The sequence below is a fragment of the Gorilla gorilla genome, chromosome 10, assembly GCF_029281585.2.
Source record: "Gorilla gorilla gorilla isolate KB3781 chromosome 10, NHGRI_mGorGor1-v2.1_pri, whole genome shotgun sequence".
Classification (NCBI taxonomy): Eukaryota; Metazoa; Chordata; class Mammalia; order Primates; family Hominidae; genus Gorilla; species Gorilla gorilla.
The window spans coordinates 137,620,045-137,863,837 of record NC_073234.2 but is presented as its reverse complement, the minus strand read 5'-3'; the positions used below and the strand labels follow the sequence as shown (position 1 = coordinate 137,863,837).

The 243,793-nt window shown below is 45.6% G+C and overlaps 6 protein-coding genes across 27 annotated transcripts; 4 read left to right on the top strand and 2 right to left on the bottom strand.

The window, feature by feature from the left end:
• Positions 1-1,514: 1,514 nt before the first annotated feature.
• On the top strand, positions 1,515-153,788 carry CLIP1 (CAP-Gly domain containing linker protein 1). 8 transcript variants are annotated; one of them, XM_055358247.2, is made up of 28 exons: positions 23,771-24,017; positions 43,828-44,018; positions 46,430-47,001; positions 60,296-60,420; positions 63,207-63,429; positions 66,885-67,082; positions 67,652-67,755; positions 69,430-69,490; positions 71,096-71,128; positions 74,750-74,854; positions 80,517-81,461; positions 85,491-85,607; positions 87,545-87,602; positions 88,140-88,223; positions 89,108-89,264; positions 94,183-94,348; positions 94,447-94,662; positions 98,256-100,523; positions 103,302-103,418; positions 105,787-105,893; positions 112,812-112,932; positions 136,659-136,711; positions 142,671-142,691; positions 146,038-146,155; positions 146,241-146,391; positions 146,982-147,031; positions 151,061-151,185; positions 152,122-153,788. In XM_055358247.2, exons 2-28 carry the CDS (start codon positions 43,934-43,936, stop codon positions 152,345-152,347), a joined length of 6,606 nt encoding a protein of 2,201 aa, XP_055214222.1. In that variant the 5' UTR covers positions 23,771-24,017; positions 43,828-43,933; the 3' UTR covers positions 152,348-153,788. The 8 variants fall into 8 exon arrangements, with proteins under 8 accessions (XP_055214225.1, XP_055214223.1, XP_055214226.1 ...); XM_055358250.2 differs by lacking the exons at positions 23,771-24,017; positions 98,256-100,523 and adding an exon at positions 1,515-1,652; XM_055358248.2 differs by lacking the exons at positions 23,771-24,017; positions 142,671-142,691 and adding an exon at positions 1,515-1,652.
• Positions 153,789-158,637: 4,849 nt separating this feature from the next.
• Positions 158,638-194,613, top strand: VPS33A (VPS33A core subunit of CORVET and HOPS complexes). Of its 7 annotated transcripts, none has more exons than XM_019038977.4 (13): positions 158,638-158,945; positions 161,072-161,137; positions 161,560-161,687; positions 163,817-164,003; positions 174,141-174,257; positions 175,195-175,369; positions 180,473-180,666; positions 182,751-182,877; positions 184,699-184,766; positions 185,685-185,822; positions 188,244-188,381; positions 191,205-191,373; positions 191,750-194,613. In XM_019038977.4, exons 1-13 carry the CDS (start codon positions 158,844-158,846, stop codon positions 191,929-191,931), a joined length of 1,791 nt encoding a protein of 596 aa, XP_018894522.1. In that variant the 5' UTR covers positions 158,638-158,843; the 3' UTR covers positions 191,932-194,613. The 7 variants fall into 7 exon arrangements, with proteins under 7 accessions (XP_018894522.1, XP_018894523.1, XP_055214221.1 ...); XM_019038978.4 differs by having other exon boundaries at positions 158,733-159,257; XM_055358244.2 differs by having other exon boundaries at positions 158,771-159,112.
• Positions 194,614-197,611: 2,998 nt separating this feature from the next.
• LOC129525904 (uncharacterized) lies at positions 197,612-197,769 on the top strand. The gene has a single exon (XM_055358240.1). It carries the CDS (start codon positions 197,614-197,616, stop codon positions 197,746-197,748), a length of 135 nt encoding a protein of 44 aa, XP_055214215.1. The 5' UTR covers positions 197,612-197,613; the 3' UTR covers positions 197,749-197,769.
• A 264-nt stretch (positions 197,770-198,033) lies between these two features.
• On the top strand, positions 198,034-216,490 carry DIABLO (diablo IAP-binding mitochondrial protein). Of its 6 annotated transcripts, XM_063694432.1 has the most exons (7): positions 198,153-198,281; positions 199,596-199,728; positions 205,824-205,955; positions 207,355-207,465; positions 207,640-207,736; positions 214,329-214,414; positions 215,613-216,490. In XM_063694432.1, the coding sequence occupies exons 1-7, from the start codon at positions 198,232-198,234 to the stop codon at positions 215,631-215,633; spliced, it is 630 nt and encodes a 209-aa protein (XP_063550502.1). In that variant the 5' UTR covers positions 198,153-198,231; the 3' UTR covers positions 215,634-216,490. The 6 variants fall into 6 exon arrangements, with proteins under 6 accessions (XP_030856709.3, XP_063550502.1, XP_063550501.1 ...); XM_031000849.3 differs by lacking the exon at positions 214,329-214,414 and having other exon boundaries at positions 198,034-198,281; XM_063694431.1 differs by having other exon boundaries at positions 214,329-216,398.
• A 125-nt stretch (positions 216,491-216,615) lies between these two features.
• On the bottom strand, positions 216,616-220,648 carry B3GNT4 (UDP-GlcNAc:betaGal beta-1,3-N-acetylglucosaminyltransferase 4). 2 transcript variants are annotated; one of them, XM_004054061.5, is made up of 3 exons: positions 220,332-220,424; positions 219,455-219,611; positions 216,616-217,823 (listed from the first exon to the last, which is right to left on the bottom strand). In XM_004054061.5, exons 2-3 carry the CDS (start codon positions 219,518-219,520, stop codon positions 216,765-216,767), a joined length of 1,125 nt encoding a protein of 374 aa, XP_004054109.1. In that variant the 5' UTR covers positions 219,521-219,611; positions 220,332-220,424; the 3' UTR covers positions 216,616-216,764. The 2 variants fall into 2 exon arrangements, with proteins under 2 accessions (XP_004054109.1, XP_004054110.1); XM_004054062.4 differs by lacking the exon at positions 219,455-219,611 and having other exon boundaries at positions 220,332-220,648.
• A 19-nt stretch (positions 220,649-220,667) lies between these two features.
• Positions 220,668-241,037, bottom strand: LRRC43 (leucine rich repeat containing 43). Of its 3 annotated transcripts, none has more exons than XM_004054059.2 (12): positions 240,866-241,037; positions 239,376-239,636; positions 237,855-237,965; positions 236,314-236,453; positions 233,796-234,034; positions 232,594-232,781; positions 231,150-231,409; positions 223,800-223,941; positions 223,470-223,598; positions 223,196-223,384; positions 222,801-222,834; positions 220,668-220,824 (listed from the first exon to the last, which is right to left on the bottom strand). In XM_004054059.2, the coding sequence occupies exons 1-12, from the start codon at positions 241,013-241,015 to the stop codon at positions 220,697-220,699; spliced, it is 1,971 nt and encodes a 656-aa protein (XP_004054107.2). In that variant the 5' UTR covers positions 241,016-241,037; the 3' UTR covers positions 220,668-220,696. The 3 variants fall into 3 exon arrangements, with proteins under 3 accessions (XP_004054107.2, XP_055214214.1, XP_055214213.1); XM_055358239.1 differs by having other exon boundaries at positions 220,668-220,819; positions 240,866-241,022; XM_055358238.2 differs by lacking the exon at positions 220,668-220,824 and adding an exon at positions 221,727-222,414 and having other exon boundaries at positions 240,866-241,031.
• Positions 241,038-243,793: the final 2,756 nt, after the last annotated feature.

The window sequence follows — 243,793 nt, the reverse complement described above, 5'->3', positions numbered from 1 at the left end:
TTTTGTATTTTTTGTTAGAGACGGGGTTTCACCATGTTGGCCAGGCTGGTCTTGAACTCCTGACTGCAGGTGATCCACCCACCTGGGTCTCTCAAAGTGCTAGGATTACAGGCGTGAGCGACCACACCCAGCCCCAAAACAATATTTTTAATAAAGACAGGCTCAGCCTACTGAGTAGAGGAGAAAAGACAAGCCCATAAGTGTTCCTAGCTGAACTCCCCCATTAGAAGTGGTCTGTGCCTCATCCTATGACATCTATGATTCCACAGCTTGCTGATTACAGCTGAAGACTGTTTAGATTAGGGGGTGAGGCGCGCCTTTCAGATTAGGAATATGGATATGGGATTTCAGGAGTACCACCACCACCTGACCTTGCAGCCTGTAAATTAGGGCGATGTTGAATTAGGTAACAGCATTTCGAGGGATTTCAGACAGGAATGGAGAGGAGGGGCCAGGAGACAAATTTACGTAGTTCAGAACTTCGTGCATTACCAGAGCAGTTCCCTCTCCCTGCTCGTCCAGGCAGCACGGTGCTTTGAATAAAGGTCAGCTAGAGGGGTCACCCGCGGATTATTCTCTTCTACTGGCAAGGAGGAGGAAGCCCCTGCCCCCTTATCCACCGCAAAATCCTGGGCTTCCCCGACAGCTGCAAATTCCTCCCTGGAGATGTAAGGCTTCTGGGGTTGCCATGGTCCATGGGAGTGAAATGCTGGCCGCCCTCTGCTACCCCAGCCCCGAGCAGGCTGTTGCAGCCTTCCCTCCTGTCCCTTTCAAAAGCTTTTAAAGGAAATCCCAGGGGGGAAGGAGGATGGGACACTAACCAGGGCTTCCGTCCAAGCAGCCAGGGCGAATAAAAGGGGCTTTTCTTAAACGAACGGAGCAAACCCTGGGATCGTTTCAAAGGATTTTTAACCCCCGGTCGTTCCCGGAGGGAAGTGGGGAGCAGATATGGTTCTTCCCAAGCTTAACCTGCTCTACAGCTCCTTTCAGCATTTTCTCCAGGGACGCCTCATCCAGGGTCTTTCCCTGGAGGGAGGCGAGGGCAGAGATGATCCTTCCCAATGCCCAACTTAACCTGCGTCGGAAGCGCCTTGCAGCCTGTTCAAAGGATTTCTCACCCTTGTCTGGCGGGAAGGGGAGGGCAAACAAATGAATCAGCCCCAAAGAGCGGGCTGAGGTCGAGGCTGAATGGGGCTCTTGGGTGTGACTTGCAAATTCTGGGAACACTTTGCAGAAATGACGAGAAGCCCCTCGGAGCAGGCCTGTGGGTTTTCCCTCGCACCTTGCTCCCCAAGCCGGGGCTCGGGAGGGTTCGAGGGCGGAGCGGCGGGCGCGCCGGGGCCAGGGTCCTCCCGGGGCCGCGGTGGGCGCAGACAAAGAGGCGGCGGGGCGGCGCGGGGCCGGGCGCGGGCCGCCGGGCCGGTGCGGACTCGGGGGGCCGGGCCGGCCGGGCGGGCGCGGCGGCGGAGCGCTGGGAGGAGCCGCGCGGCGTCTTCTCCTGGCAGCGCGCGCCCGCCCGGCCCCGCGGCGGCGGCGGCGCGTCACGCTCTCCCCCGCCCCGAGCCGACGAGCCGGGAGGCGGGAGGCGGCGGCCGCGGCGGCTGCTGCTGCTGCAGTGGGACAGGTGGCGGCGACCGGCGGCGTCCGAGGAGGTGAGCAGGGGGCGGTGCGGGCCCTCTCCCTTTCCCGGCACCCCCTGCTCCCCTGCCCGCTTCCCGGCCTGCGGGGCCCGCCCGGGGTCGGGTCGGGGGTCGAAGCCCGGCGTCCGGGAGCGGGGCCGAGCCTCGCGCGCCGGAGCCGTCCGGGAGGGGACCGCGGGAGTCTCGGTTGGCCGGCGCCGGAGGCCGGGGGTCCCTGGGGGGCTCCTCCGGAGCTGGAAAAGTGGCGGCCCTGTCAGCGCCGAGCCGGGCCTTCGCTTCCTCCGCCCGCCTCAAGATGGAGCTTGGACTCCTTGCCCCTGCGCCGCCCCAGGCGCCGCTCTCTCCCTGGCGCCCCGCTCCCTCCCCTGGGCCCCGGGGCGGATGTGGGATCGGCCGGACCCCGGGAGGCCGAAGCCGGGCGGGACCTGTTGCCCCGGGCGCCGCGCCCGTCACCTGAGCATTCCTCAGGCCCCGGGTGCCCGGCGCCCGCGATCCGGCATGGAGGGCACCCTGGCCCGGCCTCCCCTCGCTGCCTCGGCTTTTGTTTTCCTCCCAAGTGGTGCTGTGATTCTCGGAGACCGGGGAAGGCTGGAGGTGGCCAGATCGCTCTCGGGTTTCCGAAATCACACCGCTGCCCGGTAATCCGAACCTTCTACCGCCGCAGGGGATTGGCGCGGAAGGCAGATGACACTTGTTCAGAGGTTATTTTACAAGCAGAACCTAGCGATTGCCCGAATTGGAAGGTCCTGCCTTTCAAAAATCGGGTTTTGATTCGGGGGTGAATCCTGAATCCGGCTGTTTCTCCACTTCATGTGGCTTTTCCATCTGGCAGGAGCCGAGCGCCACCCCCTCCTCCCTGCACAGCCCCACCTCTTTGGTATGAAGAAATTACACGTTGTCCGTCATCGGTTTAGATACCTGTTTTTAGCAAAACTTGGGCGCCAGTGAACTGTTTTTTGAAACAAAGGGTGGAGAAGATTCTGTAATTGTGTGTGTGTGATTCAGCAGCCTGGCCTTCTTCCTCTTTTAGGACAGTGGCCCCTAGCAGCTCTATAAGTATTAAGTGCTGTGGCCACTGCTGTCATTAGGGTTATGATTCTGGCTGTTCTTATTATTTGATTTGTGTCACTACTGTTAGCGATGGTATCCACGAATCAGGAGAGTATCCCAGAGGCAGGAATGTGTTTGTTTGACTTTTAGATTTAATGATAACCTTTAGCAAGAATCCCCAGGCATGTCGCTTCTCAGACTTGGGGCCTTTTTTTCTCTGTAAATTATAACAATGAACATTTATTGAAGGCATCTTGTGGCCAGGCTCTGGGCTAGCCTTTTATGTGTTTTATTTCATTTAATCAACCCTAACCCAGTGAGCGTGCTGTCGTCATGTGCATTTGTCAGGAGGGTCATAGAAAGGTCAAGTAACTTGACCAGGGTCATACAGCTAAGCACCTGAAGTCAGAATACCTTTTACCAGCATGTGAACTCAGGTATTCTGACTTCAGGTGCTTAGTTATTCGATTAGTATAGGGAATCTGTGGCAAAAAGCGAGGCTAGTCTGTCTGTCTGTCTATCCATCTATCAATCAATCAATCAATGAGAGGGAGCCTCAATCTGTCCCCCCGGCCGGAGTGCAGTGGTGTGATCTCAGCTCACTGCAATCTCGGCCTCCCAGGTTTAAGCGATTCTCGTGCCTCAGCCTCCTGAGTACTGGGATTACAGGTGCCCGCCACCACGCCCGGCTAATTTTTGTATCTGTGGTAGAGATGGGGTTTCACCACGTTGCCCAAGCTGATCTTGAACTCCTGGGCTCAAGTCATCCACCTGCTTTGGGCTCCCAAAGTGCTGGGATTACAGGTGTGAACTACTGCACCTGGCCCCAAGGCTGGTCTACATTAAAGCAAAGTTGAAGTGGGTAATTGCTTGGCCAAAGGCTTGTGCCCGATTTTTAAGGTTCAGAGAAAGCAGTTAAGTACATCTTCCCACTAGACCTAGTTCAAAGGGGAAAACTGAAACCGGGTGGGACCCTGGGTAGGTATTTTGCCTGAAGATCAAGATTTTGCCCTTCCCTATTTTTTCAGTCATTGCTTCAGCTCCAGCTTGCACTTCAGCATGACATAAGCTAATCTGGTTTCTGTCCTATTGAGGAGTTTAGAATCTGATATCCTTATCTCTTTTTTTTTTGACATGGAATTTCACTCTTGTTGCCTAGGCTGGAGTGCAGTGGCGCGATCTGGGCTCACTGCAACCTCTGCCTACTGGGTTCAAGCGATTCTCCTGCCTCAGCTTCCCGAGTAGCTGGGATTTTAGGTGCCTGCCACCATGCCTGGCTAATTTTTTGTATTTTTATAGTAGAGATGGAGTTTCACCACGTTGGCCAGGCTGATCACACTTGACCTCAGGTGATCCGCCTGCCTCAGCCTCCCAAAGTGCTGGGATTATAGGTGTGAGCCACCATGCCTGGCCTGATGTCCTTATCTTAAAAAAATTTTTTTTACCTAGTGGCTAAAATTCACTCTGTCACATCCCATGTGACTCATAAGGGACATGAACTAACTCAGTCATATTTGATTCTTGCTTTTTTTTTTTTTTTTTTTGAGACAGAGTCTCGCATCTCACTCTGTTGCCCAGGCTGGAGTGCAGTGGTGCAACCTCCGCTTCCCAGGCTCAAGCAATTCTCCTGCCTCAGCCTCCCGAGTAGCTGGGATTACAGGCACACACCACGGCACCGGGCTAGTTTTTGTATTTTTAGTAGAGACAGGGTTTCACGATGTTGGCCAGGCTGGTCTCGAACTCCTGACCTCAAGTGATCCTCTCACCTCGGCCTCCCAAAGTGCTGGGATTACAGGCATGAGCCACTGCGCCCAGCCAATTCTTGCTTTTTAAGTGCTGTCTGCTGGGATTCGAAAGCCAGTGGATGGTGTGTAAGAGATGAGTTGATTCTCTTATGGCCCATACAAAGGTAGGCACCTTTGAATCTGTCACATACTGGGCACCTGGTGTTCTTCGTTATTACTTACAGGTAGATTTCTGGTCTTCCTTGAATAGATATATCAAGGCCAGGGTCTTCACGTTTCGGGACCCTTGCAGAATTCTGTGGAGTTCCATGTACTCAGTAAACGTTTCTTTTTTTTTAATTAATTATTTTTTTTTTTTTGAGACAGAGTCTCACTCTGTTGCCCAGGCTAGAGCGTAGTGGTGCAATTTTGGTTCACTGCAACCTTTGCCTCCTGGGTTCAAGTGATTCTCCCACCTCAGCCTCCCAAGTAGCTGGGACAACAGGAATCTGCCACATGCCTGGCTAATGTTTGTATTTTTACTAGAGCTGGGGTTTCACCATGTTGGCCAGGCTGGTCTCCAACTCATGAATTCAAGTGATCCACCTGCTTTGGCCTCCCAAAGTGTTGGGATTACAGGTGTGAGCCACCGTGCCCATCTATTTCTTGGTTAATTGAAAATATAAGGTTCATAAATGTCAGATTGATTTTATAGAAGTCAAACCAAAGGAAAAAACAGGAGGTAGTATAGTAAAGTCACAGGGAGAGGGTTTAATATTTGTTAACATTACAAGAGAATTTTGTCTATATATTGTTAACTAAATCAAGACTTTCACTTTTTATGACTTTTCACTATCCAAATAATCAGCTTCTTCTCTGAGTGAGAGGTCAAATGTGTTTTTCTCTGATATGAAGAGTAGACAATGTTTATTAGTCATAGCAAGCCTGTAGTTCTCCTTTGCAGTATTTTTTTTTTTTAGACACAGGGTCTCGCTCTGTCACGCAGGCTGGAGTGCAGTGGCACAATCATAGTTCACTACAGCCTTGAACTCCCTCCTGGGCTCAAGCAGTCCTCCCACTTCAGCCTCCTGAGTAGCTAGGACTACAGGTGCATGCTATAGTGCCTGGCTAATTAAAAAAAATTTTTTTTCCTGTAGAGATGAGGTCTTGCTATGTTTCCCAAGCTGGTCTTGAACTCCTAGGCTCAAACAATCCTCCTAACTTGGCCTCCCAAAGTGCTGGGATTACAGGCATGAGCCACCGTGCCCAGCCCCACTATCCAAATAATCAACTTCTTTCCTCTTCTTGTAGAAATGAGATGGAAGGTCAAGTGTGTTTTTCTTTGATATGAAGAGTAGACAGTGTTGTTTATTATGGCAAATCTATAGTTCTCTTTTGCAGTATTTTTGAACTGTGACAGCATCCCTAAAGGCAGCTTGATGGGCTATGATATACCTATCTGTGGGCTGTAATTAGATCTCATTTGGTATTCAGGCAACAAATATTTATTGAGCATGTACCGTGTGCCAGGTGCTGTTCTAGATGATGGTGATACAACAGTGAATAAAAGACAGAAATCCCTGTTATTCTCTTGGAACTTCCCTTCAAGTAGAGAAGGCAGACAATAAAAAAAAGTAAATTTATTTTATGTTAGGTGACACATGGCAAAGAAAAAACAATCAGAGAAGGGAAAGTATAAAGTACTAGGGATAAGAGTTAGAAGAATGGAAATTTTACATAGGGCAGCAAGAGGAGACCTAGCTGGGAATGTGACTTTCGAGTAGAGACAGAAAGGAAGTGAAGGAATGTAGAGCCCAGAGAGAAAAACATCCTAGGGAGAAGGAAGGAGGAGGCAGGACATTGAAGACTTTCTAGGCTGTAGTCCTTAAAATATGTATTTGTTGAAATATTTAAAAATACAGAATAATTTGGCCGGGCACGGTAGCTCACACCTGTAGTCCCAGCACCTTGGGAGGCCGAGGTGGGTGGATCACGAGGTCAGGAGATTGAGACCATCCTGGCTAACGCAGTGAAACCCCGTCTCTACTAAAAATACAAAAAATTAGCCGGGCTTGGTGGCGGGTGCCTGTAGTCCCAGCTACTCAGGAGGCTGAGGCGGGAGAATGGCGTGAACCCAGGAGGCGGAGCTTGCAGTGATCGGAGATCTCGCCACTGCACTCCAGCCTGGGCGACAGAGCGAGACTCCGTCTCAAAAAAAAAAAAAAAAAAAAAAAAAAAACCCAGAATAATTTTATGCCTTTTTAAAAAATTGCTTTTGTGTTTTAGAGACAGGGTCTCACTCGGTCACCAGGCTGGAGTGCAGTGGCGCAATTATAACTCACTATAGCCTTGGACTCCTGGGCTCAAGCCATCCTCCTGCCTCAGCCTCCCAAGTAGCTAGGAGGTGTGTACCACCACACACAGTAAGTTCTTTTTTGGGGGGTTTTTTTTTTTTTTAAGGCGAAATCTTGTTTTTGTCCCCCAGGCTGGAGTGCAATGGAGCAATCCCAGCTCACTGCAACCTCTGTCTCCCAGGTTCAAGCGATTCTCCTGCCTCAGCCTCCAAGTAGCTGGGATTACAGGCACGTGCCACCACACCTGGCTAATTTTTGTATTTTTAGTAGAGATGGGGTTTCACCATGTTGGCCAGGCTGATCTAACTCCTGACCCTCAGGTGATCTGCCTGCCTCAGCCTTCCAGAGTGCTGGGATTACAGGCATGAGCCACTGCGCCTGGCCCAGCAAAATTTTTTTTGGAACTCTTGGCCTCAAGAGATCCTTCCACCCAGACCGTTGGGATTACCGGTGTGATCCACCGCACCTGGGCACCATGTTATTGTTATAATTATTTTTTGAGATGGAGTGTCACTCTTGTTGCCCGGGCTGGAGTGCAATGGCGTGATCTCTGCTTACTGCAACCTCCGCCTCATGGGTTCAAGCAATTCTTCTGCCTCAGCCTCCCAAGTAGCTGGGATTACAGGCATACACCACCACACCTGGCTAGTTTTATATGTTTAGTAGAGATGGGGTTTCACTGCGTTTGTCAGGCTGCTCTCGAACTCCTGACCTCAGGTGATCTACCCACTGCAGCTTCCCAAAGTGCTGGGATTACAGGTGTGAGCCACTGCTCCCGGCCACCATGTTATTTTTAATTAATTTTTGAGAAGGGGTCTTGTTATATTGCCCAAGCTAGACTCAAATTCCTGAGCTTAAGTGATCCTCTCATCTCAACCTCCCCAGTAGCTGGGACTGTAGGCTTGTACTACTGTGCTGACTGTGTCATGTTATTAATGATTTTGATGAAGATAAAGATATGGGGGAAAATGAGGCTCAAAGAATTTCCCTAATTTGCCTAAAAGTCCACACAGCTAGTGAATAGAAATTGAGCCCAGTTTAGGTTATTTTAAGTAATGTACAGAATACCTTGGCAATGGCACAAAGGCCAGCCCAGTACTTGATGTTCAGATGTGCTATTGAGTGTATACTTTCCTATTTCTATCCATCTGTTCAGGACTGTTCAGGACTTTTTTTTTTCTTTTTGAGACGGAGTCTCGCTCTATCACCCAGGCTGGAGAGCAGTGGCGCTATCTTGGCTCACTACAACCTCTGCCTCCCGGGTTCAAGCGATTCTCTGCCTCAGCCTCCTGAGTAGCTGGGATTACAGGCGCCTGCCACCACGCCCAGATAGTTTTTGTATTTTTAGTAGAGACAGGGGTTCACCATCTTGGCCAGGCTGGTCTTGAACTCCTGACCTCATGATGCACCCGCCTCAGCCTCCCAAAGTGCTGGGATTACAGGCATGAGCCACCGCGCCAGGCCCAGGATCTTTGCTTAACTTTGGGAGGCCTGATAACTTGATATTGGCATATATAGCTTTTTCCTGGAATTGCGCACCTTGTAACAAAGCCGTCCTTTTTCGTCTTAAAGTTTTATAGTTCAAAATCTATGGTTTTTTTTTTTTTTTTGAGATAGAGTCTCCCTCTGTCACTCAAGCTGGAGTGCAGTGGCACGATCTTAGCTCACTGCAACCTCTGCCTCCCGGGTTCAAGCAATTCTCCTGCCTCAGCCTCCTGAGTAGCTGGGATTACAGGCACGCTCCACCATGCGTGACTGATTTTTGTATTTTTAGTAGAAACGGGGTTTCACCGTTTTGGCCAGGCTGGTCTCAAACTCCTGACCTCAGGTGATCCACCCGCCTTGGCCTCCCAAAGTGGTGGGATTACAGGCGTGAGCCACCGTGCCTAGCCAAAATCTATGTTTAATAGAAAACTTTAGATAACACTTTTTTTTTTTTTTTTTTGAGACGGAGTCTGGCTCTGTCGCCCAGGCTGGAGTGCAGTGGCGCCACCTCGGCTCACTGCAAGCTCCGCCTCCCAGGTTCACGCCATTCTCCTGCCTCAGCCTCCCGAGTAGCTGGGACTACAGGCGCCCGCCACCACGCCCGGCTAATTTTTTTGTATTTTTAGTAGAGATGGGGTTTCAGTGTGTTGGCCAGGATGGTCTTGATCTCCTGACCTCGTGATCCGCCTGCCTCTGCCTCCCAAAGTGCTGGGATTACAGGCGTGAGCCACTGCGCCCAGCCACTTTTCAATCTTAATTGGAAAGCAGTGTCAGTTGTCAGTATTTGCCAAGATAGGAGTTTTTAGATAGCTGTTTAGGGAGGCTTTAAACTATTAACAGCGTCTTATGTTTTTTTAAAAAATTATTTATTATTATTATTTTTTGAGACAGAGTCTCGCTCCGTCGCCGAGGCTGGAGTGTACTGGTGTGATCTTGACTCACTGCAGCCGCCACCTCCTGGGTTCAAAGGACTCTCATGCCTCAGCCTCCTGAGTAGCTGGGATTATGGGCATGCGCCACCATGCCCAGCTAATTTTTTTTTTAGCATTTTTAATATACGTAGTGTGTTTCCCATATAGGTGGAACTCAAAGAATCCGTATGCTTTAAGTTGGCATTTGAGTTACAATGCACTCTTAAGGGAAACCATAATGACCGATGGTACTGTACAAGAATTTTGGGCTGGGCGTGGTGGCTCATGCCTGTAAATCCCAGCACTTTGGGAGGCCGAGGCGGGTGCATCACGAGGTCAAGAGATCAAGACCATTCTGGCCAACATGGTGAAACCCCGTCTCTTCTGAAAATACAAAAATTTAGCCAGGCATGGTGGCAGGCGCCTGTAATCCCACCTACTTGGGAGGCTGAGGCAGGAGAATCGCTTGAACCTGGGAGGTGGAGGTTGCAGTGAGCTGAGATTGCGCCATGGCACTCCAGCCTGGGCAAAAAGATAGAAACTCCGTCTCAAAAAAGAAACAACAAAACAAAACAGATGTTTGGCCAGGCGCAGTGGCTCATGTCTATAATTCCAGCACTTTGGGAGACTAAGGCAGGAGGATCACTTGAGTCCAGGAGTTTGAGATCAGCCTGGGCAACACATTGAGACTTCCGTCTCTACAAAAACTTAAAAAAATTAGCTGAGGCCGGGCGCGGTGGCTCACGCCTGTAATCCCAGCACTTTGGGAGGCCGAGGTGGGCGGATCACGAGGTCAGGAGATCGAGACCACGGTGAAACCCCATCTCTACTAAAAATACAAAAAATTAGCCGGGCGCAGTGGCGGGCGCCTGTAGTCCCAGCTACTCGGGAGGCTGAGGCAGGAGAATGGCGTGAACCCGGGAGGCGGAGCTTGCAGTGAGCCGAGATTGCACCACTGCACTCCAGCCTGGGCGACAGAGCGAGACTCCGTCTCAAAAAAAAAAAAAAAAATTAGCTGAATGTGATGGTACATGCCTGTAGTCCCACCTACTTGGGAGGCTGAGGCAGGAGGATCTCTTGAACCCAAGAGATCTGATCCCAGGAGGCTACAGTGAGCTGTGTTCACGCCACTGCACTCCAAGCTGGACAACAGAGTGAGACCCTGTCTCAAAAAAAAAAAAAACCAAAAAAAACCCAAAAAAAAACCCCCAAAACCAAAGTACACATATTAAAGTGTACAATTCAATCAAAATTAAAAAATAAAAACAATTTCAAGGAAGAGTGACCTCTTCAGGTTTCAATCAAGGGAACAGAGGGAGACTTTTTTTGTTGCTTGTAGTTTGTCAGAGTGTAATTAGCCAACCTTGAATTTGGCTAGGACATCTGGGGTAATATCCTGGCCCTGGCACCAAGTACCAAGGAATCTTGGCCACAATGAGTAAAGAGCTTTTTTTTTTTCTTTTAATCTCCATATGGCACTTCCAGAAGGACATATTCCACTAGCACTAACTCAATGGGTGGGTCTACTTTTTAATTGTCTATTTATTGTGGTTCAGCAACAAAATCTTAAAAGTATGCTTTCAAAATCTCTCAAAAGAGGAAGTAGTCATATTACAGAATCCCTATTGGGAACCCTCCTTGGTGTCTCTTACCCTGGGGAAGTTTATTCTCATCCACCTCTTTGCAGGAATGCTAATGAGACTACAGGCAGACATTTTGCTGCCCTAATGTTTTCTATAAGCGTAAGCTCTAAAATACTTCCGACTTGAATTAAGCAGTTTGGTGTTTGTTTGCTCCTTTGCTTACTTAATGTCTAAGTATGACTTGGATAGATCCCAGTTTAACTCTGCCCCTTTTTAACACTTAAAATTGCCGAGTCCTTGATTTATAATATCTTCTCCGAAGTTAAGGGCCAGAAGATCCAGATGTTCAGGGTGTGCAAATCATCCAAAACTTGGGTTTGATGTATAAAGGGAAGGCAATATAATAAGTCTTTTTCCCCCCGATTCTAAAAATCCCTTCTTTTACTCAAGTATTGTAGTGAAATATTTGGCATATTTTCCCCCTCTTCTCAGGAAAGATAAGAGTCAGTAGGGACGTTTTCCTGAAAATCTTTTAATCAAGGCCTTTGACCTCTTGCCTCCTCTCTCTTCCTGATTTACCCCATATAATGACTTTTTATTAGAGACATTATGTTCTAATACCTTAAAGCAGGAAGGGACCTATTTAGACTTTTCCTTTCTAGACCGTAAATAAACTTTATAAGCAGGGTGATTTTTTTATAGCCTAAGTGAAAGAAAACTTATTGCCTGGGTTTCTGAAAAGTGGGTGTCTTTATTACATGAAACCATATGACTAGTTTCTGTTGAAAGGGATACATACGTAGCTTGCTTAGGTTGTCATCTTGAGAATCTAGTCAAGTTTAGATTTTAGAAAATGTTTTCCAGTGAAGTTTTTTTTAGGGTCTCAGGTTTATTTTTTCTTTATATATTAGTTTTAAGATGGGCTTTACATTTTAGTAACATAATGTTCTCTTCTTAAAATATGTAGGTTAATTGTATAAATTATAAAATTTGCATAGATACAAAAACACAGAAAAAAACAAATTATCCATGATGCTACTGCCCAGAGGAATCTTTTTGATACTTTAGAGTATGTACTTTCGTCTTTTTTTGTTTTTTAGAGACGGAGTCTCGCTCTGTCACCCAGGCTGGAGTGCAGTGGCGTGATCTTGACTCACTGCAACCTCTGCCTCCCAAGTTCAAATGATTCTCCTGCCTCAGCCTCTTGAGTAGCTGAGATTACAAACGCGTGCCACCATGCCCGTCTAATTTTTGTATTTTTAGTAGAGACGGGGTTTCGCCATGTTGGCCAGGCTGGTCTCAAACTCATGACCTCATGAAATCCGCCCACCTTAGCCTTCCAAAGTGCTGGGATTACAGGGGTGAGCCACCATGCCCTGGCCTCAGTCTTCTTATTAAAAAATTTTTTTGGCCAGGTGTGGTGGCTCACCCCTGTAATCCCAGCACTTTGGGAGGCTGAAGTGGGTGGATCCCGTGAGCTCAGGGCAACATGGCAAAACTCCATTTCTACAAAAACAAAAGTTAGCCAGGGATGGTTGTGTACCTGTGGTCTCAGCTACTCAGGAGGCTGAGGTGGGAGGATTCCTTGAGCCCAGGAGGTTGAGGCAGCAGTAAGCCATGATTGTGCCATTTGCACTCCAGCTTGGGTGTCAGAGTGAGAGCCTGTGTCTTAAAAAAAAAAAAAAAGAAAAGAAAAGAACTGGTTGTAGATAGTAAGTAGGAAAACTGCTAAGTATACCAGTTTTTAAAAAAATAACAGCTTTATTGAGATATAATTCATATGCCATATAGTTTACTAACTTAAAGTATACAATTCAGTGGTTTTTTAGTATATTCGCAGTTATGTACCCATCACCATTATCAGTTTTATTATATTTTCATTTTTTTTCCTTTTCTCCCAGTTAGAAAAGTAAGTTTTAATATATTTTTGTCATCCCCAGAAGAAATCATGTATCCATTAGCAGTCACTCCTTATTTCTGCCAACTTTCCCAGCCCTAGGCAGGAGGCCAGGAGTTTGATGCCAGCCTGGGCAACATGGCAAATCTACTCTCGTCTCTACAGATTTGTTTATTCTGGACATTTCATATAAAGGGAATCATACATTATGACTGGCTTCCTTCGCTTAACATAGTGTTTTCAGGGTTCCTCCATGTTGTGGCATGCATCTGCCCTTGATTCCTTTTTATGGTTGAGTAATATTCTGTTGTGTAGATATACCCCAATACCACATTGTGTCTCTTCATCACTTGATGAACCTTTGGATTGTTTCTACTTTTTGTCTCATGAATACTGCTGCTGTGAGCATTCATGTATAAATTTTTTGTTTTTGTTTTTGAGATGGAGTTTTGCCCTTGTCTCACAGGCTGGAGTGCAATGGCGTGATCTCGGCTCATTGCAACCTCCACCTCCTGGGCTGAAGCAAATCTCCTGCCTCAGCCTCCCCAATAGCTGGGATTACAGGCGCCTGTCACCACACCCGGTTAATTTTTATAATTTTAGTAGAGACAGGGTTTCGCCATGTTGCCTGGGCTTGTCTCAAACTCCTGACCTCAGGTGATCCGCCCACCTCAGCCTCCCAAAGTGCTGGGATTACAGGCGTAAGCCACTATGCCTGGCTCTTGTGTATAATTTTTTGTGTAGACATATGCTTGCTTTTATGTTGAGCCTATACCTAAGAATGTTATAGAATTGCTGGGTCATATGCGAACTCTACCTTTTGAGGCAGTACAATACTGTTTTCCAAAGTGGTTGTACCACCAGCAATGAATGAGGTTCAGCTTGTCCAAATCCTCACCAGCACTTCTATGTCTTTTTGATTATAGTCATCCTAGTGAGTGTGCAGTGTGGTATCTCATCGTGATTTTGATTTGTATTTACCTGGTGGCTAGTAATACTGAACATCCTTTCATGTGCTTATTGGCCATTTGTATAGCTTCTTTGGAGAAACAAACCTGTTATCTTTTTCTTTTTACCTTCAAAATATTACTTATAAGGCCAGGCGTGGTGGCTCACGCCTGTAATCCCAGCACTTTGGGAGGCTGAGGTGGGCAGATCACTTGAGGTCAGGAGTTCGAGACCAGCCTGGCCAACATGGCGAAACCCTGTCTCTACTAAAAATACGAAAATTAGCGGGGTGTGGTGGCATGTGTCTGTAATCCCAGCTACTCGGGAGGCTGAGGCAGGAGAATCGCTGGAACCTGGGAGGTGGAGGTTGTGGTGAGCCGAGATTGCGCCACTGCACTCCAGCCTGGGTGACAGAGCGAGACTCCATCTCGAAAAAAAAAAAAAAAGTGTGTGTGTGTCTGTGTATATATATATGTGTGTGTGTGTGTGTGTATACATAAATAAAAATAAATATAACTTTACAAAGGCAAAGTATAGAACAATGGTATGTTACCATTTGGAATGAAAATGGTATACAAAAGAATGCCTTTATCTTTTAGTTTCTATATTTAGCAGATATTTATTAAGCATCTACTATAGGGAGGTACTAGCCCAGACACTGGGAAAGTTGAGTAAAACAGTCATGTGTCCTGCTCTCGAGGAAACTGTAGCTGTTAATGGATTGCAGATTAAGAGCAAGAAATGAGGCTGGGCATGGTGACTCATGCCCATAATCCCAGCACTTTGGGAGGCTGAGATGGGTGGATCACTTGAGGCCAGGAGTTCAAGACTAGCCTGGCCAACATAGCAAAACCCTGTCTCTACTAAAAATACAAAAAATTAGCCGGGCATGGTGACAGGCGCCTGTAGTCCCAGCTACTCGGGAGGCTGAGGCAGGAGAATGGCGTGAACCCAGGAGGCAGAGCTTTCAGTGAGCTGAGATCTCACCACTGCACTCCAGCCTGGGTGACAGAGCGAGACTCAGTCTCAAAAAAAAAAAAAGAAAAATAACAAACACTGAAGTTAGATTTTAAAATCCAAATGAGGTCGGGCGCAGTGGCCCACACCTGTCATCTTAGCACTTTGGGAGGCCGAGGTGGGTAGATCACCTGAGGTCAGGAGTTCGAGACCAGCCTGGCCAACATGGCGAAAGCCTGTCTCTACTAAAAATACAAAAACTAGCTGGGGGTGGTGGCAGGTGCCTGTAATCCCAGCTACTTGGGAGGCTGAGGCAGGAGAATCACTTGAACCTGGGAGGTGGAGGTTGCAGTGAGCCAAGATCGTGCCACCCTGGGTGACAGAGTGGAGACTCCATCTCAAAAAAAAATAAACAATAAAAAAAATAGCAAGGTGCCCTGTAGTATTGTGAAAATAGAAACGTGGTTATAGGCCGGGCACAGTGGCTCATGCCTTTAATTCCAACACTTTGGGAGGCTGAGGCAGGAGGATCTCTTGAGCCCAGGAGTTCAAGACCAGCCTGGGCAACATAGTCTCTTAAAAACAGAATAGGCTGGGCGTGGTAGCTCACGCCTGTAATCCCAGCACTTTGGGAGGCCGAGGTGGGCGGATCACGAGGTCAGGAGATCGAGACCATCCTGGCTAACACGGTGAAACCCTGTCTCCACTAAAAATACAAAAAATTAGCCTGGTGTGGTGGCAGGCGCCTGTAGTCCCAGCTACTCGGGGAGGCTGAGGCAGAAGAATGGCGTGAACCTGGGAGTAGAGGTTGCAGTGAGCCGAGATTGCACCACTGCACTCCAGCCTGGGCGACAGTGAGACTCCATCTCAAAAAAATATATAATGAAAAATAAAGAAATGTCTCAAAAAAATGTGGTTATTTGTCCATTGTCTCTCAAGACCTATAGCAACTATTAAACTTGCTCATTTGCAAAATAAAAACAAGAACCTTTTTTTTTTTTTGAGACGGAGTATCATTCTTGTCGTCTAGGCCAGAGTGCAATGGTGTGAGCTCTGCAACCTCCGTCTCCTGGGTTCAAGTGATTGTCCTGCCTCAGCCTCCTGAGTAGCTGGGATTACAGGTGCCTGCCACCATGCCCGGCTAATTTTTGTATTTTTAGTAGAGATGGGGTTTCGCCATGTTGGTCAGGCTGGTCTTGAACTCCTGACCTCAGGTGATTTGCCTCGGCCTCCCAAAGTGCTGGCATTACAGGCAAGAAAGCTTTTATGAAAAGAAAAAAACCCCATCCAATGTGAAAGACCTTGATTCTTCTAAGAGTTGTCTTTGTACCCTTTTCTTGTTCAGATCAGTTTTGGTATGCTTTTGCTTTTAGTGTGGGCCATGTCTGACTGTTTAAGGAGCAGGCAACAATATGCCAACTTTTTTCCTTTGTGAAGAATGGAAAGGGAAATCAATTCTTTTTTTTTTCTTTTTTTTTTTTGAGACAGGGTCTCACCAAAAACCCTCCTTGTAGCATGTGGTCTCACTCTGTCTCAAGAAAAAAAAAAACTCATCCAGGCTGGAGTGCAGTGGCACAATCACAGCTCACTGCAGCTTCAATCTCATGGGCTCAGGTGATCCTCCTCCTTCAGCCTCCCAGATAGCTTGGACTGCAGGCACGCGACACCATACCTGGCTAATTTTTTGTAGAGATGGAGTTTTGCCGTGTTGCCCAGGCTGGTTTTGAACTCCTGGGCTCAAGTGATCTTCCTGCCTCAGCCTCCCAAAGTGCTGAGATTGCAGGTGTGAGCCACCTTGGCTGGGGAGGTCAGTTTTAACTTGCCTTGAGATTGACTCTTTGATCTCACTGCTGTATATAATAATTTAGAAACATTTATTCATCAGTTTACATTAGGGTCAGGAGCCTGGAGATTGGGGTTTTAGTCCTAGACTGTTAAGTAAGTATGACCTTGACAAGTGATTTCACTTTTTAGAATCAGTTTTCTTGTTGGTAAAATGAGAGAGTTGAACTAGATTGCTACAGTCTCTTCTGATTCTAACATTTTATGATGCTATATTAAGCACATTGCTTCTTTTTGCACGTTAGTATAATTGACTGCTGCCGACCCATTAAGTAAGTTCTTCTGGGAGATACTAGAGAGGCCTAGTAATTTCAGCCCCTTTTAAGATCTGTGTCTAAGCTAGTGGTATGTGTTAGAGTTACAAAGTCACAGGAATTTTGTAGAATTTTGTGTAAATGAGCAAAATAACTCAAATTATTCAGCTTTCCATGTTCCCTTAAAACATTTTTTTTTTTTTTTTTTGCAGATGGAGGAACATTGGGAGGCTCTTTATTTTCTGCGTGCTAAGTAGTAGGAATATAAATCTGCACTCAGACTGAGCTGTGCAAAGGCATTCATAATTGCAGGCAGTTGCATCAGAGCTCAGAGTTCCATCTCTAAAAAAAAAACATTGTCTTATGCCCCACCCTTCTCCCTGGGTTAGTTTTTAATCCTGTCCTTCCTTTTTAAAACTTCTCTAGGTACAATTTGTATTCTGTACTATGTCATACACACCTTAAGTTTTAAATACATATAATTTTCTTAAGCACAGAATAATTTTTCAAAGGGGTATGTCTACTCTTGACTTTGGAAAGATACCATAAACTTTGTATTTATTGTCAGTGTCTTATTGTATGATATTCTCAAATCAACACTTAAGGTTAGCAGGCTAATTTTATAAATTGCTCTGTAAGGTTTGTCTCAGTTAGAAATTGGAAATAAAACTTCCTTGTAGCTCCTTTTGAATTAAGGAGCCAGTTAATTTTCTGATACTTACTGACTTGTGTCAGTCCTTTAGTGTCTGAATGGGCTTTTCACATTGATCCATTTATTTTTACTTGTTTGAGACAAGGTCTCACTCTGTGGGACCACAGGCACGCACCACCATGCCTGGCTAATTTTTGTATTTTTTGCAGAGACAGGGTTTCGCCATGTTTCCTAGGATGATCTCAAACTCCTGTGCTCAAAACTATCTGCCCACCTTGGCCTCCCAAAGTGTTGGGATTATGGGCATGAGCCACCGAGCTGGCCCGCATTGACCTTTTAAATAAACAGTGATTACAATATTTACTCATCTTTCGTACTTTATCCTTAAAGATATGCTGTTTGCTTCCCGCCCCCCATCCCCCAGATGGAGTCTTGTTCTGTCACCCAGGCTGGAGTGCAGTGGTGCAATCTAGGCTCACTGCAACCTCCGCCTCCCGGATTCAGGCGATTCTCCTGCCTCAGCCTTCTGAGTAGCTGGGATTACCGGAGCTGCCACCATGCCAGGCTAATTTTTGCATTTTAGTAGAGATGGGGTTTCACCAAGTTGGCCAGGCTGGTCTCGAACGTCTGACCTCAGGTGATCCGCTCGCCTTGTCCTCCCAAAGTGCTGGGATTACGGCCGTGAGCAACCACACCCGGCTGCTGTTTCCTTTTTTTTTTTTTTTTTTTTTTTGAGATAGTGTGGTGGCATGATCTCTGCTCACTGCAACCTCTGCCTCCCTTGCTCAAGTGATTCTCTTGTCTCAGCCTCCCGAGTAGCTGGGATTATAGGTGTGTACCACCACACCTGGCTAATTTTTGTATTTTAGTAAAGATGGGGTTTTGCCATGTTGGCCAGGCTGGTCTTGAACTCTTGACCTCAGGTGATCTATCCACCTTGGCCTCCCAAAGTGCTGGGATTACAGGTGTGAGCCACCGCGCCTGGCTGCTATTTGCTTTTTTAATCTTTGTGTTAATTTTAAAGCTGAGTCTGGCCTATTTAAAAAGTTATATATAATATATCGTCTATGAAGCATACATAAATACCCACATACTTAGAGAAATATCAGTGAAAATAGATCTTAGTGGTCCTAGCACAGTAAAGTGACAAAAGACTAAAAAAACCCTAGAGTTACGGCTCCTGGAATCTTTCTGACTTTTTTGACCATAGTACTTGTGAGAACGCGTCCCTTGTGAATCTAGGCAATGACAGCAACAGGAGCCATGCAGCAGTGACAGAACATCTCATGGGATTACACAGGGGATGGCGATCAGTGAAGAAATATTGGTGCTTATAAATAGTCATGACAGGAATGGAAAAAAGGACAGGCTGAATGACTTTAATATTCAATAAAACATTTAAGTAATCTCATGTGAAAGGCACATGTTTTTGAAGATGACGGAATGCTCTTATTCTGACACCTGACTCTAGAGGTGGTTTAAGTCAGTCCTGTAGACAAGGCAGTGAACTTGATGGGGATGTGTGGAACTGAATGGAAGAATGGAAGTGTGAACACATGGCACCATGTTGGTTTTTTTTTTTTTTTCTTTTTTTGAGATGGAGTCTTGCTCTGTTACCCAGGCTGGAGTGCAGTGGCGCGATCTTGGCTCACTGCAACCTCCGCATCCCGGGTTCACACCATTCTGCCTCAGCCTCCCGAGTTGTTGGGACTACAGGCGCCCGCCACCATGCCAGGCTAATTTTTTTTTTTTTTTTGTATTTTTAGTAGAGACAGGGTTTCACTGTGTTAGCCAGGATGGTCTTGATCTTCCGACCTCATGATCCGCCTGCCTCGGCCTCCCAAAGTGCTGGGATTACAGGCGTGAGCCACTGTACCCGGCCTTTGTTTTTTGTTTTTTGTTTTCAGATGGAGTCTTGCTCTGTTGCCCAGGCTGGAGTGCCGTGGCGCAATCTTGGCTCACTGCAACCTCCACCTCCCCGGGTTCAAGCAATTCTCCTGCCTCAGACTCCTGAATAACTGGGATTACAGGAATGTGCCACCACTTCTAGCTAATTTTTATATTTTTAGTAGAGACAGGTTTCACCATGTTGGCCAGCCCGAAGGGTCTCGAACTCCTAGCCTCAAGTGATTTACCTGCCTTGGCCTCCCAAAGTACTGGGATTACAGGCGTCAGCCACTGCGCCCGGCCTATTCTGTTACCTTTTAAATCAGCCTACTAGTTGATACTGAAACCAGTGTCTCCAGGCCCCTGCTTTATATTCTGTCCAGTGAATCTCGCTTGTTAGTGCACTGATTTGATACATTGGCCCTTCTGTGGCCTGCGCCCCAAACTGTGTTTGGTGGCATCACACACATTTTCCCTGTGTTCAGGGCCAAGCTTTGGGAAGCCAGAGTCAACGATGCTCTTAGGTGTCTGTCACTCATCCTCAGCTCGCGTAGACTGCTCACTCATGCGCTTACCAGGTATTCTACCTTGGAGTGGATGCTCCCTGCCTTCATGCCCTGTGGTTTGATTTTGAGTCACGGAACTGTTGTTAGGGCACACATTCTGAGCAGTCACACAGTGTCATTGTGTCATCGGACCACTCTGTGTAAATGTGCACAGGGAGTGTTCTGTATCTTATTCGGAAGACTAACAAGTTTCCCAGGTGTTAGAATATGGGCCAATGAAACAGCTATATGCGGCTGGGCGCGGTGGCTCATGTGGTAATCCCAACTATTTGGGAGGCCAAGGTGGGTGGTTCACCTGAGGTCAGGAGTTCAAGACCAGCCTGGCCAACATGGTGAAACCCTGTCTCTACTAAAAATACAAAAAAAATTAGCTGGGCGTGGTGACGGGCACCTGTAATACCAGCTACTCAGGAGGCTGAGGCAGGAGAATGGCTTGAACCCAGGAGGCAGAAGTTGCAGTGAGTCGAGATCGTGCCATTGCACTCCAGCCTGAGTACCAGAGTAAGACTCTGTGCCAAAAAACAAACAGACCAAAAAAAAAAAACAAAACAAGAAATGATGTCTCCTACTGTATTGGCCTTAAATCTCCAGCCACAGGTTCCTTTCATGTGCTTTGAGATATACTTATTAAATTTTTCATCGGTAGCTCAGTCTCTGTACTGTATTTTGCTTTGAGTTTCATGTGGGTGTGTTTTCAAACTCTTTGTGCTGAGCTCTCGGTTTTACTGGGCAGTGCCTTGTGCTGCCAGCAGAGCTTCCTTATACATTATGTATCACCTGTCAAATAGATATTTTAAAGTTCCTCTTACTGTAAGTGCTATTTTTTCCTTTTCTATGCTAAGAACAATTAAATTATTCCCGGTTCGAGATTCAGGAGTTTTACATTTTTCTGCCCTTTTCCTCACATACATGTTGTAATGGAGCACAGAAGATGGATGTTGCATATCCAGCGGGGCCTGGGGTATTATCTGCTTGTTAGTTTTACTATCGATGCCAAGAGGAGAGCTGCTTGTTTTCTGCTTCCAGTATGTATTCTAGCCTGGTGGTGTCCTATGTAGTAGCCACGAGCCACATAATCACATATTGAGCACGTGAAATGTGGTGAGTCCAAATTGAGGTGTGCTGTAACTATAAAATACACTGTGGATTTCAAAGATCTATTATGAAAAAAGAATGTAAAATATTAATAATTTTACGTTAATCACATTTGTTGTTGTTAAGAGACGAGGTGATATTTGTTTTTTGAGACAGAGTCTTGGTCTGTCACCCAGGCTGGAATGTGGTGCTGCCACCCAGGCTGGAGTGCAGTGGCGCTATCTCAGCTCACTGCAACCTCTGCCTCCTGGGTTCAAGCAATTCTCCTGCCTCAGCCTCCGGAGTAGCTGGGATTATAGGTGCCCACCACCACACCCGACTAATTTTTATATTTTTAGTAGAGATGGGGTTTCACCATGTTGGCCAGGCTGCTGTCAAACTCTTGACCTCAAGTGATCCACGTGCTTCGGTCTCCCAAAGTGCTGGGATTACGGGCGTGAGCCAGCACGCCCGGGCAGGAGATGAGGTCTTGCTCTGTTGCCCAGGCTGGAGTGCAGTGCCATGACCAGAGCTCTCTGCAGCTTCTAACTAAACTCTTGGGCTCAAGCAGTCGTCCCATCTCTGCCTCTGGAGTAGCTGGGATGCAGGTGTGTGCCACTACACCCAGCTAATTTTTAAAAATTTTGTAGAGATGGAGTCTCACTATGTTGCCCAGGCTTGTCTTGAAATCCTGAACTCAAGTGATCCTTCCACTTGGGCAGGCATGAGCCACTGTGCCCAGCCCTTGATTACATTTTGAAATAATATTTTAGATCTACTGGGCTAAATAAACTATATCATGAAAATTAATTTCACCTGATTCTTTTTCATTTTTAAAAATATGGATACCAGAAAATTCAGAATTATACATTTGTACTGCATTGTATTTCTACTGGACAGTGCTGGTCTAGAAAGTATAATACTGTCAACAAATGTAATTATCTAATTTGAGACTCACACTTTTTTTTTTTTTTTGAGCGGGAGTTTTGCTCTTGTTGCCCAGGCTGGCGTGCAATGGCAAAATCTCGGCTCACTGCAACCCCCACCTCCCAGGTTCAAGTGATTCTCCTGCCTCAGCCTCCCGAGTAGCTGGGATTACAGGCATGTGCTACCACACCTGGCTAATTTTGTATTGTTAGTGGAGACTGGCTTCACCATGTCTGTCAGGCTGGTCTTGAACTCCTGACCTCAGATCATCCTCCCGCCTTGGCCTCCCAAAGTGCTGGGATTACAGGCATGAGCCAGCATGCCCAGCCGAGATCATACCTGTTAAATAGCACTCATTGTAGGTAGTAATTGAACAGTTTGCCCATAGCTTCATTGACCTACTTTCTTGGAGTACAATGGCGCCATCTCTGCTCACCGCAACCTCTGCCTCCCAGGTTTAAGCAGTTCTCCTGCCTCAGCCTCCTGAGTAGCTGGGATTACAGGCATGTGCCACCACGCCGCCTGGCTAGTTTTGAATTTTTAGTAGAGATGGGGCTTCACCGTTTTGGTCAGGCTGGTCTTGAATTCCTGACCTCAAGTGATCTGCCTGCCTTGGCCTCCCAAAGTGCTAGGATTACCGTGCCCGGCCCATTGACCTACTTTTTATTAATTTGTTAATTAATAATTAGAGATGAGGTCTCACCAAGTTTCCCAGGCTGGTATTGAACTCCTGGGCTCAAAGCATCCTGCCACCTCAGCCTCCCAAAGTGTTGGGATTACAGGTGTGAACCACCATACCCACCCTTCATTGGCCCACTTTTTAGAAAAGGATCCAGGCCAGTCGTGGTGGCTCATGTCTGTAATCCCAGCACTTTGGGAGGCCAAGACAGGCGGATCACCTGAGGTCGGGAGTTCGAGACCAGCCTGACCAAGACGGCAAAACCTTATTTTTACTAAAAATACAAAATTAGCCAGGCATGGTGGCATGTGCCTGTAATCCCAGCTACTTGGGAGGCTAAGGCATGAGAATTGCTTAAACCCGAGAGGCGGAGGTTGCAGTGAGCCGAGATCGCGCCACTGCACTCCAGCCTGGGCGACAAGAGTGAAACTCTGTCTCAAAAAAAAAAAAAAAAAAGGGATCTGGAGTTGGGAAACCCTGTAATGCTTCTGTGTTTATCAAGTGTTTAGAGTGTAAGATACAGTTACTTGATGCTTTAGTTTGAAAATCGCATCATTTTGCATAATTTTATGGATTCTTGTTTTGCTGTTGACTCACTTGAGAACTTTTTTGAACTCTTACTGTGTATCAAACTTTTTTAGGTTCTTTGGATGCGAAGACAAATAAAATCTCATGGAACTTAGTCATAGCATGATATGCAAACAAGACAGGAATGCGTGTGAGTCATCATTCCATAATCGAAGCTGTCCAGTAGCTGGAGTAGTCCAGAGAAGGAAGAGAGGGCAAGAAGAGTAGTCAGAAGAGACTGCTGATGTGTCTCCTGTGTTCTTGGAGAGCCATTTCCCATGTGCCCCCAAAGCCCTTCTGTGTGGCAGTATGCTGCGCGTGGCAGTAGCGTATGGGGCCTGGCTCTAGAAACAGCCAGTATGTGGGAAATGAAGCCCGTCCAAGGACCTTAAGCTCAGTTCAGCCAGGAGATGTGATGTTTTTAAATTGGGGCTAAGCAGGCCCATAATTTTTTTTTTTGGTTACTTTTCCGTGACGTTGGATAGTTGACTTTTTTGTTTTACTCAAGAATTGAAGAAAATTTGCAAATGCCCTTCAATCTTATTTATCTTTTTCAGTCTCTTCTGTATATACAGAAATATGAATGTGAATGAAGTGGAAGGAAGAAAATCAAATAGCTTGCCCTTTCTTTAGGGGAAACAAGTCAATTTGGAAAGGTCCCAGTGTTGTGTAAGTGTTTTCAGTGGCTGAAGCCAAGGAGCTCAGGTTACACTGCATCTTCTGTGTTGGGGGTGGGGACAGCAAGTGACACAGCATACTTACGTAACCGTGACTTCAGGGGACAGGATTAAGCTGTGAATGAACCTCCCAAACCCAGGAATATGATATGAGAACATAGCCTTTGAATTTCTCTCTCAAGTTTGACTTGAAAAATCAGCCTCAGAAACATCTTTATCTTAAGATAGATTTCCGTTGCTCTCAGAACGTCTCTCCCCTGACCTTCTGTTATTAAGTTCATGGACATACAGCATTTTAGAATTAGGTGGGGGCTCTGAAGTCTGCGAGTGCAGCTGTGCACAGGTAAGTCACTTCACCCGCCTGGTGCTGAATTTCCTTTGGGTATTGCAGCAGGGCCGCCTTGAAACCTGGGTTTCTGGACGTTGTAGCTACCACGCAGCCTGTTTCTGGAAGCTTGGTGTTAAACTCCCTCTCCTGGCAGGTTAAATTCATTGCAAATTCTTCAACTCTCCTTTGCCTCCCAACAGAATTTTTAGATTTACTAAATAAAGTGGCATTTTCATTTTGTGGATGGGGCAAAATGGACTGAAAAGGGTCTGATGTGTAGAGATGTGATTTTCTTGGGGCAACGCGATGCCGCTCTATGTGTGCCAGGAGGTGCTGAGCCTGTTCGAAGCTCTTATCAGATCTGGGTTCTTTCTTCACTGATGGCAGAGGTCTGTACTTTTCACTTTGGCAAAGTTAGAGCCACAATCTTTCCTTTCACTTCTGAATCCTTGACCTTTTGCTTACAGGATTTGGATTTGATACCCAAAACAGGACTAGAGCTGTGAAGGTATGGAGTTAGAAACAGATCTTACTTAATTAGTGTCCTCAAGTTGAAGTTGGGAATACTGAGCCGGGGAAGGGGTTATGTGAGTTGTTCAGGGTCATCCAACTGGGGTGGAATTTAGGTGTCTCACTTCCTAGTCCAGCTCTCTGTTCATACTTTTTTATTTATTTGAACCATGACATTTAAAAAATAGGAGTAAACATAACCTTAAGAAATCAGATGAGAATATGAAGAATATTACTGCTTTTTGTATGAACATAATTTTCACCATTCTTGTTTCTGGGAACTGCTTGTTTTGTGGAACCTCTTGTTTCTGTAAATTGCTTAAGGTTTTTTTTTTTTTTTTTTTTGGATATCTGGTCAGGAGGAAGGGGGATTAGATTTTATTAAAATATATATTTTCTATAATAAGTGTCTTTTTTTTCTTAAACTTTTTAAAAAAAGATTTTAGAGATGAAGTCTTGCTAATATTGCCTAGGCTGGACTCAATCTCCTGGGCTCAAGTGATCCTCCCACCTCAGTCTCCGAAGTAGCTGGGATTCCAGGCAGGCGCCACCATGCCCGGCTAATTAAAAAAAATTTTTTTTTTAGAGATGGGGTTTCCCTATGTTGCCCAGGCAGCTCTCAGACTCCTGGACTTAAGTGATCCACCTGCCTTGGCCTCCCAAAATGCTGGGATTATAGGTGTGAGCCACCATGCCTGGGCAAACTTGTGTGTTTTAAAAACATATTTTGTTCTTACCAGTAAAATGTCTCTGCTTTTATAAAAATATAGTACTTTAATTATTCACATTATAATGCTTTTTGTGATATAAAGCATTTCAATCTTAGAGGCTCGTCCTTAAAATTAATTTTTTTTTTTTAAGGTGGAGTCTCATTCTGTCGCCCAGGCTGGAGTGCAGTGGCGTGATCTTGGCTCACTGCAACCTCCACCTCCAGGGTTCAAGCTATTCTCCTCAGCCTCCCAAGTAGCTGGTATTACAGGCGCCTGCCACCACGCCCAGCTAATTTTTTTTTTTTTTTTTTTTGTATTTTTAGTGGAGACAGGGTTTCACCATGTTGGCCAGGCTGGTCTCAAATTCCTGACCTCTGGTGATCCGGCTGCCTTGGCCTTCCAAAGTGCTGCGATTACAGGCATGAGCCACCAAGCCCAGTCCCTTAAAATTAATTTATTTGAGGAATTTACTTGGCCAAGATGATTCAAAGCTCTAAGCAAAGTTTTTATCTGTTTGCCACTGTATTACATAAAATAAGCTTGCCACTATACCATATAAGCCCACTTATTTCAGTGGCTGAAACTGATAAGTTGATTTTCTTTTTTTTTTGTTTTTTTTTGAGACGGCGTCTCACGCTGTTGCCCAGGCTGGAGTGCAGTGGCACAATCTTGGCTCACTGCAACCTCTGCCTCCTGGGTTCAAGCGATTATCCTGCCTCAGCCTACTGAGTAGCTGGGATTACAGGCGCGCGCCTCCACGCTCGACTAATTTTTGTATTTTTTTTTTAGTAGAGATGGGGTTTCACTGTGTTGGCCAGGCTGGTCTCGAATTCCTGACCTTGTGATCAGACTGCCTCCCAAGGTGCTGGGATTATAGGTGTGAGCCACCATGCGTGGCCGATAAGTTGATTTTCAGTTTTGGAAAAGTTTAGGATACATATTTACTGATGGGAAAATGGGGAGAGGTGATTCAGGTGTCTAGACTTCTTTCTTCCTTTTTTTTTTTTTTTTTTTTTGAGATGGAGTCTGGCTGTGTCGCCCAGACTGGAGGGCAGTGGTGTGATCTTGGCTCACTGCAACCTCTGAGATTACAGGTGTGCACCACTATGCCCTGCTAATTTTTGTATTTTTTTGTAGAGAGAGGTTTTTGCCACGTTGCCCAGGCTGGTTTCAAACTCCTGACCTCAGATGATCCACCCACTTTGGTCTCCCAAAGTGCTGGGATTACAGGCATGAGCCACACGCCTGAACTCTTCCATCTTTTGATTCTGTTATCTTCAGTACATGCTTTCGAGGTTGCTGGGCTTGTCTCCATCAAGCCATCGGAAGGGCAAAGAGCATGGGGGATTGTACACAGTAGGTTCCTCTGGGCTAGGCCTAGAGTGGCACATGCCTCACACACTTCTCTTATTCCACTGGCTAGAACTCAGTCACGTGATCATACTGAACTGTAGCGGGAGCTGGGAAATATGGTGTGAATCCAGGAAGAAAAAGAGGCCAGGCACGGTGGCTTACGCCTGTAATCCCAGCACTTTGGGAGGCCAAGGTTGGTGGATCGCTTGCACCCAGGAGTTCAAGACCAGCCTAGGCAACATGGTAAAACCCCATCTCTACAAAAAAAAAAAAAAAAAAATTTGCCGGGTGTGGTGGTGTCTGCCTGTAGTCCCAGCTACTTGGGAGGCTGAGGTGGAAGGATGGCTGGAGTCTGGGAGGTCAAGGCTGCCGTGAGCCATGAGTGCATCACTGCAGTTCAACTTGGGCAACAGAGCAAGACTCTGCCTCAATAAATAAATAAATAAATAAATAAACAACAACAAAAAGTCTTGGTGAACAACTAGCCACCCTCTCCCCCTCTCCATATGTATTCACTTCCATCTTGGCTTGGCTGTACTGCACTCTTGTTTCTGTGGAGAAAGCAGCTCAGTAGAGTCTGTTTCTTCACTCTTTCGGTTGAAGCTGTTTTACTGTGGCTCAAAAGAATTTTTTTCCGCCTGTGAAATTAATTATACCTGTTCATTAAATAAAATTTCTATAGACCCAAGAAAACACAAGAGATAAAAATTACCAATGATTCCATTGAGATAATTGTTCTGAGTCCCTGTTACAGTTCCCTTCAATTTCAGAATTTTTAAGCACTTAGAAATAATAAAATGTCACTAATTCTTACTCTGTGCTGGCTTGCAAACTCCAAAACTCTTAAGAGGGAGGAAACAACAGCCTGGCCATTTTGCCTTTTCCTCACAAAGATACACAGGGCTATTCCGGAGCTGTCCCGAGGCTTTATTCTTCTGGCATTTTCAAAATGAACTTAGACATCTTAATCTCCGCTTCTCCTTAGTAAACAGGGTAAATATTGGGGCTGGTGAACTCAATAGTTTATTAGGATGGCAAGGGTAACATTTTAAGTTTATGATTTATTTCCTACTCAGTTATCAGGATTCTTTTTTCTTTCCTTTTTCTTTTTTTTTTTTGAGATGGAGTCTTGCTCTATCGCCAGGCAGGAGTGCAGTGGCACGATCTCGGCTCACTGCAACCTCCACCTCCCAGGTTCAAGAGATTCTCCTGCCTCAGTCTCCCAAGTAGCTGGGACTACACGCACGCACCACCATGCCCAGCTAATTTTTGTATTTTTAGTAGAGACGGGGTTTCACCATGTTGGCCAGGGTTGTCTCTATCTCTTGACCTCATGATCAGCCTGCCTTGGCCTCCCGAAGTACTGCGATTACAGGCGTGAGCCACCACGCCTGGCGGGGATGCTTAAATGTAGCCCAATCCTCCAGTAAAGAATACTAAGAAAAAGTGTTTGGAACCGAACCAAAATAAAAACTTGCGTACCAGAAGTTTGCAGGTAATACAGATATGCATACATGACTGGTGTTCAGCTATTTAGGTGGACTTGCTTGTCTCTGCTTACCTGTGTTGCTGATGCTGGTCAACAGTGGAGAAAACTGAGATTAGATGCTGCTAATCTCAGATGGGAGGATAATTTCTTAGGAGGAAGGACATTTCTTGAGTCATCAGCTCCAGATTCCTTTAAAGTGGTGAGGCTTCAGCCCAGAGGGCGACTAACATGAGAATTCCTGTTTGTGAGGTCATTGTCATGACCTCATAGCCAGGCTGTTCAAAATGTTTGCCCAGCTTCTGGCAAGATATGAGCTGATGCCTGCCCCGATTCTACAGACACCATGAGGTACTATTTTCATATTCTAGATTTGTGTTGATTTTCTTCAACTTCTTATAGATAAAAAGTAAAGACATTGACCCCAGGCCCTCTTTATTTTGCTGAAAGAGATCGTATAATGATGAGAAAATTATTGTGAGTATCCTCTGGCAGGACTTTTAAAAGCAGAAAACTCCACAGTTGAATAGAAAGTGTTTTTACTGTGTGTACGTGATTAGTCAGTGGCTCTATTTGCTACGGAATTTACTATCCATTTTTTCTGCAAATAAACATAAAGTTTTTTCTTCTGTGAAAAAGTAACAGTTTGAAATGATTAGACTAGGTTATCAGTGGCAGAAATTCTTTATGACCCAGAGGTCTCAATTCAGATGCATCACAATCGAGAAGTTGTCACCATCTGTTTTTGATTATTTTGCCTTGTGCTGTTTATACCTGTTTCAGTTGGAGTTGGAAGAAAAGGTGTTGGTTCGTACAAATATTCAGAAAGCTAGTCTCTGAGGGTTAATATTAACTTTTTAAAGGATTGTCCTTCTTTTTTTTTATTTTTGAGCTGGAGTCTCATGCTGTCGCCAGACTGGAGTGCAGTGATGCAATCTCGGCTCACTGCAACCTCCGCCTCCTGGGAGCTGGGATTACAGGCACGCACCACCACACCCAGCTAATTTTTGTATTTTTAGTAGAGATGGTGTTTCACAATGTTGGCCAGGATGGTCTCGATCTCCTGATCTCGTGATCCGTCCACCTCGGCCTCCCAAAATGCTGGGATTACAGGCATGAGCCACTGTGCCTGGCCTAAAGGATTGTCCCTTTAAGTAAATAAAAACTTAGAAAACCCTGTGTTTCTGTATTCTGGGTGCAAACACTTGATAAATTGTCCCTCTCCATCTTTTTTTTTTTTTTGAGACAGCGTCTCACTGTGTTGCCCAGTGCAGTGCGAAATCTTGGCTCATTGCAACCTCCGCTTCCCAGCTTCAAACGATTCTCGTGCCTGAGCCTCCAGAGTAACTGGGATTATAGGCACGTGCCACCACGCCCAGCTAATTTTTTTGTATTTTTAGTAGAGACGGGGTTTCACCATGTTGGCCAGGCTGGTCTCAAACTCACCTCAAGTGATTCGCCCACCTCAGTCTCCCAAAGTACTGGGATTACAGGCGTGAGCCACCGCGCCCGGCCCCTTTTCATCTTTTATTTAAGTAATGCAGTACGTAAACAATGGAACTTTTTTCTAAGTTTGACTGTGAGTTTAAGTGGAGAGATGATGCACCCCCTCCCAAATAATAATTTTCTTATTGCTTTGCACCCATAAAGCATGTCAGTGTCAGAGAGACATCACATCCTGTTTTTTGAAGTAGACTGTGCTTTTAAAAGCATTGCCCTGTGTGTTCTCTGTCTTTTCCCCCTCCGAAACAGTCACATGTCCCTATTTTCTTAAATACATAAAACCTAGAATCTTTTTTTTTTTTTTTTTTTGGAGACAGAATCTCACTCTGTCACCCAGGCTGGAGTGCAGTGGTCTGATCTCAGCTAACCACAACTTCCGCCTCCCAGGTTCAAGTGATTCTCCTGGCTTAGCCTGCTGAATAGCTGGGACTACAGGTGCGCACCACCACACCCGGCTAATTTTTGTAGTTTAGTAGAGATGGGGGTTTCACCTTGTTGTCCAGGCTGGTCTCGAACTACTGACCTCAGGTGATCTGTCTGCCTCAGCTTCCCAAAGTGCTGGGATTACAGGTGGGAGCCACTGTGCCCAGCCAAGATCTAGACTCTTAAAACACTTACTTTCTTAGAGACTAAGAGCCCTTTATGGGTCCACTAGGTGTATGCCCTTTCAAATGTCTCTCTTTAACTGGGATGTCTTTAAGATAGCTTTGTAGAAATGAGCCATCCTGTACACATAAGGTGTAAGAACTTGAAATTGCCAGTCTGGCTGGGCATGGTGGCACATGCCTGTAATCCCAGCACTTTGGGAGGCTGAGGCAGGCAGATCACTTGAGGTCAGGAAATCAAGACCCTCCTGGCCAATATGGTGAAACCTCGTCTCTACTAAAAATACAAAAAATTAGCTGGGCATGGTGGCACACGCCTGTAATCCCAACTACTTGGGAGGTTGAGGCAGGAGAATCACTTGAACCCAGGAGGCGGAGGTGCCACTGTACTCCAGCCTAGGTGACAGAGTGAGACGCCATCTAAAAAAAAAAAAAAAAACAAGATTGCCAATCTGCAGTGAATTTTAGCCACAGGGACAATATCTAACTTCTTTAGATCAAGTTTCATTATTAAAAACATTTCTGGCTGGGTGTGGTGGTTCACACCTGTAATCCCAGCACTTTGGGAGGCCGAGGTGGGTGGATCACTTGAGGTCAGGAGTTCAAGACCAGCCTGGCCAACATAGCGAAACCTTGTCTCTACTAAAAATACAAAAATTAGCCGGGGGTGGTGGTGTGTGCCTGTAGTCCCAGTTACTAGGGAGGCTGAGGCAGGAGGATTGCTTGAGCCTGGGAGGTGGAAGTTGTAGTGAACTGAGAGTGGGCCACTGCACTCCAGCCTGGGCAACAGGAATGAAACCCTGTCTCAAAAAAAAACCAAAAAACAATTTTTGTGCTTTTAGTATGTATTCTTATTAGGGAGAATAGAAGTGAATCTTTAACCTTTGAATTCACATTCACCTTGCAAGATCTCTTTCACGGAAGGGTAGTTACTGAGATGTGTCTGAGTGGTAGCGGGCGTTAGAGTGGGAGTGATTCTCGAGCCGGCTTGCCATGGTGGTTTTCTGGGGCTCCTGGAACAGTGACCGCCCTCTGTGCTTTGCGTGAAGTGTTGTCCAGCACTAACTTCACCACCAAGCTTTGGGATTCATTGCTGGGGCCATGTTTTGTTTTTGTTCAAGATCCTGGTAACTCACTCACTCTCTTCTACCACAAGTCAATTTTTTCCTTATGTGGATATTTTGAATATTCTTACCTTAATGAGGCAGGTTATAGGGGATTGCTTATTAAAAGGAATAAATACAGAAAGCATATTTTTATGTTTTGAGGAGGCTATGGTCTTGAACTGTATGTATACCCAACCTCAGATTTCCTTCTTTCTTTTGTTTTATTTTTAGAGATGGGGCTCGTTCTATTGCCCGGGCTGGAGTGCAGTCGTGTAATCATAGGTCACCGCAGTCTTGGCCTCATGGGCTCAAGCCGTTCTCCTGCCTCGGCCTCCTGAGTAGCTCGCTCTATAGGCATGATCCACCACACACAGTTAATTTGTATTTTTTTGTAGAGATGGGGGGTCTCACTGTGTTGCCCAGGCTGGTCTCAAACTCCTGGACTTAAGCAATCCTCTCACCTCAGCCCCCTAACGTGCTAGGATTACAGGTGTGAACCACTGTGCCTGGCTTGGAAGACAGATTTTTATGTAATTTACTGTTCAAGTAATGTGTAGTGATAAGAAGTGATATCTGAGAGGAAAATGAGGAGCTTGGATTCTTAGAATTAGTGATACAACTAACATTTGTGATTCTTGTATGGACTGGTGGTGGTGCATTCAAATGGTGTTCCAACTATTTGAAACATCCCCCAGGTGCTGGTGTTTTCCAGGCATTGAGGCTATGACAGTATCTAACGCGCTAAATACTAAATCTTGACTTCATGGAGGGTAGAACACATTTTTGTGTTGTTGGGAGGAAGAATAGTCCTACTTTCAGGAATACTAAATTTGACATCCCAAATGTCATTTATTTTTCATGTCCTAAAGCTGACATGAAGTTCTTATTATTATTTTATTTATTATTTTCTTTTTGAGACAAAGTCTCGCTTCTGTGCCCCAGGCTGGAGTACGATGGCGCGATCTCAGCTCACTGCACCCTCCGCCTCCTGGGTTCAAGCGATTCTCCTGCCTCAGCCTCCCGAGTAGCTGGGATTACAGGCACCCGCCACCATGCCCAGCTAATTTTTGTATTTTTAGTAGAGATGGGGTGTCACCATGTTGGCCAGGCTGGTCTTGAACTCCTGACCTCAGGTGATCCACCTGCCTCAGCCTCCCAAAGTGCTGCGATTACAGGCGTGAGCCACTGCACCTGGCCTTGTTCTTCTTTTTGTTAGACAGAGTCTTGCTTTGTCACCCAGGCTGGAGTGCAGTGACATGGTCTTAGCTCACTGCAAATCCTGCCTCCTGGATTCAAGCATTCCTCCTGCCTCAGCCTCCTAAGTAGCTGGGATTACAGGTGCCCACCACCACATCTGGCTAATTTTTGTATTTTTAGTAGAGATGGGGTTTCGCTATGTTGGCCAGGCTGGTCTCAAACTGCCAACCTCAAGTGATCTGCCCGTCCCGGCCTCCCAAGTGTTGGGATTACAAGTGTGAGCCACCACACCGAGCTGGAAGTGTAAACCTTTTAATGAGCAGGAAGAGAAGTGATTGTATGGCTGAGCAATCTGTTCATGGAGCCCTACTCCCTGGTGCGTAGTTGGGGCTTTGAAGTAGATCTCCCTGCTTCTCATATTCGAGGGAGTACAAGCAAAGCAGTAGCTGTTTTTGACTCTTTGGAAGTGACTTAAGTTCTAGAGATAAACATTTTATTCTTTTTTTTTTTTCATACCTCATCCGGCAGAAGAGAGATAAACATTATACAAATGGTTCTTGACTTAAAAAAAAAATGGTCTAACCGTGGTGTCAGTCAATGGTTTCAACAGTGGATTCTGGGGGTTAATGTGTAGGTATATTTTGTCACATTATAGTTTGGAAAGCAAGATTACATGACTTTTAAAAGCAAATGATGCCAGGTGCAGTGGCTCACACCTGTAATCCCAACACTTTGGGAGGCCGAGGTGGGCGGATCACTTGAGGCCAGGAGTTCCAGACCAGACTAGCCAACATGTCCAAACTCCACCTCTACTAAAAATGCAAAAATTAGCCGGGCGTGGTGGCGCATACCTGTAGTCCCAGCTACTGGAGAGGCTGAGATAGGAGAATCGCTTGAACCCAGGAGGTGGAGGTTGCAGTGAGCCGAGATTGTGCCACTGCACTCCAGCCTGGGTGCAGAGCGAGACTCCGTTTTAAAAAAAAAAATATATATATATGTATATGTATATATATATATGTATATATATGTGTGTGTGTGTATATATGTGTATATATATGTGTGTGTGTATATATATATATATATCTGAGACTGTGTAATTTATTAGAAAAGAGATTGAATTGGCTCACCGTTGTACAGCCTGGAGAGGAAGCATAGCAGCATCTGTTTCTGGGGAGGCCTCAGGAAGCTTCTAATCATGGTGGAAGGCAAAGGGGGAACAGGCGCGTCACATGGCGCCTGTTCCAGAAGCGAGAAAGAGAGTGAGGGAGAGGAAGTGCCACACACTTTTAAATGACCCACCCTGCAAGAACTCACTGTCACAAAGACAGCACCTAGCCATGAGGGATCCGCCCCCACGACCCAAACACCTCCCACCGGGCCACCCCTCCAGCACTGGTGTTGACAGTTCAACATGAGATTTAGCAGGAGACAGATATCCAAACTGTATCTCTCCCCAACTACATTATAAATTCTTTTTTTTTTTTTTTTTTTTTTTTGAGACAGGATCTCATTCTGCTGTCCTGGCTGGAATGCAGTGGTGCGATCTCGACTCACTGCAACCTCTGCCTTCTGGGTTTAAGCAATTCTCATGCCTCAGCCTCCTAAGTAGCTGGGACTACAGGCATGCACCACCACGCCCGGCTAATTTTTGTATGTTTAGTAGAGACGGGGTTTTGCCATGTTGGCCAGGTTGGTCTCGAACACCTAACCTCAAGTGATCCGCCTGCTTTGGCCTCCCAAAGTGCTGGGATTACAGGCGTGAGCCACCGCTCCCGGCCCTTTATAAATTCTTTGGACTTAGATGTCTGTCATATAGTTTTGTGTTATCTGTAGCAAGCACCAGCTGTAATTTTGGTTTGGTATTGGATATACCCCAGCTGGTTTGTAGAGTCATTTAAATACTTCAGACTATTTTTCTCATTCATTTTATTTAGTAAGCATTGTTTATAAAGTGCTGGGTAAAACATAAAGGTGACTAAAATACAGTTTCTTCCCTTGAGAGATTTCTAGTATGGTGGAATCTGTGAGCTACACACGTGGGCAAGTGTGCAAGGGGCTATTGCAGGGGCACAGACTTGCCATGGGTAGTGGAAGGATGAACAGATTTTCATTGCAAGTACTGGAGTAAGTTTTGTGGGGCAGATGAATGCCTGAGTTTGCCCTTGAGCCAAGTTTCAGCAGCTGAAGACCACAAGACTTGGAAAGGACATTTGAAGCAAAGGGGACCCCCAGCCTTGAAAACATGGAGGAGGGGAAGCTGCTGTAGAGGTGTTGGGGAAGTCAGTCGTGTAGGTGATTTATGTCCATATCATTGAGAAGTTGAACCTCAGATTACTTCTTGATGAATAACTTAGCAGTGGTTCTCAAACTTTAGCATCTGGGCTGGGTGCAGTGGTTCATGCCTATGACCCCAGCACTTTGGGAGGCCGAGGCAGTAGGATTACTTGAGCCTAGGAGTTTAAAACCAGCCTGGGCAGCACAGTGAGACCCAGTCTCTACAAAAAAGAAATAAAAAACAATTACCTGGACTTGGTCGCACACGCCTGTAATCCCAGCTACTCAGGAGGTTGGGGTTCGTGAATCACTTGAGCCCAGAATTCGAAGGGTGCGGTGAGCTATGATTGTGTCACCGCACTCTAATCTGGGTGACAAAACAAGACCTTGTCTCTGAAACAACAGCAACAATAATAAACTTCAGCATCCAAATAGCCTGAAGGCTTGTTAAAATACAGATAGTTGGCCGGGCGCGGTGGCTCACGCCTGTAATCCCAGCACTTTGGGAGGCTGAGGCAGGCGGATCATGAGGTCAGGAGATGGAGACCATCCTGGCTAACACGGTGAAACCCCGTCTCTACTAAAAATACAAAAAATTAGCCGGGCGTGGTTGCAGGTGTTTGTAGTCCCAGCTACTTGGGAGGCTGAGGCAGGAGAATGGCCTGAACCCGGGAGGCGGAGCTTGCAGTGAGCCGAGATCGCGCCACTGCGCTCCAGCCTGGGCGGCAGAGTGAGACTCCATCTCAAACAAACAAACAAAAAAATAGCTGGCCTACCCTCAGAGTTTGTTTCAGTAGGTTTGGGATTTGCATTTCTAACAAACTTTCATGTGATGCCGATTCTGTACATTTTGAGAACCTCTGCTGTAGAACCAGTGCTTCTGATGACTGCTTTATAGAAATGCATGTTTTATGTATAGTTGACTCTTGAATAACACAAGTTTGAACTGTGTCACCACACCCAGCCCTCTGACATTCTTAAAAACGAATGAGATCTCTAAAGAGCTTTTGTTTATGTATGTTATAGCTGTTAATATTTACCATATTAGAAATTAAAACTTGAGAATATTTAAAAATATTAATTCATTAGAAATAATAATAGGCCAGGTGCAGTGGTTCACGCCTTTAATCCCAGCAGTTTGGGAGACTGAAGCAGGAGGATCGCTTGAGCCCAGGAGTTCCAGTCCAGCCTGGGCAACATAGCAGACCGCACTTCTACAAAAAAATTAAAATTTGGCCAAGCATGGTGGTGTGTGCCTGTAGTCTCAGCTGCTCGGGAGGATGGCTTGAGTCCAGGAGGTTGAGGCTACAATGAGCTGTGATCGTGCCACTGCACTCCTGTCTGGGTGTCAGAGCAAGACCTTGTTTCTAAAAAAAAAAAATATATATATATATATAAATGAAAAGGCATGTATTCAAGGGTTGAAATTTAACAAAATTATTTCTCCTTTATGAAATGCTTCATCACACTCTTAAGTGACAGTAGTCCCCCCCCCCCCCGCCGCCTCCACAAGCACTTGTGATGTAAAATACAGAAAAGAATAGTGCAGTTTGGTTCCATTGCCTTGAAACAGCATGTACAGTTCTTATCCACCATTGCTTTTGTACCATCAGTGTAAGTGTCAACATAGTGAAAAAGGCAAATGATGTCTTAGTGTTATTATGAAAATAGTTTTGATTCTCTAAAAGGGTCTCAAAGGTTCCCTGGGAGTGCACCGACCACACTTTGAGAACCACTGTATTATAGTAATGAAAGTCAGAGGCTGGGCACGATGGTGCATGCCTGTAATCCCAGTGCTTTGGGAGGCTGAGGCGGGAGGATCCCTTGGGCCCAGGAGTTCAAGACCATGGCAATGTGGAGAAACCCCATCTCTACAAACATATTTAAAAATTAGCTGGGTGTGGTGGCATGTACCTGTAGTACTACATACATGGGAGGCGAAGGTGGGAGAATCACTTGAGCTTGGGAGTTAGAGGCTGCAGTGAACTGTGATCGTGCTACTGCACTCCAGCTTGAGCAACAGGGCAAGACCCTATCTTAAAAAAATCAAGTCACGATTGGCGGGATGATCTTACCGTCAGCTTTGTAAGCTCAGAATCTCTCTCTCTTTTTTTTTTTTTTTGAGACATATTGCCCAGGGCTGGTCTCAAACTCTTTGGCTTAAACGATCCTCCTGCCTCGGCTTCTCAAAGTCTTGGGATTACAGATGTGAACCACTGTGCTAGCCAGAATCTCATTTTTTAAAAAAATAGTTTACTCAGAGATTAGATTCTTGAATCACACAAATTGAGACATTGTAGTTTATAAAAAATAACCGTGTATTTATAATCAGAGAAATGCCAAAAAGACACTATTCTCTTTGGTCACTGTTGAAAATCTAAACTGTAATCTGAGCATAGAATTTTGGAACACTGACTTGACTATCCAAATGCCTATTTTTATCCAGCTTTGTGATCCTGACAAACCTTTTCCTTAACAATGGTGTACCTGCTCCACGGACTCACTGTCTCTTTTCAAGAGAACCTTTTCCCATTAGTCAATAGATGTTTTCTTCATAGCTTCCTTTTTCTAGACTTCTTGGACTATACTTCTTTTTAGTTTGGCAACACATAGTTAACATTTCTTCATTTTGATGTATTTTCTTTTTTTCTTTTCTTTTTTTGAGATGGAGTCTTGCACTTGCCCAGGCTGGAGTGCAGTGGTGTGATCTCGGCTCACTGCAACCTCTGTCTCCTGGGTTCAAGCGGTCCTCCTAACTCAGCCTCCCGAGTAACTGGGATTACAGGCATGCAACACCACATCCGGCTAATTTTTGTATTTTTAGTAGAGATGGGGTTTTGCCATGTTGGCCAGGCTGGTCTCGAACTCCTGACCTCAGGTGAACCACCTGCCTTGGCCTCCAAAAGTGCTGGGATTACAGGTGTGAACCAATGCTCCCGGCTGAGCCCAATTCTTGGTTTCTTTCCATCCCAAACTCTTTTTAAACTCTTGACCTCTGCAATTCAAGTTGTGATCATGAAACTTGTCTGCCACCAGCCTCTTCTCTGCATTCTCTTTCCCTCCTTGTTATGCTAAAACTTGGATGGCCTCTGAAGGTACTGCTCGGCTCCTCAGGGGAAGGTACATGGGGTAGCTGACCATGTTGTTTCCTGCTGATATGTTACTATTTCTCCATCCTTCAAACATTCAAGATCCTTTCAAGTGCTGCCACCTGTTACCCCTCCTGCAGCTGACATCCACTGACTTCATTCTCTTCCTTTCATTCCTTTTCACTTTCCCTTCCTTCTTACTGTCAACACCTCCTCCTCCAAATATAGACATGGGCAGGACTACCAGCAGTCCTTTCAATACTTAGGCCTCTGAGTTCCATCCTGTGGTCAAAGGGATGAAACTTCTCACTCTAACCACCACCTGCTATCCTTTGACCCCTTGCTATTCATAGAGGTGGAGGGTCCTCAAAATGGCAGCATTAATACCCCCTGGGAGTGTAAGAAAGCTGAAGCTGCAGTTTCACAAGATCCTGGGGAGATTTGCATGCACATCTGAGCATCCAGTGTCATCGCTGCAGCAGCCCTTCATCCGTTGCTGTCACTCCTTTTCACTGTCAGCGCTACTTTGTCTTCACATCCCTTTTTACCCATCTCAGATGTCCTGTCCCATTTTAGTGACACTTTTCAAATACCCTTTAAAAATTACCATTGGCCGTGTGCGGTGGCTCATGCCTGTAACCCCAACACTTTAGGAGGCCAAGGCGAGTGGATCACAAGGTCAAGAGATTGAGACCATCCTGGCCAATATGGTGAAACCCCGTCTCTACTAAAAATACAAAATTTAGCTGGGCGTGGTGGTGGGCGCCTGTAGTCCCAGCTACTCAGGAGTCTGAGGCAGGAGAATCGCTTGAACCTGGGAGGCAGAGGTCGCAGAGAGCTGAGATTGCGCCACTGCACTCCAGGCTGGCGACAGAGCAAGACTCTGTCTCAAAAAAAAAAAAAAAAAAAAAAATTACCATCAACTCACTTGTTTCCCTTCCAGTTTTAACTTAACTGGCAAATTTTGATTATGGTTGAATTTAGGTATCTTCTTTGTGCCTGTGCCTGAACAGAAATGTGTTAGAGGAGAAAAAAAAAAAGAAACTGGAGAGAATGGTTTCGCTTTATTTTTTATTTTTATTTTTTGAGATGGAGTCTTGCTCTGTCACCCAGGCCGGAGTGCAGTGGCGCGATCTCGGCCCACTGTAACCTCCGCCTCCTGGGTTCAAGCGATTCTCCCACCTCAGCCTCCTGAGTAGCTGGGATTACAAGCGCCCGCCACCATGCCCGGCTAATTTTTTATTTTTAGTAGAGGCGGGGTTTCACCATGTTGGCCAGGCTGGTTTCGAACTCCTGACCTCAGGTGATCCGCCCTGGTTTCACTTTAAATTCATGACCACAAACCTCACGTGATACCTACTGCTGCTTGGTAGTCCTACTATGGTTCCCTAGTAAGCTCCCTTTTCTCTACTCTGAGACACGTGTTGTGTGCTCAGCACTCCCTCAGCCACCCAGAGCTTTCTCCCTTCCCGCCTACCCGGCTGCTGAGAAGAGGGAATAGTGTCTTTTGCACAGTAGTTCTTCAGGAAATATTTGTTGAATGAATGGATGACCATCTTGTGGGTAGATTTTCTTTTTCTTTTTCTTTTTTTTTTTGAGACAAAGTCTCACTCTGTTGCCTAGGTTGGAGTACAGTGGCGCAATCTTGGCTCACTTCAACCTCTGCCTCCCGGGTTCAAGCGATTTTCGTGCCTCAATTGGGATTATAGACATGCGCCATCATGTGCGGCTAATTTTTGTATTTTTAGTAGAGATGGAGTTTCACCCTTTTGGCCAGGCCAGTCTTGAACTCTTGACCTCAAATGATCTGTCTGTCTCAGCATCCCAAGGTGCTGGGATTACAGGCATGAGCCACCACACCCAGCCTGTGGGTAGGTTTTCTTCAGAGCTAGTGTGTTAGGCAGAGCACCAGGTCCCAGAGAGTGCCACCACTTCTTTTTTTTTTTTTTTGAGACGGAGTTTTGCTATTGTTGCCCAGGCTGGAGTGCAATGGCGACTTACTGCAACCTCCGCCTCCGGGGTTCAAGTGATTCTCCTGCCTTAGCCTCCCTAGTAGCTGGGATTACAGACGCCTGCCACCACGCCCAGCTAATTTTTTGTATTTTTAGTAGAGACGGGGTTTCACCATGTTGGCCAGGCTGGTCTCAAACTCCTGACCTCAGGTGGGTGATGCGCCCACCTCAGCCTCCCAAAGTACTGGGATTATGGGTATGAGCCACTGCGCCCGGCCCTCAAGTGCCACCACTTCTTTGACCTTGGAAAGGTCACTTAACCTTGTAGATCGTCATTCTCTTTATTCCTGATTGGACTAATGGTAATTGCACACCTACCTTCACAGCTAAAACTTGGTACACAGGCAGTTTTGTATTTGTGCTATGTGAGCTCTTGATGCCATACATATGTAGGTGATGAACAAGTGAGGAAACACATCTGTTAATTTCTTAATTTCTGCAGCATTTCTTCATTTGTAAAAAAGAGGTAATAATAGTGGCTAATTCATAGTATTGTAATGCTCAAATGGGATAGTAATTCACATAAAAATTATTTCTGAATTATAATGTTCTATGTGTTATGGTCCTTGCATGTTGGGAGGGTGGGGGAGAAGGGTAGTTTGCCTTATTTTAGGTCCAAATCTCCTGATTCATTGAGCACAAGTGTCAAAAATTCAAATATGCTCAGCTTATTAGTGAGGCAACAATGTCTTTTTTTTTTTTCTTTTGCACATTTTTTGGAATTGATTAGTTTCACTGTGACATTCACTGACCTTGAAACATTATACAGAGATGTTGCCTCTTGGTCATTGCATGTTGTGGGTACCATGACAAAGACTTTGATCTTTTGTTTTTTTTGAAGCAAGCCTGACATGCCAGTCATTAATAATGCATGAAAAAGAAATTATACATTGGAAGATTTAAAAAATCAACACTGGCGTTGTTGCTGCTAATTCTTTTATTGAGACAGACTAGATTTTTCTCCTTCATTAAACCTTGGTCACAGTTCTCCGCATTAGGATTCAAGGAACACAGGTGGACCGACAACCAGAGGCATGAGGATTGGACAACAGAGCCCTAGACAGAGCTTATGATTAGTCTTTGGTTTGTAATAACCACATGCTTCTGTGTTTTAGGCGGAGGCTTGAAGATGGTCAGATTTTTGTGAGTTTATGATACTGAGCTGCAAGATTTGAAAGTTCCCTTGTTAGGTCTTGTGGCCGTTTTCAAAATTCCTCTTTAGGGAGTGCTTCGCGTGAGCCCAACAGCTCCCTGTTGTGCGCAAGTGAAATAATTTAAGGAGCATTTTGTTCTTTCATTTTGTCACCGTAAAAGGTTTTCCAGAACCACAGTGCCTGCTCCGTCTGTTCTCTGTCAGTTCTACCTGGCCCTTGTCACTCTATGAGGATGGCCCAGGGTGAAGAGTAGGGAAGGCCCTAGGGAATTTCTACACTTAGCCTGTTTGCATCCTTCTCAAATTTTATGGACGTAGACATGGCCTTTGTTGGCTGAGTCTAGAGGAAACTTGGCCAATCCCTTCTATCTGTCTGAGGCAGCAGCAGGAACAAATAACTCTGCTTGAAACTTGCAAGCTGTGTGGTGAGAGTCTGACAGTAAAGCAGGTGGTTTCAAACCTGACTGTGAATCAGAACTACGGCCTTAGCGTAGGGACTCCCACGCGGATCTCTTTCCCTCATCACTGATGGCAGTGGTGATGGTGGTAATGGTGGTAAGGAGCTTGGGAATTTTATATATTCATAATCAGGATAGTGATTTCTGTCTTCAGGTAAATGCCAGTTCTTACTCTGTCCTTCAGAATCTTCTCCCAAACCACACTTATTTATTTATTTATTTACTGAGACATAGTCTCACTCTGTCGCCTGGGGTGGAGTGCAGTGCACGATCTCAGCTCACTGCAGCCTCTGCCTCCTGGGTTCAGCCAATTCTCCTGCCACCTGAGTACCTGGGATTACAGGCATGTACCACCATGCCCGACCTCTGCCTCTGTTTTCACGTGGCCTTCTTTCTATGTGTTCTCATCTTCTTTTTTTTTCTTTTTCGAGGTGGTGTCTCGCTCAGTTGCCTAGGCTCACTACAACCTTCATCTTCTGGGATCAAGGGATTCTCGTGCCTCAGCCTTCCAAGTAACTGGGACTACAGGAGGCACGCGCCACAAGGCCTGGCTAATTTTTTTTTAATTTTTTTTTTGAGACGGAGTTTTGCTCTCGTTGCCCAGGCGGGAGTGCAATGGCACAACCTGGGCTCATTGCAACCTCTGCCTCCCGGGTTCAAGCAGTTCTCCTGCTGCAGCCTCCCGAGTAGCTGGGATTATAGGCATGCACCACCACGCCCGGCTAATTTTATATTTTTAGTAGAGACAGGGTTTTTCCATGTTGGTCAGGCTGGTCTCGAACCCCCGACCTCAGGTGATCTGCCTGCCTCGGCCTCTCAAAGTGCTGGGATTACAGGCGTGAGCCACCACACCCGCCCATAATTTTTGTATTTTTAGGAGAGATGAGGTTTCACCAGGTTCACCAGGCTGGCCTTGGACTCCTGACCTCGAGTGATCCGTCCACCTTGGCGTCCCAAAGTGTTGGGATTACAGGTGTGAGCCACCGCACCTGGTCACTTCTTCTTATAAGGATGCTTTTCATTGGGTTTTGGGCCTACCAAGGTAATCCAGGATGATCTTATCTCAAGATTCTTAATTATATCTGCAAAGATGCTTTTTCCAAATAAGATCACTTTCACAGGTGCTGGGGGACATGTCTTTGGGGGAGGGCACTGTTCCATCCGCTGGAGCGGGCTGCATGTACCTTTGTCATCCCTGGCCAGATTCTTTGCCAGTGGCTGGCGTTGGCTGTGAGGGAGACAAGATGAGAAAGTGAGGTCTGTGCTTCATCATCCAAGCTCTGCTTGCAGAGAAAAATGCAGAACATTGTCATTTGACAGAGTCATTAAATGGCAGCATTTTTCTCTTTGAATTGTTCTGTTTTTAGGTATTATGTCTGAAAATATTTCCCTATATTCCAAAACCCCAAGGTAATTTCAACTCACTTTCTATGGAGGTGAAGAGAATATGACAGGATACTATTTTACCTTAGTCCAAAAGTCATAGATTCATATCTGGTCTTGAGTAAACCAGCAGTATATTGTGTTTTTCTAGATAGAAACAAGGTAATTTTCCCTCATCACTTCCCAGGTAGGGCTTTTTCTTACAGTTTTAATCTTCCTGTAGTTTAACATATATATAGTTTTATATTGTAAATTGCATAATTCTGTGGATTTAAAAAATATAGCTAATACAGGCTTGTTGTAGTAAAACTTAAGCAATATAGAAATGAAAGTAAAAAACTGAAAGCTTCCTTTTTCTCCCCTCATTGTTTGGTGTAGACTTTTCTGAACCCTCTTTTATGGATTGTGTCGGTTTTAGGAACTGTACTGAGAGCTAAGAACATTAGATATATAAAACAAAGCAAATACTTTGTTTGTCTTAACTGCTTATTTTTGTTTTTGTGTTTTTTGTTTGTTTGTTTTGAGTTGGGGTCTTGCTCTGTCACCCAGGCACAGTGGTGTGATCATGGCTCACTGCAGCCTCAAACTCCTGGGCTCATGAAATCCTTCCCCCTCAGCCTCATGGCTAATTTATTTTTATTTTTATTTTTGTAGAGACAGGGTCTTGCTATATTGATCAGGCTGGTCTCGAACTCCTGGCCTCAAACAGTCCTCCTATCTTAGCCTCCCAAAGTGCTGGGATTACAGGTGTGAGGAGTGGGTCATGGCACCTGGCTAACTGCTTGTCTTGAGGATAGTAAATTGCCTTTAAATCCATTTCAGCAGCATTTTCATGTGTTTAATAACCAGAGTCTTCTAGATTCCTAAGTTCAGCCTGGAGATGGATTATTGTCAAATGAAAGGAAAGCTTTAGTCTATGAAAGCTACCTGTTGTTCCTACTTGCTCCTCTAGATTATAAAATCTTTTTATTTCTTTCTCTTTGCAGATTTAATCCAGAGACTGACTTCACTATAGAACCCACAGTTGTATCAATGGTTGGGGAAAGATAGTGGCAACAGGCAAAGGAGAAACAGCTCTGACATACAAAGAAAATGAGTATGCTAAAGCCAAGTGGGCTTAAGGCCCCCACCAAGATCCTGAAGCCTGGAAGCACAGCTCTGAAGACACCTACGGCTGGTAATACTTTACGCTTTTCCTTTACTTATCCTATATGGAGACTTCAATTTGCTTTTTAATTTTAAAACATTATTTTATATCTGTTCATATTCTTGAAAATATTTGAAATATTTTTTTTTTTTTTTTTTTGAGATGGAATCTTAACTCTGTCACCCAGGCTGGAGTGCAGTGGCGCAATCTCGGCTCACTGCAGGCTCCGCCTCCTGGGTTCAAGCGATTCTCCTGCCTCAGCCTCCCAAGTAGCTGGGAATATAGGCGCATACTACCACGCTCAGCTAATTTTTGTATTATTAGTAGAGATGGGGTTTCACCATATTGGCCAGGCTGGTCTCGAACTCCTGACCTCGTGATCTGCCCGCCTCGGCCTCCCAAAGTGCTGAGATTACAGGCGTGAGCCACTGTGCCTTGCCTTTTTTTTTTTTTTTTTTTTTGGATGGAGTCTTGCTCTGTTCCCCAGGCTGGAGTGCAGTGGCACAATCTCGGCTGACTGCAACTTCCACCTCCAGGGTTCAAGCGATTCTCCTGCCTCAGCCTCCCCAGTAGCTGGGATTACAGACACATGCCACCATACCCAGCTAATTTTTGTATTTTTAGTGGAGATGGGGTTTCACCATGTTGGCCAGGCTGGTCTTGAACTGCTGACCTCAAGTTATCTGCCTACCACAGCCTCCCAAAGTGCTGGATTATAGGTGTGAGCCACCATGCCTGGCCTGAAAGAATTTTTAATTGAAAGACATACAATTTTATATGTGGAGAGCTTAATGAATTTTTCTAGGGTTTTTTGTTTGTTTCTTTGTTTTTGAGACAAGGTCTCACTCTGTCGCCCAGGCTGGAGGGCAGTGGTACTATCATGGCTCTCAGCGTCCCAAGTAGCTGGGATTACAGGCACGCTCCACCACGTCTGGCTAAATTTTGTATTTTTAGTAGAGATGGGGTTTCACCACGTTGCCCAGGCTGGTCTTGAACTCCTGACCTCAGGTTATCTGCCTGCCTTGGCTTCCCAAAGTGCTGGGATTACAGGCATGAGCCACCATGCCAGGCCTGGTTTTGTTTTTTGTTTTTTTTTTTTTTTGAGATGCTGTATTGTTCTGTTATCAAGGCTGGAATGCAGTGGCTCAATCTCAGCTCACTGCAACCTCCACCTCCCAGGTTCAAGCAATTCTCCTGCCTCAGCCTCCAGAGTAGCTGGGATTAATGGCACCCACCACTATGCCTGGCTAATTTTTGTTTTTTTGTTTTGTTTTTTGAGACGGAGTTTCGCTCTTGTTGCCCAGGCAAGAGTGCAGTGACATGATTTCAGCTCACTGCAACCTCTGCCTCCCAGGTGCAAGCGATTCTCCTGCCTCAGCCTCCCGAGTAGCTGAGACTACAAGCGCACTCTACCATGCCCGGCTAATTTTGTATTTTTAGTAGAGATGGGGTTTTTCCACATTGGTCAGGCTGGTCTCAAACTCCCGACCTCAGGTGATCTGCCCGCCTCGGCCTCCCAAAGTGCTGGGATTACAGGTGTGAGCCACCGCACCCGGCCCTATATTTTTTAGTAGGAATGGGGTTTCATCATGTTGACTGGGCTGGTCTCAAACTCCAGACCTCAAATGATCCGCCCACCTCAGCCTCTCAAAGAAGTGGGATTACAGGCGTGAGCCACTGTGCCTGGAATAGTCCTAGTTTTTATCAGCTTCGATTGACTACTCAATTGTGGAGTAGTGCTATTTAGTGAATGTGAATGGATATTTGCTCATGATGTGCAGGGTGGCGGGTGTAGCAAATAATGAAATCAGACCAATTATGAATATAGGCCTGGAAAAAGGACTAATTTTATTTTTTTCTTACTTTGACTTTTTCTAATCTTAATTGCAAATAAAGGAATAAACCTCAACTACCAGTTTGCGGAGTTTAGCAGCATTGAAGATGGTAGTGAAGGATCAGTTATTCTTGGCTTCCTTGTTTAAAACAAAACAGCACAAAACAAACAAAAACACTTTGGTGAGGCACAGTGGCTCATGCCTGTAATCCTAACACTTTGGGAGGCTGAGGCGGGAGGTTCACCTGAGGTCAGGAGTTTGAGACCAGCCTGGCCAACGTGGTGAGACCCTGTCTCTACTAAAAATACAAAAATTAGCCAGATATGGTGGTGCACATCTGTAATCCTAGCTACTCAGGAGGCTGAAGGAGGAGAATCACTTGTACCCGGGAGGTGGAGGTTGCAGTGAGCCGAGATCACACCACTGCATTCTAGCCTGGGCGACAGAGCGAGACTGTCTCAAAAGAACAAAAAACAACACTTTAAAACACCTTTCTAAGAGTTGTAGGCTACTCCTGTGGGCTGTTGGCTTTCTCTAGTTTTTCTTTAAGTTAGAGGTTGTCTGCTTGAAAATTAAATCGAATCTCTTCTGATCTTTTGTTTTCAGTTGTAGCTCCAGTAGAAAAAACCATATCCAGTGAAAAAGCATCAAGCACTCCATCATCTGAGACTCAGGAGGAATTTGTGGATGACTTTCGAGTTGGGGAGCGAGTTTGGGTGAATGGAAATAAGCCTGGATTTATCCAGTTTCTTGGAGAAACCCAATTTGCACCAGGCCAGTGGGCTGGAATTGTTTTAGATGAACCCATAGGCAAGAATGATGGTTCGGTGGCAGGAGTTCGGTATTTCCAGTGTGAACCTTTAAAGGGCATATTTACCCGACCTTCAAAGTTAACAAGGAAGGTGCAAGCAGAAGATGAAGCTAATGGCCTGCAGACGACGCCCGCCTCCCGAGCTACTTCACCGCTGTGCACTTCTACGGCCAGCATGGTGTCTTCCTCCCCCGTCACCCCCTCAAACATCCCTCAGAAACCATCACAGCCAGCAGCAAAGGAACCTTCAGCTACGCCTCCGATCAGCAACCTTACAAAAACTGCCAGTGAATCTATCTCCAACCTTTCAGAGGCTGGCTCAATCAAGAAGGGAGAAAGAGAGCTCAAAATCGGAGACAGAGTATTGGTGAGTAGAGAAACATTCTGAGGTCATTTCGTTGAACTGAGATATAAACACCAGTGAGTGGTTGAAATACACACACATCAGGGCTGGGCGCGGTGGCTCACACCTATAATCCCAGCACTTTGGGAGGTTGAGGTGGGTGGATCACGAGGTCAGGAGTTCAAGACCAGCCTGGCCAAGATGGTGAAACCCTGTCTCTACTAAAAATACAAAAAAATTAGCCGGGATTGGTGGGGGGCACCTGTAATCCCAGCTACTCAGGAGGGTGAGGCAGAGAATTGCTTGAACCTGGGAGGCGGAGGTTGCAGTGAGCCGAGATTGCGCCACTACACTCCAGCCTGGGCGAGAGAGTGAGACTCTGTCTCAAAAAAAAAAAAAAAATGCCAGAAATACACACATAGGATACTCCTTGGCTCAGAGTCTGTTCTGGAGGGATGACCACTCTTTTATAGAGAAATTAATCAGTTCAGTTTATGGGTAACTACGCAACAAATTAGAAACTGGCTGTGCAGTTTGTGTCTAGAAAGAGCAGTGAACTATTCTAGTTGTATCTAGCAGTTTAGCTAAAAGAATATTGAGTTTATAATTTCTGAATATTTACTTTTATTATTAAAAATTTTCTTGGCCGGGTGCCGTGGCTCACGCCTGTTATCCCAGCACTTTGGGAGTCCCAGGTGGGTGGATCACGAGGTCAGGAGATCAAGACCATCCTGGCTAACGCGGTGAAACCCCGTCTCTACTAAAAAAATACAAAAAAAATTAGCCAGGCATGGTGGCATGTGCCTGTAGTCCCAGCTACTCGGGAGGCTGAGGCAAGAGAATGGCCTGAACCCAGGAGGCGGAGCTTGCAGTGAGCCGAGATTGCGCCACCGCGCTCCAGCCTAGGAGACAGAGCGAGACTCTGTCTCAAAGAAAAAAAAAATTTTTTTCTTAATATTATATGGCTCCCTGTTGGGGACTCAAACTCCAGTCTCCACATGACAGGCAGAAACACTCACCACTATACTAACAAGGAACTTGTAAATAGTAAGGTAACCGTGGCTAGGTACAGTGGCTCACGCCTGTAATCCCAGCATTTTGGGAGGCCAAGGTGGGAGGATCACTTGAACCTGGGCAACAAAGTGAGACCCTGTCTCTATAAAAAATAAAATAATTGGCCGGGCGGGGTGGCTCATTCCTGTAATCCCAGTAGTTTGGGAGGCTGAGCAGGTGGATCACTTGAGGTCAGGAGTTCAAGACCAGCCTGGCCAACATGGCGACACCCTGTCTCTACTAAAAATACAAAAATTAGCCAGGCGTGGTGACAGGCACCTGTAATCCAAGCTACTCGGAGGTTTAGGCAGGAGAATCACTTAAACCCAGGAGGTGGAGGTTGCAGTGAGCCAAGATCACGCCACTACACTCCAGCCTGGGCAACAAAGCAAGACTCCATATAAAACAAAATTAAAATAAGCCGGACATGGGGTCACACGCCTGTAGTCCCAGCTACTCAGGAGGCTGAGCCTGGGAGATGGAAACTGCAGGGAACTATGATTCCTGCTGGAGTGTCATGGCACTCCAGCAAGACCCTGTTTCAAAAAAAAAAGTAACTTTATTGACAAAATAAGCTCAGAAGTGAACTTAGATGTGTTTATAAAAGTTGGATTTTTTTTCCCCTTCTGATTTTTAATTTTTGGTTTAGTGAAATTATGTGGGTGTGTATAAGATTCTGCTACCTTAAATGGCTTGGAAAACTCAAGGCATCGGAGGATGTTACTCAAGAATTTCTGGGCCAAGGCCAGGTGCAGTGGCTAATGCCTATAATACCAGCAGTTTTGGAGGCCGAGGCAGGCATATCACCTAAGGTCAGGAGTTCAAGGCCAGCCTGGTCAACATGGTGAATCCCCGTCTCTACTAAAAATACAAAAATTAGCTGAGCTCAGTGGCACACACCTGCTTGGGATTCCCAAGTAATCCCAGCTACTTGGGAAGCTGAGGCAGGAGAATTGGTTGAACCCAGGATGGGGAGGTTGCAGTGAGCTGAGTTTGCGCCACTGCACTCTAGCCTGGGCAACAGAGTGAGACTCTGTGTCAAAGAAAAAAAAAAAAAAGAATTTCAGGGCCTTTCAAATGATAAGGTTTAGATTTAGGAAGAGGAAGGAAATGTACAGTAGCTACTGTTTGACTAATAAGCAGAAACACAAGGTGTAAGGTCTACATGCTCTACATTCTAGAATCTCAGAATTTAGTGATTTTTTTTTTTTAAAGAGGGGCAGCGTAGCATAGTGCTAAGAAGACAAGCTGAGTCCCTGCTTTGCCTTTGGGACCTCAGTGAGATATTTAACAACTTTGTTTCCTAACCTCTATAAGCAAGACTACAGTGCTGCATTTAGACTATATTTGATATTTCTAGGATGTGATGTCAGGTTCTTGGACAATTTGACTGATGCCCAGCTGTTGTATTTCAACGTGGTTGTCTCCATGCCTTGGACTGCATGTTCTGTGCTGAATTTTTAGCTCATGACCATATATGAGGAGGTGACTTGTCAGCTTTTTAGATTTGAACTGACAAGCTGTATCTTTCTGTGAGCTACTCCCCAGGGCCCTTACACTAAGAATCTTAGAGTAGAATTTTCTTGTTCTCAACACTCTTTTTTTTTATTTTTGGAGACAGAGTCTCGCTCTGTTGCCCAGGCTAGAGTGCAGTGGCGCGATCTTGGCTCACTGTAACCTCTGCCTCCTGGGTTCAAGCAGTTCTCCTGCCTCAGCCTCCTGAGTAGCTGGGATTACAGGCGCCCACCACCATGCCCAGCTAATTTTTGTATTTTTAGTAGAGACAGGGTTTCACCATGTTGGTCAGGCTAGTCTCAAACCCCTGACCTCATGATCCACCCACCTCGGCCTCCCAAAGTGCTGGGATTACAGGCGTGAGCCACCACGCCTGGCTGCTAATTTTTTTTTTTTTTTTTGTATTTTTAGTAGAGACGGGGTTTCACCATGTTAGCCAGGATGGTCTCGATCTCTTGACCTCGTGATCTGCCTGCCTCGGCCTCCCAAAGTGCTGGGATTACAGGTTTGAACCACTGCGCCCGGCCGCTATTTTTTTTTTTGTATTTTTAGTAGAGATGGTGTTTCACTGTGTTAGCCAGGATGGTCTCGATCTCCTGACCTTGTGATCTGCCTGCCTCCGCCTCCCAAAGTGTTGGGGTTACAGGCGTCAGCTACCACGCCCAGCCTAATTTTTGTATTTTTAATAGAGACAGGGTTTCACCATATTGGCCAGGCTGTTCTCAAACTCCTGACCTCGTGATCCGCTCTCCTTGGCCTCCCAAAGTGCTAGGATTACAGGCACGAGCTCAACACTTGTTATACAGGTCTTTGATACTGTGAAAGGGGAAAAATATCTTCCTGAGAATTAAAAAAAATATTTACAAGATTTGTTTTGCTTGTGTTTGAACCTTAAATAACTATAATTTATCCAGTATGTGCTTTTTTTGTGTCTGTCTTCATTTGCTGAACATTATTTTTGTGAGGTTTGTCTATAATATGTAGAAGTGAAACACACACATAGTGAGGTCTTATTATATATAAGCCATTTTCATAATATGCTTTTGTAGATTGTAGACTGTAGATTTGGGGCATTTGTATGGAAGCAAATACAGGTCTTAATTTAAAACAGTAAGCTGCTGTTTCATATTATACTGTTTGGATGTACTATACCTAATTTAATCATACACATTTAGATTGCACCCATTTTTCCCCTAGAAATGAAATTTGAGTCAAGGGGTATAAATAATTTAAAATTGTTAATAGATGTTGCCAAATTGCAACCCAAAAAGCCTTTATTTTTGTTTCCACAAACAGTATACAAGTATGTCCTTCCTGGTAAATTTTTTTTTTTTTTTTAGTCTTACTGGTGCTTTTTTCACCTTGTTTATTAAGTTAATTAAAGCTCTTTTTTTAGATTCATTTACCATATTAACTTTTTTTTTTTTGAGACAGAGTCTCACTCTGTCCCCCTAGGCTGGAGTGCAGTGGCGCAATCTTGGCTTACTGCAACCTCTGCCTCCCGGGTTCAAGCGATTCTCGTGCTTCAGCCTCTGGAGTGGCTGGGACTACAGACGTGCGCCACCACACCTGGCTAATTCTTTGTATTTTTAGTAGAGATGGGGTTTATGTCATGTTGCCCAAGCTAGTCTTGAACTCCTGAGCTCAGGCAATCCACCTGCCTCTGCCTCCCAAAGTGCTGCGATTACAGGCATGAGCCACCATGCCCGGCCCTTATTAACTTTTTTAATTAAATTTTTTTTATTACCGTAGGTTATTGGGGAACCAGTGGTGTTTGCTTACGTGAGTGAGTTCTTTAGTGGTGTTTGGGAGATTTTGGTGCACCCATCTTTCGAGCAATATACGCTGCACCTAATAATTTGATTTTTTCTATTTTTCTCAATCCTGTTATCGGTGACTTAGAACGTCAAACCTATGAGCCTGGTTGTGACCTTGCATTTACATTGAGTGTTTCTTCATTGTCTACTTGGGGAATTCTTGGGCTCTTTTTGGGTGGGAGTTTATGCTCTGGGGAAGTTGTTCTTTACCTGAAATCCTTTTGTCTAGATTGCTGATGGAGTAGTTAGTGGCAGGATTTGCTGTTTTGTATGGTCCACAATTGAGAAGATGCCAGATAGTCACATTTAGTTAAAAGCCCCTTTTGGCTGAATCTTGAGATCTTTTCTAACACAATGGATTTTACTTAGCTCAATTCCTTTGCCATGAGGTTTGTTGCAGATTTGAATAATTTTTTTTTTCTGATTTTAGTTTAGTTTTGTTTTTTTAAATCAAGATGGAATCTCGCTCTTTTGCCCAGCTGGAGTGCAGTGGCATGATCTCAGTTCACTGCATCCTCTGCCCATGAGTTCAAGCGATTCTCCTGCCTCAGCTTCCCAAGTAGCGTAGCTGGGATTACAGGCACCCACCACCACACCCGACTAATTTTTTTTTTTTTTCTTTAGACCAGGTTTCACTCTTGTTGCCCAGGCTGGAGTGCAATGGCGCAATCTCACTGCAACCTCCGCCTCCCAGGTTCAAGTGATTCTCCTGTCTCAGCCTCCTGAGTAGCTGGGATTATCTGGATGTGCCACCACGCCTGGCTAATTTTGTATTTTTAGTAGAGACGGGGTTTTTCCATGTTGGTCAGGCTGGTCTCGAACTCCTGACCTCAGGTGATCTGCTCGCCTCGGCCTCCCAAAGCATTGGGATTACAGGTGTGAGCCACCACACCCAGCCTGTATTTTTTTTTTTTTCCCATAGAGACAGGGTTTCACCATGTTGGCCAGTATGGTCTCGAACTCCTGACCTCAAGTGATCCTCCCACCTTGGCCTCCCAAAGTTCTGGGATTACAGGCGTGAGCCACTGCGCCTGGCCAAGTTTTTTTTTCATTTTTCAGTTTCCCAGTTCTAAACTTCACCTAGTGTAACCTTTTAGGGTTGTCCAGGAGGGAAATACATGGCCCCTCATGCTGCTGCAGAGAAGCTGCGTTAAGCAGCTTTTTCCTGTTTGCACACAGCAGACTCAGTGGGGTCACATTTTAGCAGGTCATCGTTGTCAGTGCTCTTCCTGCTCCTTGCTTTCAGTTTTGAGAGGGTTCCCCAGTTTTCCTTTTGAGGCTTGGAAACACAAGAAACCGTCCACCTGCCTGTCAGATCCCATGCCTCTGGTCTCACTGTCCATCCTCCTCGCCTGCGTCCTGTGCCCTGTGCCCTGACTGCTTCGGGTCAGGTCATCATCATCTTTACCTGGACTTGCATGGCACCGTCCATGCCACTTGCTTTGTCTCTCCTCACCTCTATTCTTTGCACAATTACAGAGAAATCAATTAAAATGTCAATTTGGTGATGCTGTTCCTTTGCCTAAACTCTTTTTAATAGTGCCCAGTCTGCCTGCAATGTTGGCTTTGATTTTCACAATGTTTGGAGCGTTTTCTATGGTGCTCAGTAATTGGGCAGTGGTTTCTTTTTCTAAACCTGAGCCAATATCTTAACCCCAAAGGTGCCAAATTTGGTGTCTGTCTAGACTTGAGAACTTTGTATAGGCTCTTGGGGCTTGGGAGTTTGGAGCTTTTCTGTGTTGAGGAGCCCATGCCACTGCTTTGGGACTTGGGGAGAGGGAGGTTTGGCCACACAGGCCTGAGTACTGAGTGCCAGTGTTGTCTTATTACTGGATCACATCTCCTAACTTTTAACAACTTTATTGTCCCTGTGAATTCTCTAAGCATAATCACAAAAATATCTTGAGCCTCAGACACTTGGTAGCTTATGATCTTTTGTAGATTTAAAAAGGAAACTTTGCTAGTATTTTGGTCAAGTGGGTGCCATATAAAAGACTGCTTCTGGTGAGTAAATATTCTGCATTTTATCAACCCCCAGGGTTAGAAGAGGTGATTTTTTTTTTTTTGAGACAGAGTCCTGCTCTGTCACCCAGGCTGGAGTGCAGTGGTATGATCTCGGCTCACTGCAACCTCCGCCTCCCAGGTTCAGGCTATTCTCTTGTCCCAGCCTCCCATGTAGCTGGGATTACAGGCATGCATTACCCTTTCCTGTGTCTTGATATTCTTGGGGTCCTGGATCCTGTGGAAGCTCAGATGCCTTTCAGAAGCAGAGATTAAGTAGTTCCGAGACATAAAGTGCAAGTCAAGTAAAACATCATCTTTTAGCCAAAGCGTCTATTCATAATTGCGCATCTTTTGTTTACCTGTTAGTTCTAGGAAGTTAGACTTATAAGAGGGTATCTGTTATATGTCATCTGCTCTTGTCACATTTCTTTTTAAGGGGATTTATTTAATGTCACCTGTTAGAGATTGGGAGACTCAAAATGATATCATAAAAGGAATAAAGTAACTGGGACTGTTTATTTAGCCTAGAGAAAATATGATGGCTTTATAAAGGCTGTGTTTAATGCTCTGCAATTCATTCAGAAAATACCCTGAGCGTCTGCTGTGCACCGGAAGTTGTTCCAGGTGTTGTAGATATGGCACCAACGAAGACCAACACATTGTGATCTAAAGGGGCTCCTCATGGCATTAAAATACAAATCAAAACTCCTTCCTTGGACTTGCAGTGCCCCTTGTTCTCTGGACCCTGCCCACCCTCCCGACCTCTTGTCCTTCTCACCCTCCTTTCTCACTCTGCTTCAGCTACACTGGCCCCTTTGCTGTTTCTTTTCTTTCTTCTTCTTTTTTTTTTTTTTTGAGATGGGTTTTGCTCTGTTGCCCAGGCTGAAGTGCAGCGGCACCATTTCGGCTCATTGCACCCTCTGCCTACAGGGCTCAAGCAATTGTCACGCCCCAGCCTCCTGAGTAGCTGGGACTACAGGCGTGAGCCACCACAGCTGGCTAATTTTTGTATTTTTAGTAGAGACAGGGTTTCGCCATGTTGCCCAGGCTGGTCTCGAATTCCTGTCCTCAAATGATCTGTCTGCCTTGGCCTCCCAAAGTGCTGGAGTTACAGGTGTGAGCCACCATGCCTGGCCCCCTTTGCTGTTTCTAAACACCCAGACTCATTCCCACTTTAGAATTTGTTGTTTCTTCTGCTTGAGATGTTTTGTGCCCGGTGCCTCGTGGTCACTTAAGTCATGGCTCAAATGTTACCTCCTCAGGCATCCCTTCCTTGGCCACCCCAACTAAAGACACCTTCTATGGCAGTGTCACACTACCCTGTTTTATTTTTTTTATAGCACTCTTCACCAGTTGAAATTATCTTTCATTTTTTTACTTGCTTATTGTCCATTTCTCCCTGACCAGAATTTAACCTCCATGAAAGCACGGAAACTTTCTGTCTCATTCACTGTCACACCCACAACACTTAGGACAGGGCCTGGCACATAGTAGGAGCTCATTAAATAGTGTGGAGAGAATCAGAGGGTTTTGAATACAGTCGTCACTTTATACCCATGAAGGAGAGAGTAAAGTAGGGCAAGCAGAGGTCGACTTAGGACCAGTGAAGATTTTACCCCCCTTCTCTGTAGGACAGTTGCTGGAAGGTGAACTGGCCCTTCACTGGAGGTAATTATATTACTTGAGGTAATCAAAAGTGGCCAGACGTGGTGGCTCACGTCTGTAATCCTAGCATTTTGGGAGGTCAAGGTGGGTGGAATCAGTTGAGGTCAGGAGTTTGAGACTAGCCTGGCCAACATGGTGAAACCCTGTCTCTACTAAAAATACAAAAATATTAGCCAGGCGTGGTGGCACATGCCTGTAATCCCAGCTGCTTGGGAGGCTGAGGCAGGAAAATCTCTGGAACCCAGGAGGCAGAGGTTGTAGTGAGCTGAGATCATGCCACTGCACTCCAGCCTGGACGACAGAGCGAAACTCCGTCTCAAAAAAAAAAAAGTACCATGCTTTGGCTCTTTCATGTCACAGGCAATTAAGTTTTAAGTGAGGCTTACATTTGTATTTGGCAAATACCAGCTAACCATGTTTATTTTATTTTATTTTTTTTTACTGAAGTGCAGTGGTGTGATCTTGGGTCACTGCAACCTCCACCTCTGGGGTTGAAGTGATTTTCCCGCCTCAACCTCCCGAGTAGCTGGGATTACAGGTGCTTGCCACCATGCCCGACTAATTTTTGTATTTTTAGTAGAGACAGAATTTCAGGCCTGTCTCAAACTCCTGACCTCAAGTGATCTGCCTGCCTCGGCCTCCCAAAGAGCTAGGATTGCAGACATGAGTCACCCCACCTGGCCTCCATGTTTACTTTTTAAAATAAGCTGTTTATCTTGGAATATGGCAGATAAGAAGCCACCTTACAAGACTGCTCACAAAATTCCTGTGAAACAACCCCTCATTACTGTTCTTGAGACATTTTATAGCTTTATGCACTCAGGCACTGTGAGATTCAATGGCTTGCTGAGAACTGGATAATGAAGAGATGAGAGAGTCCAGAGAGGATTGTTTCTGTTTCCTGTTTGTAGACCCAGTCATTAACCCAACAGGAATTTATCAGTGTTTTTATTTTTTACAGGAGCGTACAGGAAGGGTATTTGTTTCTGTTCCCACAGCATTTTGTAGAAATCTCTTGATGCACTTAACACTTTTTACAGGAATTTCTTGTCTGAATCTTCTTGTCTGTCTCCCTCAATGGCCAACGCTGTATTCTGTTTATCCTTGTTTTTCAAGGATCCAAACACTCAAGAAATATATATTGAATAAATAAATGAGAACTTAAAAATCTGAGGTTTGCTAAAGCATAAAAATAGTATCTAGGGTTTTTTTTGCGTTTCTAGTTTAAATTAATTCTGTCTTCATTAGTGACTTTTACCACAGTATTGGGAGTTACATGCTAACATTCTGAGAGTAAAGAGAACGACTTGGGCTTGTTTGTGTTTGCCATGGGAATCTATCTTTTAGTTTTTTTGTTTGTTTTTGAGACAGGGTCTCACTGTCTTGTCCAGGCTGGAGTGCAGTGTCATGATCATAGCTCACTTGCAGCCTCAGTAGCTGGGATCACAGGCACATGCCACCATGCCTGGCTAATTTTTAAATTTTTGTAGAGATGGAGTCTCACTGTGTTGCCCAGGCCAGTCTCAAACTCCTGGCCTCAGATGATCCTCCTGCCTTGGCCTCCCAAAATGGTGGGATTACATGCATGAGCCACTGCACCTGGCCTTGTTTTTTGTTTCAATATTGAAAATGTTTTTCTTTAATAACTTAGATATTTGTCTTAGAACATAGATTTCTTAGATATGATTTGATAATAGTGCCTTCTGCTTATTGTCAATGCATTATTTAATGCTTCTGTTTCCTGTACGTGCATGTACTAGACTTTTCTGCATTGTCTGGAACACATGAGAAATAAAACCTAACTTTGTAAAGTCCCGTTGAAATGCGTAAACACGTTTTTTGGTTGTAGAATGATTAAGTAGAAAAACATTTGATGATTTTAGGACTTCACCTGACTTTCTGTCTCCATAGAATAACTACTGATTTTTTACAGGGAAAAGAAAAATACATTTTCTGTTAAATGAGTGAAGAGTTCCATGTTTGGTGGGAGACAGAATATAAGAAAACTTTTTGTTCTAGGAACTAGTAATCATTCATTTCAGACAAATTTTGTGACATAATTTTTTTTTCAGGATACATGTATATTACCTGCATTTAGAGAAATAGTTGCTAATTTGTTATTTGTGATTACTTTTTACAAAGCTGATCTGAATGAAGCTTGTAGTTTGCTTGGAGAATTGTTGACTATAGCCTATTAGATGCCTCTTGGAAAAGCAATTGTCATGACAGTAACTTCGACTCACCCCCAAAGAATTTAACACATTGTCTGAAGAGGTTGCATCATCTTTAACTAATGTGCTGTGTCCTGCTCACATGATGCTGGCTGGACTGCTGCTCTGAATGGTGTGGTGTGGGAGGAAGGAGAAAATTGAGGCCGACTTTATTTTCTTTTGACTCAACTGCAGTAAGACCAATTTTATATAGGTGACGATTTGTGTGTTAGTACTAACGAGTACTAAAAGGTCAAATGTGTCAAGTCTAGAACTAGTACTCTTTTTTTTTTTTTTTTTTTTGAGACAAGGTCTCACTCTGTCACCCAGGCTGGAGTACATTGGCACAGTCTTGGCTCACTGCAACCTCTGCCTCCTTGGTTCAAGCAACTCTTGTGCCTCAGCCACTTGAGTAGCTGGGATTATAGGCATGTGCCACTGCATCCAGCTAATTTTTGTATCTTTAGTAGAGATGGAGTTTCACCATGTTGGCCAAGCTGGTCTCGAACTCCTGGCCTCAAGTGATCCGCCTGCCTTGGCCTCCCAAAGTGTTGGAATTACAGACCTGAGCCACCGCACCCAGCCTAGGAAGGATAATTTTAATAGTTGTGAAGAAACAGAGAGCCTCACTGTGGAAAATAGCAAGAGTCAATTATTATTTTTTGAAACGGTTTCTTGTTCTATTGCCCAGGCTGTAGTGCAGTGGTGTGATCATGGCTCACTGCAGCCTTGGGGACTCCAGCGATCCTTCCACCTCAGCCTCCCAAAGTGCTGGGATTATAGGTGTGAACTTCCACACTGGGCCAATTATTTTTTGAAGTACTTTTTTTTGTTGTTGTTGTTGAGACAGAGTCTCTCCCTGTCGCCTAGGCTGGAGTGCAGTGGTGTGATCTTGGATCATTGCAACCTCCGCTTCCCGGGTGCAAGTTATTCTTGTGCCTCAGCCTCCCAAGTAGCTGGGACTACAGGTGTGAGCCACCACACCCAGCTGATTTTTGTATTTTTAGTAGAGACGGGTTTTTACCATGTTGGCCAGGCTGCTCTCAAACTCCCAGCCTCAGGTGATCCACCCACCTTGGCCTCCCAAAGTGCTGGGAGGCGTGAGCCATCGTGCCTGGCCTATTTACTTTTTTATTTTTTTGAGGTGGAGTCTCACTCTGTCACCCAGGCTGGAGTGCAGTGGTACAACTGCGGCTCACTGCAGCCTCAAACCCTTGGGCTCAAGCAATCTTCCCACCTCAGCTTCCTGAGTAGTGGGACCACAGGTGCACACCGCTATGCCTGGCTAATTTTTTTTATTATTTGTACAGACGGGGTCTTCCTTATGTTGTCCAGCCTGGTCTCGAACTCCTGGGCTCGAGCAGTTCTCCTGCCTGGGCCTTCCAAAGTGCTGAGATTACAGGCATGAACCACTGTGCCCAGCCACAAGTTTGTTTTGAAGCAGGAGCATTTCTTTTTTTTTTTTTTTTTTAAATAGCCCAGAGGTCCTTTATTTTATTTTATTTTTTAACATCTATTATGCCATGAATTCATAGGGAATAGGTTCCAGCAGCTCAGGCTCCTTCCCATTGGTTCTCACAAAGTGTGCTTCTCTGGGTGGAGCAGGCTGGTGCTTTAGTTGAACCCAGGTCCCTTGCTCTTTGGCTTCTTTCTTTTTCTGATCATTTTCCTTCACGCGTTTCAGGAAGCTAACTTGGCTCTTAGAGTGCTTAATGTGCTCAATACGCACATTATTTCTCTTGGCAAGAATCTTGCCCTTAACTTGTTTGTTTACAACAGTGCCAACAGCATGCTGGGTAACATTGTTGACTCTTCCACTTTTGCCATGGTAACACTTGTGGGGCATTCCTTTTTGAACAGTACCTATTCCTTTGATGTCTACAATATCACTTTTCTTTTTTTTTATTTTTATTTTATTATTATTATACTTTAAGTTTTAGGGTACATGTGCACAATGTGCAGGTCAGTTACATATGTATACATGTGCCATGCTGGTGTGCTGCACCCATTAACTCGTCATTTAGCATTAGGTATATCTCCTAATGCTATCCCTCCCCTCTCCCCCCACCCCACAACAGTCCCCAGCGTGTGATGTTCCCCTTACTGTGTCCATGTGTTCTCATTGTTCAATTCCCACCTATGAGTGAGAACATGCGGTGTTTGGTTTTTTGTCCTTGCGATAGTTTACTGAGAATGATGATTCCCAATTTCATCCATGTCCCTACAAAGGACATGAACTCATAATTTTTTATGGCTGCAATATCACCTTTCTTACAGATTTGCATATATGTGGCCAAAGGAGCAACTCCATGTTTTCTAAAAGGCCTAGAGAACATATATCGGGTGCCTCTCCTCTTTCCCTTTGTGTTCGTCATTTTGGCGAATTACTGGAAGATAGCGGTTCCGGCCGAAAGGCGAAGCAGGAGCATTTCTGTTAGAAAAATAAAGTAAGGTCCAAGAGTGGTGGCTCACGCCTGTAATCCCAACACTTTGGGAAGCTGAGGTGGGCAGATCACTTGAGCCCAGGAGAGACCAGCCTGGGCAACATGGCAAAACCCTGTCTCCACAAAAAATACAAAAAAAAATAGCCTGTTTGGTGGTGTGCACCTGTAGTTTCAGCTACCCAGGAGGTTGAGGTGGGAAGATCCCCTAGCCCGGGAGGTCAAGGTTGCAGTGAGCCATGATGGTGCCACTGTACTCTAGCCTGGACGACAGAGTGAGACCCTGTCTCAAAAAAAAAAAAAAAAAAAAAAAAGTATTTTCTAAGAAAAGCAATAATGAACTTGGTGAACAGCCTTAATGACTGCATATTAGATTGGCTGTCTCATTATTGCAACATATTAGGCATCAAATCACTCTGGTAATATAAGTCAGCCAGGTAAGTTTCTTTGCCAGACTTCCTTCAAGAGAACTCTTAAGAGTCAAAGAGAAGCTAAAGCAAAGAAGTTGCTGGTGGAAATGATGGAATGCAGTACCTAGTTGCTAGTAGGGACCACAAACGATTAAGCTATAGAGTGATGTTCATCTCTTTATTTTAACCTTCTCTTCTTCCAGGTTGGTGGCACTAAGGCTGGTGTAGTCCGGTTTCTTGGGGAGACCGACTTTGCCAAGGGGGAGTGGTGTGGCGTGGAGTTAGATGAGCCACTTGGGAAGAATGATGGCGCTGTTGCTGGAACAAGGTTTGTTTGGCGTTGTGCAACATCTTGTGTCACTCTTGTACGTGACGATGCTCAGGCAAGTCTCACCAAGCATGTATCATAACATGGAAAGGTGTGTTTGGAAGAGCGGCAGTTTTATTTCCTAAGACCCATCTGCTAATTTTTTTCCCCCACACTAGAATTGGGGCTGTTCTTTTTGACTGTCTCCTTAGTAATACATGTAGTATGTCTGAGTAGATTCTGAACAAGCATTCTGTTTATTTTTCAAAATAGAAAGGAAATACTATGTTATCTGTCTGGCTTCTCTCCCTTTTGATAGGAGTTGACTTCTGAAAGAGTACCTGGGCGTCTGGGGAGGGGGTGCTGGGCAGAAGGTAGCCACCTTTGTTAGGGAAAAGAACTGCAAAATGTGTCTTCATATTTGATGAGAATTCCATCCTGCGGCAGGAGAACAGACTGGCAAGCGGACCTCTTCCATCGTAAGGGTAACCCCATTCTTTTTTTTTTTCTTGAGACAGGGCCTCTGTCTGTTGGCCAGGCTGGAGTGCAGTGGCGCCATCTCGGCTCAGTGCATGCAACCTCCCCCTTCTGGGTTCAAGCAATTCTCCTGCCTCAGCCTCCCAAGTAGCTGAGATTACAGGCGCACGCCACAATGCCTGGCTAATTTTTGTATTTTTAGTAGAGACGGGGTGTTGCCCAGGCTGGTCTCAAACTCCTGGGCACAAGTGATCCGCCTGTCTTGGTCTCCCAAAGTGCTGGTATTACAGGTGTGAGCCACCACATCCAGCCTGGATAACCCCGTTCTTGCCTCCCAGACACAGGATGGGAGTACAGTAATGCACACAGATGCAGAAGGAATTTCCCACTTTTCTTTTCAAAATGTTTTGAAGGCACAGGTGTTGTCTATGATGCATTATTAGTAGTATACAGTACATTAATGCATCACTTGATTATTAAAATGTGGTAGTTAACATTTTACGTATAAAACATAGACAAATTGGTTATAAGCAAATTAATTATAGAGAAAAGGGCTTTATCTACCAGATACAGTAATTATGACTCATAGAGATAAAGCTCTCTTGGAACTGCAATGATTATGAAGCCATCTTTTCTTCATATTAAAACACTGTAATCCTTTAGAGTCATGGCATTGCCCATGTCAGTCTGAAAATAGATATTACTAGTTAATATTTCTCCATGTTTACTTTTTTTTTTTCTCCAATGCCGTTTTGTTTTTTCTGGGCCTTCTCAATGCTATACTTGCAGAGTACTTTATCTTTTTTTAATCATATTTTTATTGAAACAGACATTAAAAATTTTCAATGAACTTTTTTTTTTTTTTTTTTTGAGATGGAGTCTTGCTCTGTCGCCAGGCTGAAGTGCAGTGGTGCAATCTTGGCTCACCGCAACCTCTGACTCTCAGGTTCAAGCGATTCTCCTGCTTCAGCCTCCCAAGTAGCTGGGATTACAGACACACACCACCACGCCCAGATAATTTTTGTATTTTTAGTAGAGACTGGGTTTCACCATGTTGGACAGGATGGTCTCGATCTCCTGACCTCATGATCCGCCCACCTTGGCCTCCCAAAGTGCTGGGATTACAGGCGTGAGCCATGGCACCTGGCCTCTTTTTTTTAACTAGATTTTTCCTGTATGTTAGCCATTTTGTATTTATATTTCTCTACAGTTAAGTTTGGGTAGATTTTTTTTTTAATTAAAAAAAGTATATATTTTTTGGGTGGGGCATGGTGGCTCACGCCTGTAATCCCAGCATTTTGGGAGGCCAAGGTGGGCAGATCACAAGATCAGGAGTTCGAGACCATCCTGGCCAACATATTGAAACCCTGTCTCTACTAAAAATACAAAAATCAGCCAGGCAGGGTGGCGTGTGCCTGTAGTCCCAGCTACTCGGGAGGCTGAGGCAGGAGAATCGCTTGAACCTGGGAGGCGGAGGTTGTGGTGAGCTGAGATTGCGCTGCTGCACTCCAGCCTGGGCAACAGAGTGAGACTCTGTCTCAAAAAAAAAAAAAATATACATTTTACTTATTTCAATAGGTTTTTGGGGAACAGATGGTGTTTGGTTATATGAATAACTTCTTTAGTAGTGATATCTGAGATTTTGGTGCGCCCATCACTTGAGTTTTTTATTTGTTTTGAGACAGAGTCCACCCCGTCACCCAGGCTGGACTACAGTGGCGCAATCTCGGGTTACTTCAGCCTTGACCTCTTGGGCTCAAGAGAGCCTCCTGCACCACCATGCCTGGCTAGTTTTTGTATTTTTTGTAGAGACGGGGTCTGTCCATATTGCCCTGGCTGGTCTTGAACTCCTGGGCTCAAGTGATCCGCCGCCTCGGCCTCCCACAGTGCTGGGATTACAGGCGTGAGCCACCACGTCCAACTCTTCATGTTTACTTTAATGGATCTGCCAAAGTTAGGTGCCTGTTTGATTTCCTTTCCCTTTGTTTGGCACGGTTTTATTAAATGGGCTTGTTCTATTGCTAAACTCCTCTGCTGTACATTTATCAGGTTGTGAAAATATTTATTTCCTTTATGCAGAATCTCAGCAACAGGTGAGCAATCCCGACTCTGTGTATCATATTGTCACCAGTGTGTGTTCTAAACCATCACTGAGGTTGTTAGTTGGCCTACATACATGTGACTGCTACGTGCTGGTGTGTAACCCCAGCTTAGCGGTAGAATTTCCAGGAATCCAACCTTAAGTTAGGAGTTGGGAGAGCCTTTTGGTTATAGTTATTATTTCTTGTGATTAAGTTGTTTTTTGTTATTGTTCTTATTGTTCTCTAAAGGTATTTTCAGTGTCAACCCAAATATGGCTTGTTTGCTCCTGTCCACAAAGTTACCAAGATTGGCTTCCCTTCCACTACACCAGCCAAAGCCAAGGCCAACGCAGTGAGGCGAGTGATGGCGACCACGTCCGCCAGCCTGAAGCGCAGCCCTTCTGCCTCTTCCCTCAGCTCCATGAGCTCAGTGGCCTCCTCTGTGAGCAGCAGGCCCAGTCGGACAGGACTAGTAAGCCCCCTTTCTCACTACCTGCCTCCCAGGCATGACTAAGGCCCGTGGTCAGTGCCCCTGCTTTGCTGCTTTGCTTGTCCTTGTGCTGAATGTTGCTCGCAGCTTTTGCTGTGAAAGTCTTTGCAAGTAAGTTTTGAAAAATGTAACTCCAGCAAGAATGTATTTTTTGAAATCAGAAAGTGCTTTTAATAGTCCCTTTCAGATTCTTAAAAGCTTAAAAATGCATGTGTTCTTGGTGAATCTGTATAACTACTGCTTAGTCTAACACAGGGGTCAAATTATTTTCTATGAAATTATTTTAGGACAAAATGATAGGAACATTGGAGAGATCCTTTTCTTCAAGTCCATAGATCTGTCTCTCCCTCTCTCTCTTTTTTTTATTTTTTCTTTTGAGTCAGGGTCTCACTCTGTCACCCAGCCTGAATGTCCCAGGCTCAAGCAGTCCTGCTGCCTCAGCCTTCCCAGTAATTGGGACTACTGGTGCACACCACCACGCCTGGTTAATTAAAAAAAATTTTTTTTTTTTTTTTTGTAGAGAGAGGGACCCACTGTGTTGCCCAGGCTGGTCTCGAATTCTTAGGCTCAAGTGATCCTCTTGCCCTGGACTTCCAAAGTGTTGGGATTTACAGGCGTGAGCCACCGCTCCCAACCTGTCCTTCTCTTTGACTTCAAATAATTTTAGGAAGTGAAGTGTTTTGAGAAAAGGTGTGTTGATAGGATTTTAATGTTAATACAACCTAACCTACTGGAAGTAGTTAGTGTGTGAAGTGTCCCTGACTTGAGCCAGAGGACACTAAAGGGAACTTTTGGAGCTGGAAGAGGATACTAGGAAAGCCTGTTTTGATTACTCTCTTCTTTCCTCTTCTTCTCCTGGTCCCTTTCCCTTGCTCCCTCTTTTTCCTGTTTAGAGCAGTAAAAATAGAATCACTAGCATTAAAATAGGCAACACCTCATTCTGTTTATTAAGGTGTTATTTTATTAGGGTCAAAGCCCTGCCCATAAGTTTATTACCTAGAAGTGGGGCAAATACTGTTTAAGTTAGAAATGGCGGCATCAGACTCTCCTCGGACTGAGTTCAGGTCTCCGCTGGGTGGTGGGGAACCGCAGACCAGGAGCTAGGATGTTGTGTTGTGCTGCGGGGAGGAGGTGGTTAGCCCAGGATCTCACGGTGCCTGCTCTTCCATTGTTGTCGGGCAGAGAAGGGACAGGTGCTGAAATCTTCACGTGGGGCTGTGCTCCTCTGCCAGCCATCTAGGCTTTCTTCCTCTATGTTCAGGTAGAATAAGTACTGCTCAGAGCATTTCCATTCGTGCATAAAGAGAAAGCCTGCATCTTCAACAGAAAAATTGCTTTTATGAGAAAAGCATGACAAGAACAATGAAATGGAGAAGAGCCCCAAACCCCTGTGTTCAGACAGAGCTTTGTTTAATGTGGGTCAGAAACTCTGATAGGGACAGCTTGCCTCCTTTGCTATTCTAGGAACAATTCCATGGGAGGGTCTATCCTGGATTAGGAATTCTTTCTTGAGTAATTTTTATTACCTTTTAATTGTGTCCATTTCTTTGGGGAATAGCAAGCTCTCACTGCTCCCACCAATCTCTCCTCTTACTTTTTGGACCAGTTCTTGTACCTCTTAGCTCACCTCATTCAGTGAAAATTGACAAAAGAGACGTGAGTTTCTGTACCTGTGAGAGAGCTTATTTTTGTGTCTTTATGGTTTCTAAGCCAAAAATCACCATAAAATAGTATGACAAAGATAGAGAAATTGAAAGTGTCATTTCAGTTATTTTGCTCAGAAATGTATTTCTGTTTTAGAAAAACAAAAATTGAAAAAAATTTAATTCATTATTTATTTGTTTTTATTTTTATTTTTTATTTTTTTGAAATGGAGTCTTGCTGTTGCCCAGGTTAGAGTGCAGTGGTGCGATCTCAGCGCACTGCAACCTCTGTCTCCCGGGTTCAAGCGATTTTCCTGCCTCAGTCTCCCAAGTAGCTGGGATTATAGGCACACGCCACCATGCCCGGCTAATTTTTGTATTTTTAGTAGAGACGAGGTTTCACCATGTTGGCCAGGCCAGTCTCGAACACCTGACCTCAGGTGATCTTCCCGCCTCTGCTTCCCAAAGTGCTGGGATTACAGGCATGAGGCGTGAGCCACCACACCTGGCCAATTCATTCTTTAATAACCAGAATGACTTCATGTTACTGTGTGCGCTGCTGTTGGGCTCTACACATCTAGTCAAGCCTTGGAATCTGATTTCTCATCACCAACCTCATTTCCTGTGCATGTTGATTTTTGCATCATACTTTCATTTTCGTCATGGGAATAGCCAAAACCCAGCTTTGAAAGTATATGATGTTATTGAAAGGACTGTAGGACAATCTAATGATGAGACTGAATTGCCTCAAACTAGTAGTTTGCACAGAGTCCAGCAGATGTCGCTGTGTTTCTCTTGAAATTTTAAAACATCCTACAGTGCACTGGTGAGTTTGCTCAGCACCCTGGGGCATCTCTGCACATGGTTTGGGAACCACACATTTAATGTATTCAGGAAGAAATATTAGCAAGAGAAGGTATAATTTAGCTATATAATGAAATTGGAAGGTCAAGGTCAAATGGTTAAAAAAGACAACAGGAGTTTCTTCCTGGTATGTTTAAGTAATTTCAAGAACAAAAGTTTGATTCTTTTGTAGTTCTCAAGTTGCCAAGTTATTAATTGAGGAAAGATCCTCGCTGTAAGTCTGCATCCTGTGCATCTTGCAGCAAGGGCCTAGGGAAACCGATGAAGAGAAGAGCTTTCAGGTGACAGCTGCAGCAGCTCTGACTGCAGAAGATGAAGTCAAGGCTGACTTGATCTGGAGCCAGCAGTGGCTGAGCAGATGGCTTTGGCGCGGTGGCTCACACCTGTAACCTTAGCACTTTAGAGTTCAAGAACAGCCTGGCGAACATGGCAAAACCCCGTCTCTACTAAAAATATAAAAATTAGCTGGGCGGTAGTGGTGCGCGCCTGTGATCCCAGCTACTTGGGAGGCTGAAGCAGGAGAATCACTTGAATCCAGGAGGTGGAGGTTGCAGTCAGCTGAGATTGCACCACTGCACTCCAGGTAATTTTTGTATTTTTAGTAGAGATGGGGTCTCATCATCTTGGCCAGGTCTCAAACTCCTGGCCTCAAGTGATCCACCCGCCTTGGCCTCCTGAAGTGCTAGGATTACAGGCATGAGCCACCGCACCTGGCTGATCTCTTTACGTTGATGTATTCTTTGTGAGATTTATAGACAGAAGGCACACACTGTCTTGTGTTTTTGAGGAAGCCTTTCCTAATCCTGGCCAGCCTGCCAGCTGGAGCAGTGCCCTTGCTTTGCCGAGCAGATGCCCGCCATGCATGCATCGTGCCTCCCTTGCTTTTCTGACAGCATCATCGCCCTTCATTTCTCTAACTTTCCTTTACAGTTGACTGAAACCTCCTCCCGTTACGCCAGGAAGATCTCCGGTACCACTGCCCTCCAGGAGGCCCTGAAGGAGAAGCAGCAGCACATTGAGCAGCTGCTGGCGGAACGGGATCTGGAGAGGGCGGAGGTGGCCAAGGCCACGAGCCACGTGGGGGAGATAGAGCAGGAGCTAGCTCTGGCCCGGGACGGACATGACCAGGTGAAGTCTGGACCTTGTTGCGGAGATGGTGATGGTTTCTAAAGCCACTGAGGAGCCGAGAAGCATGCCCGGTGCTTGGCACCGAGGAGCTAGACTTGAGAGCACTGGAAATGGGTGTACATTTCTTTGCTGTGCTTGTTTGAAAGCTACAATCTGGGGTGCCAGTTTCCATGATCACAGAGATGAAGTTTTCTTCTTGATTCGACCTTAGTGTTTGGTCTTTGTGTCCGGGTCTTTTGGCCTATCTGTGTTAGGCCAGCTTGGTTACTAGGGCCTTACCAATGATTATAGCTGCTGTTTGTGGATTACTCTTAATATGTGTTTCAGCTTCAAAAAAGATGAGAGGTGTTGTAACATTGTTCTTTTTCGCTTTAATGGTGTAGTTTTTCATCATCGATCTTCCAGGAAAGCTGTTGAGAATAACCTATTAAAATAGAGAAAGCATTTTAACATAAGGTTTTAGAGTAACGCCCACCCACCATGGTGACCCACAGCTCTTTGGAGAAGTATCACTGGGTCTGTATCTGGGTCAGAAATAGTCCATTTACCGACATTCTTGCCTTCCCCAGCATGTCCTGGAATTGGAAGCCAAAATGGACCAGCTGCGAACAATGGTGGAAGCTGCTGACAGGGAGAAGGTGGAGCTTCTCAACCAGCTTGAAGAGGAGAAAAGGTGACCCCAGACTGTTTCCTGGTGCAAGTGTGGCCTTTCCCCCGCTTTTTTTGTTTTTGAGACAGAGTCTAGCTCTGTTGCCCAGGCTGCAGTGCAGTGGTGCAATCTCAGCTCACTACAACCCCTGCCTCCCAGGTTCAAGCGATTCTCCTGCCTCAGCCTCCCAAGTAGCTGGGACCACAGGCATGCGCCACCACGCCTGGCTAATTTTTTGTATTTTAGTAGAGATGGAGTTTCACCATGTTGCCTAGGCTGGTCTCGAACTCCTGAGCTCAGGAGATCCATCTGCCTCAGCCTCCCAAAGTGTTGGGATTACAGGCGTGAGCCACCGCTCCCAGTGGCCTTTTCATTTTCAATGACCTCAGAAGAAAATTTCCTATTAATAATCATGTTGGTATCAACCCTTAGAACCAAAGGAATGACTATGTGTCCAGCAGAAAGTGAACTCTGCCGTACTGTGTGAAGAGCGTCTGCTTTGATTTGACTTTTTTCAATAAGTTTGGAATCATTTAGACATGGCCTGATCGGGCACAGTGACTCACGCCTGTAATCCCAGCACTTTGGGAGGCCGAGGTGGGTGGATCACTTGAGGTCAGAAGTTCGAGACCAACGTGACCAACATGGTGAAACCCCGTCTCTACTAAAAGTACAAAAATTAGCCAGGCCTGTTGGCGGGCGCCTGTAATCCCAGCTACTTGGGAGGCTGAGGCAGGAGAATTGCTTGAACCCGGGTGGCAGAGGTTGCAGTGAGCCGAGATTGCGCCACTGCACTCCAGTCTGGGTGACAGAGCAAGACTCCGTCTCAAAAAAAAAAAAAACATTATTTATTATCTTTTGAGACAGGGTCTCACTCTGTCACTCAGGCTGGAGTGCACTGGTGTGATCGCGGCTCACTGCAGCTGTGACATCCCTGGCTCAAGTGATCCTCCTAACCCAGCTTCCCAGGTAGCTAGGACACAGGCACATGCCACCATGCCTGGCTAATTTTTGTAGAGATGGGGTTTTGCCATATTGCCCAGGCTGGTCTCAAACTGAGCTCAAGCAGTCTGTCCACCTTAGCTTCTCAAAATGCTAGGATTACAGGTGGCTTATTTTGTTTTTTCTTTTTGAGACAAGGTCTCACTCAGTTGTCCAGCCTGGAATGCAGTCATACGATCGTAACTCACTGCAGCCTTGACTACCTGGGCTCAAGCGATCCTCCCACCTCAGCTTCCCAAGTAGTTGACATCACGGGTGCACGCTGCCACACCTGGCTAATTTCTTAATTTTTTGGTGGAGATGAGGTCTCGTCATGTTGCTCAGGCCACTCTTAAACTCCTGGCCTTAAGCCATTCTCCCACCTTGCCCTCCCGAAGTGCAAAGATGCATTTTTAAACTTGCTATGTCTCTAAGGCATTTCTTGTGGCTGTCTGCTTGAATTCACCAGGGTAGTGATTATAGATTTTTTTTTTTTTTTTTTTAAGTATAAGGACTGGGTCTCACTATGTTGCCCCAGCTGGTCTCAAACTCTTGGCCTCAAGCGATCCTCCTGCCTCCACCTCCCAAATTGCTGGGATTATAGGAGTGGCCTACCATGCCCAACGTGTTTTTTGTTTTGTTTTGTTTTGTTTTGTTTTTTTAAAGGCTGTGTGTTACTTAGTTTCTTAAGTGTTTTGTTTGGGTTTTATTCCACAGGAAGGTTGAGGACCTTCAGTTCCGGGTTGAAGAAGAATCAATTACCAAAGGTGATCTTGAGGTAAAACCCCTCCAGCTCTCTCACAGCTTTTATGGGTATCAGTATTCAGAACACGGGCGGAATAATGCACCAATTGAAATGAGCGGCCAGAACAGCCAGCTGAGGAAGTGGCGGGGGAAGCCCTGGCCTCCTGGCCACGTTGGGTTCTGGGGGTGGCTTTGTGGTGACGGTGCCAGTCCTTGAGCCTGTGATTGTGTGGCCCACTTCCTAGCAGAGTGGAACTTGCACTACTTCTTTCTCATGCTTCAAAATGCAAAACCATGAATTGGATCTCATCAAGTCATAAATCTGGCAGTGTGTCCTCAATTTAAAGCAGTCCTAAGTGAGACTTACTGGTGTTCGTCTGATGATTAGAAAAGGCATTTTAAATTTTGTCATAGTAGTCCATAACAGGCTGGGTGCGGTGGTTCACGCCTGTAATCCCAGCACTTTGGGAGGCCGAGGTAGGTGGATCACCCGAGGTCAGGAGTTCGAAACCAGCCTGGCTAACGTGGTGAGACCCCGTCTCTACTAAAAACACAAAATTAGCCGGGCATGGTGGCGGGTGCCTGTAATCCCAGCTACTTGGGAGGCTGAGGCAGGAGAATTGCTTGAACCCGGGAGGTGGAGGTTGCAGTGAGCCGAGATCATGCCACTGCGCTCCAGCTTGGGGGATGGGTCGAGACTTTGTCTCAAAAAAAAAAAAAAAAAGTCCACAACAAAGTTTTTTGCTTTATCTCAGCTTTGCTTTCCAGTTGAGCAGGATAAATCCTTTTATAACCCTATAAAAGGAATATGTTGTAATTGTTGATTTTTTTAAAAAAGTAATTAGCAGAGCAAAAACTAAGAACACTTTATATTTCGACTTCTTTTACTTTCATGGCATTTGTAGAATTCATGGATTTTCCTTTAGTGTCAGGTTTCTCATCCCTTTTTAACAATTTATTCATATTAGTTTTTAAATTAGACACCAGAATTAAATGGTTTTGATGGTTTCAAGCCATTGCTAGATATATGACAAATGTAAATCATTCAGTTTTTCAAATTTTCCAGATTTGTAGTTCTTTAATCTACAATATTTTAGTAAAAATTGCACTTAACTGTGCATTTCCCAAATATGCAGTTTTGCTACAATTTTAGAGTCTGCTGGCTGCCCACACCATGCTTAAATTTGAGGGGCCCTTCCAAACAGCAACTCTGATTTCTTTGAAAATAAATGTATCTTTACAGTTAACAAAGAGCAAGGGGGGCATTTTCTGGGTTCTAGTTTTATGGGGCCCAGAATTTAATGGTTCATTAACAATTTAATAGATATCTTCTTCACTCATTTCATATACAGCCACATTCCTTTAGTCAATTTTTGTGTTGTTCTCATCCATTTAAAAACACCCCAAAGTCTCATTAGAAATTTCATGTCATCATCTAATTCATGTGAAATATAGCCCATGGTGTCTTCAGGAGGGTCCAGTTAAAATAATTTACATCAGCACTGGGTTGTATAGTCTGTCTGATAAACTTACTTGAAATTAATCAAATAAAGTTATCTTGAAACCCTAACACATATTGAAGCTTTATTGGAATCTCTTTTTTGTTGTTGTTTAATTTTTTTTATTTTTTTACTGATAGCAAAAGAGCCAGATTTCTGAAGATCCTGAGAATGTAAGAGGGCACTTAACTGTGTGGATATTTCCCTTGTTAACAAAGATTGATCACAGATTAAAATGCTTATTGATATACTCAAACACTAACTGCATAATCTGACCTTGGGACATTGACCTTAATGTTTTTGTGCATGTGGCTTTCAAAGCAATTACATTTATATCCTGAAGAAATTGTATGTAATGACTAAGCTCCACACATTCATGTGTTTAATGAATAGGCCAACGTTTGCTTTATAAAGAATTTTGCCAGAAAGGGGGAAAAATGTTTTTTGTCTGGAGACCTGGCCTTGTTCACCTAATTCATAATGTCTTCTAATTTTAGTGGAATTATTCCAAAAGAGATGGTATCTGGCTGGAGCATAAGGCATTCTAGATGTGGAGTTGTGGGAATTCTGGGGAAGTTTCCAAGTTGTCTAATTTTGCTTCCCATGAGAGGAAAGGGGATTGTGAGGCTGGCTGCTGTTCCGGAGCTGACTGGCTGCCTTTTCAGTGTGCCCCCGCCACTGGCCAGTGCCTGCCAGTGCCTGCCAGTGCAGCTGATGAGACATTTAAACTTCTGTTTGTTTCTACAGTATTTTCCTTAGTTGCAAAACTAGAGGCAAGCGTTTGTCAATGAAGACAGAGCATGTTTTAAATTGTTATTACCGAAGTGAGAGTTTTCTAGCTGTAGCATTACTAGGTATGCAGGTGTTTTATTTTTCTTCCTCCAAGTTCAAACACCCAGTACAAGTCCTTGCTATGTGGTCTCCAGAGCCCTGCTTCCTGGTGTACCCTGCCAGCTGTGCTGCTGGTTGTAAAGAACCTGAAAACGTTTTGCTTTGATTTACTGCCACATAAGAAGGAAATTAAAGAATGACATTACTTCCTACCACCTCCTGGCAGCTGAAATAGACAACTCAAGACTAAACTTTTGGCCAGGCACTGTGGCTCACACCTGTAATCCCAGCACTGTGGGAGGTTGAGGCGGGCAGAACACCTAAGGTTAGGAGTTTGAGACCAGCCTGGCCAACATGGTGAAACCTCGTCTCTACTAAAAATACAAAAATTAGCCGAATATGGTGGCGCACACCTGTAATCCCAGCTACTAGGGAGGCTGAGGCAGGAGAATCGCTTGAACCCAGGAGGCAGAGGTTGCAGTGACAGGAGATCATGCCACTGCACTCCAGCCTGGACAACAAGAACAAAACTCCATCTCAAAAAAAAAAAAAAAAAAAAAAAAAAAAAAAAACCACAAGACTGAATTTTTTAAAAGGTCTTCGTTCTGAAGGGTTCCTTTTTGTGAAGCTACTTCAGTGATCTGGGTCTCTTCTCTCCTTCCGAAACAGGCTCCCGCTGCCCCCGGTGTCAGTCTGCATGGGATTTCCCCCCTGCCTTTCCTGTGCGCTTCTCGCAAAGCCTTTGCTTTCTTTCTCAATCCTCTGTCCCAGGACTTTCCTCTTGGGATACTCTGTGTTCTTATTCTAAGAAAGGAATGATTTTACAAGAAGGGTTGTCCTGTTCAGTGTCACATTTTTACTGTGTGCTGTGGCATGGAAGTGGATCACTAGTTCCCTTGCTGCTGATTGATCACCTAAGGTCAGGAGTTCGAGACCAGCCTGGCCAATATGGTGAAACCCAGTCTCTACTAAAATAACAAAAATTAGCCAGGTGTGGTGGCGCACGCCTGTAATCCCAGCTACTACAGAGGCTGAGGCACTGTAGAGTCCCAGATAATGTGTATATAGACCCCTCAGTAAGGAGGCGTTGGCTACGCTTATCTGAAAGATCTCTGAATGGGGAGGAGATCACGTTAAATGTATATTTGCTTTTTATCTGGAAATAGTGACCTTTTACCCAGAGGACACTTAACTGTGTCAAGAGAAGAAAGGTTCTATTGCCTTTTCTTTTTCCTACTACTGTAGTTTTGGATTTCAGCTCCTGAGGCTGTGACCCCAATTATGTAGATAAGGATTAGATTCTTTTCTTATAAAAGCAGGGAAATTGAACAGCGTCTATCCAAGGCACATACAGATCAAGGGGATTATCCAGACAGTTAGGGCTTGAATTGTATTTCATTATTTTTGTGGAGTATACAGAGCTGAAGCAGGTGATGAATTAAAAAAAATTTTTTTGCTCACCTTTTAAATATCTCATCATGGTTTGTCGATACCTGGTTTACAAGCAAAGTGACCTCTTGAATGTATTGAGGTCCCCGAATCCCACTGGAATGAGTGAAGACGTTTGCAACCTTCACTTTTACATTCCCCCCTCTACTGAAGCTCTGCACTTTGTGTCACTTTGTTTAGAGTCTGTTGTCATTTTTTCATTGCCCGTAATTGTCCAGACTGATAGGTCAATTAGTACCACAAAATATTTAAATTACTGCAAGTAACTGACAGTTGCTGGGAGCAGCCCTGCGGGTGTGGGCCTTGTCAGTCACTGATTCTGATAACTGATAACCTCTTGTGTAAGAGAGGTGGGGGTGGGAAGAGGTACATTTGGACCTAGATTATTTCAAATTAAGATTCTGCTGCACTTAAACCTGTTAGAGATTATCCTCTGGGTTCCCTATCAGGCTACATCCAAGTGTGTAATGGTGGGGAGAGCAGAGTATCTGAGATCACAGGTTTTGAATCACCTTAGGAACCCACCAGCTCTTTTTGAGAGAGCTCAAACTCATGCCTTTGTGTTGAGTTGCCTTTTTACGTCTGAGCTAATAAAAACAACTTCATCTTAAGGTAAAAATAATAAACCCCTTACCAGTTTGAGGTAAACTTTCCTCCTCTCTTGAGCCTCTCAATTGGCCTGCTTCAGAGATGGAGACTATAGAGGATAATTATTACTAAATTTTTTCTTTGTAATTCTGAGTCCTTTTTTCCCTCCCTGGAGCCCAATAGCCTTTGGGACATCCACTGCTGGAAGGAAACTAGAGCTTCCATGGCCTCTTCCCCATCACATGTAGGAATGTTGCTAAGACTCTAACTCAGACCCTTCTCACCCATTTCTGCAGAGGCTGCTAGCATGATTTCTTAGCTCTAGTTGGAGCTAGAGAAGGAATAGATTCCTTCTACTGAGGTTTTTATTTGACCCTTATTTACGTCAAGTTATATGCTAAGGTGCAAGAATCTGCTCTAAGGACTTATTGAACAGTTTAAGATTTATAATACCTTTGCCATATTTAGGTGATAGTGACCATCATTCTGAGGGTCAATATACCTTGTAAAGTTATGGAGTCAGTTACATACACATTAATGTCAAGTAGCCTTTGTGGGGCGGAGGGATAATGATAGTTTAGAGGGAGGGATATTAACTATTCTAATTGGTGCTGATAAACTTCACTTATCAATATTACTTATATTTGGCTGCATGCCTCTGACACTTCATCTGGCCTCATGTGTTTTCCATTTTTTCTTTCTGAACAGACTAGCCCATGCCCCCTGCCCACCACCATCCTTTATCCCTGGTATTCATCCTCACTGCCCACCTCATCTCACCTCCACCTCTTCCCTTCTCCATTCCCCTTTGGTTCACCCTTTGGCAGAAGGTACTGGTGGCTCAGCCTGCATGCCGCTCTCTCCTCTCGTGCTGGCATGTCATGGTGGCACTGTTGTGTTCTCTTCCTCTTCCTTTTTACTAACAGACGCAGACCAAACTGGAGCATGCCCGCATTAAGGAGCTTGAACAGAGCCTGCTCTTTGAAAAGACCAAAGCTGACAAACTCCAGAGGGAGTTAGAAGACACTAGGGTAATGGTTTTCACTATTTAATGAAGCAGACCCATGCATGTGAAGGGTGGACACCTCAGGTGACATGCTTTATAGTTGGCCTGAGCCTTGACCCAGTGGTTCAACCTGAGTTTGGTCTTGGTACCATTCAGGTGTTCGTGAGCTGAGACTGATGAGTAGGAACAGGTGTTTTATATCTCGTCTTTTGTCAAAAGTAAAGACTCATTCCTTTGGTAACCCAACCAAATCAGGATCAGAAACTTTATAACTGAATAAGTGAATGGATATAACTGTATTTGAAGTTATTTATATTAATACCATGAAATATATTTCTCCAGTTGGCCACAAGCAGTCAATTGTCCTCTTGTTCTCAAATATCTAGTTACTAGGCTTTCTAAATAATTTTTTGTTATTGTTGTTTTACTTTAGCTCTCTTCCTGCCTTCTTCCCTGGCCTCTTGGAGAAGGAAATGGAAACATGGGCTGTGTTTCATGAGAGTTAAAAACTTTCAACCCAGTTACCTTTTTATCTTGGAAGGCTGATCTCTGCATCTCCCTCCTTCCTGTCGCTCGGGGGACTGAAACCTCAGTGGACGCTGGGCGCAGTGGCTCTTGCTTCTTATCCCAGCACTTTGGGAGGCTGAGGCAGGCAGATTACTTGAGGTCAGGAGTTTGAGACCAGCCTGGCCAACATGGTGAAACCCTGTCTTTACTGAAAATACAAAAATTAGCTGGGCCTGGTGGCACATGCCTGTAATCTCAGGTACATGGGAGGCTGAGGCAGGAGGATTGCTTGAATCCAGGAAATGGAGTTTGCAGTGAGCTGAGATCGTGCCACTGCACCCCAGCCTGGGTGACAGAGTGAGACTCCGTCTGGAAAAAACAAAACAAAACAAAAAAACCCTCAGCGGTGAGGAGGGAAATGCATGTTGGGAACAGAATGGCTTCTTCCTGCCCTGAGCTCATTGTGCTTGGCCCTTGGAGCCAGGACATTACTCAGGTTTTAGTTTATTTATATATTAAAGCACCTATATAGTGCATACTTCATGCCAGACACTATTGTAAGTGCTTTGCAGGTATTCAGTCTCAACACAACCCTAGGAGGTAGGGAATATTAGTGTCCCCATTTTACAGACAAGAACACTGAGGCACAGAGAAGTTAAGTAACTTGCCTAAGATAAAACAGCAAATAGTAATAGTGGAGGCAGGATTTGCATCTAGGACATTTGGCCCCAGAGTCTGTGCTCTTAAGTACCACAGGATGGAGTCCGTCTATTATGGAAGTTGTTTTGTGCGTAAAGATTAAGAAATGGCCGGGCGCGGTGGCTCATGCCTATAATCCCAGCACTTTGGGAGGCCGAGGTGGGTGGATCACCTGAGGTTGGGAGTTTGAGACCAGCCTGGCCAACATGGAGAAACCCCATCTCTGCTAAAAATACAAAAATTATCTGGGCGTGGTGACACATGCCTGTAATCCCAGCTACTAGGGAGGCTGAGGCAGGAGAATCACTTGAACCTGGGAGGCAGAGGTTGCGGTGAGCCGAGATCACGCCGTTGCACTCCAGCCTGGGCAACAAGAGCGAAACTCCGTCTCAAAAAAAAAAAAAAAAAAAAGAAATAGTCACTTACATGTAAGATATGTAGTCACATACCCTTTTAAATCATGAATTTGTCTGTCAGTGACTAAATTGCCCAGATTCTTAACTTTAGAATTCCAAAAATTACTCTGTCTCTAATCAAATTTGCTATCCTGATTTTTAAAAAAAATTCTAGTGTTTGTAGAAATTCCTCTTGTTGAGAATTCATTGACTGATCTAAAAATCTAGACAATTTTTCTTTTCTAAATCATATGTTTTTATTTTTTAAGAAGAAGGAACTATCGGCCTCTGAACTAAAGATTTCTCCTGTGTATTTGGTAAGAAAACAAAAAAAAAGTGGGCCAGGCATGGTGTTTCATGCCTGTAATCCCAGCACTTTGGGAGGCCAAGGCAGGAGGATCACCTGAGTCCAAGAATTCAAGACCAGCCTGGGCAAGGTGGTGATACCCTGCTTCTACAAAAAATAAAAAAAAAAATTAGCTGGGTGTGGTGGCTACATGGCAGGCTGAGGTGGAAGGATCTCTTGAGCCCAGGAGGTCGAGGCTTGCAGTGAGCCATGTTCATGTCTCTGCACTCCAGCCTGGGCAATAGAGCAAGACCCTGTTTCAAAAAAAAAAAAAAAAAAAGTGGCAATTTGGTGCTGTTTCCTCATTAACTGAGAGCCAAATAATTGATCCGGGAAATACAATGGACTAATGAGATTGAGTTCCTTTAGTGTGATGGCTTTTGAAGTAATATATTTTTTTAAAACACGTAAACTCCTCTCCCGTATCTTAGTTTTGTCAGCAAACAATTTTGATGTTTTTTTTTTCCTGCTCTAGATAAGGCATTCAGTTACACCATGGTTTATCCAAGTATTTCAGTGTAAAGCTTATATCTTTCCATAACGAAGTATGTCTTCTGTTGATCCTCACTCTTGGGTTCCCAAGTGTTAAAATAACCAGCTACCCATGTAAGTTTCATACCACCTATGTTACTTTTTAGGAAGTGCTTTAGAATACTTTCTAGCCAATAAATCCAGTTTCTAAACAGTGTGCTTGGTGCTGTAGAGATGTTAGCAAGAATAAGAAATAATTTCTGACTTAATTCATGGTCACAAACTAGTGGGAGAAGCAGACATACCACATAGTTTTGAATTAGGGCAGATTTTGGGAAATGAAAAATAAATTGCTGTACTTTATAGGGAAATGCCACGGGAAGTAAAATCACATTGGTATTTATTATTTTTACTTATTTTTTACTTGGCATTTTTCTCTACTTGACTGTTTTGTTGTAACTAAGAACCATTGCCCTATTGGGTTTAATGTATTTATGCTACAGACCTTGCAGCAATGGGGTTTATTAGTGTTTTGTGTTTTTTTTCTTTTTATTTAGCAAATTCTGCCAGATCCTGATGGGTTTATTAATGTTTTGTATGTTATTTTGACGTAACAAACTCTTGGACTCTTCCTTCCCCAGAAAATCATGTGTAAATGAATTAACATCTTTAACCTGATGAGTCTATAACCACGAAGCACAGCAATTGTAGTCAGCTCTGAAATATTTAATTTTATTTACTTTGATTATGCAGTTTTGGAGACTCAGTGCTTTCTTTTCCTCTTCTCTTATGGGCATTTTAATCTTTATTGATGTCACAGCCTGTAGGGTGGACAGAGGAAATGAAAGAAAACGTATCTGTTATTTTCTGTCTCAAAGAAAGGCAGTGTGGGAGAGGAGTCTTAAATTCAGAAGAATATTTAACATTTTTTTGTAGAGATGGAGTTCTCGCTGTGTTGCCCAGGCTGATCTTGAACTCCTGGCCACAAGTGATCCTCTTGCCTTGGCCTCCCAAAGTGCTAGGTATATAGGCATGTACCACCTCACCCAGCCAATCACAGGAGTTTTGATCCTTGAAATATGGGACTCACTGCTGTTTTAAAATTATTTTGTTCCCTTTCATTTCCCAGATTAGTCCAAGAATTTTTGTGATGGAAGCTATTTTCCACATATCCTATGTACTAAATGGACTGCATAGCAGGTAGCAGAGGGAAATAATTTTCTAGCAATGAAAGGGCACAGGTTAAGAAAGTGTTTTTCTAGCCCTGGGGTATTTATTTAAAGGAAGAAGATTCTTGGGTACTATCCCGGAGCTCAAATAGAATCGAAGTACATGGGAATAGGTAGAAACTTGCAGGTTAGACGTACATTCCAGGTGATTCATGTGCGTACTAATATCTGAGAACCACTGGGTTAGGGGGTTAGGGGAAGAAGATGTTTACATCAAAATGCTGATAGAATTATCAAATCTAAAAAGGGGATTTTGTGTAAGATTCTTGTGTATTATTGCAGGTGAGTAATCATTCTTACTTTGCGTTTTAATAAAATGATCAGTAGGCCAGGCGTGGTGGCTCACGCCTGTAATCCCAGCACTTTGGGAGGCCAAGGTGGGTGGATCACTGGAGGTCAGGAGTTCGAGACCAGCCTGACCAACATAGTGAAACCCCGTCTCTACTAAAAATACAAAGTTAGCCAGGTGTGGTGGCACATGCCTGTAATTCCAGCTACTTGGAAGGCTTAGGCAGGAGAATCGCTTGAACCTGGGAGGTGGAGGTTGCAGTGAGCTGGGATCGTGCCATTGCACTGGGCAACGAAAGCAAAACTCCATCTCAAAAAAAAAAAAAAAAGTTTAGTAAATTAATTCTTCATTCTTCAATTGAGGCTTTCATTCTACAGGTGATGTGTTATTCATTGAAACATTTGATAGGTAATTTTAGACCTTTTATGCAAGTGCTGTCCAATAGAAGTATAATGCAAGCCACACATGTACAATTTATAATTTTCTGGTACCCACATTACTTTTTTGTAAGTCACAAGTTAAATTAGTTTTAATAATATATTTTATATAACTGATATATTCAAAATATTAATCAAAATAAAATTATTAAGATATTTTAAACATTTTAAAATATAATTTCTTTCTTTATTTTTTTTAAGAGACAGAGTCGTGCTCTGTCTCCCAGGCTGGAGTACAATGGCACAGTTACTCACTATAGCCTCAACCTCCTGGACTCAAGCAATCCTCCCATCTTAGCCTCCCAAGTACCTGTTACCACAGGTGACACCACCATGCCTGGCTAATTTTTTATTTTTTGCAGAGATGGGGTCTTGCTGTGTTGCCGAGACTGATCTTGAACTCCTGGCCTCAGGTGATCCTTCTGCCTCGGCCTCCCAAAGTGGTGGGATTACAGGCGTGAGCCACTGCACTTGGCCCACAAGACATTTTGTGATCCTTTTCTTCTAAGTCTTCAAAATCTGATGTGTATTTTACACTTATACCACACCTCACTTCAGATGAGCCACGTCTCAAGTGCTCAGTAGCCACGTGTGGCTAACAGCTACTGTTCCGGATGGCACAGTTCTATAAGATCACTTCCATGAAATGGATAAGCATTTATGCAACCTGGATGAAGTGGGGTAGGACAAACTGGCAAAATAAGGAAATGTTTTCTTTCAGGAGGCAGTTATATCTGTGAACTTTGAAAGTTACTGTTTCTGTTAACTTATCAGTTAATGGATATTTATCTGATTTAAGCTTCTTTAGAATTGGAGCTACTAAAGTTGGACTTAAGCCGTTATCACAGTTAGAAATATATATTAACCTATAAACGTTCATAATAGTTTGCTGCCTGAGATGGGGTAGTTATTAAATATCTTCAGTGTTAAAGAAAATCATCAGGCCAGGCGCAGTGGCTCACGCCTGTAATCCCAGCACTTTGGGAGGCCGGGGCGAGTGGATCACCTGAGGTCAGGAGTTCGAGAGCAGCCTAACCAACATGGTGAAACCCCATCTCTACTAAAAATGCAAAAATTAGCTGGGTGTGGTGGCGCACGCCTGTAATCCTAGCTACTCAGGAGGCTGAGGCAGGAGAATCGCCTGAACCCAGGAGGCGGAGGTTGCAGTGAGCTGAGATCGCACCATTGTACTCCAGCCTGGGTAAGAAGAGCGAAACTCCATCTCAAAAAAAAAAAAAAAAAAAAAAAGGAAAAGAAAATAGTCAATGACTTGTTATTTAAATGATCTTTTTTTCTTTGGACTGCTGTTAATAGGTGGCTACAGTTTCAGAAAAGTCACGTATAATGGAACTGGAGAAAGACCTAGCATTGAGAGTACAGGAAGTAGCTGAGCTCCGAAGAAGGCTAGAGTCCAATAAGCCTGCTGGGGATGTGGACATGTCACTTTCCCTTTTGCAAGAGATAAGCTCTTTGCAAGAAAAGTTAGAAGTCACCCGTACTGACCACCAGAGAGAAATAACTTCTCTGAAGGAGCATTTTGGAGCCCGGGAAGAAACTCATCAGAAGGAGATAAAGGCTCTGTATACCACCACGGAAAAGCTTTCCAAAGAGAACGAGTCATTGAAAAGCAAGCTGGAGCATGCCAACAAAGAGAACTCAGATGTGATAGCTCTATGGAAGTCCAAACTGGAGACTGCCATTGCGTCCCACCAGCAGGCGATGGAAGAACTGAAAGTATCTTTCAGCAAAGGGCTTGGGACAGAGACGGCAGAATTTGCTGAACTAAAAACACAAATAGAGAAAATGAGACTAGATTACCAACACGAAATAGAAAATTTGCAGAATCAACAAGACTCTGAACGGTCTGCTCATGCTAAAGAGATGGAAGCCTTGAGGGCTAAACTGATGAAAGTTATTAAAGAAAAGGAAAACAGTCTGGAAGCCATCAAGTCGAAACTGGACAAAGCAGAAGACCAGCATCTCGTAGAAATGGAAGACACGTTAAACAAATTACAGGAAGCTGAAATAAAGGTAAAGGAGCTAGAGGTACTGCAAGCCAAATGCAATGAACAAACCAAGGTTATTGATAATTTTACATCACAGCTCAAGGCTACTGAAGAAAAGCTCTTGGATCTTGATGCACTTCAGAAAGCCAGTTCCGAAGGTAAATCGGAAATGGAGAAACTTAGACAGCAGCTTGAGGCAGCTGAGAAACAGATTAAACATTTAGAGATTGAAAAGAATGCTGAAAGTAGCAAGGTTTGTATTGACATCCTCCATTCTTTCCTTTTCCATTTGTTATTCTTGTTTTGCATTATGTTACTTTTGAGTTGAGATCATTCATCTTCCAAATTGCTGATTTAATTAAATTGCTTGATGTCCCCAGTTGAGTATAGTGTAGTATGTTCTGAGTATCTCAAGTATGGTTTCATCTGAGGAGATTAGAGAAAATAATGGCTCAACCATGTGAATTTGTTTTGGTTGCCTGTTATCTGGGTACCTGATCTATTTATCTCTGGGCTATGCTGTGACTTCTAATTTAAGCTTAGCTCCAGTCTATAATCTGTTTAAAATAAAGAATGCCCTAACACTATGGTGTTAAGATAAATGAATGAATGAACAGAAACTTAAAAGATCGGCCAGGCGCAGTGGCTCACGCCTGTAATCCCAGCACTTTGGGAGGCTGAGGCAGGTGATCACCTGAGGTCAGGAGTTCGAGGTCAGCCTGGCCAACATAGTGAAACCCCATCTCTACTAAAAATACAAAATTAGCCTGGCATGGTGGCGGACACCTGTAATCCCAGCTACCCAGGAGGCTGAGGCAGGAGAATCACTTGAAGAACCCAGGAGGCGGAGGTTGCAGTGACCCGAGATTATGCCACTGCACTCCAGCCTGGGAGACAGAGCAAGACTCCGTCTGAAAAAAAAAAAGGAAAAAAAAAAAAGCTTAAAAGATCATCTCCTCCTCTTCTAACCACATGTAGTCAGGTGCCACATAATGATGTTTCAATCAACAATGGACCACATAAACAAAGGTGGTTCCATAAGATTATGATATGGTATCTTTACCTTTTGGATGTTTAAATATGCTTTGATACACAAATACTTAGCATTGTGTTACAATTGCCTACAACATTCAGTAAGTAACATTTTATACAGGTTTATAGTATAGGAACAATAGGCTGTGCCATGTAGCCCAGGTGTGTAGTAGACTATACCTTCTAGGTGTGTGTAAGTGCACCCTGTGATGTCCCCACAACAATGAAATGCCTAATGATGCGTTTCTCAGAAGATATCCTGGTTCTTAAGCAATGCATGACTGTAATTGCTTATCTATAGGGTTATGTATAAAAACAGACTGAATTCAGTGCTTCTTGACTATTATAAATTAACATGTTGGCCGGGCAAGGTGGCTCATGCCTGTAATCCCAGTGCTTTGGGAGGCCGAGGCAGGCGGATCACTTGAGGTCAGGAGTTTGAGTCCAGCCTGGCCCCTGTCTACTAAAAATACAAAAATTAGCCAGGTGTGGTGGTGTGCGTCTGTAGTCCCAGCTACTCAGGAGGCTGAGGCACAAGAATTGCTTGAACCCGGGAGGTGGAGGTGGCAGTGAGCTGAGATTGTGCCACTGTACCCCATCCTGGGTGACAGAGCGAGACTCTATCTCCAAGAAACAAAAAAAACAAAAACCAAAAAAAACCCATGCTGTGATAAATAACATTCACAGCAAAATTAAGGGTAAGAGCTTGGAGCCCTTTGCATGGCAGAAATCTCATTGGAGTTTTTTTCTGTGGCGTAATGAGAACACGATCTGTCCCCTCCTTTTCTGGGGGAAATACTGAACAAGTGTGTATGTGGTCAAGGCTTAGGAAATTACATGAAACATTCGCCAGCTGCATTCCTTACTAACTAGCCTTATTAAATGTCATCTTTATCTTTAAAGGTGGTTCGAGGAATTGTTTCCCAGTCCTGCCACTAGTTGAGGCACTGGTATTGATGCTCAATGTTCTGAACTTTTTTTGTGGGAGAAGCTGCTCTATTGGCAAAGAAGGAAGGGTTGTGATGGTTAAATGGGGTGAGGTGAGGACTGACAAACAGCAAAAAATTGCTAACTAACCATAGTCGAAGATGACAAACTGGTTACAGGAAATTTTTCTCAAATCTCCTCATGTGGTTCCGAAATACTAATCAAAACACAAAAATTAATTAGAAGATAATATTTAGCTAATGTTAGTTTACTTTTAAGCATCAAGATTTCATGAAAGCCAAGTTCTAATGACTATTGTCCAGTGGATTTTTTTGTTTTGTTTTGTTCTGTTTTTTTGAGACAGTCTCACTCCATTGTGCAGGCTGGAGTGCAGTGGCACAATCTTGAGTCGCTGCAACCTCCACCTCCCAGGTTCAAGCGATTCTCCTGCCTCAGCCTCCCGAGTAGCCAGGATTACAGGCGCCCGCCACCATGCCTGGCTCATTTTTGTATTTTTATTAGAGAGAGGGTTTCACCATGTTGGCCAGGGTGGTCTCGAACTCCTGACCTCAAGTGATCCACTGACCTCGGCCTCCCAAAGTGCTGGGATTACAGGCTTCAGCCACTGCACCTTGCCTGTCCAGTGGATTTTTAAATTTTATTTTTATTTAAATGTCAAAATACTTTAAGCATATACACAAATAGAGAAAATAATGTAGACCACATATATTCGCATCTTAAGGTTTTTGTTTTTATTTATTTATTTTTTAAGACAGAGTCTCGTTCTTTCACCCTCACTGCAGCCTCCGCCTCCCAGGCTCAAGGGATTCTCCTGCTTCAGCTTCCCCAGTAGCTGGGATCACAGGTGTGTGCCACCACGCCTGGCTAATTTTTATATTTTTAGTAGAGGCAGGATTTCACCATGTTGGCCAGGCTGGTCTTGAACTCCTGACCTCAGCTGAGATCTGCCGACCTTGGCCTCCCAGTGTGCTGGGATAACAGGTGTGAGCCACTGTGCCTGGCCTTAAGGTTTTTTTTTTTTGTTTTTTTTTTTTTGAGACAGAGTCTCGCTCTGTGGCCCAGGCTGGAGTGCAGTGGCATGATCTCGGCTCACTGCAGCCTCCACCTCCCAGGTTCAAGCGATTCTCCTGCCTCAGCCTCCTGAGTAGCTGGGACTACAGGTGCGTGCCACCACGCCCGGCTAATTTTTTATATTTTTAGTAGAGACAGGGTTTCACCATGTTGGCCAGGATGGCCTCGATCTCCTGACCTCGTGATCCGCCCACCTCTGCCTCCCAAAGTGCTGGGATTACAGGCATGAGCCACTGTGCCCAGCCAAGGATTTTAAAGTCTAGGAAATGAAATTGCTCAAGTAGCTCATTTAGAAAGTAAGCATCCACACCTTCTGCTTTAGATCATGCTGATACTCCAAGTTACAATGAAGTGTAGAAAAATAGTCTATTTCGACTATTTAAAAATAGTCTCTGGGCACAGTGGCTCATGCCTCTAATCCCAGCACTTTGAGAGTCCAAAATAAGAGGATTGCTTGGGTCTAGGAGTTTGAGACCAGCCTGGGCAGCATGGTGAGACCCCATCTCTCTTTTCTTTTTTTTTTTTTTGTTTTTTTTGAGGCAGGGTCCCACTCTGTCACCCAGACTGGAGTGCAGTGCTCTGGTCTCGGCTCACCCAACCTCCGCCTCCCAGGCTCAAGCAATTCTTCTGCCTCAGCCTCCCAAGTAGCTGGGATTACAGGAGCATGCCACCACGCCCAGTTAATTTTTGTATTTTTAGTAGAGATGGGGTTTCACCATATTGGCCAGGCTGGTGTTGAACTCCTGACCTCAAATGATCCACTTGCCTCAGCCTCCCAAAGTGTTGGGATTACAGGCATTAGCCACCGAGCCCAGCCAGAGACCCCATCTGTAAAAAAATTTTTTAAACATTAGCTGTAGTGGCACGTGCCTGTAATCTCAGCTGCTTAGGAGGCTGGTGCTGGAAGATCACTTGAACTCAGGAGTTCTAAGGCTGCAGTGAGCCATGATCACACCACTGCACTCTAGCCTGGGTGACAGGGGAGAGACCCTGTGTCAGAAAGAAAGAAAAAAAAAAAAAACACAAAAATAGCCATTAGGAAATCATATCGTAGAACTGATTGTTTGAAAAGTCATTGACTTCTTAGAATTAAAAACCAACACCAAATTTGTATTCCTTTCAGTTTTATGTTTCTCATAAGTTTTTTACATTTGTTTATTTTTTTTCTTCTCATTCTCTTTTGTTTTCCTTTTGTTCATTTGCTTCTATACCATGTAACTCTGTGTGTTAGGCTAGTAGCATTACCAGAGAGCTCCAGGGGAGAGAGCTAAAGCTTACTAACCTTCAGGAAAATTTGAGTGAAGTCAGTCAAGTGAAAGAGACTTTGGAAAAAGAACTTCAGATTTTGGTAAGTACCTGTTGGGAATCTGAATGTCAGGGTTTCTGGCCATTTCCTGTTTTGAAAAATCCTCCAGTAAGAAATATTGTAGCTGTTTCCTTTCTCTTTCTAAGTGTTGATTCAACTTGAGTGTATTAGTTGTTGGCTGATAAATACTGTCCTTTGAGGGGAATCGGATCAAACCCAAACAACAAAGGTAGGTATTACTTTTTTTTTTTTTTAATCTATCCCTTCGCCTCTGGTAACGCACTGCTTTGAAATGTTATTGACTACTTAGTTTTACTAAACACAGAGCCCTTCCAAGTTATACATCGAACACAGTTAGGTTTCATATTGAATGAGGCCCCTTCATATTGAATGAGGCCCCTAAACTCTGATTATCAGGGCAGTAGCTGTCCTGGGCCGTAGACGCCCTCTGTTGGCGAGGCAGGATGCTTGCTGTCTAATTAAATAAATTAAAAGAAATCTAACTCAGTTTATTCCACCTCAGAAAATTACCTTGCCTTTTATATGTTTTCTCTTTCCTTAATCTCAAGTTGTATGGCATATGTATATTTTTTACCTTTTCTCAACTCTGTTCCTACCTACTTGCCTCCTGCACTGAAAACCCGAGTTTAAACAAGGCTGATACTCATGAGTAGTGCCAGTGGTACCCACCCACATGCCATGGAAAGAAAAGCCAGAGGCTTATGGAGAAACTAGACAAGAGGCATATGTGCCACGCAGGGTCAGCTGTCCCAGGTCCTCCACATCCCTTCCTCTTCCCCATTCATTACACTTCTGTGCTATTAACAGTATGAATTAACATGTGTGATCTTTTTTTTTTTTTTTTTTTTTTTGAGACAGAGTCTTGTTCTGTTGCCCAGGTTGGAGTGCAGTGGCGCGATCTCGGCTCACTGCAGCCTCTGCCTCCCAGGTTCAAGAAATTCTCCTGCCTCAGCCTCTTGAGTAGCTGGGATTACAGGCGCCTGTTACCACGACTGGCTAATTTTTGTATTTTTAGTAGAGATGGGGTCTCTCCATGTTGGCCAGGCTGGTCTTGAATGCCTGACCTCAAGTGATCTGCCCGCCTCGGCCTCCCAAAGTGCTGGGATTATAGGCATGAGCTACCGCGCCCAGCCTGGTGTCCTTTAAGAAAATGTTTTGAGTTCATTGCTTCTCTGCCCTCCTCCCAAGCTTTTAGGAAGCCTTGCCTTTTTTTTTTTCCCCCTAAGTTAGAGTATCCTTCCGTATATCTTAGGACAAGACATGCCTCCTTGAGTCTGGCTGTGGGATGGCACAGGGGGCAGCCTGTGGGCTTGGATGCACTGTGGCCCCTGCACCATCTTTTCATAATCCTATCTAGTTAGAAATACTCATGTAACAACCTTCTTGATGTAGCTAGCTCGAAGTTCATCTCAGGACAACCAGGAGAGTGATTTTTAGCTTGGCCTATTGTCATGTTTAGAAAAGAAGACCTTGAACAGTAAGTGACTTATGGGCCTTTTCAGTTTCAAAAGTAGCGACACAGACCTAGATTCAAGATATTAGATTACTCTCAGAAATAACAAACTTCAGAGCTTTGTTCACCATTTCACGCAGATTTCTGAAGAGAAGGTCTGCTGTTTGAGAGGTGGCAACATGAAGCATACACGTGCACCGTATGTATACACGCACATGCATGTACTTACCGAAGTACGAACATGCCTACATGGGCATGCTGGTGAACCTGCCTTCCCACGTGTCCATACACACACATGCAAACTGCACTCTTTTGTGTGTATACATGCACATGTGTATGACCCACATGTGGTAGTAATTGGTGTCATATGTTTCAAGTGTATTAGTTTTAATAAAACAAGACCAGCAACAAAAAGTAGACAGTATCGTAGTTATAATTGATAGAAACTTCTTGTCTTTACAATTTGAAATCTTTCTGTTCAGAATCTCTGATTCTTTTTCTTTAGAAAGAAAAGTTTGCTGAAGCTTCAGAGGAGGCAGTCTCTGTTCAGAGAAGTATGCAAGGTATGTCTTACCAGAGCGTGTGCAGATTGCTTTAAAAAATATCATTCTTTCATACTGGAGCTGGCCTGTGGAGTGCACAGAGTTACACTGCCCGTAGCCTAATTTCACTCTCCTGGAAGTTCCTGCCATGCTCAGAAAGACTGGCTTCCATTGGTTTCCTGAAGCCTCAGACTCCCAATTTTTTCTTCTTTTAGCTTAAGGCTTGTTCTATATTAAAATGTAAGTATTCGTGGGAAGAGTGTTATTTATGCTTTCGTCATTGATAGCTTTATTGAGTTTTAATTGGAAGGAGGAAAGAGAGATGAGTGGAAAGGGCCTGATGCCTGTCTGAAGTACTGATTCAGGGAGGCCAGAGACAGCGGCAGACCTGCTTCTTTCAGGCTGGACACAGCCATGTGATTTGTAAGGGGACTTTTTAGTATTCCTGTGTTCTCAGATCTCTTGAGCATAATATTTGACTGGGTTGTAAGACAGCTAAGCTCCAGATAGCTTATTAAATATGAAACATATTAAACTTCTAACTTTTATCCTAAATAGAAACTGTAAATAAGTTACACCAAAAGGAGGAACAGTTTAACATGCTGTCTTCTGACTTGGAGAAGCTGAGAGAAAACTTAGCAGGTAAGAAGACATCTCTGGTGACTAAACATTAAATACAGTAGGCTTTCCCGTATTCGAGACAGTTGTAGTATGTTACATAACAAATGTTCTATTCAGGCGTAGCCTCTTCACTCATCATGGTGATATAACAATGTGATGAAATACTTGTTTGAGATCTGTAACCTCCAGCAAGTCCTCTTTGCTCTGTTTTCACAAGAGCCAGAATCTACCACATCTCACCACTCCCACTGCTATCCTTGCTCCAAGCCAACGGCCATCTTTCATCTGAGCTACCCTGACAGCTGACCCTTGGGGCTCACTGCTGCTGCCTGTGCCGGCTTCGGTCTGTTCTTAACACAGCAGCCACAGCAATCCTTTTAATACGAAGTCAGATCATGTCGCTCCTCTCCTCAAGGTCATCCAGCGACTCCCATCCCACTCAGGGAAAGCTGTGATCCTTACACGATCAGGCCCTATTACCTCTTGGATTTCATCTGGGACCCCCTTCCCCTGTTCATTCCACTACAACCACTTCAGCCTCCTTGTGGTGCTCAGACGTGGTGGGTGTTCCTTTCTCAGAGCCTGTGCACTTGCTTTTCCCCATTCCCTTACTTCCTTCAGGTTTTCCCTGAAATGTCAGCACCTCAGGGAAGCCCCATCTGAGATTCTAACCTCCTTCCCAGCTCCTTTGCCTGCATTTATTTTCCTTCCTCTTAGCACTTACCGCTATTAATTATATGATTTATTTTCGTTATCTTGCTTATTGTGTGCCTTCTTCACTAGAATGTGATTTTTATGAGGACAAGAATTGGTGTGTGAAAATATTACCAGAGCAAGAATACACTCAGTCAATTTTTGTTGATTATAACACAGCCGTGCTATTCTTTTTTTCTCTATATATTTAGATATGGAGGCAAAATTTAGAGAGAAAGATGAGAGAGAAGAGCAGCTGATAAAGGCAAAGGAAAAACTGGAAAATGACATTGCAGAAATAATGAAGATGTCAGGAGATAACTCTTCTCAGCTGACAAAAATGAACGATGAATTACGTCTGAAAGAAAGGTATATGTGACTGTTGAAAAGAGTGCCGACCTTAGGTTAGGCTCTGCGGCAAGCTCTAGGTGGGAGGGGAGACAAAATGTTTAGGATTGTTACGTTTTAAAGTTTCCCGTCTCTGTTCTTTTCTGTTATTACCTCATTGTGTCCTTGAATCAACTATTTAACCTTCTAAAATGGGTTTTACCTATCTTACTTGTCAAGAACAACAGAATTAAGGAATACAATACTATTTATAGACCTTTTGGTGACTTGTAAAGAAAAGATAATAAGGCCGGGTGCGGTGGCTCATGCCTGTAATCCCAGCACTTTGAGAGGCCGAGGTGGGTGTATCACTTGAGGTCAGGAGTTCGAGGCCAACCTGGCCAAAATGGCGAAACCTTGTCTCTACTAAAAATACAAAATTAGCCAGGCATGGTGGTGCAAGCCTGTAATCCCAGCTACTGGGGAGGCTGAGATGAGAGAATCACTTGAAACCCAGGAGGTGGAGGTTGCAGTGAGCTGAGATTGTGCCACTGCACTCTAGCCTGGGCAATAGAGAGAGACTCCATCTAAAAAGAAAGAAGAAAAAAAGAAAAGGTAGTAGTTTACCAATGACAATAATATATTTTACAGGCAGTTAAAAAAATATATATATGTGTTTATATATAGGTGTGTGTGTATATATATATATATAGATGTATATATACATATATGCTTTTTTTTTTTTTTTTGAGACGGAGTTTTGGTCTTCTTGCCCAGTCTGGAGTGCAATGGTGCGATCTCAGCTCGGTGTGATCTCAGCTCACCACAACCTTTGCCTCCTGGGTTCAAGCAATTCTCCTGCCTCAGCCTCCTGAGTAGCTGAGATTACAGGCTTGCACCACCATGCCTGGCTAATTTTGTATTTTTAGTAGAGACAGGGTTTCTCCATGTTGGTCAGGCTGGTCTCGAACTCCTGACTTCAGGGCCTTGGCCTCCCAAAGTGCTGGGATTACAGGCATGAGCCACCGTGCCCAGCCTTTAAAAATATTTTTAACTTTTTTTTTTGAGATAGAGTCTCATTCTGTGGTCCAGGCTGGAATGCAGTGGCGTGATCTCGGCTCACTGCAGCCTTCACCTCCTGGGTTCAAGCAATTCTCCTGCCTAAGCCTCCCTAGTAGCTGGGACTACAGGCACGTGCCACCACACCCGGCTGATTTTTGTATTTATAGTAAAGATGAGGTTTCACCATGTTGGCCAGGGTGGTCTCAAACTCCTGACCTCAGGTGATCTGGCTGCCTTGGCCGCCCAAAGTGCTGGAATTACAGGCATGAGTCACCGTACCTGGCCTGAACTTATTTTAATAGGAAACACATATTATCTATTACTATGGGCCATGCACTGTGCTAACAGCTTTCTAATTCTTATTATCCTACGAAGTGAGTTTAGCATTATTCCCATTTAAAAGAAAAAGAGGCCAGGCACTTTGGGAGGCTGAGGCGGGCAGATCGCCTGAGGTCAGCAGTTCAAGACCACCTGGGCCAACATGATGAAACCTTATTGCTACTAAAAATACAAAAATTAGCCAGGCATGGTGGTGTGCACCCGTAATCTCAGCTACTTGGGAGGCTGAGGCAGGAGAATCGCTTGAACCCAGGAGGCGGAGGTTGCAATGAGCCAGGATCATGCTGCTGCACTCCAGCCTTGGTGACAGAGCTAGACTCCATCTCAAAAAAATGAATAAGGCCAGGCACTGTATGTAGCTCATGTCTGTAATCTCCCTGCACTTTGGGAGGCCGAGGTAGGCAGATCACCTGAGGTTGGGAGTTCAAGAACGGCCTGACCAACATGGAAAACCCAGTCTCTACTAAAGATACAAAATTAGCCGGGTATGGTGGCACATTCCTGTAATCCCAGCTACTCAGGAGGCTGAGGCAGGGGAATCAATTGAACCCGGGAGGTGGAGGTTGCGGTGAGCTGAGATGGTGCCATTGCACTCCAGCCTGGGCAACGAGAGTGAAACTCTGTCTCAAAAAATAAATAAATAAATAAATAATAAAAAGGAAGGGAGGGAGGGAAACTGAGGCTTACTGGGGTGAAGCCTGAGGTTTCAGATCTAGGCAGTCTGGTCCCAGAGCCCCTCCTGCTCTTAATAACTACATTGTAGTCCGGGCGTGGTGGCTCAGGCCTGTAATGCCAGCACTTTGGGAGGCTGAGGCAGGCGGATCACGAGGTCAGGAGTTCAGGAACAGCCTGGCCAACATAGTGAAACCCTGTCTTTACTAAAAAAATACGAAAAATGAGCTGAGCGTGGTGGCAGGTGCCTGGATTCCCAGCTACTCTGGAGGCTGAGGCAGGAGAATCATTTGAACCTGGGAGGCAGAGGGTGCCGTGAGCCAAGATCGCGCCGTTGCACTCCAGCCCAGGCAACAGTGCAAGACTCCATCTCAAAAAAAAAAAACAACTGCATTATACTTCCTCAGCGCTGAAGTTTCCTCTATCTTAATATCTGTTTTTGTCTTTATTCTGGAATTCTTGTTGCTTTGATCTTTTTCTTTTAATAGCTGTCATATAAAAATCAAAGAATTTATAAGGCAAACATTTATAAATTAAGTCTGTAGGCATTAGACTTCTACTTCTTTAAAGTGTTAATACCTGCAAAGTTCTATTTATTAAGACATCCAGCCTTTCACCCCCACACAATTTCATCAGTGCTGAGTGGTGGTCAGGCCTTGGTTGGGCAACTTTGGTCAAACTTGCCTTGAGGTGCTGCTGCTACACAGGTAGTGGTGGCTCAGTGCCTTCAAGAAGCTCCATTTTTGTAGGTGTTTTGTGGCTATAAAATTCAGAAGTGCCCCCCAAGTTTCCCTCTTGCATCTGTGATTCATCTAATAGTCTGTTTTCTTGGTCAACATCCCGTGTTTTTTGTTTTTTTTTGAGACGGAGCTCCGCTCTTGTTGCCCAGGCTGGAGTGCGATGGTGTGATCTCGGGTCACCGCAACCTCCGCCTTCTGGGTTCAAGTGATTCTCCTGCCTCAGCCTCCCGAGTAGCTGGGATTACAGGCATGCGCCACCACGCCCAGCTAATTTTGTATTTTTAGTAGAGACGGGGTTTCTCTATGTTGGTCAGGCTGGTCTCGAACTCCTGACCTCAGGTGATCCACCCACCTCTGCCTCCCAAAGTGCAGGGATTACAGGTGTGAGCCAACGCGCCCGGCCCCCCATGTTTTATATACGTATTTTTGTTCAACCACATGGTCTCTTTAAAGTAGAACTTCAAGTTATTTATTGTCATTTTTGTATCTGCTGTCCTCCAGAAGCATTAGAGTGAATTTTTAGTAATCTAGTCTGCTAAAATGTTGAAATACTCATTTCCTTTATTTATTTATTTATTTATTTATTTATTTATTTATTTAAGTTAATTAATTAATTTTTTTTTTTGAGACAGAGTCTCGCTCTGTCGCCCAGGCTGGAGTGCAGTGGCGCGATCTCGGCTCACTGCAAGCTCCACCTCCCAGGTTCGCGCCATTCTCTTGCCTCAGCCTCCAGAGTAGCTGGGACTACAGGCGCCCACCACCACGCCCGGCTAATTTTTTTTTTTTTTTATTAGAGACACGGTTTCACTGTGTTAGCCAGGATGGTCTTGATCTCCTAACCTCGTGATCCGCCCCCCTCGGCCTCCCAAAGTGCTGGGATTACAGGTGTGAGCCACCATGCCTGGCCTCCTTTATTTATTTTTAACTGAGGCAGAGTCTTGCTTTGTTGCCCAGGCTGGACTGCAGTGATGCGATCTTGGCTCACTGCAACCTCTCTCTACCGGACTCAAGCAGTTCTCCTGCCTCAGCCTCCTGAGTAGCTGGGATTGTAGGCATGCGCCACCACACCTGGCTAATTTTTGTATTTTTAGTAGAGACGGGGTTTCGCCATGTTGACCAGGCTGGTCTTGAACTCCTAAACTTAAATGATCGCATCTCAGCCTCCCAGGGTGCTGGGATCATAGGCATAAGCCACCACTGCCTAGCCTCATTTCCTTTAATAAGTTTATTTTTCACTCATTTTTCCTTTTTAATTTATTGACATAAAATAGTAAACCTTCCCAATTACAGTAGTTATTACTTTAAATAATGTATTTGTGACTATCATAACTGGTAAAATGATAATTTAGGCAAAGCATTTTAAAATTTCTTGTGCCCAGGCATGGTGGCTCACGCCTGTAATCCTAACACTTTGGGAGGCCGAGGCAGGCGATTCACGAGGCCAGGAGATCGAGACCATCCTGGCTAACACGGTGAAACCCAGTCTCTACTAAAAATACAAAAAAGTAGCCGGGCGTGCTGGCAGGTGCCTGTAGTCCCAGCTACTGGGGAGGCTGAGGCAGAATGGCATGAACCTGGGAAGCAGAGCTTGCAGTGAGTGGAGATCATGCCACTGCACTCCAGCCTGGGCGACAGAGCGAGACTCCGCCTCAAAAAAAAAAAAAGCCAACAACAAAAAAAATTTCTTGCCTAGTTCTGATGTTATTAATTACACATAACTTTTGAAAATAATTACAATTGTTATTAATAGTATATCTTAATATAACTTAAATTTAAAACATTCTTTTTTTTTTTTTTTTTTTTTTTTTTGAGACGGAGTCTCGCTCTGTCGCCCAGGCTGGAGTGCAGTGGCGCGATCTCGGCTCACTGCAAGCTCCGCCTCCCGGGTTCACGCCATTCTCCTGCCTCAGCCTCCCGCGTAGCTGGGACTACAGGCGCCCGCCACCACGCCCGGCTAATTTTTTGTATTTTTTAGTAGAGACGGGGTTTCACTGTGTTAGCCAGGATGGTCTCGATCTCCTGACCTCGTGATCCGCCCGCCTCGGCCTCCCAAAGTGCTGGGATTACAGGCGTGAGCCACCGCGCCCGGCCCAAATTTAAAACATTCTTATGAAAAATCTGACACCTTATATTGAAACTTTTTCTAGAGATGTAGAAGAATTACAGCTAAAACTTACAAAGGCTAATGAAAATGCAAGTTTTCTGCAAAAAAGTATTGAGGACATGACTGTCAAAGCTGAACAGAGCCAGCAAGAAGCAGCTAAAAAGCATGAGGAAGAAAAGAAAGAATTGGAGAGGAAATTGTCGGACCTGGTAAGGAGATACTCAGTGGGCCTGTTGGCTGGCAAGGAAGGCAAGGGATAGTACACACATGGGCAGATGACTCATTCCCTCATTCGGGGTCTCTGCAGGAAAAGAAAATGGAAACAAGCCACAACCAGTGTCAGGAGCTGAAAGCCAGGTATGAGAGAGCCACTTCTGAGACAAAAACCAAGCATGAAGAAATCCTACAGAACCTCCAGAAGACGCTGCTGGACACAGAGGACAAGCTGAAGGGCGCACGGGAGGAGAACAGTGGCTTGCTACAGGAGCTGGAGGAGCTGAGAAAGCAAGCCGACAAAGCCAAAGTACGTGACGCGAGAGAATTTCCTTGTGTTGTAGCTTGCCTGAGCTCTGTGTCAAGGCAGGAAGGGTGCTTAGAAAGCAGCAGCCAGTGGGACAAGTTAAGGTGGCCTCTACAAACGTTACCCTTCTGAGTGTGTGGCAGGGTGGTACATTACGTTTCCTATGGCTTCAAGTGTTTTGTGCCAGCTGCTGTTCCTTCTCAGACGGCGTTGCCTGCCAGTCTTTCCTGGAATGGACTGTGTAGCCATCACCCCCGTGCTGCTTGTTTCCCAGCGGTCACAAAGGTTCTTTCGTTGCCTGAACTCTGCTTGCTTGCTTGTTCCTCTAATCTTGGCCGTGCTTGTTGCTGCCTTGCACTAGGGTTTGGAGAGATGTTGCGATAAAGCAAGAGGCAGAGGTCACATGAAGTAAGCAAGCAAGGAATCAGGACTAGAGAGAGCCTGGTTGGAGGAACAGAGCTCTTCTGGGAAGAGTTAGAATTGAGAATTCCACAGAGGGCTTTATGTGTGCCCAGGAAGGTACTGTGAGCTTATTGACAAGGAAGCTGGATTCAAGGGCAGGGAGGAAACACCCTGTTAGTAGATAGAGCAGAATTTGATATGTTGGATTTCATTTTATGGTTTTAGGATTGTATCTGTGCCCAATATATATTTTTTCTTTTTTTTGTGGAGAATGGGGTCTTGCTGTGTTGCCCAGGCTGGTCTCAAACTCCTGGGCTCAAGCAATCCTCCCATCTTGGCCTCTTAAAGTGTTGGGATTACAGGTGTGAGCCGCCATGCCTGGCCTGCCCAGTACATTTTGTGACTCTGGTAACTTCACGAAGTTCAACCTTTCCCACTGTTTAACCTTCTATTGCTCAAAGGAAAGTAAGTATTCATCTTTCTTTATTTTTAATGTGTTATAGGAGTTTAGTAGAAAGAAATGATAAAAGAGCATATATAGGACTTGAAACCAATCTCATGAAAAGCCTATTGCTAACTAAGTGGACATGACATGGTATGTGTGTGCCATGCATGTCATCTGGGAGGCCCATATTCTCCCTCTTCTACATGCTGATAGTTGAGGATTTCTCTTCTTTCTGTGAAATACCTCCAGTTTTATGAGCCATTTAACACTAGATACAATTCCCAGATCTTTTGTCTTTGTGGTTTCCTTTATCTGTGCAGACTTCAGTTTTTTTTTTTTTTTTTTTGTATATCCTTTAAAATGTTTCAGCCTGAGCAAACCACAGCATCGCAGAAGCTGATGTAAGGTCTCCTCGGTTGTTGTTTGTTTGTTTTTTTGAGACAAGGTCTCACTCTGTCACCCAGGCTGAGTGCAGTGGCCCAGTCATGGCTCACTGCAGCCTCAACCTCTCGGGCTCAAGTGATCCCCCTGCCTCAGCTTCCCAAGTAGCTGAGACTAAAAGCACGTGCCACTACACCTGGCTAATTTTTTATTTTTTGTAGAGACAGAGTCTCGCTATGTTGCTCAGGCTGGTCTTGAACCCCTGGATAGAGGCGATCTGCCTGCTTCAGCTTCCCAAGGTGCTGGGATTGCAGGCGTGAGCCATCATTCCTGGTCAGTCTCACAAGGCGCTGGGATTGCAGGTGTGAGCCACCATTCCTGGCCAGTCTCACAAGGTGCTGGGGTTGCAGGCGTGAGCCACCATTCCTGGCCAGTCTCACAAGGTGCTGGGATTGCAGGCATGAGCCACCATTCCTGGCCAGTCTCACTGATTTTGTTGGTTGGTTTTGTGCAAGGGTCATTGAGTTAAAAATGCCAGGACTGTTCCCCTCCAAACGTGTCTAGTATCTAATTTCAGTGGATCGTAATCAGTCCCAGACTCTTTGGAATAATCTAATGAAATCTACAGATATTTTTTCAGGAAAGTTTACGTGTGCACTCAACAAGGTTCATGGAACCCATGAAGCCTCCTATTCCCTACTTTTAAGAGCCAGTGGGCTATAGCTGTGCTGCCTAATGTAGTAGCTACCAGCCATGTGAGGTCATTCAAATTTAAATTTGTAGCCAGTTCTGGTGGCTCACGCCTGTAATCCTAGCACTTTGGGAAGCCAAGGTGGGCAGATTGCCTGAGCACAGGAGTTTGAGACCACCCTGGACAACATCATGAGACCGTCTCTACTAAAAATACAAAAAATTAGTCGGATGTAGTGGCACACACCTGTAGTCCCAGCTACTCAGGAGGCTGAGGCAGGAGAATCCTTTGAGCCTAGGAGGTGGAGGCTGCAGTGAGCTGAGATGGTGCCACTGCACTCTGGCCTGGGTGACAGAGTGAGACTGTCTCAAAAAATAAATAAAAATAAAAACCTTAATATGGGAATATATGCGGTCTACATTATTTTCTCTATTTTTGTATATGCTTAAAAGAGGATCGCTTGAACCTGGGAGGCAGAGGTTGCAGTGAGCCGAGATCACCCCACTTCCCTCCAGCCTGGGCCACAGAGTGAGACTCTGCCTCCAAAATAAATAAATAAATAAATAAGTAAATAAATAAATTTAAATTTGTTACATTTTAATTAAAAATTTAGCTCCTCAGTTGCACTCACCACATTTCAGGTGCTCAGTAGTCATATGGTCACCATGATGGGAGTGCAAATAAGAACATTTATATCAGCTGGGCGTGGTGGCTCATGCCTGTAATCCCAGCACTTCGGGAGGCCTAGGTCGGTGGATCACTTGGGGTCAGGAGTTTGAGACCAGCCTGGCCAACATGGTGAAACCTCGTCTCTACTAAAAATAAGAAAAATTAGCCGGGCATGGTGGCGGAGCCTTGTAGTCCCAGCTACTTGGGAGGCTGAGGCATGAGAATAGCTTGAACCCAGAGGCGGAGGTTGCAGTGAGCCAAGATCGCACCATTGCACTCCAGCCTGGGCAATAGATGGAACGAGACTCAGTCTCAAAAAAAAAAAAAAAAAAAAAATTCTATCATTGCAGAAAGTTCTGGATAGCACTGGTATAGACACTGTGGTCAAATTATCTTATAATTCAGTAAATTAAAAAAAAAACTATTCCTTTTAGTCAGCAAAGCCTAGAAATTAGGCTGTAGTTTTTAAGTTATATGTGATATTGGGACTAAATCACTCTCAGCCCCTCGGCTACCCTTAAGTAAGGTCCTGTGGTGAGTTTGGAAGGCAGTAGTTTATTTTCCCTTGTTATGCCCCTTCCTTTTTTCATTAAAATATACTGACTTTTTGTACTTCTTTTAATTGTATTTTTAAAAATTGTTCTATGAATCCTTTCTGCTTTCAAAGTAATTCGATAATTGGAATGGCAGGAAAGAATCTTATGCCCTGATATTAAAATCAAGCTACTATTTTTATCTTCTAGGTAGCTACTGGGAATAATTTCACAAGTTGTTTCAAAGATAAAATAAGCTAACAGATACAGAAGCACTTTGCAAAACTACACTTTTGACTTATCTTTTTATGGGCTCTGTTTAGTTTCTTTCTCTTGTTATTCAGATAGTTTCTATAAAGTTTATTGTAGAAATTGTAAAGTTTTTATCATTTAGGTTACATTAAGTTATTTGGGCTTGCATTTGTCTGCTTGATTTCATTTTTGTTTCCATTCTTTCCATCTTTTGTTTCTGTAGTCGCTAACTTATTTGTTAACATCAGCCAAAAAAGAAATTGAACTAATGTCAGAAGAGCTGAGGGGTCTGAAATCAGAGAAGCAGCTTCTTTCGCAGGAGGGAAATGATTTAAAGTTAGAAAACGGTTCACTTTTATCCAAGCTTGTAGAATTGGAGGCCAAAATAGCTTTACTTCAGGGAGACCAGCAGAAACTGTGGTCAGTGAATGAAACTCTTAATTTAGAAAAGGAGAAATTCTTAGAAGAAAAACAAGATGCCGAAAAGTATTATGAGCAGGAACATCTCAATAAAGAAGCTTTGGCTGTTGAGAGAGAGAAATTGCTTAAAGAAATCAGTGTTGCACAGGAAGAACTCTTGAAGATAAATGTGGAAAATGACTCTTTGCAAGCTTCCAAGGTGAGCATGCAGGCGCTCATTGAAGAGCTCCAGCTCAGCAAAGATACTTTGATTGCTAAGACTGAGAAGGACCAGGAAGAAAAAGATCACCTGGAGGACCAGATCAAGAAACTTATTACCGAAAACTTCATCTTGGCCAAAGATAAGGATGACATCATTCAGAAGCTTCAAAGGTCTTATGAGGAGCTAGTCAAAGATCAGAAAGCTTTGGTACAGGAGATTGAAGATCTCACAGCTGAGAAAAAGTCAGCTTTAGAGAAACTGTCCAATCTCGATAACACGTGCATAGCCTTAAAGGTAGAACGAGATAATGTTGTTCAGAACAACAGAAATCTGCAGTTAGAGACGGACATGCTGCTGCAAGATCAGGAAAAGCTGAATGCCAGCCTCCAGGCCTCTCTCCAGGTCAAACAGCTGCTCTGCTCAGAAGCCACTGGGCTCCGCGCACAGCTGGATGATGCCAGCAAGGCCCTGAGGAAGGCAGAGCTGGAGACCATGCAACTCCAGGCCACAAACACAAGCCTCACAAAGCTCTTGGAGGAAATTAAGGCCAGGCGGGTGGTCACGGACTCCGAGTGCATCCAGCTTCTGCATGAGAAAGAAACCTTGGCTGCCTCCGAGACAAGGCTCTTGGCTGAGAAAGAGGAACTTTTAAGTGAAAATAGAATAATCACTGAAAAACTCCACAAATGCTCAGAAGAGGCTGCCCATACTGAGATGAGCCTGAATGAGAAGATCGCTTACCTGACTTCCGAGAAGGAGATGGCTTCTCAGAAAATGACTAAACTTAAAAAGCAGCAGGATAGTCTCTTGAAAGAAAAATCCTCACTGGAAATGCAAAATGGAGCTTTACTTGCAGAGAGAGAGAATTCCATCAAAGCCATAGGAGACCTCAAAAGGCAATGTGATCAAGAGTCTGCAAACAGAAGTTTAATTGTGCAAGAGAATATGAAACTCCTCGGTAATATTGACGCTCTGAAGAAGGAGCTTCAAGAGAGAAGAAAGGAAAACCAAGAACTAGTGGCCAGCAAGTGCGACCTCTCTTTGATGCTGAAAGAGGCTCAAAATGCCAAAAAGAATCTGGAAAAAGAACACACTCACATATTGCAAGCAAAGGAGAGTTTGGATGCTCAACTTAACACGTGTTGTTCCGAGAAGAACATTTTGCTGAGAGATGGCTTGAACCTGCAAGAAGAGTGTCACAAATTAAGCAAGGAGATCCAGGAAATGCAGCAGTCCTTAATCCTGGAACAGGAAGCCAGAGCAAAGGAGAGCGAGTCATCCTTGTACGAAAACAATCAACTTCACGGGAGGATGGTGCTCCTGGAGCAGGAGTTGGAGGAGTTAAGAGTGTGTATCGAGGAGCTGCGGTCCGAGAAGTTTGTGCTACTTCAAGAGAAGACCAAATCAGAGCAAGAACTGGCAGAGATAATTGAGGAGAAGGAACTGTTGACTGCAGAAGCAGCTCAACTTGCTGCCCATGTAAAGACTCTGAAAAGTGATTTTGCTGCCTTGTCCAAATCCAAGGCAGAGCTGCAGGAACTGCACAGCTGCGTCACCAAGATTCTGGATGACCTTCAGCGGAACCATGAGGTGACCCTGGCCGAAAAAGCCCAGGTGATGCAAGACAACCAGAACCTCCTGGCTGAGAAGAGCGAAATGATGCTGGAAAAGGATGAGCTCCTGAAGGAGAAGGAAACCCTGGCAGAAAGCTACTTCATCCTTCAGAAAGAGATCAGCCAGTTGGCCAAAACCAACAGCCATATTTCAGCCAATCTCCTAGAATCTCAAAATGAAAACCGTACTTTGAGAAAAGACAAGAACAAGCTTACTCTTAAACTTAGAGAGCTCGAGACTCTTCAGTCATTTACGGTAAAGTGAGAGGGTCAAGTATTGAGCACCCAGACTGCTTACTAACACTGTGCACTAACTCAAGTGGTGTAGGTCATCTTTCTTCATTTCTGCTTATGGAAATCCACCTCATTAAGTCAGTTGCTTATATGTCTCAAGCTGTTCGTTACAGTCTGAAAGGGGGATTCTTTACTAAGTATCTCACTGTAGTAGTCTCTCCCCATTTGAAAAAAATTGCAAACTGTGAATAAAAAGGATTTATTTTTTAATCTAAGGAGAAACTTTATGAAAAAGCTTAAGAGCAATAGTGAAATTTGGCCGGGCGCAGTGGCTCACGCCTGTAATCCCAGCACTTTGGGAGGCTGAGGTGGACAGATGGCTTCAGTCTAGGAGTTCGAGACCAGCCTGGGCAACATGGCAAAACCCTGTCTCTACAAAAAATACAGTAATTAGCTGGGCATGGTGACACATGCCTATAGTCCCAGCTACTCAGGGGGCTGAGATGAGAGGATTGCTTGAGCCCAGGAGGCAGAAGTTGCAGGAAACCGAGATCATGCCATTGTACTCCAGCCTGGTTGACAGAGCGAGACCCCATCTAAAAAAAAAAAGTAATAACCAGCCAGGTGTGGTGGCTCACGGGGGCTGAGGCAGGTGGATCACCTGAGGTCAGGAGTTCGAGACCAGCCTAACCAACATGTTGAAACCCTGTCTCTACTAAAAATACAAAAATTCACCAGGCGTGGTGGCGTGCACTTATAATCCCAGCTACTCAGGAGGCTGAGGCAGTAGAATCACTTGAATCCAGGAGATGGAGGTTGCAGTGAGCCGAGCTTGCGCCATTGCACTCCAGCCTGGGCAACAAGAGTGAAAAACTCTGTCTCAAGGGAAAAAAAAAAAAGCAATAAATTGGCACATATTGAAATATAGTCTTCTGTTTGGCTTTTAACTATTTCATTGTGTCTATCCATTTGGAGTTGGAAGATTCCATTGAAATCTTCATGGCTGATAATTGGATAGGGAAAAATGCAGAATTTTCATAAACTTTATTAGACCAATAAATTATAAACAAGTGCCTAAAGGATTTTATTTATTTATTTATTTATTTTTAAGACAGAGTCTCGCCGGGCGCAGTGGCTTACACCTGTAATCCCAGCACTTTGGGAGGCTGTTGCAGGCGGATCACGAGATCAGAAGATCAAGACCATCCTGGCCAACATGGTGAAACCCCGTCTCTACTAAAAATACAAAAATTAGCCGGGTGTGGTGGTGTGGGCCTGTAGTTCCAGCTACTCAGGAGGCTGAGGCAGGAGAATCACTTGAACCAGGGAGGCGGAGGTTGCAGTGAGCTGAGATTGCACCACTGCGCTCCAGCCTGGTGACAGAATGAGACTCTGCCTCAAAAAAAAAAAAAAGAGCCTCGCTCTGTCACCCAGGCTGGAGTACAGTGGTGTGACCTTGGCTCACTGCAACCTCTGCCTCCCGGGTTCAAGCGATTCTCCTGCCTCGCCCTCTTGAGTAGCTGGGACTACAGGTGCGTGCTGCCACACCTGGCTAAGCTTTGGATTTTTAGTAGGGACTGGGTTTCACCATATTGGCCAGGCTGGTCTCGAACTCCTGATCTTGTGATCCGCCTGCCTTGGCCTCCCAAAGTGCTAGGATTACAGGCATGAGCCACTGCGCCTGGCCTGTTAATTAATTTATTTTTTTAGAGGTGGGAATCTTGCTGTGTTTCCCAGGGTACTTTCCACCTCCTGGGTTCAAGCAGTCCTCCCGTCTCAGCTCCCTGAGTAGCTGGGACTGTAGGCACATGCTACCATGCCTAGCTATATTTTCATTTATTTTTATGGTTATTTTTATATCTAACTTTTCTTTTTTTTTTTTGAGACGGAGTCTTGCTGTGTCGCCAGGCTGGAGTGCAGTGGCGCAATCTCAGCTCACTGCAACCTCCGCCTCCCAGGTTCACACCATTCTCCTGCCTCAGCCTCCCAAGTAGCTACAGGCACCTGCCACCACAGCCAGCTAGTTTTTTGTATTTTTAGTAGAGATGGGGTTTCACCATGTTGGCCAGGATGGTCTCAATCTCTTGACCTCATGATCCGCCTCCCTCGGCCTCCCAAAGTGCTGGGATTACACCCGTGAGCCACTGCGCCCGGCCTATATCTAACTTTTTATAATTAATTTTGATAGTTAACAGCTAAGAATTTGTCTCCATATCATCTTTTTATTCACAGCCGTGTTTTTATTCATTACCCACAACTTGCATTAAATGCTTCTCGTTAAACACTTGAGCCTTATGTTAGAAGTGCCCAAATGATTTTTATATTTATTTGAAAAATTCTCAGCCTAAATTTGAGTGACTTTGAAAGCCCCAGATTTGAAATAGCAAGGATGGTATTTTAAACTTATAATAATAAATATGATTCCAAGAAATTCAGCTGTATAAGGATGTTATTCATTGTTACCTCCGAACGGTCTCTCAAACATAAGTCAGAATGAAGGGAGCATGCTTGCCAGTGTCATTTGGAACTTTCACTGGAAGATGTATGTTTACATGCAAATTGCATAACAATTGACATTGAGAAATGGCAGGAAAGGGTCTGCATATTCTACTTCAGAGTAAAGACCTTTCCTGTCCTGGTCCGTCTGTTTCAGCACTGGATTGGTGACTGATTCACCCTCTCTGTGTGCCTCCCTTACCCACACAGACACTGAGTGCTGCCTGAAGAGCACAGCCCGATCCTCACCTAACGGTGTTGGCGAGGGCTGTCCTCATTTCTCACAGTGTTTCCTTGTATTTAGGCTGCTCAAACAGCGGAAGATGCCATGCAGATAATGGAACAGATGACCAAAGAGAAGACTGAGACTCTGGCCTCCTTGGAGGACACCAAGCAAACAAATGCAAAACTACAGAATGAAGTAATCAGATTTAAATAGCTTTTTATACAAAGAACAGCTTACCAACTTGGTGGAATGTTTGTTCACTGACTCAGGATTGCTTATGTTTTTGAAGTATGTGACCTTACACAGGTTTGAAATGCATGCCAGAGCCACGATAATCTTAAATAAAGTGTATCACTTCATTACTTATTAGGATCAACTTTACAAATTGAGGGAAAAACCCTAATAGTGTGGCTAAGGTGACTGTTTACTGATGGCACTAGCGAGAGGAGATACTGATGGCCTGCTCTAGCTTTTGTATCCTTTATCTTACATCACACACATTGTTTTTTCTCTTCTCTTTCCCAACTTTGAGCCACTAAGTTTTGTTCCTCAGCCCTGAGTCTGATGTAGGCCTTTTCTTGGCCCAATTCAGTACTGATTTCCTTTTGTGTCATCTTGAATGAGTCACTTTTGGAGCAGGGACAAATATGTGGCGTCAAGATATTTTGATTCTGTCCACAAGTAGCATTTCTCCTTCTGTGGCATTTCTCCTCCTCTTTGGATTTCCCTGCTCCCACCCTCCTAGCTCATACCAACCCTTTCTTCATTTGGAAAGCTGTTACCTAAATCCTAAGCCGACTGAGGCACCAAAATGGTTATCTGAAGTCCTGTGGAACTTCAGATGCTTTTTTGTTGTTGTTGCTTTTTTTGTTTTGTTTTGTTGTTGTTGTTTTGAGATGGAGTCTTGCTCTTGTTGCCCAGGCTGTTGTGCAATGGCATGATCTCGGCTCACTGCAACCTCCGCCTCCCGGGTTCAAGTGATTCTCCTGCCTCAGCCTCCCAAGTAGCTGGGATTACAGGTGCCTACTACCACGCCTGGCTAATTTTTGTATTTTAAGTAGGGACGGAGTTTTGCCATGTTGGCCAGGCTGTTCTCAAACTCCTGACCTCATGATCCTCCCGCCTTGGCCTCCCAAAGGGCTGGGATTACAGTCATGAGCCACCACGCCCAGCCCAGATACTTTTAAATAGGCAGGTAAGACATTAAGGAAGGAAAGCAAGGGGGAGGCAGTGGCCAAACTGAGGAGCCACTGTAAAGACCAGGCCTCCTCATTGTGGAGGTCAAGGATCAACTTTTCAAAGGAGATGAACATTTGGAGGTAATGATATGATAAATAACAACACTTCACATAGAAGGAAGTACATTTATAGAACTGACAATCCTAAGAGAAGATGACTTAAGCTAAAAGTATAAAAGCATTAAAAAATCATAGCTGTTAATCAAAATTAGAAGCTGAAGTAAATGAGAGGATTTTAGGGAATGTGTCTAACCTGCAGCAGTGGAACCAGGGGGAACTGTGTTGTTCTATAACAGATCCCTTGGTGTCTTTGTTATAGCCAGAATTCAGGGTTGGATGAACCATATTTTCGGACCCATTGTGATATTTTATTTTTCTTGTTTTGTTAATCTGGAATGTTAGGTGTTAAAAGGAAGATGGTAGTTGTAAAACTAGCAAGATATTTTCTAGGACTCCTGACTGGTGGCATGTGGCATGGCAAAAGGAGATAGCTCCCTTTTCTGGCTGTAGGAGACAAGTTCTCAAGGCCCAGAAAGCCAGCATGGCCCCAGGAGCCACCTTGAGGAATGGAGGCCCACATGAGCTACCATCCTTGGTGGTGGCTCTGCACCTAGAGCTCCAACCACCTGCCACAGCCTATGATCAGTCATATCCCCACTCATCCCAGTGACAGCTCTGGCTTTCCGCCAAGAGCCAGGCCCTCAGCTGGCTGCATCCCCGTGGGCCAGTGTTGGAGCCAGGTGGGTGTAAGTGCCCTTCAGTCCCACGACATGGCTTTTTCCTCTTCAGGTTCAAGTTCAGATGGGTAACTAAATTTTTTCCAATCTACAAATAATTTTGATTCAAATAAATAATTTTTGTAATGAGGACTATGTAAATCTGGTACTGACATTGAAAAATATTATATCCTAAATCACTAATCTTTGGGGAAAGAAAAGGGTTTCTTTTCATTACAAAGAATAATCCTTGCTGATGTCATTGCTTTGCATTTTATTTCTTGTTTTTAATCATATTTGAATAGCAAGTTCAGTGGTAAGTGCTGATAATTGTACACAAGATAAAAGAAAACTTTACTTCTGTGTAGCAATTTAGTTTGACATTTTGGCCAGGTGTACAGGATATATCAGACTAAATGTAAGGAGGAGGTTTGCAGTTTGTAATAGACTTGTCATCTGTAATCTCTTCACCCAGGAGACTTTTTTTTTTTTTTTGCAAGTGACTAATTTCATCTGTCTTTTCAGTACACATTTTCATGAATAATTTGTTCATTCATGTCACTGGAAAATGAAATAATTTCATCAAGTTTTTTTCTCTTGGTCTTTAAGTTGGACACACTTAAAGAAAACAACTTGAAAAATGTGGAAGAGCTGAACAAATCGAAAGAACTCCTGACTGTAGAGAATCAAAAAATGGAAGAATTTAGGAAAGAAATGTAAGTTTCTATCCTTTGAGAAAAAAATATGGAATTTATTTTAAATTGAAAATGTGAACACAATGCTAATTATTTAAAAAATATTTGAGAAGTACATAAAGTAAACGTATGCAGACTCTATTGCATACCCCAGAAGCAACATCAGTAACTTACCACTGTGAGATCAGAGCCACAGCTAAATTAAAGGATCTGAATGAAATGTGTACTGGCTGATGAGTTCAGTTGGGGATTCAGATGTGACTTTGGGGTGGGTGTGGTGGCACGTGCCTGTAATCCCATCACTGGGAGGCTGAGGTGGGTAGATCACTTGAGCCCAGGAGTTTGAGACCAGCCTGGGCAACACAGCGAAACCCTGTTTCTACAAAAAGTACAAAAATTAGTTGGGTATGGTGGTGTGTGCCTATTTGCCAATTACTCGGGAGGCTGAGGTGGGAGGATTGCTTGAGCCCGGCAGGTTGAGGCTGCAGTGAGCCATAATCGTGCCACTGCACTCCAGCCTGGGTGACAGAGTGAGATCCTGTCTCAAAAAAAAAAAAAAAAAGAAGTGACTCGAAAGCCTTGAAAGTACGAGTAGAATCAGAACAGCCAGTCTTAACATTTGGTCTTGAACTTCCGACCTCAAGTGATCCTCCCTCCTCAGCCTCCCAAAGTTCTGGGATTATAGGCATGAGCCACTGCGACTGGCCAGCCAATCTTAACATTTGGAAATGTCAGACCCTTTATTAGCAAGTCCCTCAAAACTCTTTTTATAGGGGGACAAAAAAAAATCAAATAGCATGTCACTTTCTACATTTTCAGTATTTCAATTTTACAAGTAATAGACCAGGCACGGTGGTTCATGCCTGTAATCCCAGCACTTTGGGAGGCTGAGGTGGGTGGAGCACGAAGTCAGGAGATTGAGACCATCCTGGCTAACACGGTGAAACCCCGTCTCTATTAAAAATACAAAGAAATTAGTTGGGCGTGGTGGCGGACGCCTGTAGTCCCAGCTACTCAGGAGGCTAAGGCAGGAGAATGGCGTGAACCCGGGAGGCGGAGTTTGCAGTGAGCCGAGATCGAGCCACTGCACTCCAGCCTGGGCGACAGAGCGAGACTCCATCTCAAAAAAAAAAAGAAAAAAGAAAAGGAATCAAACCGTCTGGCATGGAAATGAAATGACCAGCATTTTGGAAGACTGTAAAATTAAGGTTTACACATCAATTTGTTACGTGGTTTCAGACAGACAGACTGTTCATACTTCCTTTGTTGATGCTAACTCAGTTCTTGCCTTTCAAGTTTGGCTAGTGTAGTTATTAGAGATTGGCATTTTCTGACATTTTAAAGGATGGTTACAGTGTAGATTTCATTTAGTCTTCTATTCTGTTAACGACACTGTATCAACCGTATTAACCTAAAACCCTAAAGCTAATTCACCTGGTGAACATTTGAGTGTGTCTTTGTCTTTCATGGTAGGTACAGTTAAGGTAGGAAGGATAAAAAGGTGAGTATATACGGTCCCTGCCCTTCAAGGGTTTGTGTCTTTTATTTCCAATCCTAATACATAGATGAGATTCAAGCAAAAACAAAAACATCAGTTCCAAACTGCTGTTTAAAGTCACCATCCTCAATACTATTTGTTGATTGAGCTTGGATTAAGCTAGCACATGTGTGGTTCTTCGGGGAGTTTTAAAATTTTCCTGGGAGTAATCTGAGCTGCTCCTGCGAGGGGATGCACAGCTCGTGATGTCAGTGATTTTCTTCCTCAGTCCTAGTTTAAATGGTGGGTCTCTAGATGATGGGATTATGTTTAAACAGTTCCAACGATTTCATTTATGCAGATTTATAAATTTACAATTGTGATTATGGTCATCAGGGGAGGCTTCAATTTCCTTGGCCTGCCAACATCAAGTGACACAAATAGAAGATGGGTCACCATGACAGGAAAAACAAAGTCATTTGTTGTAATGTGACAGTTTAGTTCTATTCATTCAGGAAGCAGCGTGCAGGTACAGATTAGGATTTCTTTTCTTGGTGACACGAGTCATTTTGCAAACCTGAAGGGCTTTGGGGCACCAGGTTGAACTCCTGCATTGTGTCCCACGGGCAGCTGGTGAGGGAGAATGTGAACTGCCACGAGAGACTCCCTCTCCAGCCTCCACTGCCATAATCCCACCGCCAAGCTCCCTGGGTCCTACTAGGTGATGGAGGGGCAGCGCCAAGTGGACCTGGCCAAGAGGGTTCTTGGGGTTTAGATAAAATTCCATTTTCCTGCAGTACTACTTATGAGTCTTTTGTTGTTTTTACTTATTTGTTTGTTTCTGAGACAGAGTCTCACTCTGTTCCCCAGACTGGAGTGTAGTGGTGTGATCTCTGCTCACCACAACCTCTGCCTCCTGGGTTCAAGCAATTTTCGTGCCTCAACCTCCCAAGTAGCTGAGATTACAGGCGCGCGTTGCCATGCCCAGCTAATTTTTTTGTACTTTTTTTTTTTTTTTTTTTTTGAGATGGAGTCTCACCCTTTAGCCCAGGCTAGAGTGCAGTGGTGCAGTCTCGGCTCACTGCAACCTCCGCCTCCCGGGTTGAAGCGATTCTCCTGCCTCAGCCTCCCGAGTAGCTGGGATTACAGGTGCCTGCCATCACACCCATCTAATTTTTGTATTTTTAGTAGAAACAGGGTTTCACCATATTCGCCAGGCTGTACTCGAACGCCTGACCTTGTGATCCGCCTGCCTCAGCCTCCCAAAGTGCTGGGATTACAGCTGTGAGCCACTGCGCCTGGCCATTTTTTTTGTATTTTTAGTAGAGATGGGGTTTCACCATGTTGGCCAGGCTGGTCTTGAACTCCTGGCCTCAAATGATCTGCCCGCCTTGACCTCCCAAAGTGCTGGGATTACAGGCGGGAGCCACTGCACCTGGCTCTTAGGAGTCTTTTGTTGCGGTCATTACTAGTATTCCAGTGAGATCACCTTTAATGTTCAGAGTCCTCACTGAATCCTGTCATGTCACCTACCCTCAGTGTGGCGTTGGTTTCACCCTTATGAAGACATAGTTTTTGTTGTTGTTGTTGTTGTTGTTGTTGTTGTTTTGAAATGGAGTTTTGCTCTTGTTGCCCAGGATGGAGTGCAGTGGCATGATCTTGGCTCACCGTAACCTCCGCCTCCTGGGTTCAAGTAATTCTCCTGCCTCAGTAGCTGGGATTACAGGCATGTACCACCGTGCCCAGCTAATTTTGTATTTTTAGTAGAGACGGGGTTTCTCCATGTTGATCAGGCTGGTCTCGAACTACCAACCTCAGGTGATCCGCCTGCCTTGGCCTCCCAAAGTACTGGGATTATAGGCATGAGCCACCACGCCCGGCCAGGTGACATAAATTATTTCTGTGACCCCCTCCTTCGAATTATTCCTTTGACTAATAAAAGCTTAGCTGAGATTGTGGCTCCAGCCGCTGTCGTGCTAACCCCAGCCTGTGCTGAGCTGTTCCTGGTGCTGCACTCCCCAGACCTCTGATCCCTGAACACATTCAGGTGGGGAGGGACCGGATCCCAGGGCAGAAAGAACCTGGGCTGCTTTGGATTTTCTACTATTTTTCTGCCCCAACAGACCTGAGGGAATCACATCTTCCTGTCAGTGACTTGGCACAATATGGCTGGGACTGTTAACGGGAGGGAGGAACAGTGGGAGACACGCTGGTAGCGTTCCATGGAAGCCGGCACAGGAGGTATGGGGAGTAGGTTGAAAAAGCCCCTGCCCCTGATGACTGGTGGCTTTCTGGTCAGATTTCCAGGGCCTTCTGCGGTAAGAGGACTATGTAATGGGAACAGTGCTTCTCAAAACAAAGCAGTCACTTTGCTGTTCCTTAGTCTTATTCCTCAGAGCTCAAAGCTGGAGAATGAGCAGCTGCTTACTTCTTCCGTGGTTTAACGTGTATGGGGTTTTGCGTGTCCTCTGGAGCTTTTTTGGTGTTTCTCTTCACCTAATAGGACTGTGGTTCCTGGAGAAAAAGGGGCACCAATATAGATACAGGGTTTCTTATTTTTCTGAGACAGGGTCTCACTCTGTTGCCCTAGCTAGAGTTCATTGGCAGCAGTCTCAGCTCACTGCAGCCTCCACCTCCCGGGTTTCATTCATCATGCCACCCCAGCCTCCCAAGTAGCTGGGATCACAGGCATGCACCACCACGCCCAACTAATTTTTGTATTTTTAGTAGAGATGGGGTTTTGCCATGTTGGCCAGGCTGGTCTCGAACTCCTGGCCTCAAGTGATCCGCCCACCTCAGCCTCCCAAAGTGCTGGGATTACAGGCTTGAGCCACTACGCTCAGCCACCACAAGGGTTCTAATAGGAACCCCTCCCTCTAGAATATTGATTGCCCTTGCCCCTGGAAACCAGCACTTGTAACTGAATGTTCTTTTCCTGTGTGCCACTTACAAGGCTGCTTTTAGGAAAGCTCTTGCTTGATTTCGGTTAGCCAGCTCCTATTTTCAGTTGTGGATAACAATGAAACAGTTTCTTGTGGTGTATAATTTTGGATCTTAGGGAAAAAAGGGTATAAGTAATCTAATTTTTGTCTTTACTAACCTGGCACAGTAGTAAATGTACAATACATTTAGCATGATAATAGATTTATGATGGATTCATAAGTAAAATGTTTACAATATTAACAATGTTTGTCTTTAGTTTTAAACCTAGTCTCTTCTGTGTCAAGGTATCTTGTCATGTAGAAAGAAAAGTAGCTTCTTTAAAAACCATTAGAAATATTTTTGTAGCTATTTTGAAAATCATTCCTTGAGTATTTCCAGAATTTGGGTTATTGGAGCCTCTTTCCTCTATGAAATGGATTCACCCACTACCCACTAAAGAAAAAATACAGTGCTCTATATCTGAATCACGACTGAAGTCATCTGCCAACTGTAGCTCCTGTTCTTGTGGTTTTGCTGCTTACTGGCTTTATGATTTGGGGCAAATCTGTTTACTTCCCGGAGCTTCAGTCTTCTCATTAAAACATAAATGACATGAGCCTCCTTGGGCTTTGAGGATTAAATGAGAAAATGGACATGGAAGCATTTTGTAAATTTTAAAACAATAATTTTGGCCGGGCGCAGTGGCTCATGCCTGTAATCCCAGCACTTTGGGAGGCCGAGGAGGGCAGATCACGGGGTCAAGAGATCCAGATCATCCTGGCCGACATGATGAAACCCCGTCTCTACTAAAAATACAAAAATTGGCTGGGCGTGGTGGCAGGCACCTGTAGTCCCAGTTACTCAGGAGGCTGAGGCAGGAGAATGGCGTGAACCTGGGAGATGGAGCTTGCAGTGAGCCGAGTTCGTGCCACTGCACTCCAGCCTGGGCGACAGAGCAAGACTCTGTCTCAAAAAAATAATAATAATAATAATAATAATTTTGTTTTTATAGGTCAATGCTTTAGGATACTTTGGCCACTTTTAGATTACTTCCTTGATGTGTCGTTTTTATTTTCCTTCCTGTGGGCTTGAGAGAGAAGGAACAGGAGTATAAGCGTAGCACTTTGACAGGCCACACACATGCAGACACCATGTAGCCACTCATGAAGGCAGTGACCACCTGGGAAATATGTTTAGCTTATGGTAATTTTACCATAAGGAAATTTGATTTGTCAAAGATTGATGGACTTTGGACAGATGAACTTTCACTGTGATATGTGTGTATGTGTATGTATATACATATATACATATGTAGAGAGAGATTCATATATATGCGTCTCTTTTGTGAGTGACTAGCTGAGGCTAAAATTCCTTCTCAGTTTATCTTCAATTGCCAAATAAACATCTCTGTAAAAAGCCTAATTTAGTGTGCTAAGAGAATTTTTGTGTAGATTTATTTCCCTAAGTCTTCCTGAGGTCATCCCAGTGTGCATATTATAGGTGGATGGAGAATTAAAAATTGAGAAAATTGAATGTGCCGAGAACTGCCACCCATTAGACAATTGAAGTTAAAAATAGACGCGTTCATGCATCAGCAGATGGATTCATACCCAGATGACTTGATTCAGAATTCAGCCATGTATGACAGCTTGCTAAATGGAGTTTAACCAACACAGATGTACTTAAAATTCACAATTCCATCAAAACCCTCTATAGCATAAAACTAAGATTTAGTGATCAAATATTGTGCATATTCATGTATAAAGGATAATGTTTAGGATGTATGTTTTGGATTATTTTAAGAACAAGAAGATGTTTAATAATAATAGGTATATTATACCTATCCTGTTCATTTTTTCTATGCTGATATTCACGGTATAAGTTAGCAGTCTGTATTATATTTTTATTTGCTTCTTTCAATTATAAATTAGCATTGTGGAAAGACTACTATAAAATAAAACACCTGTTATGTAATTAGGAAACTGTATTTCCTTGGGCATTCCGCCTCTAGTTGTCCTAAAAATAGGCTCAGATTTACATCAGCACTTGACTCTGAGAGATACTGGTAAATGGGACCATTGGATTTTTATTTCTTCCAGAAAAAAACAAATTATAGATCTGTGCAGTTAGAACAGAGTGCCTTGGCAGCAAATTAAATCACTTTATCAACGAAGTGGGTTTTAGTAAAATCATCTAATGGAAATATTCCTAAAGACAGGAGGGCTGTACGGACCATCTCATTTGTCATTTATTTTATAGCAAAATTCCTTTTTTGTGGGATAAGTTTGGGTGGTGGGAGGGTGGGCATAGGGTTTATTGGGTTCTGAAAAATGTAATAATTGTGGGTGGCAGTCCTCCTTTTGGGAGGTTATGGCCATTTAACCCCTTCTGCATGTAGATAATACTGTCTGCTGTTATTATAGATCCTATCAGGCACGTGACCCAGATATATTTTCTTCAGTGCTGTGAAGCTGGTTGTCTCCCACAGTTTCCTTGCCTGTCTTGTTTCTATGGTAACCCTGCACTCACTGTCCTTGCAGAGAAACCCTAAAGCAGGCAGCAGCTCAGAAGTCCCAGCAGCTTTCAGCGTTGCAAGAAGAGAACGTTAAACTTGCTGAGGAGCTGGGGAGAAGCAGGGACGAAGTCACAAGTCATCAAAAGGTCAGTGTCCTTTGGCGAGGGGTTCCAGCTGTGCCATGCTGGGTGCTGCTGCTGTTGGCAGCACGCTCAGAGGCCACTCAGAGGTCTGCTCAGTGTTGTGGGGTCATTCCAAACGGAATTCCAAGTTACCTGTGCTATGTGTCTCCTTGTTTTCAAACGTGCTGCTGTAGGATTTAGGGTAGGAGACATTTGACAGGTCCTTTAAAAAATACACAGAACACTGGAACTTGCAAGCAAGTAGAAAATACGATCTTTATTAGACAATCTTGTAGCCCAACATTTAAATGGAAGGGGACAGTATCTTCACCCTACTACTACTTGGATTACAAAATTATTTTTCTCTTAAGATTTTTTTCACTTTCGTCAAAATTGATTTTGAAGAAACAGATTACAAGAATATAGATTTGGTGTAAGTGTTGGCAGCTGATTTTAAATAGAACTCTGCTTTTGTTTAAATTAAAAAACATACTTAAGCCTTTTCTAATGAAACTGTGCATACATGTACACTTGTGTGCATTGGTAAATATAGAATATATGTTACAACTGGCATGAACTATAAGCAAACCACAACCTATTTGCTTCTATATTTAAATTACAGAGGTTTCTTATAGAAGTTGATTAAACATGGCAACAAAACTGATTTTAAAGGAAGCTATATTCTGCCTTTTATTCTTCTCTAACAGTTGAATCAAAATGCTGAATTGTGAGTCACATCTGACTTCAGAGCAGCAGCTTAAAATTACATTTTTAAGAGACTTTTGCTGTGTAGTCATTCATTCTTGTTTTGTACTCCAAGGGGAAAAAATTTTTTTTCCCGTTGTGTGTTGCAAACATTAATTCTTACTTGGGATGGATTAGTTTGGGGTAGTTGTACTGAGTACCCATTGACATGGTGCAATTTGTGGTGAAAGCACTTTTTGAAGAGTTAACTTTAGACTTTAAAATCTTCATTGTTGCTCTCCACAATTTTCTTATTTTGTGGAAGAAATGCCACATCTCTTCAGACTCCAAGATGATGATGATGCTGTTGGTGATAGTAGCTAACATTATGGGCTCTTGCTATGTGACAGGCACAAATAAGTGCTAGCTATCATCGCAGTCCTTGCCATAATTCTAAGCAATAGCACTATTATTATCCCCATTTGTAAAAGGGGAAACGGAAGCACAAAGATGATAGTAATTTGTTCAGCATCATTTGGCGACTAGTGTCAAGAGATGTCATCTTCTGATGGGGGCCAAGGAGAGTATCAGTGTGTTGACTTAATTAGGGTCACTGCACTCTCCTTTGATGAGTTTGTGAGAAACCGGAGGTCATGAAGAATGGAAGCCCATTGACCAGCAGGGGTTCTTTTTTCCTGGCACAAGCTAAAACACCTACAGCATTTGGCATCTCCAGCATCAGTGTGTCCACAGGGACTTGGAAGAGAAGGACTTTGGCTAAGTGCTGAGTCTATTGCCATCTCCTATCGTTTCATTGAACATCTCTGGTAGAGAGAGTGGGTTCCATAAATAGGAGGAACTTACAGAGATCATCCTCTTGACTTATGCTGTGACCTTAACTGGACTGATGATTACAGTTCTTGTCTCTGTCACTCAGAACCAGAAGGGATTCAGGAGACATCATGCTTCCTTGTTTAGAATTTCCCACCGTTTCTTTGCCTGACTTGGGCTCCTCTCCATCCTAGCAGCTCTGTTCTCTTTTGCAGTAGAGATTTCAATTAGCTTCCTACTGAAAAGGTTTTGTGATTAAAAAATGTAAAAATCAGGTGCTTTGCAGAGTGTTAGAAAGTAATGCCTACAGGAATGGCTAAGAAGTGACTTACTTTTAAAGAATGGGTGGATTCTTAAGCCACTGGTAGTTTTCTGTATGTAACTCAGAAGGAGAAATAATGTGTGTGTGAATTAAAATATGATAGGCTTTCATGACGGAGATTGTGAAAAACATTGATTACCAAGAAAGATTACAGACCATTCTTTCCATGGTATATATATTTCAAAAGAGTGGAGTGAGCCACCCGTTTAAAGTAACTTAGAAGCCACCTTAGTTTAAAGAAGACCGATTAATTCATCGGGCTCTGTTACTCTTATTGTATCATCTCCAAGAATTCTATAAAATTTCACTTAGTTGCTTTCTCCAGTTAAGTCAGACTATTGATCAGCTGTGTTAGAAATGTATTACAGAGCTACAGTATTTGGCAGAAATGCTATTTTAAAAAAATAATTTCAGTTGTAGTACTACAGAAAAATTTGCTTTTTCATTCTAAACTCGAGACAGTGGAGACTAGATTGACTTGGGAAAGGTAAATACTGACCCACGACCTAGGTTCTCTCCTGATTCCTTTATTTAGAAGCACCATAATTTGTTGAACTGAGCTGATTGCTTTACCATTATTTTATGGAATCATCACAACCTACCTCAGAGATAGTAGGATTATTTTTAGACAGGAAACAGGCTTAAAAGTGAACTAATGGCTGGGCACAGTGACTCACACCTGTAATCTCAGCATTTTGGGAGGCCGAGGCGGGTGGATCACGAGGTCAGGAGTTCGAGACCGGCCTGGCCAAGATGGTGAAACTCCATCTCTACTAAAAATACAAAAATTAACCAGGCATGGTGGCGGGCGCCTGTAATCCCAGCTACTCGGGATACTGAGGGAGAGAATTGCTTGAACCTGGGAGGTGGAGGTTACAGTGAGCCGGGATCGTGCCACTGCACTCCAGCCTGGGCGACAGAGCGAGACTCTGTCTCAAAAAAAAAAAAAAAAAAAAAGTGAACTTACCAAGGATACCAAGGATAGGCAGTGGAGTAGCTGAGATTTGAAATTGTGTTTGAAAGCCTGTTTGTCCAGCTGCTGTTCTGTTCTGAGAATAAAACTTTTTTCTGCTTACTTCATGATTATTGTTCAAGATTTTAAAAAGCTGTGAGCTAGAAATGGGGTAGGTGGGGTCAAACATTGCTCTAAAAATGGCTTCTGAACCCTACTGGTACTTTTTTTTTCTGCCTCAAATATTTATTTTGCTTAGAAAACCCAGTGCATCCCAGAATCTTGCCATTCACAGGTCTGCTTTTGCATCTTTTCTTGTCTCCTTTCCCACTTGGTGATCATGTCCTCATTGTTAAAGGCCCATGTTAAAGGTCATGGCCTCTGATCTTAAGCAGAGCGAGCTGCTGCCCCTCTGTGGTCAGGTGCGGGCTCTGCAGTGCCCTGACCTTAGAACCCAGCATTTTGGTCAGGATCGTGTGCTTCTGCTTCTCCCACAGACAGTGAGAAAGTAGGAATCATAGAGCACGACGTGTAGGTTTGAATGAATGCATGGGTGTTTGGTGAGTATCTTGTTTTTAGCCAGGGCCCCAGTTTCTGTTTGACAGAAGAAGACAGAGGACTTTGTGACTGCTCTTTCCACTTTTTTAGATGATTCACTTTACTTCCAGCTTCATAGCTGAATTAGTCGGGCTTCTCTAGAGGGACAGAACTAGTAGGATAGATAGATATAAAGGGGAGTTTATTAAGGACTGTTAACTCACACAATCACAAGGTCCCACACGAGGCCATCTGCAAGCTGAGGACCAAGGAAGCCAGTTCGAGTCCCAAAGCTGAAGAACTTGAAGTCCAATGTTCTAGGGCAGGAAGCTTCCAGCATGGGAGAAAAATGTAGGCTGGGAGGCTAAGCCAGTCTAGTCTTTTCACGTTCTTCTGCTTGCTTTTTTTTTTTTTTAGATGGAGTCTCACTCTGTAGTCCAAGCTGGAGTGCAGTGGCTCAATCACTTGGCCTCCTGGGCTTAAGTGATTCTCATGCCTCAGCCTTCCTAGTAGCTGGGACTACAGGCGCGTGCCACCAGGCCTGGCTAATTTATTGTATTTTAGTAGAGACTGGGTTTCATCATGTTGCCCAGGGTGATCTCGAACTCCTGAGCTTAGGCAATCTGCCCACCTCAGCCTCCCAAAGTGCTGGGATTACAGGCATGAGCCACTGTGCTCAGCCATCTGACTGCTTTTTATTCTGGTCAGGCTGGCAGCTGATTACGTTGTGCCCACCTAGATGAAAGGTGGGCAGCCTTTCTCAGCCCACTGACTCAGATGTGAAATCTCCTTTAGCAACACCCTCACAGACATACCCAGGATCAGTACTTTGCATCCTCAATCCAATCGAGTTGACACTCAGTATTAACCATCGCAGTAGCTTTTGTTGCAGAGTTGTGGTGGCCAAAAACCTGATCACCAACTTAGTGGGGCATTTGCTCTTTGTGTGGCTGGTAGAAGCATACAGTGTAAATTCAGGCAAGGTCATATAGTTTAAGATTAATGGAAACTATACAGAGCATTCGTTTCTTTTTTAAGAGACAGAGTCTCACTTTGTTGCCTGGGCTGGAGAGCAGTGGCACTATCATAGCTCACTGCAGCGTCAGCCTCCTGGGCTCGAGGGATCCTTCAGCCTCAGGCTCCCCAGTAGCTGGGACTATAGGTATAGTCTACCCCTGTTTTCTTTTCATAGGGAATTCTAAAAATAATGTTGATTCTTCTATAGAAATAGTCACCTTAGGTAGTCACTTTTGATATGTCTGATTTATCATTTCCAAACCTCACATGTGTTCCACCTTGTAAAGATAGCAAATACAGTGAGCTATCACTATGGGAACAGAGCTGATTCTCCCCCTGGCTATTTGTAGAATGAGGTTACAGTTTGCTTATGGAAACCGGACAGGGATTAAATGACTCAATAACTGTATTTCATGAACAGTTTTTCCTGACAGAGGTTACAGCAGATGTGTTATACAAAAAAATTGGGGTTAGCATCTAAATTGATCATGAATAGTCACCTGCCATTTAAATGAGCCTGAATTCCCAGACGTGAATGCTTAGAAAGGGAAAGCTGTTTTTAGCTTATTGTGTATTAGTTTGGAAAAATGGTGGTTATCAGCCATCATAATTTTAATCTGGGCTCAGGGGACTTCTGGGCAACTAGGGCTGATTGAAGCTGGATCACAGACTCTGTCTCCCTTCAGTACCCAATGCTATGAACACAGTTTTTCTGTATTAAAAAATGTGTCCAGCAGAAGCCAACAAAGCCAGTCAACTTCATGCTATAAACTTTTAAATTGGCACCCAAGGCTGGGCGTGGAGGCTCACGCCTGTAATCCCAACCCTTTAGGAGGCTGAGGCAGACAGATCACCTGAGGTCAGGAGTTCGAGACTAGCTGAGAAACATGGTGAAACCCCATCTCTAATAAAAAATACAAAAATTAGCCGGGCATGGTGGTGCATGCCTGTAATTCTGGCTACTCGGGAGACTGAGGCAGGAGAATCACTTGAACCCGGGAGGCAGAGGTTGCAGTTAGTCGAGATCGTACCACTGGACTCCAGCCTGGGCGACAGAGCAAGACTCTGTCTCAAAAAATAAAAATAAATTGGCAACCAAGAAAGGAAACAAAATTGTGGTTTGACTCTGACACTTTGTCCCCAGTGTTAAGTGGAAAGGACGGTGAACAGCAAAATCCTGAGAATTTGTACTTGAATTCTCTCCATCCCTGTGCCCAGTCTAGTTTGGAAAAAATTAGACTGAAGAGGTGAGTAGACAGCCTGGGAAAAGTAAAGGAAAAATTTCTGAGGCTCAATGCCCTTTTGCACCACCGCAGGATTTTACCAACGGTGGGAAAAACTGCCAGTGGTCATTTTCTGTAGCTAGTCCAGCCAGCAAACTGCAGCTGACAGGCACAGGGCACTGTGGGTATTTTTCTCAAGTGATAATAAGTCCGCAGTAGGCAGTCCGGGCGGGTACCCCCTCAGGAACGTCTGCACGGAGCTGGCCCTTCCTTCCTGCTTGCTGCTCTGCTAGGCGTGTAGTTCTTGTCCATCTGATCCCCGGTTGGCTATTGTACCTCAAGCATCGCAGAGCTTTCTGGATGGAAGCAGGGGGAGGACAAGGCAGGGAAATGCAAAGGGCTTCTCACATGGCTCTGTCTTCTAATTTGGGGAAGAAAGTTCACATTTCTATGATCGTATCACATAACCACCTCCAATCACAGGAGAGGCTGGGTTCCAGTCTCTAGGAAGGGAAGGTAGCAGAAGCAGTAGGAGCACTGTGGAAAGAGCTGACTGGGGATACGTGCCCCAAGGCTGAGGATGTTCTCCTGTGGGAATGGGATTACCTGTGTTCAGGTAGAGTGAGTGATGTGCATAGAACACTGAAGAAAAATCTCAGGAAAGAGATCACCAACGGAGTCTATGTGTAGCCTCAACTATCCCAACCTTGACTCTATCCAGAAACCTCTGGCTACAGAAATGTGTCAATTACAGTGCTTAACTTTTAGCTGTAACGTGGGGTTAAAGATAAAGGCCTCAGATAAGGTAGGAAGGGTGTTGGGGGAAACTCACGGTATATGTGAGCAAAGGGAAGGTCTAGGTAGAGCCATCCAGAATAAGATGAAGAAGTGTACACATTCTGCACCCTAAGAGGGAAAAGAGAAAGAACGGAACATCGAGAGCCAGAGAGAGACAGGAATTCAGGCCAAGAGAAGCTGTTACCCAGGGAAAATAGTGCTTTGTGTTATGTAAAACTCAAGTTATTTGAATAAAACAAAACAACTGTTCAAAGAGAAGATGATAAAATGACACAAATTTAACAGGGAGATTGAAGAATTAAGGAAACAAATTGAAGACCAAACCACACCAGATCAAGACTACTAAATAAATCATAAACAGGAAGCGGCCTTATAAACATTTCTTAAAATATAAAGGAAAGGGCCGGATGCAGTGGCTCATGCCTGTAATCCCAGCAATTTGGGAGGCCAAGGCAGGAGACTGTTTGAGCTTAGGAGTTCAAGACCAGCCTGGGCAACGTGGCAAGACCGTGTCTCAAAAATGTATCTATATTTAGGCTGGGCATGGTGGCTCAAGCCTGTAATTCTAGGACTGTGTGAGGCCGAGGTGGGCAGATCACTTGAGGTCAGGAGTTTGAAACCAGCCTGGCTAACATGGCGAAACCCTGTCTCTACTAAAAATACAAAAATTAGCCAGGCGTGGTGGCGCCTGCCTGTAATCCCAGCTACTTGGATACTGACACGGGAGAATAGCTTGAACCCAGGAGGTGGAGGTTGCAGTGAGCCGAGACCACACCACTGCATACCAGCCTGGGGGACAGAGCAAGATTCTGTCTCAAATATATGTGTGTGTGCGTGTGTGTAAGTATTAGGAGATACGATAAGGAAATTTCCGCAAGTAAAGGAAGAACTGAATCCGCAAACAGAAAAGAGAGTGGGTTTGTGGAAACCCAGTAGGGGGACCCATTGGGAAAAATTGGTCCAAAATAATAGACACCCCAAAAAAAATACCCTGGTGATTACTGAAATTCAACAATACAGAAATAATTCTATGCTGGGTATGGTGGTTCATGCCTGTAATCCCAGCACTTTGGGAGGCTGAGGCAGGCAGATCACCTGAGGTCGGGAGTTCAAGACCAGCCTCACCAACATGGAGAAACTCCATCTCTACTGAAAAAAAAAATAGCCAGGCATGGTGGCGCATGCCTGTAATCCCTGCTACTTGGGAGGCTGAGGCAGGAGAATCGCCTGAACCCAGGAGGCAGAGGTTGCGGTGAGCTGAGATCGCGCCATTACACTTCAGCCTGGGCAACAAGAGCGAAACTGTCTCAAAAAAATAATAATAATAAAAAATAATAATTCTAAGTGCCCAGGTGGAAAAATCAAATTTCTTATAAAAACTTAAAAAAGCCAACCCAACTGCAGATACATTCAATGCAAAAAAACCTCTGCTGCACCACATCCGCTGTTCTGAGGGACAGGAAATATGGCCAAGAGCATCGTCTCCAGACAGTGACTATTCAGGTGAGACAGCAGGCACATGTTTCCAAACATTAAAGGACTTAGAAGCTGTGGTGTTTGTGCGTCCTTCTGAAAAGGAGCCACTTGATGATAAATTTGAGCCAAGCGAGACATGAATCAAAATAAAGGCCTTAGCAAAAGAGAAGCGGACACAAGGACTGGTCATGAGCGTTAAATCCAAGTAAACAGAGAGCTAAGCACACAGCTGTGGGGTTTATGGGCACATACTAATGTTGTGGGGTTCCTTGTTATTTTGAGACAGAGTCTGATTCTGTCGCCCAGGCTGGAGTGCAGTGCTGCAATCTCGGCTCACTGCAACCTCCGCCTCCCAGGTTCAAGTGATTCTCCTGCCTCAGCCTCCTGGAAATACAGGCACGCGCTACCACGCCCAGCTAATTTTTGTATTTTTAGTAGAGATGGGGTTTCGCCATATTGGCCAGGCTTGTCTCAAAATCCTGACCTCCTGAAGGTCAGGACTCGCCTCGGCCTCCCAAAGTACTGGGATTATAGGCATGAGCCGCCACGCCCGACCCAGACTAAGTTTTTAATATTTCATTTGGAAATTGTTTCAAACTTTGTGAAAAGTTGTAAGAATAGAACAAATAATGGTCATATATTCTATTATTTTTACATAAACACAGTGCAGTCATGAAATTCAGGGAGTTTAACCTCGATACAACACTATTACCTAACGTACAGACCCTATTCCTGTTCAGGCAGTTGTCCCAGTAACGTCCTTTACAGCATTATTTTTTTAATTCAGGATTCAGTCCAAGATCATGCATTCTTTTCACTGAGTTGTCGTGTCTCTTTAGTCATCTTTAATCTGGAACGATTCCTCTGTTTTTGTCTTTCATGACATTGACATTTTTTATGAGAACAGGGCCAGTTAGTTAAGCTGCATAAACTCTCTTATTTTGAGTTTGTCTGATGCTTCTTCCTGATGATATTCAGGTTATGCATTTTTAGTAGGAAGACTATATAAGTGATACTGTGTCCTGCCAGGAGGCATGTGATGTTCCTTTGTCCCATTATTGGTGATGTTAATTTTGATCATTTGGTGAATGCAAGTTTAAAACATTTGCAAGGTAAAAAGAAAAAGGAAAAAAAGTAGAAAAAAATATAGAGAGAATGTGACTAACAAAATTTGAGGGGTAGGACTGAAAGAAAGTGGAAGTGTACAAACTTCTTCATCTTTTATATCACAGAGATGTTCAATATGGGCGGCTACTCAGGAGGCTGAGGCAGGAAAATCACTTGAACCCAGGAGGCGGAGGTTGCAGTGAGCTGAGATCGCGCCACTGCGCTCCAGCCTGGGTGACAGAGCAAGACCCTGTCTCAAAACAAAAAAAGAATTAATTTATACCTAAGAAAATGAAATAAACCTCTTACATTTTAAGAACATATTTTACTTAAATTTTACAAAACAAATGTGTAGTATGAACCTATTGGGATGTCTTAGAATCACATATATCTTGTGGTAAATAACATTTTTTTGCTCTCAACCAATTTATTTTGTTTACTTCCATTTATTCTCTCTCCTGTTAAAGTAAAATTAAATTTGCTTTTTTCCCCCTCTCTGTCCTTCTCATTGTGTATATATATGGAGATGTCTGGCATGTCATTCAGCTAATGTTATGGTCTTTTTTTTCTTTTATTTTCGATGATGTCTTTCTCTGCCGCCCAGGCTGGAGTACAGTGACATAATCACAGCTCACTGCAGTCTCTACTGCCCTGGCTCAAGCCATCCTTCCACCTCAGCCTCCCAGGTAGTTGGGACCACAGGCACATACCACTATGCCTGGCTAATTTTTCAGGTTTGTTTGTTTGTTTTTGGTAGAGACAGGGTCTCACTATGATGCCCAGGCTGATCTCAAACTCTTGGACTCAAGCGATCCTCTGGCCTTAGCCTCCCAAAGTACTGGGATTACAGGCATGAGCTATCACACCCAGCCTAGTTGTGATTATTTCTAAATGGAAGAATTGGGGAAATATGTTTCCTTCTTTTTTTTTTGTTTTGAGACAGAGTCTCGCTCTGTCGCCCAGGCTGGAGTGCAGTGGCGCAATCTCGGCTCACTGCAAGCTCCGCCTCCCGGGTTCACGCCATTCTCCTGCCTCAGCTTCCCGAGTAGCTGGGACTACAGGCACCTGCCACCACGCCCGGCTAATTTTTTGTATTTTTAGTAGAGACGGGGTTTCACCGTGCTAGCCAGGATGGTCTCGATCTCCTGACCTCATGCTCTGCTTGCCTCGGCCTCCCAAAGTGCTGGGATTACAGGCGTGAGCCACCGCGCCCGGCGTCTTTTTTTTTTTTTTGCTGAATTTATTCTTTAAAAAAAAAACCAGCATGTATCATTTTAACAACAATAATAAAGTAATTATTTAAAAAAATAATAATTATATCTGCAACTTAGGGAATCACTAAAGCCAAACGTCTGATTTGTTTAGGTTCTGTGGGAATCATCCTTTGGCGCAATCACATGCATTCAAGCATTATTACGTTTAGGAAATGGTCCAAGGGGTATGTGCAGTTCCTGAAAGTCTTTTTACAGCCTGTATATTCTCTTTCGTATCTTTTAAGTTTCTTGTTTGAGACCTTCCTCTAGACTTCTCTAGAGTCCTCTTAACCTCTCTGGCTTTTGAGGGGTTTTGTAGAAAGCCATTGCCTGGCACGGAGAAGTTATCCATCCTGGAAATGACTGCCAGAGTCTAGGCCAAAGGGTGTAGGTCTTTTCCACTCTGCCTCTGCATAGTTAAGGGTGTTTACATCTGAACAGAAGATGCACTTCGGCTGCACTAAAGATACAAGCAGTATTAAGGGAAGAGTAGCTGTTGTCTTTTCAGCACCCAGGAGTAAAAAGTAAAGATTAAGGTGACACATGCACTCTCTGTGAAGAACTACTTGTATGTATTGGCTTCAGGCAGTCACGATACCCCCGCCCTGTAGCCACACCATTGATATCATTCTTTTTCTTTTTGAGACGGAGTCTCACCCTGTTGCCAGGCTGGAGTGCAGTGGTGCGATCTCAGCCCATTGCAACCTCCGCCTCCTGGGTTCACGCGATTCTCCTCCCTCAGCCTCCCCGGTAGCTGAGACTACTGGCGTGCACCACCACACACAGCTAATTTTTGTATTTTTAGTAGAGACAGGGTTTTGCTATGTTGACCAGGCTGGTCTTGAACTCCTGACTTCAAGTGATCCACCTGGCTCATCCTCCCAAAGTGCTGGGATTACAGACAGGCATGTGCCACCGCCCAGCCCCAATATCATTCTTTGATAAAGGACAATGTGAATGTATTTGAAGATGTAAATATTCTTTGTTTTTTTTTTTTTTTTTTTTGAGACAGAGTGCTGCTCTGTCACCCAGGCTGGAGTGCGATGGCATAATCTCAGCAACCTCTGCCTCCTGGGTTCAAGCAACTCTTCTGCCTCAGCCTCCCTAGTAGCTGGGACTACAGACACCCACCACCACGCCCAGCTAATTTTTTTTTATTTTTAGTGGAGACGGAGTTTGGCCACGTTGGCCACGTTTGAACTCGACCTCAGGTGATCCACCTGCCTCGGCCTCCCAAAGTGCTGCAATTACAGGCTTGAGCCGCCATGCCCAGTGTGAAGATGTAAATATTCTTACATAATTCATGTACATATTCATATCAACTTAAACCAGTCCTAAGGCATGTGGTCTTTCCTGCATAATACAGAACTTCAGTTGGTAGCATAATGCGTACTGCTGCAGGTTGAGTTCCCTGGGAAACAGGCCAAGAGACAGTTTAGTGTGATGATACTTACCGAAGTATGCTCTCGGGGCAGCTCCGATGGAAAGGAGGAGAAAGAAACAGGATCAGGCATTGGGAGAAACTGAGCCATGATGCAGGCCCAGCAACAGCCTTGACCAATGCAATGGGGAGCTCTGGAGCTGGAGTGGCCATGCAGATTCATCCCAAACTGGACTGAGATGGCGAGTCTTTCGGTAATCCCACATGGATCAGTCACTGGATGTGATCCATGCTGGGAGGGCGACATGACCCTGCCGGAAGTGGCTCCGTAGTTGTGGTGATCCCTGATGGGGCCACCAGCTAAGCTGTCCCAGAAGCTGGGCAACACGGCTCGCCTAGAAAAGGGGGATCTGTGCAGCCGATCACTGTGTCTGCCCCACTCCCTTCTCTGAAACGGCTTTGCCATGCAAAAATGACTGAGGCTTCCTCTTCCGTTTTTTCCCATTACCTTCTCCACTTCCAGGAGCAGAAGTCGGTGTGTGGGAGGCGAGACTAGAATTTCTCAGACACAGGGAATGGGTTTTGTGCTGTCAAGGTAGAGCTGCTATTTTGGACCTCAGAACACTTGCTTGGTTCGAGAAGAGACTAAAATAGCCCAAATGTGAACACCTCAGTTGAGCAGAAAGTTCTTCATTCTGTGAGAATCCTGGCTTCTGAGTACCACTACTAACTCATACCCATTGAGAGCACCAGCATACTGACTATGACACATTCGTTCACACAGTGTGTGGTTATTGAGTGCCTACTGTGTGCCTGTGTTCCAAAAATAGGGGAGATCACAATAAACAGAGAGGCGCTTCTCCTCTCTGGAGATTTTTGTTCAAGTGGTTTTACTGAGCCTACAAAGCAGAAGTTGTGTATGTCATGACTATGGACTGCTAATGTCCTTCATTTCACCCGAGCTACTATTTTTCTTAGCGTAGCTGACAGACATAAAACAAAGCACCCACCATGTTTATTTACAAGATAGGGTTATGCATACATGAGCTCTTGGAGATTTTCCAGTCCAGTGTTCCCCAAACTATGATTATTTGTGCATCACTTTCACTGTAACATTGTTCTCTGAAATATTTTTCTTTAACTCTCCCTTTTTTCCCCTTTACATATCCATGTTCTTTTTTAACCTTTTATTATGAAAAGTTTCAAGCATACACAGAAGCAGAGTGAGCAGTACAGTGAATATCTGTGTATAAAATTTCATTAGCAATTAACTCTTGGCCACTCATCTCCACTGTACTCCCATTCATCCTCTCTACCTTGTTTGCCCTGCATGTTTTTTTTTATTTTGAGGTAGTCTCACTTTGTCACCCAGGCTAGTGTGCAGTGGCATGATCATAGCTTACTGAAACCTCCAGCTATAAGGCTCAAGCAATCCTCCTGCCTCAGCTTCCTGAGTAGCTGGGACTACAGGCATGAGCCACCGCACTCAGCTCTACCCTGAGTGTTTTGAAGCAAATCCTAAATCCTAGATACCCTGTCATTTCATCTATAATTTTTTTATTTCCAAAGAAATAAGAATTATTTATTTTAAATTGTAATGTTATTTTTAAATTAGAAATATAATACATTTGTAATATGAAACAATACAAATATGTGTAATTTAAAAGTTATTACTCCTCTTCATTGCCATTTCATTGAAGCTACATTATAAATGGTATATTTTTCCTTGGTGTTCCTCGTGTATATACCAGCATATGCAAATGCATATATGCATACATTGTTTTTGTTTTCTTTTTTTTTATTGTTAACAATGTGACATTTTATTTCCTCATAAAATGATTATGTATGATATTTAGATACAAAAAGGCTGATTTATACAATGTGAACTGTCCCTAATTGAACTTTTTTTTTTTATTTTTTATTTTTTATTATTTTTTATTTTTTATTTTTTATTGATCATTCTTAGGTGTTTCTTGCAGAGGGGGATTTGGCAGGGTCACAGGACAATAGTGGAGGGAAGGTCAGCAGATAAACAAGTGAACAAAGTTCTCTGGTTTTCCTAGGCAGAGGACCTTGCGGCCTTCCGCAGTGTTTGTGTCCCTGGGTACTTGAGATTAGGGAGTGGTGATGACTCTTAACGAGCATGCTGCCTTTAAGCATCTGGTTAACAAAGCACATCTTGCACCGCCCTTAATCCATTCAACCCTGAGTGGATACAGCACATGTTTCAGAGAGCACAGGGTTGGGGGTAAGGTCACAGATCAACAGGATCCCAAAGCAGAAGAATTTTTCTTAGTACAGAACAAAATGAAGTCTCCCATGTCTACACAGACACGGCAACCATCCGATTTCCCAATCTTTTCCCCACCTTTCTCCCCTTTCTATTCCACAAAACTGCCATTGTCTTCATGGCCCGTTCTCAATGAGCTGTTGGGTACACCTCCCAGACGGGGTGGTGGCCGGGCAGAGGGGCTCCTCACTTCCCAGTAGGGGCGGCCGGGCAGAGGCGCCCCTCACCTCCCGGACGGGGTGGCTGGCCGGGCGGGGGGCTGACCCCCCCCACCTCCCTCCCTGACAGGGCGGCTGGCCGGGCGGGAGGGCTGACCCCCCCACCTCCCTCCCGGACGGGGCGGCTGGCCGGGCAGAGGGGCTCCTCACTTCCCAGTAGGGGTGGCCGGGCAGAGGCGCCCCTCACCTCCCCGACGGGGCGGCTGGCCGGGCGGGGGGCTGACCCCCCCACCTCTCTCCTGGACGGGGCGGCTGGCCGGGCAGAGGGGCTCCTCACTTCCCAGTAGGGGCGGCCGGGCAGAGGCGCCCCTCACCTCCCGGACGGGGCGGCTGGCCGGGTGGGGGGCTGACCCCCCCACCTCCCTCCCGGACGGGGCGGCTGGCCGGGCAGAGGGGCTCCTCACTTCCCAGTAGGGGCGGCCGGGCAGAGGCGCCCCTCACCTCCCGGACGGGGCGGCTGGCCAGGCGGGGGGCTAACCCCCCCACCTCCCTCCCAGATGGGGCAGCTGGCCGGGCGGGGGCTGACACCCCCACCTCCCTCCCGGACGGGGCGGCTGGCCGGGCAGAGGGGCTCCTCACTTCCCAGTAGGGGCGGCCGGGCAGAGGCGCCCCTCACCTCCCGGACGGGGCGGCTGGCCAGGCGGGGGGCTAACCCCCCCACCTCCCTCCCAGATGGGGCAGCTGGCCGGGCGGGGGGCTGACACCCCCACCTCCCTCCCGGACGGGGCGGCTGGCCGGGCGGGGGGCTGACCCCCCCACCTCCCTCCCGGATGGGGCGGCTGGCCGGGCGGGGGGCTGACCCCCCCACCTCCCTCCCGGACGGGGCGGCTGGCCGGGCGGGGGGCTGACCCCCCCACCTCCCTCCCGGACGGGGCGGCTGGCCGGGCAGAGGGGCTCCTCACTTCCCAGTAGGGGTGGCCGGGCAGAGGCGCCCCTCACCTCCCGGACAGGGCGGCTGGCCGGGCGGGGGGCTGATCCCCCCACCTCCCTCCCGGGCGAGGTGGCTGCCGGGCGGAGACGCTGCTCACTTCCCAGACGGGGTGGCTGCTGGGCGGAGGGGCTCCTCACTTCTCAGACGGGGCGGCTGCCGGGCGGAGGGGCTGCTCACTTCTCAGACGGGGCGGTTGCCAGGCAGAGGGTCTCCTCACTTCTCAGACGGGGCGGCCGGGCAGAGACGCTCCTCACATCCCGGACGGGGCGGCAGGGCAGAGGTGCTCCCCACATCTCAGACAATGGGCGGCCGGGCAGAGACGTTCCTCACTTCCTAGATGGGATGGCGGCCGGGCAGAGACGCTCCTCACTTTGCAGACTGGGCAGCCAGGCAGAGGGGCTCCTCACATCCCAGACAATGGGTGGCCAGGCGGAGACGCTCCTCGCTTCCCAGACGGGGGGGGGCGGCCGGGCAGAGGCTGCAATCTCAGCTCTTTGGGAGGCCAAGGCAGGCGGCTGGGAGGTGGTTGTAGCCAGCCGAGATCACGCCACTGCACTCCAGCATGGGCGCCATTGAGCACCGAGTTAATGAGACTCTGTCTGCAATCCCGGCACCTCGGGAGGCCGAGGCTGGCAGATCACTCGTGGTTAGGAGCTGGAGACCAGCCCGGCCGACACAGCGAAGCCCCGTCTCCACCAAAAAAATACGAAAACCAGTCAGGCGTGGCGGCGCGCGCCTGCAATCGCAGGCACTCGGCAGGCTGAGGCAGGAGAATCAGGCAGGGAGGTTGCAGTGAGCTGAGATGGCAGCAGTACCGTCCAGCTTCGGCTCGGCATCAGAGGGAGACCGTGGGGAGAGGGAGAGGGAGAGGGAGAGGATTGTTTTTGTTTTCTACAAAAGCCATATTGTACATATTACTCCAACTTGCTTTCTTTTTCTCAAAGTCATGTTTATTGAGGTCTAATTTACATCAAATAAAATTTACCCTTCATAGGTATATAGTTTGGTGAATTTTGACAAATATATACGGTCATAAAACTGACCCCACAATCAAGATTTCCTTCACCCCAAAAGGTTCTCTTATCCTGCTTTATAGTCAGTTCATTCTCACTCCCTGGAAACTCTTTTCTGATCCAAGTTTTACCTTTTTTAGTAGGTCACATAAATGGAATCAAAATAGTATGTAACCTTATTCATAAACACAGTAAATATAAATGGATTGAACACTCTGAATAAATGGCAGAGACTAGCAGAATGGATTTTTAAAATAACATGATCTAACTATATGCTGTCTATAAGAGATGCAATTTATATTCAAAGCCACGAATAGGTTGAAAGTAAAAGGATGGAACAAGACATACCATGCAAACAGTAACCAAAAGCAAGCTGGAGAAACTATACTACTATCAGACAAAATGGATTTTAAGGCAAAAATTGTTACTAGAGACAGAGAACAACGAAAAAATGTCAATCCATCCATCAGGAAGATGTAACAATTTTAAACATAGATGTACCTAATAACAGTGTCCCGAAATACATGAAGCAAAAACTGACAGAATTAAAAAGAGAAATCGACAATTCAACAATTATAGCTGAAGGCTTCAGTACCCCATTTCAGTGATGGATAGAACAACTATGCAGAGATGAAGAAGGAAATAGAAGACTTGAATAACACTCTAAATCAACAGGACCTAACAGTCATCTGCAGATTGCTCCATCCAACAGCAGCAGAAGACACACACTTCTCAAGTGCACAGGGAGCATTCTCCAGGACAGGTTATGTGTTAGACCATAAAATGATTTTCAGTCAGTTTAAAAAGGTGAAATATTTCAAACTATTTTCCGTTACCACAGTAGAAAACATTAGACATTATACATAAGGAAATTTGGGAAATTCAAAACATTATATAGCCTTATGTATCTAGTTTCTTTTTAATTTTTTGAAACGGAGTCTCACTCTGTTCCCCAGGCTGGAGTGCAGTGGTGCGATCTTGGCTTACTGCAACCTCTGCCTCCTGGGTTCAAGCGATTCTCCTGCCTCAGCCTCCTGAGTAGCTGGGATCAAAAGTACACGCCACCACACCTGGCTTTTTTGTATTTTTAGTAGAGATGGGGTTTTATCGTGTTGGCCGGTTGGTCTCGGACTCCAACCTCAGATGATCTGCCGCCCATCTCAGCCTCCCAAAGAGAAAATCTTTTTCTATTTTTAATTTTAATTTTAATTTATTGATTTTTAATTATTAATTTTTTTTTTTTTTGAGATGTAGTCTCGCTCTGTCTCCCAGGCTGGAGTGCAATGGCACAGTCTTGGCTCACTGCAGCCTCTGCCTCCTGGGTTCAAGCAATTCTCCTGTCTTAGCCTTCTGAGTAGCTGGGACTATAGAGGTGCATGCCACCACGCCCAGCTAATTTTTTGTATTTTTAGTAGAGACGGGGTTTCACCATGTTAGTTAGGCAGGATGGAGTCTCTGTCTCCTGACCTCATGATCTGCCTGCCTTGCCTCCCAAAGTGCTGAGATTACAGGCGTGAGGCACTGCACCCGGCCCTATTTTTATCTATTTTATTATTATTATTTGAGACAGGGTCTCACTCTGTCACCCAGGCTGGAGTGCTGTGGTGCAGTCTTGACTCATTGTAGCCTCCCACTTCAGCCTCCTGAGTAGCTAGGACTACAGGCGTCTGTGTCACATTTGACTAATTTTTTGATCTTTTTATAGAGACAAGGTCTCACTGTGTTACCCAGGCTGGTCTCGAACTCCTGGGCTCAAGTGGTCATCCTGCCTTGGCCTCCCAGAGTGCTGAGATTACAGGTGTGAGCCACTGCGCCCAGTCACTCTGGTTTCTTTCACTTAGCATATTCCTTTGGAGGTCTATCCATGTTGTTATATATATCAGCAGTTTGGGATTATATCATAGTTGCTTTATCCATTTGGACAGTGGGTTGTTCCAGCTTGGAGTTTTTTGTTTTTTTTTTTGTTTTTTTTTTTTTTGAGACAGAGTCTTGCACTCTTACCCAGGCTGGAGTGCAGTGGCGCCATCTCAGCTCACTGCAAGCTCTGTCTCCCAGGTTCACACCATTCTCCTGCCTCAGCCTCCCGAGTAGCTAGGACTACAGGCGCCCACCACCACACCCGGCTAATTTTTTTGTATTTTTAGTAGAGACAGGGTTTCACCATGTTAGCCAGGATGGTCTGGATCTCCTGACCTTGTGATCCGCCCGCCTCGGCCTCCCAAAGTGCTGGGATTACAGGTTTGGGGGTATTTTGAGTAAAGTTGTTTTGAATTCGTGAAGAGGCCAGGGGCATATGTTTTCATTTATCATGGGTAAACACCTAGGAGTGGAATTGCTAGTATGGTAAGTGTATGTTTACCTTTTTAAGAAATTCTCCGGGAGGCTGAGGCAGGAGAATGGCAGGAGAATGGTGTGAACCTGGGAGGCGGAGCTTGCAGTGAGCTGAGATTGTGCCGCTGCACTCCAGCCTGGGCAACAGAGCAAGACTCTGTCTCAAAAAAAAACAAACAAACAAACAAAAAAACAAATTCTCAGGCTGGGCACGGTAACTCACGCCTGTAATCCCAGCACTTTGGGAGGCCGAGGCGGGTGGATCACCTGAGGTCAGGAGTTCGAGACCAGCCTGATCAACATGGAGAAAACCTGTCTCTACTAAAAATACAAAAATTAGCCGAGCATGGTGGCGCATGCCTATAATCCCAGCTACTCAGGAGGCTGAGGCAGGAGAATTGCTTGAACCCAGGAGGCACAGGTTGCAGTGAGCTGAGATTGCGCCATTGCAATCCAGCCTGGGCAACAAGAGCGAAACTCCGTCTCAAAAAAAAAAAGAAAAAGAAATTCTCAAACCATTTTCCAAAATTAGTACTATTTTACATTCTCACCAGCAATTTATGAGGTTTCTGGTTATCCCACATACTTTTCAGCACCTAGGGGTTTTTGTTTTGTTTTGTCTTTTTAAACATTAATCTATTTGCCAACTAGGGAACCACTGGGATGGAGGGCTTGGGTGCCCAGGTGGCATGTGGAGTGAATCTCAATGTGGTTTCAGTTTGCGTTCTCCTGATGACTGATGATGCCGAGTATCATTTCCTGTGCTTACTAACCATCTGTCTCTCTTCTTTGGTAAAATGTCCATTCAAATCTTTCGGTCATTTTTTCATTTTGTTTTTGTGTCTACATATTATTGCATTGTGAGAGTTCTTACTATATTCTAGATACAAGTTCTTTATTGGGTTGTGTTTTGCCAATGTTTTCTCCCCATCTGTGGCTTGTCTTTATACTTTCTTTGCCTTTTTTTTTTTTTTTTTTTGAGACAGAGTCTTGCTCTTTTGCCCAGGCTGGACTGCAGTGGTGCTATCTCGGCTCACTGCATGCTCCGCCTCCCGGGTTCACGCCATTCTCCTGCCTCAGCCTCCTGAGTAGCTGGGACTACAGGCACCCGCCACCACGCCCGGCTAATTTTTTTTCTATTTTTAGTAGAGACAAGGTTTCACCGTGTTAGCCAGGATGGTCTCGATCTCCTGACCTCGTGATCCGCCCGCCTCGGCCTCCCAAAGCGTTGGGATTACAGGCTTGAGCCACCGTGCCCGGCCGTCTTTATACTTTCTTAACAATATCTTTTGAAGAGTAGAAGTTTTAAGTTTTGGTCAGCTCCCCTGACAGGGCTTAGAAGTAACAAAACCCAGTACCAATGAGCACAACTAATGCCTAGAGCTTGTTTTCTAAATACTCTTCACTAAAGGAGCCAGAAGTGCATAGAGAAATGGCTGATGCCAGGCTGGGACGGAAAGAGTATAAGGTGAGCTTGGAATATTTTGTGTACCAAAAAGCAAGGAAGCGCTCAAAGAATAATAGAGATTAGTGGAGAGGACATCAGAGCCATCGTGAAGAAGCTCCCACTGACCAAATGTGAGATAATTCAAGCATCAAAATAAATAGAGATATAATAGATTATAACAGACTGAATAACAGGAAACCATGAATCTAAACAGGTATTAATAAATAAATGGAAGCCAGGAGTAGTGGCTCACACCTGTAATCCCAGCACTTTGGGAGGCCAAGATGGGCAGATTGCTTGAGTCCAGGAGTTCGAGACCAGCCTGACCAATATAGTGAAACTCCATCTCTACTGAAAAAAAAAAAAACAAAAAAACAAAAAATTAGCCAGGCGTGGTGACACATGCCTGTAATCCCAGCTACTTGGGAGGCTGAGGCACGAGAATTGCTTGAACCTGGGAAGCGGAGGTTGCAGTGAGCCGAGATTTTGTCCCTGCACTCCAGCCTGGGTGACAGAGCGAGACTCTGTCTTGAATGAATGAATGAATGGAAAATGAAAGCCCTTACTCATGGTAGAAGGCCAACTAATATTTAATGGTTGGAATGACAGAGTCATACAATCACCATATGGTAACCAGCATGGTAATAATTTGTTCAGGCAAGAATCATCAATCTGTGCTAAAACAAGTAGGTAAAAGTTTGTTGAATAACAGGGTATTTACGTAGTTTCAAAATGTATCCCCCAAAAATACATATTAATTACAAAGAAAAAAATAGTATCTTTCCAGTGGAGAAACATGGAAGATACTTCCTCCTTAACCAAGTGACCGAAGTTAACCTCACCAAAAATCAACAGTGTGTACCTCCTGATATCATCTGCTGAGAAGGACACAGGATTACTTCTGTGGTGTTCCTGCCAAAAAGTGCATGATTTGACTCTAATGACATGGAAACATCAGACGAATCCAAACTGACGTTCTAGAAAATAACTGGCTTATACTCTTCAAAACTGTCAAGGCCATAAAAGACAAGGAAAGAGAGGAACTGGCCGGGTGTGATAGCTCACACCTGTAATCCCAGCATTTTGGGATGCCATGTCGGGTGGATCACCTGAGGTCAGGAGTTCGAGACCAGCCTGGCCAACATGATGAAACCCCGTCTCTACTAAAAATAGAAAAGTTAGCTGGGCGTGGTAGCACACATCTGTAATCCCCACTCTTTGGGAGGCTGAGACAGGAGAATCGCTTGAACCTGGGAGGCAGAGGTTGCAGTGAGCCAAGATCGCGCCACCGCGCTCCAGCCTAGGTGACAGAGTGAGACTCCGTCTCAAAAAAAAAGAAAAGAAGGGTCGGGCGCAGAAGCTGACGCCTGTAATCCCAACACTTCGGGAGGCTGAGGCTGGTGGATCACCTGAGGTCAGGAGTTTGAGACCAGCCTGGCCAACATGGTGAAACCCCGCCTCTACTAAAAATACAAAAAATGATCCAGGCATGGTGGCAGCGCCTGTAATCCCAGCTACTTAGGAGGCTGAGGCAGGAGAATCACATTAACCGAGGAGGCTGAGGTTGCAGTGAGCTGAGGTAGGGCCATTGCACTCCAGCCTGGGCAACAAGAGTAAAACTCTGTCTAAAAAAAAGAAAAAAGAAATAAAACTGCTAGATGCAGCTTGCTGTCTCCTAGATTGGGTAATCCTGGACCAGAAGAAGAAAAAACATTGTTTTCTATAAAGATCAGTATAATAAATATCAAACATCTCTTCCTTGGAAATTCAGGCACATGGACCCTCTAAGAAAGAGGGAGAATCTTTGCGTATTGTGTTTTTGTAGGGTTGAATGATTTTTCAAATATTCATTAATGATTTTTATTTTGTTTTGTGAATTGTCTGCCATGCTCTTTGTCCATTTATATATTCATTGTAAAAATTTTCCAGTTTTAAGTATTGATTTTTTTATCTTTTAAATTATAAAACTAAAACAGATTCCTTCTTTAAAGAATAAATATAAACTGTACAAAGGGCATAAAGACCAAAATGAAAACCCTTCTCATCTCCATATCCCACTCTCCAGATGTTCTCTTTCTCATTTCATTTTTTAAAGTTTGCCTCCCACTCTTTTTTCTTCCTTTCATTCTAAAAATTTCTAAATATTTCTGTGAATTAGTCATGCAGCAAAAACATATATCTTAATGGGCTAGGACATCAAAGAGTCTATAAAACTATGTTAACATTTACAGATTTCATGGTAAAGGGATATTTATGTTCAGAACATAATGTATATGTAAGAATTTTTAAAATAAGACCTCATAGCAAAGCATGAACATAAGTAATAATTAATAATGACTATAACTACTTAGAGTGAGCTAGTAACTTAAATTCTAGGCTGTTGGAAGCCATTACATAATCTTTGGTGTTATCTTTTTATTTAAAAAAAATATAAGAGCTTTTTGACCCTTTTAAAAAAATTAACAGTGTGCAGCCTGGCCAACATGGCGAAACCCTGTCTACTAAAAATACAAACATTAGCTGGGCATGGTGGTAGGCACCTGTAATCCCAGCTATTCGGGAGACTGAAGCAGGAGAATCACTTGAACCTGGGAGGCAGAGGTTGCAGTGAGCCGAGATTGCACCACTGCACTCCAGCTGGGCAACAGAGCAAGACTCTGTATCAAAAAAGAAAAAAAAAAAAAACATTAACAGTATGAGTTGAAACTGGTGGTATTTGGCCAAACTGGGTAGTGCAGGTTGGAGGTAGAGATGATTCCTCCTTCACAAGATTAACTACCTGAATCTTTTGTTTTTTATCTTTCATCAGATAATAAAAAACCACTGGAAATTCTTTTGTAACCTCTTTGTTTTATACACGAGAAACAAATGCTTGAATAATGCTTGAATATACTAACCATTCAGTGAATGTGTGTTGAATTGATGGATGTGAGTACATTGAGGCCCACAGAGAGTATGTAGCCTGTACCTAGTCCTCTGCAATTTAGTGACACTTGACTTCTGCGGTTTAAGTAAAGGAACTAGAATGTTAGCAGTGGAGCTTTACTCACTCATTTAACAATTTTTTTTTTTTAGATGGAGTCTCACTCTGTCACCCAGGCTGGAGTGCAGTGGTTCAGTCTTGGCTCACTGCAACCTCTGCCTCCTGGGTTCAAGCGATTCTCCTGCCTCAGCCTCCTGAGTAGCTGGGATTGTAGGCACACACCACTACACCTGGCTAATTTTTACATTTTTAGTAGAGATGGGCTTTCACCATGTTGGCCAGGCTGGGCTCGAACTCCTGATCTGCCCACCTTGCCCCACCAAAGTGCTGAGATTACAGGTGTGAGCCACCGCGCCTGGCCAATTAACATTTTTGAATGCTTAAGATGTGCTTCGGGCCGGGCGTGGTGGCTCACGCCTGTAATCCCAGCACTTTGGGAGGCTGAGGCGGGCGGATCACAAGGTCAGGAGATCGAGACCATCCTGGCTAAGACGGTGAAACCCCGTCTCTACTAAAAAATACAAAAAATTAGCCGGGCGTCGTGGCGGGCGCCTGTAGTCCCAGCTACTCGGGAGGCTGAGGCAGGAGAATGGCGTGAACTCGGGGGGTGGAGCTTGCAGTGAGCCGAGATGGAGCCACTGCACTCCAGCCTGGGCGACAGAGCGAGGCTCCGTCTCAAAAAAAAAAAAAGATGTGCTTCGTTGTGTTCAAGTTGTGATTGTTTAATATGTTTAACTCTCAGGTCCCTGAGGAGGGGGAGTTACTGAGGTCGTAAGTGATTTATATATTAATAACTGCACATCCTGTGATAGAGTGACCACTTGTCCCTCTTCATTGCTGTTGAGGAAAGCCAATGGCTTTAGCTGTCCTGGAGCCTGGGGGATGTACATGTGGGATGAGAAATATGCCTTTCTGTTGCCTGGTTATGAACTGAAGTTTTTTGTGTTTTTTCCTAGCTGGAAGAAGAAAGATCTGTGCTCAATAATCAGTTGTTAGAAATGAAAAAAAGGTAAGCTTTCTGTTGATTGTTGTATGTGTGTGTGTTTAATAAGATGTCAGAACATGATATGTGTGGTAACTTATAGTAGAAAACAAGTGACCTTCTTAGATTCAGAAAATGGCATTGTGATAGTTTGGTACTTGTAACTGACAAAATATGAAAATCCATTTGCAGGGCTAGGCGTGATAGCTCACACCTGTAATCCCAGCACTTTGGGAGGCCAAGGCTGGCGGATCATGAATTCGACACCAGCCTGACCAACATAGTGAAACCCCATCTCAACTAAAAATACAAAAATTTAGCCGGGCATAGTGGCGGGCACCTATAATCTCAACTACTTGGGAGGCTGAGGCAGGAGAATCACTTGAACCTGGGAAGCGGAGGTTGCAGTGAGCCGAGATCGCGCCACTGCACTCCAGCCTGGGCAACAGTGAGAGACTCCGTCTCAAAAAAGAAAAAAAAAAGAAAAAGAGAATCCATTTGCAGAAGTTTCACTATTACTAAAACAAAAATAGTTCGTAAGCCATGTTCAGTTGCTTTCACTCAGAAGTGATCTAAAATCAGATTGTCTCATGTTACACCACTGTTACCTCCTAGTTTCAGTAACTAAACACACTAGAATCTTACATACAGTTATCGATCTGGATATAAATACTGATTGCAATTATATGAAAATTTTAATGTTCACTAATAATGCGTAATGTGATTTTAAGTGTTTCTATTTGCTTTAAAAGGCTTTCTTACTTACTCTCCCATGATAGTCAAATAATACTCAAATTAAAAACTAGGATAACTTTTTCAGTACTTTCCAATAAGGAAGAACATGGCCCACAGAAATAATTGTGTAGAAGCTTCATGCTTCTATAAGCTGATAAGTCTTTGCTCTTTTAAAATGTGCAGTTTTTGTTTACAGAATGTCTGTGCTACACGGTCCAAGCAGGTTTAGGGGGTGCTACTGCCGAGAACCACAGCCTGTCCAGTGGGTGCTGCAGAATGGGTGCATATCACAACAGTGATGTGCTTTTTCGCTTGTTAAAAACAAAACTAAAAATAAAAACAAACCTTAAAGAATAGCATAACCAGTAATCTCTCCATGCTCTTGTGAAGTATTATTCCCACTCTTCAGGGCAGAGGAGGTTTCCCCACCGACCTACTGAAGTGTATGTTTTACGCAGCACTGTCTCCTCTGCCAGCGTAGCAGTTGCTTAGGAGTTGAGGGCTTTATTTATTTAGATTTAGCTATTTGTATTCCATAAGTCACATTCTAAAGGACGTTAGGCCTTGGTCCAGGGATGCATTTTCTTTTTTCTTTTTTTAATTTATTTTTTTCAGACATGATCTTGCTGTGTCTCCCCAGTTGGATTGCAATGGCTCAATCATGGCTTATGGCAGCCTCAGTCTCCTGGGCTCAATTGATCTTCCGACCTCTCAGCCTCCCAAGTGGCTGGGACTACAGGCATGCGTGATCACACCTGGCTAATTGTTTGTTTGTTTGTTTGTTTTTTGAGGCAGACTGTCACTCTGTCACCCAGGCTGGAGTGCAGTGGTGCGATCTCGGCTCACTGCAACCTCCGCCTCCTGGGTTCAAGCGATTCTCCTGCCTCCCCCTCCTGAGTAGCTGGGATTACAGGTGCATGACACCACACCCGGCTAAATTTTTGTATTTTTAGTAGAGACAGGGTTTCACCGTGTTAGCCAGGATGGTTTCTGTCTCCTGACGTCGTGATCTGCCTGCCTCAGCCTCCCAAAGTGCTGGGATTACAGGCGTGAGCCACCGCACCCGGCTTTTAAAATTTTTTTTTATAGTGACAAGGTCTTGTTATGTTGCCCAGGCTGCCTTTCCTTTTTTTAAATTTAGAAATACTTAGTGAAATTTCACTAAGGTGGTGTTTATACTCAGAATGCGCGTGTGTTTCACCACTGCTGTGCCCCTGATAAGTCTTTGTGTACTTTTTTTTTTTTTTTTTTTAAGACAGAGTCTTGCTCTATCACCCAGGCTGGAGTGCAGTGGCTCAATCTCGGCTCTCACTGCAACCTCCACCTCCCAGGTTCAAGCAATTCTCCTGCCTCAGCCTCCCAAGTAACTGGTATTACAGGCGTGCACCACCATGCCTGGCTAATTTTTGTAGTTTTAGTAGAGATAGGGTTTCACCATCTTGGCCAGGCTGGTCTCTAACTCCTGACCTCGTGATCCACCTGCCTCAGCCTCCCAAAGTGTTGGGATTACAGGCGTGAGCCACTGCGCCTGGCCTGTCTGCTCTTTTAAAATGTGTGGTTTTTATTTAGAGAATGTCTGTGCTTTACACGGTGCCAAGCAGGTTTAGTGGGTGCTACTGCTGAGAACAACAGCCTGTCCAGCAGTTGCTGCAGAATACTAAATAGGTGTGTATCACAACAGTGATGTGCTTTTTTGCTTATTAGAAACAAAACTAAAACTAAAAACAAACCTTAAAGAATAGCATAACCAATGATTCCCAGCCCAGCCAGATGTTCTCCAGGGAACTTGAAAAGTGATGCCTAGTTTGCCATGCCTAAACCTCGTTCCTGTTTATAGCCACAGTTCTGTCTCTGTGGGCCTCGGGGTATTTAATTTTACATAAATAAGGTTTTTATTTCTTTAAAAAAAAAAAACCCTTATGTAAGGAGTTATCAAGGACATGTGAAAAAATAAATAGGGCTTGTTCCTGCAGCATTCTGGCAAGGGAGCTGTGGCCTGGCACAGTGGTTCATGCCTGTAACCCCAGCACTTTGGGAGGCCAAAAAGGGAGGATCAGTTGAGCGCAAGAGTTTAAGACCAGCCTGGGCAACATAGTGAGACTATGTCTCCATTTAAAAAAAAAAAAAAAGGTCGGGTGCAGTGGCTCACGCCTGTAATCCCAGCACTTTGGGAGGCCAAGGCCGGTGGATCACTTGAGGTCAGGGTTCAAGACCAGCCTGGCAATACAAAAATTAGGTCGGGCACGGTGGCTTACACCTGTAATCCCAGCTCTTTGGGAGGCCGAGGTGGGCGGATCACGAAGTCAAGAGATTGAGACCATCCTGGCTAACATGGTGAAAGGTGAAACCCCGTCTCTACTAAAAATACAAAAATTAGCTGGGCATGGTGGCATGTGCCTGCAGTCCTAGCTACTCAGGAGGCTGAAGCGGGAGAATTGCCTGAACCCGGGAGGTGGAGGTTGTAGTGAGCCGAGATCGTGCCACTGCACTCCAGCCTGGTGACAGAGCAAGACTCAGTCTCAAAAAAAAAAAACAAAAAAGACTGGTATCTCCCTACATTTATGTAGCACTTCATAATTCACAAATTGATCTAATCTCAAAACAACCCAGTGAAATATAATGGTGGAGCTTGCATTTTTAAATGATGAAATTAGCTGGACATGGTGGCACGTGCCTGTAGTCCCAGCTACTCAGGAGGCTTAGGTGAGAGGATCACTTGAGCCCAGGTATTCAGTGCTGTAGTGCACTCTGATCATGCCTGAGAAGAGCTGCTGTACTCTAGCCTGGGCAACATAGTGAGACCCTGTCTCTAAAATAAAATAAATACATAAAACGATGAAACTAAAGCTCAAAAAGTTAGGCAAGTTGGCCAAGGACTCAGGACTAATAAAAGACAGGTGCAGGCTAAAGACTCAGATCATCAGATTTCTTATGCTGGTTCTCTTCTCAGTGAATTTTTAAGCTTTTTATTTATTTATTATTTATGTGTATCTTTTTAAAAAAGAGATGATGTACTTAATGATGAAGTCCTTATCATGTAACTTTAAGTAAATTACATGCCTTTCAAAATATGGTTAGGCATGGGATGCTTTTCATGGCTTAAAAAGATGGAACATGGCTAGGTGCAGTGGCTCACGCCTGTAATCCCAACACTTTGGGAGGCCGAGGCAGGTGGATCACCTGAGGTCAGGAGTGTGAGACCAGCCTGGCCAACATGGTGAAACCCCGTCTCTACTAAAAATACAAAAATAGCCGGGCGTGGTGGCGGGCATCTGTAGTCCCAGCTACTCAGGAGGCTGAGGCAGGAGAATCGCTTCAACCCGGGATGCAGAGGTTGCAGTGCGCCGAGATCGCGCCATTGCACTCCAGCCTGGGCAACAAGAGCAAAACTCCATCTCAAAAAAAAAAAAAAAAAAAAAAAAAAGATGAAACAAATTTGGGGGCCGTGAAGTTCTCTCTCCTACTTCTCTCTGTTCCTGTTTTATGTCCTCAATGTTTAGGAGGATGTCTCTTGAAAATCACTCTTAATTTTCATCAGAAATTATAGATAAAGATGACTTTTTCTGGGAGTGAAAATTTCACTCCTAGTTTATCATGTGTAGAAGTGTTTTTTGTTTGTTAATTAACCCTTATGGAAAGTTATTTCTGTTTTAGAAACCTGAATGTAAATGGATTTTAGATAATAGTTGGGGCCCTTCATTGCCTTCTAAAAGTCAGTTTGATAAAGGATTCATATGTAGGCCTATGCGTGTAATGGTTAAATAAATGTGTCAACCATTGAGTACCAAAAAGAACTTAATATACTATTAATTTAAAAAGCCTTGCAAATACTTACATTATGAGTATTTGAAATGTAGTTGGTCATGCAAGAACTGAGAGCTTAGTCAACACTTGAATTCAGAAGTGATCATTAAACGTACATAGTTAAGATAGTAATAGAATCACTATGGCCAAATGGTCATGATATTCAAGTGCAGAACTTACTCCCAACTGTAGGATTAAACTGGTTATCATGAAGAAATTAGTAGAATCCGGCTGGGTGCGGTGGGTCACGCCTGTAATCCCAGTGCTTTGGGAGGATCACCTGAGGTCAGGAGTTCAAGACCAGCCTGGCCAACATGGTGAAACCCCATCTCTACTAAAAATACAAAAATTAGCTGGGTGTGGTGGCGGGTGCCTGGAATCTCAGCTACTCAGGAGGCTGAGGCAGCAGAGTTGCTTTAACTCAGGAGGCGGAGGTTACAGTGAGCCGAGATCGCACCACTGCACTCCAGCCTGGGCAACAGAGTGAGATTCCATCTCAAAAAAAAAAAAAAAAAAAAGAAAGAAAAGAAAGAAAGAAAGAAAAAGAAAGGAATTAGTAGAATCCTTCTTTATTTGCTGTGGGGTTTTTTTTCTTTTTGTTTTTTGTTTTTTTGTAACTTTAAACATTGAGTTGCAAGCAGTATGTAGTAAAAAAATTTTTCCCCAAGCATAATAATCATTTCTTCGAAAAACTCTCAAGTTGGGTAAGCCTTTTAAAAACAGGCTCTAAGAGTCTAATGGGTAAAGCAGGGTATGCCTTGCGTTGCTCTAATTGCCAGAACTGGGGGAGTTTGTTCATCTGTGCCTCTGAAGCCTGATGCAGATTTGGGAGCTGGTTTGGTTGCTCCCTTCTCCAGGCTTTTTAATGTCAAAAGAAGGGGCTCCAAAGCCAAAGGCGCGAGGCATGGATTTTTGGAGTCAGAATTCATCCTGTCAGTGCCAATGCAGGATTTCTGTTAGGAGTAAAAACTGGTTTGACAATAAAGCCCCCAAATTCTGAGGAGGTCCCGTGCTACTTCAGCTCATCCGGCTCACTGTGGGTTGCTAACTGTCTGACTGTCTCCGAGCTTGCGCTACTTACCAATGCTCATTTCACCCCTCTCTTTTCCCTTTCCTACTCTTGCTTCCTTTGCTATATCTGTGTGTCTTTAATGGTAAGACTAAAGAAAGTCTATCCACGTTATAATAAATAAATTTCATATATTTTTAGTAAACCAAATTGTTGTATATATTTTTTGGCTGCCTTTGTCCCTCTGTGTCTTGCTTTTGTTTTGTAAAATATTCTCAGCAGTATATATATATATATATATACACAAACACACACATATATTTCCTTTTTATATCTATATACAGCAAAGAACTTCAGTGCAAATTTAGTCTCCTTACTGTATTTGCATTTCTCTTCATGGTTCTAATATTTGGTTCTTGTTATCTTGCATTTTTAAAGCTTGCCCAGTAACACTTTAAGGTATTTGCTTCATTACTGGAATTTGTTTCTTATATAAGTAGTAAGGAAAGAATCTGGGTAAAATGTTCCCTTGGGAGATGGAGAGAGAAAGATTTCTGTTCCCTCTATCCCTTCTTTCATGTTATGTTTATTTTCCCTTCTTGATTTTTTTTGGTAATACCAAGTCATTCCAGCTAATGGCTTAATACGATTTGTGACTCAGACGTCAGTAATGTTGGCATAGACGATGGTTTAATTTAGTCCCTCCTGGTGGTTTGCATAGTGGAATTGGAGCTTAGAGATGGCCTAAGAAGCTAGCAATGACAATAAGTCACAAAGATGAGCTGCCAGAGTCTACTTATCCTGTCATTTGGTGTATAAATCACAAGTCAAATTTCTTTCTTAACCATGCACGTGTTGGTAACTTGTATAAGAAGCATTCTGGCAGCCATCTCCTTAGAAAGCAGCCAGGCTGAGAGGTTGTGTGTGTATGCGATGATGAGCAGAGTTTGTTTGGTGGCCCCAGAGAAGGGCACCTGTCCCTTTTTCCTTCTGCCAGCTGGAGGTTTGTTTATCCCTCCCCAGCACTAAGCATCTGTGGGATCTTGGCCAAATAGAGTCCTGATTATAGGGAAATCTAAATCTCTTCTTGACAACCCCAAAATCCTGGTATTTTTTTAGTAAAAACATTTAAAATTACATTTTTTCAAATTTGAGTTGGATTTATAGCAAGTGAAGCTCTGGAAATCATTTTTTTAACAGAATCAACTACTAAATGCATTTAATAGAAACATAAGAAACCCAGGATTTTTTTTTTTTAGACGGGATCTTGCTCTGTTGCCCAGGCTGGAGTGCAGTGACACTATCACAGCTCACTACAACCTCAAGCTCCTGGGCTCAAGCCATCCTCCCGCCTCAGCTTCCCTAGTAGCTGGGACAACAAGCATGCGCTGCCATGCCTAGCTAATTTTTTTTTCTTTTGTAAGTTTCTGTAGAGACGGGGGTCTCACTGTGTCAACCAGGCTGGTCTCGAACTCCTGGCCTCAAGCGATCCTCCTGCCTTGGCCTCACAGAGTGCTGGGATGACATGGATGAGACACTGTGCCTGGCTGAAACCCAGGCTTTATTGCATCTTTGGATGACATCAGATATTTTTACTTCCCAGGTGGCAAAAAGCACCTGTACATTCCTTTCATTTAAGTTGCTGTTTTAACCTAAGCAAGAGCCTATGTCCTAACAAGGTTACTAGCTTAGTAATTTACCCGCACTGATGCCCACCCGTTTCCAGTGCGTGAGTAATGCTGGGGTTTTTAATTCAAGAAATTTCTGTCTCAGATTCTTTTCTTACTACTTCTCATTCTGGAGTGTAAGTGTAAGCCACACAATGAGATAAATACAACACTTATATTTTCATCTTTGTGTAGAGTTTCAATTTGCCATAAGTCATGAGATTTCTGTAACTTGTGTGCCGGATATCTTGGGTCTCACTAACCAGACATACATTCTGCCGTTTCTAACCTGGGCCTCAGTTTTCTGTTCCTCCAGTTGGTTCCAAAACAGACAACCAGTACATCCTCTGCATTTTCCCAGTTCCTTGGAATAGAACCAGGTGTGATTTGGCTTCTTGTTAAGGTTATGACCACTCACTGGTGACTGTGGTAATGTAGTGTCTTAGGTCGTATGGCCTGTGGCCTAGCCTAGGAAACTTTTCTCCAGTTTTGTTTTTCCTAAAGTATTTTTGTCATTTTCCTCTCGTGTTTCACACTGCATGTCATTTAAAAAACTTTTTATTTTAAAATAATTTTAGATTTCCAGAAGAGTTGCAAAAGTAGTGCATCCAGTTCTCACAGACCTTCCCCCAGCTGCCCCTAATTGAACATCCTACACAGCCCCGGCACCATCATCAAAACTGAGAAACTCCCATGAGCAGCATACTCTCAACTGAAACAAGGGACTTCATTCAGATTTCACCAGTTTGCTCACTAATGTCCTTTTGTGTTACAGCATCCAAACTAGGATCCCGCCTTGCAGTTAGTTGTCATATCTCCTTCGTCTTCTCTATATGTGACAGTTTCTCAGCCTTTTCTTGTATTTAATGACCTTGGCATTTTGAAATGCATGTAGTTTTTATAATAAAACTTTCAGTATGGCCGGCTCATGCCTGTAATCCCAGCACTTTGTGAGGCTGAGGTGGGCGGATCACTTGAGGTCAGGAGTTTGAGACCAGCCTGGTGACCAACATGGTGAAACCCCATCTCTACTAAAAATACAAAAATTAGCTGGGCGTGGTGGCGGGTGCCTGTAATCCCAGCTACTCAGGAGGCTGAGGCAGGAGAATCGCTTGAACCCAGGAGGTGGAGGTTGCAGTGAGCAGAGATCGCACCACTGCACTCCAGCCTGGGCAACAGAGCGAGACTCTGTCAAAAAAAAATTAAAAAAACACACAACTTTAAATAGGTACACATATGTAAACACTTGCTAGCCTGCTCTTTGGGCTGTTTTCACTGTGTCCTGCGTCCCTCCCTGTTCCTCCTTCGTCTTTCCCTTTCTCTTCCCACTCCCACAACCCTCTCATTAAAGGCCTCATCCCCGCCCTCTGCTGATAACCAAGTGCTGAGTCAGGCCGAGAACATAAACCAGGCGCTCTGAATTTCTCCTTCCAGGCTCCCCATGCTTTCATTCTGCACCTGAGAAAACCATTTTAACATTTTCTGTTCTAGCCTTTATGTAATTACCATTAATTTCTATGAGCTAATTTAATGTCCTCTTCATAGTCTATGGCTGGAAAGTAATAATCCTTCAGTTTGAGTAATAATAATAATCTTTACTACTGTTTTGGCCCATAACATCTTAAACACCCATTCTTGGAACTTGCTACAAAAGTTACTGAAATTAGTGAGAACCAATTGATATTTCCAGCATAAAGCTGCTCTGCATGACATCTGTATAACTGCTTTGCATGTGTGTATTTTAATTGTCGTTATTGCTTGGTAATAATTTATTCAAGAATTAACAAACTTCAACTTGGGGTTAGATTTTAGTAGAATATTGGGGAGGGTGCAACCGTTTTTTCTTTTTTAATTCTACCTCTTCCAAATTTATTAACTTGTTTCTTTAAGTTCAAATGGATACAATCACATGCAGACTCTGGCATGTCTATGCATAGGTAAACTTTTTCTCCCCTCACAGTAAGTAAAATTTCAAGTAAAATTTTGTGAGCATAATGGCCTTAACTCCCTATAAAACTTCCCTGTTATATATATTTTTTTACATTAACTAACATTAATTATGTGTTTGTTCTAGAACAGCTGTACACTGACCAGTCTGTCGGTTGATTTGTGGAACTTTTAACTCTTTGGTCTTTTAGAGAATCCAAGTTCATAAAAGACGCAGATGAAGAGAAAGCTTCCTTGCAGAAATCCATCAGTATAACTAGTGCCTTACTCACAGAAAAGGATGCCGAGCTGGAGAAACTGAGAAATGAGGTAGAGTACCACCCAGGGTGCACGAGCTTTCACGCGGCCTCCTTTTGTTCAAACCCTCAGCCTAAGCTAAACAACTGTGTTTCAGGTCACAGTGCTCAGGGGAGAAAACGCCTCTGCCAAGTCCTTGCATTCAGTTGTTCAGACTCTAGAGTCTGATAAGGTGAAGCTCGAGCTCAAGGTAAAGAACTTGGAGCTTCAACTCAAAGAAAACAAGAGGCAGCTCAGCAGCTCCTCAGGTAAAGGGCGCCTGCCCAGTGCTTGTCTGTACACCCCGCTTCCTCCCGAGGAGCCCTTTCTAGTAGAGATGCTCTTCGAAGACAGCTCTCATGCTGCCCTGACCCTGACTCTCCTTAGCTCTTCCACCACTTAATCAATCGAGGGCTAATCCCACGTGCCTGCCATCCCCGTTCCTGGGGCTTCTTGTGGTCTGTCAGTATTGTCACAAACCTACTGTGATGGCTGCCTGCTGCCATCCAGACTGGGGGGTCTTAAAGTACATAACAGTGCAGGAGAAGAGGTGGTCCCTTTGGTGAAGAAGGGTGGATTGCCTCTGTTCATTCAGATGGACGTGACAGGCATTCTAACCCAGGAGTTAGCAGGCCTGAGGGAGAGCACATGAAGGGCAAGGCTGGTGTCTGTGAGACCCTGTAGGGTCCCGCAAGGGGACACAAACTCATCCACATGTGCTGAAAGTGGTGCATCTGGGAAGTCCACAGGAAAATGAGTTTTGAACATAGGCCCTTTCACTGCAGTTTAGATTGTGATTAAAAATATACATATATTCTCCCTCCACTTGTTTTTTTTTTTTTTTTTCCTCAAATATAAGGTAATACAGACACTCAGGCAGATGAGGATGAAAGAGCCCAGGAGAGTCAGGTAATGTTCCTGCCTTATTGCTTTACTTTCTTGCTGTTTTTCAAAATCATTGAATCTTTTCGTTTATTTTCCTTCTCATTTGATGCCTTTTGTATCATTTAGTCTTTTGAATGGGTAATACATTCCTCTAGTCCAAACATTAAACAGAATTAAAAATATATACATTAAATGTCTTCCTCCAAACCTTCTCTCTCTTCTGCTCAGTTCCCAACCCTGCAAACAGTTAATTACTGTTATTTGTGTCTTTCCTTTTCAGAGATTTTTTAAAGTGTGTATATCAGCCAGCACTAATACAGTCTTCCCTCCCTTTTTTTTTAACATAAATAATGGCATACTACATAAACGGTTCTGCACTTATTTTTTTTATAGCTACGTAGTGTTCCATTATGTGGATTTACTATAATTTAGTCAGTTCCCTATTGGTTGACAATGACACTGGGATGTTTCTGATCCTTTGGGTGTATTATAAACAACGCTGTTAGGAATTATCTTGGGCAGCTATCATTTTATATATTAGTATTTCTGCAGGATGAATTCCTAGAAGTAGAATTGCTCTGTCAAAGGGTTTGTTACTCATCTAAACCTTAAAAAGACTGGTTTCTTGAAAACTCAGTCTCTTAAAGCGAAAATTAACAAAACAACTTTAGTTTTAAACTAAAAATGGGATTAGGCCAGGAATGGTGGCTTATCCCTGTAATTCCAGCACTTTGGGAGGCCAAGGTGGGATGATTGCTTGAGCCCAAAAGTTTGAGACCAACCTGGACATAGCGAGACCTCATCTCTACAAAAAAAAAAAAAAAAAAAAAAAAAAAAAAATCCTGCAGCCTGAGTGACAGAGCAACACCCTGTCTCAAAACAATTACTTAATTAAAAAAAAGTTTTTAAGGGCCTGGGCCAGGTGCAGTGGCTCACGCCTATAATTCCAGCTTTTTGGAAGGCTGTGGCAAGCGGACTGTTTGAGATCAGGAGATCGAGACCAGCCTGAGCAACAATGGCAAGACCCCATCTCTACAAAAAATAAAATTAGTTAGGCATGGCGCCATACTCCCGTAGTCCCAGTTACCCCAGAAGCTGAGGCAGGAGGATCACTTGAGTCCAGAAGGTTGAGGCTGCAGTGAGCCATGATCATGCCACTGCACTTAGCCCTGACTGACAAAGCAAGAACCTGTCTCAGAAAAAAAAAGGTGGGGTGGGGGGCCCGGGCACAGCAGCTCACACCTGCAATCCCAGCACTTTGGTAGGCCAAGGTAGGCAGATCGCTGGAGCCCGAGACCAGCCTGCGCAACATGGGCACTCCAAGCTGGGTGACAGAGCAAGGCCCTGTCTCAAAACAAACAAAAATTTGTAAAAAGGGATTATATAAAGGCAAACTATTCTGTACTTGGAAATATAATTGTATATAGCAACAAACATCTGTCTTTTAATTTTAATATACTTTGTATGTATTAGTCATGTTCAAAATTCAAAAGTACAAAAGCCACATTTTATATTTAAATAAAAGAAAAACTCACCTTGAGATTTTAGTTGCCAGACACCTCCTTTGAGGGGCACAAAACGATTCAACACTGTACAAACTTACTATGGATTAGCATTGTCCTCTTTGTATGTCTACTGGGCTTAATAACTAATAGTGTCTTCTCTTCCCCCTTCCTTTCTGCTTCGGTTTGTTTCATCTGCTGCTGACAACACTTTTCTTCCAATCAGCAAATGGTTCGTTTCATGTTTCCTAATTTGCGTGCACACGTGTGTGTGTGTGTGTGTGTGTGTGTGTGTGTGGTTTCCCACTATACTTATGTCCATTTTGTGGCTTTTTCTTCTTCCTGAAATGGAGCTCTTAACACGATAATGACTTAGAAAATGCACGTTGAGAAGTGAAGGTAGACTCAGCAGGTCTGCCTTCAGAGGTGGCCTCCATGATGCTGGGATATGCTGCAGAGAAAGACTGCAGTGATTGCTAACTTTGTTCATAACTCCCCAGCAGGAGAAAAAGACCAAATATTTCTTTAAAAAGTAAAATATTTATGTATATGTGTGTGTATATCTATATATATTTTAAATATTTTAAAGTGGGATCTTTCAATTTAGAGAAATTAGACTTTTTATTATTTGTAGAAGGAAGAAATTTTTTGTTTTTAAGTCAAAATGCCCTTTGATTGAAAGGAAATGTTCAGGACAAGAGCGGTCCCTCCTGTTGGCCATCTTGTTGTCCCCACTGCCCCAGTGCTCTTGGCATGGGCACTCTCCCTCTGGGTGGTACCTGAACACCGCCTTGTTGGCGTGCCTGGCTGTCTCTCCTAGGTTTGGAGGGAGCTTTAGCCTTCTCCATTTTCCCTGAGGACATGTTTATTTATTGCTCCACCATTATCAGTCAGTTGATAAATGACAGTCTGAAGGAAATTTCCATGTGACTTTTTCATATCTGCCAAACAGAAAAGTCCTGGATGGATTGTAGAGTTTAATGGAAAAACTAACCTTTTTATGCATTCTGTGTGTGTGTGTGTGTGTGTGTGTGTGTGTGTGTGTGTGTGTATTTTTTTTTTTTTTTTGAGATGGAGTCTTGCTCTGTTGCCCAGGCTGGAGTGCAATGGCGTAGTCATGGCTCACTGCAACGTCCGCCTCCTGGATTCAAGCGAGTTTCCAGCCTCAGCCTCCTGAGTAGCTGGGACTACAGGCGTAAGCCACCACACCCAGCTAATTTTTGTATTTTTACTACAGACAGGGTATCACTATGTTGGCCAGGTTGGTCTCGAACTCCTGACCTCAGATGATCCGCCTGCCTCCGTCTCCCAAAGTGTTGGGATTACAGGCGTGAGCCACCGCGCCTGGCCAATATTTTTTATGTGGTAGAATGAAAACAAACTTGTACCCATATATTCAGAAATATAAGAATATGACTTCTGGAGAATGCAAGATTTTTTTTTCCTATTTAAAAAAATGTTTCTTATATTTTTTCATGAATCAATAGCACTCCACCAACCCACAGATTTAGATGTTTAGGAATAATTTCAGCTGGGTACAGTGGCTCATGCCTGTAATCCCAACACTTTGGGAGGCCGAGGCAGGCGGATCACGAGGTCAGGAGTTTGAGACCATCCTGGACAATATGATGAAACCCCGTCTCTATTAAAAATACAAAAATTAGCTGGGTTTGGTGGCACGCGCCTATAGTCCCAGCTACTCGGGAGGCTGAGGCAGGAGAATCACTTGAACCTGGGAGGCAGAGGTCACAGTGAGCCGAGATCGAGCCATTGCACTCCAGCCTGGGCAACAGAGCAAGACTCCGTCTCATAAATAAATAAAATAATTAATTAATTAATTAATTCATGGCCTGGCACCGTGGCTCACACATGTATTCCCAGCACTTTGGGAGGCCAAGGCGGGTGGATCACCTGAGGTCAGGAGTTTGAGACCATCCTGGCCAACATGGCAAAACCCTGTCTCTACTAAAAATACAAAAATCAGCCAGGCATGGTGGCGCATGCCTGTAATCCCAGCTATTCAGGAGGCTGAGACAGTAGAATTGCTTGAACCCAGGAGACAGAGGCTGCAGTGAGCCGAGATCCTGCCACTGCACTCCAGCCTGGCAACAGAGCGAGGAAAAAAATTAATAATAATTTCATTTGCCTCAAAAACAAATGAAGTTTACCCATGTTATACCTAGAAACATTCAATGAAGTGTAATTTAAAATTTTTTTTAAATATAAAATAACATCTCCTCAGTAATGCACATTGAAGAACATTTGAAGAACAGTGAAGAACACACATCTGAAAGGTGTGAGGGGGTAAAAGAAACTGCCATAGCCTTACCACCTAGACATGGCCTCATTTAAGTTCAGCTCTTTACTCACACAATCTCAGCATGCCTGTCCTCCGGGAGAGTGAAAAGCATGGGTTCCTAATAGCCGCTGTTGGCCCCTTCTGCACACTTTGCCGCCAGAGCTTAAAGGTATAAACTTCATGACTTCTTGATGCTCCAGCTTATATATATTCTTGACATTTTACACATCTTTTTTTTTTTTAACAAATCAGATTGATTTCCTAAATTCAGTAATAGTGGACCTTCAAAGGAAGAATCAAGACCTCAAGATGAAGGTGGAGATGATGTCAGAAGCAGCCCTGAATGGGAACGGGGATGACCTAAACAATTATGACAGGTATTTCATATGAAGACATACTGATTGCTGTAATCCCAGCACTTTGGGAGGCCGAGGCGGGCGGACCACTTGAGGGTCAGGAGTTCGAGACCAGCCTGGCCAACATGATGAAATCTCGTCTCTACTAAAAATACAAAAGTTAGCCAGGCGTAGTGTTGCATGCCTGTAATCTCAGCTACTTGGGAGGCTGAGGCAGGAGAACTACTTGAGCCTTGGAGCTGGAGGTTGCAATGAGCCGAGATTGTGCCACTGTACTCCAACCTGGGTGACAGAGCAAGACCCTGTCTCAAAAAAAGCCATACTGATGGGAACCTTAGTTTCATCAAAATAAATATGTTTTTAAAGTGAGCTTCTCTAGGGGATTGTAAAAAGACGCAACAAAAAAAAACAAATGTTTTGTGGTTCCTTTGCCATAAATAGATTTCCATAAATCTGGCAAGTGAGTGAGAGGAGACTACAAATGCTTTGACATGAAGATTTTAAATGTGAGGCTGGCGTGGTGGCCACGACTGTAATCCCAGCACTCTGGGAGGCCGAGGTGGGCAGATCACCTGGGGTCAGGAGTTCGAGACCAACTTGGCTAACTTGGCAAAACCCCAGCTCTACTGAAAATACAAAAAAGTAACTGTGTGGGGTGGCACGCACCTGTAATCCAGCTACTTGGGAGGCTGAGGCAGGAGAATTGCTTTCACCCAGGAGGTGGAGATTGCAGTAAGCCAAGATCATGCCACTGCACTCCAGCCTGGGTGAGAGTCTGAGACTCCATCTCAAAAATAAAAAAAATACTTTAAATGTGGGATAATGCACTACTTATACTGGAGGCTCACAGACTTGGCCATAATTAGTTCTTGCTTAATTTTTAAGTTTTTTGCAAGTGTTCTTGTCTCTTCAGTTTCTTCTGATAAATTTTCTGATTTCACACATTAACATTTGTAGTGATGATCAGGAGAAACAGTCCAAGAAGAAACCTCGCCTCTTCTGTGACATTTGTGACTGCTTTGATCTCCACGACACAGAGGATTGTCCTACCCAGGCACAGATGTCAGAGGACCCTCCCCATTCCACACACCATGGCAGTCGGGGTGAGGAACGCCCATACTGTGAAATCTGTGAGATGTTTGGACACTGGGCCACCAACTGCAATGACGACGAAACCTTCTGATGAAGCCTCCAGTGGAGAACTGGGCTTGCTCAGACGCACTCGCATTGACACAACGTAACACCAGCATTGTGTGTGCAGACTTCAGGAGAACTCATGTTATTTTTTAACCCCGTCAACAAATCTAGGAAAATATTTTGATCTTCAACAAATTGCCCTTTAGTCTCCCCGTATGAGTTAGAATAATAAATATTTAGTAGGTGAGTTTTCACCTCGAATTTTATTTTCTTGATTTTTACATTTGAAGACATTGCACCAGATGCCATTACATTTATTGGCCCCCCGACCTTGTAGAAAAATCCCTACCCTCACAATACCTTATTTAAGTAACTTTAAATTATGCCGTTACTTTTCATATTTGCACTAAGATATTTCCAGGCTGCATTTGTATATTTAGATTTTTTGGTTAAGCTTTGACACTGGAATGAGTTGAAAAAATGTGCCATTTTGCATTTTCATCTACTCATTTAAAGTATTTTATTCTTATTCAAAGAAATACCTGAGCTCTTTGCACTACCTGTTATCAGTAGTGCCTTTACTTCAGGCTTGATAATACTTAGGTGTGATTATAAAATCATGAAGCAGGTAAAGGGAGGGGCAAGCCCCCAAACTGCTGTGGGGACATTTTATAATCTACATGCTGCACCCACTTAATCTACTGTGGTGTTTTGTTTATTAGTTTTGCATAATTTCAGCTTCTATATATTATAAGTATATATTTTTAAAAAATCTATATTTTGGGAAAAAAACATACACAATGTGTCTTTCTTTTTGGACATTTACCTTTTTGAAAAAGAAAACACTTAAAATGATCATTAGGACATAACAGACTAGGCCAGACATAGCATCTTGTGGCTTTGCAACCATTTTCATTTGTTTGTTTTCCTTTTATTTCTTAACCAGATTTAAATAACTGGAGGAATTTTCTCCAATTTTTTTTCCTTCTCTAGCAGGTATCCCCAGCAGTCAATTAACAATAAGCCAGTATAAAACACCTAAATAACCAATCTACAATCTTCCTTCACAAGTTTTTTTTACTGTTTTTAGATGAATGTACGATGAGAAATTCAACGTTAATAATTTTGGATTTTCTTATCACAAAAAAGAAAATGAAAGACCTCAAAGCACCTGAACAGTTTATCGACCAGTTTGAATCTATTTATCTTCATTTGAATGTCTTCTAGAATATGTAAAAAGTAATAAAATGTATCTTCCATGCTACATGTACAATAAGAACTTCTATAATTGTATATATGCCTTTGATGTATTTTCCCCTCAAGATTATCAACTGTGTGTTCGACAGTGAATATTAAATCTGTTACCAGTTGAAATTTTTGGTTATAAATGTAATACGAATTGTTTCACAAACAAAAAACATGTAAAGCAGTATTAAAATTTGGCCAAACAAGTGTTCTGTATCTACTTTAATAAATGGTTATTCTTTTTTGTTTTGTGGGTTTTGTTTTGTTTGAGACAGGGTCTCACTCTGTTGCCCAGGCTGGAATACAGTGGCACAATCATGGATTGCTGCAGCCTCCAACTCCTGAGCTCAAGCAATCCTCTCACCTCAGCCTCCAAAGCAGCTAGGACTACAGGCAAGTGCCACCACACCTGGCCAATTTTTTTTTTTTTTTTTTTTTTTTTTTTGAGACGGAGTCTCACTCTGTCGCGCAGGCTGGGTGCAGTGGTGCGATCTCGGCTCACTGCAAGCTCCACCTCCCGGGTTCACGCCATTCTCCTGCCTCAGCCTCCCGAGTAGCTGAGACTATAGGCACCCGCCACCATGCCCAGCTAGTTTTTTGTATTTTTAGTAGAGACAGGGTTTCACCGTGTTAGCCAGGATAGCCTCGATCTCCTGACCTCGTGATCCGCCTGCCTCGGCCTCCCAAAGTGCTGGGATTACAACACCTGGCTAATTTTTAAATTTTTTGTACAGAGTGAGTCTCCCTATGTTGCCCGGGCTGGTTTTGAACTCCTGGGTTCAAGTGATCCTCCCACTTCAGCCTCCTAAAGTGTTGGGAGTACAGGTGTGAGCTGTACTCACCCAGCCAATAAATGGTTATTCTTTTTTGCTAATGGTAGTAAATTGATATTCTCAGGTTTGTCATAATGGTTTTACTTCAAATGAGCAAACCCTATTCATTCATATAGCAATTTCTACTGCAGTCTTGTTACTAAAGTTTTTAAGAAATTGGTAGGCCTGGTGCGGTGGCTCACGCCTTTAATCCCAGCACTTCGGGAGGCCGAGGCGGGTGGATCACGAGGTCAGGAGATCGAGACCATCCTGGCTAACACGGTGAAACCCCGTCTCTACTAAAAATACAAAAAATTAGCCGGGCGCGATGGCGGGCGCCTGTAGTCCCAGCTACTCGGGAGGCTGAGGCAGGAGAATGGTGTGAGCCCGGGAGGCGGAGCTTGCAGTGAGCCAAGATCGTGCCACTGCAGTCCAGCCTGGGCGAAAGAGCGAGACTCCATCTCGAAAAAAAAAAAAAAGCCAAGCATGGTGACACATCTGTAGTCCCAGCTACTGGGGAGGTTGAGGCAGGAGAATTGCTTGAGCCCAGGAGTTAAGAGGCTACAGTGAGCTATGATTGTGCCACTGCACTCCTAGGCAACAGAGTGAGACACTGTGTCTCATTTTTTTTTGGTATATCTTTCTGTCCTTCTTAAAGTGTTTCATGACCCATTTAGCATAACATACCTGTAGTTGTTATCCATTACTGTATCACCCCACATTACCTGACAAAAATAATTACCTGATAAAAATCAATGTGGCACCATGTGGTGCCAACTATCTATTCATCCATGAAGTCTTACAAATTGAAAAGTCCATATAATATTTACAAAAATGATCCTGAACCAATTGAGTGCTATGCCTTTGAACATGCTTCTCTTGCTTTGAGGCAGGGTCTCACTGTCACTCAGGCTGGAGTGCAGTTGTGCAATCTCGGCTCACTGCAACCTCCGCCTCCAGTGCTCAAGCAATTCTTCCACCTCAGCCACCTGAATGGCTGGGACCACAGGCGCATGCCACCATGCCCAGGTAATTTTTTAAATTTTTATTTATCTATTTATTATTTATTGAGACAGAGTTTCACTCTGTCGCCCAGGCTGGAGCGCAGTGGCACGATCTTGGCTCACTCCAGCCTCTGCCTCCCAGATTCAAGCGATTCTCCTGCCTCAGCCTCCTGAGTAGCTGGGACTACAGGCGTGCGCCACCATACCCAGCAAATTTTTGTATTAGTAGAGACAGGCTTTCACCATGTTGGCCAGGGTGGTCTTGAACTGACCTCAGGTGATCTGCCCACCTCAGCCTCCCAAAGTGCTGGGATTACAGGCGTGCGCCACCATGCCTCACCTAACATCTGTTTTATAAACAAATGTTTATAAAACATCTTGGAAGAACCCAAGGATGGAGACTGGACAGTGGGTGGGATATGGAGAAGAGTCTTAAAACCTGTAGATTCAGTTATGTTTAGAGTCTGGATGAGGTATGCTAGGAAAGGGGTGGTGAGAGAGCTGGGGTGGGGAAGTTGGTGGGAAGGACGGTATTCAGGTACTGAAGACTGAAGAAAGGTTGGGAGTCATTGTCAAGTAGGCAGCCAGCGTCAGGACCCAAGGACTCACCCATAGGTAGGTATTTCCAAAGCAGTTACTGCTTGAATAAGAACATTACTTCTACCTAGATAATACATTAAAACACAGTAGTTCTCAACTTTGGTACCGACCTTAGGTGATTAAAAGACTCTAAACAAGTCTGCAGTATTTGTAGGGTAACTATAGCAGTTGTCTCTCCTGGTCTATAAAAGCACCTGTTGTTACTTCATCATTTTGTAGCATCCTGATCCTGCTTGGGGATAGTTTATCATCCTAGTCTTAGTTACACTCACACATCCTTGAGATTTCACTAACCTGGGGCATTTCACCTCTTAGAGTAAGTTATACCCTCATTTAACAGCTCATGACATGGCCTGCTGAACACAACTTTTATTCTCACAGGCGTTAACATGATGCATTCTCTTGGCTGTGAGTCTGTATATAGAAAAAGAATTGTGTATTATCAGCCAGGAGCAGTAGCAGGTATCTGTAGTCCCAGTTACTCTGGAGGCTGAGGCCAGATGATAGCTGGAACCCAAGAGTTTGAGGCCAACCTAGGCAACATAGGGAAACCCCATTTCTATTTAAAAAAAAAAAAAAAAAAAGCTGGGCGCGGTGGCTCACGCCTGTAATCCCAGCACTTTGGGAGGCCGAGGCGGGCGGATCACAAGGTCAGGAGATCAAGACCATCCTGGCTAACACGGTGAAACCCCGTCTCTACTAAAAATAGAAAAAAAATTAGCCGGGCGTGGTGGCGGGCGCCTGTAGTCCCAGCTGCTGGGGAGACTGAGGCAGGAAAATGGCGTGAACCCGGGAGGCGGAGCTTGCAGTGAGCCCAGATCGCGCCACTGCACTCCAGCCTGGGCGACAGAGCGAGACTCCATCTCAAAATAAATAAATAAATAAAAAATAAAAAAATAAAAAAATAAATCTCTGTTGAGGCTGAGAACCACCTTGAAAACCAGGTTGAGAACTAAAGCATGGAAGCGTTTCCATGTGTGTTTTGTTTTTGTTTTTGAGACGAGTCTCGCTCTGTCGCCCAGCCTGGAGTGCAGTGGTGAGATCTCTGCTCACTGCAACTTTCGCCTCCCGGGTTCACGCCATTCTCCTGCCTCAGCCTTCCGAGTAGCTGGGACTACAGGCGCCTGCCACCATGCCCGGCTAATTTTCTGTATTTTTAGTAGAGACAGGGTTTCACCGTGTTAGCCAGGATGGTCTCGATCTCCTGACCTCGTGATCCACCCGCTTGGGCCTCCCAAAGTGCTGGGATTACAGGCTTGAGCCACCATGCCCGGCCTCCATGTGTGTTAAATTATTAAAATCTAAATGTCCTTGCTGGAATCAAATTGAGAACAGAAGTTTTTGGTTGAGTGGCTGCTTTTCTGCACCATCCACAAATATCACTCTGCTTGTTCAGACTCCATGATAAGTGCTTCATAATGTAAAATGTATAGAAGATGCTGGAGGAGGCCGGGCACGGTGGCTCACACCTGTAATCCCAGCACTGGGAGGCCGAGACGGGCGGATCATGAGGTCAGGAGTTCGAGACCAGCCTGGCCAACATGGAGAAACCCCATCTCTACTAAAAATACAAAAAATTAGCCGGGCGTGGTGGCACGCGCCTGTAGTCCCAGCTACTCGGGAGGCTGAGGCAGAAGAATCGCTTGACCCAGGGGGCAGAGATTGCAGTGAGCCAAGATGGCACGACTGCACTCCAGCCTGGGCAACAGAGCAAGATTCCGTCTCAAAAAAAAAAAAAAAAGATAAGGAAGCTTTGCACTCAAAGAAGGAAATTTTCATCTTTGACCAGATCCCAAAGGCCCATTTCCACCCCAAAGTATCAAAACGCATATATCCTACTAATATTAATAGTTTATTGAGCAATTAAGTTCCAGGCACCCAGCTAAGCCTCTCACGTGGACTGCACGACGAAATTCATACCCTGATTGATCCTCACTACAACTCAGAGGTAACATGGAATTTTACTGAGGCAAATGGTGGGACCTGGATTCCAGAAGCAATACTATTTGTGTGAAATGTCATGTCGCTGTAAAAGTCTGTTAGGGATTACCCAAAAAAAAAAAAAAAAAAAAAAAGTCCACTCAAGATTCCCTCGACTCCTCACCATATTGATACATTTTAGCTCAGAAATTAAAACAGCCTTGATTAGTGCAAAGCTAAGAAACTTCTGACTGCTATAATTTAAGATTTGAGCAGTGGGTGGCGGCGCGCACCTGTGGTTCCAGCTACTCTGGCGGCTGAGGTGGGAAGATCACTTGAGCCCGGGAGGTGGAGGCTGCAGTGAGCTATGATCACGTCACTGCACTCCAGCCTGGGCGACAGGGCGAGACCCTGTCTCAAAAAAAAAAGTTTTTTTTCCTATCCAAGTTTAGCCTTAAGATATCATCTTACAGCAAGTACCTTTGCTGCAAATAAAAATTCGCGATTTTTAAAAGGGACAAGAGAGAGTCAATGTCTTTTTTTTTTTTTTTTTTTTTTTTTGAGACGAAGTCTGCCCAGGCTGGTCTCAAACTCCCGGCCTGAAGCGATCACTCCTACCTCGGCCTCTTAAAGTGTTGGGATTACAGGCGTAAGCCACCGCGCCCGGTCTACTCCAGATCTTTAAAATCGCTTTTCAGCCCCCGACGACTCCTGGAGTGACCAGACTCTGAAACGCGCTCTGGGTCTTGGCGAGAATCTGAATAACCACCGGGGTAGAAGAAAGAGGTGGACACTAGGGCCAGACTAAGTAGAACCCGAACCCGGCAGATTCCGGTTTCCGGGTTGGCGTGCGCTGCCGCACCGGTCACGTGGACGTTTGGTCATGTGACTGCGTCCGTGGGCCTCCCGTTGGAACCGGCGGACGCTGTTGGCGTTGTGGGGCAGGGGGTGGTGGGGCAAGATGGCGGCTCACCTGTCCTACGGACGAGTGAACCTAAACGTGTTGCGCGAGGCGGTGCGTCGCGAGCTGCGCGAGTTCCTGGACAAGTGCGCAGGAAGCAAGGTGAGGGGCGGGAGGCAGCGACACCGCCCTCGCCTCCCCTGGTCCGGCCTGGATTAATCCGTTCCCTGACCGCCTGAGTTCGCGGTTTACGAGGTCCCCGGGGCTTCCAAGGAGGCGAGCCTCAGGGCCCTTTTACCTGCACCCCTGTGCAGGCGGCAGCGATGAAGGTGGGGAGCCTGGGCGTACAGCCTGGAGCCGGAGTGGCACCGCGACTGTTTTGTGAGAGCAGAGTAAGCCACTGTGATGGCCCGGCAGCTGATGAGCTGGTTTACGTCAGGTGTTTCCTCCGCTACCTGCCGAGGCACCGGACGGGTGAGCGGTCCAAGAATGTGGATGGTACAGTGTCCATTCATTACAGGGATCATACGTGTACCTTAGAAGCTCTCTTGAAACACCTGCACCTTGCAACCTGCTGCTCACGCGTGTTATGAGAGAAGTTGTAATCATTTGGGCTTTTAACCTGGCCTCCTAAAATAGTATAACTTCTCTAGTAGCACCCTTTTCACAAGGGAGTCAGGAACTAGATCAGAGATTTTATAGGATTTCTTTTAAATAGTGTCACCTCTCCTTCATCCCCTTAGGGTTTATCAGTCACCCTAAGTTACTGACAGTACAACTGTGAAAAGTCGAACTGGGGAGCCTCAGTCTTGTAGAGAACAGAACCCCAAGAGGTAGAGTGGGTGCTAGCAGCCTTTGAGAGAAGAAAGCAGGCTACATCATAGGGGCCCAGTTTCAATTCACCAAAGGATGCTGAAATCTGAATAACATCATGGATTGTATCAATGTCAGTATCCTGGTTGTAATATGTTATTCCTGGAGGAAACTGAGCAAAGCGTACAGGGGCTTGCTCTGTATTATTTCTTTTAACTAAACGTTAATGTACAATTATTTAAATAAATAATTTAAGAAAAAGAAATGATACTGGAGTTTAGCAGTAGAAATACTCATAGGGGCCTAGAGCAATGACTCATGGTGTCAAAAAGTCCTAGGTTGGAGTCCTCACTCCCTTTCACTCTGTATGGTCCAAGGTCTATATGGCTTTGGAAAGTTACTTGAATTTACTGAGCTTTTAAGGATTTTCTCTTTTGGCCAGGCGTGGTGGAAGAGGAAGTGCTGTGTAATCCCAGTACTTTGGGAGGCCACGGCAGGCAGCTCGCTTGAGCCCAGAGTTGGAGACCAGCTTGGGTGACATGGCGAAATCTCATCTCTACTAAAACAAAAATTAGCGTGATGTGGTAGCACACACCTGTAGTGCCAGTTACTCCAGAGGCTGAGATGGGAAGATCACCTGAGCCCAGGAAATCGAGGCTGCAGTGAGCTGTGATTCCAGCACTGCCCCATCTCAAAAAAAAAAAAAAAAGAAAAAGAAAAAAAAATCCTCTTTTGCCAAAGTAAGATTTGTAATACCTATATCGTAGGTTTTAATTTTGTATAGTTGACAATTTCCATATGGCTCAATTTAGTAATACCATGACACAGATATACAACAACTAAAATTCCTTCTTTCTGTTCAGGACAGTGATTAACTCCTTTCTCAGGACCAACAGTAGCATCACTTGCCCTGGATGCTATTTTTCTTTAGACTAAGGATATGAATGTGGTCAGAGGTAATTAAGTTTCTTTTATTCGGCCGTGTGCAGTGGCTCATGCTTGTAATCCCACCACTTTGGAAGGACGAGGCGGGTGGATCACCTTAGGTCAGGAGTTCGAGACCAGCCTGGGCAACATAGTGAAACCTCATCTCTACAAAAAGTACAAAAATTGGCCAGGCATGGTGGTGCGTGCCTGTAATCCCAGCTACTCAGGAGGCTGAGGCAGGAGAATCACTTGAACCCTGGAGGCAGAGGTTGCAGTACGCTGATATCACACCACTGCACTCTAGCCTGGGCAACACAGCAAGACTCCGTCTCAGAAACAAAATAACAGCAAAACCCCCCAAATTTTTAAATCTTTTTTCTCCTTTATGTATTATTATTATTATTTTAATCTTGTAACACTAGGAGAAAATTTTTTAACTCAGAATTTGAAGCAAATACTCCTCCTGTTTATGATAGGCCATTTTTTATTGGTATTGTTAAAATTCCTGATATTAACTATAATAAGAGAATGTTTCTCCCCTCTTACAGGCAATAGTTTGGGATGAATACCTAACTGGACCCTTTGGCCTGATTGCACAGTATTCACTATTGAAGGTAAATGAGCTATTTGGGTTTTGTTAGGGGATTAATAATTCTGTACTTTAGCAGTTACGATAGGATTTTATATTTCTTCCTGAATCATTGGTTTGCAAAGCTGTTTGGTCTTTATAAACACTAATGCTAGTGCCCGATTAACATTTTGTATCCATTGGCCAGTGATTCTATACTGATTCTAACATTGTATTATGTGACCATTTCCTGGTGTCTTTGATAGTTCATCATCATGTAAGAGACATTTGAATGCTGATGCAGTAACAGTGGCTTTATACTGAAACTTTGTCCTTTATGTATTTGGCTTTGAGGGAATCTAAATTTTGATATTAATGTGCACCTGATTGGGGGTATTTATGATTTCTGAGTCTGAAAATGATAGGTAAATTTCAGTCTTTTTGTTAACCTTTTGTGTGTTTGCCTAGGAACATGAAGTGGAAAAAATGTTCACACTTAAAGGAAATCGTTTGCCGGCAGCTGATGTGAAGAATATAATTTTTTTTGTCAGACCCAGGCTAGAGTTGATGGATATAATTGCTGAAAACGTGCTCAGGTATCTCAGAGCTTGTGTTTGATCTAAAAGAGTGTGGTTCTTATAATGCTTTTAATTTATGAGCTCCTTCTCATGGAAGACCCTCACTCTTGCCAGTGCAAGGTGGTCTTTTGGAAAACTGAGATAGGTATGGAAGAATATAAAAGAGGAGATGGGGGCTGGGGGGCGGTGGAGATAGTTAATGGGTACAACAAAAAATAGAATAAGACCTACTATTTGATAGCACAACAGTGTGACTATAGTTAATAATTACGTATTTTTAAACTTAAAGAGTGAGACTGGGCATGGTGGCTCACACTTGTAATCCCAGCATTTCGGGAGGCCAAGGCGGGTGGATCACTTGAGGTCAGGGGTTCGAGACCAGCCTGGCCAACATAGTGAAACCCCGTCTCTACTAAAAATACAAAAATTAGCCAGGTGTGGTGGCCTGTGCCTGTAGTCCCAGCTACTCGGGAGACTGAGGCATGATAATCTATTGAACCCGGGAAGCAGAGGTTGCAGTGAGCTGAGATCACGCCACTGCACTCCAGCCTGGGCAACAGAGGGAGACTCCATCTCAAAAAAAAAAAAAAAAAGAGTGTAATTGGATTGTTTTGTAACTCAAAGAGTAAGTGCTTGAGAGGATGTGTCCCCCCATTCTCCATGGTGTGCTTATTTCACATTGCATGCCCACATCAAAACATCTCATGGACCCCATAAATACATGTGCCTGCTGTGTACCCCCCAAAAATTAAAAATAGAGAGGATGAGAAACTTAGGAAGTTGTTGTCAGCAGTTTGAGAGGAGGATCATCCTATCTACCCATTCTTTCAAGATAGCCAAAAGCTTAAACCTGTGTCAGTAAAAAGGACCCTAGTTAAAAAAAAAAAAAAACCTCCAGCAGTTATTTTTAAATATACTGCATGTACTTGAATTTCATAAGCAAAAAAAAAAAAAAAAAAAAAAGAGCTGATTAAAATTTAATATAGCATCCAGTCTATAGAGGAAGTGCTCCCAGCCGAGTCTGCACTCTGTGGTACAATTGATTGTTGCAGCCCCTAAAATCTTAAAAGCATGTGGGCTATTTTTGGAAGTCCTCTGTCAAGGAGAGTAGGAGTGGGAGTCAAAAGTGATCTTTCATTTTAATTTAAGACTCTTTGTGGCTGCATTGCTTTGGTTGAAGAACCATTTGTTTTTAGTGAGACACAGATACCCTATTTCAATCAACCTGAGAGCTTCAATGCCCCATAAATGGTTTAAGAGAATGCTAAAATGTACTCGCCAGGACTCAGTGATGCTTTCCTGTCAGGGGGAAGAAAGAGAGAGAGAGTGGGTACAGCTGTAACACGTTGGGTCTGAGTCAGTTTTTGGTTATTTTTTTGAGACACAGTCTCACTCTGTTGCCCAGGCTGGAGTGCAGTGGTGGGATCTCTGCTCACTGCAACCTCTGCCTCCAGGGTTCAAGCAATTCCCCTGCCTTAGCCTCCCAAGTAGCTGAGATTACAGGCACACAGCACCATGCCCAGCTAATTTTTGTATATTTTTGTTTTAGTTTTTATTTATTTATTTTGAGATGGAGTCTCGCTGTGTTGCCCAGGCTGGAATGCAGTGGCGTAGTCTCGGCTCACTGCAACCTCTGCCTCCCGGGTTCAAGCGATTCTCCTGCCTCCCGGGTTCAAGCGATTCTCCTGCCTCAGCCTCCCAAGTAGCTGGGATTACAGGTGCCTGCCACCACGCCCGGCTAATTTTTTGTATTTTTAGTAGAGTCGGGGTTTCATCGTGTTGGCCAGGCTGGTCTCCAACTCCTGACCTCGTGATCCACCCGCCTCGGCCTCCCAAAGTGCTGGGATTACAGGTGTGAGCCACTGCGCCCAGCCATTTTTGTATATTTTATAGAGACAGGGTTTTGCCATCTTGACCAGACTGGTCTCGAACTCCTGACCTCAACTGATCCGTCCGCCTTGGCCTCCCAAAGTGCTGAGATTACAGGTGTGAGCCACTGCACCTGGCCTGAGAGTCAGTATTTATATGATTTATCTAGCCAGCATTTATTTAGTGTCTGCTATGTGCCAGGCAGTGGGGATAAAAAAAGCAAAATGGTCCATGACTCTTAGGAGCTCATAAGCTAACAAATGTTGCTTCCTTTGCAGTGAAGATAGACGAGGCCCAACGAGAGATTTTCATATTCTGTTTGTGCCACGCCGTAGCCTGTTGTGTGAACAGCGGTTGAAGGATCTGGGTGTCTTGGGATCCTTTATTCACAGGGAGGAGTACAGCTTAGATCTCATTCCATTCGATGGGGATCTCTTATCCATGGAATCAGAGGGTGCATTCAAAGTAAGTTTGGCATTTCCTTAACTTCAGGCATTAATTTTTGCCCAGTTTATGAGTGTGAGCATACCACAGTACTGATTACTGTGAAGCTGAGTCCCATTTTATATGTTTATTGATGTTTAAGATTTTCTGTTCAACAAATTGTTCATTTTCTTTGCCCATTTTTTCTTTTTGAGTAATTCTTTGTATATTCTGGATGTTGATCATTATGGATTATAAAAGCTGCAAGTATCTTCCCAGTCTGTGACTTGTCTTTTAACTTTGTTTTTTTGTTTTGTTTTGTTTTTTTGAGACGGAGTCTCACTTTGTCGCCTGGGCTGGAGTGCAGTGGCGCGATCTCGGCTCACTGCAGCCTCCGCCTCCTGGGTTCAAGGGATTCTTCTGCCTCAGCCTCCTGAGTAGCTGGGATTACAAGTGTGCGCCACTATGCTTAGCTGATTTTTGTATTTTTAGTAGAGACAAGGTTTCACCATGTTGGTTGGCCAGGATCCGCTTCATGATCCGCCTGCCTCAGCCTCCCAAACTGCTGGGATTACAGGCGTGAGCCACCGCGCCTGGCTTAACTTTGTGTATAATGTCTTTTATCATGTAGACACTTCCCATTAAAAGTAGTTAAATTTTAAAATAATAGCTTTATTTATTATAACTCACAATACTGGCTGAGCTAAGTGGCTCATGCCTGTAATCCTAGCACTTTAGGAGGCTGAGGCGGGTGGATCACCTGAGATCAGGAGTTTGAGACCAGCCTGGGAAACATGGGGAAACCCCGTCTCTTACTAGAAATACAAAATTAGCTGGGTGTGGTGGTGGGTCCCTGTGGTCCCAGCTATTCAGGAGGCTGAGGCAGGAGAATCACTTGAACCCGGGAGGCGGAGGTTGCAGTAAGCCGAGATTGCGCCACTGCACTCCAGCTTGGGCTACAGAGGGAGACTCTATCTCAAAAAAAAAAACAAAAACAAAAACAAAAAAACAAAACTCACAATGCCATGAAATTCTCTCCTTTAAGGTGCGAAATTCAGTGGTTTTTTAGTGTATTTACAAAGTTGTGCAACTATCTCCACTATCTAAGTATGGCACATTTTAACTATTCCGAAAAGAATCCCCATGCCCAGTAGCAGTCTGTCGCTATCTTTCCTTCCCTCAGCCTCTGGCAACCACTAATTTAGTTCAGTCTGTATGAATTCGCTTATTCTGGAGTTTTCCTTTTCTTCCTTTTTTTGAGATAGAGTCTCACTCTTTTGCCCAGGTTGGAGTGCAGTGACGTGATAATACCTCACTGCAGCCTTGACCTCCTAGGCTTGAACGAATTTTCAGCCTCAGCCTTTTGAGTAGCTGGAACTACAGGCATGTGCCACCACACCTGGCTAATTTTTCTTTAATTTCTTTTTTTCTATTTTTATTTTTTGGAGAGACAGCGTCTTATTATGTTGTCCAGGCTGGTTTTGAACTTATTCTGGAGATTTTTTAGAAATGAAATTCTGTAATACATAAATGGTCCTTTGTGTCTGGCATCTTCACTTAGTGTAATGTTTTCGGGGTTCATCCAGGTTGAAGCCTGCCCGAGGCCTTCATTCCTTCTTATTGCTGAATAGTATTCCATTGTAATGATATTATCATTCATCAGTTGATGGACACCTGATGGGTTGTTTCCACTTTTTGGCTGTCACGATACTGTGAATATTGTGAAAAGTTTTTATGTGGATGTATGGTTTCATTTCTCTTAGATATACCTAGGAGTAGAGACTGGGCGTGGTGGCTCACACCTGTGATCCTAGCACTTTGGGAGGCTGAGGTGGATGGATCACTTGAGGTTGGGAGTTCAAGACCAGCCTGACCAACATGGAGAAATCCTGTCTCTACTAAAAATACAAAATTAGCCAGGCATGATGGCGCATGCCTGTAATCCCAGCTACTTGGGAGGCTGAGGCGGGAGAATCGCTTGAACCTAGGAGGTGGAGGTTGCAGTGAGCTGAGATTGCGCCATTGCATTCCAGCCTGGGCAACAAGAGTGAAACTCTGTCTCAAAAATACATACATACATACATACACACACACATACATACACACACACACACACACCCCTAGGAGTAGAATTGCCAAGTCATGTGGTAACTCTGCATTTAACATTTGGAGGAGCTGCCAAACTCTTTTGCACTGAAGCTGTACCGTTTGTACTCCCAGCAGCAGTGTGGGAGGGTTCCAGTTGTATATCCACATGGACAGACTTATTATTCTGTCTTTTTTTTTTTTTTTTTTTGAGATGGATTGTCACTTTGTCACCCAGCCTGGAGTACAGTGGCGCGATCTCGATCTCGGCACACTGCAACCTCTGCCTCCCAGGCTCAAGCAATTCTCCCGCCTCAGCTTCCTGAGTAGATGGGATTACAAGCATGAACCACCACGCCTGGCTAGTTTTTGTATTTTTAGTGGAGATGGGGTTTCGCCATGTTGGTCAGGCTGGTCTTGAACTCCTGACCTCAGGTGATCCACCTATCTCAGCCTCCCAAAGTGCTGCGATTACAGGTGTGAGCCACCATGCCTGGCCTGTTATTCTTTGAATTTAGTCATCCTACTGAGTATGAAGTGGTGTCTCATTGTAGTTTTTATTTGCATTTCCATAATGACTAAAGATGTTGATCATCTTTTCGTGTGCCTGTTGGCCTTTGTTTGTCTTCAGCTAAACAAATGTCTGTTCAGATCACTTGCCCGTTTTTAAAATTGAGTTCTGTCATTTTTATTACAGAATTGTAAGAATTTTTAATAGATTCTAAATGCAAGTCTCTCCTCAGATACATGATTTCCAAGTATTTTCTTTTGTTCTGTGAGTTCTTTTCACTTTCTTGGTGAGATTGGTGTCGTTCGATGCACCAAAGTTTTAAATTTTGGTGAAGTCTCTTTTATCCAGTTTTTCTCTTGTTACTTGTGCTTTCAGTGTCATCTCTGAGAAGCCATTGCCTACCCCAGGATCACAAAGATTCACTCTGATGTTTCCTTCTAAGAGTTCTATAATTTTTTATTTTTTAAAGAGACAGGTCTCACTATGTTGCCCAGGCTGGTCTCAAACTCCTGAGCTCAGGCAATCCTCCCGCCTCAGCCTCCCAAAGTGCTGGGATTACAGGTGTGACCCACCGCGCCCAGCTTATAATTTTTCTACGTCTTATGTTTAGGTCTTCAACCCATTTTAAGTTAATTCTGTATGTAATGCAAGGTGGGGGTCCAAATTTCATTTTTTGCACATGGATATCTATTTGTTCCAGCACTATTTGTTGAAAAGACTGTATTTTCCTCATTGAATTGTTTTGGTACCCTTGTCAAAAATCAATTGTTCACAAATGTAAGGGTCTGTTTTTGGTCTTTTAGTTCTGTTTCACTGATCTATATGTCTGTATGTCCGTCCTTATGCCAGTACTACACTGTCTTGATTACAGTAGCTTTGCCATAAGCTTTGAAATCAGAAGTGTGAGTCCTTCACCCTAAAGCAGGTAAATATATCACTTTTGTTCTTTTAGTTTCTGCTTTTTGAGTCTTCATAAATCTTCCACTCTGCAGACAAGAAGAAAATCTTTTTTTTTTTTTGAGATGGAGTCTCACACTGTCACCCAGGCTGGAGTGCACTGGCGTAATCTCAGCTCACTGCAACCTTCACCTCCCAGGTTCAAGCAGTTCTCCTGCCTCAGCCTCCCAAGTAACTAGGATTACAGGCACACACCGCCACGCGCAGCTAATTTTTTTGTATATTAGTAGAGATGGTGTTTCACCGTGTTGTCCAGGCTGGTCTTAAACTCCTGAGCTTCCACCTGCGCCTGGCCCTTTTTTTTTTTTTTTTTTTTTTTTTTGAGGCAGAGTCTCACTCTGTTGCCCAGGCTGGAGTGCAGTGGCACAGTCTCGACTCACTGCAACCTCCGCCTTCTGGGTTCAAGCAGTTCTCTTGCCTCAGCCTCTCAAGTAGCTGGGATTACAGGCATCCACCACGACGCCCGCCTAATTTTTGTATTTTTAGTAGAGACGGGATTTTACCATGTTGCCCAGACTGATCTCAATGTCCTGATCTCAGATGATCCACCTGCCTCGGCCTCTGAAAGTGCTGGAATTACAGGCGTGAGCCACTGTGCCTGGCCTGAAGCTACTTTTTACCCCAGTTCTCAGACTGCCCCTTATCCCAGAAGCAATCACTATTTCTCTTTTAATTTGGGGTGGGGGGGATATTATATGCAGCTACAGCTCATAGTATATAATCCCTCCCCACTTTTGTACAAGTAGTAGCATATGATATATACACTTTGGTATGTTGCATTATTCTCTTAATAATATCTCTGAGTCATTTTCTACCACGTATGGCAATACTTGTTTATTCTCATTTGAAGCTGCATAGAGTTCCATTGTTTGGATGTACATAATGTATTAAATCAGCTTTCTGTTGGAGAGCATTTTTTTCCTCTGTACGCTGTTGGAGGCAGTGCTGCCGAGAATGAGCCTGTTTGTAGGCCCCTCTGCACATGCGCCCTTTGCAGGCTGCTTTTGCCTTTGTCATTTCTTTTGACATTGCTTCTGGTAACTTTGGCTGTATGTATGTTTTTAACATAATCACACTTACCCATGTTTCTTTGATTTATGAGTTAATGATGCTGCTGCTGCTGGTGCCGCTGCTGCTGCTCTGGAGACTAGAACTTTTTTTTTGTTTTAATTGTTTTTGAGGCAGAGTCTCACTCAGTCACCCAGGCTGGGATGCAGTGGCACAATCTCAGCTCACCGCAACTTCCACCTCCCCAGTTCAAGCAATTCTCCTGTCTTAGCTATCCGAGTAGCTGGGATTACAGGAACACGCCACCACGCCCGGCTAATTTTTGTATTTGTAGTGGAGTTGGGGTTTCACCATGTTGGCCAGGCTGGTCTCGAACTCCTGACCTCAAGAGATCTGCTTGCCTCAGCCTCCCAAACTGCTGGGACTGCAGATGTGAGCCACCGTGCCTGGCCTTTTTTTCTTCTTACCAATAAAATACTTCGAAGGTAGAGACTAGAACTTTAGGGAACTGCTGGTATAGTACATAAAATTATTGGAATCTTGTTTTCCCCATTGTGTTGTTACAGAGATCACCTCGTTAAAAGAGATAATTTGTTGACAGTTTTCACAAAAGGGGGAAAAATGAAACTTATTTAAAAAAATAAAATAGGCCAGGCACAGTGGTTCATGCCTGTAATCCCAGCACTTTGGGAGACCAAGGTGGGAGGATCACTTAAGGCCAGGAGTTCGAGACCAGCCTGGACAACAGAGTGAGGCCCTGTCTTTACAAAACATTAGCCAAGCATGGTGATGTGCACCTGTCATTCCAGTTACTCAGGAGGCTGAGGCAGAAGGATCACTTGAGCCCAGGAGGTTGAGGCTGCAGGGCGCTGTGATCACACCAGTGCACTCCTGCCTGGGTGACAGAGTGAGACCTGGCCACAGAAAAAGCGAAAAATAAAAAAGTTAATCTGGGGCAGTAGAAGTCAGTGGCACCACCGACTAATCCTATAACCAGGGGACTTTCTTGGCTTTTTTTTGAGACGGAGTCTCACTCTTGTTCCCCAGGCTGGAGTGCTGTGTGGCGCAATCTCAGCTTACTGCAACCTCCACCTTCCAGGTTCAAGCAATTCTCCTGCCTCAGCCTCCCGAGTAGTTGGAATTACAGGTGCCCGCCACTGCACCTGGCTAATTTTTTGTATTTTTAGTAGAGACGGGGTTTCACCATGTTGGCCGGGCTGGTCTCGAACTCCTGACCTCATGATCTGCTCACCTCGGCCTCCCAAAGTGCTGGGATTACAGGCGTGGGCCACCGCGCCCAACCCTCTTGGCTCTTTTGTACCTTGTTCCCTAGTGGTTTGCTTATACTAAATCCTACCTGATGGTAATATAGATTTCCTTCTAACATTTTACAGGAAAATTTCAATATACCAAAAAATTGAATTGTACAGTGAACACCTATCTATCCACCACTTATCTTCTGGATTAACAGTTTTCTATATGTGCTTTATCACATACCTGTGATGGTATACTCATTTTTAATTAATCCATATTTGTGTATTTAATGGGAATTGGTAGCAGCCGAAGCAAACTCTCTTGGAGTGACAAAATCTGTGCAGAGGAGAAATAACCTGTTTATTTTACTTATGATTTGTAAGAAAGGGCAGAACTATTTTCTTTTTTTTTTTTTCCTTGAAACTGAGTTTCACTCTGCCGCCTAGGCTGGAGTGCGTTGGTGCCATCTCGTCTCATTGCAGCCTCCACCTCCTGGGTTCAAGTGATTCTCCTGCCTCAGCCTCCTGAGTAGCTGGGACTACAGGCGCCCGCCACCACACTGGCTCATTTTTTGTGTTTTTGGTAGAGACAGGGTTTCACCATGTGGCCCAAGCTGGTCTCGAACTCCTGACCTCAGGCAATCCACCGCCTCAGCCTCCCAAAGTGCTGGGATTACAGGCGTGAGCCACCGCTTCTGGCCAGAACTATTTTCTACTGAGAATTTCAAGCCTTTGGCTTTGTACATTCACCTAAGATGCTGTTTTGGCTGGACATGGTGGCTCATACCTGCCAGCACTTTGGGAGGCTGAGGTGGGCGGATCACCTATGGTCAGGAGTTCGAGACCAGCCTGGGCAACATAGCAAAACTCCATCTCTACTAAAAATAAAAAAAAATTAAAATTAGCTGGGTGTGGTGGTGCATGCCTGTAATCCCAGCTACTTGGCAGACTGAGGCAGGAGAATCACTTGAGCCCGGGAGGCAGAGGTTGCAGTGAGCCAAGATCGCACCACTGTACTCCAGCCTGGGCAGCAGAGCGAGAACCTATCTCAAAAAAAAAAAAAGCGGGGGCGTGGATTGGGGGAGTTAGAGGAAGTGGCAGAAAAAAAAAAGAAAGGACTTTATCTGGATGGTAAAGCTAAGAGCTTTGACCTAAGAGCCTAATTTTAAAGTCAACCCCGATTTTTTATGGAGATGACGTTAATTGTATTTCTGTGATTGGCTTCAGGAGGTACATCTAGATCTCTCTGTGTTTTGAGTTACAGTTGTGATCATCTATGTCATTGTTCTGTGTAAAATGTGGGGATTAGAGTTCTGCCCAGTCAAATGCTCAATAACATTGCTTAAGGTACTGTGGCCTTTATGCGTATATATAAAAATCAGCATATATAAAATCTGCCTCTTGTATGCAAACTGCAAGGTATTCTGTTGTGTGGGTATATGAGACTTTGGGGTTAAAAAATGTGCATTTAAATGTTAAGGGTATTGGGCTGGGTGTGGTGGCACTTTGGGAGGCCAAGGCAGACGGATCACCTGAGGTTAGGGGTTCGAGACCAGCCTCGGCAACATGGTGAAACCCCATCTGTATTAAAAACACAAAAACTTAGCCAGGCATGGTGGTGGGCACCTATGATCCCAGCTACTCAGGAGGCTGAGGCAGGAGAATCACTTGAACTCGGGAGGTGGAGGTTGCAGTGAGCTGAGGTTGCCCCACTGCACTCCAGCCTGGGTGATAGAGCAAGACTCTGTCTCAAAAAAGGAAAAACAACCAAGATTAAAATCTGTTGTTAACTTTTACATCTTTTAAAAAATATTGTAAAAGAGATGTCTTTGTAGTAGTACAACTTAAAAAAATTAAGTAAAATATGAATGCTGTTTGGAGGGGAGTTCCTTAATGTCTTTTTTTTTTTTTTTTTTTTTGAGACAGTCTTGCTCTGTTGCCCAGGCTGGAGTGCAGTGGCACAATCTCAGCTCACTGCAACCTCCACCTCCCGAGTTCAAGTGATTCTCCTGCCTCAGTCTCCTGAGTAGCTGGGATTACAGGCACATGCCACCACACCTGGCTAATTTTTGTATTTTTAGTAGAGAAGGGGTTTCACCATTTTGGTCAGGCTGGTCTAGAACTCCCGACCTCATGATCCTCCCCGCTCGGCCTCTCAAAGTGCTGGGATTACAGGCGTGAGCCACCGCGCCCAGCCCTCAATGTCTTTTGCCCTTGAATGTTCATCTGATCTGGAGTTTTAAGTAGTTTTGCCAAAAAGTGTGTCTTTTGACATATTCTCGGTGATCTGCCATATTCAGGGAAATGTTAAAATATACCACACTTGAAAGAGTAGTCCGGCGACACTCTCAATAATAACCAAACGCTCCCCACCATGTCTGCCATCCTTCCTCCCTGGGGCAGAGGGCCTGACAAGTGACAACCCCGCTCTCTCTTCCTCAGACCCTGGACCCTCAGGGCCCCCTCAGTTCTGGCTGTGGACAGCAGGGACATGTTGGGTTGATAGAGGTGGAGGGAATTGATAAAATGTACCATATTGATTTATGAGTGGATAACGGTTGTAAAAAACCCAAATAATTCCAAATAAAAGCTAACTGTTACTGAGCATTTGCTGTATGTTTCAGGTACCGGGATTAAATGCTTTACATGTATTTTTCTCATTTAATACTTGCCCTATGTGGACTATACTCCCTTCTACATATGAATAAATTGAGGCACAAAGAGATTCTCTAACTGGCCCAGGGCACAGCTAGTAAGTGACACAGTTGGGTTCAGAACAAGGCAACCTGAGTCTAGAACCTGTGTTTTGATCCACCTGTATGAAAAGTGACTGCTTCCCTCCTCTCACCTCACAGGTGGTTTTTTTCTCTCTCTCTGGTTTTTTTAAAGAGATGGGGTTGGCTGGGCGCGGTGGCTCACGCCTGTAATCCCAGCACTTTGGGAGGCCGAGGTGGGCGGATCACGAGGTCAGGAGATCGAGACCATCCGGGCTAACATGGTGAAACCCCGTCTGTACTAAAAAATACAAAAAAATTAGCCGGGCGTGGTGGCGGGTGCCTGTAGTCCCAGCTACTTGGGAGGCTGAGGCAGGAGAATGGCGTGAACCCGGTAGGTGGAGCTTGCAGTGAGCCGAGATCGCGCCACTGCACTCCAGCCAGGGCGACAGAGCGAGACTCCATCTCAAAAAATAAAAATAAAAAAAGAGATGGGGTCTTGCTCTGTTGCCCAGAGGGGAGCGTGGCAGTGCGATCATAGCTCATTGCAGCCTCAAACCCCTGGGCTCCGGTGATCCTCCTGCCTTACCCTCCTGAGTAGCTCAGATACAGATGCATGCCACTATCCCTGGCTAATTATTTAATTTTTTATAGATACAGGGTCTCACTATGTTGCCCAGGCTGGTCTCAAACTCCAGAGCTCAAGTGATCCTCCTATCTCAGCCTCCCAAAGTGCTGTGATTACAGCCATGAGCCACTGCACCTAGCCTTCCCAGGTGGTTTTGTGTGTATTTTGGAGGTTCTTTTTTCTTTTCTTTTTTTTTTTTTTTATACTTTAAGTTCTAGGGTACATGTGCACAACATGCAGGTTTGTTACATATGTATACATGTGCCATGTTGGTGTGCTGCACCCATTAACTCATCATTTACATTAGGTATATCTCCTAATGCTATCCCTCCCCCCTTCCCCCACCCCACAACAGGCCCTGGTGTGTGATGTTCCCCTTCCTGTGTCCAAGTGTTCTCATTGTTCAATTCCCACCTATGAGTGAGAACATGCAGTGTTTGTTTTTTTGTCCTTGTGATAGTTTGCTGAGTTGGAGGTCCTTTTTTCAATGCAAAAATATATATATTTTATAAAATGAGATCATACTCAACAGATTGTGGCCTTCGGTTGTCAGTTGTCATGAAAATCTGCCTCATCCTTTTTAAAAACAATAAAGTATTCGTCCTGTGGTCTTTTGCATTTCTGGGTATTAGCATGTCGCTCTCCCAGCATGTCCTACCAGAGTTTACTCTCACCAGTGAATGGGAACCCATCGTTCAGTGTAAGTCTGTATTCTTCCGTCTTTTATTTAAGAGCTGATTCAGAAGAGCTGGCATGCTGGGTGAACAGTTTTCTCCCAGAAGCCCCGGCTCTGCCCAGGAGAGGTGCTTCCATGTCTGCACCCACCCTGGGGCTGCCAGCCTCAGGGCCTGGTCTGACAGGCAGCAGTTTTGGAAAATGAACTTGAGTCCCCAATTTTCCTGGCACAGTGTGAAATAACTGGAAATGATTTTATTGTCTGTCGCTGCACCCCAGCCCCAGGAACAGAGATGGGCCCCTGGGAGGCCCCCATGGCCTGGCAGTAATTGGCCTTTTCCCTCACAGGAGTGCTACCTGGAGGGTGACCAGACGAGCCTGTACCACGCAGCCAAGGGGCTGATGACCCTGCAAGCTCTGTACGGAACGATCCCCCAGATCTTTGGGAAAGGAGAATGCGCTCGGGTGAGAACCAGCTGCTTTGTGGTGGTAAAGGAGGGCCCTTCACACCCCAAAAGGGAGGAGGAACAGGAAGCTCCTTACAAACAAATTCAGTTGATCTTAATTATTTGTGAATACTGTACTCATGAATTTGCCTACTGATTAAAATGCACTTATAACCCTCCAAGTCAGTACTCATGGTGCTTTTGTGGGCGTGCACAGTGGTGACAGTTTGAGTAACCACTGCGCATGTTCCCAACTGAGGCAGGTGACACTCCACCTTCCCATTTCAGCTCTCAGACTGCAAACAAGTGTACTTTTCACAGTCTCACTGTCATATTTTCCACACGTGTATACTTTTTTTGGTGATTTCACTGTTTAAAATGGCCTGCAAATGTAGGACTGAGGTGCAGTCTGGTGTCTTGTGCACAAGAAGGCTGTGGTGTGCCTGGCAGAGACATTACGTGTGTCAGAGACACTTCGTTCAGGCACGAGTCACAGAGCTGCCGGCTGTCAGTTCAGTGTGAGTGATCAACAATTATGTTAAGTCAGGCATCTTTAAGCAGAAACACATATAAAACTGGGTTACGTATTGATCAATTGACAGAAACGTTGAGACCAGAGGCTCCCAGGAACCTAAGTCTGCGTTTCTCCCAGGAACAGTGGTTCCATCTTCGCTAATTTAGTGTTTGCAGTGACTTCATAGAACATAACTAGTGCGAATCACAAGAATAGACTGACCTGATTTTATGCCTCATTGGCAAATGGCGGCTGCCTTGGTGCAAGTGTCGGGATGGGTGCCAACAGCAAGATGCTTTTCTAGAGCTGCTTATTTCTAAGCAATGCACTCTTCCAGTTTTTCTCCTTTTTTACTTTTTTGATTGTCTTTCTGGTTTTAGACAAATTTTAAAATCTGCTCGTTCCCAGGGGGGCCCCACCTCATCCAATGTTTTGTTTCCAGCAAGTGGCCAATATGATGATCAGGATGAAGAGAGAGTTTACAGGAAGCCAGAATTCAATATTTCCTGTTTTTGATAATCTCTTGTTGCTTGATCGGAATGTGGATTTATTAACACCTCTTGCCACTCAGCTGACATATGAAGGACTCATTGATGAAATTTATGGCATTCAGAACAGTAAGTACGTGACATCTGTTTTCACTAATAGGTAATATGAGAAGAATATCCTTTGTGGAGGCTACTGTTTGTATATTGCACACTTGAGCATAATTTAAAGTCAGAAATCCAATTTTAATGATTCAGATTGTAGATTAATACAGACCTTTTTGTAAGCAATTTAGCAACACGTAAAACTTTTCTAACCCTTGGCCAAAGAAAACCCAAAGCCTAAGAATGTGCCTTGAGGAATCATTCCAAAAAAGAGGATCAGTGAGGTTTGCATAAGAATTTCGATTTCTATTTTCTTACCAGAATTTTCCAAACAATCTCAGTGGTTGAGTACATTATGAAATATTATGGAACCACCTGGGTGTGGTGGCTCACACTTGTAATCCCAGCTCTTTGGGAAGCCAAGGCGGGCAGATCACTTGAGGTCAGGTGTTCAAGACCAGTCTGGCAAACATGGTGAGATCCCCGTCTCTACTAAAAATACAAAAAATTAGCTGAGTGTGGTGGTGCGTGCCTGTAGCCCCAGCTACTTGGGAGGCTGATATGGAGGAATTGCTTGAACCCGGGAGGAGGAGGTTGCAGTGAGCCGAGATAGCGCCACCGCACTCCATCCTGGCAACAGAGAGAGACTGTCTCAAAAAAAAGAAAATATTTGGAACCATCAAAATAATAAATGTGGAACATGAAAAACTGCGTAGCCATGCCTATTTCAATTAGAAGTTGTTATATATGTGTCTGCGTATGTATGTGTGTTCCAAACTATATTTATATTTATAAAAAATAACTAAGAATACCGTAAAAACTGGAAATAACTGGAGGTGGAATAATCAGACCATGCCTCCAAAGGGTTAGTTTTTAGAAAGCTGCTTCCTTTACATAGAAATCAGAGAACCCTTGAAACAATAAAAATACTGACCTCTGACTTTCAGACACTATGATTCAGTGACATCTGAGCAAATTGCATTTGTCGGTGACACAAGAGTTGGCCGGAAGTTTAGTGCCCAGGCCGGTCCTTGTCCCCTGTGAGCAGAGGCCAAGGGTCTCCCACAGAGGGCACTGGCATTTGCGACGCACACATCCTTGCAGCCGGCAGTGGTTGACGAAGGCGGCGGAAGCAGTGGCGTTTGTGCTGGTTTGGAAAGACGCGGAGAGTTTAGACGGAGATCCTGGGGCAGGGGCAGTCGGCATCATACACAGAGTCATGACGAGCCAAGCAACGTGGTTGAGTGGAGTGCATGGCTGGAGAAATATTTTTTAAAAATGGCTGGTACAGGAGGTCGAGGCCACTCTATGGAAGATGTGGATGGCTGGTTAGTGCCTGGCCTTGGTGGGTGATTAGGTAGATCACAAGCATGTTTGGTTTGGCTGGTTTTGGTCCACATGATATTTATTTCTGTCAGCTTTAAAATGTGATACATTTTAAGTAATAATCCTGAATTATGCCATGACGAAAAATATTGGAAGCACTGGCAAGAGGCCACGCTCCCACTGGTGGCCAGGACCCAGTGTCTCTAGAGCTCCCTGCCTCACCACAGACCCCTACACCTGTCTCAGCCTGGCCTTCTTCCCTCGTCTGCATAGTCCCCGGCCTCTATTGCCATCCTGAATGAAGTCACAGGGAGCCAAGGGAAGGCCTGAGGAGAGGGATGTGTAAGAAAGATGAGGCTGGTCGCGGTGGCTCACTCCTGTAACCCCAGCACTTTGGGAGGCCAAGGCAGGCAGATCACGTGAGATCAGAAGTTTGAGTCCAGGCTGACCAACATGGTGAAACCCCATCACTACTAAAAATACACACATACACACACACACACACACACACACAGCTGGATTTGGTGGCCCATGCCTGTAGTACCAGCTATTCAGGAGGCTGAGGCACGAGAATCGCTTGAACTTAGGAGGTGGAGCTTGCAGTGAGCCAAGATCGCACGGCTGCACTCCAGCCTGGGTGACAGAGTGAGACTTTGTCTCAAAAAAATAATAAAATAGGTGAAAATTTTTTTTAATATTTAAAAAGAAAGAAAAGAAGGAAGAGAGGAAGGGCCTGCAACTCAGAGGGAAACGGACTCGTGGTTGCCAGGACTACAGGAAGGGGATGGGGAATCACCACTTATTGGCTACAGGGTTTCCCTTTGGGATAAAAAAGTGTGGAACTAGATACTGGCTGTGGTCCTACCATGTTGTATATGTACTAAATGCTACTGGATCATTCACTGTAAAACAAAGTAGTAATTTTTATATTATGTACAATTTACCACAAGAATGGATGAATGAATGACGTGGGTGACGGAGAGACATGAGGAGGCGTTTCCACATGTATGGAAGGTCTTTAGTGATAAGATTGTAAAAAGTCTTTTTATTATTGTTTGTCAAAAAAATGGCACCTTTAATATTTTTTAAAACTCTATTTATTGACAGAGGAATTTATTTCAGGAGAGCCCTATGCTGGGTTGTGGGTGGAAATCAAAGAAACAGGGTGGTCCCAGAGCATGTAGCACCCAGGAAGGCATGAAAGAAGAGCTCTGAAGTTCAGAATGGGGAGTGGTGGGGGGAGAGGCGGCCTGGGAGTTGGCCCAGGGACAGCTGTATAGGAGAGGTGGGAGGTATGTGGGAAGGGATTTTCCAAGAAGAGAAAAAATATGTATAAATTCCCAGCCTCCTTGTAGCAAGTTTTTTCGTAATGTAAGTCAAACATTGATTAGAAAAAAAATTGGAAAAATAGAAGAAAACATAGATCCGTTATTATCCTCCAACCCTACCCCACAGCCCTGTGGCCCCAAACCTTGGGACAACCACTGTTAATATTGTGGTATTATTTCCTAGTCTTTTTTTCCCCTTGTGTAGTTTATTGTAGTTAACAAAAAATGGAATCAGGTTGTACAAATAGTTTCAAACCTGAGTTTTGATTTGGTATGCTAATGAGCATTTTCCTAGTGTATGCATACTGTAATCGTTACATTAAAATCCACAGTATAGGCCAGGCATGGTGGCTTATGCCTGTAATCCTAGCACTGTGGGAGGCCAAGGCGGGCCAATCACCTGAGGTCAGGAGTTCGAGACCAGCCTGACCAACATGGTGAAACCCCATTTCTACTAAATACAAAAAAAAATTAGCCAGGCATGGTGGCGGGCGGCTATAATCCCAGCTGCTTGGGAGGCTGAGGCAGGAGAATTGCTTGAACCTGGGAGGTGGAGGTTGCAGTCAGCCGAGATCATGCCACTGCACTCCAGTCTGGGTGACAGACTGAGACTCTGTCTCAGTTAAAAAACAAAAAAGTGGCTGGACACAGTGGCTCATGTCTGTAATCCCAGCACTTTGGGAGGTTGAGGTGGGCGGATCATCTGAGGTCAGGAGTTCGAGACTAGCCTGGTCAACATGGTGAAACCTGTCTCTACTAAAAGTACAAAAATTAGTCGGGTGTGGTGGCGGGCACCTGTAATCCTAGCTACTCAGGAGGCTGAGGCAGGAGAATCGCTTGAACCCGGGAGGTGGAGGTTGTAGTGAGCTGAGATCACACCACTGCACTCCAGCCTGGGCGAGAGAGCGAGACTCCCTCTTAAATAAATAAATAAATAAATAAAATAAGAGAGAGAGAGAGAGATCCTCCCACCTAAGCCTCTCAAAGTGCTGGGATTACAGGCATGAGCCACCGTGCCCAGCCTACATAAGATTTTTTTCATATATCAGATTATTTTCTTTCCCTGGATTCCCTGATGCAGGATTTTTGGGGTGAAAGGCACTTGGTACATGTTGCCAAATTGCTTTACTGCAGAGTTACACCAGCTCCATGCCATCCGTATTTCATGAGCACATGTGGGGTGTTCCAGGAAAATAGGGACTCACTTGGCTTGGCAGGAGCAGAGTAGGGAGAAGGAGATTAAGGCTACTTCACAGAGGAAGTGGATACCATGCTAAGGAATTTGGAAGCTTATTCTAGATCAGGGTGTACAACTTTTTCTATAAAGACCCAGATAATAAGTATTTTAGGCTTTTGCTTGTTACAAAGTGCAGGTCATACAGAGGAACCTCCTTGTCTCTGTCATTGTAATGTGAAAGTAGCCATAGACAATACAAAAAGAATAGCTGTGGCCATGTGCCAATAAAACTTTATTTGCAAAAACAGAAAGTGGGCTGGGTGTGGTGGCTCACACCTGTAATCCAGCACTTTGGGAGGCCCAGGAGGGTGGCTCACCTGAAGACAAGAGTTCAAGACCAGCCTGGCCAACATGGTGAAACCCTGTCTCTACTAAAAATACAAAAAAATTAGCTGGGCGTGGTGGTGGGTGCCTATAATCTGAGCTACTGAGGAGGCTGAGGCAGGAGAAGCATTTGAACCCAGGAGGTGGAGGTTGCAGTGAGCCGAGATCGTGCCATTGCACTCCAGCCTGGGTGACAAGAGTGAAATTCCATCTCAAAAAAAAAAAAAAAAAAGCAGAACGTGAACAGAGTTTGGTCCTCAGACCGTAGTTTCTAATTCTTGTTCTAGGATGGCTTTTAAACTATTTTGGATTCCAACCCACAGTAAGAAATGTATTTTATATCATGACCCAGTACATACACACATGTATGCGTGTGCATGTTAAACTGAAACAAAAGTTTTATTTAAAAAAAAAAATAAAACGAAGCCACCACTAGCTTCTCTAACAGCGTGTGATAAGCTTTTGTATTTTCTACTCTGTGCTGTTTTTGGTACTGTTGCTTTGTTTTGGTTTCGTTTGGTTTTGGTTTTAAGATGCTACTTGCAACCCACCAGCTTGATTTCATGATCCACTAATGGAACATGATCTACAATTTGAAAAAACACTAAAAGTCAATGGGGAGATCCTTGAAAGTTTTCTGAGTGGAAAAGTGACCTAATCCCTGAATAAGTTTAGGAAGTGGACATTGCTGCATGTGGTTTATATAGGTGCCCCAAAGATAATGAGAACTGTGGTATCAGTATTAGAGTCACTACTTCCTGTACTTTGATCATGGAAAATCAAAAGCTCAGAGCTATGTGTCGTTTGCCATCTTCCATTTTCTCCTGAGTTGGAAATTCTGTTTTGTGCTTGGCTACTGGATTGGTTCTTCCAGTCATTGCACTCAGGTGCTTATTCCCTTCCACTGCTGCTCAGGTTATGTGAAATTACCTCCAGAGAAATTTGCACCTAAGAAACAGGGCGATGGTGGTAAGGACCTCCCCACGGAAGCAAAGAAGCTGCAGCTGAATTCTGCAGAGGAGCTCTATGCTGAGATCCGAGATAAGAACTTCAACGCTGTGGGCTCTGTGCTCAGCAAGAAAGCAAAGATCATCTCTGCAGCATTCGAGGTGAGGCAAGTTTTGGGTGTCATTCTGGAACTCTAGGCCTCAGGTAGATGCCCACCCCTGAGGGGAATAAGAGCTCCAAAAATATGTAGCCATTAAACCAGGCTTCAATGCAACTTTTCTCATCTTCAGTAACTGCAAATTCAGTATTGGAAGATCCAAGATTTTCTTTCATTTTAAACTTTCTCAGACCCGCGTTGCATAAAGTTCTTTTTGTGTGGAGGGTAGGTGGAGGCGCAAGTGTGTGCAGTTTACAGACTTCCATCATAAACATTTGCTTTATCATCTTTTAAATTATTTCCTACCTTGCCTAAGAGGAAGCCATCTGTACTATAAATAAAGAATCCTCTATAATAGAACTTGTGGTTCATGCTGAAAACTCAAGTTTAGCCAGTTTGACTGCGGCAGGGGAAGTCAGCACGTGTGGCAGGTGATAATGAGACTGAAATCCCCAGCAACCCAGAGCTTTGAAATTGGTGGCTTCATTATCACCTTCCTGCCTCCTCTTGCCCGTTCACTAGTTTATTCTTGCTCAGGCTGCTTTTTGAAACGTGGGAATTCAACAAGATCATAAAGTCTGAATATTTCGACTTTGGAAACATAAATGGGAAGTTTTTGAAAATGAATTTTTCACTGAGTATGTAGTTCTAGTTTTTTTTTTTTGACAGGGTCTGGCTTTGTCTCCCAGGATGGATGTAGTGGTACAATCATGGCTTACTGGAGCTGCTACCTCCCAGGCTTAAGCAATCCTCCCACCTCAGCCTCCCGAGTAGCTGGGACCACAGGCACATGCCATCATGCCCGGCAGAGTTTTTTGTTGTTTTTTTTTTCTGTAGAGATGGGGACTTCCTGCGTTGCCCAGGCTGGCTTGGAACTAGGCCATGTAATTCCAGATTTTATCTTTCTCAGGAATTATATTCGTTAATTGATTTTCATATTTCTGAAGTTACTTTTGGTTTAAGTTATTAAATGTTGCCAAAAAATATTATCATCACCAAGCTATGTTCGCTTTGTTCATAGACTATACTCAAGACTAAGGTTCAGGCCAGGCACAGTGGCTCACGCCTGTCATCCCAGCACTGTCAGAGGCTGAGGCAGGAGGATCGCTTGAGCCCAGAAGTTCTAGACCGGCCTGGGCAACACAGCAAGACACTGTCTCTACAAAACTCTTTTTTTTTTTAACTAGCTGGGCAGTGGCGTGTGCCTGTAATCCCAGCTCCTCGGGAGGCTGAGGTAGGAGCCTAGGAGGTGGAGGCTGCAGTGAGCTGTGATGACACCACTGCACTCCAGCCTGGGCAACAGAGACCCTGTCTCAGCATCAAATAAAAGACTGAGGGTCAACAGAAAAAATGGATTTTTTTCTGTTACACAGGAAACTTTTCCTCTTTATGGTACCCTCTAAACATAATTTTTTGTCATAGTTTTTTACTCAGAAATTTGTATGGTTTATATAATACTATCTTTCACCAATACTCAGATGTCCACAAAATACTGACACAGTGTTTAAGCTGGTACATTGGAAGACAGACTCTGAGGCATTTGCTTCTCTAAAGAAGTGCTAATTCAGGAGACAGGCACCATGAACTCTATTATTTCAGTGATATATATACTTTTCTTTTCTGTTTTTTTATGTAATGTTAGAGCTGTGTTTGCCCTGATTTATTTGTATTCCATTCTTCCTTTCTCATTAATATAAATGAAACATCCTCTGAACAATACAAAAACAAAGCACTTAAAATATCGGCTGGGCGCGGTGGCTCACACCTGTAATCCTAACACTTTGGGAGGCCAAGGTGGGTGGATCACCTGAGGTCAGGAGTTCAAGACGAGCCTGACCAATATGGTGAAACCAGGTCTCTACTAAAAATACAAAAATTAGTTTGGGCATGGTGGTGGGCACCTGTAATCCCAGCTACTCGGGAGGCTGAGGCATGAGAATCACTTGAACCTGGGAGGCGGAGGTTGCAGTGAGCCGAGATTGCGCCACTGCACTCCAGCCTGGACAACAAAGCGAGAGTCCTTCTCAAAAAAATAAAATAAATAAACTATCTTCCCTGCTTGAGGCACTGCTCTCTTGTTTATTTCAGGAAAGACACAATGCTAAGACCGTGGGGGAGATCAAGCAGTTTGTTTCCCAGTTGCCCCACATGCAGGCAGCAAGGGGCTCGCTTGCAAACCATACCTCAATTGCAGAATTGATCAAAGATGTCACTAGTGAGTATCCTTTGTAATGATTGTTTCAGTCTGGGGCTACTTGCACATACAACGTTTGACACCTAGGTCATCAACACCACAATGCCTCTTCGGCAGAGTCAGCTCTGTCTTAATACCACGTGTTCTTCTCAGTGTTAATGAAGTATACATATGTTAATAGTTAAGAATATTCCAGGCGGGGCGTGGTGGCTCATGTCTGTAATCCCACCACGTTGGGAGGCCGAGGCAGGTGGATCGCCTGAGGTCAGGCATTCGAGACCAGCCTGGCCAACATAGTGAAACACCATCTGTACTAAAAATACAAAAATTAGCCAAGTGTGGTGGCGGGCACCTGTAATCCCAGCTACTCAGGAGACTGAGGCAGGAGAATTGCTTGAACTGGGAGGCGGAGGTTGCAGTGAGCCGAGATTGCACCGCTGCACTCCAGCCTGGGCGACAGAGCAGGACTCCATCTCGAAATAACGAAAGAGAGAAAGAGAGGAAGGGTCCATTTTTTAACTCAAATTTTTTCATTATCATTTATATGAAAAATATTTGGAATGTAGATAAGAGAAAAAAATTATCCATAAGTTTGCCATCATAATTTGAGATGGTTAATTTTTTTAGTCTAGCTTTTTTCCTTTTTTTTTTTTTTTTTGAGACAGAGTTTCACTCTTGTTGCCCAGGCTGCAGTGCAATGGCACAATCTTGGCTCACCGCAACCTCTGCCTCCCGGGTTCAAGCGATTCTCCTGCCTCAGCCTCCCAAGTAGCTGGGATTACAGGTACATGCCACCATGCCTGGCTTATTTTGTATTTTTACTAGAGATGGTGTTTCACCAAGTTGGTCAGGCTGGTCTTAAACTCCCAACCTCAGGTGATCCGCCGCCTTGGCTCCCAAAGTGCTGGGATTACAGGCATGAGCCACCGCGGCCAGCAGCTTTTTTCCTTTTTTGAAGGATTACTTATTGGCGCATGTTCTTCCCTTGAATACTCTGTGCAGAATTGGTACAAAGAGTATATGTTGAGTATTTTGAAAGAGCTCAGAAGACATCTATTAAAGCAGACATGAGTTTGTTTGTTACAACACAGGGCTGTAAAAGCTGCGTAGGAGATTGTTTTATGAAGTATACTTCGAATCTTAAGTAAATCACAGTTATCGGAAAATCAGTCCTTTGTTTCCCTGTTCATAGGAGTGGAAACCAGTTGAAATTGGGTTGAACCTAATGATGAAAATGAAATGTTCTTGAGAAATTAGCTTTCATTCATACTGATGCTCATTCTGGGGTCTGTACTGAAATCCTAAGGATACAAAAGAGTGCACTTGTCGACTATATCTAGTGTAACTTAGGACTGCAGAGGCCTAGCGTTTTCCATGTTTCCTAAAAGATTTTCTTCAGGTGATGACTTGAACTTATTGCTTGCTTGCTTTTTTGCATGATGTCTGGTTTCTTTTCTTTTGAGACAGAGTCTTGCTCTGTTGCCCAGGCTGGAGAGCAATGGTGTGATCTTGGCTCACTGTAACCTCCGCCTCCCCGCCTCAAGTGATTCTTGTGCCTTAGCCTCCTGAGTAGCTGGGACTACAGGTGTGTGCCACCGTACTCAGCTAATTTTTGTGTTTTTGGTAGAGATGGGGTTTGGCCATGTTGGTCAGGCTGGTCTTGAACTCCTGGCCTGAAGTGATCCACCCACCTCGGCCCCCTACAGTGCTGAGATTACAGGTGTGAGCCACCGTGCCCAGCCACATGTCTAGTTTCTGAATCGTGCTCTGTGTATAAAAGCATGCCACTCAAGTAAATTAACATTTAATTTCTAAGTTGCAAATTTGCTAATTTCATTTTAGCTTCTGAAGACTTCTTTGATAAATTAACCGTGGAACAGGAGTTTATGTCTGGAATAGACACTGATAAGGTATGTGGACAAAAAAACCTCTTTAACAAGTAATTGAAAGCTTATTAAACCTCAGATTATAGCCAGATAACTAACTGCTTTGATTCCCATGCCTTGCCTAACATTTTTTTTTTTTTGAGACGGAGTCTCACTCTGTCGCCCAGCTCGCTCTGTTGCCCAGGCTGGAGTGCAGTGGCGCCATCTCCGCTCACTGCAAGCTCCGCCTCCCGGGTTGACTCCATTCTCCTGCCTCAGCCTCCCGAGTAACTGGGACTACAGGCGCCCACCACCACACCTGGCTAATTTTTTGTATTTTTAATAGAGACGGGGTTTCACCATGTTAGCCAGGATGGTCTCGATCTCCGACCTTGTGATCCGCCCACCTTGGCCTCCCAAAGTGTTGGGATTACAGGCGTGAGTCACTGTGCCCGGCCACTTAAATATTTTTAAGAGCAAATGCAAAATGTGCAAGTGTAGATTTTATCAAGTAACAGATATTTAACATTATTCTGTGCAAGACACTTTCTGCCATACATGGGAAGATGAGACCCGGCCCCTAAAATCAAATCTGTGTCCAGATAGGCATATGGAGTGACCAATTGTATTCTCAGCGGCCTTGGGCTCCAGTGACTTGGCCTGATCACTGGGGTGTGTGTGTGTGTGTGTGTGCGTGTGTGTGTGTGTGTGTGTGTGTGTGTGTGTTGGCCAGGGTGTGTATGTGGCTGGGGCTAGCAGAGCTATTTCGGGGAATGGTTAGGGACTGTGGAAAAATAACTCATTTTCCCACGTATCTCCTTTATTGGACTTTGAAAAATAATGATAAACATCAAGTTAAGTTCCTAAACCATGTAGTGTGTGTGTGTGTGTGTGTGTGTGTGTATGTGTATGTATATATGTATATGTAAATGTATATGTATATGTATGCTACTTTATTTCTAGGTCAACAATTACATTGAGGATTGTATCGCCCAAAAGCACTCGTTGATCAAGGTGTTAAGACTAGTTTGCCTCCAATCCGTGTGTAATAGTGGGCTCAAACAAAAAGTTTTGGATTATTACAAAAGAGAGATTCTCCAGGTGAGTATATTTTTAAATTATTAATTTGCCAAGGGGGACAGCATCTTTTTAAAAAATGCTTCATGGGCCGGGCACAGTGGCTTACGCCTGTAATCCCAGCACTTTGGGAGGCGAAGCAGGTGGATCACTTGAGGTTAGGAGTTTGAGACCAGCCTGGCCAACATGGTGAAACCCCCATCTCTACTAAAAATACAAAAATTAGCCAGGCATGGTAGCATGCACCTGTAGTCCCAGCTATTTGAGAGGATCAGGCAGGAGAATCGCTTGAAGACAGGAGGCGGAGGTTACAGTGTGTCAAGATCACGCTCCTGCACTCCAGCCTGGGCAACAGAGTGAGACTCTGTCTCAAAAAATAATAATAAAAAATTTAAAATTAAAAAAAATAAAAAATACAAAGCTGCCATTTTGGTATCTTGTAACCACTGTTGTATAAATTTTTTAACACCTAGAGGAATTGGTCTTGGTAGCCATCACTGTTTATTGTATTTGTGTGATAATAATAGCTAACAGGCTGGGCACAGTGGCTCACCTCTGTTTTCCCAATATTTTGTGGGGCTGAGGCAGGAGGATCGCTGGAGGCCAAGACCAGCCTGGCAACATAGCAAGACCCTGTCTCTACAAAAAAAATACAAAAATCTACCAGGCATGGTGGCTGTGTCTGCAGTCCCAGCTACCCAGGAGGCTGAGTTAGGAGGATTGCTTGAGCCCAGGAGTCCAAAACCAGCCTAGGCAACATAGCTTTTTTACAAAAAGTAAAAAATAATAATAATAGGTAACATTTATTGAGCATTTACTATGTGCTAGGATCTATTGGAAAAACTTTATGTGCATTCATTTGTTTCATCTTCACAATACCTCCTTGTTAACTGTAGTTACCATAACAACAACAGCAAATATTCACAACAGCCCTGTGAGTTAGAGACTGCTATCGTCCCAGTTTTATGGATGAAAAACTGAGGCACAGACTAGTTTAGGTAACTCACCCAAGGTTACCTGGCTGGTAAGTGGCACAGCCAGTGGTAAACCAGGCAATTTGAGTGTAGCGCCCATGTTCTTAACTCGGCAATTATACCACGGAGGAAAAGAACTTTCTGCAAATTTCTGATGACAGTTGCTTAGCAGGTTTACTTAAATTAAGCCTGTGATCCTTATAAGGAAAAGGCCACTCTTGTTTTTGAAAAGTCTCCCCTTTGTTTGAAAATGACTCAGGTAGTATTTATTTGCTGTTACCAGTGACAGTTAAGTACATTTTTATTAAAATTGAGTGCTCATTAATTTTTTGTTTTTGTCTTTTTTTAAGTTATGCATCCTTGTGTAAGAGTCAAATACTGCAGAAGTACACACAGCAAAATGTGAACGTCCCCTGTACCTTGCTCATACCCCAGTTTCCCTCCCCAGATGTGACCAGTGTCAGCAGTCTGATTTGCTTCCTTCCAAACTCCATTCTTTGCATTTAGACAGAATGTTTCCATACACAGACTTCAGAGCAAGACTGGCTGGATCCAGGTTTCAGCTCTGCTCTTCACTAGCTGTGTGACCTTAGGCAGGTTATTTAAACATCTCTGTAAAATGAAGGTAATGATACCTACGTCATGGGGTTAGAGCCGGGATGACTGAGTTAATGTATGTAAGTGCTTAGACCAGAACAGTGCCCAGCTCATAGAAAGTATTTTATAAGTGTTGGCTACTTTTTAAAATTTATTTATTTTTTGAGACAGTATCTCACCCTGTTGCCCAGAGTGGAGTGCAGTGGCACAATCTTGTCTCACTGTAACGTCCTGGGTTCAAGCAATTCTCCTGCCTCAGCCTCCCGAGTAGCTGGGATTACAGGTACCTGCCACCAGGCCCAGCTAATTTTTGTATTTTTAGTAGAGACAGGGTTTCACCATGTTGGCCAGGCTGGTCTCAAACTCCTGACTTCAAGTGATTTGCCCGCCTCGGCCTCCCAAAGTACTGGGATTACAGGTGTGAGCCACCGTGCCCAGACCTTGGCCACTTTTTAAAAATAGAAATAATATGCTACTCTACATGTTACTGTTTTTTAAATATATTCTGGAGACCTTTCTTATCAGGATGTATACATATGCCTTACTCTTTTTTAGAGCTAATTATATCCCTTATAAAAATATACTATCATTTATTTGATGCTCACTTAGATTGGGTCCATAAATTCTGACTTTAAAGTAAAAATTTTAAATTTCTCTTTGAAACAGTGAGCTGAATTAATAGTAACAGGCAAGCAGTTTTAGGACAAGTTTCATCCCTCCACCCTGTCCTCTGTGCCCATCCACTAACATTGCTGGACTTTGGTAACATGTCCTGCAGTACAAACCAAATTGATTTGTTGGAAGTGCCCTTCTTTGAAAATTGCAGAAATCCTTTTCCTGATCTGACATCAAGGCCAAATGACTTCCCTTGCAGACGTACGGCTATGAGCACATATTGACCTTACACAACCTGGAGAAGGCCGGCCTGCTGAAACCGCAGACGGGGGGCAGAAACAATTACCCAACTATACGGAAAACATTACGCCTCTGGATGGATGATGTTAACGAGCAAGTAAGCCACACTTCTCCACCTCGTCTCAGCTTAGGGACTGGTTAGATCGTCCAGGTGACAACACATGCTTCTGAACCTACACATCTGCCTTGCTTTCTAAAAACAATTTTCTAATGTTTTTGAAAAAATAATGCACGCATTTATTGTATCCATCAGAATCCTAGAAGGACACAGAGAATGCTTTTAAACTGGGGAGTTTCTGGAGAGTTTAATAAAGATGTGGGCTGGGCACGGTGGCTCACACCTATAATCCCAGCACTTTGGGAGGCCGAGGCAGGCAGATCACTTGAGCTCAGGAGTTTGAGAACAGCCTGACTAACATGGGAAACCCCATCTCTACTAAAAATACAAAAATTAGCCCAGCATTGTGGTACGTGCCTGTAATCCAATCTACTTGGGGGGCTGAGGCAGGAGAATTGCTTGAACCTGGGAGGCGGAGGTTGTAGTGAGCTCAGATCATGCCATTGCACTCCAGCCTGGGCGACAGAGCAAGACTCTGTCTCAAAAAAAAAAAAAAAAAAAAAAAAGTTATGGGGCAGGCTCGGTGGCTCATGCCTGTAATCCCAGTATATTGGGAGGCTGAAGCGTCAGATCGCTTGAGTCCAGGAGTTCGAGACCAGCCTGGGCAACATGGCAAAACCCTGTCTCTACAAAAAAAAAAATGGCCAATGGTGGTATGAGCCTTTAGTCCGAGAGGCTGTGGTTAGAGGATCACTGAGCCCAGGAGGCGGTTGCAGTGAACCATGTTTGTGCCACTGCACTCCAGCCTGGGCTACACAGTAAGACTCTGTCTCAAATAAATAAAGATGTGGGAAGAGTGGAGAGGCAGTGCGGTGGGGAGCCCTTGCCAGCCACGGCCTGAAGGGCAAGGAGAGGGGGGTGTTCTAGAAACTTGTCTTAGAACCTGGAGAGAAGAGCTGTGGTGAGGCCATCTGGTGAGGTAAGGGGTGAGGGGCCTCTGGCTGAGGGTATGGTCAACCTCCAGCAGAGGAAGCTGGCCAGTGACAACGTCGTCCTCACACTGCTGCCCACTCTCCAGTTCACTCTGGTGCTTTGTCTTGGTCAGACCCAAAGAGAAGGCATTGGAGTGTGTTGGTGTGGGATGCACAGGTCCATCTCCGGGCATAGAGCATTGCGGAGAAGGGTGGAGAGTGTCTAGAGGAGTCAGTGGAGATGTCCAGCACTCATAAACAAGCCAGCCATGGCCAGGCGCGGTGGCTCACACCTGTAATCCCAGCACTTTGGGAGGCCAAGGCAGGAGGATCGCTTGAGGTCAGGAGTTCAAGACCAGCCTGGCCAACATGGTGAAACCCTGTCGCTACTAAAAAATACAAAAGTGATCAGGGCATGGTGGAGCATGCACCTGTAGGCCCAGCTACTGTACTCAGGAGGCTGAGGTGGGAGCCTCCCAGGAGGCTGAGCCTGGGAGGTTGAGGCTACAGTGAGCTGAGATTGCACCGCTGCACTCCAGCATGGGCGACAGAATGAGACCCTATCTCAAAAAGAAAAAGAAAAAGGAAAAAAAAAGCTATGCAAAAGCAGGGTCATCAGGGCCAAGTGAGTTTCCTTCCACAGTTTCCCCTCAGAGGCAGCCACTGTGGCCAGTTTTTTATCTATCCTTCCAGAAAGATTCTGTACATATACATTTTTACATAAAGAGTGCATATTCTCTACTGTTGGTCTCCAAAGTGGGGTGCACTTCGCTTTACATTTATTACTTATTCTAATGTTTCTACATTTCAGTCTTTTTTGGTTTTTCATAAGGAAGTTTATTAGGCCGCCTCTTGCGACAAAAGCTCATAACTAGACAGTCTCCTCTGTCAGGAGCAAAATTAAATGATTTTTTCCCAGTGGGAAAATAGAGACCCTTAATGTCTAGAGTCTATCATATACATATTAGTTCAGCTGTCTTCACTGTTCTGACCTTTCTGACTCTGGACCCACCCACCACTTAACAAAGGATCTTGAAGGGTCTTCTGTGATCTTCCCCTTCTTTTAAATTTTTCTAAATTGCTACATAGTGGTTTTGAGGCTATACCTTATTTAATGATTTAACAGATTGCTATTGATAGAAATTCAGGTTGTTTCCAGTCTTTACTATTACATGCAGTGTTGCAGTTAATACGTTTATACTTTGGTCTATTATCTTTTGTTCTGCAAGCACCTCTGTAGGATTAATGCCTAAAAGTAGAATTGCTAAGTTCAAAGGTTATTGCACATCATTGCTCAGCTAGGGAGTGCCCAGTTCCCCCCAATATGTTTCACGCTGGCCGGACGCGGTGGCTCAGGCCTGTAATCCCAACACTTTGGGAGGCCAAGGCAGGTGGATCACCTGAGGTCAGAAATTCAAGACCAGCCTGGCCAACATGGTGAAACCCTGTCTCTACTAAAAATACAACAATGAGCCAGGAGTGGTGGTGCACACCTGTAATCCCAGCTCTTTGGGAGCCTGAGGCAGGAGAATTGCTTGAACTCGGGAGGCGGAGGTTGCAGTGAGCTGAAATTATGCCACTGCATTCCAGCCTGGGTGACAGAGCCAGACTCTGTCTCAAAAAAAAAAAAAGGTTCATGCCAAACCAAATAATTCTTCATCTTCTGTACCTAGAGCTGCTTTGAGTGGCTTTTCAATATTTCAGTCAAAATTGAAGCTCTGGCTGCTAAAAATTGAGCCCAGCTACGGTGGATTAGAACAAGGCATGGCAGGGGTGGGGGTTGTATATCTTTAAATCCAAATCAAATAATTTTGGATTACCCAAAAGGCCACAGTCAGGTAGCTCTAAGTCTCTGTATCTATAGGGTTTTTGTTCTTTAATTATCTCACAGAACCCCACGGACATATCCTATGTGTACAGTGGGTATGCCCCGCTCAGTGTGCGGCTGGCCCAGCTGCTTTCCCGGCCTGGCTGGCGGAGCATCGAGGAGGTCCTCCGCATCCTCCCAGGGCCCCACTTTGAGGAGCGGCAGCCACTGCCCACAGGACTGCAGAAGAAACGTAAGTCCCAGTCCAGCATCTACAGATGATTATGTACTGTTAGTGTGGTTTTCAGGTATTGTACAGTTGCTTTGTAAAATACTTAGTAAAGCACTTAGGAGTCAGAATTAAATACACCTCTTTTGTTCGTTGCTAATGTATATAGTAAGAACTCGAATCGGATTATTCCCTGAGGGGTAGCAGCTTTCAACTTCTGTGTTGAGAATCTCAGAAGTTAAAAAAAAATGTTGAGATCAAAATCAGTATTCTTAGGTTTCAGATGAACTGTCTGGATGAAGGCACTTGTTTATTCTTATGAATGATAAAATGTTTGAAGAGGTGGGAAGAGAAGCATTAATAATAAATAGTTTTTAATTCTGAAATGTTCAAATTTTAGGTCAACCGGGAGAAAACCGAGTGACTCTGATATTTTTCCTTGGGGGCGTAACCTTCGCTGAAATTGCTGCCCTGCGATTTCTCTCCCAGTTGGAAGATGGAGGTACAGAATATGTCATTGCCACCACTAAACTAATGAATGGAACCAGTTGGATAGAGGCTCTGATGGAAAAACCTTTCTAGGATGTTCAGAGGAGACTTAACAAGTGTACTGCAGAATAAACTGCCTCTTTGAAGAAGTTGCTGAAAGGAAGTAAAACCCCATAGAAGAAACATGGGAATACAGAATATATTCTGGGGTCAGCTTCTTAAATTATACTACTGTTTACTGCTTTCTCCATCTCTTTTGTATTCCTTTTTTTTTTTTCCTTTGAGACGGAGTCTTGCTCTGTCATCCAGACTAGAGTGCAGTGGCACAGTCTCACCTCACTGCAACCTCCACCTCCTAGGTTCAAGCAATTCTCCTGCCTCAGCCTCCTGAGTAGCTGGGACTACAGGCATGCACCACCACACCCGGCTAATTTTTGTATTTTTAGTAGCCATGGTGTTTCACCATGTTGGCCAGGCTGGTCTCAAACTCCTGACCTCAGGTGATCCACCTGCCTCGGCCTCCCACAGTGCTGGGATTACAGGCCTGAGCCACCGTGCCTGGCCCCTAATCTGCTGAAGAAAGAAGAATAGAAGAAAATCAACCTGAGTAAAAGCAGCACTGGTTTTGAGTTTTCTAAGCTCAGGGTCTTCATTAGAGACCTCTGGAAATACATTAAGGATGGTGGGGGTAGATAATCCATTCAGCCAGACAAACGGGGCCAGCTCTTAAAATAAGAAAGCTGAGACTGAGGAGGTGAAACTGAAAATAAAAAGAGAAAGTTCATCCTCTAATCCCCAGTGCTGTATTTCTTCAAGGCGCATCAGGCCTAGGACAGTGGTTAAGTGTTGGGAGCTGGAGATCATTTTATCACTGAGTTGAGATTTCTTTTTCCTGCAGAGTATGGGAGATTATATTTAGGGTCATCAGTCACTGTCGCAACTGATCACTAAGGCAAGTTTGCTTCCTTCTACTTCTTACAAAGCAAGAGGTTTAGGGGAGCTTCTTGCCCAGAAACAAAGTTTATGCTCTATGTGATCAGCTACATCTCTTTAGGTTCCATACTTATCAGGGGCTTTTGACATGGAAGAATGTGATAACTGGGGAGCAGCCTTCTGAGAATTCAGCCTTTGAAGTAATTCAAAGACAGTTTCTTAGCACACACGTTAACTCCAGACACAGCAGTGGTGGGTGCCTCCATTGAGGTTTCCATTTTCTCTTCTGTCCATCAAGGGCCCAACATCCAACTGGTCCCACAGTGAGCAGGGGCAACTCTTTTTTCTTCAGCATCTGGCCACTTCGTTTCCATGGTAACTGCCACGTGTACTTTTCTAGCAGTCTGTGGCCACTCCGTACTCAGCTGAAAACACTGTTTCAGCCCCCTCTCTGGTGACCTCAGCCTTCTCCAGGTGTATCTCTTGATGATCTTGGAGACCAGCAGCCACAGCTGCTGCTACTCCTGCAGGAGACTGTCAGGCTGTGGTGGGGGGCAGGGGTGTTGGAGGAGAAGTTGAAAATCCGTGTGTTCTCTGCCTCTCTACTCCTCCATCTTAGCTTCTGGAGGAGTTAAGGCACCAAGGGCACCAAGTCAGGTTGGCAGTTTTGCTGCCCTTGCCCAAGCCTCCAGCAAAACTAGCTGGTCCCCTGCTTTGCTGGGTCCTAGCCAGGTGTGGTTTTGGTTGTTGATTAGTAACCACACATTGTTTTTCACCACCTTTTTCATTAGTGGAGGTTTTTTTTGTTTTGTTTTTGTTTGTTTGAGACAGAGTCTCACGCTCTTTTCGGGCTGGAGTGCAGTGGTGCGATGTCAGCTCACTGCAACCTCCACTTCCCGGGTTCAGACGATTCTCATGCCTCAGCCTCCTGAGTAGCTGGGATTACAGATGTGCACCACCACACCTGGCTAATTTTTGTATTTTTAGTAGAGATGGGGTTTCACCATATTGGCCAGGCTGGTCTCGAACTCCTGACCTCAGGCGATTGGCCCACCTCGGCCTCCCAAAGTGCTGGGATTACAGGTGTGAACCACCGTGCCCGGCCCATTAGTGGAGTTCTGATGGGCACGGTAAATATTATTAATGAAAGAGAAATTCTGTATACTTTTTAAAAAATCTCTTTAATAAAAGAATGAAGGGTGGCAGAGATAATAATTGAAAGATTAGTTTCTCATGGAATTAATTTGGCCTTGATATTCAGTATTTGGAAATGTCTTAAAGAAAACCATTTTCATTGTAGAAAATCCTTTTTTAAATACTTGTTATATCCCAGGGAGATTAGTTTATACCTTCCACCTCAGGCAGTCATCAGCTGCTTTAGAGAATGAAATCCACCCTGCCCCTCCATTTTTTGGTTCCTGGGGTTCAATTCAAGTCTGGTCAAGTCTCCCTGGCTGGGGATTCTGTCCTGGGAACAGATACTCAGTTGTAGTCTCATGTGTCATGAGACTCTCCCAAGACTCTATATACTTGCTTGCTCAGAGCATAGTTAGGGCAGCTCCTAAAAATGCATTCAGCAGAAGACTGAAAAACTTCAATTGTTTCATTTGTATGCAAAGAGAAAATGGTAGATAATTATATATTATACGCCTTTGTGTAAGTTCATTTAATACTTGAAGCAGTCTTTGTCTCAAAAGAGTATGCCCTTACTGAGAAAGGATATGTGAACGGTACATTTATTGTTGGGGAGAGTGGATTGTTTACATCATGTCTGGACTTTTGTCTAGTTGGGTAGACAGTTCTACACCAGCAGCCCCCTTAATAAAGAAGTCTACACAGACACTGTTTTGTGTCTTGCTATACAGTGTTGAATTCTAACCAACAGAGAATTAAGTATTTTGTTAATTGTGGAGCAAAAGAGTAATGGTTGAAAGAGGGATGATTTAAAACAGCACATTTAATTCTCAGAGAAAACTGGGACAGTCTCATTGTGAGTTCTATTCGATTCAGATCTGCCCTCACTGCAAATGGATTATGATTAAGCATGATGTGTTGGTCGGTCTTGTTCTCAGTTGTACACTAAAGACCAGCCTGTCACCAGGAGGAAGTGTTTGTATTGAGCAGTTTAATTCAAGAAGAAATTATTTTTTTGAGATGAGCTCTTATTCTGTTGCCCAGGCTGGAGTGCAGTGGCACAATCATAGCTCACCGCAGCCTTGAACTTCTAGGCTCAAGCAGTCCTCCTGCCTCAGTCTCACGAGTAGCTGGGACTATAGCAAAGCACCACCACACCCAGCGATTTCTTTTTCTTCCTTTTAGAGACAGGGTCTATGTTGCTCAAACTCCTGGCCTCGAGAGAAATAATTCTTTTTTTCTTTTTCATTAAATTTATTATCTTTTTAATATTCTGTTGGCTAGGGTGGTCTCGAACTCCTAGCTTTAAGCAGCCCTCCTGCCTCAGCCCCACAAAGTGTTGGGATTATGGGTGTGAGTCACCACACCAGCTGAAATACTCTTTTTAAAATACCAAAATGAACTGGGTGTCTAAAGCAGACAGTAAGAGGGACTATGATAAAGATGGTGAGGCAAAAAAATGCAGACATCACATAGATGGTCTTCTTTAGACTGAATTTATTGTAGAGTGTGATATATTCAGTCGTGGTTTAATGATGACATCCTATAGAAAATAGAGGATACCTTTTTGGTCAGACAACAGAAGAAAAAGCCAGTTATTTAAAATTTCTCAGATTCTTTTATTTCTAAATGGATTAGTGTGAATTTCAAGCCACATAGTGTTTCTTTGCTTAAGTTACTCCGTTGCTGTAAAACACCCAAAATCAGGCGGTAACAAGGGGCCGCAAAGGCTAGAACACTTAACTGCCTGGAGACATCCATTTGAAGGATGTGAGAGTTAAAAGGGAACAGAATCAGGCCTATTTTTAATAGCCTGTCTGTTTCATCCATTATTTTGGTGTGGAGGAGGGTATAAATCTTAGCTGTACTCCGTTTCCACTAGGTAGGACACGGAAGATGACCAGTTCTCTGGGGGAGTAATTACTACTCACTGGCTTCCTGAGCAGCTTGATAATGTTCTGCTCCTGTTTTCAGCCTCACTGTGGCCAAGGCAATAATTTGATAATAAGAGATCCTGATTAAATTAAGGAGCCATTTGCTTCTGGATGATGATGTTGATAAAAGGGTTGATGTCCACACTGCCTGCTCTTTTCAAAGGTCAGAAAACAGTCTTGAACTAAAAACTACGGCAACAAGCAAAATAATCAGAAGCAGCATAGTTTATGCTTTCGTTTCCTTTGTTGTTGCATCTGGGAAAGTGTCTGTTCTTTGCAGAAATCCTCACTGGCTCCTTTTGCCTCACATTGTGAGGAGGTGAAATTGGAAGTGTCACATTGGGAAAGCATCTGTATAATGAGTCTGTAAGCTGCAAAACTCTTTGTAAATCGGAATCAATCACTCAGGAGATCTCGGTCACTTAAGCTTGGTTCTCCCACCCGTGCATGCTTGCACTTGCATGTTTTTTAAGACAACAGCTTTTGCTTTAGTAGTTGGGCTGTCGCAAGTGAACACTGTCCAGTGGTTCTTCTGGTGCCCAGACTCGGAGGAGATGGGACTGCTCTCAATGTGTTTGTTAGAAACGAAACTGTTGGCACTATAACCCCATAACCCCTTACAATGTTCAGAAAAAAACAAGAAGGGGCTTGAAATACCCACTAGTGTGCCGCCTGCTCAGCCCGTCTGGGTCTGTGAAACCACATCTGAGCCCAGTGGGCTGTGGTGGCGACACAGGCGGAGGGCGGGCAGGGTTGCCAGCGCCCCGCCTGGGCTGGGAACGCCTGTGCGCAGCTCCCTGAGAGCTCGGGGACCACGCGGAGGTTGTAATTGGTCTCTAGACCACACCTAGTTGTTGAGTGCCGCTGCTTGAAAATCTCAGTTCTGCCGAGATCGCAGAATACACACAAGCTACCTTTGGGCACCAGAGCAGACAGAACCGCGGAGCTTCAGGGTGGAAGAGTCGTGGAAACTTTGCCAAGTAAGTGAGGTGGGGAGAGAAGGAAGCCAGTGCCTGACACTGTGGGGAGTGGCTGGGCAAAGCAGCATTGGAGGTGTTGTAGGGTTCCTACTGTCTGATGAGCTGGTGTGGGGTTCTTACTGTCTGATGCCGTCTCTGGTGGAAGTTAGCAGGGCTGGGGCAGATGCACAGAGCACGGTGGGGGTGGGGGTGAGCCCAGGATCGGATTGATGCCCACCCACCGCCTGGCACCCTGCAGTCCCAGCTGGCCAGAAGGCAAGCATGCCGGACCACAAAGCAAAGATCCTCCAGCTCTGCTGCTGGCAAGCCTTGGGGCCAGGGGACTCACAGAAGAGCAGGTTTGGGCCTGTGCCTTCCTCCTGCCCAAATGGGTCTCTCTCCCCTTCCCCTTCCAGCCAGGGCCGCAGCTGGGGCTGCAGCTTGAGTGACGGGAAAAGAAAGGTTTACTCCACCAGCGCATTAGCGGCACTCACAGCATTAAAAATGCAGGAGGTGGTGGGAGGAGCGGGCCGGGGAGGAAAACTCATGCAGCTGCGGGGCGCGGGGAAGAGCCGGGCTTCTGCCTCCTCAGCCCGGATCAGAGCCGAAGAACGAGGGCAGTTTGGGTTGAGAAGGATTCTCCAGTGTAACCGAGAAGCGAGCGTCCAGGAGGCTGTTGGGGAGGTCGGCACTGTGGGCTTCCTGGCCTTCGTTTGCTGTTTCGAGGGCCAGGACCTCGTGTGTTCCCGTCCGCCCCTCTGGGACGGCGCCAGCCCGGCAGGCCGCCGACCGTCTTGGGGCTCCCGCGCAGCGCGATGCCGGCCTCGTCCACCGTCCACGTGCTGCAGGTGCTGCGGGAGCTGCTCGCCTTCGTGCTCCTCAGCTACACGGTGCTCATCGGGGCGCTGCTGCTGGCCGGCTGGACCACTTACTTCCTGGTGCTGAAGTGACAGCGCCGTCGCCGCGCCCGGCCCCGCCTCCCGCCCGGCCCCGCCTCCCGCCCGGCCCCGCCTCCCGCCCGGCCCCGCCTCCCGCCCGGCCCCGCCTCCCGCCCGGCCCCGCCTCCCGCCCGGCCCCGCCTCCCTAACTCACCAGGAAATTCCCTTCAAGCCCTGGCCCGAACTGAATCCCCGCCCACCCGCCAGCGTCACGGCGCCCGACTCAGCTCCGCGCCGGACCCACCTCCGCGCCCTCAGGCCCTGCATATGCCCCGCCCCGCGCGGAAGTTCCGGCGGTTGGTTGCCTTGCGCGGCCGTTACAGCCTTTGCCCTAAGCCTCGCCCCCTTTCCCCCTGTCTGCCCAATCCCGACTGCTTCCTTGGGTGGGGGCGTGGCTATGGGGCGAGGCGCCCTCAGGTGGAGGCCGTGCCCAGCTCCGCGCTCACGAAGCTGCGTCACTTCCGGTGTGTGCGTCTGGCGTCCGCGCGCTGCACAATGGCGGCTCTGAAGAGTTGGCTGTCGCGCAGCGTAGCTTCATTCTTCAGGTACCGCTGCCGCCGCGTAGAGGGGACAGGACCAGAGGGAGGGACCGACGCGGACAGCGCTGTGGCCCGGCCCACGGCGCCCGCCTTCCTTACGCGCTCATCCCTCGTCCGTCCAGCTGGGTCGCGGCGTCTCGCCCAGGTCGGGAGGACTGAGGACAGCCCCGCCTCCGCCCCCTGGGTCAAGCCCGGCTTCCTTTTCAGTTCGTCCATCTTCCAGAAACGAGTCCCCGAGACCTCGGGCTGCCTTCTTGGGGCTGCTCCGCCTCCTGACCAGCCCTCGTCAGCCACTCGAAGTCCCTCAGGAGACGTGGAGAGGAGGAGGGACACGGCATGGGGGAGTCCGGGAAGGGAGACGAGCGTCTGAAGACGTCCTCCCGAGGGCAGAAGGGGCCAGGGGAGCTGGCGCAGGGCTCCCTACCTAGCGCGGCAGGCTCCTGGGCGATGGTAGCGGGACCGTCACACACAACTGGCACCCAGGCCAGGGGTCCAGAGCTAAATTCTGCCTGCAGGAGCGGTTATTGTGGCATCCGTTTCTAAAAAGTTTAACGGCAACATTTTATTTTAATTTTTTTGAGACAAGATCTGCCTCTGTCGCCCAGGCTGGAGTGCAGTGGCGAGATCTCAGCTCACTGCAACCTGTGCCTCCCGGGTTCAAGCGGTTCTCAGCCTCAGCCTCCCGAGTAGCTGGGATTGCAGGCGCCCGCCACCACGCCCGGCTAATTTTTTTTTTTCTTCTTGTTTTGTTTGAGACTCAGTCTCGCTCTGTTGCCCAGGCTGAAGTGCAGTGGGGCGCTCTTGGCTCACTGCAACCTCTGCTTCGCAGGTTCAAGCGATTCTCCTGCCTCAGCCTCCCGAGTAGCTGGGATTACAGGAGCGTGCCACCACTCCGGGCTAATTTTTGTGTTTTAAGTAGAGATGGGGTTTCACCATGTTGGCCAGGCAGATTTCGAACTCCTGACCTCAAGTGATCCACCCGCCTCGGCCTTTATTTACTTATTTTTTTTTAATAGACACGGGGTCATGTTGCCAGCCATGTTGCCCAGGCTGGTCGTGAACTCCTGGGCTCAAGTGATCCTCCCGCCTTGCCCTTGGCCTTCCAAGTGCTAGGATTACAGGCGTGAGCCACCAACACCCTGCCTGAGGCAACATTTTAAACTTGGTGTATGTTGAAAATTTCAAAACCCCTCAGCTGTCCTGCATCCTCGTTTAGGTTCCTGCTTGGCTCGAGTTTGAGTTTACAGCCCCTGCAAGTAAATCCAAGAGCCTGTTACAGATTGGCGGTCGTGCCTTATGAAATCTGACTTCTACTTCCAGATACAGACAGTGTTTGTGTGTTCCTGTTGTGGCTAACTTTAAGAAGCGGTGTTTCTCAGAATTGATAAGACCATGGCACAAAACTGTGACGGTTGGCTTTGGAGTAACCCTGTGTGCGGTTCCTATTGCACAGGTACTGTCGTGTGCAGTGATTCTTATCTAGTGTACCGTGTCCTCTTGAAGTCTCAAGTGGGCGGTGAAGCATTAGACAAGCTACCATAGTTTTTCCCAGTGCTCCCATCCCTTCCCCCACAGTACCGGCATCTTTTCACAGTTGAGCAGATGTATTAATATTCTCATTTTGATTGTCTCATTTGGTAGGAACAGCACATCAAATTGTATAAAGCGAGTAGAGAGAAATAAGAGGATATTACAGTCTATCAACAAAGTAGTCTCTGATTCAACAGAAATTTATTGAGCAACTTTTATGTGCAAGACACTGAGAATGTAAGAATGAACAACAAAAAATTCTTGTTCTCACAAAAGCTTTGTGGAGATGAAAGAGGAGAAAATATAAAATATCAGCTGGTGATAAATGGTGGGAAGAAAACAGGGCCGGGCACAGTGGCTGATGCCCAGGGCTTTGGGAGGCTGAGGTGGGAGGATGGCTTGAGCTCAGGAGTTTGAGACCAGCCTAGTCAACATAGGGAGACTCTGTCTCTACAAAAAAGAAAAATTTAGCCAGGTGTGGTGGCTCACACTTTTAGTGGCAACTACTCAGGAGGCTGAGGCAGGAAGATCACTTGAGCCCAGGAGTTTGAGGCTGCAGTGAGCTATGATCTCACCACTGCTCTCCAGCCTGGGCGACAGGGCAAGACCTTTTCTCAAAAACAAAACAAAACAAATGAGGTAAGTGAATAGGCAATTCTGGGAGGGAGTTGTTTTGTTTTAGATAAAGGTGGTCAAGCTACTCTGATAAGGCGAAGTAGAGATCTGAATGTTCTGAAAGAGCCATTATAGTATCTGGTGCGGGGAGGAGCTTGCCAGGCAGAAGGAACTCAGAAGGACAAAGACCTAGAAGCACAAGTATGCCTGGTATGTCTGAGGAGCATGGAGCTAATGTGTCTGGAGCCGAATGGGGGAGACCGTAATAGATGAAGCCAGAGAGTTAACTGATAATCAGATTGTGTGCTTTGTATTTTGTGGGCCATTGTTGTAAGGCTTTGGGTTTTCTGAAAAAGAAGCCGCAGAGGATTTTTTTTTTTTTTTTTTTTTTAAGACAGAGTCTCACTCTGTTGCCAGGCTGCAGTGCAATGGCACAATCTTGGCTCACTGCAACCTCCGCCTCCCAGGTTCAAGCGATTCTCATGCCTTAGCCTCTGGGTAGCTGGGATTACAGGGCTGTGCCACCGCACCCGGCTAGTTTTTGTATTTTTAGTAGAGATGGGGTTTCTCCATGCTTGTGAGGCTGGTCACGAACCCCTGACCTCAGGCGATCCACACGCCTCGGCCTCCCAAGGTGCTGGGATTACAGGCCTGAGCCACCGCGCCCGGCTGTCACAGAGGATTTTTAACACAGAACTATTACGATCTGACATAAATTTTAAAAGTTAAAAGGTTGCTGTGTGGAACTAGGAAGACTAGTTGCTATATCTAGGCATGAAATGATACTGGCTTGGACCAGGCAAGCAGAAGAGGTGGGGAGAATTTAGCTCAACGTAGTTAGCAGGAGTTACTGATGGATTGGTTGTCGGGTGTATTCTCTAGATTAGGGGTTCCCCAACCCCTGGGCTGGTACTGGTCTGTGGCCTGTTAGGAAGCAAGCTGCACAGCAGGAGGTGAGTGGTGGGCAGGTGAGCATTACCGCCTGAGCTCCGCCTCTGGGCAGATCAGCAGTGGCATGGGATTCTCATAGGAGCACGAAACCTATTGTGAACTACACGTGCGAGGGATCTAGGTTGTGTGCTTCTTGTAAGAATCTAATGCCTGATGATCTGAGGTAGAACAGTTTCATCCTGAAACCATCCTCACCCCACCCAGTCCATGAAAAAATTGTCTTCAACAGAGCCGGTCCCTGGTGCCACAAACGTTGGGGACCACTGCTCTAGATTCCAAGATTTTTTTTTTTTTTTTTTTTTTTGGAGACGGAGTCTTGCTCTGTTGCCCAGGAAGCTTTGCCTCCTGGGTTCACACCATTCTCCTGCCTCAGCCTCCTGAGTAGCTGGGACTACAGGGGCCTGCCAGCACATCCTGGTAATTTTTTTGTATTTGTAGTAGAGACAGCGTTTCACCGTGTTAGCCAGGATGGTCTCGATCTCCTGACCTCGTGATCCACCTGCCTCGGCCTCCCAAAGTGCTGGGATTACAGGCGTGAGCCACTGCACCCGGCCAGATTCCAAGATTTTTTAAAGGCCTTAGCAACTGAATGAATGGCGATGCCATTTAGTAGGATGGAGAGGAGTGGGTTTTGAAAGGAAAAAAATTTTTTGGAAATGTCATTTCTAAGATGTCTAGGAAACATCTAGGTGGAGCTGTCAATTAAGTAGTTGATATAAAAGTGGCACTTCATTTAAAAAAAATCATAGCTTATATGCTTTATGGGGAAGAGCTAGAGAGGAAACCAGCAAGCTCCATTTCGGCAAAATATTCCTGCCACTTAACGTGTGTGTTCATCACAAAAGGAAGATTAATTCCATGTATTACAAGTATTTTCAGCATCTTCTGAGGCTCACTCATGAGCCCTCACCTTACTGTGCCTCACTTTAGTTGTCATCTCTGCATGCTGATGAATCTATAGCCCTAAAACCCCTCACTTGAATACCAGGCTATTTTCGACCACAATTGGGACAACCTTTTTTTTTTTTTCATTCAAAAGATTTTTTTTTTTTAGGTTTGTCCTTTCTCAGTTATTATATTACTTTCTAAGCCCAGTTAACCTCAGTTCTGGGCCACATGACTGGGGTCTCTAGTCATTTAGTACAGCAATGCCACTTCCATTCTTCAAAACCCCTCAGTGGTCAGTGCCTAGCTGACCAGTGCCTAGTGGTCAGTACTTTTGGAGGCTGAGGTGGGAGGATCACTGTAGGCCAAGAGTTCGAGACCAGCCTGAGAAACATAGCGAGACCACCCCTCTACAAAAAATAATTAGCTAGGTGTGGTGGCGTGTGTCGGTAGTCCTAGCTACCTGGGAGGCAGGAGGATCATTTGATTTCAGGAGTTCAAGGCTGCAGTGAGCTGGGATCACAACACTATACTCCATCCTGGGCAACAGAATGAGAAATGAAAAACCTACAGTGGCTTTCCATGAGGCGTTCAGAACTAAAATCAAACTAAGTCTCCCTACACTCCAGGGCCCTAGTGAGTCTCATTTCTCTTAGCTCCAACCAGGCTAGATCCCTGGACATCCCCTGCAACAAAAGTATTATTTTCCTCATTGTTACCTATTCTCCAGGATGCCTGGCCATTCTGATTCTAGGTATCTTTAGTACCAAGTCTCACCTCTATTTAAAGCCTTTCCTTATTCCTGTCCAACAACTATCTCCTCCTTTTTGGCCACTTAATATTGTATATTTTGATATTTGATGATAATCCTTTGGCACTCTCCTGAGTCATCAGAGCATAAGGGGAAGGGTACAGACTTTGAAGTGAGATTTGGTTTGAGGTCTAGATGTGACTTTTTGGAAAAGTTACATAACTATTTTGAGGTTCCATGTCATTGCTTGTAAATAAGAAAGGATAATAACTGGACTGTTGTGAGGAACAAGTGAAAACACATTATAAAATGTAGCACATTATGAAGACTTATCAGAATATTGAGACAAAATTAGCTTCTTGTGAGCAGAGGTGTCTTTCTTCCTTTTGTAGTCCTGTATAAGATGCCTAATGAATACTTAATTATTTGAAATATAAAGTTCTTGATTTGTTCATATCAAAAATATTTCTTGACTGCCTCTTTCAACATGCAGTGATTCTGAGTGTTTGTACTCTGAATAGCAAAAACAAGACAACATAGAGGGATTGATTTCTTTTTTTTTTTTTGGTTTTTTTTGTTTTTGTTTTTTTTGAGACGAGTTTCACTCTTACCGCCCAGGCTGGAGTGCAATGGCAAGATCTCGGCTCACTGCAACCTCCACCTCCTGGGTTCAGGCAATTCTCCTGCCTCAGCCTCCCGAGTAGCTGGGGTTACAGGTACCCGCCACCACGCCCAGCTAATTTGTGTCTTTTTAGTAGAGACGGGGTTTCACCATGTTGGCCAGGCTTGTCTCAAACTCCTGATCTCAGGTGATCTGCCTGCCTCAGCCTCCCGAAGTGCTGGGATTACAGGTGTGAGTAAGAGTGCTTTGCTGAGGAGGAAAAAGGCAGAGAGTCAGGGAGGATGTGTCATTACAGTTGCCAGTATTTAGTCAAGGTGGCCACAGTCCCTTAACTCTTAAGGTGATTATATTAGTCTTTCCTTTTTTAAAATAGCTGAGGTCAGGGTGGGCATGGTGGCTCCCAGCACTTTGGGAGGCCAAAGCATGTGTATCACTTGAGGTCAGGAGTTCAAAACCAGCCTGGGCAACATGATGAAACCCCATCTCTACTAAATATACCAAAAAAATAGCAAAGCGTGGTGGCAGGTGCCTGAAATCCCAGCCACTGGGGAAGCTGAGGCAGGAGAATCGCTTGAACCCAGGAGGCGAAGGTTGCAATGAGCCAAGATTGAACCACTGCACTCCAGCCTGGGTGACAGAGTGAGACTCTGTCTCAAAAAAAATAAATAAAATAACCGAGGTCCCCCCATCAACACTGTACTGCTTCATTCTGCTCAGAATTGCCCTCCCCCATCCACTTTTTTTTTTTTTTTTTTGGAGAGAGAGTCTTGCTCTGTCGCCCAGGCTGGAGTGAAGTGGCACGATCTTGGCTCTCTGTAGCTGGGACTACAGGTGCCTGCCACCATGCCCAGCTAATTTTTTTTTTTTTTTTTTTTTGTATTTTTAGTTGAGTTGGGGTTTCGCCATGTTGGCCAGGCTGGTCTCGATCTCTTGACCTTGTGATCCACCCGCCTCGGCCTCCCAAAGTATTGGGATTACAGGCGTTAGCCACCATGCCTGGCCCACTTTATTAGACTCAGCTTAATCCTCATCAAACTTATGAAGCCTTTTCTAAGCTATTAGCACTCAACATAGAACTGATTGCTCCCTTCTGCATGCCCCCACTGTAGCTCATACATACTCCTCCCACAGCTTCCATGATACATGATTGTGTTCATTTTTCTAGTTCTGTTAACCCATCATCCTCCTCTCTCTACCCCTGCACCTGTGTTTGAGGGCAGAGAATGTCTTGTTGAGACTTGCGTCTCAAGTATCTAACACTGTTAATGAATGAATTGTAATCTTATCAATTTGTTGGTTATAATCAATAGTTTTGGGGTTTTTTTTGTGTTTTTTTTTTTTTTTTTTTTTTTTGAGATGTAGTCTCGCTCTGTCACCAGGCTGGAGCGCAGTGGTGCAGTCTCGGCTCACTGCAACCTCTGCCTCCTGGGTTCAAGTGATTCTTCTGCCTCAGCCTCCCAAGTAGCTGGGACTACAGGCGTGTGCCACCACACCCAGCTAATTTTTGTATTTTTAGTAGAGACGGGGTTTCACCATGTTGGCCAGGATCGTCTCAATCTCCTGACCTCGTGATCCGCCTGCCTCAGCCTCCCAAAGTGCTGGGATTACAGGCGTGAGCCACCGTGCCTGGCACTTTTTTTTTTTTTTTTTTTAGAGTCTTGCTCTGTCACCCAGACTGGAGTGCAGTGGCACAGTCTCGGCTCACTGTAACCTCTGCCTCCTGGGTTCAATCGATTCTCCTGCCTCAGCCTCCCGAGTAGCTGGGATTAAAGACGCACACCACTACTGCCCAGCTAATTTTTGTATTTTTTGGTAAAGACAGGGTTTCACCATGTTGGCCAGGCTGGTCTCAAACTCCTGACCTCAAGTGATCCGCCTGTCTCTGCCTCTCAAAGTGCTGGTATTACAGGTGTGAGCCACCGCACCCCGCCACATTTTATTTTATATGTAAAGAAATAATTTGCTTTTTGGAGCAGAGAATGAAAGTTGGTAGAAAGCATACTCCGGAATTATTTCTGTATATTGTCTTAAATTGCCAAAATAAGGCCTTAAAAAAATATAACCCAAAGAAATATAGTGCAGTTTCAGCCTAAAACACTAAGCAGCATGACAATTATTTTTTTTACTTGCCTGTTGGTGAAAAAGTTCTCAGTTTGAGCTTTAGAGGTTGAGTGACAATGTTTGTGTCTTTCAGAAATCGGAGCCTCATTCCCTTAGTAGTGAAGCATTGATGAGGAGAGCAGTGTCTTTGGTAACAGATAGCACCTCTACCTTTCTCTCTCAGACCACATATGCATTGATTGAAGCTATTACTGAATATACTAAGGTATGTCTCCTCTTAACTCTTGATCTTCTAAACCATGGTTTAGCAAATAATGGCTCACAACCAAATTGTGTCTGATACCCATGTTGGTATTTGATTGAAACATAGCCAGGCCTATTTGTTTATGTGTTGTCAATAACGGTTTTTGAGGATTTGAGTAGTTTCAGCAGAGGCTGTAAGGCCCACAGAGCCCAAAGTATTTACTGTCAGGCCCTTCGAAAAGTTTGCTGAGCCCTGATCTAAATCACTCGTTTTTAGACTTTTCCCAGGAACCTTTTTTTTTTTTTTACAGAAAAATCTTAAATGTGGCAGCCTAGTATATAAAACAGGAGTAAAGCTGATGTGGTTCAGTTAAGGGCACGGGGGCCTGTGGTCCATCAACAGAGGTTGCTCTGTGAGGATTATTTAAAAGCCACTGATCTAACCTAATAGAAAAGAGAGTATATGGGCCAGGCGTGGTGGCTCACATCTGTAATCCCAGCAGTTTGGGAGGCCAAGGCGGGAGGATCACTTGGGGCCAGGAGTTCAAGACCAACCCAGTCAATGTAGCAAGCCCCATCTCTAGCAGAAAAAAAATTTTAAACTTAGCCAGGCATGGTGTGTTGTGTGCCTGTAGTCCCAGTTACTCCAGGGGCTGAGGTGGGAGGATCACTTGAGTCTAGGAGTTTGAGATTACAGTGAGCTATGAACATGCCAGTGCACTTCCGTCTGGGTGACATAGCATCCTGTTTGTAGAAAATAATAAATTTTTTTTTATTTTGAGATGGAGTCTTGCTTACGCAGGCTGGAGTGCAGTGGAGTGATGTCAGCTCACTGCAATCTCCGCCTCCTGGGTTCAAGCGATTTTCCTTCCTCAGCCTCCTGAGTAGCTGGGATTACAGGTGTGTGCCACCATGCCCGGCTAATTTTTTTTGTATTTTTAGTAGAGACGGGGTTTTGCCATGTTGGCCAAGCTGGTCTCGAACTCCTGACTTCACGTGATCCACGTGTCTTAGCCTCCCAAAGTGCTAGGATTACAGGCATGAGCCACTGCACCCGGCCAATAAAAATTTTTTAGAGTATATGGATAATCAAAAGTATTGAAGTCTCATTTGTGCATTTGTTTTACATATATTTTCCAGCAGCTTTTTTTCCCTCAACCTTTAGAGTTTTCCCTTGCATTGTTTTCTCTTTCTGTGTCTGAATTGCTGACAAGCTTTTAAAAACACAGAAGTTTGCAGATGGAGATACTAATGTCCTGATACCTTTACTTCATAGGATAATAGTGCAATTTCATTGAGGCAGCAGGATGGAAGAGCCAGTTTGCTGTAATGGGACTTAATTTCCTTGAGGTGGAAATCTCTCTATTCCTTCTGATATGTCTCACTTATTTTACTCAGACTTGTTCATTCTGTATTTGTAGGCTGTTTATACCTTAACTTCTCTTTACCGACAATATACAAGTTTACTTGGGAAAATGAATTCAGAGGAGGAAGATGAAGTGTGGCAGGTGATCATAGGAGCCAGAGCTGAGGTAAGCAGAAAGTTCTAGGCATTTCTGTGTTAGTGCACGTACCTCATGTGGTATCTAAATTATTGAATTAAGTCTAATCAATATAATCAGTGTTCTCTAAATCTACTACTTTAAGTCCATTTAAATGGGCTAGACCTCTTATGCTGTCTGAAGCACTTTGCTTGATTTATATAGATGACTTCAAAACACCAAGAGTACTTGAAGCTGGAAACCACTTGGATGACTGCAGTTGGTCTTTCAGAGATGGCAGCAGAAGCTGCATATCAAACTGGTAGGTTCAAGTTTTGTGTTGGTTTTTTTTTTTTTTTTTTTTTTAACTAGGAAGGCACCATTTGAGTTTTCATCTGGTTTTCTAAAATGAGGGCTTTATAGTAAATGGTCTAAGTGGCTCTCACTTTGAGAAATTTTCCCCATTTCCTACATATTAACCTACATTTTATTTGCACAATAGAAACAATGAGCATACCCTTGCAGACCAGACCAGTAGAAGCTAGGTTATGTCTTCAAAATGAAAAATGATAAAACTATTACCATTGGAAAATTGGATTGCTTCCAAATAGTTTGAGCTTTTTTTGGTAATACAATTTATTAACAATCATAGAATTACACCATTGGCTGAGACTTGAGATGAGTAATCTATGTGAACCTTTTTGTACAGATGGAGAAAATGAGACCTGGAATCATAGTCAGTGGCAAAACCAGGACAAATTATTTGTCTATGTCAGGCTTTGTGGTAGGCATTTCGTAGGCACTTTTTATATGTGAAGAAACTAGAGGGCAGATGGGCCAAATCATTCAGCTAAGATGACACGGTATGGTGAGTAAGCAGCCAAGCTGAGATTCAGCTGAGTAGGTCTTTTTTTTTTTTTTTTTCCCCCCATAAAATAGAGATGGGGTTTTACAATGTTGCACAGGCTAATCTCGAAATCCTAGGCTCAAGCAGTCTACCCACCTTGGCCTCCCAAAGTGCTGGGATTATAGGCATGAGCCACTGAGCCAAGTAGGTCGAATTCCAAAGCGTCTGCTTCTCCTATTCTCGCAGCAGCCAGTGCTTTGTCCTTTGCGCCTTAGTGCCCCAAGGTGCCCATCATAGAACATCTTACCTGACTGGTCCCAACCTAGGTAGGTAGGCTCACAGAAAAAAAATTTTTTTTAATGGAGTTTTGTTCCTGTCACCCAGGCTGGAGTGCACTGGCGCCATCTAGGCTCACTGCAACCTCCACCTCCTGGGTTCAAGTGATTCTCCTGCCTCAGCCTCCCAAGTAGCTGGGATTACAGGCACCTGCCACCACGCCCAGCTAGTTTTTGTATTTTTAATAGAGAAGGGGTTTTGCCATGTTGGCCAGGCCTGTCTTGAACTCCTGACCTCAGGTGATCCACCCGCCTTGGCCTCCCAAAGTGCTGGGATTACAGGCATGAGCCACTGTGTCCGGCCAAATTTTTTTTTTTTTTGAGACAGAGTTTCACTCTTGGTGCCCAGGCTGCAGTGGTAGCACTTTCTCAGCTCACTGCAACCTCTGCCTCTCCAGTTCAAGCAATTTTCCTGCCTCAGCCTCCCGATTACAAGCATGCACCACCACGCCTGGCTAATTTTTGTATTTTTAGTAGAGACAGGTTTCATCATGTTGTTCCTCACCTCAGCCTCTCAAAGTGCTGGGATTACAGGCGTGAGCCACCGCACCCAGCCGGCTCACCAAAGTTATAGCTTAGTACTAGTTCTTATTAAGAAACTGGTTGCAGTGGCTCATGCCTATAATCCCAACACTTTGGGGGGCCAAGGAGGGCGGATCACTTGAAGTGGGTCACTTGAGGTCAAGAGTTCGAGACTACCCTGGCCAACGTGGTGAAACCCTGTCTCTACTAAAAATACAAAAATTAGCCAGGTGTAGTGGCACACGCCTGTGCAGGAGAATGGCTTGAACCCAGGGGGTGGAGGCTGCAGTGAGCCTAGATGGCTCCACTGCACCTCAAGCCTTGGTGACAGAGCAAGACTCTGTCTCAAGAAAAAAAAAAGAAACTGGGATGAGTCAGGCACAGGGACTCAACGCGTGTCTTTGGGAAGCCAAGGCGGGCAGATTGCTGGAGCCCAGGAGTTCAAGGGCAACACAGTGAAACCCCATCTCTACCAAAAATACAAAAATTAGCTGGGCGTATTGGCGCTCGCCTGTAGTCCCAGCTACTCGGGAGGCGGAGGTAGGAGGATTGCTTGAACCCAGGAGCTCAAGGCTGCAGTGAGCTATGATCATGCCTGTGCACTCCATCCTAGGCAAAAGAGCTAGACCCTGTCTCAAAAAAGAAATTGTTATATTAAAACATACTCTTGTTTTCTGATGTCAAGATTAGCAGGCTAGGGTTCTCAAGCATCAAATCTTAAAAATGATACAAAGGGCTGGGTGTGGTGGCTCACACCTGCAATCCCAGCTACCTGGGAGGGTGAGGTAGGAGGATCACTTGAGCCTGGGAGGCAGAGGTTGCAGTGAGGTGAGATCATTGCACTCCAGCCTGTGCAACAGAGTGAGACCCCATCTCAAAGAAAAGATATAAAACATTTTTTAAGGTGTTGTGTCATCATACTGAAAAACAAAAAATAATTCTTTTAGAAGGTTTTTTTGTTGTTGTTAGTTTTTTTTTGTTTGTTTGTTTTTTGTTTTTTTGAGACAGTCTCACTCTATCCCCCAGGCTGGAGTGCAGTGGTGTGAACTCAGCTCACTGCAACCTCCACCTCCCTGCTTCAAGCAATTCTCTTGCCTCTGCCTCCTGAGTAGCTGGGCTTGGAAGCGCCTGCCACCATGCCTGGCTAATTTTTTTACTATTTGGTAGAGACGGGGTTTCACCACGTTGGCCAGACTGGTCTTGAATTCCTGATCTCAGGTGATCTGCCTGCCTCGGCCTCCCAAAGTGCTGGGATTACAGACATGAGCCACTGCGCTTGGCCCAGAAAAAGTAGTGATCCTGAGAAAAAGTAGTGATCCTGAGGGATCAGAGATTTGGAACAAGAATGAAACAACAGAAGTGTGGAAGCAGCATTATAGTCGTGCCACACAAACATGGCAGAGGATTTCTAGGTGCAGTGAACAGGAGGATATGCTTATATCTAGAAGGAGAAAAGCAGAGGATGTATAAGCATTATCTGAGAAAAGTAGACATTTTCCTAGAACTCATAGAAAAGGCTAACAAAGTTGTAAACGGAATTTTTTTTTTTTTTTTTTTTTTTTCCCTGAGACAAGGTCTTACTCTGTCACCAGGCTGGAGTACAGTGGCACAATCATGGCTCACTGCTTACTACAGCCTTAGCCTCTGGGCTCAAGCGATCCTACCATGTCAGTCTCCCAAGTAGCTGGGATTATATGTTTCTGGTAGAGACAGGGTTTTGCCATGTTGTCCAGGCTGGTCTTGAACTCCTGAGCTCAAGTGATCCACCCGCCTTGGCCTCTCAAACTGCTGGGATTACAGACATGAGACACTGTGCACGGCCTTATGATTTCACTTTTTTAACCAAAAATCTGGTCCAGGTGCAGTGGCTCATACCTGTTGTAATCCCAGCACTTTGGGATGCCTGAGCGGGTGGATCACTTGAGCTCAGGAGTTCGAGACCAGACTTGACAACACGATGAAACCCTGTCTCTACAAAAAAATTAGCCAGGCATGGTGATGGGCGCCTGTAGTCCCAGCTTCTTGGGAGGCTGAGGTGAGAGGATCACTTGGGCCCTAGGTGAGAGGATCACTTGGGCCCTGGAGGTCGAGGCTGCAGTGAGCCATGATCAGGCCAGTGTACCCCAGCCTGGTTGACAAAGCAAGACCCTGTCTTAAAAACAAAAAAATGGCCGGGCGCAGTGGCTCACGCCTGTAATCCCAGCACTTTAGGAGGCTGAGGTGGGCGGATCATGAGGTTAGGAGATAAAGACCATCCTGGTTAACATGGTAAAACCCCGTCTCTACTAAAAATACAAAAAAATTAGCTATGTGTGGTGGCGGGTGCCTGTAGTCCCAGCTACTCGGTAGGCTGAGGCAGGAGAATGGCGTGAACCTGGGAGGCAGAGCTTGCAGTGAGCAGAGATCACACCACTGCACTCCACCCTGGGCAACAGAGCAAGACTCCATCTCAAAAAAAAAAAAAAAACAAAAATTAAGTAAATAAATAAGCAAACAATAAAGTAACAGCATAACAAAAAGATTCAGAGCAAAATCCCAAAAGCTACTAAGAAAAAATAGATTACCTACAAAGGAAGTAGAATCAAACATCAGGCATCTTCTCAACACTAGAGGTGACGATAAATCCATAACCTAGGATTTTATGTATAGCCAACTACCATCAAAAAGTGAGAATAAAAGATATCCTCAGACATAGACTCAAAGTACCACCTGTATACACTTTCTGGAAGAACTATGAAGAAGGAAAAATCAGTTTTGAAAGAAGCTACTAAGATTTTTTTTCAAAAGTTCTGAGTGTAAAACAAGTTTTTAAATTTGGGAAAGTGAAAACATGCTAAGCACATTGACATTAGACATTGTTAAACACTGCAAAGAGAATTAGTAGGAGGGGGAGGAAACTTGGTAGCTCCAGTTGAGGCAGGAAAGGTTTAAAAAGAAAACCCGTCAATTAGAAAATACAAAATTGGGCCGGGCACAGTAGTTCACACCTATAATCCCAGCACTTTGGAAGGCCCAGTCAGGTGGATCAGCTGAGGTCAAGAGTTCGAGACCAGCCTGGCCAACATGGCAAAACTCCATCTGTAATTAAAAAAAAAAAAATACAAAATTATAGGAATAATTTCAAACATCAGTGATTGCAGTAAAAATAAACTTATTAAATGACACTTTTAGATTGTGTTCCAAAATTTAGCTAAAACTAGCTAAATCAAAGCATTCAAGATAAAAAGTAATCAGTAGGACAGAACAATTCATTAAGACATTATCAGTCATGAAATGTACTTAATGAGGCAAAAACTGATAGAATTACAAGGAGATCTCAGAGATATGTGTAATACTCAATTTTCTGAGCACGCTTGCAGGTCAAGACAACCAAAAAAATTAAAGCTATTAAGGATTAGAACAGAATTTGTTTTGGAGACAGGGTCTTGCTCTGTTGCCCAGGCTGGAGTGTAATGGCATGATCACAGCTTACTGCAGCCTTGACCCGGGCTCAAGCCATCTTCCCATTTCAGCGTCCCAAGTAGCCCAACTAATTTTCTTTTTTTTTTTAAGAGATGGTGTCTTGTTATGTTCCCCAGGCTGATTTTGAACTCACGGGCTCAAGTGATCCTCCCGTCTTGGCCTGCCAAAGTGCTAGGATCACAGGCGTGAGCTGAGCCACTGCACCCAGCTCAGTGTGATTGTTTTTTATTTTGGAGACAGGGTCTTACTCTGTCACCCGGGTTGGAGTGCAGTGCCTTGATCTTGGCTCACCGTTACTTCTGCCTCCCAGGGTCAAGCAGTCCTGTCTCAGCCTCTTGAGTAGCTGGGACCACAGGCAGTCACCACCACGCCCGATTAATCTTTTTTATTTTTTGGTAGAGATGGGGTTTCACCATGTTGCCCAGGCTAGTCTCGAACTCCTGAGCTAAGGCAGTCCACCTGCCTCAGCCTCCCAAAGTGCTGGGATTACAGGCGTGAGCCACTGTGCCCATCTGTGATTTTTTTTTTTTTTTTTACTTTTAACTAAACAAAGGAAAATCAGATTTGTGTGTGTGAGAGAGACAGGGTCCATGCGGGAATGCTGTGGTGGGATCATAGATCATAGCTTGCTGTAGTCTCAACCTCCTGGACTCAAGTGATCCTCCCCACTTTAGCCTCCCCAGTAGCTGGGATTACAGGTGCACACCACCATGCCCCAGCTAATTTTTTTATTTTTAGTAGAAACAGAGTTTTGCTAAGTTTCCCAGGCTGGTTTTGCAGAGTGGTTTTTAAACACCTGACAAATGTATATATACTGAATATAAAACTTTGCCCCCTCCCTCTAAATTTACATATTCTTCTAAGACACAAAGTAAATTTTGTACCAGGTGACAAAAGGAAGAGACAACAAAATCATTTAAAAAGTTGATATAGCAGCTGGGCGCGGTGGCTCACACCTGTAATCCCAGCACTTTGGGAGGCCAAGGCGGGCGGATCACGAGGTCAGGAGATCAAGACCATCCTGGCTAACGTGGTGAAACCCCGTCTCTACTAAAATAAAATAAATAAAATAAATAAAAAAATTAGGCATGGTGGTGGGCGCCTATAGTCCCAGCTACTCAGGAGGCTGAGGCAGGAGAATGGCGTGAACCCGGGAGGTGGAGCTTGCAGTGAGCCGAGATCGCGCCACTGCACTCCAGCCTGGGTGATAAGTGAGACTCCATCTCAAAAAAAAAAAAAAGGTAGAAATGGTATTCGAAGATTTTGATGTCCCCAAAATGGACACCAGGGCCTAGGATGTTTCGTGGGAGAGTTTTATCAAATCTTCCAAAACTATAATACCTATGTTACTGTAAGTGTACCAGCGCAAAGAAAGTAATGACAAGCCTCCTCTTACTACTGTATGAAGCCAGCATAGCCCCGATCCCAAACTGGACTAGGGCAGCACCAAAACGAAAAGCTCAGTATCACTTCAAAATGTAGCCGTAAATCAAACGTAGCCATTTACCCTCAAAATAGAATGATAGTTCAACACTGTAAAAAACTATAGAGTGAGACTCCTTCTCAAAAAAATATAATTCACTATTTGAGATGATATATCCATAGATTAAAGGAGAAAAACCACTTAATATATGCCCAAAACATCTTCAGTGTAGTAGCCATTTATGATTCGAATCTAGTACAATTATGAAGAGATAATTTTCTTAATGTAATAAAGGTTAAGTAATCCTAATTGTGTGGACTTTCAGAAGTGTTTTCATCGAAGTCAGAAGAGGAGGATGCCTGCCATTCTCCACTACCTGTCAACATTGTCCTGAAGGTTCTTGTTAATGCAGTAAGATCAAAATGTTCTACAGATGAATTAATAAAATGTATATACCCAGATGGTGAAATACACTAACTAGCAGCAGGTAAAATGAGAGAGCTCAAACTTTTTTTTTTTTTTGGGAGACGAGTTTCACTCTCGCCTAGGCTGGAGTGAAGTGGCGCGATCTCAGCTGACTGCAACCTCCGCCTCCCAGGTTCAAGCAATTCTCCTGCTTCAGGCTCCCAAGTAGCTGGGACTACAGGTGCACTCTGCCACACCCAGCTACTTTTAGCTACTTTTTTTGTATTTTAGTAGAAACGGGGTTTCACCGTGTTACCCAGGCTGGTCTTGAACTCCTGAGCTCAGGCAGTCCACCCACCTCGGCATCCCAAAGTGCTAGGATTACAGGCATGAGCCACTGCACCCAGCCTTTTTTTTTTTTTTTTTTTTGAGACGGAGTCTGTCGCCCAGGCTGGAGTGCAGTGGCACGATCTTGGCTCACTTCAGCCTTCGCCTCCCGGGTCCAAGCTATTCTCCTGCCTCAGCCTCCCAAGTAGCTGGGATTACAGGCATGCGCCACCATGCCTGGCTAATTTTTTTTTGTATTTTTGGTAGAGATGGGTTCGCCATGTTGGCCAGGCTGGTCTCGAACTCCTGACCCTCAGGTGATCCGCCTGCCTTGGCTTCCCAAAGTTCTGAGATTAGAGGCGTGAGCCACTGTGCCCGGCCTTCAAAACATATTTAAGTGAAAAAATTATAAAACATATTTAATACCTTTTATGCTGTTACATAAATTTATAGTAACGAAGTATTTTTCTATGCATTCCTTTACCTTTAAAGATTAGTTAAGGTGATGAAAGGGATCTTTGACAATTTTATTCATGATCTCTTTGTCAAAAAGAAATGGATGACGTGTAGTTAAATTAATCAAAGGTCTGTACTAAAAGCTCTGTAGCTATAAAGATGATTGTGAGAGTTGCATTTAATAATTGTGATGTTGGCCGCTGACAGCTGAAGAAAAATGCTGTTTTTGACAGAGTGTCAGTTAAATCCAGACCTGAACATAGAGGTGGAAGTTTCTTTGCAGAGAGAGAAGACAGGGAGGTCAAGGAAAGTGACCCCAAGAGGGGTTCAGATGACAGCCACAGCACCCCCAGGCCAACGTCCACACGAGCCTTCCGCGCCCTGCACGGCTACTCAACCCTATTGTCCCATCTTTTGGCAGGCGCAGATCAGGCCTCTATAACCGCCAGGAATCACATTCAGCTGGTCAAACTGCAGGTGGAAGAGGTGCACCAGCTCTCCCGGAAAGCAGAAACCAAGCTGGCAGAAGCACAGATAGAAGAGCTCCGTCAGAAAACACAGGAGGAAGGGGAGGAGCGGGCTGAGTCGGAGCAGGAGGCCTACCTGCGTGAGGATTGAGGGTCTGAGCCCACTGCCCTGTCTCCCCACTCAGTGGGGAAAGCAGGGGCAGACGCCACCCTGCCCAGGGTTGGCATGACTGTCTCTGCACCGAGAAGAGGCGGCAGGTCCTGCCCTGGCCAGTCAGGCGAGACGCCTTTGTGAGCTGTGAGTGCCTCCTGTGGTCTCAGGCTTGCGCTGGACCTGGTTCTTAGCTCTTGGGCACTGCACCCTGTTTAACATTTCACCCCACTCTGTACAGCTGCTCTTACCCATTTTTACCTCACACCCAAAGCATTTTGCCGACCTGGGTCAGAGAGAGGAGTCCTTTTTGTCATGCCCTTAAGTTCAGCAACTGTTTAACCTGTTTTCAGTCTTATTTACATCGTCAAAAATGATTTAGTACTTGTTCCCTCTGTTGGGATGCCAGTTGTGGCAGGGGGAGGGGAACCTGTCCAGTTTGTACGATTTAAGTATTTCTGATGTGTTCTCTGATCTGCCCCCACTGTCCTGTGAGGACAGCTGAGGCCAAGGAGTGAAAAATCTATTACTACTAAGAGAAGGGATGCAGAGTGTTTACCTGGTGCTCTCAACAGGACTCTTAACACAGGCCTCTTGTTCCTTCCTTTCCGTTTCTCTATTGTATCCAAAGGAGAAGAGTGTAAGATTTTGTTTGCATCTAAAAGAGAAAATGCGTCTCTCTCTTGGGGTCCTATGCAGCCTCCTTCCTTGAGGTCCCAGACTGCAGCGCCCGGAATCCCCCGACAGGTTCCTGGCAGCATTTGCTACGCTTTGGCTCCCATTCAACATATGCTGGACAAGTTAGCTGGGTTGCAGTGGTTTTAATCAGAGCTAACAGGGTGAGGGGAGTTAAAAAACCAAGTTGGCATTTTCTGTAAAGCAGCAGGCATCAATTTCTCATCACGATAGAGAATCAACACTGAGTCCACACTCAGGCTGTTGCCCAACCCACCCTTCAGCGCTGGGGTATGGGGGCAGCTGCACACTTGAGCCCCTCATCTGTCACCAGTGCCCACATGGTCCACATCTCGAGGGGGCTGAGGCGGTGCACCAGCAGGAGCCCCCTATACAGGCAGGGGTCTAAGGGGTCCAGGGGCCGCCGGATTCCAAATGTCTTGAAGCCAGCATGGTGCATGGGGCTCAGCCCCAGCCTCCTCAGGCACATACCCACAAAGACATCATCAATGGGGAAGAGTTCGGCCTCTTCCATGATAGCCTGGAGGCGCCGCACTGTGGCTCGGGACATGACATATCCTCCCCCACCAGCATAGGGTGGGTAGTGGGTGGCTCTGTACATTGAGGGTGGGATGAAGTATTTGACCTTAGTGTTCCTGTTGGGCAGGGCTTGGCGGATGACATCTCCCACCAGGAGGTCCTGGGCTGGGTCCCAGCCATCCAGGAACTCTAACACGTTGGGGACGTGGACAAAGACATCGTCATCTCCCTTTAGCATGAAATGGGCCTGGGGGCAGGCAGCCACCACCCAGCGCTGCAGGTGCAGCTCCTTGAGCGTCAGGTTGAAGAAGTCCTCAGTGAAGTCCCACTGGAGGATGTCATCAAACTCCCTACTCTCATAGGCCAGCAGCTGGGCTGGGGGAGCGGGTCCTGCCACCCCTAGGAGGAAAACCAGCTTCAGCTGCCGGCCCCTAGCCCTGCCCCACGTGCTGCGGATAGCAGCACGTCGCTCCACGTGACCAGGCTGTGACTTGATGGCCAGGAGCAAGAAGGTATCCTTGGAACAGCCTGAAGGCTCCAGCAAGATAGAGAAATTTCGGCAGTGGCGATAGGTCAAGAAGAGACGGTGACGGCTAGGCAGGGACAGAGAGGCGCTGGACACTGTGTGGTTGGGTGGACACCGGCTGTGACGGGGTGTTGGGGGAGCCCAGAAAGGCTGGTGGGCCATGGGGTCTCCTGCGGGCTTGGCCTCCTTCCTCAGGAAGAGCAGGCAGCCGAGCAACAGCACAGCCAAGCTGTACGAGACAAGCCAGCCCAGCCTGCAGAGCATCGCCGGTCCCTGCAAGGAGAGAGCCACCTGAGCAGGGCCCAGCCCCGGGTCCCTGTCCCCAAGAGTTGGGCAGGAGTTAACCTGCAACCCAGCAGCTAAGTCCCTGCTGGCCTCTGGACTTTTTATTCTCAGCGTGTCCTCAGGCTCTTTCCAGAGTCCTCCCTCCCCTGAGGATGGGGTAAGCACAGCTGCTTTGCCAGCCCTTGCCCTCCTCTGCCATCATCTGAGGACTCCTGGGTCTGTTTTTCCCAAAATGACTTGCAGCCACTTTACAGCTGACACCATAAACGTTCTCAGCCATTCTTCCAGGAAACTCGAGCACCTGATGAGTTTTAGGCACAGACTCAGTTTAGCTTGGATCAAATTCACTAAGTGTGGAACTGACATTCAGGGCTTTTCAAGTGGGAAGTGAAACCATTTCCCAAAAAAAGCCTGGTGCCTGTGGAGTCCTGTGTTGGGCGTCTCCAAGATGACCAGGAGTGCACTGCCTCCCTCGGAAGAGAACCAGCACCACAGGGTGGCCGTGGCCACCAAAGCACACACCCTTTACACCTGCCTCAGAGGTCGGGGCTTCCAGGAGGGAGGGAGGGGGACAAAGCCACACACCGCAAGAGGGGAAGCAGGAAAGCTGGGGACTTGTATCAGGGATGGCTTCCGAGGCACCCCGCCCCGCCTTCCCACCACGTTCTAAGTGCTGATTTCTCCCAGGGACCTGAAAAGGATGAGGAGACAGAATCCACCAGCGTGGTCTGCCCGAGCTCCACAGTAGCAAAGCCGGTCTTCAGTTTCTCATTTTTGTCCCTCTGGTGTCTCCCTCTGCCCCAGTCCCCTCCCCTTGACCTCCACTGCCAAGTCATCCTGTCCCTTCCCTTCTGACCAGTCTGCCGCATTAGCCACTGCCACAGCCGCCGTCACCAGAAAAGCAACTGCTAGGTGCTAGGGATGCAGTGGCAAGCAAGACAGGGTCGCTGCCCTCTCAGAGGGGAGCACAAAACGCATAGGAACCAGGTATGTTGAGAAGTTACAGTCTAATGCAGAGAATTGGCTGACGCAGAGGACGGATCCCATAGCCAAGGGTAGCTAAAAAGCCCTCCTTGATGGAGGGACGTTTGAGCAAGAACTGAGTGAGGAGTGGGACCTTGCGTGAAGACCTGGGGTCTCTGCAGGCCGTGGGCAGAGTCGGGCAGCTCCAGGGCAGGAGTGAGGGGAGAGAGAAGGGAGAGGGGGGCCCAGCAGGTTTACAGGAGGAAGAGGCCAGCCCGGCTAGTGAAAGAGCTCGGGTTTTGTTGGGTTTTTTTGAGACAGTGTCTCTGTCACCCAGACTCTAGTGCAGTGGCACAATTATAGCTCACTGCAGCCTGGAACTCCTGGGTTCAAGCGATCCTCCGGCCTCGGCCTCCCCAGTAGCTGGGACTACAGGCGTGCAGGGCCCGGCTAATTTATTTTTTGTAGAGATGTGGTATCCCTTTGTTGCCTGGGCTGGTCTGGAACTCCTGGCCTCAAGCGATCCTCCCGCCTCGGCCTCCCAAAGCGTTGGGACTACAGGCGTGAGCCACCGGCCAGAGTTTTCTGAGCCCCCTGGAGATCTATGCGGGAGCGGAGGACAAGGGGGTCCGGCAGAGGCGGTGAAAGAATCTGACCTTTGGTAAAAGGCCACTCCTACCGCCCCTTCCCTGGTGGGCTGCGGAAGGCTGGGGAGGAAGCATGAAGGGCAGCTGGAGACTGTCTCGGTGCTCAGGATGCCGGACGGCGGCGGGGTCGAAGCGAGATGAGTCTCAGGTGTGCGAGCACCGCGGGCTGTGGACGAGAGGCCCGGGCGGGCGGCGATGCCATTCACCGAGAAGGGCGCACAGCAGGTGGCTTGGTTCCGTCCCAGGAGGTTTCAGCCCAGGCTGCGCCGAGGCCCGGGTGGCCCCTGTCCCGCCGCGGGAGTCCCCAGGCGCTGGCCGCACGGCCTCGCCCCGCCGCCCTCCGAGCCGCGGAGACCCCAGAGCCCGGCTCTCCACCCGCCGCGGAGCGCACGACCCCGTCTGGTGGGGCGCGGGTCCTGAGGCTGCGCTCGGCCTCGGGCGGCAGCCGCCTCGAGTCCCCACAGGACTCGGTGACCCAAAACGCCCCGGCGCGGGCAGGGGGCGAACTCTGGTTCATTCTTTCAACGCGACAGTCTCCGAAGGGCTGACGGCAGCAAAGACCCACTCTGCGGGGACCCCCGGGCCGGGGTTGGCAGCAGCGCTGCGCGTCGGGCGCGGGCGGCCCAGGCTGGCGGGGTCTACCACTCCCGGCTCCAGCCTCTATCCCCACCCTGGAGAACCGAAGCCGAGCGGCCCGTGGGCCCCGAGCCGTGCCCGCCGAGGCCAGACTCGCGCCGCACCCGGACGGGGCCGGCGTCCTCGCGGGGACCCTGGGGGACCGGGGAGCGGGCCTAGGGGGGCAAAGGCACGGCCGCCCTGGCGACGCCCCTCCCTGCACGGTGACCCAGCCTCCCTCACAGCAGCGGCGTCCCGGCCCCCAACCTACCTGAGCGTGACGCCGGGGTACGGGCGAGGAGCTCGTGCAGCGGAGCCAGGGCGGATGGTGCCCAGGTGCGCGGAGCTCACGGGGCTCGGGAGTGGGCGGGGCTTCTGGAGGACGTGGGAATTTGGGGCGGGGGTTCTGGCGGGGGCGGGTTTGGGGCCTCCCCGGACCCAGCCGCGGGTCTCCGCACCGCCGGAGGCTGGATGCACGTGTCCCGCGCCCAGTCCTGGGGTCCGCACGAGCCGGGTCGGGCAGAGGCTGCTCCTCCTCCCCAGGACGCCGGCGCCACACCCGCCCCCCCCACCGACGCGTGCGGCGGGACAGACGCCGAGGCGGGAGTGCTGGGAACAGCCTTTACTGCCCACGCCCTACACGGCGAACATGCGCAGAGCCTCCTCCGCCGAGCGGCACTGGTTCAGCTGGATCTGCACCTCTACCGTCAGGGGCTCAGGGTGGTAATCGCCTTCGTAGATCGGAATCACGGCTTTCGGCTTTTCTGAGAAAATTTAAATGCGAGCATGAGCCCCGGGATAGGCTGGCGTTCTCGGCCGCCCTGACCTATCCCATATGCAAGCCCTGCCTGGACCCTGTCCCAGCGGGAGCACAGTTTTGGTCCTCGGGTGTTAACAGTAATAAATAAAATTAAATTGTATTTAATTAGATCATTTAATAAATCGCAGCTGTTTGAGTTGCAAGACTGGCTGCTTTTTGCTTTGAGACAGTGTCGTGCTCCGTCGCCCAGGCTGGAGTGCAGTGGCATGATCCCGGCTCACTGCAACCTCCGCCTCCCAGGTTCAAGCGATTCTCCTGCCTCAGCCTCCAAGTAGCTGGGATTACAGGCGCCTGTCACCACGACCGGCTATTTTTTGTAGTTTTAGTAGAGACGGGGTTTCACCATGTTGGCCAGGCTGGTCTCGAACTCCTGACCTCAAGTGATCCGCCTGCCTAGGCCTCCCAACGTGCTAGGATCACAGGCGTACACTACCGAGCCCAGCTGCAGATATTTTCTTAAAAATGAAGTAATTCTAGCACTTCAGGGGAAACAACTGAAAGCATTTCAATAAATGTATAACATTTGCCCTAAAAATGAGATAACATTGTATCTGCCACCATGAATTTACCAATTTTCCAATACTCAAAGACCTTTCTAATGACGTTGGGTGGTGATAGTAAAGAACGTGATCTTTGGAAAATGTATAGTGACAGGTGTCAACTGTTGGAATATCTGCATAAGTCGGTTAACCTGTAGTTTACAAGTAACTCATGCATGTTACAAACTGTGCATGGTAAAATATCCGTTCAAAATGCAAACTAGATTAATTTTAATCTGATTATGAAAAATTCAATATAGATTGTTTTCACATTGTAACAACCTTTAAGAAATTACCACTTGTCAAATTTGGTGTAATATTAAAGAAATTATATTATTTTAAGGTCTATTAAAATACTCCCTCTTTTCCAATTATGGGCCTGAGGTTGGATTTTCTTTGTGCACGTCAATTACAGCAACATATTGCAAGCAGTTGACTGCAGAAGTAGCTGTAAGAATCCAGCCGTCTTCAATTAAGCCAAACATTAAAGAGATTTTAAAAAAAACCTTTTTAAGGCCGTCTTAACCCACAGATAAGTATCACAAATCACATGTTCATATAGGCATGGGTTTTGAAGTCCAGTAGCATATGCCCTCCAACGTTTACTTCTTCAGGCTGGCGTGAAATGGCATGATCTCAGCTCACTGCCACCTCTGCCTTCCAGGTTCAAGAGACTCTCCTGCCTCAGTCTCCTGAGTAGCTGGGATTACAGGCACCCGCCACCGCACCTGGCTAATTTTTGTGTTTTCAGTAGAGACGGGGTTTCGCCATGTTGGCTAGGCTGGTCTCGAACTCCTCACCTCAGGTGATCCGCACGCCAAAGTGCTGGGATTACAGGCGTGAGCCACCATGTCGGGCCTGTTTCCACTTTTCGGCTTCAGTATGATGGGTTGCTCTGCTATGATCGGGCCTCATGCTTTTTGCAGCCACCTCCCACGGCACTCCCTGTCTCCTTTCTCTCCCTCCCAGCTGGACGTTCTTTCTGAACCTCAAACCTGAGACGCACCCATTTCAGATGCTTCTCCAGCTCTCCACAGGACAAGCCCAGGCCCCTCTTACAGCAAATAAGGGCCGATGGCCTGAAGCTGGAGGCAGACACCTCGGAACCAGATGAGCCCCAGGCAGCCCCAGCTCCAAGCTCTTGCCCCGCTATGGCTCTACCACAGGTGCCTTCCCCACCCGCGTCACCACCCACACAGGCCCTGTGGTCTGCGGGCTGCAGAGAAGAAATAACAACACTGGATCTAAGGGGGGATGTGGCCTCTCCCCAGGCTAGAAGCTACCATTCCCCACCCTTCGGTTCCTTTGGCCTCCCCCAGGGCTGGCCCTCGGCAGGTCCTCCTGACAATCCCTGCCTTTGGTCACCACCATTGGCACTCACCTTTTTTGGCAACTTTCTTAATCTTCTTTGAATCCTGAGAGAAAGAACCACAAAACGAGATGCTTACTGGAGAGGGGAGGTACTAGAGAAGGAGTGTCTCTGGGGCCCCACCTCCTCCAAGGCTCTGACAGGTCCAGGAAGGCGGGGGTCTCCTGGTGAGGGTGGCTGCCCCAGCCCATCCCCAAAGGGAAGGCTGCTGACTGGGCCAAAGTCCACGGAGGCGCCCTCTGTGCAGGCAGCAGCACCAGCAGCCCAGCTGCGTGCCCCAGGGAAAGGCCCTCCCCACCACCTCCTCCCCATCCCGTGACCTGGGCCCACAGCCCTTGCTTGCCCGCAGGGTTCCCATGGGGAGGGCGAAGGCAGAGGTGGAGGATGTGGCTAGGGCCCGGCTGTACCCTGGCCAACGTCAGCCTGTCAGATGTCAATGTGCGGACCACGCCGAAGTTGCACACGGTGGACACCAGGGGCTCCCCGGCGAGCAGGGGCTCCAGGATCACCAGGCCCCGGCCCAGCACCTGGAGGATGGGGGGGTCCTGCCGGAGCTCCTTGGGCGGCTCTTTCTTCTTCTTCGGCACCTTCCACTCCTGCGACGACAGGAGGACAGGAGGGTGGGACAAGTTGAAGCAAGGGTGTGGCCAGGCTGCCCTCCCCAGCACCAAGGCCCGGTACCTTGGCCGGCTCTTTCTCTCCTTTCCCCGTCCTGTCTTTCTCCTTCCCTTTCTTGTCTTTCTCCCCCTTTCCTTTCTTGGCAGACAGGGGACTGTCAACAGCAGGTAGCACCACAGGCCAGGAGAGAATCTAGGGGCAGGAGAGAATCCTCGAGTGAGCAGAGGCCCAGGCGGGCTGCCTGGGGTCACCTCTCCCTCACCCTTTCTGGAATGGCACTGAGAACTCATCTAACCAGGGAGTGGGGTTCCCATGGGGGACGGCCCGATGGGAACAGGAACAAGGACAGAAGTGCAGCCTGTGGACGGCTGGGCACTGCCTCCGCCTGCCCACCTTCTCCTCCACGATGGTCACGGTGGTCCCCGCCAGCAGGAAGGCCTTCAGTGGGACCAGGTCCCTGAGAGAGTGCTGCATCTCGTAACTGCAGGGGATGACCTCAGCCCAGGGCTTGTGGGCGGTGCTGAAGAGGACAGTCCTTGGGGAGGGAGGGATGAAGATGGGGGTGCCGTCACCCAGGGGCTGTGGCCAGGGACCCGGGACAGGACTGTGAGGGGACATCCGAGGAGACCATGAGCATCGAAGCCCACAAACAGCATGAGACGTGAGGTCCAGCTGCCGCCAGGCAGGGCAAGGGGACCAGAAGGCCAGAAAGGTGTGGATACAGAGGAGACAGCAAAAGAAAGGCGAGTGGAGCCCTCCTTCAGAGGCAGGACCACCCTGAGCAACTGAAAGAAACCAACCGAAACGCAGCAAGAGTTGTTTGTTAAAAGTTCAGCAAAGGGCTGAGCGTGGTGGCTCTGGCTTCTAATCCCAGCACTTTGGGAAACCGAGACAGGAGGATCGCCGGAACCAAGGAGTTCAAGAGCAGCTTGGGCAACTTATCGAGACCCCGTTTCTACAAAAAATACAAACATTAGCTGGGCGTGGTGGCACATGGCTGTAGTCCCAGCTACTTTGGGGGCTGAGGTAGGAGGATTGCTTGAGCCCAGGAAGTCAAGGCTGCAGTGAGCCATGTTCATGCCACTGTACTCGATCCCAGGTGACAAAGTGAGACCCTCCTGCAGGAGAAAAAAAAAAGCAGAGGCCGGGCAGGGTGACTCACGCCTGTAATCCCAGCACTTTGGGAGGCAGAGGCAGGCGGATCACAAGGTCAGGAGATCGAGACCATGCTGGCTAACACAGTGAAACCCCGTCTCTACTAAAAATACAAAAAATTAGCCAGGCGTGGTGGCATGTGCCCGTGGTCCCAGCTACTCGGGAGGCTGAGGGAGGAGAATCGCTTGAACCTGGGAGGTGGAGGTTGCAGTGAGCCGAGATCGCGACAGTGCACTCCAGCCTGGGTGAGAGTAAGACTCCGTCTCAAAAAAAAAAAAAAAAAGCTGAAACAATTCTAGCCTAGCCCCAGGCTAGAACACAGAGGCGACTGGAGTTTCCTAAGTCTCAGAACACCGTGGCAACCCTGAAGCAGCATCCCACTCAGGAAGTGATTTAACATAAATTGTTCTACCAATTGGATCACAGCATGAAGGAGAATTAATAATATACTCCAACAAATTTAAAGTATGTCCAAGTTGAACGTTGAACCTGGGAGGTGGAGGTTGCAGTGAACCGAGATCGCGCCACTGCACTCTAGCCTGGTGACAGAGCGACTCTGTCTCAAAAAAAAAAAATTGTGAAAGTACATATGACAATAATAACTGGTTTGAAACACAGTGATATGGGCCGGGCTCAGTGGCTCATGCCTGTAATCCCAGCACTTTGGGAGGCCGAGGTGGGCGGATCACTTGAGGCCAGGAGTTCAAAACCAGCCTGGGCAACATAGTGAAACCCCATGTCTACTAAAAAATACAGAAAAATTAGCCGGGTGTGCTGGCGGGAGCCTGTAGTCCCAGCTACTTGGGAGGCTGAGGCAGGAGAACCGCTTGAACCTGGGAGGCAGAGGTTGCGGTGAGCCGAGATCGCACCACTGCCCTCCAGCCTGGGTGACAAGAATGAAACCCCATCTCAAAAAAAAAAAAAAAAAAAAAAAGGAATGAAGCACTGATACTTATTACACCAACCACAGATGAACCTTGAAAATATGATGCTCAGTGAAAGAAGCCAGACACAAAAGGCTATGTATTTTGTGATTCCATCCATATGAAATGTCCAGAACAGGCAAATCCACAGAGACAGAAAGTACTTTAATGGTTGCCTTGGACTAGAGGGATGGGGAATCGAAGGTGACGCCTAATGGGTACCTTTCTGGGGTGATGGAAACGTTCTGGAATTAGACCGTGGTAATGGTTGCACAACTCTGTGAATATACTAAAAACCACCGACTCATACGCTTTAAAATGAATGTTATGCTAACTATATCTCGGCCGGACGCAGTGGCTCATGCCTGTAATCCCAGCATTCTGGGAGGCTGAGGCGAATGAATCACTTAAGGTCAGGAGTTCTGGTCTCGAACTCTCCTGGCCAACATGGTGAAACCCTGTCTCTACTAAAAATACAAAAATTAGCCGGGCGTGGTGGTGGGCACCTGTAATTCCAGCTACTCAAGTGGCTGAGGCAGGAGAATCGCTTGAACCCGGGAGGCGGAGGTTGCAATGACCCGAGATTGCGCCATTGCACTCCAGCCTGGGCAACAAGAGCGAAACTCCATCTCAAAAACAAAAAAAGAAAAAGAAAAATTGTACTTCTCAGGTTAAAGAAATGTTAGACCCTCCTGAATAAAAAATGGCATGAAAAAAAAACCCCAAACCAGTGATAACATATGTACATGAATGATACAAATATATAAAGGTTAGCACTCAACAATCTACCGGAGAAGTGAGTAGAAGAGTTGAAAGTCTGTCTGCACAGTGTCATCTTCTCCACTGCAGTCATCTTCCTCAAATGGAAACCTGATCTCATTACTCCTCTGCTTGAAAACTTCTTACTAGTTTCCCCTTGGGAGAAAGGGTCTTTTTCTCTGTCTCTCTGCAGCCCTATCTCTTGCCAATCCCTGCCTTCCTCCATAGTTAACCTTCTTTCTACCATGCCTCCTGTGAGAAACAGTTTAAATGGTCCATTTTCAAGGCATGAAAAATCTGAGTACTGGCAGCCAACCTTGCGGACGTGACGAACCTCACGACTCAGGCACCTAGAAAGTCACACTTAGCGAACAGGATGTAGAGGAGGGGTCAGCCCATAAAAGGGGGCCAGGCGCAGTGGCTCACACCTGTAATCCCAGCACTTGAGAGGCTAAGGTGGGTGGATCACCTGAGGTCAGAAGTTCGAGACCAGCCTGGCCAACGTAGTGAAACTCTGTCTCTACTAAAAATACAAAAAAAAATTAGCCAGGGGTGGTGACGTGCGTCTGTAATCCCAGCTACTTCAGAGGCTAAGGCAGGAGAATTGCTTGAATCCAGGAGCCAGAGGTTGCAGTGAGCCAAGATCACACCACTGTACTCTAGCCTGGGTGACAAGAGCAAAACTTAAGTGGGGAAGGAGACGAGGTATGACCTTATAAGGGGATAATGATACTTGGGCAACACCCAGGAAGATTGTAACCCCATAGTACTTGACCAATGAGGAACTGGGGGAGGGACTTGCCCACTAGGAGATAAATGACCTGTCGTGACTGCCCCAGTGTTCCTGCCTACCAGACACCTGATCTTCCAAAACTGCCATGAAAAGTCTCATTTCCGCTGTTCTTCGTGTCTCTGAGTCTGTTCTTTGGGTTTGGATGGGTGAATGTGTTTCCCACACTTTCTAAGTCTATGTGCCCATCCTAGGGGCAGAGATTTGTCCTGTACTTCCTCTGACGTACCACTTGTGACATTAACATATGTAATTACTGTTTGTTCATTTCCCTCATGAAAAGGCAAGTGCCCAAATAGAACAGAATTTTTTTTTTTTTTTGAGACAGAGTCTTCCCAGGCTGGAGTGCAGTGGTGCAATCTCGGCTCACTGCCACCTCCACCTTCCGGGTTCCAGTGATTCTTTTGCCTCAGCCTCCTGAGTAGCTGGGATTACAGGCATGTGCCACCATGCCCAGATAATTTTTTATATTTTTAGTATAGACAGGGTTTCACCACATTGGCCAGGCTGGTCTCTAACTCCTGACCTCAAGTGATCTGCCTGCCTCTGCCTCCCAAAGTGCTAGGATTACAGGCATGAGCCACTGTGCCCAGCCCTCTAGAACAGACCATTTTCCATCTGATTTGTTGTTTGTAATCCCGATACCTGGCATCACACCTGCACCTGGAAATGGTATGTGGATGACTGGCGTTTGCTAATTGTTGAACTTGGGAAATTACATATGGCAAATAATTGTATGGAAAATATAAAGGCTTACAAGCAAACTAAGGAATATAACTTAAGACAATTTAAAATAAATCTATTAGACTGCAAAAATAAAATGTATGTTTAGAAAATCAATGTGGAAATTCTGTTTTAGGACATGGTAGACTAGACTATACTGGACAAACCTTCCTGCTGAGAACAGTCATATCAGCTCAACACAATATTAACATTATCTGTTGAAGGTGCTGAAGAGCCAAGTCACTGAGAATTTTCAGGGCCAACATCAGGGCAAAGGGGAACAGTCAAAGAGAATGAGCTTAGTGCCACGTTAATGCTCAAGAGCCAAATCCAAAAGTGGTGGCTGAGAAGCTAAAGAGAACTTTAGGCAACCTCATGGGCACTAGGGGAACAAAAATTTGTGTTCAAAGCCCTCCAAGGAGGTGGGCCCCTGGTAAACACTCTAGGTTTCCCTTGGGTTTTCTGAAGAGCTACTAGAAGAACACATAATAGAAGTGCTAGAAGGAGAGGAGATAGAAAAAGGAACAGAGAAAAATACTTGAAGGATAACGGCTGAAAACTTCCAAAATTTGATTTAAAACATTCATCTATATATTGAAGAAGCTTGGCAAACTCCAAGCAGGATAAATGCAAACACATCCACACCCAGAGACATCATAGTAAAAATGCTGAAAGACAAAGTGAAAATCCTGAAAGCAGGAAGAGAAAAATGACTCGTGACAGACAAAGGAATCCCAATAAGATGAACAGCTGATTTTCATCAGAAACAATGGAGGCCAGTAGACAGGCTGGCAACATATTCAAAGTTCTAGGGTAGGCCAGGCATGGTGGCTCACACCTGTAATCTCAGCATTTTGGGAGGCTGAGGCGGATGGACCACTTGAGCTCAGGAGTTCAAGACCAGCCTGGCCAACATTGTGAAACCCCGCCTCAACTAAAAATCAGCTGGGCATGGTAGCGGGTGCCTGTAATCCCAGCTACTTGGGAGGCTGAGGCAGGAGAATCGCTTGAACCCAGGAAGCAAAGGTTGCAGTGAGCCAAGATCCAGCCACGGCACTCCACCCTGGGCAACAGGGCGAGACTCCCTCTCAAAAAAAAAAAAATGTTCTGGGGTAGCAGGGGGAAAAAAAAAAAACACCAAAACTGTCAACCAACAATTCTATACCCAGCAAAACTATCTTTGAAAATTGCAGGTGAAATAAAGACATATGAAGAGAAAGAAAAAACTGACTTTGTTGCCAGTAGATTTGCCTTACACGAAACATGAAAAGAAGTTGAATACATGAATACATTAACTTCCTGAAGGAAGTTCTTCAGGCTGAAAGGAAGTAACACCAGAGGGTAATTCAAATTCACATAAAAAACAAAGAGCACCAATAAAGGTAATCATGTAGGCAAATACAAAAGACAGTATAGTCATATATTTCTCGTCCTTGATTCTAATTAGAATAAAATGCAATAGCATAAGACAACATCTATAAAATTGTAGTTTGGGCTATAACATGTAGAAATGTAATATATTTGACCATAACAACATGAAGGAAATGGGGGTGAGAATGAAGCATACTGGAGTAAGAAAATGACACCAAGCACAGGCATAGTGCCCCACATCTGTAATTGCAGCACTTTGGGAGGCTGAGGCAGTAGGATTGCTTGAGATCAGGAGTTCAAGACCAACCTGGTCAACATCATGAGACCCCACCACAAAAAAGAAAGAGAGAAAGGAAGAAAGAGGGAGGGAGGGAATGAAACCATAAAGTAAATCCTTTTTTCTTTTCTTTTTTTTTTTTTTTTTTGAGATGGAGCTTCTTTCTTATTCCCCAGGGTGGAGTGGAATAGTGCAATCCTGGCTCACTGCAACCTCTGCCTCCTGGGTTCAAGCAATTCTCCTGCCCCAGCCTAAGTAGCTGGGATTACAGCTGGGATTAGTCACCACTCCTGGCTAATTTTTTGTATTTAGTAGACATGGTGTTTCACCATGTTGGTCAGGCTGGTCTTGACCTCCTGAACTTAAGTGATCTGTCCACCTCAGCCTCCCAAAGTGCTGGGATTACAGGCATGAGCCACAACAGTAAATCAGTTCTAAAGGAAGACATGAAAGGAACCAGAAATGGTAACTAAGAAGGTTAACAAGCTTAAAAAAAAAACAACAACTTTATATTTGTGCTCTCCTTTCTTCTCTGCAAGACACGGATTATATAAAGCAGTAATTATAACAATGTATTGTTGGGTCTGTAACATATTTATGTTTATAATAAAATTAATATTTATAACAATTACTCTACAATCTTCATAACAAAAGTAGCACAAAAAAGAGAGAAGGAATGGAGCTAGACTGGCAAGAAAGAACATGATATACAGGATGGAAGATCCTTACAGCACTTTATGTGCAAGAATACATCTTAGATGGATTAAAATGTTAAACCAAAAAAGGTTTTCACACCCAAGGGCTGAAATGAAAAGGGCTATTAATTTATCATGTCTCGATCGACTCAAGAAATTCAGGCTGGGCGCGATGGCTGACGCCTGTAATCTCAGCACTTTGGGAGGCTGAGGCGGGCAGATCACTTGAGACCAGGAGCTCGATACCAGCCTGGTCAACGTGGTGAAACCCCATCTTTACTAAAACTATAAAAATTAGCCGGGCATGGTAGCACATGCCTGTAGTCCCAACTGTAGGCTGAGGCACAAGAATTGCTTGAACCAACTGTAGGCTGAGGCACAAGAATTGCTTGAATCCGGGAGATGGAGGATGCAGTAAGCTGAGATCGCACCACTGCACTCCAGCCTGGGTGACAGAGTGAGACTCTGTCCCCGCCAAAAAAGAAATTCAATCATTCCGAAAATCTTGGCTGGTCAGGGAAGTGGGACTCAGTTGTGCTTTGAGTAGATGGTTAGAGTAGAAGGATTTAGCTAAGTTGAACCCTCCAGAGAAGAGGGCTGAACACGAAATCTAAATGCCGCCAGCACAGCTAACAGCCTAGTGGGGCTTTTTTTTTTTTTTTTTTTTTTTTTATGAGACGGAGTCTCGCTCCGTCGCCCAGGCTGGAGTGCAATGGCGCCATCTCGGCTCACTGCAAGCTCCGCCTCCCGGGTTCACGCCATTCTCCTGCCTCAGCCTCCCGAGTAGCTGGGACTACAGGCGCCCGCCACCACGCCTGGCTAATTTTTTTGTATTTTTAGTAGTGACGGGGTTTCACCGTGTTAGCCAGGATGGTCTTGATCTCCTGACCTCGTGATCCGCTCGCCTCGGCCTCCCAAAGTGCCGGGATTACAGGCATGAGCCACCGCGCCCCGCCAGCCTCAGGACTTTTAATGGAAGGTCGCAGTGTGGTCTAGGCTCGTGACCCTACTGCTCTGACCGCTTGCCCTGGTTCAGATTTCCATCCTTACCCTGGGGACGGGCAGAGCCGGGGATCTATACGCAGCCGCAACTTGGCCAGCTCTTCTGCAGAGGCCCTCGGAGTCTGCAAGATGGTCGAAGGCCCCGAGATGACAGACAGCTCCGACTCTCCTGACTCCTCCACCTCAGACTCCAGAGACCCTTCGACCCCTTCAGTAACCTCTTCAACAATGTCTTCGATGACGTCTTCGACGACCTCTTCAGGAGATTCCTCAACTAATAATTCTAAGCTGGGAGAGGGCTTGACGATCTGCAGGAAGAGACAGAAACTCGTCCAAGGCTGCCGTCTTCAGGATGTGCTCAGCTGATGCCAGGGGTGTCTGTAACACAGCTCCCGACATCTGGATGAGGTTCACGCATGAGCAGACACACCACGCTAGGAGGCAGGAAGGCTCTTAGAAACCCAGTTTTGTCTTTTCTGAAAGACCTACATTAAGAGTAAAAGCAAGAACCACTTCTATGTGGGAGGAGGAGACAGGTTTCTCCTGGTTGGATGGTATCCTCGGGTTTTCTTCTGATGTGGAGGGAGATGGGAGGAGTTGTAGAAATTGCAGAATGGGGCTGGGTGCGGTGGCTCACGCCTGTAATCCCAGTACTTTGGGAGGTCGAGGCAGGCGGATCACGAGGTCAGGAGATCCAGGCCATCCTGGCTAACATGGTGAAACCCCATCTCTACTAAAAATACAAAAAATGAGCCAGGTATGGTGGCGCGAGCCTGTAATCCCAGCTACTCAGGAGGCTGAGGCAGGAGAATCACTTGAACCCAGAGGCGGAGGTTGCAGTCAGTCGAGATTGCGCCACTGCACTCCAGCCTGAGCGACAGAGCGAGACTCCGTCACAAAAAAAAAAAAAAAGAAAAAAAGAAATAAATTGCAGAATGGGGCTGGGAACAAGGCGCTGACTTACGAAATGCTGGGCGGCTCTCTTGTTAGGCTCAGATTTTAAGGGGGCAAGGGGAGTGTGCATGGTTGAAAATTGCTCTACCTGCAAGAAAGAGGCTGAGCTGAAGCCAGGTCCCTGCATGAATCACCAGATTCCACATTAAGAATCTTTCTTGGCCAGAGCAGTGGCTCACACCTGTAATCCCAGCACTTTGGGAGGCCGAGGATCACTTGAGCTCAGGAGATCCAGACCGGCCTGGTCAACAAGGTGAAATCTCATCTCTACTAAAAATACAAAAATTAGCTGGGCGTAGTGGTGGGGACCTGTAATTCCAGCTACTGGGGAGCTGAGGCAGGAGAATTGCTTGAACCCAGGAGGCAGAGGTTACAGTGAGCTGAGATTATGCCATTGCGCTCCAGCCTGGGTGACAGAGCGAGACTCCACCTCAATAAATAAATTAATTAATTAATTAAAAGGATTTTCCTGGGGCCCACAAAGCAGTTCAGCCTTCACAAGAGCCCCCCATACTCCTAGGGACAGCCCAGGGCACACCTCGGCCAGCACGCCCGCGGACTCATTCATTTCGCCTTCTTCATCTTTCACAAAATCATAGGTCACGTAATAGTTGTAAGTGATGAAAGGGCCCTCGGGCCCGGGTTCCGGGTCTAAGACAGAGGTGTCCAGGACTCCTCTGATGTTTCCGATGGTCACCACACACTGCGCCTCCTGTGCCAAGAGATCTGCAGGGAGGAATGGGCAGGACAGGGGGGCCCGTGGAATGGAAGTTGGCAGATAGAAAGCAAGAGGGCCGGGAAGGCACGGGTCCCTGGATTCTCTCCAGCACTCAGGGCTGAGCCTTGGTGGGGCGGTCAGGTTCACGTCACAGCTCTGGCAAGCTGGCCTGCAGTGATCCAGGTGTCATTATACCCCTCTTCAGCCTTGTTTTCCTGGTCTGTATATGGGAGTGATAAGGGCTACTCTGCAGGTCTCCTTAGCATTATCTAGCATGTCACAGTGACCTGGAGAAGCCTCCGGTGCACCTTGAGGCATGAACCACAAGGGGGTGATCTCAAGCCACCAGGGAGGTGAAGAAGCTGATTGAAATAACTGTCCCAAGTCCCTACAGGTTGTTTTGACTTTTTATTTTTTTTAGAGACGGGGTCTCGCTCTGTCGCCAGGCTAGAGTGCAGGGGTGAGATGACAGCTCACTGCAGCCTCCGCCTCCTGGGCTCAAGTGATCCTCCCACACCACCTTTTTTTGTGTGTGTGTCTTGCTCTGTCGCCTAGGCTAGAGTACACTGGTGTCATCTCGGCTCACTGCAGCCTCCACCTCCCGGGTTCAAAAGATTCTCGTGCCTCAGCCTCCTGAGTAGCTGGGATTACAGGCACTTGCCACCATGCCTGGCTAATTTTTGTATTTTTAGTACAGACGAGGTTTCACCATGTTGGCCAGGCTGGTCTCAAACTCCTGACTTCAAGCGATCTGTCTGCTTCAGCCTCCCAAAGTGCTGGGATTACAGGCGTTAGCCACCGCGCCCAGCCTCCCCCTATCACTTCTGTCTCCAAATCCCAATCACAGGAATCAAAGCCTGGTGGAAAGCTCTGACCCAGAAGAGAGGCTATACCTGAATAGGGTCTGGGTCAAATGGGGAGTTGCAGGACAGACGGGTACACGGACCCAGGAGGGCGGGGCACAGCCAGGCGCAGGCTGGGGTGTCACATGCCACCCCCTCCCTGCATGCCAGCACCCTCACCGCCATTGAGGCTGAGCCCCCGGAAGAGATGCTTCTCATTGGGAGACACGGTGATGTCGTCCAGCACGCAGAGCTGGGCCAGGCTGTCAATGGCGAGGCCGCGGTAGTAGGGCACCAAGGCCAGTGGGTTTCCCTGCAGCACCAGGAGTCGCAGGTGCCGGAGGGTCCTCAGGCTGGTGACCATGCTCTGCAGGTCTGTCAGGTTGTTGAAGCCCAGGTCCAGGGAGATGAGATTGGGCCTGGAAGGTGAGCAGGACCGTCTGGGGGTCAAGAAGCCAGGTGAGCAGGGGGCAAGCAGCCCTGCGGCCAAAACGGACGGGGGGCCTGGGGCTAAGGATTCTGCCCATCCACGGCCTGCACCCGTCCTACCCTTGACCCAAGTTAACCCCGGGTCGGGAACGAGTGCCTGGCTCTTCATCTCCACTCTCCGTAGCACTGCCACCCTCGCAGCTGGAGTCACAGAGACGCCCCCACCGACCTCCCTTCACGGGGCTCCTCTCTTCTTGGCCAAACCTCTCAGTAGCTTCCGTAGAGCCTCGCGCACTGCGTGTGTCTAGGAGGCTCTGCACAAATAGTACAGGCAGACTGGACGACACAGCAGGGGACAGCCACCGTGGGGGAGTTGTGGACAGGGCAGGAGTGGACAGGGCAGGAGTGGGGTTGATGCTGGGGACTGGGAGGAGGAAGCCAGAGGCTGGAGGGCTGGGCGGTCCAGAAGCAGGAGATGGCTTCTCAAAGCCAGACTGGGGCGGGACCCCAGGAGGCAAGGGGGCTGGGAGGGGCCTGCAAAGAGCACAGGCCAAGGCCTGTGGCCAGACCAAGACACAGGGCAGGGGCAGGGTGACTTTCCTGCTGCCACAAACTAGAAAGCAAATTGATCTCAGCTCTGAGAACAGAAGAAAAACACAAGCGGCCGCTGTCAGCACAGCATCTCCCAATCCCAGCCTCACTCTTCCCCTAAGAGCAGAAGAGAAGGGGAGGAAACCAGGGTCAGAGAGGGGGCTTCCCTTCCCTGCTGCGTCTGCCTGCTCCAGGCATGTAGAGGGTCGGACCCCCCAAGGGCATGCCCTCCAGGTTCCTCGGGGGAAGGAGAGAGGGGAGGTGGTTCTACCCCTTCCATCCTTGCTGGGCTGCTGAAGTCCTGGGACTTCTCACGGCATGCTTTGCAAAGCCTTCCTCTCCCAGCTTCCTTTGATGGCTTTTTCTGGGTGGTCTCTGATCCCCTCCTACCCCTCAGGTCCAGGATGTTAAGTTTTCTACCGCTCACCCACTGAGGAGATCAAGTTGAATATCAGCTGGGAGCTGAACCATCTGCAGGCTCCTAATGAGCCTGAACCTTCAATAGCGATGGAGCGGCTGGCGCTAGGGCTTGGTTCCAGGGTGGTGGTTCTCAGCTTGGGGGGATTTTGCTGCTCAGGGGACATCAGGCTCAGACAAAAACTGTCTGGAGACATTTTTGTTTGTCACAACTAATGGGGAAGTGCTCCTGGCATCTGCGGGCGCAGGCCAGGGATGCTACTCAATATCCTACCATGGCCAGGACAGCCCCACAGCAAAGGGTGATGGGGTTCCGATGCCAACGAGCCCAAGGTGAGCAACCCTCCTCTAAAATACGGCACCAGGCCAAGTGCGGTGGCTCACGCCTGTAATCCCAGCACTTTGGGAGGCCGAAGTAAGTGGATCACTTGAGGTCAGGAGTTCGAGACCATCCTGGCCAACATGGTGAAACCCCGTCTCTACTAAAAATACAAAAATTAGCCAGGTGTGGTGGTGGGTGCCTGTAATACCCGCTACTTGGGAGGTTGAGGCAGGAGAATTGCTTGACCCTGGGAGGTGGAGGTTGCAGTGAGCCGAGATCGCGCACAGCACTCTAGCCTGGGCAACAGAGTGAAACTCCATCTCAAAAAAAAATTAAAATAAAAAATTAAAATAAAAAAATTAGGCCGGGCGCAGTGGCTCACACCTGTAATCCCAGCACTTTGGGAGGCCGAGACAGGCGGATCACGAGGTCAGGAGATGGAGACCATCCTGGCTAACACAGTGAAACCCCGTCTCTACTAAAAATACAAAAAAAATTAGCCGGGCGTGGCGGTGGGTGCCTGTAGTCCCAGCTACTCGGGAGGCTGAGGCAGGAGAATGGCATGTGAACCTGGGAGGCGGAGCTTGCAATGAGCAGAGATGGCGCCACTGCACTCCAGCCTGGGCGACAAAGTGAGACGCTGTCTCAAAAAAATAAAAAAAAAAGATAAAAAAATTAAAAAATTAAAAAATTAAAATACGGCACCAAAGCAAAGGCTCTGACTCACACCTACTACCTCTTGTTCTCCTTCCCCAGGCTTTTTGTTTACAAAATCCCACTGAAGGGGGATTCAGAGAAATAAACCATAAGTCCGGATTTAGCAGCCAACTGGGAGTTACAAAAGAGACCAAAGCTGAGTTCTCAAGCCACCGGGGTAGAATCGCCCCAACCTGATACTTAATCCCTCCCTCTCGCTTTCCATCTGGGCTCCCGAGTTACCAGTGATTAGCGGTGACGTAGAGACTTTCCAAGGGGCCTAGAAGTTTGTTGCAGCCTAACCCCAAGTGCTGCAGGCTGGCGGGTGGGCGGGCGCACAGACACTCCATGCTGCTGATCTCATTGCCGTAGAGCTCCAGCACCTGGGAGACCACACGGAAGGCCCGGGACGATGGGGCCCCAAGTCAGCGCTGAGGATCAGGCCCCTCCCCTCTGTCCCGCAAAACTCAGTAGAGGAATCACAAACTACTCACACCTGGCCTCCCTGGCACCACCCCGACTCCCTTTTAAAAACCCAGGAAGAAAAGATTCCTGCAGCAGGTCTTGGGAAGTTTCTTTTCCTTTTGTGAAAGACACTTCAACATCTGGAATGGGGGGTCATGTTGGATTGGCAGTGGGGGAGCTGCATAGCATCTGGCACCTTCTCAACCCATAGGAATGCGTCTCTGGGAGGCCAAAAGGACCCCTAGATGGATAAGGAATAAATCCAAAGCTAACCTTCCTTGCTTGTAGTTCTTATCCATGGCCTCACCCACCTTTTTTTGTTGTTGTTTGCTTGTTGGCTTGGGTTTTTTAAATTTTTATTTATTTATTGTTTATTTATTATTATTTTGAGGTGGAGTCTCACTCTGTTGCCCAGGCTGGAGTGCAGTGGCACAATCTTGGCTCACTGCAACCTCCGCCTCCTGGGTTCAAGCGATTCTCCTGCCTCAGCCTCCTGAGTAGCTGCTATTACAGGCACCAGCCATGACGCCTGGCTAATTTTTGTATTTTTGTAGAGGGGATATTCCTATGTTGCCCAGGCTGGTTTCGAATTCCTGAGAACAGGCAATCTGCCCACCTCAGCCTCCCAGAGTGCTGGGATTACAGGCCTACTTCATTCCTTTCTATGAGTGAATAGCATTCTATTGAATAGATAGACCGCTTTGAGATGGAGTCACTCTGTCGCCCAGACTGGAGTGCAGTGGCACAATCTCAGCTCACTGCAACCCTTGCCTCCTGGGTTCAAGCAATTCTCCTGTCTCAGCCTCCCAAATAGCTGGGACTACAGGTGCATGCCACCACACCCGGCTAATTTTTGTATTTTTAGTAGAGATGGGGTTTCGCCATGTTGGCCAGGCTGGTCTCAAACTCCTGACCTCAGGTGATCCACCTGCCTCGGCCTCCCAAAGTGCTGGGATTACAGGTGTGAGCCACCGCGCCTGGCCTGTCCACATTTTTTTGTTTATCCATTCATCTGTTTATAGACACTTGAGTTGTGTCCACCCTTCTGCTATTGTGAGTAACACAGCTCTGAACTCTGGAGTACAAGAATCTGGCTAAATCCCTGTCTTCAGTTCCTTCATAGATACACCTAGGAATGGAAGCACTGGGTCATATGGTTATTCTATGTTGAACTTTTCTAGGAAAGTGACCTACACTTTAAAAGCCTGGAGCTGGGCCTTACCCTCCACCCATGCTGGCCACACTATGTGGGGCAGGGTAAGGCAAGGCCTCTGGGCAGCAGAGGCCCAAATACTCAACACAGACCGGGGCTCCTTCACCTTGAGTGTAGGGGGCAGATTGGTGGCATCCACCTCCTTGATTCGATTGGCGCTCAGTACCAACTCCTCCAGCTTTAGAAATTTCAGGAGGTCTTTATCCACCAGGGTGACCTGGAAGAGGGGAGAGGAAGCTGAGGGCTGTAGCAGGCGAGGGAGCACGGGCACAGAACCCATGTCCACATTAGGAAGACAGCGGCTCCTCCATCAGTGTTACTTCCCCTCCCTTCCCACCCCCTGCTCCCCGGAAGCCGTTCCTGCACTGCATCGCTCTGCCAGGATCCAAGAGCCTCTCCCAACCTCCATCCTTCCTCTGACCATAGGTGGTGCATGATTTCTAGGCCAATGACCTGTGTCCTTTGTTGGACCATAAGCCAACTGCGAGGGCAGGAACCTCTCTCCTTTCTGTCTACCCCAGAGCCACAGTGAACTCTGGGCACTGAAGTCAGTCAAGGTGTCCAGGAATCACCCAGAGCAGGGTCCAACCAGAAGCTGTGGTGACCCATCCGTGACTCCTCAGTTCCTGTGACCTCAAAGACATCGGGGCCCTTCCCAGCGGGGCCTCGCTTCTCCAGGGCCACCAACTGTGCCAGTCTGCCCAGGACACGAAACCTTCTGCACTGAAACTGAAAGTCCCTGGCAAACTGCTACCAGTCAGTCACCCTATTTGTCCCCTAGTGCCGTGTCACTTCCCAGTGGCTCTGGAAAAAGAAAGCCAAGGGTTGGGAAGGCTAAGACCAAGTTTCCGGGCAATTTTTGGGCTGGCTTGCTGGCTTTATTTATTTATTGAGACAGAGTCTCACTCTTGTTTGCTTGCTTGCTTAATTGATTGAGACAGGGTCTCATTCTGTCACCCAGGCTGGAGCGCAGCGGTGCGATCATGATCACTGCAGCCTCTACCGCACCAGCTCAAGTGATTCTCCTGCCTCAGCCTCTGAGTAGCTGGGGCTACAGGCGTGCACCACCATACCTGGCTAAATTTAAAAATGTTATAGAGGTGGGATCCCATTATGTTGCCCAGGCTGGGTCTCTAACACCTAGACTCACACGATCCTCCTGCCTCAGCCTCCCAAAGTGCTGAGATTACAAGCACCAGACAACCACCATGCCGAGCCTGGGCTCTGCTACTGATGTAAACAAAGAATGCTTTTTGGTAACAAATTAAAATAGAACTACACCAACCTTCCCCTACCCTGACCCCCATGGTTTAAACGAAGTAAAACTAACACAGACCCTTCGAAAAACCTTTACTGGGACCCAGGAGGGTCCACTGCAGAACTCAGGTGTGGAAGCTGTGCCATGATGGCCTCCAGGGGTAAAGGAAGAAGAAACGCAAGGCTGACCGAGTAGCCGGCCCTGCCTGGCACACAAGCCAGGGAGATGAAGCAGATGGAGGGCAGGCTGGCCTTCGTTTCAGCCCTGAAAGCAGGATCCCTGACGCGCTGTGGGGAAGGGTGCCCTCCCCGCAACCTCCCTTAGGGGAGCGGCCACCCTAACATCACCTACCACGTGCCCAGCACTGACCTCCTGGTCTACTACCCGCAGGGACCGGAAGTAGGAGTAGAAGAAGGTGTCTGTGATCGTCAGCGGGTTCCGGATGGCCAATTCTCTCAGGAAACTATCTTCTGCATTCGAGTTGTTCAGCAGAGCCCAGGGGGAGTGGCGGCTGCGGACCAGGCCCAGCAGGGCCTCCACCGTCTCCTCTCCGGGGCTCACCACAACCTCCTCTCTGGGGACAAGCTCCCTCCAAGTTCGCCAAGTTTGAGGAAGAAAGCGCGACTTATTCTGCAGTGGCAGAGGAGGGGTTTTCTGTAGGTGTGACACAGCCCCCTTAAGGACACCAAACTCTCAGAACAGAACAGATCATAAAACTGGACGATTAGGGGTAGAGTTTAGAAATCTAGAGAGTAGGCCAGGTGCGGTGGCTCATGCCTGTAATCCCAGCACTTTGGGAGGCTGAGGCAGGCGGATCATGAGGTCAAGAGATCGAGACCATCCTGGCTAACACGGTGAAACCCTGTCTCGACTAAAAATACAAAAAATTAGCTGGGCGTGGTGGCACACAACTGTAGTCTCAGCTTCTCAGGAGGCTGAGGCAGGAGAATCGTTTGAACCCGGGAGGCGGAGGTTGCAGTGAGCCGAGATCACACCACTGCACTCCAGTCTGGGTGACAGAGCGAGACTCCGTCTCAAAAAAAAAAAAAAAAAAAAAATCTAGACAGTGAATAATCAATAATTTTGATGGATTATTAGCCATGGATATAACTACAGATGAGGTGAGATACAAAATAATTAAAAGGTGCCATTCCTTTTAAAAAGGCAGGTGGATCACTTGAGGTCAGGAGTTTGAGACCAGCCTGGGCAACATAGTGAAATCCTGTCTCTACTAATAATACAATAATTAGCCGGGCATGGTGGCGGGTGCCTGTAATCCCCGCTACTTGGGAGGCGGAGGTTGCAGTAAGTCGACATCGCGTCACTATGCTCCAGCCTGGGCAGTAAGCCTTCCTGGGCCACACCTGGGCGCCCCTCGTGGTTGAAGCCACGGGAGGGAAGGGTCTAGGACTCTGAAGACAGGGAGGCGGGATGGGGGGTAACCCCTTCTCCTGGACTCAAGGTCGCAGGCTTCAGGCTGAGCCACCTCTCACACTGCCTCAGGCTCTTATTAAATGCTCGGAGGCTGGGAAAAGTTGTGGAACTCTTTGCCCAAAACAAAAGCTTTTCACCCCAAAAGGACCCTGCCCACTGGAAATCTGGGGTGTTGGCGTCTTCAAGTCAGGGGGAGGCCCCAGCCCAGGTCAGCTGATGTGCTCAGGACAGGCCCCGCTCTCCTCCCCGCGCAGTGCCCGCGACTCGGGCCCCACCGTCACCCTCAAGCCCCACCCGCCCCCATGTCGGCGGCCCCCAAAATGCGCAGATCCCAGGCCCCAGGGACCAGCCCGCTCCGCTCGCCCGGGCCCGTGCCTCCCCGCAGCCGGTCCAGGCCCCCAGAGTTCCGGCCCCGGCGCCCGCACCCAGCTGCCGGCACCGCACGGGAACTCGCGCAGACACAGCTTCCGCAAGTGCTCGCGCACGGCCGCGCTCACGGTCCCGGTCCCGGGCCGCTGAGTCCCAGGCCCGGCCTCAGACTCGGACTCGGACTCGGACTCGTACGACGCCTCCATGGCCCGGGCCGCGTTGCCCGGCAACCGCCAGGACGCGTGCGCGGGGTCAGGGGCCTCTCCAGGCGCGCTCACCTGCCCCGAGGAAAAAGTCCCCCATCCGGATCAGACAGACTGGCCCCAGCCACCTGCGTTTTCTCTTCTGCCCTCATCTATAAAAATGGGATAACAGCTGGTGGTTCTAAGTGCGGCAGCTCCCGCAGGCAGTAAGCGCCATAGCTGACCTGTTTCTTAGCTCCTGTCAAGCACTCCCCACGGAAAGTCATCCTATACCCATCTGACAGACGGAGAAAGGAGAAGAGGGCCCAAGGTCAAACATCTCGACTCCAACCAGCCAATGGGTTCCAGGGTGGTCTCTCTAACCCTGGAGTCAGGGGTTTTATCACTGTCCACCTGTATAACTGTTTAATCACCCAGACCTCATTTTGTAAATTTTTTACTTATTTTATTTTATTGAGACAGAGTCTCGCTCTGTCGCCCAGGCTGGAGTCCAGTGGCGAGATCTCAGCTCACCGCAATCTCCGTGTCCCGGGTTCAAGCGATTCTCCTGCCTCAGCCTCCCAAGTAGCTGGGATTACAGGCGCACATGACCACTTCCGGCTTTTTTTTTTTTTTTTTTTTTTGAGACCGAGTTTCACTCTTGTTGTCCAGGCTGGAGTGCAATGCCGCGATCTCGGCTCACTGCAACCTCCGCCTCCCAGGTTCAACCGATTCTCCTGCCTCAGCCTCCCGAGTAGCTGGGATTACAACCTCCTGCCACAACGCCCCGCTAATGTGTATTTTTAGTAGAGACGGGGTTTCACCATGTTGGCCAGGCTGGTCTCGAAGTCCTGACCTCAGGTGATCCACCCACCTCGGTCTCCCAAAGTGCTGGGATTACATACGTGAGCCACCGCACCCAGCCTAATTTTTTTGTATTTTAGTAGAGATGGAGTTTCACCATGTTGCCCAGGTTGGTCTCAAACTCCTGGGCTCAGGCAATCCACTGGCCTCAGCCTCCCAAAGTATTGGGATTACAGGCGTGAGCCACCACGCCCAGCCATGAAGCTTCTTTTATAAGGACATTGATCCCATTCCTGAGGAGCCCCCAAACTTAATCACTTCCCAAAGGGCCCCATGTTTTAATACTATCCCACTGGGCATCAGGTTCTGATAAATGAATTTTGGAGGAACACATTAACATCTCTCATTCTTTTTGACTATACGATATCGGGACAACTTTACTGTTATTAGAAAAATTAGGCTGGGCGCGATGGCTCACCCCTGTAAACCCAGAACTTTGGGAGGCTGAGGTGGGTGGATCACCTGAGGTCAGGAGTTCAAGACCAGCCTGATCAACATGGTGAAACCCCGTCCCTACTAAAAATACAAAAATTAGTCAGGCGTGGTGGCACATGCCTATAGTCCCAGCTACTTCGGAGGCTGAGGCAGGAGAATCGCTTGAACCCAGGAGGCGGAGGTTGCAGTGAGCCGAGATCACATCACTGCACTCCAGCCTGGGCAACAGAGTGAGACTGTCTCAAAAAAAAAAAAAAAAAAAATCCAAAACTGGGAGTTAAGGCAAAAAGATGACCATATGTCCTTTCTTTTCCTTTTTTTTTTTTTGAGACAGAGTCTCCCTCTGCCGTCCAGGCTGGAGTGCAGTGGCGCAATCTTGGCTCACTGCAAGCTCTGCCTCCCAGGTTCACGCCATTCTCCTGCCTCAGCCTCCCGAGTAGCTGGGACTACAGGCGCCCACCACCATGCCTGGCTAATTTTTTGTATTTTTAGTAGAGACGGGGTTTCACCGTGTTAGTCAGGATGGTCTCGATCTCCTGACCTCGTCATCTGCCCGCCTCAGCCTCTCAAAGTGCTGGGATTACATGCATGAGCCACCGGGCCCAGTCAACCATATGTCCTTTCAAAGAAGAAAATATCCTTTTTTTTTTTTTGAGGCAGAGTCTCCCTTTGTTATCCAGGCTACTGTGCAGTAGCGTGATCACAGGTCACTGAAGCCTGGACCTCCTGAACTGAGGAGTCCCACCTCAGCCTCCTGAGTAGCTGGGACTACAGGCATGCATCACCATGCCTGGCTAATTTTTTTGTATTTTTAGTACAGATGGGGTTTCGCCATGTTGCCCAGGCTGGTCTCGAATTCCTGACCTCAAGTGATCCACCCACCTCAGCCTCCCAAAGTGCTGAGATCACAGGCGTGAGCCACCATGCCTGGCTCTCAAAGAATAAAATAAATATCTATGAGTCCATAGTGATATAAATAAATCAAGGAGATGAATCACAGATATGGCTCCTGCGATTTTGATGGAGCAACAGATGGACAATGTGCAGTGAAGGAAGAGAAGACTGAGAGGGGAAATCAAGCATCTTGTTTGGAACAAGTTAAGGTCCAGATGCCAATGGGCGTCTACTCTGTCAAATCAGCCATTGGTTAGGAGTAAGAGCTCAGGAATGAGGTCAGGTCTCGGCAGACCACAGAGCCCAAGATACACATAAGAGGCCCAGCCAGGAAGCCCTTCCACCCTTCATCCCAAGTCCCCCTGCAGCCACCACTGTCTCTTTTCTCTTCCTTCTCATCCAAGCTTCTTGACACAGTGGTCTGTACTCACTTTTTCTTTTTTTCTTTTCTTTTGAGACAGAGTTTTGCTCTGTTGCCCAGGCTGGAGTGCAGTGGCGCAATCTTGGCTCACTGCAACCTCCGCCTCCTGGGTTCAAGCAATTCTCCTGCCTCAGCCTTCTGAGTAGCTGGGATTGCAGGCTCTCGCCACCATCCCAGCTAGTTTTTGT

Bases quoted from the DNA above. Each gene is read 5' to 3' on its own strand.
- CLIP1 (XM_055358247.2), top strand. From the start codon at position 43,934: ATGAGTATGCTAAAGCCAAGTGGGCTTAAGGCCCCCACCAAGATCCTG. The intron at 71,129-74,749 runs GTAAGAGGGCAC...TTTTACTAACAG, and splicing joins TTTCTGAAGATCCTGAGAAT to ACGCAGACCAAACTGGAGCA. The intron at 147,032-151,060 runs GTAATGTTCCTG...TTAACAAATCAG, and splicing joins AAAGAGCCCAGGAGAGTCAG to ATTGATTTCCTAAATTCAGT.
- VPS33A (XM_019038977.4), top strand. From the start codon at position 158,844: ATGGCGGCTCACCTGTCCTACGGACGAGTGAACCTAAACGTGTTGCGC. The intron at 161,688-163,816 runs GTATCTCAGAGC...CTTCCTTTGCAG, and splicing joins ATTGCTGAAAACGTGCTCAG to TGAAGATAGACGAGGCCCAA. The intron at 164,004-174,140 runs GTAAGTTTGGCA...TTTCCCTCACAG, and splicing joins AATCAGAGGGTGCATTCAAA to GAGTGCTACCTGGAGGGTGA.
- LOC129525904 (XM_055358240.1), top strand. From the start codon at position 197,614: ATGCCGGCCTCGTCCACCGTCCACGTGCTGCAGGTGCTGCGGGAGCTG.
- DIABLO (XM_031000849.3), top strand. From the start codon at position 198,232: ATGGCGGCTCTGAAGAGTTGGCTGTCGCGCAGCGTAGCTTCATTCTTC. The intron at 198,282-199,595 runs GTACCGCTGCCG...TTCTACTTCCAG, and splicing joins AGCGTAGCTTCATTCTTCAG to ATACAGACAGTGTTTGTGTG. The intron at 207,466-207,639 runs GTAAGCAGAAAG...TGATTTATATAG, and splicing joins TCATAGGAGCCAGAGCTGAG to ATGACTTCAAAACACCAAGA.
- B3GNT4 (XM_004054061.5), bottom strand. From the start codon at position 219,520: ATGCTTCCTCCCCAGCCTTCCGCAGCCCACCAGGGAAGGGGCGGTAGG. The intron at 217,824-219,454 runs GTCAGATTCTTT...CTCTCCTTGCAG, and splicing joins GGAGTGGCCTTTTACCAAAG to GGACCGGCGATGCTCTGCAG.
- LRRC43 (XM_055358238.2), bottom strand. From the start codon at position 241,015: ATGGAGGCGTCGTACGAGTCCGAGTCCGAGTCCGAGTCTGAGGCCGGG. The intron at 234,035-236,313 runs GTAACTCGGGAG...CTCACCTTCCAG, and splicing joins TACGTCACCGCTAATCACTG to GCCCAATCTCATCTCCCTGG. The intron at 223,942-231,149 runs GTAAGGATGGAA...TCCCTCCCCAAG, and splicing joins CGGCTCTGCCCGTCCCCAGG to GACTGTCCTCTTCAGCACCG.